The sequence below is a fragment of the Loxodonta africana genome, chromosome 25 (genome assembly GCF_030014295.1).
Source record: "Loxodonta africana isolate mLoxAfr1 chromosome 25, mLoxAfr1.hap2, whole genome shotgun sequence".
NCBI lineage: Eukaryota > Metazoa > Chordata > Mammalia > Proboscidea > Elephantidae > Loxodonta > Loxodonta africana.
In genome coordinates this window covers 29,641,428-29,929,785 of record NC_087366.1, presented here as the reverse complement: position 1 = coordinate 29,929,785, position 288,358 = coordinate 29,641,428, and the positions used below count along the sequence as shown (strand labels likewise).

Below are 288,358 nucleotides of genomic sequence, written 5' to 3'. Positions count from 1 at the left end.
GCAACCCCATGTGACATAACTGAACTGTCCCCGTAGGATTTTCTTGGCTGTCATTTTACGGAAACAAATTGCCAAATCTTTTTCCCGCGGAGCTGCTGGACGGGTTCGAAGAGCCAACGTTTTGGTTAGCAGCTGAGCACTTAACCATTGAGCCACCAGGGCTCCTTTGCACAACATGGTCAGTACAATTAATGTCACTGAATTGTACACCTAGAAAGGGTTAAAATTACCAACTGTTTTAACATATATCTTACCACGATCTTTTTTTTTTTTTTTTTAATCTATATCCTTCAGGTAACAAATGAGAGCAGACATAGGGGAAAGCTTTTGTTTCTCTGGAAGTCTCCCTCGCCAGCCATGGCCTAAGAGTGGCAATAAGGGCTTTTGAGAGGAAGAGGGGGAAAGATAAAAAAGATGGGTAGGCTTTCTTGTGCTCCCTCTCTTTCTCCATTCCCCAGCTTTGCTAACTGTGAGATCCTATTTCTGCTAGCACTACACAGCTTGGCAAAGAGGAAGAAGATCCTTCTTTCCTGGCTGCATGGGGTAAATGAAGCCCACAGCAGTGGAACAGATCAACCATGGGGCAAAGCACTATGAAAGAAGAGAGAAGGAGACTCCTAGCACAACAAATAGAATCCAAAAACTTAAAAATAGACATAAAGCTGTATATTCATTCATCAGCAGACATTTAACAAGTATGTATAGCACAGAGCCCCTTGCCAGACTATGGCTAAAGTCTAGCCACCCAATGGCTTGGCTGCCACAACCTCCCGCCCAAATGGGTTAAGCTAATAGGAGCTCTGGATTTGGAATCAAGTGGTCCAGGATTAAAACTCTGCTTGGCCACTTGCTAGTGTGCCTCTATTCAGGTCACTTAGCTTTTCTAGGCCTCAGTTTTATCATTTGCAGGATGGTGACATTATAATACTTTCATAGAACTGCTCCGAGGTATAATTGATATATGTGAACTTGTTAGACAAATGCCAGATAAATAATAGGTATCCTACAATTGTTATTTTCCTTCCTTCTCTGTTGGTATGGATGCCGACGTGTCCCTTCTGGTATAAGATTGTCCTATATTCCCATTGTAAAAGTGCCCTAACCATTCCCAGCCCCAAAATTCCTCTCCCAAGCCCTAGGTCCTGGATCCTGCAGGTGACTCCTCACCCTACTTGGAGGTCTCCATGGCTCCAGGCCCACGCCTAGAAGTCCTGCTCCTCCCATGACTTGATTCCTTCTATTTTCTTATTCTGTTGGTTTAGAGTATGATCATAACACACCAAGGCCAAGTTTCTGGTCTGAAAAATAAATCTCAATGTTGAACTTTAGCGAGGTCTGATGAAGAGGGAAACCAGGGCATTTGGTCCCCAACAGGCTCTTCTATTGCTAGGGGGAGGAGACTTGTGTGATCCAGTGAGAGCAGATGTTCCTCTAGGAGGCTTTGCCTGGTAACAGGCACAGCTCCCACATGGAACCCTTGGCAAATCATAGTCTCAGATTTGTCGGTTAATTCCCCCAGAACTAGGAGATGAGCAGGAGGCCTGGCTTCTGGAAGGCACAGAGTTCTTATAGAGATGCCCTTCCCAATATACCTGCTGAATATCTGATTGTTTGATAAATGGAGATTATGTATGTGCTGATGATTAGCCTGTCTTCTAGGGTTCTCCCAACTTAAGCAGTGGCTATTGTTTAAGGACAACAAGAGTCCTAAGAGTGGGAATGAATCTTGAGTTCAATTCCTTCTCCCTTTTTAACAACAAAACCACAGCAGTAATGTTGTATCACACACATACACACAAAAACCCACATCAAACATCTTACAAATTCATAATATTTCCCAAACACTTTATTCCGCTGAATAACTCTTTGATTTTCTATTCATCAGCCACCTACCCCAACACCATCAGTGATTGTTCCAAATCTCATCGACTCTACCCTTCCCCTCTCTCTCAACAGATGATGTAGCCTCCTACCACACGAAGAAAACAGAGGTTGCTAACCAAAAACTCCAAATTCTCTCTCCTCCACCTCTTAATGCCTTTAATGTGACAATAAACTAGTAACTAAGAAACCCATACATCCGCAGGAGAAGAATCCTGTGTGATGAAACAGGAAAGCCCTTCCAAATAATCTGGAAGTGATCCTAGGGTGTGGTCAAGGTCCCAAGGAAAGTTAGTCATCGCCATCAACCAAAATTAAACATTTCCTTCCCCTTAGTGAACCCAGAAGCATCAAGAGTCTAAGGAAGGCGGTGCCACACACTCTGTCTGCAATTCTGTAGTGATACTACAAGGGATCTCAAAAGGAATCAGGACAAACTCAAGTGCTGGCATTTCCTCAGAATTTCTTACATCCTTATCTTTGCATTTCCTTTTCACAGCCTTTTGTTCATTCATTTGACCTACATGTATTGAGACTTACTATTTTTCAGCACTATCTTAGGGAGTGAAGAAACAACAGTGATCCAAATAGCCAAAAATCTCTGTTCTTATGGAGCATTCTTGAGGAGAGTGAATAAAATGAAGTATATAATATGATGTTGTTGTTGTTGTTGTGTGCCATTGAGTCAACTCAGAGTAGAACTGCCCCCATAAGATTTACTAGGCTGAAATATTTTCTAATGTTAAACCATCCCTACATACCTGGTATGAATCCCACTTGGTCATGGTGAATTAGGCTGAAATCTTTATAAGACCAGATCACCGGGTCTTTTCTCCCTCGGAGTAACTGGTGGGTTCGAACCCTTGACCTTTTGGTCAGCAGCCTAGGTCTTAACCATTTGTTATGGATTGAATTGTGTCCTCCAAAATGTGTGTCAACTTGGTTAGGCCATGATTTCCAGTATTGTGTGATTGTCCACCATTTTGTGATATGATGCAATTATCCTGTGTGTTAAAAATCCTAACCTCTATGATGTTAATGAGGCAAGATTAGAGACAGTTATGTTAATAAGGCAGGACTCAATCTACAGGATAAGGTTGTATCTTGAGTCAATTTCTTTTGAGATATAAAAGAGAGAAGCGAGCAGAGAGGAGAGGGACATCATGCCTCCAAGAAAGAAGAGCCAGGAGAAGAGCACGTCCTTTGGACCTGGGGTCCCTGCACTGAGAAGTTCCTAGACCAGTGGAAGATTGATGGCAAGGACCTTCTCCCAGAACCAAAAGAGAAAGAAAGACTGCCCCCGGAGCTGGCACCCTGAATTCATACTCTAGCCTCCTGTGAGAGAATAAATTTCTGTTTGTTAAAGCTGTTCTCTTGTGGTATTTCTGTTATAGCAGCATTAGATAACTAGGACACCATTGCACCACCAGGGATCCTTACATAATATGACAGAAGATCATATTTGCTAGGCAAAAAGTGGGTATGGGGAGTGCAGGTGGGGAGGGGAGTTGTTACATTTATAAATAGGATAGTCAGGGAAGATGTGTCTGATAAGATGATGTGTGAGTAAGTCCTGAAGGAAATGAGGAAGACAGTCGTGTAGATATCTGTGAGAAGTACATTCTTAACAGAAAGAAAAGCAAGGACAAAAACCTTGAGCAGAAGGTGGCTTGATGCATTCAAGGAACAGCAAAGAGCCCAGTATGGCTAAAGCTGAGTGACCGTGGAGGAGGGATAATGAAAGCCACATCATGGTACTTATATGAGCCATTGGAATTAGTTTGGCTTTTGTTGGGAGTGAGATGAGAAGCCATTAGATAATTTTAAGCAGAGAAGTGGCAGATAAAATATACAGTATGATGGATATCGACAAGTGCTACGGAGAAAAGTAGAAATAAGGGAAAGGAAACAGTGACAGCAAGGGAGGGACACTGTGGATGTTATTTTTACCTTCTTCATCCTCTTTGCTTTGCTACCCCAACTGATTCTTCACTACTCAGCTCATATGACATCTCCTCCAAAGAAGCCTTATCTGTATCTCCCTCCCCAATATGGGTAGGAGTGCCCTTTTCTGTGCTCTCATAGCACCCTGAACAATCATTTCTTTCAGCACTTATCATGCTGTACTGTGTTAATCTATTTATCGTGTCTTTAGTAAGTGCTCACCAAATTTTGCAGAAGAAATGAAAAAGGATAGATGGATGGATGGATGGATCATGGATGGATCATGGCTAGATGGGTTGGGATACAGTGGGATGGGATGGGAAGGGATGCGATGGCATGGAATGAAAAGGAGGATGAATGGAAGTGGAAACAGAGTCCCTGAGGCTGTCTGGAACTGGGGTAATGGCAGTGAAAATAAAAAGGAAGAGACAGGTGTGAGAGACATGGTAGAATTAAAATGAAAATATCTGGCAACTTTTTGAATCTGAAAGTGGCCAAGGAGAAAGAAGAGTGTGAATGATTCCACAGGTTCTAGTAACTGAGAGGCTTAAGAGAAATAGACACACTTTGGGGATAAGCTTCTTTGGAAGAGTGTTTTAGGATGATCATAGCTGATTCATTCATTCATTCCTTTTTAGCAGCCCTTTATTGAGCTTTTCCTAAATTTCATCCCCTTTGATAAGTGCTGGTAAGGCAAGCCCAGATGAGTCACTAGCTCTGCCCTCAGGGTGGTGTAGATGTGAGGCCATTCACTGCAAGGCCGTAAGGACAATGTGCTGAAGTAACATTGTCAGACACTATTATGCAACTGAACATGAAGGGCTTTCAAATCCCAAATTGGAGGTATGGCATAGGGGAAAGTACATGGGTTTCTAAGTTAAATGGTCCTGTGCTCCACCTCTGAACCTAAATATCTGGAACCCCAAGCAGACTATTTAAACTCCATAAGCTTGAATCTCTTCCTTTGCAAAATGGGACAATAAGACTTACTTTGTAAGGTCTTTAAGAAAATCCAATAGGACAATATGTGAAAACACCTAGAACCATACGTTGGAATACTAGAAGCATTAACCATGTTATTTGGCTTCCTTCCCTCTTAATCCAAAATTTAACATTTGAATGTTGTATCACAGGTTCCAGGGATTTGCTTCAAAACTTGCCTCAGCCCTTTGCAGCAGCTTTACTTTCAGATATGTGTCAATAACTTTCATATTATAGTCTGTCATATCAATTTGATTTTTCAGAGAAAATATTTCTAATTTCAAAATCTGGACACCAAATGTATTATGACTGGAAGGAAGAGAGTAGATACCAAATTATTTTTTATATTTAGTCTACTTACAAACAAAAATAGTTTTTAAATGTTGTACAAACTCTCTTTCATTCATTTAGACAGTGCTAGTCATAATCACTAGAAATGAGAAATGTTCCTATGGACTCACTGGAAAACTCATGTATGTGGATAAAGATATCTGTCCAAAGAGCTTGTACAATCTCTCACATTGAAACAGTTCTTCCCTTTACTGAAATCTCAGCCATGTCTGTCACAGAAGAAATTTGGGGTCAGAGGGAAAGAAGCAAGTAAAACATGGTATAGTATACGTACCACACAAAGTATGTTTAATGTAGAAAATGGCATGTGTTTACCTAAGCTGTAAATGAACAGTGTAAATCAGACCCATCACTACATAAATCTAATTAAGAGAAGAGACTTTCCTCTGTTCATTAGAATACCTCTATTCCTAAGTCAAATTGCTTTCCTTGCAGGCTGCATTAAAAATTAAAAATTTCTATAGAGTCGATTCTGACTCATGATGACCCCCTGTGTTATAGAGTAGAACTGCTCCATAGGGTTTTCTTAGCTGTAATCTTTACAGAAGTAGGTTTTCAGGCCTTTCTTCTAAAGCACCAATAGGTGGGTTTGAACCGACAAATTTTAGGTTAATAGGTGAGTGCAAACCATTTATGCCATCTAAGAAGCTTAAAATAAAATAAAGTGTACTTTATTAAAGCCTGATTTCTCTGACATTCTTAAATAAACTGTTATCTCAAAGGGTGTCCTAGGACTCCAAGACAATTGACTTTAAATTTTTTCTTTATCTTTTTAATAACATATACCATATACAGTGCCAACCAGCATAATTCATCTCATATGTCTTGTTCTTATAATCCTGATTAAAGACAGACTAGTAGACTCAGTTGTTTCTAAATATGAAACATATCAATAAATCCCTCAGCTCTACCTGAGGTCTATATCATAACAGGATGGATGGGTGTCCAAAATTCTCTATGTTTAAAAAGTTCCCAGGTTCACTCTGATGATCAAGGAACCATTGTATTAAATGACCGAATTAATCAGGAAAAGCTAGGTTATGCAGTAATAATATCAGAATATCAAGAGTTTCACACACTCATTTCTAACCCAGACAAAAAGCTCCTATTGGTCCACAAGACTCTTCAGGGCAACTCTGCCATGAAATGGCTCAGCAGTCCGGGCTCTTGGTGCCTCCTCTGTCCTATATCTCCAACATCTAAAACATAGAGCCTCACTTGTTGATGCAGCAGGGGAAAAGAACGCTGGAGAGTCTCATGTTGTCAATTAAACCCTTCAACCTAGAAATAATACACATTATGTCTGCTCACTACTCATTGGCCAGACGTAGTCACCTAATCCCCTTACCTGCAAAGAGACAGGGAAGTGAAACATTCTCTTGTGCCTGGAAGAAAAAGAGACAAGAGGGTTTGGAGGAGCTCTAAAAGCCTCTACCAAAATGATCCTCCATCTGTCCAATGACTGGATGGAAAATCCCTTTCCAGTCTTTCCTTGTTTTAAGGTCCTATGTTCTTGTTAGCCGCCATAAAGTCAGCCCCTGACTCATGGTAACTCCACGTGTTACAGAGTAGAACTGAGCTCCATAGGGTTTTCTTGGCTATAATCTTTACAGAGTTTATGGGGTTTTCTTGGTTATGCTCTTTACCAGGCCTTTTTTCTACAGCGTTGCTAGGTAGGTTCAAACCAGCAACCATGCAGCTAGTTGTCAAGCACTTAACTATTGTGCTACCCGGGGACTCATGTGATCCCATAGCACTCTAAACTTCTCTGTTGAAACATTTCTTGCACTCCTAATTGTCCGACTATTATCTATAAACACCTGTTTATGTTTGCTTTCCCTACTAAACTATTTTTAAGGACCATATCTATTATTCTGAGAACATATCCTACAGAGTACCACAATAGATACTCAACGAATACTGACTGTATTAGTTTCCTATAGCTGCTGTAACAAATTAGTGTCTTGGTAGAGAATAAATTTATTATCTTACAGTTCTGGAGGTCAAGAGTCTCACACCAGTCTCACTGGACTAAAACCAAGGTGTTGGCAGGGCTGCAATCCTGCTGGAGGCTCTAGCAGAGAACCCATTCCTTGCCTTTTCGAGCTTCTCAAGGCTGTCCACATTCCGTGGCTCATGGCGTACTTCCAACAGTGGCAACACTCCAGCCTCTGCTTCCATCATCACGTCTCTTTCTCTGACTCTGATTCTCCTACTTCCCTCTTCCTCTTATACAGATCATTATGATTACATTAAGCCCACCCAGATAATCCAGGGTAATTTCCCCATCTTGAGGTCCTTAATTTAATCACATTTGCAAAGTCCCTTTTAACATGTAAGGTAACATAATCATAGGTTCCGGGGATTAGAATATGAACTTCTTTGGGGCCATTATTCTGCTTACCGTCTGACTGACTCACCTCTACCGGATAAAAGACTTATAGCAATGAGACTTGTAAGACTTTGTTTCCCATTTAAGGAAGCAGCTCAGTTCTTTGCAAAAGCTCACCTAGAAGAAAGTTCCTCACCTTCTGGGCAGTGCTGATTGGGGCTCTCCAAAAAGTCTTAACAGGGCCTCTATGCATTTCCCTCTCAATTTCACGTACATTGCATCATTTAGTCCTCCAACAGGTGAGAAAGTAAAAGTATGAAGCAGATAAGACCCACTTCTTAGACATACAGTACAGCATGTTAGAAAGAGACAAGATTAAAACCTCCTCACTCTACACCAGGGAACACACGCTTTTTGAATGCCCACTGTTATAGATGCTGGGCTACAGATGAGGCACTCATTCCCATGAAGTTACGTTCCATTGCAGAAAACTGCTGTGAGTAAACCATAGTTCCCATACTTAAGTGCCTATGTGGGCTATACAAAGACCTGAAATGTGTGAAGGAGCCAAAAGTGACACTACAGAGAGTAATGATTGAACTGGAGAGTTCTGCTTGCCTAATAACATTCCGATTCAAAACTTGTATACATCCCTGTGCTGGCCAAAGAAAACAAGCCTGCAGCTTACCTCAGCAACTCCCACTCACCACCTGTGAGTTTGCCACCCCCAAGGTAAACAAAGAAACAAAATAACTTAGATATTGATAAGTTTTATGAGGAAAATAAAACAGGTTGAGCTGCTGGCAATAACCTAAGGTGAGGGAACGATGCTCTATATCAGCTTTCAGTGAAAGCAGCCCATTCCAGGGCACTGTGCCTCTGTATCTCCACCAAGAACTTCTAGTTAAGAGACCAGATCCTGGAAGAGGCATCTTCTCTGGCCTATGGTTATAAAATGAAGAAAACCAAAGTTCTGCTTTGATGAGAAAAGGTATTGGAATAAAAAGAAAGATTTGTCTTTGCTTTGGAAAGTCTTACAAACCAAAAAGAGAGTTGAGAGAGTCAAGTTTCAGCAAGTCTGTGCAGAAACTGTTGTCAATTGTCTTATAGAAAATCGCCCTTTCTTTTTTCACAATGCATTCCAGAAACCACGTATCTTAGGCTGGCTTCTCCAGAGGAGAAAAACCAGCGAAGCGTGTATATATAAATATATATAACCCATTGCCGTTGAGTTGATTTTGACTCGTAGCAATCCCGTAGAACTTCCCCATAGGGTTTCAAAGGAGTGGCTGGTGGATTTGAACTGCTGACCTTTTGGTTAGCAGCCTAACTCTTAGCCACTATGCCACCAGAGCTCCAAATATGAGTACCGAGAGGTTTATTTCAAGAAAATGGCTGACACAGTTGTGGAGGCTGGCAAGTCCCAAATCTGTGGGCCAGGCGTCAGGCCGGAGGCTTCTCCTGACTCAGGTGGTTGCAGGGGTGATGAACTCAAAATCGGCAGGTCAGACAGCAGATTGCTGGCTTACAGGGCTGCGAGAGATGGCGAATCTCAAAATCTGCAAGTCAAAAGGCAGGCTGCTGGCTCACATCCCAAGAGCCAGAGGTCAGAGGATGATGAGTCAGGTGCAGGATCGAGAGAGGGCAGGCTCTGCCAGAGTATCTGTGTATATTGGATGAAGGCCACATCCCCAAGGAAACGCCCTTTTCAACTGACTGGCTGCTCACATCAAATCACAAAATGGAGGATGATTATGTAATATTTGCCAAACCACCGAGAACCATGGCCCAGCCAATTTGACTTATAACATTACCCGTCACAGCTCATGTCACAGACAGCCTGATCATTTGGCTCTCCTGCAGTTTGTCTAGTGCCTGGCTTTGCTCCTTTTCAGCAGCTTTAGTCCAGCAGTGCATTTTTTGCATTACATTCCTCTCAGCAGCACTGAGTTCACATCTTGTCTCACCGATTTTTCCATGGTCCAAGCTACATCTCTTTTCATGTTTTGCACCCTCCCTTAGAGAGATTTTTCACGTGTTTGATCATGTCTGATTGCCAGTAGCTTTTGAGAGAATTCTTTCTAGCTAATGGGCCTCCAATAAACAGGGTGGTCTGTTGCTATGTTCTCTGTATATTAGGAAGACAGGCAAGCTCTGTCTGGAAATCAGTGTGTGCGAAAAGAAGGACATGAGCTTTTAAGTATAGAGGTATAAGAATAAGTATGAATAAGCATAACTATAAGCACTGCTGCCTGGTAGTACATGGGATCTTGTGTGGTGCAGGGCAGAGATTCTATCTGAACTACACTGAATTATACCTGAGTGAGAAAACAGGCAGGCTTTTCAGCCCTTTTATTTCTCTTTTTGCTCCTAGCTGCCCCTTCAGAAAAGAAGTAGGGAGACGTGAAACATTTATTAGCCAAGTTAATAGGTGTCTTAGTTATCTAGTGATGCTAAAACAGAAATACCAAAAGGGTAGTTAGAGTGGGAGAAAAATGTAGAACAAAAATCGAATTCATAAAAAAGACCAGACTTACTGGTCTGACAGGTTGGAAAAGAGAGTCTTGACACATGGCGGGAATTGCAGCCAATATCATGAAACAATTTGCGTATAAATTTTTGTATGAGAAACTAATTTGCTCTGTAAACTTTCACCTAAAGCACAATTAAAAAAAAAAAAAAAAGCCCAGTTGCCGTGAAGTCGACTCCAACCCACAGCAACCCCACGTGTGTCAGAGTAGAACTGTGCTCCGCAGGGCTGATTTTTGGAAGTAGATCGCCAGGCCTTTCTTCTGAGACACCTCTGGATGGACTTGAACTGCCAGCGTTTTGGTTAGCAGTTGAGTACATTAACCATTTGCACCATCCAGGGACTCCATAATTCATAGTAAAACCTGTTTCCTTACTAAATAGACAATAGACACATCCATATTCCCTGAGGGACTGAATTGCTGGACTGACGGCTGTGGGGATCATGGTCTCGGGGAACACCTAGCTCAATTGGCATAACATAGTTTTTAAAGGAAATGTTCTACATTCTACTTTGATGAGTAGCGTCTGGGGTCTTAAAAGTCTGTGATCGGCCATCTAAGATACTCCACTGGTCTCACCCCTTGGGGAACAAGTAAAAATGAAGAAAACTAAAGACACAAGGGAACAGTTAGTCCAAAGGACTAATGGACCACATCTACCACGGCCTCCAGACTGAGTCCAGTACAGCCAGATGGTGCCCAGCTACCATCACTGACTGTTCTGATAGGGATCACAGTAGAGGGTCTCAGACAGAGCTGGAGAAAAATGTAGAAAAAAATCCTAACTCACATAAAAAGACCTGACTTGCTGGCCTGACACAGACTGGAGAAACCCTGAGAGTATGGCCCCAGGACACCATTTTAGTTCAGTAATAAAATCACTCCCGGGTTCACCCTTCAACCAAAGATTAGACAAGCCCATAAAACAAAATGAGACTAAAGGTGCACAATAGCCCAGCGGCAAGGATTAGAAGGCAGGAGGGGACAGGAAAGCTGGTAAAAAGAAACCCAAGGTCGAAAAGGGAGAATGTTGACTTGTCACAGGGTTGTTAACTAATGTCATAAAACAATATATGTACTAACTGTTTAATGAGAAACTAGTTTGTTCTGTAAACCTTGATCTAAAATACAATAAAAAAAGAAAAAAACCCTGTTGCCGTCAAGTCATTTCTGACTCATAGCATCCTATAGGACAGAGCAGAACTGCTCCGCAGTGTTTCCAAGTATCAGCTGGTGGATTCAAACTGCTCACTTTTTGGTTAGCAGCTGACCTCTTAACCATGGATTCCATAATTCATATAACCAAGCCAAAACCCAAACTCATTGCTTTTGAGTTGATTCCGACTCATAGTGACCCTACAGGACAGAGTAGAACTGCCCCATAGTTTCCAAGGAGCGCCTGGTGGATTTGAACTGCCGACCTTTTGATTAGCAGGTGTAGCACTTAAGCGCTAGGCCATCAGGGTTCCATAAATCATATAGAACTCCTAAATACAATTTTGCAGAACGATTATTGCTATACATCTCTCTCTTACATGAGAGAGAAGCAAACTTTGGACCCAAAGCATACTGTAATTTGTCACACTGCCTAATCTGACCCAAACACAGCCCAGAACTCAGGAATTGCCTCAAATAAATGAACAAAAATGTTTCTACTACATGGAGACTGGTCCAGTTGTGAAAATGCTGCACTGGAGATTTTGTTAATATGGATGTGTGTTGTTAGATGCTTAGTGGGAATTTAGTTTACTTATGATTTAGCATCATATTTCTTTGGAAGTTATAAACAATTCAGAGCACTTACAGAATACCTTTTATCTCTTCTGGTTTGTTGATTGGTGTGTACTTGTTTTGCTCAATAAAATTAAAAAGAAGGGTAAAAAATAAAACCCACTGGCGTCGAGTCTATTCTGACTCATAGTGACTCTGTAGGACAGAGTAGAACTGTCCCACAGGGTTTCCAAGGCTGTAAATCTTTATGGAAGCAGACTGCCACATCTTTCTCCTGCAAAACGGCTGGCAGGTTCAAACCACTGACACTTTGGTTAGCCGCTGAGCATTTTAACCACTGCACCGCTGGGGCTCCAGATTCTCCTCTAGAGCCTCCAAAAGGAATGCAGGCCTACTGACACCTTGATTTTAGCCCAGTGAAACTGATTTTGGACTTCTTTCCTCCAGAACAATAATAAATGTGTATTGTTTTAAGCCACTAAGTTTGTGGAAATTTATTCTAACAGCAATAGGAGACTAATACAGTGACCTTAAACTGGCTTGGGCAACAATTCAATTCAATTCAATTCAGTTCAGTAAGTGCTTATTTGCATAGTGTCAGATCTCATGCAAACCCTATGCCTGTGGTATATTGTAGACAACTACCAGGCAGTGCCTGTACTTAAGAGCTCGTATCCTTTCTTTCGACACATTGATTTCCAGTCAGAGTTTGCCTCTTCCAAATATATTAATTAATATTAGATTAGGCTACATGTAATGAAAACAACAAAAACAAAAATAATCTCAGCTTAAACAAGATAGTGGCTTATTTCTATCAGGCAGAGGCAAGCAGTCTAGAGCTGAGATGGTGGTTCCACAGAATCAGGCATTCAGATTCCTATTTGTCATCTTCAACCTGTAACTTCCCCCTGAAGGACCAAGATGGCTGCTCAAGCCCAGTCATCTATCCACATTCAAACTGCAGAAAATTAAAGACAAATAGAAAATCTTGAAAGACATCATGCAAAAAAAAAAAAAACCTTAACTCTAAAAGAACAAGGATAAAAATTACATCATATTTCTTTTCAGAAATCATGCAAGCAAGAAGAGAGTGGAGTGAAATATTTAAAGTGTTGAAAGGAAAAACCACCAGCCTAGACTTCTGTACCCAGTGAAAGTATTCTTCAAAAGTGAAGGAGAAATAAAGACTTTCTCAGACAATCAAAAAGTGAGAGAATTTGTTATTATTAGACCTGCCTTGCAAGAAATGTTAAAACAGTCTGCAGGGAGAAGGAAAATAATATATCAGAAACTCTGATCTATGTAAAGAAAGGAAAAGCATTCAAGAAAGAATAAATGGAGGTAAAATAAAATCTATTTTTCTTTCTTTTAGCTGATCTAATAGCAGTTTGTTTAAAATAATAATAGTATCAATTTATTGGATGATTATAGCTTATGAATAAGTGAAATATATGATAGCAATGTTATAAGTGGTGGGAGAGAGGAATTGGAAATACTCTTGTTATAAGGTACGTGTATTACCCACGAAGCAGTATAGTGTTTCTTGAGAGTGGACTTAGATTAGTTGTAAATGTATATTGCAAACTCTAGAGAAACCACTTTAAAAAATTTTTTTAAAGAAATGTAATTGATATGCTAAGAGAGAAGGAAAAATGAAATCATTCAAAATGCCCATTTAAAACCAGAGAAGGTAAAGTAATATTGTTTTGAAGTCAGATAGTCATTATTTTTTGGCTGTAGTGACTGGGAGGGAAAATGAGGGATAAATCTAGGGTGCTGTGTTACATGGGTATGTTCAATTTTTCAAAATGCATTAAGTTGTATATATATTACACATGTATTTTCTATGTGCAAATTGTATTTTAATGAGCTTTTAAAAATATGGTTGATTCACTTAAAACATCTTCTATGATTTCCTAACCACTGCTGTGATCATTAAGTTTATGTGTTAACTTGGCTGGGCCATGATTCTCAGTGGTTTGACAGTCATATGATAGTACACTCACCTCCATGATGAGATCTGCTGTGAACAATCAGCTGAAAGGGAGTTTTCTTGGGGGTGTAGCCTGCATCAAATATGTTGTTGTTGTTGCTGTTAGGTGCCGCCGAGTCGGTTCCGGCTCATAGTGACCCCATGCACAAAAGAACCAAACACTGCCCGGTCCTGCGCCATCCTCACAATGGTTGCCACATTTGAGCTACTATGACAGAAATACCACAAGTGGATGGCTTTAACAAACAGAAATTTTTTCTGTCAGTCTAGTAAGCTAGAACTCCGAATTCAGGGTGTCAGCTCCAGAGGAAGGCTTTCTCTGTCGGTTTTGGAAGGTCCTTGTCATCAATCTTTCCCTGTCAAGGAGCTTCTCAGCACAGGGACCCCAGGTCCAAAGGATGCACTATTCTCCTGGCTCTTGTTTCTTGGTGGTATGAGGTCCCCCTTTCTCTCTGCTCAGTTTTCTTTTTTATATTTCAAAAGAGATTGACTTAAAAACACAACCTAATCTTGTAGATTGAGTCCTGCCTCATTAACATAACTGCCTCTAATCCTGTCTCTTTCACATCATAAGAGGAAGGATTTACAACACATAGGAAAATCACGCCAGATCACAAAATGGTGGACAACCACACAATACTCAGAATCATGGCCTAGCCAAGATTACACACATTTTGGGGGACAAAATTCAGTCCATAACATTACCCATGCTCTGTACACCAGTACTCCACTGGATAAGATGCTTGTCCATATAAGGACATTCCTTAAAACACTTAAACACAGGGTCAGTGACTCATTTATCTTACTGGTCAACCTGGCTATGATAGGCATACTCGCCAGCAGCCATACAAACAATCGGAAGTTTTTTGCCTGAAAAGCTGTTGCTGACTCTGGCAGAAAAGCCTTTCAAGCACTTAAAACAAACATTTCCTCCCACTACGTGTAGGGTGCGATAGCTAAGCACTCTGATAAAATAGACAAAAAATTGCCTTCGAAAATGACTAATTCCACTTACCACACTTGGTTTATACTTAATAAAAAAAAAAGAGAGCTAGAAATCCTGAGATTGGTTATGAAGACCCAACCAGCTTGTTGCTTTTATAATCTTGGATTTTACTGTTACATTACAAAAGAGGGATGGCTGGGAGAGGACTTAAATGTGGTACCACAAATGTTAGAAACAGAAGAGGTCTGAAGAAATAGAAAATAATGTAAACAAGAAGCTAGACTGAGGGGCCCTACGTGGAAAAGAACTTTCGAAGCAGGACTCACTGGGCCAGGAATTCAGTTGTGAGAAATTAGGGGGTGGAGAGGAAATAATAACCCATGTAAATTATTAAAGTCATAGTGTAAACTTGAATAATTCTGCAAGGAAACCTGTGAGGCAACACGTACCTACACTTGACATTGCTGATAGAAGTACAGCGGACTTTTCATATAGCTGCTGTGATGGTCTGCCCTACACCGTATGAGAGTTGGTGGGCAGAGAAAATGAAAGGGCTAGCTAAGCTGACATGCAGGACAACAATCTTGGAAATATAAGGAGATGGAGAAAGTTACGTGTATTAGAACTCATCTCAGAAAGATTATCAACTGTGATAATAAAGAATAACTTGATAAGTTCTTGCAGAGAGGAAAATGGGAAGTGAAATCTCCCTAAAAGCCTGCTTTGGATAACACCGAAACCAGTTGCCGCGGAGTCTACTCCAACTCACAGGGAACCCATGTATGTCAAAGTAGAACAGTGCTCCACAGGGTTGTCAATGGCTGATTTTCAAAAGTAGATTACAGGGCCTTTCTTTTGAGGGACCACTGGTTGACTCAAAGCTCCAACCTTTGGGTTAGCAGTCAAGCATGTTACCCATTTGCACCATCCAGGGCCCCGAGATAACCCCAGGTGTGTTAAACCCCCTTTTAAGATAGGTTGGTACAGTTAACTGCAGGATTTTTGATCTGCTGAGTGGATCTACAAATGTGGGACAGAGCAGAATTGCTCAGCACAATGCAGAAGAGGCAGAGGTCTGCTGTAGGGAACCTGCCACTCTGCCCTTTGCCTATGCACCACTCAGCTGCCCCCCACATGAACATGACCAAAGGGTTGAATGATAAGGCATCAGATTCTTAGCCTGTGAAACAACCACATATCTCAATCTGGCCCTATTCATAACAACCATTTTAATTGGTAACTAACTTAATTGGCAATTGGTAATAAGTAACAGACATTTTTAAGTTCCTAGACTTTGATCCAGAAATATAATATCCAAAAATCTGACTTCCAGAAACACTCATAAATGGGTACAAAGGTATATGTATGGATTTTAGTGCAGCATTGTTTATAACAAGGAAAGAATAAAAGTAACCTAAATGCCCATCTATAGGGGATGAATTAAATTATATTAGATCTATATTTTGTATCCCTTAAAAGGAATTAGGTAGTTATAAATACACTGACATGGAAAGTGGTTCACAACACGTGGCCCAGAGAAATGAAAAAGAGAAAACATGTAACTTTTTTTTATGCAAATAATGCACACGTTCTACTTTTCTTTTTGGCCAACTCTCAACCCTCCCCCCACACACAGCACCCCCTCCATCCCATGAGGTGCTGTAAAGAAATTAGCATAGCATGCTTACAAAAATATCTTTCGGGAGGAGGGCACAGTTGGCTAAAAAAAAAAAAAAGTAGAACGCATGTATTATTTGCATAAAAATATGGTTTTCATGGTCTTGTTTTTGTTATAATTATTTTTTAATTTTATGTAGATTTATATGGGTACATAAATGTTGGTGTGCATACATGCATACACACATACACACACACACATATTTATATTTCCATGGAAAAAGTCTGAAAAAAACTCATACCAACGATATACAATAGTTATACCTGAGAATGAGATGAGGGAAAAGGACATTTATTTACTTATTCATTCATTTCTGCTATATTACCTTCTGTATTTCTTGAATTTTTTTAAATATTTTGAGTTACTTTTGTAATTGTAAAAACCAGTAAACATATTTTCTGAGGAAATTGAAATTAAATATACTGCTTTTATGTTGGTATTCAATCAGGATTATATTTCAACTAGACTAATTATATTGCTTTAAAGCACAATAAAACTGTGTAAGGTATTTTTTGTTCTCTCCCACCCTACAACAAATATAGAGAAATAAGAATATTACATCACTATTTATACCACTAACTGTTCAAAGGGATCCACATGCACAGGTCCAAAGGAAGCGCTATTCTCCTGGCTCTTGTTTCTTGGTGGTATGAGGTCCCCATGTCTCTCTGCTTGATTCTCTCTTTTGTATCTCAAAAGAAATTATCTTAAGACACAACCTAATGGTGTAGATTGAGTCCTGCCTCATTAACATAACTGCCTGTAATCCCACGTCATTAACATCAGAGAGGTAGGATTTACAACACATGGGAAAATCACATCAGCTCTCAAAATGGTGGACAATCACACAATACTGGGAATCGCAGCCTAGCCATGTTGACACACATTTTGAGTTTTAGCCCCCAAAAATTCATGTCCTTGCCACATGTAAAATATATTCACTCCACCCATTGAGACTGAGGCAGCTCTGCTTCTGTGCTCCTTGTCTCCTCAGCTTCTGCCTCCTGGCTCCTTGGCCTCTCAGCACCTTGGGCCTCAGCACCATGTCTGCCCTGCTGGGGCGAGTGTTTGAAAGCTCTGTAACTCACTGATAATTGCCTGGAGGCACCCCACTCCACCAGTAAACTTCGGCCAGAAGGCACTCAGCTCTCTTGCTCCACAGGTTGGCAAGCCTAGCTCCACTGATAAGTGCCCAGAGGCACCCCACACCTCCAGGAAGCCTCCTGCACAAAGGCATTCATTTCTCTCTCTCCATGGGTCAGCTCCAGTACCATCTAGTGCCAGTCTCCTGATGTTGCTGAAGTTTCTCTGCTGCTGCTTCTCGCCTTTTGCACTGTCTCCAGCGTAACAGCTCTCCTCACTTCGTTCTGAGTCCTCACCAGAATTGTCTTTGATGTCCACAATTCCACCAACAGTCTCTTCAAAGCAATTTAGCCTTTTATTATTAAAAAAAAAAAAAAAAAAAAGTTGCCATCGAGTCAATTCCAACTCATAGCAACCCTATAGGACAGGGTAAAGCTGCCCTGTAGAGTTTCCAAGAAGCACCTGTTGGATTCAAACTGCTGACCTTTTGGTTAGCAGACATAGCTCTTAACCACTATGCCACCACAGAGTCTGCTTTTACTATTAGACAGTTCAAAACTCTTCCAGCCTCTATCCATTCATAGTTTCAAAACTGCTTCCACATTTTAGGTGTCTGTTAGAGCAGCACCCCACTCTCTGGATACCAACTTCTGTCTTAGTTACCTAGTGCTGCTATAACAGAAATACCACAAGTAGATGCCTTTAACAAAGAGAAATTTATTCTCTCACAGTTTGGTTCTCAACCCTAGCTGCACAATAGAACCACCTCAGGAGCTGGACTATATGAAAAAGAACACAGCATCAGGATTGGAGAAAGACTAATTAACAGCCTGAGATATGCAGATGAAACAACCTTGCTTGCTAAAACTGAAGTGGACTTGAAGTACTTACTGTTGTAGATCAAAGACCTAACCTTCAGTATGGATTACACCTCAAAATAAAGAAAACAAAAATCCTCACAACTGGACCCATAAGCAGCATCATGATAAACAGAGAAAAGATTAATGTCAAGAATTTCATTTTACTTGGATCTACAATCAACGCCCATGGAAGCAGCACTCAAGAAATCAAATAACATATTGCATTGGGCTAATCTTCTGCAAAAGATCTCTTTAAAGTGTTAAAAAGCAAAGATGTGACTTTGAGAACTGAGGTGCACCTGACCAAGCCATGGTATTTTTGATCGCCTCGTATGCACGTGAAAGCTAGACAATGAGTAAAGAAGACCGAAGAAGAATTGATGCCTTTGAATTACGGTGTAGGTGAAGAATACTGAATATACTATGGACAGCCATGAGAACAAATAAATCTGTCTTGGAAGAAGTACAGCCAGAATGAATACACCTTAGAAGCCAGGATGGCGAGACTTCATCTCACATACTTTTGACATGTTATCAGGAGAGACCAGTCCCTGGAGAAGGATATCATGCTTGGTAAAGTGGAGGGTCAGTGAAAAAGAGGAAGACACTCAACAAAATGGACTGACACAGTGGCTGCAACAATGAGCTCAAACATAGCAAGAATTATGAGGATGGCACAGGACCGGGCAGCGTTTCATTCTGTTGTACATGAAGTCGTTATGAGCTGAAACCAATTCAATGGCACACAACAACAACAGGGAGCTTTTATGAATACAGGTGACTGAGCCCCTTCCCAGGCCAATGAAATCATAATCCTTGGGGTTGGATACCAGATAGGGCGTTTGAAAAGTCTGCCCAGATGACTCCAGTGTGCAGCTAGCACTAAGAACCACTGACTTAGAACGCTCCTCTTCAAATACCTAATTGACTCCTATTCTTTCTTCTCATCTCATAGTGATCAGCCTTTACTGAGGCAGAGCGTTCCCTGGCCACCTTGACTAAGCCACATCTCCCATGTGGCCCACCCTCATAGCCATCATGCCCCTCTCCTTTGTGATAATGATAATAAAAACCAGTTGCCACTGAGTTGACTCCAACTCATAGAGACCCTATGTGTATCAGAGTAGAACTATGCTCCATAGAGTTTTCCTTTTTTATACATAATTTATTTCAGTTTTGTTGTAATTGAGAATATATACAGCAGAAAATACACTAATTCAGCAGTTTCTACATGCACATTTCAGTGACATTGATTACATTCTTTGAGTTGTGCAACCATTTTCACCCTACTTTTCCAAGTTTTTCCTTCCCCATTAACATAAACTCACCGCCCCCTAAGTTTCCTATCTAATCCTTCAAACTGATGTCAATTTGATACCTCTTGACTACTACGTCACCAGGGTTTCCACAGTGGATGTTAGTTTGGTAAAATTTTCCAAGCCCAGTTCAATCCAACAAGCAATTGTTGAAACATTTCTTTGAGCGAGGAAATTTGTGAGTTTCATTCTTCATGAAAAGAGAGTAGAATAGAGACAGAGAGGGTGGTGGGTAGAACTGCTTCCAGCCTGGAAGTTGCTTTTCAAGAAGCACGGTACAGTAGTGATTCTCAAACCCCTTACAGGAGGATATTGATTAATGTATAATTTTTAACAAGTAAGGAAATAATATTTTACAGTGATCTGTCAGTGAGAAAGTTTTCCTGAACAGATCTGACATCTTCAGATACAATTTGATCTAAAACAGAGCTAAGAGGTTTGGCATGATGCTCATGTATAGCTAAATAAAGATTCACCTGACAACAAATATTTACTGTACACTATGTCCCTGGCACTGGGGATACAGTAGTGTACAACACAAGACAAAATCCTTTCCCTCGTATTGTTTATTATATTAAGTTTAATAATAGCATCATGGCTAAATGTACTGCATTCAGAACTGACCAAGGAAAAAGAGAGGACCAGGAGACAGCAGTGTTGCACAACAAGCTATTTATCAGTGCAGATTATTGACAGCTGGAATACAGGGAACAGTTCTCCACAGCAGGATCACTCCCCTCCACCCCCCTTACTGCTCCCAGCAAGGAGCACCAGCGGGGAAGACAGCAAGAGAACTCACGAGGTGGAAAGGGTGCTTATGTGTGTCTAGAAGTGTCTAGGAGATGTCCCTTAGCAGCAAGGTGGGGAGTCACTGAGTCAGAGAGCTCCTAAGGGCAGCAGTGCTTTGCGGTCCTTATAACTACACGGTTTCAGGTTATCTTATTAGTGCTAGCAACAACGGACTAAAACATAGCAACGTTTGTGAGGATGGAAAAAGACGAGGCAGTGTTTTGTTCTGTTGTATATAGGGTCACTATGAATCGGAACTGAGTCGACAGCACCTAACAACAACATTGCAAACAGATGTTGGGTGCGGGTTTTTTTATATATAATTTTTATTGTGCTTTAAGTGAAAGTTTACAAATCAAGTCAGTCTCTCACACAAAAACCCATATACACCTTGCTACAAACTCCCAATTACTCTCCCCCTAATGAGAGAGCCCGCTCTCTCCCTACACTTTCTCTTTTCATGTCCATTTCGCCAGCTTCCAACCCCCTCCACCCTCTCATCTCCCCTCCAGGCAAGAGATGCCAACATAGTCTCAAGTGTCCACCTGATCCAAGAAGCTCACTGCTCACCAGCATCCCTCTCCAACCCATTGTCCTGTCCAATCCATGTCTGAAGAGTTGGCTTCAGGAATGGCTCCTATCCTGGGCCAACGGAAGGTCTGGGGGCCATGACCACCGGGGTCCTTCTAGTCTCAGTCAGACCATTAAGTCTGGTCTTATGAGAATTTGGGGTCTGCATCCCACTGCTCTCCTGCTCCCTCAGGGGTTCTTTGTTGTGTTCCCTGTCAGGGCAGCCATCAGGTGTAGCCGGGCACCATCTAGTTCTTCTGGTCTCGGGATGATGTAGTCTCTGGTTCATGTGGCCCTTTCTGTCTCTTGGGCTCATAATCGCCTTGTGTCCTTGGTGTTCTTCATTCTACATTGATCCAGGTGGTTTGAGACAAACTGATGCATCTTAGATGGCTGCTTGTTAGTGTTTAAAACCCCAGACGCCACTTTTCAAAGTGGGATGGAAAATGTTTTCTTAATAGATTGTATTATGCCAATTGACTTAGATGTCCCCTGAAACCATGGTCCCCAGACCCCTGCCCCTGCTACACTGGTCTTCAAAGCACTCAGTTTATTCAGAAAACTTCTTTGCTTTTGGTTTAGTCCAGTTGTGCTGACCTCCCCTGTATTGTGTGCTGTCTTTCTCTTCCTAAAGTAGTTCTTATCTACTAATTAGTGAATGTCACTCTCCCACCCTCACTCCCTCCCTCCTCCCTCTCATAACCACAAAAGAATGCTTTCTTCTCAGTTTAAACTATTTCTCAAGTTCTTATAATAGTGGTCTTACACAATATTTGTCCTTTTGCAACCGACTAATTTCAGTCAGCATAATGCCTTCCAGGTTCCTCCACGTTGTGAAATGTTTCACAGATTCCTCACTGTTCTTTATCGATGCGTAGTATTCCATTGTGTGAATATACCATAATTTATTTATCCATTCATCCGTCGATGGGCACCTTGGTTGCTTCCATCTTTTTGCTATTGTAAACAGTGCTGCAATAAACATGGGTGTGCATATATCTGTTCGTGTAAAGGCTCTTATTTCTCTAGGATATATTCCGAGGAGTGGGATTGCTGGATCGAATGGTAGTTCTATTTCTAGCTTTTTAAGGAAGCGCCAAATCGATTTCCAAAGTGGTTGTACCATTTGACATTTCCACCAGCAGTGTAGAAGTGTTCTAATCTCTCCACAGCACTCCAACATTTCTTATTTTGTGTTTTTTGGATTAATGCCAGCCTTGTTGGAGTGAGATGAAATCTCATTGTAGTTTTGATCTGCATTTCTCTAATGGCTAATGAGAGTGAACATTTCCTCACATATCTGTTAGCTACCTGAATGTCTTCTTTAGTGAAGTGTCTGTTCATATCTTTTGTCCATTTTTTAATTGGGTTATTTGTCTTTTTGCAGTTGAGTTTTTGCAGTATCATGTAGATTTTAGAGATCAGGTGCTGATCAGAAATGTCATAGCTAAAAACTTTTTCCCAGTCTGTAGGTAGTCTTTTTACTCTTTTGGTGAAGTCTTTGAATGAGCGTGTTTGATTTTTAGGAGCTCCCCGTTATCCAGTTTTTTTCTACATTCTTTATAATGTTTTGTATACTGTTTATGCCATGTATTAGGGCTCCTAACATTGTCCCTATTTCTTCTTCCATGATCTTTATCGTTTTAGATTTTATATTTAGGTCTTTGATCCATTTTGAGTTAGTTTTTCTGCATGGAGTGAGGTATGGGTCTTGTTTCATTTTTTTGCAAATGGATATCCAGTTATGCCAGCACCATTTGTTAAAAAGACTGCCTTTTCCCCATTTAACTGTTCTGGGAACTTTGTCAAATACCAACTGCTCATACGGGGATGGGTTTATGTCTGGATTCTCAAGTCTGTTCCATTGGTTCATGATCTGTTGTTGTACCGGTACCAGGCTGTTTTGACTACTGTGGCAGTAAAATAGGTTCTAAAATCAGGTAAAGTAAGGCCTCCCACTTTGTTCTTCTTTTTCAGTAATGCCTTATTTATCCTGGGCCTTTTTCCCTTCCATATGAAGTTGGTGATTTGTTTCTCCATCTCATTAAAGAATGTTGTTGGGATTTGGATCAAAATTGCATTAAATATATGTATTGCTTTTGGGAGAATAGACATTTTTATAATGTTAAGTCTTCCTATCCATGAGCAAGGTATGTTTTTCCACTCATGAAAGTCTCTTTTGATGTCTTGCAGAAGTGTACTGTAGTTTTCTTTGTATAAGTCTTTTACATCTCTGGTAAGATTTATTCCTAGGTATTTTATCTTCTTAGGGGCTACTGTAAATGGCATTGATTTGGTGATTTCCTCTTCGATGTTCTTTTTGTTGGTGTAGAAGAATCCAACTGATTTCTGTATGTTTACCTTGGATCCTGATACTCTGCTGAACTCTTCTATTAGTTTCAGTAGTATTCTGGAGGATTCCTTTGGATTTTCTGTGTATAAGATCATGTCATCTGCAAATAGAGATACTTTCACTTCTTCCTTGCCAATCTGGATGCCCTTTATTTTTTTATCTAGCCTAATTGCTCTGGCTAGGACCTCCAACACAAAGTTGAATAAGAGCGGTGATAAAGGGCATCCTTGTCTGGTTCCTGATCTCAGTGGGAATGGTTTCAGGCTCTCTCCATTTAGGGTGATGTTGGCTGTTGGCTTTGTATAAATGCCCTTTATTATGTTGAGGAATTTTCCTTCTATTCCCATTTTACTGAGAGTTATTATCATGAATGAGTGTTGAACTTTGTCAAATGCCTTTTCTGCATCAATTAATAAAATCATGTGATTCTTGTCTTTTGTTTTATTTATGTGGTGGATTACATTAATTGTTTTTCTAATGTTGAACCATCCCTGCATACCTGGTATGAGTCCCACTTGGTCACAGTGAATTTTTTTTTTTTGATATGTTGTTGAATTTTATTGGCTAGAATTTTGTTGAGGATTTTTGCATCTACGTTCATGAGGGATAAAATAAAGAATATATATATATATTTTTTTATTTTATCCTTCATGAACGTTCATAAGGGATATAGGTCCCTAATTTTCTTTTCTTGTGGTGTCTTTACCTGGTTTTGGTATCAGGGATATGGTGGCTTCATAGAAAGAGTTTGGTAGTATTCTGTCCTTTTAGTAGTAGTGGTGTTAACTTTTCTCTCAAAGTTTGGTAGAACTCTGCAGCGAAGCCCTCCGGACCGAGGCTTTTTCTTGTTGGGAGTTTTTTGATTACCTTTTCAACCTCTTCTTTTGTCATGGGTCTATTTAGTTGTTCTACCTCTGTTTGTGTTAGTTTAGATAGGTAGTGTGTTCCTAGGAATTCATCCATTTCTTCTAGGTTTTCAAATTTGTTTGAGTACAGTTTTTCACAGTAATCTGATATGATTCTTTTAATTTCAGTTGCGTCTGTTGTAATACTGCCCATCTCATTTCTTATTCAGGTTATTTGCTTCCTCTCCCATTTTTCTTTTGTCAGTTTGGCTAGTCCTTTATCAATTTTGTTGATTTTTTCAAAAAACAGCTTTTGGTCTTGTTAATTCTTTCAATTGTTTTTCTGTTTTCTATTTCATTTAGTTCAGCTCTAATTTTTATTATTTGTTTTCTTCTGGTGCCTGTGGGTTTCTTTTGTTTATCTCCTTCTATCTGTTCAAGTTGTAGGGATAATTCTTTGATTTTGGCCCTTTCTTCTTTTTGGATGTGTGCATTTATTGGCCTCTGAGCACCACTTTTGCTGTGTCCCAAGGGTTCTGATAGGAAGTGTTTTCATTCTCATTGGATTCTATGAATTTCTTTATTCCATCATTAATGTCTTCTATAATCCAGTCTTTTTTGAGCAGGGTATTGTTCAGTTTCCAAGTGTTTGATTTCTTTTCCCTGCTTCTTCTGTTATTGATTTCTACTTTTATGGCCTTATGGTCAGAGGAGATGCTTTGTAATATTTCAATGTTTTGGATTCTGCTAAGGCTTGGTTTATGACCTAATATGTGGTCTATTCTAGAGAATGTTCCATCTGCACTAGAAAAGAAAGTATACTTGGTTGCTGTTGAGTGGAGTGTTCTGTATATGTCTATGAGGTCAAGTTGGTTGATTGTGGCATTTAGATTTTCCATGTCTTTATTAAGCTTCTTTCTGGATGTCCTGTCCTTCACTGAAAGTGTTGTGTTGAAGTCTCCTACTATTATTGTGGAGCTGTCTATCTCACTTTTCAATGCTGAGTTTGTTTTATGTATCTTGCAGCCCTGTCATTGGGTGCATAAATATTGAATATGGTTATATCTTCTTGATGTATTGTCCCTTTAATCATTATATAGTGTCCTGCCTTATCCTTTATGATGGATTTAATTTTAAGGTCTATTTTGTCAGAAATTAATATTGCCACTCCTGTTCTTTTTTGATTGTTGTTTGCTTGATTTTTTTTTCCATCTTTTGAATTTTAATTTGTTTGTGTCTCTAAGTCTAAGGTGTGTCTCTTGTAGACAGCATATAGACAGATCTTGTTTTTTAATCCATTCTGCCACTCTCTGTCTCTTTATTCGTGCATTTAGTCCATTTACATTCAAGGTAATTATGGATAGGTATGAATTTAGTGCTATAATTTTGATGCCTTTTTGTGTGTGTGTTCTTGACAGTTTCTTTTCACCACTTAATTTTATGTGCTGAGTAGATTTTCTTTATATATTGTCCTTTCCTCATATTTGTTGCTGTGTTTATCTGGAAATGTCTTAATTTCACCTTCATATTTAAGAGACAGTTTTGCTGGATATATGATTCTTGGCAGGCAATTTTTTCCTTCAATTTTTTAAATATGTCATCCCATTGCCTTCTTGCCTGCATGGTTTCTGCTGAGTAATCCGAGCTTATTCTTATTGGCTCTCCTTTGTAGATGACTTTTCATTTATCCCTTGCTGCTCTTGTAATTCTCTCTTTATCTTTGGTTTTGGCAAGTTTGATTATAATATATCTTGGTGACTTTCTTTTAACATCTACCTTATGTGAAGTTTGATAAGCATCTTGGATAGATATCTTCTCATCTTTCACAATATCAGGGAAGTTTTCTGCCAACAAATCTTCAACAATTTTCTCTGTATTTTCTGTTATCCCTCCCTGTTGTGGTACTCCAATTGCTTGTAGGGTATTTCTCTCAATAGAGTCTCACATGATTCTTAAGGTTTCTTCATTTTTTTTAATTCTTTTATCTGATTTTTCTTCAAATATATTAGTGCCAAGTGATTTATCTTCAAGTTCAGAAATTCTAGCTTCTACTTGTTCAATTCTGCTCTTCTGACTTTCTATTGAGTTATCTGATTCTGTAATTTTATTGTTAATCTTCTGAATTTCTGATTGCTGTCTGTCTATGGATTTTTTCAGATTATTAAACTTTTCGTTATGTTCCTGAATAATCTTTCTAGTTTCTTCAGTTGCTTTATCTGTGTGTTCCTTGGCTTGTTCTGCATATTGCCTCATTTTCCTCCGGATGTCTCGAAGGGTTCTGTATATTAAACTTTTGTATTCTGCATCTGGTAATTCCAGGAATGGACTTTCATCTAGAAGATCCCTGGATTCTTTGCTCTGAGAGCCTGTTGAGGTGATCATGGCCTGTTTCTTTATGTGACTTGATATTGACTGTAGTCTCTGAGCCATCTATAAGTTATTGTATTAGTTTATGCTTGCTTACTGTGTCATAGCTGCTTGCTTTGTTTTGTTTTGGTATACCCCTATGGGTTGCTTGAGTGCGCTACCTTAATTATTTTCACCTTTGGAGCTCTGGTGTCCTGTCCCCAGCTGGCTAGTGCTGTTATCAAGTATATCAGTCTAGGAGTCCATTCAGTTTTCTTGTATGAATTCATCTCAGGTTTCCATGTAGCTGATCATCAAGTGTGTGGTACAGGCTCTGTTCTACAGTTTTAGAGGGGCAGGAGTGATTGGCGTATATACTGGTATCTGATTGTAGCAGGGGGTCATGCTCTGAACAAGGCAGGGGGCTGAAAACCGACCCCCAAGTGTCTCTGAGGAAAACACATCCCTGTTTTCTAGAGTGTGCAGGTGGGTGGGTTCTGCAGATGGACCACAGGCACCCAAAGTTTTTTGTTGTAAGGACTGGGAGGTACCAGTTATCTCCGGACCCCTGTCACAGGTGGCTGGATGACCTGAGTGGAGCTACCAGTCCTTGGGTCCCTGATGTGGGTAGGTGAAGGCCTTGTTCAATAGGTAAAGCAATGTCAAACATCAAACACCCACCTCTCCACCACACAGCTGAAATGGTTGGAGTTTGCCAACAAGGGTCTATTCTCCCGAAATAGGCCCACACAGGTCCATGCAGAAGGGAAACGTGCTCAAGGTCCATGGATGGTTTATGCCTGGACAGGAACCTTTTCTGTCCTGGGCTTCCCTGGTTAATTGAGCTGGCAACTTATCTTTTCCCTCCAGTTGCAAATTTTTTCCTTCCCTGAGGCTGGGAGGATGGCTCTAGGTGCTCAACAGAGCCTATCTCAGGCCCAGAGATTCAGTCCTTGAAGCTGGCTTGGGGGTGGTGGGGCATGGTAAAATATATGCAAGTACTTAGCTTTTGCTGCGAGCACCGTTCTTCTCAGGTTCCACAGGTGTGAGTAGGCTGTGCGGCTGGCTGCTTCTCCCTGAGGAAACTGTGGCCGAACACTAGTACCAGTCCACCACCACCACCGCCGCTGCCACTGCTCCAGGAATGGTGCCTGAGGGCTCCCCGTGATTCAGGTCTGGTAACTCCTCTCCACTTCTGAACGGCTTCTTCCTCCCCCTGCCCCTTGGTTCATTGTCTAAGCTTGCCTTTGAGGCTCAGGACTCCCAGCTTGTCACAAATACACTCCTTTCACTTGTTTTTTCAGGTCTTTGTTGTAAAGAGGGCTCGCCAGAAGGGTCTGTCTATTCCGCCATTTTGGCTCCGCCCTGTTGGGTGCAGTTTTGCAGGGTATGTAAAGCAGGCAACTTCTAAGTGGCTAAAAACCTGCTTAGTTGGGCCGTTTTTAGAACAACTGGACATATTGCATTTGAGTTTGGCACCAGTGAGTTTTTTGGGCTAACAAATCTCAGGTTGCTGTGAAGAAATAAACAAGCTGGGGCCCATACACAGAGGCTGTATTTTGCTCATTTATACAACACAATATAAGAAAATATTCATAATTTTTAAAGATGAAAACTGCAATATGTAGTGGATATAGGAGGAGAAAGGACATGAGGTCTGGGGTTTGCTTTTAAACAGTTCAGCTACAAAAAGAAAAGAGGAAAGAAAAAATTGAGATGGATAAAGCAAGCGAGGCAACATTCTAATAATTTTAGAATTTAGGTGAAGGGTATATGGATCTCCATTCTACTATCCTTTCTAATTTTATGTAAACTTAAAATCTGTAAATTTCCTCCATCATAAAACTGACATTCTACTGAGACAAGCAATAAACAAAATAAATAAGATCTATTTTAGTTGGGGATTTTCCTATTATGAAAACTAATGCTGGGATGTTCACAAAGTACTCGGAGTAGGGGAGAGGGGAAATTTTAAATAAGATTCTCAAAGATGGCATCACTGAAAAAAATGACATTTTAGTAATTACCTGAAAGAGACGAGGAAGCATGCTGTGTATATTTTGCTGAAAGATCCTTTCTAGAAAAATTGAAATCAAGGGCAAACAACCTGTAGTATATTGAATTGTGTTCCCCAAAGTATGTGCCCATCACTCATCTGTCATTTTGTTGTACTGTGGTGGCTTTCGTGTTGCTGTGGTGCTCAAAGCTATGCCACCACTATTTCAAATACAAGCTGGGTCACCTATGAAAGACAGATTACAGTGGTGCTTCCAGAAAAAGATAGACTAGGAAGAAGAATCTGGCAATCTGCTTCTGAAAAAATTGGCCAGTAAATACCTTATGAATAGCAGTGGAACACTGATGTAGTGCCACAAGATGAGCCCCTTAGGTTGGAAGGTGCTCAAAATACAACTGAGAAAGAGCTGCCTCCTTAAAGTAGAGTCGAGCTTAATGATATGGATGGAGTAAAACTTTCATAACATTCATTTGCTCTTACGGCATCAATCAAAATGAGAAGAAACATCTGCAAACATCCATTAGTAATCAGAACATGGAATGTACAAAGTATGAATCAAGTAAAATTGGAAGTTGTTAAAAATGAAATAGAATACTTGAATATCAATATCCTAGGCAACAGTGACCTGAAATGTACTGGTATTGGCTATTTTGAATCAGAAAATCATATGGTCCACTATGCAGAGAATGACAAATTGAAGAGGAACAGTGTCACATTCATGGTCAAAAAGAACATTTCAAGATCTATCCTAAAGTATAACGCTGTCAGTGACAGGATAATATCCAAACGCCTACAAGGAAGACCAGTTAATACAACTATTGTTTAAATTTATGCACCAACTACTAATGCCAAAGATGAAGAAACTGAATATTTTTACGAACTTCATCAGTCTGAAATTGATCAAACATGCAATCAATATGCATTGATAATTACTGGTAATTGGAATTTGAAAGTGGAAACGAAGAAGAAGGATTAGTAGTTGGAAAATATGGAGCCTTGGTGATAGAAATGATGCCAGAACGTGCCGGATAGAATTTTGAAAGACCAATAACTTATTCATTGCAAATACCTTCTTTCAACAACATAATCAGCAACTATACACTTGGACCTCACCGAATGGAATACACAGGAATCAAATTGAATACATCTGTAGAAAGAGACAATGGAGAGACTCAACATCATCAGTCAGAAAATACCCAGGGGCTAACTGTGGAACAGACCATCAATTACTCATATGCAGGTTCAAGTTGAAGCTGAAGAAAATTAAAATGAGTCCAGGAGAGCCAAAGTACAAATTTGAGTATATCCCACCTGAATTTAGAGACCATCTCAAGAATAGATTTGATGCATTGAATACTAATGACCAAAGACCACGTGAGTTGCAGGATGACATCAAGGACATCATGCATGAAGAAAGCAAGAGATCGTTAAAAAGACAGAAAAAAAAAAAGACCACAATGGATGTCAGAAGAGACTCTGAAACTTGCTCTTGAAAGCAGAGTAGCTAAAGCAAAAGGAAGAAATGATGAAATAAAAGGGCTGAACAGAAGATTTCAAAGGGCAGCTCCGGAAGACAAAGTATAGTATTATAATGAAACGTGCAAAGACCTGGAGTTAGAAAACCAAAGGAGAAGAACACACTTGGCATATCTTAAGCTGAAGAGGCGAAGAAAAAATTCAAGTCTCAAGTTGCAATACTGAAGGATTCTATGCGCAAAATGCTGAACAATGAAGGAAGCATCAAAAGAAGATGAAAGGAATACACAGAGTCACTGTAACAAAAAGAATTTCTTGATGTTCAACCATTTCAGGAGGTAGTATCTGATCAAGAACAGACAGTGATGAAGGAAGAAGTCCAAGCTGCACTGAAGGTACTGGCGAAAACAAGGCTCCGGGAATTGACAGAATACCAATTGAGATGTTTCAATGAAGGATGCAACACTGGAAGCACTCACTCATGTATACGAAGAAGTTTGGAAGACAGCTACCTGAACAACAGACTGGAAGAGATCCATATCCATGCCCGTTCCAAACAAAGGTGATCCAACAGAATGCGGAAATTATCAAACAATATCATTAATATCACACGCCAGTAAAGTTTTGCTGGATTTCAAAAATGGTTGCAACAGTATGTCAAAGGGAACTGCTGGAAATTCAAGGCAGATTCAGAATAGAATGTGGTATGAGGGATATCATTGTTGACATCAGATGGATCTTGGCTGAAAGCAGAGAACACCAGAAAGATGTTTCCCTGTGCTTTATCAACTATGCAGAGGCATTCAACTGTGTGGATCATAACAAATTATGGATAACATTGTGAAGAATGGGAATTCCAGAACACTTAATTGTGCTCATGAGGAACCTGTAATAGATCAAGAGACAGTTGTTCAAATAGAACAAGGGAATACTACATGGTTTAAAATCAGGAAAGGTTGCATCAGGGTTGTATCCTTTCACCATGCTTATTCAATCTGTATTATGTATATATATTATGGTGTTCATGAAGAATATTGCATATACCATGAATTTCCAAAAGAAAGAACAAATTTGTCTTGGAAGAGGTACAGCCAGAATGCCCCTTAGAAGCAAGGATGTCAAGACTTTATCTCACATACTTTAGACATATTATCAGGAAGAAACAGTTGCTAGAGAAGGACATCATGCTTGGTAAAATAGAGGGTCAGTGAAAAAAAAGGAAAAACCTTAATGAGATGGACTGACACAGTGGCTGCAACAATAGGCTCAAGCAAAGCAATGATTTTGAGGATGTCACAGGATTGGAAAGCGTTTCATTCTGTTGCACATAGGATTGCTATGAGTTGGAACCAACTCAACAGCACCTAACAACAACAAAAACAAAACTATATGAAAAAGAAGGCAGTATCAGGGTTGGAGGAAGACTTATTAACAACCTGAGATATGCAGATGACACAACCTTTCTTGCTGAGAATGAAGAAGACTTGAAGCTCTTACTGATAAAGATCAAAGACTACAGCCTTCAATATGAATTATATCCCAACATAAAAAATAAAGAAAGAAAGAAAGAAAACAAAAATCCTCACAACTGGACCCATAAGCAACATCATGATAAACAGAGAAAATATTGAAGTTGCCAAGGATTTCACTTTACTGATCTGCGATCAATGCTCATGGAAGAAGCAGTCAAGAAATCAAATGGATCTTTGATGATTACAAGGGAGGGGAGGGACGGGGATGGAAAAAAAAAGGAAATCAAATGACGTTGCATCGGGCAAATCTGCTGCAAAAGGCCTATTTAAAGTATTAAAAAGCAAAGATGTCACTTTAAGGACTAAGGTGCACCTGACCCAAGCCATGGTATTTTCGATTGTGTCATATGCATCTGAAAGCTGGACAATGAATAAGGAAGAACAAAGAAGAATTGATGCATTTGAATTACAGCGTATGCAAAGAATATTGAATATACATACCATGGACTGCCAGCAGAACGAAAGAATCTGTCTTGGAAAAAGTGCAGCCAGAATGCTTCTTAGAAGCAAGGATGGCTAGACATCATCTCACATATTTTGGACATGTCATCAGGAGGGACCAATCCCTTGAAAAGAACATCATGCTTGGTAAAGTAGAGGGCCATTGAAACAGAGCATGACCCTCAAGAGATGGATTGATACAAGGGCTGCAACAATGGGCCCAAACTTAGCAACGATAGTGAAGATGTCACAGGACCAGGCAGTGTTTCAAAAATCTTTATGGAAGCAGACTGCCACACTTTCTTCCTGCAGAGTGGCCGGTGGGTTTGACCTGCTGACCTTTTCGTTAGCAGCCAATGCTTTAACCACTGCGTTCTACCAGGGCTCCTATAAAGCAGTGAAGGAGACATAAAAACAAAAAAAACAAACCCATTGGCCGTTGAGTCAATTCTGGCTTATGGTGACCCTTGCGTTACACAGTAGAACGCCTCCATAAAGTTTTCAAGGCTGTGACCTTTCCGAAGCAGATCACTGGAACTTTCTCCCATGGCACCACTGGGTGGGTTCAAACCACCAGCCTTTAGGTGAGCAGCTGATCACAAACCACTTGCATCACCCAGGGCCTGAGGGAGATATACATATGCACAAATAATCATAATAAAAAGGGGCATGTGCAGTGATAAGTATTCAGTATGCGGAAATAGTAGAAAATCCATGATTAACTCATTGAAAGAAAGGTGAGTCCAAGGAAGATTTCAGAAGGGACATTGTGCTGTATAGGGATTTTCTAGATGGACAATGAGTCTCTTAAACCAAAAAACCAAACCAAACCCAGGGCCGTCGAGTCGATTCTGACTCATAGCAACCCCACAGGACAGAGTAGAACCGCCCCATAGAGTTTCCAAGCAGCACCTGGCAGATTCAAACTGCCGACCCTTTGGTTAGCAGCTGTAGCACTTAACCACTATGCCACCAGGGTTTCCATGAGTCTCTTAGACCATATTAATGCCAGCGTGCTAGTGAATGTACATCAGTGGTTCTCAATGGGGAACGAGAGTTTTTCCCCCCAAGCGACATTTGTCAATATCTGTAGACATTTTGATTGCCATGACTTAGGAGTGAAGAGCTGAAGGAGAGATGATACTAGTATCTAGTGGATGGGGATCAGAAATGTTGCTAAATATCCTACAATGTGCCAAACACCCCCCTACAACAATGAATTATCAGCCCAAAATATCAATAGTGCTAACATTTAGAAACATTATTGACTTAGATAAAAATGTAAGTATTCGGTACAGAGAAATATGATTTATATCACTAATGTTTTCTGGGTAGATGTAGTAGACCAATCAATTTTTTGTAAATAGCTTCTTCAATGAGGCATCATTTAAACCCAGAACCTTCAAAAAAAATTTTTTTTAATTTTACTCTGATAATGTGATACTGAACAACAGAAAGAAGAGCAAAAGGGAAAAAATTGATTTTTCTGTCTGGGTTTGTGTAGCTTGGACTACTCCATTTAGTCATAATATTGAAGATTACCTCATTTCCTTTTCAAATTCTGGTAATAGTTGCTGTGGTATCTGGAATAACTGAACATTAAACCAGTCATTCTCAGGAAGAATGGGAAGATGTTATGAATGGCAAAGAATAATGAATGGCCATAGAATTAAACAATTTTAATGGGAAGATGTTATGAATGGCCATAGAATTAAACAATTTTAATCAGGCTGTAGACAAAATCCACGCAGATCAACAGAGTGCTAAAAGAATATTTAAAAGAGGCAGCCTGTGGGGAAAACCAGTGATTGGAACCAAGAGAAAAAAAAACAGAGTTAAATGCCTGTTCGATTCCCTTCCAGTTATGTGATCTTGAGCAAGTAGTTTATCCCTACAGAACTGAGCTTCCAATTGCATAAGGATCAAAATACCTTCCTGCACGATTAATTTGTGGATTTAACGAGGTAATATTAATAAATCACCTGGCACAGTGCAGTTAGATAATAAATGACAACTTTTGTTGTTGTCATTATCATCATCAACCTGACAATGTTGAATATCACCTGAGCCTTGTGATCCTGGAAAACAAAATAGTTAAAGGAATCCCCCCACCCTTCCTACTCAGAAAAAACAGCTTATTGTAAAGAATCAGCCTTCTCCATATGACTTAAATAGATTCTCAGATGTCTCCTTGTTTACTTATGACAAGACCAGACACAGAGCTTCCAAATTCCCATTCTTTGCCTCATAAATGATTAACTAAAGTCCTGACCAATATAAAATAAAATGCTTGCTAACCAAACTTTGCTTAAGCTTCCTTTTTCCCCCAAGTCCCTGAACTTTGGCCCATCCTCAGCCTGAGCCAATACACTACCCCGCTTTAAGGCCCCTTCCCAGAAAAGAGGCTGACTTTAGATTTTTCCTCAAATAAGTTGATGTCAAGTGCTTTATCTTCAGTCTCACTAATTCTAATTTCCATTGCCTCAATTCTGCTCCTATGACTTTCTATTGTGTTGTCTAATTCTGAAATTTTATTGTTAATCTTTTGGATTTCTGTTTGCCATCTCTCCATGGATTCTTGCAGCCTGTTAAATTTGTCATTATGGTCTCGCATAACCTTCTTAAGTTCCTGTATTGCTTTGCCTGTGCGTTTCTTGGCTTGTTCTGCATTTTGCCTGATCTCCTTCCTGATCTCTTGAAGAGCACTGTATATTAATCTTTTGAATTCTACCTCCAATAATACCAAAAAAAAAAAATTATCTTCCTCTGGAAGGTTTCTTGATTCTTTGTTTTGGGCACTTGCGGAAGCTATCACGGTCTGCCTCTTTATACGATTTGATATGTCTCTGAGCCATCAGTAAGTTATTATAATTATTTTATGTTTGGTTACTGTGTTCTAGCTTCTTGTTTTGTTTTGTTCAGCTATGCCTGAATGGGCTGATCATGTGAGCTAGTTTGATTATTGGCATCTTTGAAGCTCTCACATCCTGTCACCAGGTGGTGAGAGCTGTTACTAGGTATGTGAGCCCAGGAAACCATTTAATTTTCTTGTACAGATTCAGCTCAGGTGTTCAGGTAGTCAGTGTGGTGCAGGCTGTCACCTACAGTCCTAGATGGGCAGGGGTGATTGGAGTAGGCACAGGTATCTGGCTGTAGTAGGGGGTCATCCACTGACAAAGGTAGAGGGCTGACAGCTGCCCCTGAATGTCTGGGAAGAAAGCATGTCCCTGTTCCCTAAAGCACGTAGGTGGGTGGATTTTGCAGCTGGACTATGGGCACCCAATGCTGCTGGCTGTAAGGACTGGGAGGCATCACTTATTCTTGGACCCCTGTCACCAGTGGCTAGGTGGTATGGGTGGAGCCACGCCCTCCGGCCCCAGATGTGGGTAGGTGAGGACCCTGCTTAATAGGCAGGGTGGTGTCAACTGTCGCAAATCTGCCACTGCCCCTTGTAGCTAATGTAGTTGAAAATAGGCTTCAGGTATATACCCTATTACACCATGCTAATGATGGCCTGTGCTGTTGAAACGGGCCCCACACAGATCTATGCAGGGGTGAAAGGCATTCAAAGTCAGTGGACCCCTTATGCTTGTGCCTAGGAAAAGGGCTGTGCCTTCCCAGAGTTCCTGGCTTAGGGGAGCTGGGAGATTATTTTTTCCTATTTGTTAATTTGCTCCCTTTCAAAGCGGGGAGAATGGTTCAGGACGCGCAACAGGTCCTACCTCAGGCCCAGGGGGGTGCAGCAGTTGCTGAAGCTGGACCAGGATGGGTGCAGAGTGGGGAGGGGGCAGGTAAATGGGAGAGAGGTTCTTCCTGAAGGAGATGTTTTTTGATTCCCATGTACTTATCTTCTGCAGATTAAGCACCACTTCTCACTGATTCTAGAGGGTTTAGCAGACTCTCTGCCGCCAGTCTCTCCCAAGGTGGAAAATGAGTCCCCAGCACCACTGCTTACCTTACTGCACATGCCAGCCAATTCAGCCTGCAGCTGGCTGGTGCCAACCAGGTCAGGTAAGGCAACTCTTTGCTGCTTCTGAACTATCTCTCCCTCCCCTTGCAGCTCAGTCTGATTCCTCAACTTTGCCTTTAATGTTCAGGGCCCCTAGACTGTCATATATACTTGATTCAATTGTTTATTCGGGTCTTTGTTGTAACATGGACCACAGAAAGTGTCTGACTACTCTGCCATCTTGGCCCCGCCTCCTCAAAAATAGGCTGTCTTCAGCATAAAACATTCTCCGATTTACTGTCTGGTCACATCACTCTTCCATTTCACTTCCCACACCTCTTTCTTTCTAGCCTTGTTTGTTCTCATCTCTATATAAGCAAAACTCATTGCTAAGTCCATTTGATAGGGAAAGAAGAGTCTCTTCAATAAATGGATTGGAAAAACTGGATTTCCGCATGCAGAAAAATGAAACAGAATCTGTGCCTCACACCTTCCTCAAAAACAAATTCAAAATGGATTAAGAACTTACAATGTGCAGTTTAAAACCATAAAATGCTTACAAGAAAATGCAGGGACAACGCTGTCAGGCCTAGCTTTTAGCAATGGATTATCTACTATAATAACAAAAGCATAAACAGCAAAAGGCAAAATAAATAAATGGGACCTCATAAAACATTAAAAACTTTTGTTCTTCAAAAGACTGTACAAAAAAAGTGAAAAGACAAGCTACCAACTGGGAGAATATTTTCAGAAATCATATATCTGGTCAGAATCTAATTATCAAAGTACATATAAAACTTTGACAGCTTAATAACAGAAAGACTAATAGCCCAATCATAAAATGGGCAAAGGACTTGAATAGACATTTCACCAAAGAGGGCACTCAAACACATGAAAAGATGCTCAACGTCATTAGCCATCAAAGAGATTCAAATCAAAATGACAATGAGATACCATTTCACTCCCACTAGGATGGCTAAGAGAAAAAAAAAACAGAAAATAACAAATGTTGACAAGGATGTGGGAAAATTGGAACCCTAGGAATGCAAAATGGTACAGCCATTGTAGAAAACAATGTGGAAGTTCCTCAAAAAGCTAAAAACAGAACTGCCATATGACCCAGCAATTCCACTCCTAGGTATATGCCCACAAAACTTGAAAGCAGAGACTCAAACAGAGATTTGTACACCCATGTTCACTGCAGAACTATCCACAATAGCCAAAAGGTGGAAACAACCTAAAAGCCCATCAACAGATGAATGATAACAAAACGTGGTACATAATTACAATGGAATACTACTCAGCCAGTAGGAAAAATGAAGTCTTGATACCTGCTACAATATGGATATAGCTTAAAGACATTAAAACCAAAAAAAAAAAAAAAAAGTTGCCATCGAGTTGATTCCAACTCATAGTGACCCTATAGGACAGAGGAGAACTGCCCCATAGGGTTTCCAAGGACCAGCTGGTGGATTTGAACTGCTAACCGTGTGGTTAGCAGCCACCAAACCACTGTGCCTATGCTGTGTGAAATAAGTCAATCACAAAAGGACAAATATTTTATGATATCACGTATATAAAAAGACAAGAAAAGGCAAACGTATACAGATCAGTGTTTATTAGTGGTCACTGGGGTGGGAGGGAGGGAGAAAAAGGAGGGGTTAAGAGTGATAGATGAATCGCATTGAGTAAGGGTAGGGTTGCACAGCCAATTAATGTAATTGCTGTCAATAAGTTGTACACCCGTAAAAAATAGAATTAACAAAAGTTGTACAATAGACATATTTACAACAACGACAAAAAAATAAGAGTAGCAGCTGAGGCTGCTTATGTACAACCAAACACCTCAAGGGATTTGTTTTCTTGGTTTGGAGGCCTAGGATTGTGGTTTCGTGAGATATCCCAGTTAGTTGGCCTAATAACGTGTTTAGTGTTTCTGTTCTACCTCCTAGTCTATTGTGTAGTCCCTGGGGTCTTAAAAGCTTGCAAGCACCATCCAAGGCACAACAATTGGTCTCTATTCACCTGGACCAATAGAGAAAGAAGAGTCAGGAATTGGAGGAGGATATGGAATGTGTGGCTTACTGCCTCCATGAACAACTGCCTCTTTTGCCACGAGACCAGAACTGGATGGTGCCTGGCTACCATTACTGAACTTTTTGAGCAAAGATTCTATAGAAGGATTATGATCAAAAGGGTGGAAATGTAGAACAGAATTTCAAATTCTCATGGACTCCAGACTTTGTGGAGCCAGGGAGGCTCGATGAAGCCCTGAAACTATTGCCCTGAGATAATCTTTAAACCTTAAGCCAAAAATATTCCCTGAAGTCCTCTTAAAGCCAAACAATAATGTAGCTCAACTAGCAAATAATGTCTGCCTTGAGCATTATGCTCTTCTAAGAACTGTCTATATGGGATCAATGTGGCAACAGTAACTCAAAAGATTAAACAGGAACCTTAGGAGGCAATGAGTTTATGTTAATGGGGGAGGAACAACTCAGAAGAGGAGGGTGAGAATGGTTATACAATTCACTGAATTGTACATGTAGAAACTGTTGAATTGGTGTATGCTTTGCTGTGTATATTCTCAACAACAACAAAATTAATTCATTAATTTAAAAAAAGAGAAAACCCTGTTTTGCCTAACTCTTGAAACACTTGCTGGTCTTATGGTCAGAGCGTTCTCCCTATTGCAATAGACCCCTCTCACTATTGTAATAATACCTTTTCCCCCTTGTAATGGTCTTTCTTCCTAAATAAAGCCTCTTCCCATCTAAGTCCAGATTTGTTGTTTATTTGACAAATCTCTTTACTCTTCATTTTGTGATATGAGTGGGAATAGTAACAACTTCACAGAAGTTGGACTAAGAATAATATGAGAGGATGCATTTGGCATTGCTTGCACATAACAGGCTTCCACTTAATTCATTGAATAAACATGTATTGAGCTCTAAAAAAAACAAAAAACCCAGTGCCATCGAGTTGAGCTCTCTAGAGGGTACCAAAAAGAGCCCTAGCGGCACAGTGCTTAAGCGCTCAGCCACTAACTGAAAGTTCAGTGGTTTGAACTCACCAGTCCCTCCTTGGGAGAAAAATGTAGTGATCTTGCTCCTGTAAAGATGACAGTCTTGGTAATCCTATGGGGCAGTTCTACTCTGTCCTATAGGGTCGCTATGAGTCACAATCTACGCAACAGCAATGGGTTTAGAGGGTACAAAGCACTATCCCATCGGTGAAAAAACAAGCAAATATCCCTATCCTTTTTTTTTTTTTTTTTATAGCACTTACATTTTAGCAGGGGGAGACAGACAATAAGCAATAAGCATAATAAATAAGTAAATCACTTAGAATATTAGAAGACGATGAGTACTATGGGAAGAAAAAAAAGTACAGCAGAGTAAATGGGATCAGAAAAGGGCATTGCAACCTAAATAAGGGGATTAAGTCAGGTCTCACTGAGAACAAACATTTGCATGCTGCAGAGAGGGTGCCAAGGTCTTTAAAAGTATTCCCAGAAGCAGTATAAAATAATGCTCTCATCTGTTCTAAAGCTATTCTATTGGCTCCTATTGTAAAAAAAAAAATTATGTTATGAAAAGTTCTTACTTCTGTAGCACACCCTTGCCCCCTCACTGTATGACTCCCTCCACCCCGACCCTCTCTACCAGCATGAGCCTATCAGCAGCGGTCCACCCTCTACTGTGTGCAAACTGTTGGCGGTTCCTGGCAGTCTGTTAAGGGGTCTGCAAGTGATACCAGAAGAAAAAATTGTGATGAAATGATTTTTTAATATACATCCACAGAAATTTTGTTATGTTCTTAAAAAATTAAGTTCCTATAAGATGCACATATACTACATGGGCTGCACTTGTCATGTCGTCAATACTAATAATTACCTGGGATCATTTATTGCCATGAATATATTCTCGTCAATGTATGTATGTGTTACTATGTTCTTATGTGGAGTCACAGGCTAGTAAAAACAGTTAACATCCTCAGCTGCTAACCAAAACATTCGAAGTTCAAATCTGCACAGTGGCACCTCGGAAGAAAGCTCTGGCAGTCTACTTCCAAAAAGTTAGCCGTTGAAAAGCCCACGGAGCACAGTTCTACTCTGACACACGTGGGGTCTCCATGAGCCAGAACTGACTGAACTGCAACTGGTTATTTTCCTAAGGTAAATGTGGCTTTTTATTGTTTCTACTGCATTGCTTTATATCCCAATTCACCAAAAAAATGTATAATAGCTCTAATTTGGTTTTCTTGTCATCATTGCAATTAAACTAGCACTGTAAGTAGTATAAATCAGGATCACTAGAAGTGTAAAGAGCAAACAGGCTCTAGTATGAAGAAAAATAAATATGCTAGAACAAGTGGTTGGGCAGGTCTGATGATTTCCCCCAGGCAACTAAAAAAAGAGAAGTTTTAACAGGAAGTATGGCAATGAATACTGTATCTAAATATTTGATTTTACTGGGCTTTATTGTTGCAATCATCTTTGGTCCAAAGGATACCAATTGTTTTGAAATCAAATTGTAGCGTGAAGTCATCCAATCATCTCTGAGAGGCCAATGGAATGCTTCAGAACAAGAGCAAATAATGTCTTCCAGGACGAAATTGTTCATTTTAAGCCTAAAGGTAAAGAGAAAAATGTACAAGGCTGTTATTCAAAGTTGCAATCCTCTTAGCAAAAAAAAGTGTAGATCATAGGAGTGCTGAGAAGGCTACAAAACCAGCCACAAAATTAATGGTGATGTTAAAATCAGAAGAAAAGCCAAATAAACTAGTGACACAATTTCCATAATGTTAGTGGCACCCAGTAGCAACTGCTATTACAGGAAAAAGCTAATAGAGATTTACTTTAAAGGTGGACAAAACCTCTTATGTCAGGTAAAGAGATACTTGCTCTGAGTCAATTCCAACCCGTGGGAACTCCAATCTTTCGGTTAGCAGCGTGTTAACCATTTGCACACCACCACCCCCTTCGCCTGTACCCCACCCCCCAGATTCCATACCTCTTATGCACAAGGTATGAATCTGCTCCTGGTTTGGGTGCCACACATATATGCAGAAGTGTTCGATAACATCTTGCTATTTGAATACTGAAAGCCCGTACAACTGGAAAGGGGAATTTTTACATAGTTAGAGATGAATTTCTGAGCTGTGGAGTGGTCTTTAAGAGGCACACTATAATCAGGACTAACAGGGTCCCTGCTGTGGATAAGGTGAGAGCAGATGTTGCTCTTGACTGAAAGCTGTTTCACCTGAATCCTGGTCCACACACAGCTGTAACCCAGAGAACAGCTGGAGTCAACTCTCTGCTCCCTGATCTTGATCATTATTGAAAGAAATAGTGGGGGAAAATGTGAACACCCCCAAATAAAATCAGTGCCAATGAGTGTTCATTTTTTTCAGTGTATTATACAACATGGGCAGTAAAACTCTACTTTCTCATGCTGAATTATGCTCAAGGGGGAAGTGTTCATTTGTTTGTGAAAGAAGGGATGACATAAAAGATTCCTTCCTAACACTGATCATGTCAGAAAAGACCATTTCTGTGTTTTCAAGTGTCACTGTCAGTCAGTCATATGTTCAGAATCTTACCTAGCCTGAACTTACCTCTCTGGACCAAAACAGCATGGTTTAAAGAGTTGAAGAGAAGATATAAAATAATTTTTAATTGAATTATGGCAAAAATGACTCATTAGCCATAACTTTATTTACACATCAAGATAAGAAATGTATGACATATTACTGGTCATGTTTTAAAACCATACCCTAATGCTAAAAATAATTTGTTTAAATGCTTTTCAGAGCTGAATGAAACTAAGAAATGAATTTAAAAACCATTCAGCCACCAACTTTTGGTAGTGACACAATCTGGAGTTGGACATACCGGGATTCAAGTCCTGCCACCACCATCTATTGGTTGCATGATTTTGGGCGCATGACTGAATTTCTCTAGGCCTCAATATCCACTTTTGTAAATTGAAAAAAATAATAATACCCTCCTCATATGGTTCAGAAAAGAATTAAATGAGGTAAAGCATAAAAAATTTTTGGCACTCTGTGTAGCACATAATAAGCGCCCAATATTTTAGATATTATAAATAGCTAGATATTAACTTTTCCTTTCTATCATTGACATTAAAATTGAAGTGCAGTTTCTCCATAGCACCTAGGGGCCGATTATCCAATAGGCAAGGTAAGCATGGTGCTTACCTTGCTTACCAGATCATCTGTAGTTAATAATTTCACATTTTTTTACCACATCAAATACTCTGCTTCTAGGTATGGCTGGCATCTGTCTCTCTCCAAACTCCACAGCACCTTCCTACAAAATGAAAGCTTCTTTTCAAATTAAAAATCCCTTACAGGGCAGAGAACCCGGTAAGCAAGGTAAGCACGAGCTTACTTGTGCTTATATCTAAGATGTGGTAAAATCCATATGAAATTGTTCACTACCAATGATCTGGTAAGCAAGGTAAGCACTGTGCCTGCCTTGTCTATTCATAATCTGCCTGTGACAGCAGTCCCAATTACCTTTCTTTTTGCCTTCCAAAAAAACAAGAAGAGTGAATCTTTGAATATGTTCATTTATATATACATTATGGATTTTTTATGTATGTAAGTTTGCACGTATTTTGCACATAAAGTATAAACAGAATAAGAATATACAACAGCAGTTCTGAAAGTGTAGTCCAGGGATCTCTTGGGATCCTCAAGGCCCTTTTAGGAAGTCAGTGTTTTCAAAACTATTTTCATAATAATACTAACATTGTTTGCCTTTTTTCCCCTCTGATTTTCTCATGAGAGTACACTGGAGTTTTCCAGAGACTCCAAAATGTGTGATATTGCAACAGACTGGATGCAGGTACAAATACAAGAATCGAGATGTCTCTATTAAGCATGATATTAAAGAGCTTTGCAAAGATGTCAAATAATACTGTTCTTCTCAGTGTTTTTGTTTTAGAAAATATAGCAATTTTTCATTAAAAAATGTTATTTACATTAACAGACTAGTCTGTCAGTTTGTCATACTGTGGTGGCTTGTATGTTGCTGTGATGCTGGAAGCTATGCCACCAGTATTTCATATACCAGCAGGGTCAACCACGGTGGACAGTTTTCAGTGGAGCGTCCAGGCTCATATAGACTAGGAGAACCACCTGGCAATCTGCTTCTGAAAAAATTGGCCAGTGAAAATATTATGAGTAGCTGCAGAACATTGTTTGATATAGTGCTAGAAAATGAGTTCCTCAGGATGGAAGGCACTCAAAATATGACTGAGGAAGAGTTGTTTCCTCAAAATTGAGTCAACCTTAATGATGTAGATGGAGTAAAGCTTTTGGGATCTTCATTCACTGATGTGGCTGGACTCAAAATGAGAAGAAACAGCTTCAAACATCCATTAATAATCAGAACATGAAATGTACAAAGTATGGATCAAAGAAAATTAGAAGCTGTCAAAAATGAAATGGAACGCTTGAAGATCGATATCCTAGGCATTAGTGAGCTGAAATGGACTTTATTGTCCATATTGAATCAGACAATCATATGGTCTACTATGCCAACAATGACAAATTAAAGAGGAACAGTGTCACATTCATTGTCAAAAAAAAAAAAAATTTCAAGATCTATACTAAAGTACAATGCTTTCAATGATAGAATAATATCCATATGCCTACAAGGAAGACCAGTTAATATAACTATTACTCAAATTTATGCACCAGCCACTAAAGCCAAAGATGAAGAAATGGAAGATTTTTACCAACTTCTGTAGTCTGAAATTGATCAAACATGCTATCAAGATACATTGATAATTACTAGTGATTGGAATTCTAAAGGTGGAAAAAAGAAGAAGGATCAGTAGTTGGAAAATATGGCCTTGGTGATAGAAATGATGTCGGAGATTGCATGATATCATTTTGCAAGACCAAGGACTTATTCCTTGCAAATACCTTTTTTCAACAACATAAATAGCAACTGTTCACATAGACCTCACCAGAGGGACTACAAGGGAATCAAATCCATGACATCTGTGGAAAGAGATGATGGAGAAGCTCTATATCATCAGTCAGACCAAGGCCAGGGGCTGACTATAGAACACCAACAATTGTTCACATGTAAGTTCAAGTTGAAGCTGAAGAAAATTAAAACAAGTCCAGGAGACCCAAAGTACAACCATGAGTATATCCCACATGAATTTAGAGACCATCTCAGGAATAAATTTGATGCATTGAACACTAATGACTAGAAACCAGATGAGTTCTGGAATGACATCAAGGACATCATACATGAAGAAAGCAAAAGGTAACTAAAAAGACGGAGGAAAAAAAAAAGACAAAAATGGATGTCAGAAGAAATTCTGAAACTCGCTCTTGAACACAGAGTAGCCAAAGCAAACAGAAAAAAATATAAAGTAAAAGAGCTGGACAAAAGAAGACAAAACAAAGTATTATAATGAAATGTGCAAAAACCTGGAGTTAGAAAACCAAAAGGGAAGAACACACTTGGCATTTCTCAAGCTGAAAGAACTGAAGAACAAATTCAAGATTCAAGTTGTAATACTGAAGGATTTTATGGGCAAAAAATCGAATGAAGCAGGAAGTATCAAAAGATGATGGAAGGAATAAACAGAACCAAAAAGAATTTGTCAGTGTTCTACCATTTTAGGAGGTAGCATATGATCAAGAACCAATGCTACTGAGACAAGAAGTCCAAGCCACACTGGAGGTGTTGGCAAAAACAAGACTCCAGGAATTGATGGAATACCAACCGAAGTACTTCAACAAACAGAATGTTGGAAGCACTCACTCATCTATACCAAGAAATTTGGAAGACAGCTATCTGGCCAACCGACTAGAAGGGATTCATCTACGTGCCCATTTCAAGGAAAGGTGATCCAATGCAGTGCAGAAATTATTGAACAATATCATTAATATCACATGTAAGTAAAGTTATGCTGTAGATAGTTCAAAAATGGCAGCAGTATGTAAACAGGGAACTGCCAGAATTCAAGCCAGATTCAGAAGAGGACATGTAATGAGGGATATCATTGCTGACATCAGATGGATCTTGGCTGAAAGCAGAGAATAGCAGAAAGATGTTTACCTGTGCTTTATTGACTATGCAAAGGCATTCAACTGTGTGGTCCATAAGAAATTATGACTAACATTGCAAAGAATGGGAATTCTGGAACACTTAATGTGCTCATGCAGAACCTGTAAATAGACCAAGAGGCAGTCATTTGAACAGAGCAAGAGGATACTGCATGATTTAAAATCAGAAAAGGTGTGCATCACGGTTGTATCCTTTCACCATACTTATTCAATCTGTATGCTGAAGAAGAACGCAGCATCAGGATTGGAGAAAGACTTATTAACAACTTTCAATATGCAGATGGTGTAACCTTGCTTGCTAAAAGTGAACAGGAATTGAAGCACTTATTGATGAAGATCAAAGACTACAACTTTTTATTTGGATTACATCTTAACAGAAAGAAAACAAAAATCTTCACAATTGGTTCAATAAGCAACATCATGATAATCAGAAAAAAAATTGAAGTTGCCAAGGATTTCATTTTACTTGGATCCACTATCAATGCCCACGGAAGCAGCAGTCAAGGAATCAAATGGCACATTGCTTTGGGCAAATCTGCCGCAAAAGACCTCTTTAAAGTGTTAAAAATCACAGATGTCACCTTGAGGACTAAGGTGTGTCTGATCCAAACCCTGGTATTTTCAATCACTTCATATGCATGGGAAACCTGGGCAATGGATAAGGAAGACCGAAGAAGAATTGATGCATTTGAATTATGGTGTCTGCAAAGAATATTGAATATACCATGGACTGCCAGCAGAACAAATTAACCTCGGAAGAAATACAACCAGAATGTTCCTTAGAAGCAAGGATGGCAAGACTTCATCTCACAAAGTTTGGAAGTGATATCAGGAAGGACCAGTTCCTGGAAAAGGACATCATGCTTGGTAGAGGGTCAGTGATAGAGAAGAAGACCCTCAATGAAATGGATTGACACAGTGGCTACAAGGATGGGCTCAAGTATAGCAAGGATTGTGAGGATGGTACAGGACAGGGCAGTGTTTCATTCTGCGGTATACAAGGTCTCTATGAGTCAGAACGGCCTCGACAGCATCTAAAAATAACAACAAAAACAGCAAGTTAACTTATAATTGGTTTATTATTGCTGGTTTAAAATAAATTAATAAGTATTTTTAAGGTTTTTTTTTTGTTTTTAATTCTGATATAGTAAATATTGATAGACATATTATATAAACAAAAGGTTTTTAGGATCCTCAATAATTTTTAAGTGTTTAAGGAGCCCTGAGACTAAAAAGTTTGAGAACTCTTGATATACAAAGATTAAGTCTCCCTTTCATACCTATCTACTCCCTAGCCACCCAGTTACTCTCGTCAGAAGCAACCACTGCTACCAACTGTCTGTGTTTTACATGCATATATAAGGATACGCATCATAAATGATAGTATGTCATGGACAGTGAGAATTTTGAAATAGGAAAAAGTAAAGTTATTGTCATTTCATCACTTTCCAACTCTTCCTTCTACGTATCCTTGGGAACACACTGTGTATTTTCTCCTCCAGATACTACTGAGGCATTCAGGAGTGCCCACTTTTCTTTGCATGCTCACCTGCCAATGACAAGATAGGGGAAATCTATATCATTTCTATGTCTGTAGACAATTTCTGATTTTAATTTATTAATATCACCTAATTTTTTTTTAATCTTTAGGCTAATAAGATAGTTCTAAATACATTTGATGGTTAATTCATTTTCTTCACTTGACGGTGTGGTCCGAAAGCCATCCTCTCCACTGTCTCTCTTTTTTCTTCTTACTCTTCTCAGCTCTTCAACAAATAACCATTCTTTCCTTTGTTGTCTGTATATGATGGTTTCAGTGAAGTCCCCCCCGCATACACATATACAAAAACATGCACACAAAGATGACTTTACAACATAGCATGGATCAGAACAGAAATATGTAAAGCTACCTTAGAGAACAAACAGCTCCTAGGCCAACATAACCAGAATGCAATCCGAAGAGACGAAGTAATCCAGGAAAAGAAAAAATCCCTCTTTAACTCTCTCTGGAGCCCCGGCGACACAGTAGTTAAGAGCTTGGGTGCTAACCAAAATGTCGGCAGTTAGGATACACCAGCTGCTCCTTGGAAACCCTATGGGGCAGTCCTATTCTGTCCTGTAAGGTCACTATGAGTTGGAATCTACTCGATGGCAACAGGTTTGGGTTTTTTTTCTTTTATTAACTGTCTCTGGTGTGTTATGGATGATTTCTGCATTTCCAACTTACTGATTGTCTCTTTAGTTGCATCCCTTCCATTGACTTTCTAATGTTAATTCCTATGTATTGTTCTAGAAGTGCTATTTCATTCTTTTCAAATCGACCTAGTCTCTTCTACTTATCTTGTTTTCTCTCTTGTTTTTTAATTCCTTAATTTACTTCTTTATTCATTTTGAAAAGATTTATTTTACAGACTTGAATAATTCCCATATTTTAAGTCCTTGGAGATTAATTCTGTGCTTTTTTGTAGGGCTCTGGTTGAGGATATGTTCTTCTAAAGAGATTTGACATTGGCTTCTACCAGATGTACAAGAATTCACGTGTTTTTGTTTGTTTGTTTTAACGTGCTTTTTAGGTGAAGGTTTACATAGCAAATTAGTTTCTCCCTAAACAATTAATACACTTATTGTTATGTGGCATTGGTTGCCAACTCTGTGACTTGTCAGACCTCTCCCATTCTCGACCTTGGGTTCCCCATAGAGAATTCACTTTTATGATAATTTCATGGTTTGGTTGTTCCTAGATCATGTGGGTAATATAAATCTGAAGCCCAAAACCACTTGAGAATTGCCCTCTAAGTACCACTCACCAGGAAGAATTTTTGTTTTCAGTCAATCCCTAGCCAAGAGTAGTTATTTTCTAGTCCACCCTGTTCCCAGTTGTTGTTGCCTTTCTAGGTACTTGCTTTATGCAGGGGGATCTCAGTTGCATATCCAATTGACCTAAGGCCTTGTCTCCTTTTCTTATGAGGCCACTAAAACCCAAGCACATTGGTTACTATGTCCTGCAAACCCTTCCAGGTTTTAATTTTCATTTCATGCTTTGGCCCTGGGAATTCCGCCCCCCCCCCCTTTTTTTTTTGTATCCTTAGCTATGCCTCGAGAAGGATGTTTCTTATATTTTGTCAATCATGTCCAGGAGTTTTACCTTGGAAAAGGTAACAGATAATCTAGTCCACAATATTGCCAGAAACAGAATTCCTCATTTTTTTATCCTGAAAATTATTTATTTTCTCATATCTAAATCATTGTAGTCTCCAATTTTGTAAGAAAGTGGAAAGGCAGACTCCTTTGTCAATTTTTCCAACATCCTTCTTTTATGAAATACTATAAATTATAAAATTGGCTATGCTTTACTCTTGTTTTGGCTACTAAAGGATGCACAACCATAGCAAACATGTTAAAAATCTGTATTTGATATTTCCGTCCTCAGAACATCTTCCAGGCAGTCTTGCCATCAGGAGTTTCTTCCTTTGACCCTTCCTCCATGCAGGCCCTTCTTTCTTCTTTTCTGATTATGTATCCTCATCCCTAGCTTCAAATTCCTTTCACTCTACAGTGCCACCAGATTAGGTCTCTCTCTGCCTCCTTTTCCAAGTGATCATGTACAAACTAATCAAGATGTTCAACAGATCTAAAGCTTTCCTATTAGCATAGTCCATTTTCCTTGGTGGTGCAGTGGTTAAAAGTTAGGCTGTTAACCAAACCATCATCAATTTGAACTCACCAGCTGCTCCTTGGAAACCCTATGGGGCAGTTCTACTCTGTCCTATAGGGCCACTATGAGTCGGAATCAGCTCGACGGCAATGGATTTGGTTTAGCTGATTTTGATATTAGAAGCCAGGAGAGATTAGAAAGGATCTTCTCCTAGGATCTTTAAAGAGAGCATAGTCTTGTTGACACCGTGAATTCAGACTACTAGTCATCAGAACTATGAAATAATAAATTTCTGTTCTTATAAGTCACTCAATTTGTGGTAATTTGTTGTCAGCCCTAGGGAAAAAAAAAAAAAAAATACATCCCTATATTTCCAAAACTGTTCCCCAACCCATCAAATCCTTTAGGGGGTCTTAGGCCAAGACTGAATGTGCTCTGTCCCTGTTCATACTTGGTTGTTAGCTGATAGCTCCTCTCCCTCTCCTCCCGCCACCCCAGAAAGCCACCACTTTGTCTCCTTCTCCCTATATTCTCAGAAGCTCCTCCTCCTCAGTGTACTCCTTTCTCACCCATGCCACCCAGTGACCAAGCTGGGCAGTCGAAACCAACCCCTAATTGGAGCTGAGAATAACTGGAAAGTGCCATGAAATATGAGCAGTAATCAGTGGCCTTGAGACAGGGACAGAAGGCTGGACAGCCTCAAGACCAGAATAAGACACCCATTGATCTGAGACTCTATCCTGTGGGTAATGTTACAAGACAACCCACACATGCAGCCTGTGACGCACAAAGCCCTACATATCTCTCTCAAGTTGTTTTTCAGGACTCCGCTATGGGGGTTGTGTCCTGCATATTTCTCTTGTAAGTTGTTTTTCAGGACTCTACCATAGGGGTTGGTGTTACAGGATAACCCACATCCTGGACTCTGATGCAGGAAGTTCCACATATCTTCCCTACAAGCGGTTTTCCAAAAATGAACAGAATCAGCCGATCCCTGGGGCATGCATAGCGAGAATGGGTGTGACCTTACAGTCTTGTCAAGTGGCCACCAAAACTGGGCAGTGGTAATGTGACATTGTCCAAACTGACTCCACCTGTAGGGAAATGATTTACTACATCGTTTTCCCATACAACAGTGTTTTTACTAAATAAATCATTTGCAGTTGAGAATATCTGTATATCTTTCCCTTGTTGTTGTTGTTGTTAGGTGCTGACAAGTCGGTTCCGACTCATAGTGACCCTGTGCACAATAGAATGAAACACTGCCTTGTCCTAAGCCATCCTTACAATTGTTGTTATGCTTGAGCTCATTGTTGCAGCCACTGTGTCAATCCACCTCATTGAGGGTGTTCCTCTTTTCAGCTGACCCTGCACTCTGCCAAGCATGATGTCCTTCTCCAGGGACTGATCCCTCCTGACAACATGTCCAAAGTATGTAAGACGCAGTCTCACCATCCTTGCTTCTAAGGAGCCTTCTGGTTGTACTCCTTGCAAGACAGATTTGTTCGTTCTTTTGGCAGTCCACGGTATATTCAATATTCTTCGCCAGCTCCACAATTCAAAGGCATCAATCCTTCTTCGGTCTTCTTTGTTCATTGTCCAGCTTTCACAGGCATATGAACCCCATGTGTCTGTCAGTTTGTCATACTGTGGGGGCTTGCGTGTTGCTGTGATGCTGGAAGCCATGCCACCTGTATTCAGATACCAGCTGGGTCACCCATCTTTCCCTTAGTAGTCCATTTTAAAATGTAGCTCTTCCAATATTATACCATTGAAAGAAAATCTAGCATATACCATTATCTGACATATGTGAGAAACATCCATACTTTCCTCCAACTTGTACAACAAACATCCCACACTGCATAATTTTGTCATCCTTATTTCTTCATATGGTATACAGTAACATTCTCAATGTGTTTTCCAATATTTCCTGACCAAAAAAAGAAATCTAATTTCATGCCCTTTTCCTTTAAATTATTTCATTCCTTTATATTTGTATCATTTTAGTGGAAGAATATGCTTTTCCCCCATAATTCAAAAACCAAACTGGTTGCCATCAAGTCAATTCGGACTCATGGCAATGTCATATGTTACAGAGTAAAATTGCTACATCAGCTTTTCTTGGCTGTAAGCTTTACCTGATTAAATCATCCTTATTTTTGCCTTGCAATATGGCTGATGTAAAGCTTGTGCCAACTAAAGCTGTCATTTTCCCATGGTTTGCTTGCACTTGCACTATTAGTATTCTCTTCAAAATACTTGGCTTCCTTACAAGGATATTGTTAAGCCATTTGTCCCAAATATAAATTTCATTTCCTGTGCTCAGAAATTATATATCGGGATGTGGGGAAATTTGCCACTCTTTTTTTTTTTTTTCACCCTAGGTCTAAGCTGCATTCCTAGGTTATTCTGTCCATACGTCGGGCAAAGACATACTATGTCTGCAATCCTGTGAGGCTGGAATAATTAATACCTGTACTTCTTTCTGGCTTGTTTGGAGAATTGCCTTGGAGAAACCACTTTACATACTATTAATTGGCCTTCTGTGCTTTTGCAAGAGGATTTTTCTAACTCAGTCTAGCCAAACCACAGCAGAGCTTCCAGGATTCCACACTATTTTATACACCACCCAGCTGATGCACAGAGCCAGCTGCAACCAAAGCCTAACCAGAGGCAATAGTTTAAAATTTAAAAGCTCCCTTTATTTCAACACGGGACCATTTGGAATGCCCTGGGCTGTTATTCCCCATGCCAGTGTGGTCCCACCTTCATACAATAGAAGGAATGTACTAAACAGACTGAACAAGTGGCACCTTCTCAACTTTCCCAGAGATCTTTTGCTCATCAACCCTGCCTCCAGGTTATCACCAAATAATGCAAAAGAAGCTTCTTGCTCACCCAACGCATAGTTTAGCCACTTTGGCAGAGTCCTGGCCAGAAATCCCTAAGGATACACCACTTGTCAGTGGTTCTCAAACTTCAGTGTATCTCAAAATCAATCCCCTGGAGTCCTTGTTAAAACACGAATGCTGGGCCACGTTCCCAGAGTTTCTGATTCAGTGTGCCTGAGGGGAAGCTTGAGAATTTGCGTTTCTGTAACAAGTTTTCCGGTGATATTGATGCTGCTGGTCTACAGGCCCCACTTTAAAAACCACCTAGACCGCATTAGTTGCCCAGTTTTTTGCATGGAAAATGCCATCTCTTATCTAGCAGCCTGACACTACTGTTGGCCTTGATGACATCATCAAAGCCCATAGCCTTGAATGCATTTTTATGTTCCAGTTTCTTTGCAACACAAAGAAGTTTGAAAATGTCAGTGTCTGGGCTCTTTTTAGCTACTGCCTAGCTTATAGACCGTTTATCTCCCCATGTTTTATATAAACACAGGGAGCAAAGGACAATCAGTTTCACATTTATATTTTCTGACGGATTTATAAACACACATAGCAATTAAAAGTTGGAATGGTATCATCAAACACGTTAAAGTGCTGGGTATTCTTTCAACAGTTTGGGGGGTTTTTTTGTCTTGTTTTTTGAGTGCCTGACTCTGAAAGGGGAAACAAAAATGAATAAGAAATGGTCCCTGCAAAGAGAGACCTGAAAATCTACTGGGAGAAATAAGATGCATGAGGATAGCCTGCAAGGCATGACATGCAATCCAGGAACACAGAGCACCAGACTTGGAAGTGAGAGACGTCGTGTCTATCAAAGCTTCACTGCTGACTTGCTATGTGATAGTGAAGCAAGCTTCTTTGCCTCGTGTGCAGTTACTAACTATGTTTTTGTAACCATGCAGACCACTGACATGATAGTTCCAGAACTGTGATTCTCTAGGGTCAACACTGTCCCTGAGAGCTAAGCCCAGTGGATGAGAGCTATTCCTTGGATAGATAAAGCTATCAGGACCCCATATCCCCAGGTGGTGCAAATGATTAACTTGCTTGGCTGCTAACTGAAAGGTTGGAGGTTTGAAAATACCCAGAGGCACCTCAGAAAAAAGGTCTGGTGATCTGTTTCTGAAAAATCAGCCACTAAAAACCCTTCAGAGCACAGATCTACTCTGACACACATGGGGTTGCCATGAGTCAGAATTGACTCCAACGGTAATGGTTTGGGTGCCTGGGAGTGTTTCTCCCTGCTGTAGTGATTGCTCACAGAGAGCAACTCTGAGCAACAGCCCACTGCAGAGAGGAAGTAGCATATGCAGTGAGCTAGTACTAAATACAGAACCTTTTTTTCTTTTTTTAGAGCTTACCTCGTGGCAGGCAGTAATAAAACATTTTCTATTCTAAGTGCTTTAAATGTATTAACTCAGTTAAACCAACGACAACCCTATGAGAAGCTACCATTATCTCTCTGCTTAAAATGGAGATTAGATGGTAATAATGCGTCAGTATTAATTTCCTGATTTGGGTGGTTGCGTTATTGTTAGGGAGCCCTGGTGGCACAGTGGTTAAGAGCTTGGCTGCTAACCAAAAAGTCCGCAGTTTGAATCTACCAATTGCTCTTTGGAAACCCTACAGGGCAGTTCTACTCTGTCTTATAGGGTCACTAAGAGTCAAAATCTGCTCCACGAGTTTCAGGTTTTTATTGTTATGCTAACAAGAATCGACTTGACAGCAACTGGTATTTTATTATTGTTCTATAGAAGAATATCCTTGTTTGCCTGAATTATACACTAAAATATTGGGGGCGAGGGGGTGAGGAGGCAACATACTGGCAACTTCCTCTCAAATAGTTCAGGGGAAAAAAAGTTATTCTACTCTTCTTGCAAATTTTCCCTAAGTTTGAAATTATTTCAAAAAAAAAGAAGAAAAATTAAATTGAAAAGTTTCAACCTTTGCAGGTAAAGCCAAGAACTACAGAATTTGCAACTGAACTATCGTGTATTTTCTGAAAGACATTGCCTTCTAGTAATTTATATTTTGAAATCAAGTATTTCTTTCTGACAGAAAAATATGGCTACCACATGCAAAATGAATCTATTGTATGAGAAGTGAGAACATTGGTTACCTTGGTGATGACGGGGTTAGGGTAGGTGGTAAGGACTAGAAGAGGGCCCGAGGAGCTCCTCCTGCTGTTCCTGACCTAGGTGCTGGGCACATGGGTACATTTCCTTTATGTATTCCCTCGAGCTGTCCATTTGGGATTTGTGCTCTTTTCTGTATGGATGTTATACTTCAATAACACTTACACGGAGAAAGACGTAGTTCTGATCTTAAAAGTTCCACCCACTCATTGCCGTGGAATTGATTCCAACTCATAGTGACCCTATAGGACAGAGTAGAACTGCCCCTAGGGTTTCCAAGGCTATAATCTCTACAGAAGCAGGTTGCCACATCTTCATCCCGAGGAACAGCTTGTGGGTTCGAACCTCTGACCTTTCGGTTAGCAGCCGAGCACTGGATCCCTAAAGGTCCACGGTTCACCATGAACACAAGATGATGATAATTTTGTCGGAGCTGCATATCTAACACCCACAAATAAATCAACAGTGAGCCATCAAGCTGACCTTTTGACCTACAATTTGAGGGTCAATAGGGATTCAAGGGAGAAGGTCACTGGGGATCGAAATTGTCAAAAATCACATTCTCACTCTCCGTGTCGTTTTCTTATGCAAAAGTGCTAAGTGGATATCAAGATCCAGTTTTGTTACCACAATATTACTGTCTTCCTCTAAAAATATGAGAAGACATTCAAAAGATGTTTTTATTGCAAAGGGACTTGGTCAGTATAAAGACTCCATGATGCTTTCTTTAACAGTTATGAACAAGTCTTAATGAACTCACGTAGTTTGTTAGTGGCCAGTACTCTGAAGAAGCAACCGGTTAAAACCAGTTGCTGTTGAGTTGATTCTGATTCATGAAAACCTCGTACATGTCAGAGTAGAATTGTGCTCCATAGGATTTTCAATGGCTGATCTTTCAGAAATAGATTGCCAGGCCTTTCTTTTGATGCACTTCTGGGTGGACATGAACCTCCAACCTTTTGGTTAGCAGCCGAGCATATTAACCATTTGCACCACCCAGGGACTCCCCAAAGGAGTAGAAGGAACACAATATATTCCAGCACAATGGATGTAGCAGGGATGTATTTTCTATACAAACACTAGTCTAAGTGTAGTCTGCCACTTTCCTCCTCACCAAAAGTGAGTAATTTCCACCTGAAATTGCAACTGTCTCAATCAAGCAAGTGCCTAGACCATGCAAACATACATTCCAACCCGTAGGTCCAGGACTCTTCCACTACACACAGTGGTTCAGCCTCCTTTACTGCTTTCCAGACTTCGGTGTGCTTACAAATCACCTGGCAACCTTGTTAAAAGGTGGGTTCTGATTGGGGTTGGTGGAAGATTCGCATCTCTAACATGGCAGTGCCAGTGCTGCTGATCCCTGGGCCTCACTCTGTGTAGCTGAGTTTTAGAAGCTAGCCCCATTTCATTAATTTGCTTCACCTCTGTGGGGAAGGGTTGAGCTGGTAAAATTTCAGTGGACCAATGAATGTATTGAGCTTCTTCACAATTATGCAAACATGTAAAACATAAAATAATGAAGCCTGAGGCAAGGGCGTGAACAGATAGTGTCCCCTCCCACTGGTATGCAATAATAGTTTTCTGACCTTTGCCCTTCTTGGCTTTAGAATCCAACGGTCTTGCACTTAGACTTTGGCTCTAGCACTTACAAGTTATGTGATTTGGGGCAAATTACTTCACTCCTCTGTACCTCTTTCCTCATTTTAATAGAAATAATAATACCTACTTTGTCCTCCTTGGACTAAGTAATATTTAGTCTAGGCAGTTTTATTTAACTAAGCAGTGTTAATAGGTAGGCAAGGCATAAAAAAAAAAAAAAAAAACCCAGAACAATGAAGAAAGGTGGTGAAAGAGATATGCAGGCATAATAACAACAATAATAAAAATAATAGTAAAAAACAAAAAACTCCTTGCCATCAAGTCAATTTTGAGTCATAGCAACCCTAGAAGACAGAGTAGAACTGCCCCCATAGGGCTTCTAAGGCTGTAATCTCTACAAAAGCAGACCGCCACATCTTTCTCTTGTGGAGCAGCTGGTGGGTTGGAACCACCAACCTTTTGGTTAGCAGCCAAGCCCTTAACTACTGCACCACCAGGGCGCCTTCAACAATCACAGTTGCTAATACTTATTATGACAGAGTGACAAGCACTGTGCCTCAGCTTTACACGCGTATTCTCACACACTGCGTATCAACACTATGAGGTAGGTGTTACTATTATCCCCCATTTTAAAGACAAGAAAACTGAGGGCTCAAGAGGCTATTTGTATGCATGAAAACAAAATTGGTTAGCGGTAAAGCAGATGCAGAAGTGAAACCCAGGTCTGTCAGAGTCCAAGCTCTAAATGGCAAAATGAGTTTCAGAATCATCTGTTTGTCATAATCACTTGGAGGGCTTGTTCAAATCACAGGTTTTCAACCCCAAACCAAAACTTACAAGGGTGATTCTTATACAGCCTGGCACCAGCTCACCTATTGGATTTAGGAATTACTGCATATATTAAACACTCAAAGGATGTTTATTATAAAAGGACTTGGTCAGTATAAAGACTCTAATGATGTTTTTAACAGTTGTGAACATGTCTAAACGAACCCACATAGTGCTGGTTCTTACTGTCTGATATGGTGAAAGTTAGAGGTGGCGAAAGAGGTGGTTGGAAGAGGCCTCGTAGAGTCACTGTCTCACCATGTCACTGGGCCTCCAGTTCAGCAGTGAATACCAAGGCACCCAGATGCCCATCACTTCCCACTGCTGCCAGTGAGAAGACCCTGGTGCCGCTTGGAATTAAGCCTGGGCCTAGAACTTGCATGAAGCTGTATACAGTTTTAAGTCTCAGCTCCTAGAATTGACCACAGCAGGATGGAACCCATGTCTCTGTGGGTAAAATCCAAGAAGTAGCAGGCCCACTAGGGAGATAGTCAGGCACAGTCAGTGATAATGTTGTTTTTTTCCTTCACAAAAGCCTCTAAAATTTCTTTCTTTGACAGGAAGGACTTGGGGGAAGTCCCTCTGATTTCCCCCTGCTGACACTGGTCCACTTTGACCCCTTTACTTGTGTGGACTTCCTGAAGACTCTGCTGCTGCAGACCAAACAGGCATCTCATTTTCTATTTGCTCAGGGTCAAGGGAACCAAAGTAAACCTTCCCCGCCACCCCGAGGTAGACTTAGTCTAGAGCCCTTAAGGTCGAGGCAAAGAGGATCATCACTCATCACCACCACTCAGACCCTTCCGGCAGGGCCTGGGGAAGGGGGGAGGGTGTCAGTTCAGGTGATCTGGGTTTCAACTGTGCTGTGGGATGACAACAAAGTCATTCATCATGTCCACACCTTGGCTTCCTAATATGGAATACAAGAGATTGTTTTCAGATAATTTCTAGAATCACCTAGAATATAAGCTCCACGAGGGTGCCACATTGCATAATGAGCACCTAGTAACCTCTTAATTAATGAATAGTTAAATGAGTATTTTCAAAGATCAATTGCACCATGTCACATGTGCTTGACTGCTTCTGATATCAGCCTCAGATGCAGTGCACAGTTGCTATGAGCTCAGGCTCATCTTGCTAGGATAGCACCCCACCTCAAGCCAGCCTCACCTCGTCACAACTCCAAATCCAACAGAAATAAGGAGCCCTTTACCTCTACCTCCCTCAAAAGTCACCAACTGGTTCATTTAATTGAGTGAGTGAAAATGCAAGCCATAGGCTAATATGTTTGTAATATATGTATCTCATAAAGCACATCCAGAACATATAAAGAATTGCAGCAAATCAGTAAGAAAAAGATCACCGACCCAAATTTTTAGAAATGGACAAAAGACTTGAACAGCCACTTCACAAAATAGGATATGCGAGTGGCCAATTACCATATAAAAAAGTGTTCAGTGTCATAATACATCAGGGAAATACAAATTAAAACCACAGTGAGATACTGCAATATCCCATCAAAATGGCAAAAATTAAAAAGGCTGGCAATAACAAGTATCAGCAAGGATGTAGAGCAACCAGAAATCTCATATATTGCTGGTAAATCCAAACCAAATCCATTGCCTTCAAGTAAATTTCGACTCATAGCAATGCTACAGGACAGAGTAGAACTGCCCCATAGAGTTTCCAAGGGGCACCTGGTGGACTCGAACTGCCAAACTTTTGGATAGCAGCCGTAGCTCTTAACCACTAAGCCACCAACGTTTCCATATTGCTGGTAGACATGTAAATTGGTACAGTCACTTGGGAAAACTGTTTGCCACTATCTACTAAAACTATATTTGTTTGTTTTCTATGACCCAGCAATTCCATTCATGGTATATACCCAAAGAAATGACTGCTTGTATTTACCAAAATACACATACAATAAGATACATAGCAGAATTATCTAATAGCCTCATATCAGAAACAATTCAAATGTCTCTCAACAGTAGAATGGATAAATAAATTGTGGTATCATTCATATATGGAATACTACACAGGTATGAAAAAGAATGAACCCATGCTATAGCATGGATGACTCTCACGGACATAATATTGAGTGAAAAAAAAAGCCAACAAAGATTACATACTGTATAATTTCACTTATACAGAGTTCAAAAAGGAGTAAAACTTCCATCTGTGGTGACAGAAGTTGGAATACTGGCTATTTTTAGGTGAAGCATTGACTAAGAGGGACTTAAGGGGAGACTGCTGGAAACTTTCTGTGTCTCATGTTCTCAGTGGTGGTTCCATGGTTGCATACATAGGTAAAATTCATTGAGTTGAACACTTAAGATTTGTGTACTTTACAATACGTAAGTTTTAATTCATTATAAAAAAAAAAAATCCTGGATGTCGTACATTACATGCCCACCACTGAATCAATCACTGTGGCCAAGGGAATATAATGTACTGATTGGCTTGGGTCTGAGTCATATGATCCATTCCTAGGGCTATGGGTGGAGCTCATCCAGACCAAGGATAGACAGAAGAGCGGTTCTCAAAGAGAAATTGGGAAGTGTTTCTGGAAGATTGGAAAATGGATGTTCTCAAGGAGGTAATAACTAATTTCCACAACAGTCAGGACAGAGGTGGCCCTCTCTGGACCCTAGGCAAGTGGAGAAGAAAAACCCAGTCTAACAGAAAGAGTACAGAGAGACCCGGAGAGTAACCCAGTTCCTGGCTTTCCAGTCCCTGGTTCTCGGGCCTATGAGTGAAGCCTACATTACCTCTTTTGTGGTGTCTATAAGATTCCCCTGTATCTGTGGGGGAGCTTGTCATTCTTTTTTGGTCACCTGGCATTTTGAACCTCCTTTTAATTATTTGGGGAAGCTTTTTGTCACCTTATTTTTTATTTATTTTTTTTTTTTGTCACCTTATGAATCTTAGTGAGAGGCAGAGCCACCTCCCATTCTCAATGCGGAAAATACCAAATGCTCACTTTCCCAGTCTTCCTTGCAGCCAGGATGCAGACACATGATCTAGGCTCTGCCAAGGAGACAGCACAACCCAGAACTTCAGGGACCACGGCACAGTGATTCTAGAGGAACAGCACTGCAGAAGTGCTGGCGCTGTCCAGTGCTCAAGATGTCAGAAGATCCAGTGGCAGTGGCTGGTGCTTGGCAGCATGGCCCTGTGGTTCTCATGGACTATTCTACAGTGTGATGTTTGGCCCTCTGCCCAGAGGCGAAGCCACAAACCTGGTTCTCCAGCCTTCCTGCTAAACCTGAGCCCCACCCAATCTCCTTTCAACAGTTCCTTGTCAGCCTGAATTAGTCAGAGTTTGTTTCTGTTGATTGAAACCAGGAATCCTAACTGATGGTAGTAGCATACGCCCAGAAGCTTCCCTTTTTAGTTTGTACCAGTTTGTGAAGCTTTTGTTACTTGCAACGTGGAGAAACCAAGCCTGAATCCAAAGGAGTGATTCTACTGCATGAAGTTTCCATGCCGTCACGGGGCCACAGGAAGATGTCTGGTGGCAAATAGGCCCTTTACCATCTCACAAATAACCCTACAGGAGGAAAGGGTAATAAGCTAAATACGATGTGTGGATAGTTGTTAGGTTCACGACTTAAAACGTTTAATTCTCATAACAAACCCATGAGATAGGTAGTGTCCCAATATTGTAAAAGAGAAACACGAGGTCAAAACTACTGTGCAAGGTCTAAATTAAACCTTTGTACTTTCCAGTCTCACTTGTGGTAGAAAGTATCAAATCCTGAACACTCAAGTTTACAGCACTAGAAGAAAAGTATGTGGGAGTCACAGAGTAGAAGGAAATGAATGAACAAGGGATGAAGCTAGTATGGCTGTCCTAAATCCTGTCCTGGACCCAGAAGCCAGAATAACCCAGGCTGGCCCCACACGTCAGAAGCTACACCCAGCGGTTCCTATTTGAGCTCCAGCTGTGTCTACAGCTGGTATGCTCCTCGCCACTGCCTCTTGTTGCCCTGGATTCTGTGTTTAGGTCCCGAGTCTCTCACTACTTTAAGAGTACATTAGGGCCAAGACCCACATCTCACATTTCTCTTATATATCTCCCCAACACTTAGCATGTGCCTCAACTGGTACTCAGTGAAGAGGCGAGTAGGTGGGTGAGTGATGGATAACCAGGACCTCAGTGAACTAGGTACAGAGAAAAGCCAATATATGCCTTGAGGCCTATGGAGAATGGCAGGAAGGTTCAGCTTTAGGAACAGAAGGATGGAGGAGAGAACAGAGGGAGCCTAGCATGAGTGTCAAAACCAATTGGAACTGTCCTTACTCTGTCCCTTTGGGCCACTCCAAGAGCAAGGGGCCTGACTTTTGATGGCCCTGAGGGCCTGGGTTGGCCCTGAGACCCGCAGGTCCAGCGACAGCATTTGGCAGAGGAACAAACACTGAATGATTGTTGTGGCACTGATTTTGCTACTTGTGGACAAATCAGCGAGGCTCTCTGATTCTCAGTCTCCCTGTGGGTGAAATGAGAGTAACAATGGCTCCCTCACAGGTGCAACAAGTGAAAAGAATCTTGTACTAAAATGTTACAAGTGTTATTTTTAAAACACATACACACACACACACACACACATATCCCTGGTGGAAGATAAGCATCCTCGGTGCCCATTTTTTAAAACATCTTTTAATAATGATGTTATGAATTAGGAAACCCTGGTGGTGTAGTGGTTAAGTGCTATGTCTGCTAACCAAAGGGTTGGCAGTTCAAATCCACCAGGTGCTCCTTGGAAACTCTATGGGGCAGTTCTACTCTGTCCTGTAGGGTCGCTGTGAGTCGGAATCGACTCAGTGGCACTGGGTTTGGTTTTTTTGGTTTGGTTATGAATTAAACTATGTCCCCCCAAAATACATATTAAAATCCTGGTCCCTGTATGTCTAAATATGATCCTGTCTGAAAATAAGGTTTTCTTTGTTATCTTAATTAGGTCATACCCAGTAGGATGGGTTCTAAATCTAATCACTTCTGAGTTATAAGAAGAGCAGGATGGACTCAGACACACACAGAGGAAGACAGATGCCATGTGAGGATTGTCTACAAGCCCAGGAACCAAGGGACACCCAGGGCTACCAGCAAGAAAGCAACCAGTATGGTCGAAACCCTGATTTGGACTTTTAGCCTCCAGAACCATGAGAAAATAAATTCCTGTTCTTTAAAGACACCCGCGTGTGGCCTTTGTGTTACAGCAGTAAGATGTGGCAAAAATTGAGACTGTGTTATTATCTCTTTTACAACAATACTCTGAATGGGCAAAGTATTTTCCTGGGGCAGCATTTCCCAAATTGTGTTCCATGGAATGCTCATAGGAGTATGGAGGAATAAGGGGCTCTCTATTAAAAAACACTTCCGTAGCCACATATATCTGACAAATAAGTCCATGTTCATGAGCACAGACTTAGGCATCAAAAAGATCTGAGTTTGAAGCTAGGCCCTGTCAGCTATTAGCCATGTGGTCTGAGCAAGTAATGTTCTTCATTGTAAAATGGGAATAATGAAATATCTACTTTACAAGTTTGTTGTAAGGATTAATGTTATGAGTTAATCATGTAAAGCTCTTAGCACGTACATGACACAAAAAAGTACTCAATAACTAAAATCATTTCTGAAGCCAACTCTTCAGACAAAGATTAGACATAAAATAATACTGGTGAGGGGTGTGCTCTTAGCTCAAGTAGACACATGAGACTAAGTGGGTACCTCCTGTCCGGAAGTGAGATGAGAAGGCAGAGGGGGACAGGAGCTGGTTGAATGGACACAGGAAATATAGGGAAAAGAGAAGGAGTGTGCTGTCACATTGTAGGGGGAGCAACTAGGGTTACATAACAATGTGTGCATAAGTTTTTGTATGAGAAACTGACTTGAATTGTAAACTTTCACTTAAAGTACAATAAAAAAAGAAGAAAAAAAAGTACCCAATAAATGGCATTACTGGCATCTTAGGAGGTTGAACAGTGTTAACATCTTAAAGCTGGCCCTATAATTCTTTTTAGGAAGGCAGCAATTTTGTTCAGGAAAATACCTTAATAAGCCACTTGGAGAAGTGGGCTGTGATAGGATCCAGAAGTTATAGGACATCAATAACGAAGACCAAACCCTGGAAAACCAAGGTCCCATACATAGGTGCTGCGTGCCCAGTACCTGGCTGACTGATTTCTCTCTCACCCTGCCTGACATAATCGCGAAGAGGTTCCGGTCACAGGCACAAGGTCTTCCCTCAGGATCTTCACCACCCTCTTTTCAGCACTACTCTGCTTCCTTACACACACAGGCACACACTCACACACACACAGGACTCCCTTTTCAAGAAAATAGCCACAAACTCCAAATGAGTAGACCCTCCTAATAAAGCTTTCTTTCTTCCTCTTCACTCCCTGAATTTTCCCCAAAGGAACATATTTCTGTGAATTTTAAGTTATTTGCAACAAGATGTCATTACCTGTGTAAATAGAAAAACAGAAACTTTTAAAAATGTTTTAATATTGAAGACTTCATTTTATCATTACAATCTCCAGGAAGCCTTCCCTGGCCACCCCTAGGTTCGGCACCCTTCTTCTGAGCTCCCCAGAACACCCCTGTTCCTACACAACACACAGAGATAGAAATTACTCAAGCGTTTGTGCCCCTTGCCTTAACCTGGTTCCAGGCTTCAGCAGCGCAGGGACGCTGACCTGCTCATTTAGAGATTCCCAGCATCTCCATCAGTAACTGGCTGGCACTACAGCTATCATTGCTGAGTTTCCCCCAGCACCGATGGATCTATGGCTGAATTGGGTATCTTCCCAGAAAAGCAGCACTGAGGAAGGGAGGGGTGGAGGTCTGATGCTGCACCCCTGCCCTGCAGGATGGACGCCCAGACAGCCGACCTTCCAAAGGCCCAGAGCTGCATTTTTATTACATCCTGGAAATCCCCTGGTCGGGGGCTTTTGAGGTGACCGCCGGTATGTAAATACGCAGGATCGGGTCCTAGTGAGCGGCAGCACCAGCGCCCTGTGTGAAAGTTCCACCGACGGCAGAGGGCTCTTTCATTAGTCATTTCAATGCACACAGCTGTAAGGATCTGGCGGGTGGCAAAGAGCAGGGCTGCAAGGTTCAATATGGCCGGGGGCGGGGGGTACATTTTCCACTTGTGGGCGTCTTGAAAACTCTCACACTAAAAAAAGTCAAGAAAATCATTATAGTCCAAAATGGGAAGCCAGAAAATGAAGGCGAATATGCTAGGGCAGCAACTATTATGGAGAGAGCACTGAATTCGAAGTCCAAAGACCCAGGCTCCCACTCCGGCCCTGTCACTTAGAGGTGTGTGACAACCTCAGGCAGGTCAACTCCTGCTCTGAGCCTCAGGTTCCTTGTATGCAAATGGCCTAATGCCTCCGTGGCGGAGGGGAAGACTCACTGAGTTAGGGGGCATGAAAGCCTGGGCAGACTGCCAGGCAGTATTTAAGGGCTGGGCATTATTTGGAACATGGAGGAGGTAGATTAAGAGTTAATAAAACAGAGAGGAGGGTGGAGGCTGTAAGAGGCACTGATTGAACCAGTTTCAAATCCTCTCTGCAGGGCCTGGGAAAGGCCCCGTGGGAAGAGGAAAGAGAAGAAATGGAGACAGCCTTTCTTCTTGCAACAGGTGAGGTCAAGGGCAGGAAGCCAGGGCTAGGCTGCTCTTAGATCTGGGTCTGAAATGTTCCTGTTGTGATGGATTTAAGGATTTTTTAAGATTTAAAAAAAAAAAAAAAATTTTACTATGAATCCCGTTTTGGACCTGGCGCTACTGACCACTTCACCCCGGACTATTTATTCCCTTTTGTGATTTTGACCTTGGTTTCTTCCTGTATGAGATGAGCGGGATCCAAACACAAATCTGGTTGCCAGTTGTCATGGATTGAGTTGTGTCCCCCCAAAATATGTGTCAACTTGGTTAGGCCGTGATTCCCAGTATTGTGTGGTTGTCCTCCATCTTGTGATTTTCCTATGCATTATAAATCATAATCTCTGCCTGTGGTTAAAGAGGATTAGGGTATAATGTAACACTCTTGCTCAGGTCACATCCCTTAGCCAATGTAAAGGGAGTTTTCCTGGGGTGTGGCTTGCACCACCTTTTATCTTACAAGAGATAAAAGGAACAGGAAGCAAGCAGAGAGCTAGGGACCTCATACCACCAAGAATGCAGTGCGGGGAGCAGAGTACATCCTTTGCATCCGGGGCTCCTGCTCGGAGAAGCTCCTAGTCCAGGGGAAGACTGATGACAAGGACCTTCCTCCAGAGCTGACAGAGAAAGCCTTCCCTGGAACTGACACCCTGAATTTGGACTACTAGCCTTCTAGACTGTGATAGCATAAATTTCCCTTTGTTGAAGCCACCCACTTGTGGTATTTCTGTTATAGCAGCACTAGATGACTAAGACACCCATTCTGTCTCTTTTTCATCACTGTGCTTTCTTTCCACCTGATTTTCACCCCGTGATACATTTATGCATTTGAAATGTGTTTATTGAATGAGCCGAATGAGACAGGATAGAAAAATAAAGCACTTTTTTCTCTCTTCTCACTGTCCCTTCAACCCCACTATTTGGATTTGCCCTTTCCTGGCCCTTAGAATGAAAGCTGAGCAGATACCGTGGCCATTTTTTTTTTTAATAATTTTTATTGTGCTTTAAGTGAAAGTTTACAAATCAAGTCAGTCTGTCACATATAAGCTTATATACACCTTACTCCATACTCCCACTTACTCTCCCCCTAATGAGTCAGGCCGCTCCCTCCTTCCAGTCTCCTTTCGTGACCGTTCTACCAGTTTCTAACCCTCTCTACCCTCCCTTCTCCCCTCCAGACAGGAGATGCCAGCACAGTCTCAAGTGTCCACCTGATACAAGTAGCTCACTCTTGGTCAGCATCTCTCTCCAACCCATTGTCCAGTCCCTTCACCATGGCCATTTTTAATGGCTACTCTTAGCCATTAACCAGAGACCCTTTGTCTTGCCATTTAAAAGACCTGACCAATGTAATAATCAGTACTCCACGCCACATAAAGCTGTAAAGCTTCTCCCCACTTCCACCATGATTACTTCAGGCTTGGAAACCCACGGTGCAGCCACTGTGTCAATCCACCTCATTGAGGGTCTTCCTCTTTCCGCTGACCATGTACTTTGCCAAGGGTGATGTCCTTCACCAGGGACTGATCCAAAGGATGTAAGACGCAGTCTCGCCATTCCTGCTTCTAAGGAGCATTCTGGCTGTATGTCTCCCAGGACAGATTTGTTCGTTCTTTTGGCATTCCGTGGTATATTTAATATTCTTCGCCAACACCACAATTCAAAAGCATCAATTCTTCTTCGGTCTTCCTTATGCATTGTGCAATTCAAAGAGGGCTTTTCCTCCACCCAGGGCTGCTCTTGGTCACACTGCAGTTTAAGGACATTGCCACCAGGTGTCAGTAAAAGCCCCTTTCTTCGCCCAACCCACTGCCTTGCAGTTGATTCTGACTCACAGGGACCCTAATAGTATCAGATTTAATGGGTTTTTTTTTTTTTTTAAGATAAAGCTAAATGTGCTTCCCTTCTGCTTAAAAATAAAACAGAGAAAATGAACTCTTAAAACTTAAAAATAAACACTTGAAACTCCAGCTGACCAATTTAAATAGCATAAATCGACTCGACGGCACTGGGAAGCTAAATATGATTTAAAGCTGATATCCTACAGCACTGGGTTTTTTGGGGGATCCTAAGGAACAAACTTTTAAAGAAAACCTCCCTTCAGGAAAGCTGGTAATAGGGAACCCAAGGTTGAGAAGGGAGAGTGTTGACATGTCATGGGGTTGTTAACCAATGTTATAAAATAATATGTGTACTGTTTAATGAGAAACAAGTTTGTTCTGTAAACCTTCATCTAAAGTACAATAAAAAAAGAAAGAAAACCTCCCAAGTAAACAAATAATTATATAATTAGCTTACTATTTCCCCCTTAATTACCCCATGTAATTCTTTTTTTCTTTTAATAATATTACGTTTTTGGTGAAAGTTTAACAGCAAATTAGGTTCCCATTTGACAGTTTCTACACAAAATGATCAATGATATTAATTACGTTTTTCACTTTGTGTCAACATTCCCTTTGTGTTCGAGTTGTTCCATTTCCAGTACCCTAGTTTCCCTACCCTCTTATCTTCTCATCTTTGCTATGGATTAAATGTTGAACTTTCGGACTCATGCAGATTTTTTTTAGTAGAGCACCAACCTAATGGGTAATATCCTTTATTTTATGCATCATTCTGCTTTTAAGCTAAAAGGTGATTTCAGGGGGTAGTTTTGGTTCAAGGTTTAAAGAGTGTCTCAGAGTGATAGTCCCAGGGACTCCTCTGGTATCCACTGGTCCACTTAGTCTGCCCCTTTTTTAAGAATTTAAGTTTTGTTCTGCACTTTTCTCCCATTCTAACTGGGATCATCTATTAGTTACATTTTTCATTGTGTGTCAACATTCTCTTCAATTGTGTTCTAGTTGTTCTATTTTCAGAACTCTAGTTTCTAACCCCCATCAGACCAATTGGTGGTGATAGCCCGGCACCATCTAGTTCTGCTCTCAGGATAGTTGAGACTGTGACTCATGTAGGCTATCAGCCTTGTAGACTTGATTCTTCACTAAGATTTTGGATACCTTCTTACTCTTTTGCTCCTGATGAGTACAGACAAATAGTTGTATCTTAGATGGCCACTTGCAAGCTTTTGAGACCCGAGGCACTACTCACTTCACTAGGATACAGAACATGAACTTTGTGAACTATCTTATGTCAAATGACTGAGTTGTTCCATGAGACTATGGTTCTAAACTTTCAACCCCAGAAAACCAATATCAAAAGGTATTTGGTTATGTCTGAGGAGTATCTGCAGTTGTATCTTCAATGAATACATGTGCCTGCCCACGTATATCTGTATTTACATGTACATATAGATACTTCTCTCTGTTCTCACGTATGTTTACATTTGTACCCATTCATATGTCTGTTTGTTATTGGTCTTTGTTGGGATTGTTGTCCTCTTATATATGTCAAATTCTTTAGTATAGGCACCCTTCTCTCATTAGCGCTTCTCAGCAGCATCATTTACTTGTGCTCATTACACCCACATGCAGTGCCCCTTTTCCCATCACCAAAACTAACAAGTATCTACAATCTAGAGCCTGCTCCCGTCTTCCTCCCATTCCTCCCCCTTGTCTTCTTATAAAAGAGGGATCATATAACATTTGTCCTGCTGTGCTTCACTTATTTCACTTAGCATTATGCCCTCCAGGTCCATCCATGTTATGTTTCGCGGACTCATCGTCATTCTTTATGGTTATGTAGTATTCTATTGTATGTAAGTACCACTTTTTGCTTATCTGTTCATCCACTGATGGGCACTTCGGTTGTTTCCTTTTTTTTTTTTTTTTTGCTATTGTGAATAATGCTGCAATGAACATAGGTGTGTGTATGTCTGTTTATGTCACTACTTTCAGGTCTCTAGGGTATATACCTAGGAGTAAGATTGCTGGATCATTGTTGTTGTTAGGTGCCATCAAGTAGATCCTGACTCATAGCAGTCCTATGTACAACAGAACAATGCACTGCCCGGTCCTGCATCATCCTCATGATTGTTGCTATGTTTGAGCCTATTGTTGCCGTCCCTGTGTCAATTCATCTCACTGAGGGTCTTCCTCTTTTTCGCTGACCCTCTACTTTACCAAACGTGATGTCCTTCTCCAGGGATAACATGTCCAAAGTATGTGAGACGAAGTCTCACCATCCTCACTTCTAATAAGCATTCTGGCTGTACTTCTTCCAAGACAGATTTGTTCGTTCTTCTGGCAATACGTGGTACATTCAATATCCTTCACCAGCATTGTGATTCAAAAGCACCAATTCTTCACTCTTCCTTATTCATCACTGAACCACAGGGTAGTTCTAGTACTAGTGTTTTGAGGAAGCACTGTACCGTTTTCCACAGTGGTTGTACCACTTACAGTCCCACAAGCAATGGATACGTGTTCCGATCTCCCCCATCTTCATCAACACTTGTTATCTGTTTTCTCTAATCAATGCCATTTTAGCTGAGTTGAGATGATATCTCCTGTAGTTTGGGATTTGCATCTCTTTAACTGCTGATGATTGTGAGCATCTTTTCATGTGTTTGTTGGCTGCTTGGATGCCCTCTTTGGTGAAGGTTTTGTTCACGTCCTTTGCCCGTTTTATAATTGGGTTGTTTGTCTTTTTGTTGTTGAGTTGTTGAAGTTTTCTATAAATTTTAGAGATTAGACCCTTACTGGGTATGTCATTTCCGAAGATTTTTTCCCACTCTGAAAGTTGTCTTTTTACTCTTTTGATAAAGTGTTTTGATGAGCATAAGATTTTTTACTTTATGAGGTCCCAATTTTCTATTTTGTCTCCTTTTATTCATGCATTTGTTGTTATGTTTGCTATCCTATTTTTACAAAAAAATTAGGTCCCAAAGTTTTCTTCCAGGACTTTTACAGTTTTAGGTTTAACATTTAGATCTTTGACCCATTTAATTTTTGTGTATGGTGTGAGGTATGAATCTCGTTTCATTTTTCTGCAAGTGAATATCCAGTTTTGCCAGCACCATTTATTAAAGAGACTGTTTCTGCCCCATTGAATGGACTTTGACCCCTTGTTGAAAATCAGATGCCTATATAGGGCTGGATTTATTTCTGAGTCGCAATTACATTCCACTGGTCTACATATCTTTCATTGAACAAATACCAGACTGTTTTGATTATAGTAGCTGTATAGTATGTTTTGCTACTGAGGAGTGTGAAGCCTCCTACTTTATTCTTGTTCTTCAGTTTTTTTTTTTCTTACTATTGGGGTTTCCTTCCTTTTCATATGAAGTTGGTCATTAGTTTTTCCATTTCACTAAAGAATGTTGTTGGGATTGTATCAGGATTGCATTGTATCTGTGGATCGCTTTTGGCAGAATTGAGATTTTCACTCTATAAAATCTTCCAATCCGTAAGCACAAAGGCTCCTTCCATTTATGTAGATCTCTTTTAGTCTCTTGTAGCAGTGTTTTATAATTTTCATTGTATAAGTCTTTTATGTCCTTGGTTAGGTTAATTCCTAGGTATGTTATGGTTTTGGGGGCTATTGCAAATTTTTTTTTTTTTAATTTCTTTTTCAGAATGCACCTTGTTTGTGTAAAGGAACCTGACTGATTTTTGTGTACTGATCTTGTACTCTGCTACATTTCTATATTCTTCTATGAGTTCCAACAGTTTTCTTGTGGAGTCTAGGGTTGTCTATGTATAAGACTCATAAAGACCTATGACACAGGGTGGAACTGCCCCATAGGGTTCCAAGGAGTGGGTGGTGGATTTGAACTGCTGACCTTTTGGTTGGCAGCCATAGAACTTAACCACTGCACCAGAGCACCATGTATAAGATCATGTTACCTGCAAAAAGAGATAGTTTTACTTCTTCCTTTGTGATATGGATACTTTTTATTTCTCTTTCTTGCCTTATTGCTTTGGCTAAGAGTTCCAGTACGATGTTAAGAAGAAAGGTAATAATGAGCATCCTTGTCTCATTCCTGTTCCCAAAGGGAAGGCTCTCAGTGTTTCTCCATTGAGTATAATGTTGATTGTTGGTTTTGCATATATGCCTTTGATTATGTTGAGAAATTTCCCTTCTATTCCTATTTTACTAAGGATTTTTTTCAGGAAAAGATGTTAAATTTTATCAAATGCCTATTCTGCATCAACTGATATGATCATGTGATTCTTTTCCTTTGTTTTATTTATGTGGAGGATTACATTGATTGATTTTCTAATGTTGAACCACCTTTACAGGCCTGTGTGAATCCCACTTGATCATATAATGTATGATTTTTTTATTTTATTTTTTGGTATGTTCCTGATTCTGTTGACTAGAATTTTGTTGAAAATTTTTGCATCTGCATTCACGAGGGATATTGGTCTGTAATTGTCTTCTTTTCTTTTCTTTTTGTGATGGCTTTGCCTAGTTTAGGTATCAGGGCTATATTTCCATAGAAAGAGTTAGGGAGTGTTCCTCTCTCTTCCATGTTGTTGAAGAGTTTGAGTAGAATTTGGTGTCAACTCTCTCTGAATATTTGGTAGAATTTCCTAGCATAGCCATCTGGTCCTGGGCTTTTTGTTGTTGTGGTTGTGGTTGTCAGTTTTTTGATGACATCTTCAATCTCTTCTTTTGTAATGGATCTGTTTAGGTCTCCTGTTTTTCTAAGTTTAGATAGGCAGTGTGTTTCTATGAATTTGTCTATTTCATCCAGGTTTTCAAATTTGTTGGAGTTCAATTTTTCATAATAATCTGTTATGATCCACTTTATCTCATTTGGATCTGTTGTAATGTCTCCAGTTTTATTCCTTATTTCGGTTATTTGCCTCATCTCGCTTTTTTGTCAGTCTAGCTAGTGGTTTGCCAATTTTATTGATCCTTTCAAATAACCAACTTCTGGATTTGTTGATTCTTCCTATTGTTTTCTATTTTCCATTTCACTTATTTCTGTCCTGATCTTTATTATTTCCTTGTTTCTGGTAGCTTTAGGCTTCTTTTGCTCTTCTTTTTCTATTTCTTCAAGTTGTTTGTGTAAGTTATTGATTTTGGATTTTTCTTCATTTATAATGTAGGCATTTATTGATATGAATTTAGCATTGAGAACTGCTTTTGCTGTGTCCCAAAGGTTTTGATAAGTTTTCTTATCATTTTCTTTTAATTTTAATAATTTTTCAATTTCACTTTTGATTTTTTCTATGACCCAATAGCTTTTTAGTAGTGTATTATTTAATTTCCTTATAAGTTTATTTTCCCTATAATTTTTTCCTTATTTTTCCTTTTATCTGTGTATTGATTTCTAGTGTCATACCATTATGGTCTGAGAAGATGCTTTGTATGATTTGCATCATTTTAAATTTGTTTTCTGTCTTGGCATATGGTTTATTCTGGAAAACGATCTATATGCGCTGGAGAAAAATGTGTATTGCTCTTATGATGTGTGAAGTGATCTATATATGTCCATTAGGTCAAATTGGTTTATGATTTTATTTAAGATCTCAGTGTCCTTAGTGACAGCTGTGAGGATTTTTGTTTTCTTTATATTCAGGTGTAATCCATACTGAAGGCTGTAATCTTTCACCTTCATCAGTGCTTCAAGTCATCTTCATTTTTAGCAGGCAAGATTGTGTGCATATCATAGGTTGTTAATGAGTCTTCCTCCAATCCTGATGTCACATTCTTCTTCATAAAGTCCAGCTTCTCAGATTATTTGTTCAGTACACAAATCAAATAAGTGAAAAGATACAACTCCTGCTGCATACCTTTTTCAATTTTGAACCCTGTGGTATCATCTGGTTTTATTTGAATAACTGCCTCTTGATTCATGTATGGTTCTGTGTGAGCACAATAAAGCATTCTTGAATTCCCATTCTTCACAATGTTATCCATAATTCGTTATGATCCACATAGTCAAATGCTTCCACATAGCTGATAATACACAGATAAAAATCTTTCTGGCAATCTCTGCTTTCAGCAAACATACTTCTGACAAGAGCAGATGGATTCACATCCTTTTCTAAATCCAGCTTGAACTTCTGGCAGGTCCCTATTGAACTATGGCTGCAGTTTTTTTTGTTTTTTCAATTATCTTTGGCCAAATTTTTCTAGTGTGTGATATTAATAATACTGTCAAATAATTTTGGCATTCTGTTTTATCACCATTCTTTGGAATGGGCACAAATATGGATCTCTTCCAGTCAGTTGGCCAAGCAGCTGTCTTCCAAATTTCTTGAGATAGGTGAATAAATTCTTCCAACATTGCATCTATTTGTTGAAACATCTCCGTTGATATTCTGTCAGTTCCTGGAGCCTTGTTTTTTCTCCAGTGCCTCCAATGCTGCTTGATTTTCTTCCTTCAGTACCAGTGGTTCTTGGTCATATTCTGTGTGAGTTTTATGTGTGTGTTTAAGTCCCTAAGTGTTTATTCTGGTTTGTTCTCACTGAGGTGGCTAACTTTTCTGGTGTGATAGCTTTCTTTGTCTCCTGAGGTTTTGGCTGTGGTCCTGGGTGTACCCCTGGGGCTGGTTTTCTTTTTCAACCTGAGTTTGGGATGCGTAGCTCAACACACATGCGTGAGAGGTTTTCTGCTGGCCGTAGATGCTGACATACGCAGTAGGGCCTGGCTTTCCCAAGGCGAAGGTAGGGAGCACTTTACCTCTTTCCCTCACAGACATCCCTGTACAGGCTCTCCCACGGTGTCCTGCTGTGGGCAGAGAGTCAGTTGTTTCCCTCTATGTTGCCTATCTGATGTATTTTTTCTCACTCTGGCTGAAGGCTAGGTGTACCCCAGTATTCTACATCCTAGAGCCTGTCCACCTCAGGACTTGGTGAGATTCTACAGCACTCACTGTCAGGGTCTTAGTCTTTCTTCACTCCCACCCAATAGTGTGGCCCATGAACTCCCACAGCCAATCTGTGCCACCTTAAAAACTGGGCTACAACTTCCTCAATTTAACTCCCATCCTCTGTTCTTTGTACAGGGAGTTGCCCATTTCCATCCCAAAATGGCTGTGATGAGCCAAGTTCTCCAAGTGCCACTGGCTAGTATCTCCCAGCTTCTGTGACATCCCCACTCTTTCTCTCCCCTGTTTCTGGATTCACCTTCACTTTCTAACACCCCAGCTGTTGTCTGGAGTTCTGAGATCTTAGCCTGTGCTTGTTTTTATCCATTGTTCAGTGGGTTAGTTGCTGGGAGATAAATAGGAGAGACCACTCACTTGGCCATCTTGCCCTGTCTGTCTCTCTGTGTGTAATTCTAACTCCTATTCCAAGACTTGACTACAACTCACCTTCCTCTAATTTAGAGTTAGAAACTTTTCCCCCAAGAGATTGCTTTAGAGAAAATCAAAATTTAAAGACCATTAGACAAGGTCATGAACCCTCCATAGACACATTCAAACTCCCTGAGGGACCAAAGTGCTGGGATGGGGGCAGTGGTGACCATGGTCTCAGGAAACATCTAGCTCAACTGGAATAACACAATTTATAAAGAAAGTGTTCTACATTCTACTTTGGTGAGTAGCATCTGGGGTCTTAAAAGCCTGTGAGCAGCCATCTAAGATACTCCACTTGTCTCACCCCTTCAGGAGCAAGGAAGAATGAAGAAAACTAAAGACACAAGGGAAGATTAGTCCAAAGAGCTAATGCACCACATCTACGATGGCCTCCACCAGTACAACTAGATGGTGCCCAGCTACCACCACTGGCTGCTCTAAAAGGGATCATAATAGAGGATCCTGAACTGAGCAGGAGAAAAACGTACAACAAAATTCTAACTCAAAAAAAAGACCAGACTTGCTGGCCTGACAGAGACTGGAAAAACCTGAGAGCATGGCTCCTGGACACCCTTTTAGCTCAGTAATGAAGTCACTCTTGAGGTTCGCCCTTCATCCAAAGATTAGACAGGCCCATAAAATGAGACTGAGGTGCACACCAGTCCAAGGGCAAGGACTAGAAGGCAGGAGGGGATAGGAAAGCTGGTAATAGGGAACCCAAGGTCGAGAAGTGAGAGTGTTGACATGTCATGGGGTTGTTAACCAATGACATAAAACAATATGTGTACAGTTTACCGGGAAACTAGTTTGTTCTGTAAACCTTTATCTAAAGTACAATAGAAAAAAATTTAAAGACCATTATTAATATTAACTATCGTACTAATGGAAACCCTGGTGGCATAGTGGTTAAGCGCTATGGCTGCTAACTAAAGGGTCAGCAGTTCAAATATGCCAGGCACTCCTTGGAAACCCTACGGGGTAGTTTTACTCTGCCTATAGACTCGATAGCACTGTTTTTTGTTTTTTTTTTATAGGGTTGCTATGAGTCAGAACTGACTCCACGGCACTGGTTTTTTGTTGTTTTTTTGTTGTTGTTGTTTTGGTATATCATACTAATAGGAGCCCTGGTTGCACAGTGGTTAAGAGCTCTGGTGAGCTATGTCTGCTATCTAAAAGGTCGGCATTTTGAATCCACAAGCCACCCCTTGAAAATCCTATGGGGCAGTTCTACTCTATCCTATACGGTCACTATGAGTGGGAATCAACTTGATGGCAACAGGTTTAACGAGTTGTTGTACTAATAACATCTATTTGTTTAGCTTTTAACTATTCATCAGTTACTGTGGTAAGACTTAAAAGTGTTATTATTGTATCCTCACAACAACCCTACAAAGTAGTTATTCATATTGCCCTTATTTAGAATTGTCAGATAAAATATAGGAAGTCCAGTTAAATTCGAATGGCAAACAAACAGCTAATAATGTACAATATTTGGAACATACATATTGCATGGAAAAGATATTTCTTGGAGCATACTCACACTAAAAAAGGTTTTGTTGGTTACCTGAAATCCAAATTTAATTGGAAATTCTGCATTTTTATTTGCTAAATTTGGCAATCCTACCCCCATTTAATGGTTCAAAGATGGTAACGAACTTGACCAAAGCTAACACCTTGTAAGCATTGGCACCAAGCTCTGAACCACAAACCATGAGTCACCAAAGGATATCCTTCTTTTCATACCGTGTTGCCCCCTTCTTATCAGTTCAAAGAGTTCTCATCTTCAGTTGCTTTCATCCTGTGGTAAAATAACTCTTGTCACCATTCTCAGCTAACCAGAAGAAAAGTTTTCCTACCGGGCCAAGGGATTTAGAGACATGCCTGGGTTTCTAAATCTTGTTGGGCAAATCCACATGACTAATCTTCCCAAATCTGTCTTCCTTGCCAGTTTTCTTTTTTGGAAAAACAGCAACTACCTCCCTCATTTTTTTTTTCACACTGATAGTCACTTTTCTGTAATTCTTCAGAAACCCTGCCTCTGATAAACTGAAATTTAAGTACAACAGTTCACCCCAACTTGTTCTTCTTGCTTAAATTACCTGAAACATAACACTTTAAACAAAAATATAAAGGAAAAAAACTGTATGGTCATTGTACTATTAGGATATCAGATTTAATACATCTTTTTGGTCTTTTTCAAGCCATATGATCCAGTACTCAAACAATAATAAACCTAACCAGCTCGTGTTTCACTGCGGATTTATTGTCCTATGGCGGGACTATAATAGGACAGAACACCCCATAAAGGTCAAGGTTAGTTCCTAGGAGGAAAATTTTGCAACAAAGGAATGTTTAAGAAGTTTATACATGTGAAATGTTGGACAATGAATAAGGAAGAAAGAAGGATAATTGATATCTTTGAATTATGGTGTTGGTGAAGAATACTGAATATACCATGGACTGCCAAAAGAACAAAAAAGTCTATCTTAGAAAACATACAGCCAGGGTTCTCCGTGGAAACAAGGATGGCAAGATGTCATTTCACATACTTTGGACATGTTATCAGGAGGGACAAATCCCTGAAGAAGGATATCATGCTTGGTGAAGTAGAGGGTCAGCAAAAAACAGATGTATTGACACAGTGGCTGCAACAATGGGCTCAAATATAGCAACAATTGAAAGGATGGCACAGGGGCAGACAGTGTTTCATTCTGTTGTACATAGGGTCACTATGAGTCAGAACTGACTCGACGGCACATAACAACAGGTGAAATGTTTAGAACAGTGTCAGGAAACAGTAAGTGTTCTACAGATGTGAGCTAGCATCATCATTATTATTAACACTTGGTGGCAATATTGATAGTCCAATCAGGAAGTGGCTTTTAACTGACAAAGCACAGACAATGCAGAAAGAGAAGGAATGTGGCACCCAGGAAAAAGAAGATGGGACTGGGAAAGAGCAGAGGAAGTCCACTCATTCACTCAACAACCATTTAACGAGTGCTATTTTTTTTTTTTTTTAAGTGAGTGCTCATGGGAGAAAGATGTGGCAGTCTACTCTATAGGGCAGTTCTACTGTGTCCTATAGGGTCACTATGAGTTAGAATCAACTCGTCGGCAACAAGATGTGAGTGCTATGTGCCAGGAAATGTCCCTGGGTGGTACAAATGATTTGAGCTTGGCTACTAATCAAAGGTTGTAGTTCAAACTCACCCAGTGGTGCCATGGATGAAAGTCCTGATGATCTGTTTCTGTAAACATTACAGCCACGAAAACCCTATGGAGGAGTTCTACTGTATAGCATGTGTAAAGGAATTTTAAAATTTGAGGCACCTGAGAAAATCTGAAATGGCCAGCTTGAGGTTTAAGTACGATTCTTCCATGGCTATCTAAGACAGACACATAAATCCTTTTAAGCCAATGGTCTTATGAGCTTCCACTATAGGAAGTCCTGCCTTATGAGTTCCTGCCACAGGAAATCTCACCTTAAAATGAGTAATGTCTTTCAATGATCTAAACCTATAATTACTAATCGAGTAATGTCTTTCAATGATCTAAGTTTGTAAATATCAGTCAAGTACTGCACTTCATGTCCTTTGTTTCCTCCTTATAAAATGTCACTGCTGAGTTACCGTATTGGATTACTAGATTCTACCACATGAAGTTCAGTCTATCCCCAACTCGAGCTGTCTTTACTTTCAAAAATTTTCTCAATTTTACCTTAATCAAAGTACAGATAATTACTCTATGACAAGTACATAGGGTCGCCATGAATCAGAATCTATTCAAAGGCAATGAGTTTTTTTTTGGGGGGGGGGTTGTTGTTTTGCTTTGTTTGTTTTTGTGTTCTAGGTGGTATATCCTGAAGCACAATGCTGTCAGTGATAGAAAAATATCCATACACCTGCAAGGAAGACCAGTTAATGTGACTATTATTCAAATTTATACACCAACCACTAAGGCCAAAGATGAAGAAACTGAAGATTTTACTAACTTCTGCAGTCTGAGATTGACCAAATATACAATCAGGATGCATTGATAATTACGGGTGATTGGAATGCAAAAGTTGGAAACAAAAAAGAAGAAATAGTACTTGGAAAATATGGCCTCGGTGATAGAAATGATGCTGGAGATTACATGATAGAGTTTTGCAAGATCAGCGACTTCTTCATTGCAAATAACTCTTTTCAACAACATAGACAGTGACTATACATGTGGACCTTGCTGGATAGAATACACAGGAATTAAATCTATATCTGTGGAAATGGAAAATGGAAAAGCTCAATATCATCAATCAGAATGAGGCCAGGGGCCAACTGCAGAACAGACCATCTATTGTTCACACGCAAGTTTGAGCTGAAACTGAAGAAAATTAAAGCAAGTCCACAGGAGCCAAAGTACAACCTTGAGTATATCCCACCTGAATTTAGAGACTATCTCAAGAATGGATTTGACCTGTTGAATGCTAATCACCGAAGACCAGACAAGTTGTGGAAGGACATCATACATGAAGAAAGCAAGAGGTCATTAAAAAGACAGGAAAGAAAGAAAAGACCAAAATGGATGTCAGAAGAGACTCTAAAACTTGCTCTTGAATGTCGAGTAGCTAAAGCAAATCTTGTAGATGGAGTCCTGCCTTATTAACATAACTGGCACCAATTCCTCCTCATTAACATCATAGAGGTAGAATTTACAATACATAGGAAAATCATATCAGATGACAAAATGGTGGACAATTACACAATACTGGGAATTGTGGACTTGCAAAGTTGACACACATTTCTGGGAGAACACAATTCAAACCATGACAGGGTCATTTCAGTTAATTAAGTTGAACTTTCTGCAAAACAAATTAGAGGCTAAGGGTTTATGAATGAAACTAAAGCAATGGGAGGCATTTTGTAACTGATACTTGGAAGCTTCCAAATGAAATCTTAATGAAAAATTCACCTCCTTACAGGAAATTGTTTTGAAACAAGCTAAACAAATTAAAGAATCACAGTTTCAGAGTTCTGTAACCTCAATGACTATCTAACAGGCAGCAGCCCCTATACCTTTTCTTTTCTCAAAATGGCTTCCTTTCTCAAGATGGTTCCCTTTCCCAGGATGGCTTCCTTTCCCAAGAAGCCCCTGTTTTCCAAAATGGCTCCCTTTTCCAAAATGTCTTCTTTTCCCAATACGGCTTCCTTTCCAAAAATGGTGAAGTCCCTGGTGTCAGTAGTCCAACCCCAGCCTCTGATGCCCTGCTTTCTTTCCCTCTGCCCGTCTAGCAATTGGTCCGCTGTACCCACTCTCTACGTACCTACTCCACTGAAAAGCCATCTAACGAACTTCATATTACCTCAAGGCTAGAAGTAAAACTCATCTGTGAAATGCGTTTTAAAATTACATATCCTGAAGAGGCTCAGAAGCCACAGCAAGTTACTTTTGCCCCCTGGTCAAAAGAAGGACTTCATTCCACCGTTAAGGAATTTTCTAACCCTCACAAAAAAAAAAAAAAAAAACTAGTGCCTCACAAAGATCCTCACAAATTCAAGAATTTAGAATCTTGTTGATACTTATGAAGCTGATTTGACAGACTTATACATTTTAATAAATTCACTGATAGGGCCAAGTGACGCTCAAAGGTGGGTGGAAAAGGCCCAACAGAAAACTATAGAATCCCTAACCATCCGGCCTAACATTCCTAGCATGGAAATAGTAGCACAGACCAGAGCTATTGTCACCTTACTGAAGCTATCCCAAAGATTAAATAGATTGGACCAAGGTTCAGGGTTGCAAACAAAATGAAGATGAAAATGTTCGTGATATATGGACCATTTGACCAAACTTTTTCAAAAACACTCCAGTTTAAAGCTAGAAGAGTCTAGATCCTGTATTGCTTTCAGTTTCCTTTTTGTCAATGGCTTCCATCCAGAGCTTGCTGACTTAGTAAAATGCCCAAACTACATTCGGAAAATGAAAATACTTCACAGTTAATCTAGCCTATAAGCTATCTCAAACTCTTAAACATAGGCTAGGGAAGCTGAACACAAAATTAAAGCTAAACAAAATCAACTTATGGCCCTGCGTTACGGCAGTTGCAGACCCAGCCTGAAAGTAATTTCCACATACAGAACAGGTCCACCTGACATATGGCTAAGACTAGGCCCAGTAAGTTGCCCCTTGTTTGTTACTGCTGTAAGAAACCTGGACATTTTAAAAGGGAATGTTTAAAACTAAAAAGTGAATTGGGCAACTTAACACTAGATGTGGCCCAGAAGCAGATAGAATGAAAGGGCTCTGGGAACAAATCAGGGGCTTTTCCTATGGTAGCCCTGAACTCTCAGGGAGAAACTATTATTCAAATAAATGGAGAAACATGTAAATTTTAATTGACACAGGTACGACCATATCTGCAATAAATCCCACAAATTTGCAAAAGCCCTTGCCCCACAGTAATAAAACATCAAGACTCATGGGGGTTACTAATCAAGAACAGATTTTTACCCATTCCCAGCCTACTTCTGTCTCTTTAGATCCAAGAGAGGATATGCACCCATTTTTACTTAGTTTAGACACTTCAGTAAATTTACTAGGAAGACATCCAAATGGAATTGCCAAATAAAGTATTCAGAAACAGGATAAATGCTATTCAGTTTACCTGAAGCCAATCAACACACAGACTCTATAATAGAAAACACTTTAATTGAAAAAGTCTATTGCTATTTACAAGTACTTATCTTACCATGACAAGAAGGTCATTCTCCTAGTGTATCCAATTCTATGAAATGCTTTTCTTCTGTACCTGAAAGTTTATGGGCCACTACTTCTACCAATGTTGATCTGGTCCTCTCAGCTGAACCAATTAAAATTGAAATAGATATTTCTAAACCCTTACCTAAAATTTCTGAATACACTTTAAAACGAGAAGCTAAGAAAGAATTTGTTCCTATAATTCAATACTTTTTGGCTAAAGGCTTAATAATCCCTTGCACCAATCCTTGTAACACTCCAGTTTTCACTGTTAAGAAACACAACAGTCAGAGCTGGAGATTTGTACAAGACTTGTGTGCTACTAATCATATAGTAATTCCAAGATTCTCAGTAGTTCCTAACCTTCACCTATTCCTCTCTAATGTTACCCTGAAGCCACTCACTTTCAAGTGGCCAATATTTGCAGTGCTTTTTTTCAGCATTCCAGTCCATCCACACATTCACTTTGGGGGGCCAACAATCTACATGGACTGTCATGCTCCAAGGTTTTACCAAGTCCCCCACCTATTTTTCTCAGATTTTACATGTAGTTTTACAGAGTTTACAGTTCATTCAGGGGTCTACATTATTACAATATGTGGATGATTTACTGGTCTGCTCTAACTCTCAACAGGCTTGTCTTACTGATAGTATCCTGTTGTTACAACATTTGGCTAAAGGAGGTCACAAAGACTCCAGAGAAAAATTAGTTAGCCCAACTTTTTGTTAAGTACTTGGAGCATGTTATTTCAGCAAAAGGGGTCACTATAGACCCCAAAAGAAAAGAGACCATCTTAACTTATCCTGTCCCTACTACCAAGAAACAGTTAAGAGGATTTCTAGGACTCTCTGGCTATTATAGAACTTGGATACTTAATTTTTCTTTGCTGGCTCAATGCCTGTACCATTGTCTAAAGAGTTCAGAGCCTGATACTTTCCAGCTATCTGAGGATGGCCAAAAGGACATCACTCAGTTAAAAGAAGTATTAATTAACACTACTGCTCTAAGTTTCCCTAATTATAATTTAGACTTTTCACTCTTTGTCCTAGAGATTTCTGGGAATGCTCTAGGAGTCCTCACTCAAAAATACAGAGGACAGGGGTGACCTCATACCACCAATAGAGCAGCACTGGGAGCAGAATGTGTCCTTTGGACCAAGAGGTCCTGTGCAGATAAGCTCCTAGCCCAAGGGAAGATTGATAATAAGGACCTTCCTCCAGAGCTGACAGAAGAAAGGCTTCCTCTGGAGCTCACGCCCTGAATTTAGACTTCTAGCCTACTAGACCGTGAAAGAATAAACTTCTGTTTGTTTAAACCACCCACTTGTGGTATTTCTGTTACAGCAGCACTAGATAACTAAGACAGAATTTGGTACTGGGAGTGGGGTGCTGCTCTAACAGATAACTAAAATGTGAAAGCAATTTGGAAACTGTGAATGGATAGAGGACTCAGAAATAAATGAGAAGGGCTGTTACACTGGAGACAGTGCAGATGGCAGTGCAGAGAACTGGCATTGGGAGAGAACAGGCAGTGGCAGAACCAGGAGACCAGCGCAAGACAGCACCGCAGCTGACCCACAAGAGAGAGAGCTAAGTGCCTTTGCATGGGAGGCTTTCTGGCAGAGTGGGGTGCCGCCAGGCACTTATCAGTGAAGCTACAGAGCTTTGGAACACTTGCCTCAGCAGGGTCAATGTGGGCGATGAGGCCCAAAGGGCCAAGGGGCCAAGAAACCAGGAAGCAGAAGCTGAAGAGACAAGGAACACAGGAAGCAGAGCTGCCTCAGTCTCAAAGGGTATGGCCACAACCTCTGGGGTCTCAAAGAGTGGTGCCATGGCCTCTGGAGTTTCTAATGGTGGAGTCACCACTCATCTGGACTAGGAGAAAGGAGCTGCCTAAAGCTGAGGGAGCAGAGTTGCCATTCCAGTGGGCCTGGAAGGAGGAGTTGAAGCCCAGGCCCGAGGGGCCTGTACTCAGAATCAGAGAGTATGGTCAATACCTACAGTCTGGAGGTCAGGGCCATTGTGTAAATGGTCTCAAAGAACACAGGATTATTTTCAAAGCCTTGAGGGCTAATGTAATGTGTTCTGCTGACTTGCTTGGTGCTTGTTATTCCTTCTTTCACTCCAGTTTCTCTTGTTTGTAATGGAAATGTCTGGCTTGTGGCTGAACACTATTGTACTTTGGAAGCAGATAACTTGTATTCTAGATTTCACAGATGAAGAGGAATTTTTGGATTTGGGACTTCGACTTGAATTAAGACTTTTGCTATGATATGATGACGTGAATGTGTTTTACAAGTGGCAAGGACATGAATTTTGAGGGGACAAACAGTGGAATGTCCTGGATTGAATTGTGTCCCCCAAAAAGTATGGGTGTCAGTTTGGCTAGGCCATGATTCTCAGTATTGTGTGGTTGTCCTCCATTTTGTGATTGATGTAATTTTCCTAGGCCATGATTCTCAGTATTGTGTGGTTGTCCTCCATTTTGTGATTGATGTAATTTTCCTATGTGTTGTAAATCCAAATCAGTGCCTGTGGTTAATAAGGCAGTATTGGGTTACGTTGAAGAGGATATGATGAGATGTAACACCCTTTCTCAAATCACATCCCAGTTCCAATGTAAAGGAAGTTTCCTTGGGGTGTGGTCTGTGTCACCTTTTATTTTACAAGAAATAAAAGGAGAGAGAAGTGAGCACAGAGTTGGCGGACCTCACATCCCAGAAAAAGCAGTGCCGGGAGCAGAGTGTATCCTTTGGACCCAGGGTTCCTACACGGGGAAGCTCCCAGACCAAGGGAAGATTGATGACAAGGACCTTCCTCCAGAACCAACACAGAGAGAGAGCCTTTCCCTGGAGCTGATGCCCAGCCTACTAGACTGTGAGAGAATAAACTTCTGTTTGTCAAAGCCAAAAAAAAAACACAGAGAACAACTGAGACCCACTGGCTATTATAGCATGCAGCTGGATCCTGTCGCAAGTGCTTACCCCTCTTGCCTTAGAGAGTCACTGCAACTGCTAGACTAGTCAACACCACAGCAGATACTGTTTTAGGAAATTTTCTTGATGTTTGTGTCCCTCATGCAGTGTCAGCCATTTTAAATTCAATACTTACTCAAAATCTGTCAGCCGACAGGCTGACTTCTTATGAGGTTCTCCTTTGGGCCTCTTCTAATATTTGGTTACATACTACAACTTCTGTCAATCCAGCTACTTTGTTGTCTTTACCTAATGATGATGACCATCTACCCCATGATTTCTTAAATCTTAATGAACAGCTTTTGTCTCTTAAACCACATGTACAAAGAACCCCGTTATCGAATTCTGATTTTGTTCTACTTGTTGATGGTCATATTTAAAATCGGAACCTACCAACTCTAATTACTAGGGAGAATATGCAGTGACTACCTCAACTGAGGTCCTCAAAATTGACACTCAACCTGAAATCACTTCAACTCAATAAGCTGAATTAGTTATACTTACATAAGCTAACTTCTGGAAACCCTGGTGGCCTAGTGGTTAAGTGCTATGACTGCTAACCTAAAGGTCGGCAGTTCAAATCCCCCAGGCGCTCCTTGGAAACTCTGTGGGGCAGTTCTACTCTGTCCTATAGGGTCGCTATGAGTCGGAATCAACTCGACGGCAACCGGTTTGGATTGGTGTTTTAAGCTGGCTTCTGGATGGTAAGTATTTTTACAGAATTCAGGTATGTTTTGGGAGTTACCCATGATTTAAGGTTATGGAAACAAAGGGACACAAATTAAAACCGTACCCTTAGTAGTGGACCTCTTATATTCCTTTTGCTCTCCTCTGAGATTTCTGTAATTAAAATCCAGGCCCACAAACCCAAAGGAGCTCCACAAGCAGAGGAAATTAAAGGAAATGACTTAGCTGACAGAGCAGCTAAACACGCTGAAGACACCGCCCTCATTCGTAACCACGATAATTCCACTCATGATCATGATGAAAAGGTGGGAATAGATAATAATAATAAAACAATTAGGATTCCTGTAAATATGGCACCTGTAAAATGCTGCCCACAAAAATTTAACCCAAAAGAAATTGCAGAATTACTTTTTAAACACCAACAATCAGCCCCCACAGAGGAGACTAGAGAATGAGAGCAGTCCAGCTGTCGTCAAGGTCCAACCACTAAATTGTGGATCAGGCCTAATTAAAAAAAAAGAAGCCATCTTGCCCAAATTCATACGTGTTCCTATAGTTAGAAATTACTGGCAGGATAATAAAGAAATATTGACAGATGAATTAATCATCGCTTTAGAATTCCATTGGTGGGGAGTTTTTTCTGTTGCTGTAGACCATGTTTTTTCTCATTGTTTTAAAGATCACAATACCCCCTTGTTTCAATCTTGCCAACTCTTCTTACAAGCTTTTAACAGTTATATATGGTCTCTTACATTATGGGATGAACAACCTTTTAATACGCTTGTAGAGAATCCTTCTAGGCCTGGAGGAATTGCCTTAAAGGATTTATTTGAACATCAAAAATCAGGTCCACATGATAAGGTTGAAAAAGGAAAGAAACATGATTGCTCCCAATGCCTTACTTTTGGAATATGGATGGGACCCAACGAGAACTTAGTTCTCCCTAAACCTCTTTAAGCCCCTGTACTGGAGGCATTGCACGTGAATACTCATTTGGGAAGAGATGAAATGGTAGAGATTTTAAATAAATGCTGGTGTGGGCATTTTTATGAAGCTACTGCGTAGTGGCTCCCCAGTGTTCACTTTGCTCTCAATTTAATTCAGATAAACCTTATAAAGCTCCACCTGGGAGATTTCCCTTGCTATCAGGACCAAGGCTTGAATGGCACATTGGCTTTATCCAGCTTCCCCCCCTCAAGTGGTTACAAGTTTGTATTAATAACGATTTGCAGATTTTCTCACTGGGTAGAAGCTTGCCCCAGTAATTGAGCTACTGCCACGTTTGTGGCTAAGAAACTTCTTGAGAACATTATCCCCACTTTAGGAGCCCCAAAAGCCCTTTGTAGTGACCAAGGCACCCATTTTACTGGGAAAATAATTAAGAAAATATGTAAAATCTTTCCTGTTTTTGAAAGACTTCATTATACTTGTCACCCTTAGTCCTCTGGTCTAGTTGAAAGAATTAATGGTATAATAAAAACTCAACTAGCCAAACTTTCCAAATCTTTACAATTACCCTGGACTAAGATGCTGCCCTGGTCTTTTTTAATTTAAGAACTACTCCATTTGAACCTTACAAATTGACTTCTCATGAAATTATCACTGGACAGACAATGGCCCTCCCCTATTGGACAGTATGCCCTGATTCAAATTTAGTTCAGTCTGATTTGTTACAATATTGCAAATTTTTGATCCAATATTCTAAAGAATACTTTACACAGGTTAAGAAGGCTTTTGATAATCAAAAGCAAGAAATATCTAAATTACCTAATGTTCAACCTGGGGAATCATGTTTACTGGGAAAGGCACTGTCATGGATTGAATTAGGCCCCCCAAAAAGTGTGCATCAATTTAGCTGGACCATGATTCCTGGTATTGTATAATTTTTCTATATGTTGTAAATCCTGCCTCTATTATGTTAATGAAGGGGGTTGGGTGTCAGTTGTGTTAGTGAGGCAGGACTCAAGCTACAAGATTGGATTGTGTCTTGAGGCAATCTCTTGAGATATAAAAGCTAGGAGCGAACAGAGAGACAGAGCGACCTCATACCATCAAGAATGCAGGGTCAGGAGCAGAACACATCCTTTGGATCTGGGGTCCCTGTGTGGAGAAGCTCTTAGTCTGGGGAAAGATTGATGAGAAGGCCGACAGAAAGAGACAGCCTTCCCCTGGAGCTGACACCCTGAGTTGGGACTTTTAGCCTACTTAACTGTGAGGGAATAATTTTCTCTTTGTTAAAGCCATCCACTTGTGGTGTTTCTGTTATAGTAGCAGTAGATGACTAAGACAGACATCAATTTAAAAGATTCTCTCAAATCTTGATGGAAAGGATCTTATTTGGAACTTCTCACTAATCATTTTTCCACCAAGTTACAGGGCGTTAAGGCTTGGATTAATTTATTCCAACTAAAGAAAACCCCAGACTCCCAAATGGACTGTCGAGTCTCATGAAGGTTTGAAATTAAAATTCAAATGTTGTCAGAAAGAAAAGCAAATGATGGCTGGGTGGACAGCTTTCCTGAGACCTTCAGACCTGACCTGAAATTGCCTATGCAGCCTACAGTAAAATTGGACTGGTTGCCTTTTTCTTTATCATTTTTTATATCTTCGTATTATTAGCTGTTATGCATGATTGTGCAATCATATCCTGGTAGATTTATTTTTTTATTATTATTAGTTGTTATGCATGATTGTGCAATCACATGCTGGTAGATTTGGTGACTATCTTATGCTAGTTGGTATCTGTGAAATAAATTGCTTAAATGGGGGCTTTAACTCTTTTTGAATTTTTCTTAGTCACTGGGATCAAATTTTTAGTTATGGGTATTTTGATGGTTTTAATGATCTAACTCATTTGTAGTGCCACCTTCTGACCATTATAGTCATTTTTGCTTAATTTGAAATTATAACTTGCCATATCTTTTGAAATAGCTTTTTGTGATATAAACTTGAACTTTTAGGATGGAAAAGATTTAGCTGTAGAGGTACTAAGAATTTGTTTTCTGGTTATCCTAATCTTCTGTATTGTCATTGAACTCCAACTGTGGGGTATTATTCCTTGTTTTAATAGTTCGTTCTTCCCCTGAAAACACAAACCTTTTTTTTTTTTTCTATAGACCAATTTTAGAGAATAGCTTATTTTGTCATCTCTCTTATTTGCATGCTGGTAGGCTTTGTTTATATTTATTTCTTTTGGGTTGTATTTCTTTACTATGAAGCCCTTCTTAAACTTTCTGCCCATACTGCTGTTCATCACAGCTGTCATTAATTCTTGGCATAAGAATGCCTTGGTTAAACTCACTCAGGTAGTTGCACAATCCATGAATCTGACTGAATGTTGGGTCTGTCATCCTTTATCCAAAACTTTACATGAGAACTCAGATTCATTAGCTACTCCCATACTGAATTTATAGCTTTATTCCCCCAGCTATCATCAATTTTAACATCACCTCTAGGCAAGCCATATGTGTGAGACTGTGGCATCCTCTTGAGGTATGGACTCAACCCCAAGTCCCATGTTTCAATCTGACTCAGCTTAGAGTTAGAGCATTCCAAAATACCCTTCATCTCCTCTTCAGATTGAAAAAATAAGCCCTTAATTTCATATAAACCCCACCCCCAGGTATTGGAATGCGACATTTTCAGGAAATTTAACAGCATGTCTACAAGGAAAAAGGTCTTTTTGTGTCCAAACATGGAATTGGCTAAGGTTAGCACAACTGTCTATTTGCAACAACTCCTTGACAGAGAGTTGGCTGGAACAGATGAATCAAACCATCCCTCTTTGAGGTAAAGATCTCAGGACTGACATAATGTATGCACTGTATAAGTATGTATTCTTATGTGGAGGATCAAGGTACCCCACATTTGATAATTCAAATCCATATAATGAGTCCTATACCTGGGCTTTATCCTGTTTGGATAGTTGGAATATGACAGGTCAATATACCTTATGCCATATGAGAATCCTTTTTTTTTTTTTAATCCATAACATCTCCAGAACCATAGAAGGACTAGCAGATGATGTCGCCAATGCTATGACTGCTCAAGAGAAATCATTGAACTCACTTGTAAAAGTAGTTTTGGGTTATCAAATTGTCCTAGATTTCTTGTTAGCCCAACAAGGAGGGATCTGTGCTATAGTTAACACCTCTTGCTGCACCTGGATTAATACCTCAGGAGAGGTGGAAGAGATATTAAACTAATTCTCCAGAAGGCTACTTGGCTCTATATACCTCCACCCTCAGATTCTCCTTTCTTACATATTTTCAGCTGGCTTCCCTCAGGTGTCATATCATGGATTAAGTCTATATTGTCAACTAGATTAATAATACTCATTGTCATTGTAATAAAAAAAAAATAAGCATAGGGATTGTTAAATGTTGTATGAAACTTGACAAATGCCATTACCCAAAAGACCCATTTAATGCCTTTGAAAAGAATAATGTACATTGATAGTGCTTATACCTCAAGTGGACTTGAGCCCACTCCTTGAATAAGCCATCAGATGTGAGGTAATTCCTGTAATGTGGCCTGCCCTGCACTAACCCCTCAAGTAATAAAACCACTGAAGCAAGAGGCCAAAGCTATGGCATAGTGAAGACATCAAATAGTGCCCAGCTACCTTTTCACAGTGTTCTGCTGCTATTTATAGTTTGATTTCATTCTTCTTGAATCCATGGTCAGTGCCCCTGGAAACAGAAATCAAGAGATCAAACTACATGTTGCATTTGGACAAATCTGCTGCAAAAGACCTTTTTGAAATATTAAAAGAAAAGGAAAATTGGGAATGTCAAGGACTGGGGTGCACTTGGCCTGGACCATAATATTTTCAATCATCTCATATTCATGTGAATGTTGGACAGTGAATAAGGAAGAATGAAGAAGACTTGATATCTTTGTATTAGGGTGTTGGTGAAGAATATTGAATGTGCCACGGACTGCCAGAAATGAACAAATCTGTCTTAAAAGAAGTACCAGGCAGGAGTTCATTCTGTGGTGCGTGAAGCCACTAATGAGTCACAGCTGACTCAACAGCACCTAACAATAATAACTTTTCACACGCATAGTAACTGAGGTTCTAAAGATGTGTAAATAAGCAGCCAAGCAGAATAAATATATGCTTAAAGCGTTTTTTTTTAAAGCCTACGCAGAAGAAAGCCTTCTTTCAGAATAGCAGTTGTTGAACTGATCAAAGAATTTCTCTCAAAATCTTTGATCAAAAGGAGGGAATGTATAAGGGAATTAAACAAAAATTGAGGTTCCTGATATGATCTGAAATGGCCAGTTTTAAGACTGGGTGTGATTCTTTCTTTGCTAGTTCCATTTTCACCCTAGTATCAGCCATCTTCCATACTGTTACTAAGAAAGAAATCTCCAGTAATGATGATATAACTACACTGCTACCCCCCCGTCACATACTTGTGTAATTGCCAAACTGTAACCAATCTAAGAAAGAGACATACACTTTTAAGACAATTGCTTTACAGAGCTTGACACAAGAAGTCCTCCTTACATGTTCCACTACAGGAATCCATGCTTCACAACGAGTTCCCATCACAGAAAGCTTTGTCTTAACGAGTCCCCGCCAAAAAAAGTCCTGCCTTAAAATGATCTACTACCAATCAAGTAATGTCTTTTGATGATCTAAGCTTGTAATTACCAATCAAGTAGTGTCTTTCAATGATCTATGTTTGTAAATACCAATCAAATAATATGTTTCATATCCATTGTTCCTCTCCTGTAAAACATCACACTGCTGAGTTGCCATTTTGAATTACTAGATTCCACCACATGTCGTTCAGTCTATTCCTAGCTTGAGCTGTCTTTTTTCTTTCAATGAAGCTCTCAGTTTTACATTAATCAGAGTGCAGATGGTTACTTTAGGATACTTTGAATTGTACATGTAAAAATTGTTGAATTGGCAATTTTTAGTGTCTTAGGAGTTAAAATTAGAACAATTATTCCCTGTCCTTCAGTATAAAGACTGTGATCCAGCTGAAGCTGAACTCACAGGGACTCACAAGGACACATCAGCTGGGCCCTGAGGTATAAAAAAAAAGCTAGGACATCCTGAAAAGCATCTTTTAGGAAATCTTTCACATAAAAAAATACTTATACAGAGCACAAAAGACCCACATATCTTCTACTCTTACCTTTTTCTATTAACATTTAGTAAATAGTAAGTTTTTTTTTTTTTTTGGACTTTTTTTGTCATTACTGAAACCTATACCAATGATTATTAATAAAGACAATCCAAAATGTAGAATCATGGTGAGTTAGCAGTTTTTAGGGAATCTATGAAAAGGTGAAACTTATAATGATTTTACCCATTGGTAATGTTAATATGTACTGATGATTCTGTAACATTGCTTGGACTCAGGCAGACATGGCTCTGGCAGCACGCTTGTCCATTTTCCATGTTTTCCTCTTGGAATATACACCAAATAAAATCTTTCTTCTTGCTTTTCTGTAACTTCATGGCAACTTTACCTTGGAGCTCTGGTGTCGCAGTGGTTAAGAGCTCAGGCTGCTAACCGAAAGGCCGGCAGTTCAAATCCATCAGCCACTCCTTGGAAACACTATGGGACAGTTCTACTCTGTCTATAGGGCCACTATGAATCAGAATCGACTCTATGGCAGTGAGTTTGATTTTACCCTAGGACATTATATATATCTATACTACAATAAAATAAAAAGAGAACATTCTACCACCTATGAAATCATTTTGATAAGGAAATGGAATAGGACTCTAAACAAGTCTCTAGATTCAACATCCAATTTACATAAAGCAGGATGAAGGAATGTGTTAAATAGCACCATGGAGATTCAATCGGCAAAATCTACAGGACAAAAGCACTGGGTTTTTCACCCAGTAGACAGCAAGGGGTGAAAAAAGAGGAAGATGGAAGAGAGAATCTATGGATTAAAAGAGATTTAAGAAACAAAGTAACCAATTACAATATGTAGAGTTTATTTGGATTCTAATTCAAGCAAACTAAAAAAAAAAAAAAAAAAACCACACATATGTTTCTGAGACAATTAGAAATGCAAATACTGATTACATATTTTATGATATTGTCCTAGGGTAAAATCACCACAAAGTTATAATAAAGCAAGAACAAAGATTTTATTCAACCTATGTTCCAAGAGGCAAAAGTGGGAAACAGACAAGCACATTGTTCATCCAAGTATGAGGAATGTTACAGAATCATCAGTATATATAGACATCACAAATGGGTAAAACCATTGAGAGCTTCACCTTTTCACAAACTGGGTAAAAACTGCTAAATCACCATAATTCTGCATTTTGAATTGTCTTTCCTAATATTCACTGATACAAGTTTCAGGAGGGTCTTCATTGTTCCAACAAATCTTACTATTTACTAAATGCTAATAGAAAAAAAGTAGAAAATATGTAGGTCTTTTGTGCTCTAAGTATTTGTTTATGTAAAAGGTTTCCTAAAAGATGTTTTCCAAGATTATCTTAGGTATTGTTTTTATACCTCAGGGCCCAGTTGATATGTCCTTATGAGTCCTTGTCACTCCAACTGGGTCACATTCTTTATACTCCAGGACAGCAAGTAATGGTTCCAATTTTAACTCCTAAGGAGCCCTGGTGGAGCAGTGGTTAAGAGCTCTGCAGCTAACCAAAAAAAAAAATATATCAACAGTTCAAGTTCACCAGCTCTCCTCAGAAATCCCATGGGGCTTTTAGGGTCCTATAGGGTCGCTATTAGTCAGAATCAACTGGACAGCAACAGATCTGGATTTTGGTTTTTTAAGTCAATATGAAAAAATTATTGCTAATGTTAGGTGAATTAATTATTTTGTTATTTTTTTTAAAGGAGTCCTGATTTTGAAGCAGCTTCGATATATTATTTCATTTGTAAATATTTTAATATGTAGTTCTAATACATAAGAATATTTACAGATGAGGTAATATATCAGACTTTTTTCAAAATCATACAAGAGAGGGGATATGTGTGAAACAAGGTTAGGCCATGAGTTGATAACGAGACAGGGTTAACTGTGCCAGCAGCTGAACAAGAGAGGTGTTAAAAGATCACCATCTACAAGTTGGATGAACAGGAACCCACCCGATCAACATGAGATAAGACTGAAACAACCCATGAGTTACTATCCCCTTCTTAGTGTTTTCCTAGTCTCCTCCTCCTTTACAGGCTCCACATGCACAGCAGAACATGCACAGCGTGACTGCTGTTTAGAAGATGGAGACGTAGTGCTGAAGCTCAAGTGCACTTGCACTATATCCCATAATAAGTGATGCCAAGGGCTGCCGAGAGGACTCCATCTTGAATATTAGCAGGTTCCATCTTAGATTCCAGGTGCGAGCACAACCTAATTAGCATGCACCGCCATCCTGAGAAGTACCCACCCCTTGAAAGAAGCCCACTAAATATTCATTACTCTATTGTCTCCACTGAACCTATATAAGCCCTAGCCTTGCTTCCCTTTTCAAGTCAATCTTCTGGAGAGGCTTAGGGCCTCGCTGACTCCTTTTGCTTGACTCAAGCAAAATAAAGCTTGCTGAAGATAAAGTTTGTCTTTCACGTGTACTCTTAACTCAGGAAAAGACAAGGACCCTTTGTGTCAGATTGGCAATTGGTAACAATAGTTGTTGCAAACCTGTTCCTTTTGTGTCAATTCCAACTCATAGTGACCCTATAGGACAGAGTGGAAATGCCCCATAGGATTCCAACAAGCGGTTGGTGGATTCAAACTGCTAAAGTCCTGGTTAGCAGCCATAGCACTTAACCACTATGCCACCAGGTTTTCCACTGCGCCACCAGGGCACCATAAAGAGAAGAGGAGAGAAAAATACAGAAGATCAACCACTGGCTAATCTTAGCACGCTCCTTTGAGAGCCACTGATATCAGGTTACTTCTGGCCTGGCTGCTAATAATTTGGCCCTCCAACCACCTGCAACCAGGAAGCTTTTTGAGATTTAAATTAGGAGGTCACAGTTTGACAACTATCCTTTTCTACTCGGATAAGACAAATTTACATTGCTATAAAGCAGTTTCTGGCAGGCTTTTACAGTTTGGATCAGGCTTTTTATGGCTAATATTTGGTTTTGTGGATAATAAAAATCGTAAAATCAAAGTAAGATGTCTGTTATTGATTTTCCTATTCAACACTATTCAGTATGCTTTTCTGTATGCTTAAATGTTTCCACATTGAAACCTTTAAGAGTCTTATGAAAATAATCTGTTTCTAAGAAAAGTATCTATTTTTAAGAAAGAGAGAAAAATAGCCTTTTCCCCTTTCCTATATTGCCCCCTCTCAAAATAATCCGGTCACAATTGGCATGCTTAGAAATGTTGTATCCCAAACAAAATATGAAAGTAAAGTACCCAAAATTCTCTTATTTGTTAGCTGCTAAATAAATAGACTTCCAGCTTAAAGTGTATGGCATTCACTTGTGAAGAAAGAGGTGGGAGGGGCCCTCTCCTTTGTTAGGCTGTACTGCTCTCTGTTGCTGTCTTGGAAACAAGATCCATGGGAAAAATGAGGTGTCCAAGGCTGCAACCCAGCACTGGGCATAGGCTCAGCCACAACCACCACCAGCTGTGAGCTCCCTCAGGAAAAAGATCATGTGGTTCACTCACCTTTGAATCTCTAGCACCTAGCACTGTGCCTGGCATATGGTGGGCACGCTATAAATGTTTGCAGAGGAAGGAAGAAAGGAAGGTCGGGAGGGAGGGAGGGAGGAAAGGAGGGAAGAAAAGAGCTGGGAGGGAGGGAAGAAAGTGAGTTGATTTAGTGGGTTTAGTTTGAGATGGCCATGCATAAAATGTTTTACGAAGTTTTAGCAATGTCTGCCAATCCTCCTCAAATATCAGTTGCAGAAAGAAAACATTCCCTTGAGTAAGAGAGTAACGGCCACAACCCCATAAAGTGACGTCAATCACCATGGTAGATGTAAGAACTTCCCCCTTCCTGTCTTAGCAAAAATTTTCCAGTAGGTGCTAGGCTAAAGATGACAGTTCCTATTTTGTAAAATTAATCATGTAATTAAATCGCTACCCCTCATCAAACCCACTCCAGTACTATAATCTATGTTTAACCTTTGTCACAGAGAGTTGAAGACCTCATTCACAGCTAAATCCAGACAGCCCTGCATTTCCCACTCCCAGGCTGCTTTCTATTTTAAAGAGGTTGTTGAACTGATATTCAAAGCAGGTCTTTGAACCCCTGCTTAAGAATTTGCATTTCCGCCCCAGATATTGGAATCAGAATCTACATTTAAACAAGATCCCCAGGGGATTCTTTTGTATAATAAATTTTGAGAACCACTGCTGTACTAGTGATTCTCAGTATTGGCCCCTAACTAGCAGTATTAGCATCACCTGGGAACTTGTTAAAAATGCAAATTATCCGCAGAGGTTCAGATTGGAACAAACCTGTTCAAAGGCCTGACTCAAAGGAATGAGAAGTCAGAGAACACAGATGGTTGCCAGGTAATCTAATACCCACACAGTGCTGGGAAAGAACAGCCCTGCCTGGTTTGAACCGTCTTTATTTACCAATGTTGAAGAGAAAAATTAATAACAAGCATCTTACTTTGATTTTAAGGTTTTTCCCATCCACAGAACCAAGTATTAACCATAAAAATCCTGACCCAAACTACAAAAACCTGCCAGAAATTGCTGTATAGCAATACAAATTTGTCATATCCAGCTAGAAAAAGATAGTCAACAAACCATTGTCTCTAATTTTAATCTCGAAAAGTCTCCTGGCTGTATGTGGGTGGAGGGTCAAATTATTAGCAGCCAGCCCGGAAGTAACCTGGTATTAGTTGATCTCAGTAAAAGAGAAGGTGTTGTCATTGTTAGGTGCCATCCAGTCAGTTCTGACTCATAGTGACCCTAAGTACAGCACAATGAAACACTGTCTGGTCGTGCGCCATCCTCACAGAATGCAACACTGTCTGGTCCTGCACCATCCTTACAATCTTTGTTTTGCTTAAGCCCATTGTTGCAGCCACTGGGTCAATCTGTCTCATTGAGGGTCTTCCTCTTTTTCACTGACCCTTTACTTTACCAAGGCATGATATACCTTGCCAGGGACTGATCCCTCCTAATAACATGTCCAAAGTACGTGAGGCAGTCTCTCCATCCTTGTTTCTAAGCAGCATTCTGGCTGTACTTCTTCAAAAACAAAGCTGTTCATTCTTTTGGCAGTCCATAGTATATTCAATATTCTTCACCAACACTGAAGCCTCCGCCAAGACTTCCTCCCGCTCTGCTGCAGTTCCCCGTCCCCCTTGCAGCCCGCCAAACCATAGCTTCTAACTGCGGTTTGGCCCAACCACGCTGCAGCCATAACCACAGTTTGAATCTGGTGCCGGAATCCTGCGCATGCGTGAACCAAGATTTTGGCGCATGTGCAGGACCTAAAGAGCTGTGTCCCCAGTCTGTCCTTGGACCTGAACATCACCAATATGATTCAACATCTGGACCTCCAAATGTGGACTTGGGAGGGCTAAGGGCGGAGAGTTGGAAGCACCAAACCCAACCCACAGGCGACATTGGAAATAAGCTCCCCAAACCCCTCAGACAGGGAGCGCGTGGCCCTATGGTCTCTAGACCCTACCTTCCTTCTTATCTGCACAGACAATAAATTTCCACCTTCTGTTTCCCTTGCAACTGGTGGTGTGGCATCCATCTTATTTCGATCGGCTAAAAAGACAGGACAAGAACCCTCATTCAGTTACAACGCCATAATTCAAAGGTGTCAATTCTTTTTCTTTTTTTAACTTTTATTATGCTTTAAGTGAATGTTTACAAATAAAGTCAGTCTCTCATACAAAAATTTATACAAACCTTGCTATATACTCATAATTGCTCTCCCCCTAATGAGACAGCACACTCCTTCCCTCCACTCTCTCTTTTCTAGTCCATTTGACCAGCTTCTGACCCTCTCTGCCCTCCCATCTTCCCTCCAGACAGGAGATGCCCACATAGTCTCATGTGCCTACTTGATCCAAGAAGCTCACTCTTCACCAGTATCAGATTCTATCCCATTGTCCAGTCCAATCCCTGTCTGAAGAGTTGGCTTTGGGAATGTTTCCTGTCTTTGGCTAACAGAAGGTCTGGGGACTATGACCTCTGGGGTCCTTCTAGTCTCAGTCAGACCATTAAATCTGGTCTTTTTATGAGAATTTGGGGTCTGCATCGCACTGCTCTCCTGCTCCCTCAGGGGTTCTCTGTTGTGTTCCCTGTCAAAGCAGTCATTGGTTGTAGCCAGGAACCATCTAATTCTTCTAGTCTCAGGCTGATGTAGTCTCTGGTTTATGTGGCCTTTCAAAGGTATCAATTCTTGAGGTTAGGGCTCAATCAATCACGTTAGGATTAGCCCATGGTTGATCTTCTATGTTTCTCCCTCCTCTTCATCCATTTCAACAAATGGATGCAGTGCTGGAAGTGCTCACTCATCATGCCAAAAAACTTGGAAGACAGACACCTAGCCAACCAACTGGAAGAGATTCATATTTATGCTTATTACAAAGAAAAATGATCCAACCAAATGCAGAAATTATTGAACAATATCATTAATATCACACGCAAGTAAAATTTTGCTGAAGACCATTCAAAAGTGGCTGCAGCAGTATATTAACGGGGAACTGCCAGAAATTCAGGCCGGATTCAGAAGAGGAAGTGGAAGAAGGGATATCATTGCTGATGTCAGATGCATCCTGGCTGAAAACAGAGAATACCAGAAAGATGTTTACCTGTGTTTTATTGCCTATGCAAAGGCATTTGACTCTGTGGATCAAAAGAAATAATGGACAACATTGCAAACAATGGAGATTCCAGAATACTTAATTGTGCTCATGAGGAATCCATACATAGATCAAGAGGCAGTCCTTCAAACAGAACAAGGGGATTCTGATTGGTTTAAAGTCAGGAGAGGTGTGTGTCAGGGTTGTATTCTTTCACCATACCTATTCAATCTGTATACTGAGCAAATAATACAAGAAACTGGACTACATGAAGAAGAAGGGGGCATCAGGATTGGAGGAAGACTCATTAACAACCTGTGTTATGCAGATGACACAACCTTGCTTGCTGAAAGTGAAGAGGACTTGAAGCACTTACTAATGAAGATCAAAGACCACAGTCTTCAGTATGGATTGCACCTCAACATAAAAACAACATAAAGAAAACAAAAATCCTCACAACTGGACCAATGAGCATCATCATGATAAATGGAGAAAAGATTGAAGTTGTCAAGGATTTCGTTTTACTTGGATCCACAATCAACAGCCACGGAAGCAGCGGTCAGGAAATCAAAAGACGCATTGCCTTGGGTAAATCTGCTGCAAAGGACCTCTTTAAAGTGTTGAAGAGCAAAGATGCCACCTTGAAGACTAAGGTGTGCCTGACCCAAGCCATGGTATTTTCAATCACATCATATGCATGTGAAAGCTGGACAATGAATAAGGAAGACCGAAGAAGAATTGATGCCTTTGAATTGTGGTGTTGGCAAAGAATATTGAATATACCATGGACTGCCAAAAGAACGAACAAATCTGCCTTAGAAGACTACAACCAGAATGCTCCTTAGAAGCAAAAATGGCGAGACTGCATCTTACATACTTTGGACATGTTGTCAGGAGAGATCAGTTCCTGGAGAAGGACATCATGCTTGGCAAAGTACAGGGTCAGCTGAAAAGAGGAAGAGTCTCAACAAGGTGGATTGACACAGTGGCTGCAACAATGAGCTCAAGCATAATAACGATTGTAAGGATGGTGCAGGACCAGGCAGTGTTTCGTTCTGTCACACGTAGGGTCGCTGTGAGTCAGAACCGACTCGACAGCACCTTACAACAACAACAACAGAAGTGTTAAAAAGCAAAGATGTCACCTTGAAGACTAAGGTGGGCCTGACCCAAGCCATGTTTTTAATCGCCTCATGTGCATGTAAAAGCTGGACGGTGAATGAGGAAGACCAAAGAAGAATTGACGCCTTTGAACTATAGTGCTGGTGAAGAATATTGAATATACCCTGGGCTGTCAGAAGAATGAACAAATCTGTCTTGGAAGAAGTACAGCCAGAATGCTCCTTAGAAGCAAGGGTTCCAATACTAAGTCTCAAATACTTTGGACATGTTATCGGAAGGGACCAGTCCCTGGAGAAAGAGACATCAGGCTTGGTAAGGTAGAGGGCAGTGAAAAAGACAAGATGGATTGACACAGCCTGTGGTTGCAACAATGGGCTCAAGCATAACTATGAATGTGAGGATGGCACAGGACCAGGCAGTGTTTTGTTCTGTTGTACACAGATAAGAGTTGAAACCAACTCAAAGGCACCTAACAACAATTTCTATTTATAAGCCTCATTGTACCTTGCTTCTTTGAGCCATTTACTTTTTCTGGAATTAAAATGGCCTCCCTATGTACACATAAAATAACTGCTCAGAATAAATCTTATATCTGAATTTTTGTGAGTTTGATTATTTGTTTAACACCAGACAGTATTCATCAACACAAACGTATTTTGTTTCATGATGAGTACACAGAATCCACACTGCTTTCCTAGCTCACTCCTGCTGGTCGTCCATTGTTGTTTTACATGTGCATGTTTACTGTAAAGAAACCCTGGTGGCTTAGTGGTTAAGAGCTACAGCTGCTAACCAAAAGGTCCGCAGTTCGAATCCACCAGGCGCTCCTTGGAAACTCTATGGGCAGTTCCACTCCACTCTATAGGGCCTACTATGAGTAGAAATCCGCTCGATGGCAATGGGTTGTTTTGTTGTTGTTTGCTTTGGTTCCCTGTAAATAACAACATCCGTAGAGTCTCCCACTTCCTCTGTGTCAACAGATGTTATGAAATTTTTAGCATAATTGAGAAAATATCTAATAGGGAAAAGGTTGGGCTTAGTGGTGGAAGAAGGAATGCCGGAGGAAATACTTTTAGCAAAGAAAGGGAAAAGTATTCCAGAGAAGGGAGGCAAGAGGGCTTCCATTGTGTTGCTCTAACCGAACGCCACTCGGGTTCTTGTCCTGTCTTATTAGCTGATTAAAATAAGACGGACACTGATTGCAATGGAAACAGAAAGTGGCAAGTTTATTGTCTGCGCATACAAGGAGCGCGTGCGGTCTAGTGACCTTAAGGCCACGTGCTCTCTGACTAAGGGGGCTGGGGAGCTTTTTGTTTCCAAGGGCCTCAGGGGAATTTTCCGCCTTTAGCCCTCCCATGCCTATATTTGGCGGGGGCGGGGGGGAGGGGGTCAGTTGAAGGATGTGATTTCAATCTGTGCATGCTTCAAGGTGTAACTAGGGCTAGTTAGTGGACAAAGCCACTACCTGCTGCGACTTCCTGCTCAAAACAAGCTTGTGGTTAGCAAGACAAAGAGGAGGGGAAGGGGTGTTGATTGGGGTTTTCAATATGGCTGAGCAGCCTGTTTCATTGCTTGCCTTAAGAGTAATTCATTTTATGTTCAAGTTGTCTAACAGATTCTCTTTTAAAAAGTGCTGGCAGAGCATGTAGGGCTCTATGTAAAAAGTAGTACATTATGATGAAGAGGCTATGGAGGTGTTTACTTCAAGAACTCATTTCATACTCTGCATGAACAAATAATTGTATTAGGTGACATAAGCAATCCCAGTATTTATATAATTACTTAGCCTCAGTATAACTTGGAGGCTATTGATTTAAGAAATAATATTGGAGTCATTATTCCCTGTCCTTGAGCATAGAGAATGTGACCAACTGGGCCCTGATGTATAAAAGACAATAGCTAGGATAATCTTGGAAAATATCTTTTAGAGAACTTTCACATAAGCCAATCAAACAGAACACAAAAGACTTTCCACTCTTATCTTTTTCTATTAGCATTTAGTGAATAGAAACTTTGTTGGCCCAGTGAAGACCCTCCTGACTATCCTTACTGAAACCTGTGCCAATGATTGTTAAGAAAGACCATTCAAAATGTAGGATTACAGTTTCTAGCCAATCCTTAAAAGGTGAAGCTTTCAATGGTTTTGCTCATTTGTAATAACATATACTGATGACTCCGTAACATTACCAGACTCGGACAGATATGGCTGTGGCAGCATGCTTGTCTGTTTTCCCCATTCTTGCTTATTCTGTTATATTCCTTGGATTTGGGCAGATATGGCTCTAGCAGCATGCTTGTCCATTTTCCCACTTTCATCTGTTCTGTAGTATTTCCTTGGACTAGGGTAGACATGGCTGTGGCAGCATGATTGTCCTCTTCCCACTGTTGCCTTTTTTAACATATGCTGAATAAAACTTTTTTTTTTTCCCCTACTACACTACCTACTTAATCGTAGAAAATCTCAAGGCAAGACACCCTTCCCCCAGTATCCAAAGCTCCCACAAAACCCTTCAGCGCTCTTGTTCTCAAAGGTCAGCTTGGGTTGGGATAATTGGTAGTCAATCCTAGGCCTGTGCTAAGGCCTTTTGAAAAAGAAAGGATCTATTTGCAGTGTGAACAGCCAGCCACAAAAGGAGTACTTAAGTGTAAATTTTGAATTTTCACCTCTCCTCTCAATAAGATTTCTGAAAATGTGGCTCTGCCAGTAATTGTCAGATCATTATTTTTCAGTTTTCCACATTGCCATCATCCAAAGAGGTAAAGAGCATGTTATTTATACTGTTAAATTGATATTTCTTATTTACAAATGTAAACTGAAGGGAATACTGTAGTTGTGTCCAGCTTTCCTTAGAGAATACTTTCAGGTTTTGAGTATATTCCAATACAATCAATTTTTTAGAAAATATGTCCGTTTTCTTAAGTAGTAACCTTCAAGTTGGCTTTGAGATTCAAAAGTATTGTGGTTCCTTCCAGGTTAACGTTCTTAAAGGTCTTTTCTCCTTCATGCTTAGTACAGTGCTGGGCAGCAGAGGGCGCTCTCAGTATACTGGAACTGGATTTGTTAACAAATTCAACAGAAGAGGGAGCCCTACCCTGAGCGTTGGGCTCTTGTGGGGCCTTCTAGCAGCAGAGGGAAAGCGTTGCCTCTGTGTACCTTCATTGGCCCTCAGCTGCAACACCAATTCATCTATCTGCCTTTAGGGAATTAACTCCTCTGAGCTTTCTCACTAGGGGGAAAGTTGGATACTAAAAAGATTCTTTTTGCTAACAATACTACCTTCTGAATAAAGTACAGAATTTTACAGTTGACAAAGTGCTTTGCTATGCATTACCTTGCATGCTGTCCTGCACTAACAATATTCCATGGTCTCAGGATGCACAGAATAAAAAAAGTATTTAGACTGCAACCTCATTTGGATGCCACTTGAAGTTTAGGTCAGGTTTTGATCCCAGCCAGGCACTTACTCACTGGTGACTTCTAGTATTCACTCTTTTAGTTATTTATCTACTGCATATTCAGGGCATCTAAGGCAGTCATAAGAAGCCCTGGTGGCACAGTGGTTAAGCACTCAGCTGCTAACTGAAAGGTCGGTGTTTCGAACCCACCAGCCCCTTCATAGGAAAAAGATGTGGCAGTCTACTTCTGTAAAGATTACAGCCTTGGAAATCCTATGGGGCAGTTCTACTCTGTCCTATAGGGTCACTCTGAGTAGGAATTTGACTCGAGGGCAATAAATTTAAAGGCAGTCATAATAAGTTTTGCCTCAAGTGCCCCAAACAGTTCTCTTAGTATAAGTTTCTCATACATGGCTATGCATTATGATCTTAAGGGTGGTGGCTGCGTCTTTCAATTCCCCCCCCAAACAAAGAATAAACAAATAAGAAATTGGTTCTTATTCAACCATTGATCTACAACAAAGACTTCCAAGTCTTCTTTTTTTAAAAAAAAAACAACTTTGCCTTCCCGTATATTTTTCTTGCCTTGCATCTAATTACGATATTTCATGTGTAATTAAGGTATAGTAACTGTTATTATTATAATCTAGATGCTTTTTGGTCCCTGTTGAACCTCATATGATTCCGGTTGTAGAGTTTTCTCTTATTTTAATATAAAGGGCCACTTAAGAGACCCATCAGAAAAACTGGTGAGCAGCCCCAGGTGTGAAGTGTACTGTGACAAAATAGGATATTTTAATGCAGTCAAATTGATCACTATAAGGTTTAGATTGACATAAGCTAAACTAATTTGGCCTTTGTCCTTGGTTTCTGAGAGATAACTCCAAACCCTTGGAATTTCCTTAGTAATTGAGGTGTCTTTTTGATCCATAGGCCTCCAGCTGGGAGTCTATGCTAATGAGGTGACTCACGTGGGGGCTGGCCAGGTCAGAAAGGCCACCTTGTGATATCAGCTGACCTCAGGGAAGGGGGGCTGACTCAAGCAAGCATGTCTATGTAATGAGGCCTCAATATACGCTCTGTACTCCCAAGGCTCCATGGGCTTCCCAGTTGGTGAAAGACATTGATGAGTGTAGGAGGGTAACACATCCCTTTTTGGGACATGGAAGCTCCATGTTGGGAAACCTCTCATATCTCTCCCTATGTGTCTCTTCATTTATATCCTTTTTGCTGTAAAAAAGCAATAATTTTAAGTATAGCACCTTCCAAGAGTTCTGTGAGTCATTCTAGTGAATTATCAAACCCAAGGGAGTAGGGGAATCCAATAGATCATAAGTGAAGGAGGCTGAGAACCCCTGAGCTTACATCTGGCATCCTGAAGGAGTAGTGAGAAACCCTGAATTTGTAGCCAGCGGGTCAAAAATGACTCCCTGTCGTGGGGGCCCCCCAAACTTACTGCTAGCATCTGAGGTCTTAGGCATACTTGGCAATCTGCAGGACTGTATCATCTGACTTGTGAGATCTGATCTAGCTCCAGGTGGTTAGGGTTAGAGAAAGAAGTGCTACATGGGCAGCTGATGTCAGAACACAAGTGAAACAGAGGGCAATGTAATTGATCACAGATTGCATTGATTTGATTGATCTTTACCATTTGGTGTGAGAAATAGGATTTGATATATTCACACAACCACTAACCTTTCACATTTTTTTTTTACTACCAAGTACTGAAGCAAGAGAACATGCTAGTGAGTCTCAGCATGGAAGTGGGAGTAAAAGGGTGAAAGCTGAGACGGGGGAGGGAGTCAGGGTGTGTGTTATCCACACAACTTGGAAATTTTCTTTAAAAGCTATAATTTAATGTTTGGGAGCTTTTAGGGTCACAAAATGGGTGTGGGTATAAAAGCATGCCATGTGCAATTCAATGCATAAATAAGTAAATTTAAGAATTTCTCAATGACAGTTGTATTTAACATAATAAATTAATCTACTTCTGATAAAAATTTTTAAAAGTTAAAGTTGCTGGTGGAGGAAAAATTGCAGTCAATTGTTTGTCACATTTTACCCAAATATATGAGATGGAGAAGTTTTGTCTATGAAGGATGTTATTTTTTGCCCTTTTCCTAATTTTAAAAGTTTGTGTTTTGAGTCCGTCTGTTGAAACTCAGCCATTTTCTTTGTGGGGGTCATTCTATGCCAAACCCATTTCGTTTATTTAGTAGTTTTTAAGGGCAGGATTTCTTGGTACACACTCTTCAGTGGACTAATAAAATGTTCTCATGCTGAAAGGAATTTTAACAATTACAGCTGAAAATCCTCTTACTGGTGTACTGACAAGGTATGTTTTAGATTATGTAGAACATTGAAAACCTCAGCCAGTTGCTGTTCCCTGTGGGGCTTTCGTGAGTCCTCCCCTCTCTGTAAAGCTATGAAGAGTTAAACAGGTTAATTTACCAGCACCGTCTGTAAAAATAGGTTGCTACAACTCACATCAAGGATTAATCTAAGATAGGGAAGAAACAGGGGCTGGGCCCCTAGGCAAGAGCCCTGCAACACCTGCAACTTGCAGCTTACTTACAATACTATGTGTTTAGCTAGGGACATAAAACCCCCATCCTGCAATGTGCAATAAGGAAAGAACAAACAATGCACTCCTTTGTAAGATGTTTTTCAGGAGGACTGGCCCCACCTGGTCCCTGGAGCAAGCGCAGACATCCACAAGGTGACCAAGAGATGACTTCTGTCTGATGCAAGTACCTGAGACAAGAATCAAATGGGCACCACAGGAGGGACTGTGCAGGTGTGACACCCCATGATAAGTCCTGCTACGAATCCCAGAAGCCTCTGGGGACAGGAGCCATCTTAAAACCATCTAAGAAAGCTGCTGCTCGTGCACTGTAGTTAACATATCCCACCCAGACGGGCAACTTGCCGGAAAACCCCACCTATACCTATGAATAAACATAAGTGTTCCCCCCATTCCCCCTTCAAAAACCTTTAAAAACCCATCCAAATCCTTTGTTCTGGGAGAAGGAGGTAAGCGTTGCCTAGGCCCTTCTAGTCTCCTCCTGCAAGTCTCTTTAATAAAGCTTTCCTCATGTGGAAAATTCTCCATGCCTTACCTGTTCATTCTTGACCAATGAGAGGCAAGAACCTTATTTAATTAAAGGTGTAGAGGCATGAGCAACAAATCCACCAAAGGTGCACAGAATTCATTTTCAGTCACAGGTGTGGCATTCTCACCAGGAAGCTGCTCAACCAAAGGGAAATATGGCCCTTGGAGAAACCCAGGGTGTTTGCCAGACTTGATTCAAGATTTCTAGCAACAAACTCTCTACACGGTACAACTGTTACCCAAAGCAGGTCCTGCTCAGTGCTGCTTCTCATCAGTGAAGACACACCAAGGTGAAGAGGGAGGAAGAGGGTTTATTGCAAGAGCTCAGGCAAAGAGCAAGAAGATGTAAACCTCAAATCAAGCTCTCCAAACAAAGGGAGGCAGAGCCTGTCATACTGTCTCTCACAAGGAAGTACGTACTAACATTATGGACTACACAGGGGCAGTAAGACAAATTGCATCTTTTCTTTCACATGTCCGCTAGTAAACTGGTTTGACTGGCTTGAGCCACACCCAGCACTCTGAGGACAATGAACAGGAGGGGCAAGTTCCCCTTGGCCTGAGTGGCTCCCAATTGAGCCACACCCAGTGCTACCACTTAAGGCTTTGTTGGGTAATGGCTAAGCAACTCCTGGCCGTGTTGGCTATCATAAAACCAAAAAAAAAAAAAAAAATCCTTTGCCATTGAGTCTATTTTGACTCATAGCGACCCTATAGGACAGAGTAGAATTGCCCCATAGAGTTTCTAAGGAGCACCTGGTGGTCTTGAAACTGCCAACCTTTTGGTTAGTAGCCATGGCACTTAAGCACTACACCACCAGGGTTTCCTGGCTATCATAAGGACCAGGAAAAACCTCTCCCAGGATCAGATATGGTACAGTATAAAGAACATGGAATTTGGTGTTGAAGACCTAGATTTGAGTCCTTGCCCCATCAGTAATAGTTTCATCTTAAGTAAATCCCTTAATGAGCTTCAGTTTCCTATAAAATGGGTGATCTCATGGCATTGTTGAGAGAATTAAATGGTATAATCTATATGAAAGTACTGTGTAAGTTGTGAAAAAAAAAAAACAACTCAAACCCTCATAGCGACCATAAAGGACAGAGCAGAACTGCCCCCACAGGGTTTCCAAGGCTGTAAATCTTCACAGAAGCAAACTGCCACATTTTTCTCCCTCAGAGCAGCTGGAAGGTTCAAACCACTGACCTTCTGGTTAGCAGCCAAGTGCTTTAACCGCAGTACCACCAGGGCTCCTTCTGCAAGCTGTAAAGCACTGTTCAATCGTTGGTAGTTACTAATTAGCCTGTGATATAACTTATTCTACTGCTTTTGCTAAGGAGGAGAAGATGGCGTTTGCTGCCCTTGGCCTTCAGCCTGCCCAGGGGAAGCATTATCTGAATTTTCTCTGCCTCTACTTCTCAGGCCACAGCTTCCTGCCTGCAGCGTGTCCGACGGCAGACAGGTACATTTGCTTAAGCCTGGGGCTTTCAAGAAATCAGACCCTGCGTTTAGGGAGGAAGACGAGGAATGACATTTATTGAACACCTCTCATGTGTCATGCTCTGCAAAATGATGCCAGGAAATCGAGATGGGCAAGGACAGCTCCTGTCACTTTTTTGTTTGAATTTTCAGCTTGTACCAAGATCATGAGGTCCATAATGATACAAAACACAGCACAGTCAGGAGGATGTTTGGAAACATCAACTACATTTCCACCCTTGGCAACATTAGGACTGGGAGAGGGATAGAATGTGACACACAAATTGGGTGGAGTCAATGGAATACTTGTAAAATGATTAAAAAGTGTAGCTCAAAGATTCATTTATGCAATCTGTAAGACTTCAGCACTCTTTATAGCAACAACTTACCCCCTATTTTTATTACTTCAGGTTCCCTGTTTTCATTTTATCTCTCTCCCTTTTATCAGGAGGTTTTCACCTTCTAATTTTTAGATCCCAGCTTCTCCACAGGTTGTTTTTAGCTGGTTTTGTTTTCTATTGAAAAAGTAATGAGACATATGGTTTAAAAAAAACCAAACGGTACAAAAGTCTGCACCACAAAACTTAAGTTTTCCTTCCACCCAAGAGTAACCTTTCACCTTTTTTCCTTCCAGAAATTTCCCATGCATGTATAAAAAAAAAATAGGCTCAGCAATTTAGGTTTTAATATCAGGGAGAGGCTCATGTACATTGAAAGGAAAACTGACAGCTGCCTGTCTTTTAAATGATATTTAGTTTATTAAAGTTGTAGATTTAAAAACCTAGTTTTACAAAGCCTTTAAGTTTAGTTTAAAACGCTTAAACCCTCCTTTAAAAAGCCTTTAGGTTAAAATTAAAATTGTTTTTCTATTTATAAATTTGATAGTGTTGGTATAAAAATAACAATTATTTTTACTTTTTTTTTTTTTTAAACATTTAAAATTACATATTAACTCAATGAACCTGATCATCTCCACCCCTTCAAATGACAGACAGGGTGGTTTTATAACCTATCAATCAGAAAACTATCTAAGCACTTTGTGAGACCCCAACCTCCAGGCATCATCACCACCCTCAAATTGTAGGTAGAGTAGCATGAGCCCGCCACCCCTTCTAACTGGTTTCTCCAGAGTTTTTTTAGGTAATCGGCCAACTTCCTGTCCAAGATAAGAAAAACAAGAGGCTGGGGTTTTCGACCACAGAACCAGTTAAGACCAAATCTGGCCTGCTTGACATGTGCAAGACCATCGACCGCCATCCTCTGGGTGACCCTCGAACTTTAGCGGACCGAAATTGGAGGAAGACTTTCAGAAATGAGGGGTCTGAGCCTAAGATCTGGTTTGAGAGATCCCCCTACCTCCTTTTTGGACTGACCAAGTGCAGACGATGGAAGAACCCCAGGAACGTCTTTTTCGGGCCAGATCAATCCCTGACTTTGCTCCTTTCCCCCCAGGACCCTTCCTCTAATAAACAGCGTTTCGGCCATTGTTCAGGGAGCCATCTTGGCAATGCAGGTCCCGATGTGCTCCTTTGCTTGGCCAACCAAATAAAGCTTCCTGTTCCACTTTCACCCCTTTCGTGTCTCCGTGGCGGTGCCAAGCAGACTTGGGACAGTCTGGTTACACGTGCGCAACTCCTGCAAATCTAAAAATCCAAACATAAAAGTGTCCGTTCGGTTGTCTTAAACCTGTAATTATTACCTACAAATTTAACATTTTTACATATTTCAAATTGTTAAACAAAAATCTTATTAAGCCAATAATATAAACTGATTCTTGAAGTTGATTTAATATACCTTTTGCATATCAGGCAACACTTCTGACTAGAGGGTCAAAGGATTCCAAAGATCAGAGAATTTCCAAAGGTCCTTCTACCCGATCTTATCAACGTTGCCATGAATACAAGGCCAGAACGGTGTGGCATAATAACAATTTACCCTAAAACACAGCTTCCAGTCTGACCCTGGAGTTTCTCAAAACTGACCCATAGATAATTCTCCAAAAGATCACAATGACCAAAGCAAAATAGTCATTACTAATTAGCAAAGCCTCTGTTTGGCTTAAAAGTGACTTTTAGGAGACCAGTCTGCTCAAGGCTCAAGGTTCAAAAGATCGCTTCATGGCAATGGCCTGAGTGGGTCACCCCAACCTCCATGAAACCCAGAAATCCGGATTCCAGGAAAATGAAAACTGCTTTTCGAAATTAAAGTCTATAAATGTAATATAAAATACTTTGAAACATTTTAAATTAAAAACCCCAATCAATATGTCAGATTATAATAACTTTTCAAGCAACTTAACCAACAAAATGTACCTTACCACAGGGATTACCAATGTGTTTCTAGTTCATTACCAAGTATTAACACCATGGGTTTGCTTTAATTTGCCATCACTCTACTTACTTATGCCTCTTCCCAGGGTTGCAAAGTCATTCATCAACTTAAGGGAGCCAGTTTACCATCTCAACAGTTGCTGATGTCACTCGGTCTGTCTTAGAACTGGAACTTGGTTGTAGATTGAGGTTTTGGTTCAAAATTCTTGACGAGGACCTAGTAGCAGGGCTGCATTATACTTTCAAGACAACTCTATGCTGGTCACGATGTCCAAACACAGTGGGAAGGCCACGAGGAGGAGAGGGGCACGATCGGATTCTGCTTTAAAAGCCACTTTCAGCAGCGTGTGTTGGTAGCCTGCCATCGGCCATGGTGGGAGTTTTTATATCAAGGAAATTTTCAAGAGCTACAAATCAGTTTTTTTATGTTTTTGCTTTTATCCAAAGAGCCAGTTTACCAGCACCTCACTGCCTAGAAAAGGAGCCCGGGTGGTACAGTGGTTAAGTACTCAGCTGCTAAGGGAAAGGTTGGTGATTGGAACCCACCCAGTTGCTCCTTGGGAGAAAGCCCTGGTTATCTGCTTTCCTAAAGCAGGGACTAGAAAACCTCAGGAGGAAGTTCTACTCTGTCACATGGACATCTAAAAACAGCAACAACTGCCTAGAAGGAGGCTACTAGAGCAGACCAGGTAAGAGGGCCAGTGGCTTGATCTAGAGTGATAGCAGTGGTGGTGGGAAGATGATTATGTAGTAAATTTAACCTTGGCATCAGAAAGGTCTAGCCTCTACCCTTAGATTGCGGGAGATAATCTTTAAACCCTGGGAATGTTAGAAGTGTCTTTGTTTGCCTGGGGTGCTTGGGCCAGCCAACCAAAAAACCTGTTACTGTCAAGTTGTTGTTGAGTTGATGCCAACTCACAGCAACCCTATAGGACAAAGTAGAATTACCCCATAGGGTTTCCAAGGCTTAATCTTTATGGAAGCAGATTGCCACATCTTTCCCCCGAAGAGCAGCTAGTGGTTCAAACTGTCAACCTTTCAGTTAGCAGCCAAGCACTTAACCACTGTGCCACCAGGACTCCTTTTGGGCCAGCCAGATAGTAACAACCCGATTTAGGGTGGGAGCTTCATGTCACCTGGTAGCAGCTCGACCTCCTGAGTGGTTGGAGACTGAGATGTATATGTAAGCAGTCAAACTTGCTTACATGACGGAGCCTCAGTAAAAACTCTGACACCAAGTCTCAGGTGAGTTTCCCTGCCTGGCAATACTCTGTGTGCACTGTCACACAGAGATACCAGAAAAGCAATGCTGTACACAGCTCCATGGGAAGAGGACAACAGAAACCATACATTTAGTACTTTTTCTGGACTTAGTGCCATGTGCTTCTTCCCTTGGCTGATTTTACTCTCTATCCTTCCCTGTAGGAAACTGTAACCATGAGCATAACAGCTTTCAGTGAGTTCTGAGTCCTCCTAGTGAATTATCAAACCTAAGGGTGGTTTGGGGATCCCCCTGGATTTGGTGTCAGAAATGAAGGAGGTCTTGTGGACTGTGCTTCCTCAAACATTGCAGGATGGGTTTAGAAAGATATTTGAAGATGAAATTAGCAAGATGTGCTGACAAAATGAATTTAGAATGGGATGGTTAGCGTAAGGGGAGAGGTGTCTCCCTGGTTTTGATAAGTATGTAAGTGTGAGCATCAAAGGCAATATTTTGAGTTTAACTTTGAGACAGAGAATGTCCTAGACTCAGACAACGAGGTGATTTAAAAACTACACACTCCACAGCTTTATCACTCGTGATCTGATCTAATCCACCCCTCCAATTTGACCCTAGGCGATTCTCTTCCTCATTGCACTAGGCTTCAGCCCCACCTGCCACCTTCTCTAGAAGACTCATTTAGCCTCAGGGCATTCTCACATCCTGTTCCTAAGCCCAGAATGTTCTTATTACAGCTCTCTGCATGGCTGGCTCATTTTTTCCCTTCAGGTCTCTGATAATAAATGACATCTCTAACTGGATTCATCGAAACTAGTCTCCCTCCAACCTTACACCTAACAGCACCTGCCTGTTTCCTTCCTAGCTCATACCGCAACTTATGGTCATATGCTTATTTATCTAGTTGTGCTCTCTCCCTTACTGGATTGTAAGCCTAAGGAGGATAAGGGCCATGTCTTTTCATTCAGTTCTGCTTCCCCTGCATCTGGCACAAGACAAGTAGCTTGCCCCAGCCTATGAAAAACAGACCAATATTGCACCACCTCTGCAGCAGAGACCCCTAAACCCCCTTAATAAAAACCTGTATTTAGGAATACAGTGGAGACTATATCAGTAGCTTGTGTGTAGAACCGGGGCCACTGCCAAGCAAGCCCATCTAGCAAGTGGCATCTTCCCCCAAAACTGAAGTTAGCTTGCCCTAGGGTGGGACATACCTCTGGAATCTATGATTGCCCATACCCACCTCCTCTGCCTTTTCTCCTCAAGTAACTCTATGAATTCTGTCCTTTGAGCAGTGAGTGGTCCCTTTTAAGGCAGGAGATACCTAAACACTGGGATATCACAGCTCTGGTATAATGGCTAACGGTCACAATATTAAACCTCTGCAGGCATCAGTGCCATCCCCAGGATTCCTGATGGGTCCACTTAATACAATGTAACTCATATTCAGACCAGAAAATACACCCCAGATGATGGCTCATTCAATCATTAATTCAACAAATACTTCTCCTGTGTGCCATATCCTAGGGATACAGCAGGATCAAAATAGGCAAAAAGTCTTGCCTTCATGGAGTTTACAATCTAGTGAGAGGAGAAAGACAACAAATATGATATATATTTTAAAAAATACATACATATATATTATATATATATAGTGTGTGTTAGATGGTGATAGGAGAAAAATGAAGCAGAAAAGAGGGGTGGGGAGTACCACGCGTTGGGGAGCTTCTATTTTAAAAATGGTGTGCAGGGGAGTTCTCACTGAGAAGGTGACAGCTGAATAAAGACCTGAAAGGTGTGTGTCTTACAATTCTATAGTAGCCACAGCTCAGAAAAGGAGATTGACATTTTTCATGAATTTTCACACTAACCCAATGAAGTAGGCAGAGCAGAAATCACTATTCTCTATGTGGAGATGAGGAACTAAAATGTCAGCATCTTGCCCAAGTTCACATGGCTAGAAAATATAAAATCAAATTAAAATCCAGGTCATCTACCTCCAGAAGTTCAGACTTTGCACTATTTCCATTTAGCATGTGTTTTTATGCACGTACTATGCAACTCAATGGCAATTGATTGGTTTGGTTATGTGACAAATGGAGTCCCTGAGTAGTATAAACAGCACACTCAGCTGCTAACCAACAAGTTGGAGATTTGAGTGCATTCAGAGGCACCTCAGAAGAAAGGCCTGGCAATCTACTTCCAAACACATCAGCCATTGAAAACCCTATGGAGCACAGTCCTACTCTGACACACGCGGTGTCACCATGAGTCAGAGTTAACTTCACAGCAACCGGTAATGTGACAAATAAATGATGATTCAAGGGAAATATAAAGAACGATGCCTGACCTAAGAGAGTTAAAAACTTGCACCTATAAAACAGCTTGAGACTGCCACGCACCCCCAATACATGCTGAGTTGACAGATGGGAACCCAGAGACAGGAGAACCGTGTAGGCCCACAGCCAGGAGAAACTGCTACATAAGATGAACTTGAATTCTGCAGATTCAGTCCTCAGCCCCGTCCAATGCAGAGGAGTAGGCTGAGTTCACTGTGTCCCAGTGAAGTTCATCACCTTGACTTTTACTGACGAAGACATTTCAAAACAAAGAGCCTCTTATATAATCAACATGCTGTACATGCGAATATATTACATCGTTACAGCTAGCAGAACAACTTCTGACCCCATTTACTCCATGATCAGTCTTGTATCTTCTTGTTTCTTTCTTGGGCTCTGCCATTTTCTACGTACAATATTCAATTTCTAATGACTCAGCAGCACCCAAAACTTTTCTTCTCCAGAATCCTCTAACATCTCAAAATAGGATTCTGCCATTGCTGATCACAACTGCTTTCTTTTTTATATCACGTCCGTAGCCCTGCCTTTTCCTGCCTAAAGTGTGTGACAACGGGGGTCCTCAGTATATATTTTCTTCTTAATTACATTTTTAGTTCCTGAAGAAGAGGAGCCGGCACTTATACCACTTCTATTAACTTTTCATCAGCACCTAGTTCTATCTTCTTCTATCATGGTTTTGAATGCTTACTAAACACCTTCTGAAGGAAATACATGGGCATAAAAGATGCAGGGAAACTATTCTACATGATACAGTAATATTGGATACAGGGCATTATGCATTTGTCAAAACCCAAACTGTACAACACAAAGAGTAAATCCTAATGTAAACTATGGGCTTTAGTTAATAATGTATTAATCTTGAGTCATCAATTATAACAAAGGTACCACTTTAAGGCAAAATGTTAATAATAGGAGAAACTCTGTGTAGGGGGAAGAGGGAGTATATGGGTACTCTGGTACTTTGTGCACATTTTTTCTGTAAACCTAACACTACTCTAAAAAATAAAGTGTATTAAAAAAATGTTTAAAAGGATAAAGTTATGGAAACCCCATAGACACATCCAAACTCCCTGAGGGACCGAATTGCTGGGCTGAGGGTTGTGGGAACCATGGACTTGGGGAATATCTAGCTCAATTGGCATAACATATTTTATAAAGAAAATGTTCTACATTTGACTTTGGTGAGTAGTGTCTGGGGTCTTAAAAGCCTGTGAGAGGTCATCTAAGATACTCCACTGGTCTCACCTCTTAGGGAGCAAGGGAGAATAAAGAAAATTAAAGACACAATGGAAAAATCAGTCCAAAGGACTAATGGACCACAACTACCACAGGCTCCATCAGACTGAGTCCAGTACAACTAGTGGGTGCCCAGCTACCACCACTGACTGCTCTGACAGGGTTCACAATACAGGGTTTCAGACAGAGCTGGAGAAAAACGTAGAACAAAATTCTAACTCAAAAAGAAAGACCAGACTTGCTGGGCTGACAGAGACGGGAGACACCCTGAGAGTATGGTCCCTGGACACCCTTTCAGCTCAGTAATGAAGTTACTACTGAGGTTCATCCTTCAGCCAAAGATTGGACAGGCCCATAAAACAAAACAAGACTGAAGGGGCACACCAACCCGGGGGCATGGACTAGAATACAGGAGGGGATAGGAAAGCTGGTAATTCGGAACGAAAGGTTAAGAAGGGAGAGTGCTGACATGTTGTGGGGTTGTTAACCAATGTCATAAACATTATGTATACTAACTGTTTGAGAAACTAGTTTGATCTGTAAACCTTCACCTAAAGTACAATTAAAAAAAAAAAGAAAACTCTATGGAGCAGTTCTACTCTGTTACTCATGCGGTCACTATGAGTCAGAATCAACTCCACGGCAATAAGATTTTTTTTAATTATATGTTCTTTATTTAATTTGAAAAAAAAAAAGGGATAAAGATGAGAGCCAAAAGTGGCGTTAGTACTTAAAGTTAATAGGCTGGAGAAAGGCAGGAGGGGTGTGAAAGAGAGGAAGAAAAAATGAACTAGAGGCTTGGGAAATGGATTGGGAAGGAAGAGGAAGATTGCTAATGTAGAACTTATAAAAAGACAAAACCAAAAACCAAACCCGTTGCCATCAAGTCGATTCCGACTCATAGTGACCCTGTAGGACAGACTAGAACTGCCCCATAGGGTTTCCAAGGACCGCCTGGTAAATTCAAACTGCCGACTTTTGGATTAGCAGCTGAACTCTTAACCACTATGCCACCAGGATTTCCCTAAAAAGACAGATGATAGGTACAGTTGCATACTTGCATTCTAGTGGTAAATTGGGATTGCAATGGGCCAGCTTCAAAGTGAAGTTTTTGAATTGTACTACTCCTAAACAAGCTTCCTAGCCAGCCAGCACGTGAAAACTACAAGTAAAATACCTAAAGTAAAAGGAGTAGTTTTAAAAGGATAAACCAAAAATAAAAAAAACAAACAGGTTTCCATCCAATCGATTTTGACTCATACGGAATAAAAAGGTAGGGTAGGTAGTGGGGTGTCAGTCATTGTACTGTGGGAGGGGCAATTGAGATGGGCATGAAAAACGAATGCAAAAGAAAGTTAAGTCTGTCAAACATTTATGGAAGGAATAGCACTTCTACTCAATCTCTTCCAGAAAAAGAGGAGAAAACACTTCTCTACTCATTTTATAAGGTTAACATTACCCAGTAAAACCAGACAAAGACATTACAAGTAAACGAAATTTCAAACCAGTATCCCTCATGAACGTAGATACAAAAATCCTTACAAAATATTAGCAAATTAATCCAACAATATTTTAAAAGGATAATCTATCACAACCCAGTGGGGTACGTCCCAGGAATACAAGGTTCATCCAACATTTGAAAATCACACAATGTAATCTACCATACCAATAATCTAAAGAAGAATAACCACATGATCATCTTGCTAGCTACAGAAAAAGCGTTAGACAAAATTCAATATCCATTCATGATAAAAACTCTCAGCGAACTAGGAATAGAAGAAAACTTCCTTAACTTAGTAGAAGTTGATAGAATATATGAAAAAGTTAATATATGAAAAACCTACACCCCTAACAACATAATGGATGACAGAATAAATGCTTTCCCCTAAAATTGTGAAAGGGAAGGATGCCTTTCTTACCACTCCTATTCAACATTATCCTAAAAGTCCTAGCCAATGTGATAAGGCAATAGAAAAAAGTAAAGGACATCTAGATTGGAAAGGAAGAAACAAAAATGTTTATTCACAGATAACATGATGTCTATATAGAAAATCTCAAAAAGCTCCTAGAACTAATAATGTTACCACCAATTACAGATTCGTGCCGACTGCCAATTCTGAGACAGGAGGAGGTAAGCAGCAAGAGGGCTTTATTGAATACCGGTATACAAGAGACAGAGAGGGTTAAATTTCTCTCAAATTCTGTTTAAACTAGAGGACGAATTGGAAGGTTTTTATAGGGGGAAGATCAGGATTCAGAGGTTTTCAGGAATGTTGGTTTTTCTTTGAGGTAGACCTGATGATAGAGTCGTCTGTTATTGAAGTTCTGCAAGTCTCTGCATGTCATCCTGGAGTCTTGGAAGTCCATTCATGCCGTCCTTGTTTCTGTCTCAAGATGGATCTAAGCTTTGTTCAGCTACCTTGGTTTTGTGTGTTTTTTCTTTCTTGGGAGAGGAACATAGTTTAATCAACAACTAAAAATTGATTGCCTTATTCTTCTTCATAGAAACAATCGTGAGACAGATTTCAGAGCAAGTAATTATGTTTCAAAAACTAGAAATCAATCACAGTTTACACAGGTATACTAAAACACTAGAAATATATTTTCTCTATTCCAATACTAAAAAACACCAATAGAAACATATTTTCTCTACTTCAATACTAAAAACACCAAAAGAAACATATTTTCTCTACTTCAATAAGTGAGTTAACAAAGTGGCAGAATTTAAGTCAATATATAAAAGTCAATGATATCCCTATAAGCCAGCAATGAACAATTGAAATTTGAAATTTAAAAAATATGTATTATCTACAACAGCACTGACAATACCAAGTGCTAGTGAGGATGTGGAGTAACTGGAAAGCTCATACACTGCTCGTGGCTCTATAAAATGATACAGACACTTTGGAAAACAGTTTGCCACTTTCTTATAAAGTTAAGCTGACCTTTACCAAATGATTTAGCAATTCCACTCCTAGGTATTTACCCAAGAGAAAGGAAAGCTTATGTTCACACAAAAACAGTACACGAGTATGTATACTATAGATTTTACAGGGACTTTTTTCTTAATCACCAAAAACTGAAACCAATCCAAGTGTTCTTCAGTTGGTGAATGGATAAACAGAGGTATGCTAACCAAAAAGTTGGAAGTTAGAGTCCACTCAGAGGCACCTCGGAAGAAAGGCCTGGAGATCTACTTCAGAGAAATCAACCATTGAAAACTGTATGTAGGACAGTTCTATTCTGACATGCATGGGGTCACCAGGAGTCAGAGGCCAGGGCAACTGGTGGTAGTGGTGGACGCACACAATGGCAACCACATGGCTGAATCTCAAATGCATCATGCTAAGTGAAAGAATCCACATTTAAAAGGCTAGCGCTATATAATTCCACTTATACGACATTCTGGAAAAGGCAAAATTATAGGAGTGGATCAATGACAAAGAGGTAGCATGAGGCAATTTTGGGGGTTGATGAAACAGTTCTGTATCTTGATTATGATGGTGCCTAAATGACTGTATGTATTTTTATCTAAGCTCATAGACTAGACACCAAAAACAGTGAATTTTACTGTGAGTTAATCTTTAAAAGTGGGGAAAAGAAAGTGACTGGGGGATTAAGCCAAAACAGCAGAACCAGAGATGTGAAAAAAGCTCCTTTCTGAGCTTTACAAAACCGGCGACTAGACAAAATGTCGCAAATAGGCTTTTCAGAGGCCTGGCAGCACTAGGTCAGTGGCCCGACATGGAAACAATCAGCTAGAGCTAAGGGGGTCCGCTCCCTTTAAATGGGGGGGTACTCTCCCACTTCGGCCCTCTTTGTCACTCCGCAGTCACCACCACTGCTTCTGTTGCCTCCCTCTTTTCTTGGCCAATCATACTCATTTAAGAAAAGTCCCTATTTCTGGGAACATCTGTCTCTTTCCATTCTAGGGGGAGGAAAAAAAGAAAAACTGCTAAGAAAAAAGAAAGCACTTTTTTTACTGCCTCCCTTTACGTGACAACCCACAGCACTTTGGCTGTGATAAAACCAACATAAAACAGAGGCAACTGGACTGAGACACTGGTTATTACAAAGGGAGAGGCAAAAGGGGAACACTTCTCAACCCATTTTATGAGATTAGCATTATCCCATAAAACCAGACAAAGGCATTACAAGGAAAGAAATTTTCAGAACAAAATCCCTCACGAACATATACACAAAAATCCTTACAAAACATTAGCAAATTAAACCCAACAATATATAAAAAGGATAGTAGATCACAACCAAGTGGGGTTCATCCCAGGAATGCAAAGTTCATTCAACAGCCAATGAGGCTGTTTACTTTGTTGAATTAAGATACCAAAAAAACCCAAACCCATTGCCGGCAAGTCGATTCTGACTCATAGCGACCCTATGTAAAAGTGCCCCATAGGGTTTCCAAGGTTATAATCTTCATGGAAGCAGACTGCCATGTCTTTCTCCTATGGAGTGGCTGATGGGTTCGAACCGCCGACCTTTTGGTTAGCAGCTGAGTGTTTAACCACTGCACCATCAGGGTCCACATTGAATTAAGACAAACCAAAAAAACCAAACCCGCTGCCGTCGAGTTGATTCCAGCTCATAGCGACCCTATAGGACGGAGTAGAACTGCCCGATAAGAGTTCCCAAGGAGAGCCTGGTGGATTCAAACTGCCAACCTCTTGGTTAGCAGCCGTAGCACTTAACCACTAGGCCAGCAGGGTAGAGGCACAGCTATGAATTAAGATTTAGCAGCCGTAGCACTTAACCACTAGGCCAGCAGGGTAGAGGCACAGCTATGAATTAAGATAAAAAAAAAAAATTTTTTTTTTTTTTTGTAGCTGCCTCTAAATACCTGAAAGGCTCCCTGTGGAAGAAGGGTTCAATTGATTTTGTGGAGCTTCATTAAACAGTTCAGAAACAAAGCCTGGGACTTAACAGGAAATAAAATCTGAGTTCACTGGAAAGGGCAGTTTGGGGCTCCAATAAAGCTATCCAGTATTGGAATGTCTTATCACAAGCAACAGTGAGTTTCCAATAACTGGAAGCATTCATGCAGATTTGTTTTTTATTCATGAGTTAAAAAAAAAAAATGTACTAAAAGTTCAGTTGCAAATGTTAAAAAATATAATAATAACAGTGACTTAAGATAGAGCCCTGGTAGCACAGTGGCTAAGTGTTAAGCTGCTAACCAAAAGGCTGGCGGTTCAAATCCACCAGAGGTTCCTTGGAAACCCTATGGGGGCAGTTCTACTCTGTCCTATAGGGTTGCTATGAGTCCGGATTGACTCGATGGCAACAGGTTTTTTTTTTTGTTTGTTGTTGTTGTTTAATGAAGATAGAAATATATTATTCTTTTAGAAAGAATTCCAAGTAGATAGTCCAGGAGTGGTATCACATCCTCTAGTGCTAGGAACCCAGGTTCCTTTTGCCATACATGGCCTTGACCTCTTTTAGTCCAAGGTAGCCACATCCACTTTTTAGGAGAAGGATGGAGGAAGGGACAAAAAAAAAAGGCTAAACACATGCTGTTCTTTGAAAGAAGGCTCCCTAGAGCTGCCACAGTCTTGTCCACTTAGCCCATTGTATTGTTGTTGCTATGTGCCATCGAGTCGGTTCTGACTCGTAGCATCCTTATAGGACAGCATAGAACTGCTCCATAGGATTTCCAAAGAGCAGCTGGTGGATTTGGACTACTGACCTTTTAGTTAGCAGCCCAGCTCTTAACCGCTGTGCCACCAGGGCTCCTAGCCTATTATAGTCATGTGTGACTTCTCCTGGCCCTAGAGCCTAGGAAATGCAGTCTCCTTTCCTTATAATCCAGAAATCCCACACCTGGATAGATATTTACCCTAGAGAAATGAAAGTTTATGGCTAGCCAAAACCCAGGCTGCTCTTTAACTATGACAAAGGAAAGAATGGTAATGGGAGCTGACACCTGAGCCAGTTTTTAGAGAAAACAGTAGGGTTTACTCAAGTGAAGCATGTAAGAAGGAGGGCATTCTAGATGAAGGTGCCAGCAAGAACAAAGACACAGAGCTGAGAAAAGCATAGATGAAGGTGCCAGCAAGAACAAAGACACAGAGCTGAGAAAAGCATCGTGTTTACAGGAAAGAATAAGCACTTCTGTGTGGCTGGAACTTAAAGCAAAAGGGGAATGGTCAAAGATAGGGCTGGGGAGGTAGGTGGGGCAAGGGGCAGGAAAAGTTGTTTTCCTCTGTCAAGGACAGAAACAATCCATGATGGGAAAACTTTGCAAAGTTGGCACCATCACCCTGAATCGAATCTTCTCCCTTCTCCCCAAGACCTGTAGGTAGGCCTTTTCAGAAGTCGAAAGCCCAGCAAAAACTGATTATACAAGCAAAATACCCTGAGGAAGCAGAAGTTGTTTATTTGAGGAGCCGGTTTAGTTTAGGTATAGAGATTTTACTTCACGGGTACTGCATCGACCTCCACTAAATGCTTCATCCTCTCGGAAACAGAGCCAACCAATTATTGGCAGTGAAGAACCACTAAAGGAGTCTGTTTATGCCCTCTTCTTTGCCTAGCCAGCCCTTCAAGATTTGTCTCTAATCACCTCTACTCTTTGAAGCTTCCACAGTGCTCATTTACAATATTCTCTTCAAAATTCAGCAGTATTATAATCTGCTGTACCCAATTGTTGTGGATTGAATTATGCCCTACAAAAAGATATATTAAAGTCCTAACCCCTGGTACCTGTGAACGTGAAGTATTGGTGTTTTGGAGCCTTCCATGAGGGAGACTCAGGTTCGATTCCTGGCCAATGAACCTCTTAGGTAGCCACCACCCGTCTGTCAGTGGAGACTTGCATGTTGCTATGATGCTGAACAGGTTTCAGTGGAGCTTCCAGGGTAAGCTGGACTAGGAAGAAAGGCCTGTGATCTACTGCCCAAAATCAGTCAATGAAAACCATATGGATCACAACAGTCTGATCCACGGCCAGTCATGGGGATGATGCAGGACCAGGCAGTGTTTCATTCCATTGCACATGAAGTCACCACGAGTTGACTTGATACCAGCTAACAACACAACAACCTGTGAATGTGACCTTTTTCAGAAATAGGGTCTTGGAAAATGTGATCAGTTAACACAGGTTATACCAAGGAGGGTTGGTCCTAATCTCATCTGAATTATGGCCATATGAAAGAGGAGAATAGACACAGGGGTAAGAGGGTCATGTGAAGATGCATCTACAAGCCATGGAACGCCAAGGATTGCTGGCAGCCACCAGAAGCTAGGGGAGACACATGGAACTGTTTCTGTCTCAGAGCCTTCAAAAGGAATCAATACCGCCAGTACCCTGATTTGGACTTCTAGCCTCCAGAACTGTGAGACAATAGATTTGTTATTACAAGCAACTCAGTTTGCAGTATTTGTTATGGCAGCTGTAGGAAACTAAGACATCAATTTAGGACTTAATAGATTATTTTGCCACATGTTATGTTTTCATGTGGTGGTCTTTTCTCATCAACCTTATTGAAAGTCCTTTTGGGGAAGCTTTCTTCTGAAAAGATCCTCTCCCAACTCCCACTTACCCAGCTCCTGAGACAGGCTTTGTCACATAGTAGGCCATCCACAACTGCTTGGCTGAGAAGCAGAGATGGAGCCCCATACACTACAAACGCTTTATGTATATCTTGGTTTCCACGCACACAGGCATACGCCGTCTCCTTCCCTTGCACCCTTGCAGGCATGCTCCTCACAGTCCAGCTGAGCCTAAGCACACACACACAGGTCATCATGAGAAGACCCGACTTTGTCCTGTGTAATTATCATCAAATATCCTTAACTAATTCCTGTTATGAAACTGTCTTAGCTATGTACATCTCACATCTCTGGCCTTGTTTATTTTCAGTGGTTGTTTCCTTCTTTGATCCCCAGATCCTGGCTCCAATCTATGACCCAATGTTAAAGTACAAAAGCTAACCCTAGGGTGGAAAGGAAGGTGGAAAAGTCAGTCTTATTTATTTGTTCTCACAGGATTTGTCCACATGACCACCAAAATACCCAAACTAGCTTCTTAGTGTTTATTCATTCCTCTCAGTAAATATTTAGTAATAATCACACAGATTTATTAGGCAAGTGAAACAGATCAAGTGGTATGCAGCCACGAGAAAATACAACCCTCAAGAGTCCATTTTAAATTAATAGTAAACACATGCCTTCGTGTTTTCACAGATTGCTCTTAATAGAACAATTCCCAGCTCTTTTCATTGAGTGACACACCTCTGTGTGACTAAATTTTCCATATTCCATATGGGCAGTGTAGCTGGGCAGAGAGAATCCCCTAAAACTGAAATTGTTTCAGAGGGAAGAATGGCTTATTCTTATGTTAGAGGAGGGTTATAGACTTTGAAAGAGTTCTTTCAGTCTGTTAGTGCTTACGGAGTGCCTGGGTGATATAAATGGTTAACAAGATCAGCTGCTACCTGAAAGCTTGGAGATTCGACTCCACCCAGGGTTGCCTTGGAAGAAAGACCTGGTGATTTACTTATGAAAAATCAGCAATTGAAAGCCCTGTGGAGCACAGTTTTACTCGGACATACATGTGGTTGCCATGAGTCGGAATTGACTGGTTTTTTTATTAAAGCTTAGTGTCTGTCTTAGTTATCTAGTGCTGCTATAACAGAAATACCACAAATTGGTGGCTTTAACAAACAGAAATTTATTTTCTCACAGTTTAAGAGGCTAGAAGTCCGAATTCAGAGCACCGGCTCTAGGGAAAGGTTTTCTCTCTCTGTCAGCTCTGGAAAAAGGTCTTTGCCTCCTCTGCTTCTGCTTCCTGGTTACTCGGAGATCTCCATGTATCTTGGCATCTGTCTTACCCCGTCTATCCTCTGCTCACTTGTTTCTTTTATATCTCAAAAGAGGTTCACTCAAGATACTTAAGCTACACCCTACACTAATCCTGCCTAATTAATGTAACAAAGGCAACCTATTTGCAAATGGGATTATAACCACAGGCATGTTGTGTTAGGTGCTGTCAAGTTGGTTCTGATTTATAGTGACCTTATAGGACAGAGTAGAACTGCCCCATAGAGTTTCCAAGGAGTGGCTGGTAAATTTGAACTGCCAACCTTTTGTTTAGCAGCCAAGTTATTAACCACTACACCACCAAGGCTCCACAAGCCTAACTTTTTTTTTTTTTAAACCAAAACTACAAGCGTAGATGTTAGGATTTACAACACATGTTTTTGAGGGACATAATTCAATTCATAACATTCTACCCTTTGGCCCCCCAAAATTCATGTCTGTGTGATATGTAAAACACATTCACCCCATCACATCATCCTATAAAGTCTTCGATCAACGCCAGGTCCAAAATCTCATTTTTTGAATCATCTAAATCAAATATGGGTAAGTTGTCAGGCATAGTCCATTCTGGTGCAAAATTCCTCTTCATCTGTGAACCTGTGAACTCTAAAATACAAGTCCTCTGTTTTCAAAGTACAGTAGAGGAACAGGCACAACGTAGACACTTCCATTACAAATAGGAGAAATTGGAGAGAGAGGGAGAAGAAAGGGTAACAGGTACCAAGCAAGTCCAAAATCCAGCAAAATAAATTACATTAGCTCTCAAGGCTTGAAAATAATCCTCTTTTCTCTGAGACTGTCTGGGCAACAGCCCCGCCCTCTAGACTCTGGGTGTTGGACATGCCCTCTGGATTCTGGAGGGAGGCTCCTCAGCCCTGGGCTTCAGCTCCACCTTCTAGGCCCTCCAGAATGGCAACTCTGCTCCCTTGGTTTCATGTGGCCCCATTCTCCTAGCCCACCTGAGTGGTAAACCCAACCCCTTGGCACTGGCAGGCCTTGTTTTCTGTCCCTTGGGCATGGTAGCCCTGCCCCCTCAGCTTTGGGTGGCAGCACCACCCCCCTAGTACACCTTAATGGCAACCCCACACTCTGGAACCAAGTTGGTGAAGATCCAACTCTTGGAAACCTAGGAGGCTGTGGCCCTATTCTTTGGGATCCAAGAGACCATGCCCCCACCCTTTGAAATCCAGAAGGCCCTGCTTCCCGTGCTCCTTCCAACAGTTCTTCTGATTTCCAAGCTGCTCCAGGGATGGTCCTTCTTTTTCTTGGAGGACAAGAGATACAGCTCCTTAGGCCTGTTTCTTGCCTGTGGAATTCCAAGAGGCAGATAGCATTCATTCCTGTGATGGTTAAGGTTGTGTGTCAACTTGGCTGGGCCATGATTCTCAGTGGCTTGGCACTCATATGATGTTGTTATCACTTCCATGATGAGATTTGTTATAATGTGATCACCTCCGTGATGGGATCTGCTGTGTGTAGCCAATCAGTTGAAAGGGAGTTTTCTTTAAGCGTGTGGCCTGCATTGAATATAAGTAAACATTCTGGCAAGGCCTGTGGGCTTTTGCTCACTCTGGATCCTGCAGCTGGCTCCTATTCTTCTGATCTCCGGTTCTTGGGACCTGAGCTAGCAGCTTACCTGTAGTCTTGCCTGCTGATCTTGGGATTTGTCGATATTTGCAGCCTGTGAGCAAGAACACTGCTCCCTGAGACCTGCCGATCTTGTGTTTGCCAGCCCCTGTGGCTACTTGAATCAGGAGAAGCCTCTATCCTGACCAATGGACTTGGGACATTCCAGCCTCTACAACTGCATGAGTCATTTCCTTGACATAAATCTCTCTCTATATATATTTATACACTTTACTGGTTTTGCTTCTCTAGAGAACACAATCTGAGACATTTCCTTTTGTTCCTCCTCTGTCCCCTTCAGTCTAAACTGATGGGTTTTCTGCTGTGGCAGTTGGTTACATCCATCAGTCATAGGTTTAATCTCTTTAACAAAAGATTGTGTAGCCGTGTCCTTGGTGAACATTCTAGGACACATGTCCTTAGTTTGTACAACAGAATTTTCCAGATTTTTAAGACCTGTTTTCGTTTTGCACAGTTCATTTTTTTACTTCTTCTTTTTTTAAGTGTAAGTTTACAAATCAAGTCAGTCTCTCACACAAAAACTTATATATACCTTGCTACATACTCCCAATTGCTCTCCACCTAATGAGACAGCCCACTCCCTCCTTCCACTCTCTATTTTCATGTCCATTTTGCCAGATTCTAACCCCCTTTACCCTCTCATCTCCCCTCTAGGCAGGAGATGCCAACATAGTCTCAAATGTCCACCTGACCCAGGAAGCTCACCTCTCACCAGCATCTGTCTCTAACCCAATGTCCAGCCCAATCCCTGTCTGAAGAGTTGGCTTTGGGAATGGTTCCTGTCTTCGGCTAGCAAAAGGTCTGGGGGCCATGACCACCAGGGTCCTTCTAGTCTCAGTCAGACCATTAAGTCTGGTCTTTTTATGAGAATTTGGGGTCTGCATCCCACTGGTCTTCTGTTCCCTCAGGGGCTTTCTGTTGTGTTGCCTGTCGGGGCAGCCATCAGTTGTAGCCAGGCACCATGTATTTCTTCTGGTCTCAGGCTGATGTAGTCTCTGGTTTATTTGGCCCTTTCTGTCTCTTGGGCTCATAATTACCTTGTTACACAGTGCATTTTTAAGTCCAACTCTTTCTTCTCGCATTTTACTACAAGCAGCAGTGAGAAACTACGTAACCCTTTTAAGATCTTGCTTAGAAATCTCATCAACCAGATATCCAAGTCCATCGCTTGCAAGTTTCACCTTTTACCAAACATTTGAACATAATTCAGACAAATTCTTTGCCACTGAAGAAAGAGCACTGCCCTTCCTCCATTGTCCAGTCACATGTTCATTGTTTCCTTTTAAAGCCTTACCAGAAGCACCTTTAACATCCACCTTCTAGCAACATTCTGTGTATTCTCTAAGATGATGCAGCCTTTCTCTTTACCTCTCCTCACTTCCTTCTGAGCCCTCGCCAGAGTTGCCTTTAATGTCCATAGTTCTACTAATAATCTCTTCAAGACAATCTAGGGTTTTACGATTAGGCACCTTAAAACTCTTCCAGCCTCTACCTATTACCCAATTCCCAAACTGCTTCCACATAAGTATCTGTTACAGCAGCACCTCACTTTTATCCAGTACCAAATTCTGTCTTAGTTATCTAGTTCACCCAAGATGGAAATACCACAACTGAATGGCTTTGAGAAACAGAAATTGAGTTTCTCACAGTTTAGGAGGCTAGAAGTCCAAATTCAGGGCACCAGCTCTAGGGGAAGGTTTTCTCTCTCCGTCAGCCCTGGAAGAGGGCTCCTGTCTCTTTAGCTTCTGCCTCCTGGTTCCTTTGGAGGTCTCCATGTGTTTTGGCATTTATCTTACCCCACCTCTCCCCTGCTCACTTGTTTAATCCCTTTTATTTTTATTTTTTTAAGCTCGTATAAGCTCTTTTATATCTCAAAAGAGATTGACTCAAGACACATCCTACACTATTCCTGCTTCATTAATGTAACAAAGATGACTCTCCCAAATGGGGTTATAACCACAGACATAGAGGTTAGGATTTATAACACATATTTTTTGGGACGTTATTCATTTCATAACAGTGTCCAACATGGAGTCCCTGAGTGGCGCAGATGGCCAAGTGCTTGGCTACTAGTGGAGAGCTTGGCGGTTTGAATCCACCCAGAGGCATCTCGGAAGGCAAGCCTGAAGATCTGCTTCCAAAAGGTCACAGCTTTCAAAAGCCTATGGAGTGGTTCTACTCTGCACACGTGGGGTCACCATGAGTTGGAATCAACTCAACAGCAACTGACAAGTGTCTGATATCATGGAGTTGATCTTGGTAGGGCACCTAAGCACTGCTTGTACTATTCCCATGCCTCCAATTGTCCAACAAACAGATAGTTCCTAGTTTGAGTTAGCTCCATCTTAACAGTCAGCAAATTATATCCTATGCTTATAGAATAATGTAAGAGGGCAAAAAAAGATGAGAAAGAAGAATTGGTTGTGGAAAAAGACATAATGAAGGGAAGAGAAAATAGAGAAGAGATGAAGAAAAAAAGGTATTACACTCTTAGCTCATGGAGGTCTTACACCACCAACACCTTGCACACAGAGAGGCAAAATGCTTGTTGAACAAATGAATGAACAGGAAAAAAGGGGGGAAATACAAATATATGATTAGGTTAACTGTCAATAATTTGAAATATTAAATAAATCAGACAGTCTCTTTAAATATTAAGTAAATCTGCCTTTATATAAAAAGGCAACATCAATGACACTCCTTCCCAGTTCTTCCAATCAGTAGAAATATGTGTTTTTGATTAGAGTTACCTCTCTGTTGGTCAGCCATATATCGTACCCAGCTCGCTTTATGACAAGGGTATTGATCCCATTATGGAACAGAACAAAGTTAACAGGTGCTCACTAGGCCTGAAACCATGGTTTGGTTTTCACTGGAATTTAGCAGGTCTCAACTAAACTAGAGGGACATGAGGGCTGTGTGTTTATTGACAAGAACTGACTACATGCTTAAGCAGGTACACAAAAAGATAAACCAGAGGTATAAGATCAAATTCTGAGCTTCCACTCCACCAACCAAACTTACAGAGTTTTCATTGCTAATGGCAAAATACGCCTATCCACCCACGGGGACTTCTGGAAAAAAGCATCGCTGCCTGGATTATACATGTAAATACTCTGTTTACATAAATTTAATTGTCTAGCCCTCTGTAGAATGAAAAGATTTAGAAACACTTGAGCTCAGTATCTAAGGACTACGACAATCCCACATTCCTTCTCCTTAAAACATAAGACCCTCTCTTTCAACAGCTAAATCCTAAAACCAAACCAAACCCATTGCTGTTGAGTTGATTCCAACCCCTAGCAACCCTATTAGACAGAGTAGAAAAGCTCCATAGGGTTTCCATGGAATAGCTGGTGGATTCAAACTTCTGACCTGACCTTTTGGTTAGCAACCGAGCTGTTAACCCCTATGCCGCCAGAGGTCAAACTAGCCATTTGCTAAAGATGACTTGGTGCTCATAAAGTTTAGAACACATCTCAGAGAAAAGCAACTAACTCTGTCAGATACCCCATTCCTCCCAAGATTTGTATGCCATATAAAAACACCAAACTTGTTGTCATCAAGTTGATTCCAACTCCAAGCAACCCTGTAGGATAGAGTAGAACTGCCCCAAGGGTTTCCAAGGAGCTGCCAACCTTTTAGTTAGCAGCCAAGCTCCTAACTACAGCACCATCAGGGCTCCATTAATAAGATCAAAAAGTTAGAAGTCTGTTTACTTTGCATCTGACAGTGCAAGAAGCCGATGCTGAGAAGTCCAGAATTTAACAACAGATGTTTCTTTAAAGAGGATCCATATTTACCAGACTCAAAATTACTTATCAAATTTAATTACAAAACTATGCTGTTCAAAGACACTAGTCTGGAATCTGGAGTGTGGTGTTTGGTGAGGATATAACATTTAGATTAGCCAAAGAATACTGACTATACCATGGACTGCCAAAAGAATGAACAAATCTGGCTTGGAAGAAGTACAACCAGAATACTTCTTGGAAGTAAGGATGGCGAGACTGCAACTTGCATGCTTTGGACATGTTATCAGGAGGGATCAGTCCCTGGAGAAGGACATCATGCTTGGTAAAGTGGAGGGTCAGATAAAAAGATGAAGACCCTCAATGAGATGGATTGACACAGTGGCTGCAACAATGGGCTAAAGCATAACAATGATCATGAAGATGGCGTAGGACCGGGCAGCGTTTTGTTCTGTCGTACACAAGGTCACTATGAGTCGGAACCGACTCAATGGCACCTGACGACAACATGGGCCTCGTGATAATAAGGGGTATTTGAGGTAGGTATTGAGGGGCATTGCTCTCTTTTCTGAGGAATTTGCTCCACACGAGGTAATTACAAGGTTTTTTTTTTTTGACATGGCTCCACACAAAAAGATGAGCTAATCAGATTCTCACTCTTAGGAGCTTGAAATAGGGAATATGGAACAAATCAGTCATAAATCTTTCTGGTGTCTCTGCTTTCAGCCAAGTTTCATCTGACATCATGTTCTTTTCTGAATCTGGCTTGAATTTCCAGCAGTTCCCTGTTGACATATTGCTACAACCATTTTTGAATTATCTTCAGCAAAATTCTACTTCAGTGTGATATTAATGATATTGTTTGATAATCTCTGCATTCCACTGGATCACTATTCTCTGGAATGGGCACAAATATGGATCTCTTCCATTCGGTTGGCCAGGTGGCTGTATTCCAAATTTCTTGGCATAGGCAAGTGAGCACTTGCAGCCTTGCATGCAGTTGTTGAAACATCTCAACTGGTGTTCTGGCAGTTACTGGAGGCTTGGTTTTCACCAATGTCCTCAGTGCAACTTGGATTCTTCCTGTCATGGATTGAATTGTGTCCCCCAAAAATGTCTGTATCAACTTGGTTAGGGCATGATTCCCAGTATTCTGTGGTTGTCCTTCATTTTGTGATTGTAATCTTATGTTAAAGAGGATTAGGGTGGGATTGTAACACCCTTACCAGGTCACATCCCTGATCCAATGTAAAGGTAGTTTCCCTGGGGTGTGGTCTACACCACCCTTCATCTCTCAAGAGATAAAAGGAAAGGGAAGCTAGCAGAGAGGGGAGACTTCATACCACAAAGAAAGCAGCACCAGGAGCACAGCACGTCTTTTGGACCTGGGGTCCCTGCACCTGAGGAGCTCCTCAACCAGGAGAAGATTGAGGACAAGGACCTTCCTCCAGAGCCAACGGAGAAAGAAAGCCTTTCCCTGCAGCTGACACCCTGAATTTGGACTTTTATCCTACTTTACTGTGAGGAAATAAATTTCTCTTTGCTAAAGCCATCCATTTGTGGTATTTCTGTTACAGCAACACTAAATAACCAAGACAAGTACTATCAACTCTTGATCATATGCTACCTCCTGAAATGGTTGAACATCAACCAATTCTTTTTGGTACAGTGACCATGTGTATTCCTTCTACCTTGTTTTGATGCTTCCTTCCTCGTTCGGTGTTTTGCCCATAGAATTCTTCAATACTGCAACTCGAGGCTTGAATTTTTAATTCAGTTCTTTCAGCTTGAGAAATGCCAAGTACGTTCTTCCCTTCTGGTCTTCTAACTCCAGGTCTTTGCACATTTCATTATAATACTTTTCCTTGTCATCTGGAACTGCCATTTGAAATCTTCTATTTAGCTGTTTATGTCATCATTTCTCCCAGTCACCTTAGCTACTTGACATTCAAAAGCAAGTTTCAAAGTCTCTTCTTACATCCATTTTGATCTTTTCTCTTTCCTGTCTTTTAATGATCTCTTGTTTTCTTCTTGTATGATGTCATCCCACAGCTTGTCTGATCTTCAGTCATTAGTGTTCCATGTATCAAATCTGTTCTTGAGATGGTCTCTAAATTCAGGTGGGAAATACTCATGGTCATATTTTGGCTCTTGTGGATATGTTCTAATGTTCTTTAGCTTCAACTTGAACTTGCATATGAGCAATCGACAGCCTGTTCCACAGCTGGCCCCTGGCCTTGTTCTGACTGACAATATTGAGCTTTTCCATCATCCCTTTCCACACATGTAGTTGATTTGATTCCTGTGTATTCCATCCGGTGAGGTCCACATATATTGTCACCATTGATGTTGTTGAAAAAAGTTACTTCCAATGAATAAGTTGTTGGTCTTGAAAAATTCTATCATACAGTCTCCGGCATCATTCCTGTCACCAAGGCCATGTTTTCCAACTACCAATCCTTCTTTGTTTCCAATTTTCACATTCCAATCGCCAGTAAATATCAATCCATCTTGACTGCACGTTTGATCGATTTCAGACTGCAATTTCTTCATCTTTGGCATTAGTGGTTAGTGGGTAAATTTGAATAATAGTAGTTTTAACTGGTCTTCCTCCTAAGTGTATGGATATTATCCTATCACTGACAACATTGTACTTCAGGATAGATCTTTAAATGTTCTTTTTGATGATGAAAGTGACGCCATTCCTCTTCACTTTGTCATTCTCGGCATAGCGGGCCATATGATTGTCTGATTCAAAATGGCCAATACCAGTCCATTTCAGCACCTACATTCTGTGTATGGCAGAGATTAAACTTAACTGCCTACAAGGGCCAGGCAGGGTGAGGGTCTTCTTCTGACTTCGTTTGCATATTAAGTATATGGGACCATTCTTTATATGCTCTCGCTTGTTTTTCCTCCGTCATGCTAATGGCATACATGTACACACATAACAACAACAACAAAAAAAACCAAGCATCCTGCTGTAGGGTCAGTTCTGACTCATAGCAACCCTATAGGACAGAGTAGAACTTCCCCATAGTGTTTCCAAGGAGCAACTGGTGGATTTGAACAGCAAACCTTTTGGTTAGCAGCCAAACTCAACCTCTGAGCCACCAGGGCTCCGTACACACACACACACACGCACCCACATACACACACACACATATGCAAACCCTGGTGCCATAGTGGTTAAGAGTTACAGCTGCTAACCAAAAGGTCAGCAATTCGAATCAACCAGGTGCTACTTAGAAACCCTGTGGGGCAGTTCTACTCGTCCTATAGGGTCACTATGAGTTGGAATTGACTCGATGGTAACAAGTTTGGTTTTTTTTGGCATATATGCACATATACATATACGAAGCTTTCACAAATTTCTACTTAAAGTCCACTTTGTAAAAATAAATTCTTTCCTTTCTAGCGTGAGGCCTCATATGCTTAACTAAAAGCACACTGGAGAACTGTCTTAACTCACTGTTACGGATCGAATTGTGTCCCCCCGAAACATGTGGTAAATCCTAATCCTATAAATAAACAAAACTAAACAAAAAAACCAAACTCATTGCCATCGAGTTGATTCCAACTCATAGTGACCCTATAGGACAGAGTAGAACTGCCCCACAGGGTTTCCAAGGCTCTAATCCTTACAGAAGCAGACTGCCACATCTTTCTCTCAAGGAGTGGCTGGTGGGTTCTAACTGATGACCTTTCAGTTAGCAACCAAGCTCCTAACAACTTCGCCACAAGGGCTCCTTGTCCCTGTGGTTATAATCCCATTTGGGAATGGGTTTTTCTTCCTTATGTTAATGAACCAGTATCAGTGTAGGATGTGTCTTAAATCAATCTCTTTTGAGATATAAAAGAGCAAATTAAGCACCCAAGCACAAATGGAGGGGAAGATACAGGCCACACAATTGCCAGGGAGTAGGAATAATATCTGAAAACAGAGAAGGCTCTTCCCCTAGAACTGTCGCCCTGAATTCAGACTTCTAGCCTCCTCAACTATGAGAACATGAATTTCAGTTTTTAAAGCCACCCACTTGTGGTATTTCTGTTTTAGCAGCACTAGATATCTAAGACAGTCACCATTTCCCAAAATCTTCCAACTTGGCTTTTCACCCTTGATTACTCAATTATTATATCATGCTTTTAAATTTAATCCTTTAACCACGCATTTACATAATTTTGTTTCCCTAAAAATCATTGATGGAACATATAAACATTTTCTTTCAGGGAAAACAGCCAACATTCAGCCAAAAGAAGTCAGAATTTATTACTCCAAAGCATTTCTAAGAGCTAGTTATCATTCTAGCATTTTAAAAGCTGTTGTTGTTTCATTTTTAGTCCCACCTTTCATCTTTGACTTCTTTCTGGATTGTAGAAGTCCTGTAGTAGATAAAATAGGGGTGAGTAACTACATTAAACATGATAAAGAAGAGATTACCAGCCCCACTCACACAGCAGTGGATAGCACTGCCTTGATCCATATGTACAGTTTCCCGTGTCCCAGACCCCTTTTTTATTTATGTTTTCTAAAAAGACAATCAAATTTAAGCAGAAAGTTTATAAGAATTAAAAAAATAATAATAATCCCAGCACCCTAACATTAATTTTGAGTGATATATATCTTCTCCCACATGCATAAGAATTTTTACCTATGATTATAACCAGGAACACATTGCTCTTTAACTCCCCAATGTAGACAGAAAAAATTTTCCTGTTGCAGCTGCTGGAAGGTAGCCAAATGTTTTCCTAATACTTTGTGGAACGTAGCCCTCTCACCCACTATGTCTAACAGTCACAAATATTTATCAATAAAACATGGTCAAACCTCTAGCGGAAACAGACTTCATAATACATTGTCATTCTTGCAAAATGCCATCGCCAATACCTTCAATCTCTCCAAACACTATGGACAGAAACAGGGTCAGATTATCCAGTAGGCATGGTGCTTACCTTGCTTATCAGATCATCTGTAGTGAATAAATTCACTATTTTTTTTTTTAACACATCAGAGACTCTGCTTCTAGGTATGGCTGGCGTTTGTCTCTCTCCCAACCCCACAGCCCCTTCCTACAGAATCAAAGCCTCTTTTCAAATTTACAATCCCTGACGGGGTGGATGACAAAATAAGCAAGGTAAGCACAGACTTACTTGTGCTTACGTACTAATCTGTAGTGAACAATTTCACATGTTCACTACAGATGATCCGCCTATTGAATAATCTGCCCCTGAACAGAACAGACTATCTGAATCAACCCAGAGTCATGTTGTTGCTGCGTGCTGTCAAGTCCATTCCAACTCATAGCAACCTGATATGACAGAGTAGAGCTGCCTCATAGGGTTTCCAAAGCTGTAATCTTTATGGGAGCAGATCGCCAGGTCTTTTCTCCCTCGGAGCCACTGGTGAGTTTGAAGGTCTGACCTTTCAGTTAGCAACCAAGCGTGTAGCCACTGAGCAACTAGAGTCATATAAAAAAAAAAAATCCATTGCCATTGAGTCAACTCCAACTCATAGCAAAGAGAGTCACAGCCCTCTGAAAATCCATGTAATCCTTTCCATCTAAGGACCTAGAGGTTCTCCCCAACACTAACATATGCCTGAAAACATTTTTTTCTGCTATTAGGTCCTCCATCCTCTATTCAAAGTAAATCCTTCCCTTAGCCATTAGCTCTCCCTTTTCCACATTCTGGTCTTTCCCTGAACTGCCTGCCTCCCTGTCCCCACCTGTCCTTTTCCATTGCACTTCTCCATAGCACTTGGGAGAAAATAGCTTTAATTTTTCCCTCTGAAATGAGACTCCGTCCAAGAGCACCTACCTCCTGGGTAAGGCAGAGATTGAACTCAACTCCTACAAGGGCCAGGCAGGGCAGGGGCTCTTCTTCTGACTTTGTTTGCATATTAAGTATATGGGGGCATTCCTTACTTTTTTGAAAAAAAAAAATACGTTCCCTCTTGTTTTTTTCCTTGAAACATATAGCCCTTAGTCAATCTAACAGAGTTAGGGATACAAGGACTATTTCTTTTTCCTCTTGATTCTACTAAAAGAAGATAACAGTGCAAGAGGTGGGGGAACTTCTGAACAAACAGAGCATATATGTATGTCCTGTCTGGAGTCCCCAGATGGTGCAAACGGTTAACCGGACTACTAACCAAAAGGCTGGTGGTTCAAACTGTTGTAGGGGAAAAACAGCACAAAGTTTAGTAAAGCAAAAAGAAAGTTTTATTTGGCACATATTCAAAAAGGCAAAAGTGGGAAGCAGACAAGCATGTTGCCAAAGCTAATGTCCGCCCGAATCCAAGGAAATATTATAAAAGAGACAAAGGTGGGAAAACAGACAAGCATGCTACCACAGCCATGTCTACCCAAGTTCAGAGAATATTACAGAACAGGCAAGAATGGGAAAACAGACAAGCGTGCTGCCACAGCCACGTCTGTCCGAGTCCAGAGACTATCACAGAATAAACAATGGGAAAACCGACAAGCATGTTGCCACAGCCATGTTTGCCCAAGTCCAGAGAACATTATATATTAATACTACAAAATGGGCAAAACCTTTGAAAGCTTCACCTTTTCACAGATTGGCTAGAAACTGTCATCCTACATTTGAATCATCTTTCTTAACAATCATTGGTACAGGTTTCAGTAACGACAGTCGGGAAGGTCTTCATTGGCCCAACAAATTTCTATTCACTAAACGTTAATAGGAAAAGGTAAGAGTGGAAAGTCTTTTGTGTTCTGGCTTATGTGAAAGATTCCCTAAAGGATATTTTCCAAGATTATTCTGTCTATTGTCCTTATCTCAGGGCCCACCCAGTTGATGTGTCCTTGTGAGTCTTTGTTAGCCCTTGTAAGCCCAGCTTCAGCTGGGTCACATTCTCTATGCTCAAGGACAGGGAACAATGGTTCCAATATAATTTTCTAAATCAGAACCCACCCTTCCAAAAGGTCACAACCTTGAAAACCCTATGGAGCACTCTCCATGAGTCAGAATTGACTCGATGACAATTTTTTGTTTGGTTGGTTTTCTATGTGCTGTCAATTCGATGGCACACAACAACAACAACTAAGAGAGCTACTCTCCAACCACTGTATGTCAAGTAGAACCTGGTACCAGTGTTGCTAGATCTTCTGACTTTTCAGGAGACAGAAATCCACATGTTTTGTGAAAAATCATGTTTTTGAAATGTTCACAGATAATTAAAAAAAAATTAAAATACTAAAAAGTCTAAAGCAAACAAGTGTGCAAGGTGCAGTAGGAATACCAGTGTACAGTCTCTGGCACTGTAAATTCTAACGGGTATTTACCTTATTTTACTTGATTTAACTTACAACTGACATTTACATAATTATGCAAGTTATACAGGCTAATAATCTGTTTCTGTATTCTCCATATTTATGCCATATCCGTGTTTCCTAGCCTATCTCCACAAAACATTGTTAGTAGTGCCTGTTATGGATTGAATTGTGTACCCCAAAAGGATATGCTGAAGTCTTAGCCCCCAGTACCTGTGAACTTGATATTGTTTGGAAATACAGTCTTTAAGGATGCTATCAGTTAACATGAGGTCATACTGGAGTAGGGTGGATTTTAATCCAATCTGAGTGGTGTCCTTATAAAAGAGAAGAGACACAGAGACACACACATAGAGGGAAGACAGCCATGTGACCATGGAAACAGAGATTATAATGCCAAGGATTGCTACCAGAAGCTAGAAGAGAGGCATGGAACAGAGTCTTCCTCAGAGCCCTTAGAAGGAATCAGCATGGCTGACACCCTCATTTCAGACTCCTAGCCTCCAGAATTGTAAGATAATAAATTTCTCTTCTGAGGAGCCATGAGTTTCTGGTACTTTGTTATAGCAGTCCTAAGAAACTAATATAGATTTTGATGGTGCCTAAAGATTAAAGTAGCCACTTTCCCTCTTCTCTTTCACCTGTACAAATGTAAGGACAATGGCACTTCTAAAATTAAAGTTAAAGCTTGGAGTCAAGTTCATTTGGAGATTAAATTATAGTAGTTTTATAGAATTTTTTCAAGTGGCTGGAAATTTTATCAGTAATCTTACTGCAAGTCCTTGTTCAGCAGAGAACTGGGTAAATGTGATTAGTGCACACACACTGAGACGGATTATCCAACAAGCAAGTGTCTTAGTTATCTAATCCTGATATAACAGAAATACCACAAGTGGATGGCTTTAACAGAAATTTATTCTCTCACAGTCTACGAGGCTAGAAGTCCAAATTCAGGGTGCCAGCTCCAGGGGATGGCTTTCTCTGTCAGCTCTGGGGGAAGCTTCTTGTTATCAGTCTTCCCTGGTGGAGGAGCTTCTCAGTGCAAGGACCCCAGGTCCAAAGGATATGGTATTCTCCCAGTTCTTGTTTTTTGGTGGTATGAATGGCCCCTGCCTCTCTGCTTGCTTCTGTCTTTTGCATATCAAAAGAGATTGATTTAAGACACAACCTAATCTTGTAGACTGAGTCTTGCCTCATTAACATAACTGCCTCTAATCCTGCCTCATTAACATCATAGAGGTAGGATTTAGGACACATAGGAAACTCACATCAGATGACAAAATGGTGGATGGTCACACAATACTAGGAATCATGGCCTACCCAAGTTGACAGATATTTTTGAAAGACACAATTCAATTCATGACAGCAAGGTAATGTGTAAGGAAATTAAAGAATAATTGAGGGAGAGGTACAGCCAACAGGGCACTATAGACAGAAGCACCATGCCACCCCTCCACAGCAAAGACTCAAAACACTTAGTAAAACAGAGACAAAAATCAGTCCTGGAACCCTAAGTGTCAAATGAAAAGATAAAGAACTCAAGGAAGCACTGAATGGAGTAAGAAACTGACAGACAACAGAGAAGGAGGAGAGATACAGAGCAGAGGTCCTTTATCAGCTAAAGCAGTACAGATTCACCATGTTGGACACCTGTTGGAAATCGACGGACAGTGAGTAGGGGAAAGCAGCTTCACGGAGCTCCCAGCAGGAGACAGAGCACCCAGTAACCAGCGATACACACTTCCCTACCCCCCACCCTTCTTCTCCCTGCTTGGCCTCCTATACTGTGGTTGCTTGGGCTGGAGGCACTGGCTCCGTGATGCTTGGATTCATTCTGCCCACACCAGCTGGCTTCTTCAGTGCCATTTCTTTGTTGCTGATGTTGCTTTTTTCGGCTTCTTTTGGTTTCTTCCCTGTCACTCACTTCCTCCCCTTCCTTTCTCTCAAACACCTGGCTCCGTGTTCGCTTTTTGCTTCTTCTTGACAGTTTGTGAAGCACCACTTGGCTGGGCAACTGCTTCCCCAGTCCACACCACCACGTTGGAGGGATCCCTGGGGTTTTTTTTTTTTCTTTTTTCCTTTTTGGTTTTCTTCATTTCTCCATTTCTCTTCTCTCTCTACTTACCTTCTTTTCCTGTCTCCTGTATATCTGATGCTGTGTGCCATCTCCGCCCCTTCTAGCTGGGCCATACTGCTTCCCCTACTCACTGTCCATCGATTTCCAACAGGAGTCCAAGATAGTGAATCCGTGCTACATTAGCTGATAAGGGACCTCCGCTCTGTATCTCTCTTCATTCTCTGTTGTCTGTACTGCATGCCTTGGGAGCCAATTCCCTGGTCCGTGCAGCCGCGTTGGTGGGATCCCTGGGGGCATTTCTTTCTTTCTTTCTTTCTTTTTAATTTTTTTCTCTTTTGTTTTTATTCATTTCTCATTTTCTCATCTCTCCACTTCAACAGCAGACTCTCTCAGGACTTTTTTTCTTTTTTTGACACCAATCTCTCTCTCCTTTCTCATACCCAATTTAGCTCCACACATCACAACCTCCCCCTTCCTTCCTGCCTATCTGCACCACGCGCTGAGCATCACATCCCCAAAGAGCACAGGCGCAGCCTACTGAAACGTCCCCTGCACCAACCCCCAGTCCACCCTGTCAGCCCCAGTACATGTCACAAACAACCCATCTCAGCCCCTCCCCTTCAGCTGGACCTATCCTGCCACACCATAGCTGTGCGACAGGCCCTGCCCATTGGACAAGGCGGTGAGAAGTACTGTGCCTACAGACAAGCAAACAACAAAAAATGCACAGCCCGCCAGCTCAGATATAACCAAATAAAACAAAAAAGCAGGATGAAACAAATCTACAATCAATAAATGAAGGAAATAACTACCGAATCACCCAAAGACAGCAGACAATACCAAAACATATTAAAAAAAGGACAGGATGGTTCCAGTAGGTGTCCAAAATAAAGCACCAGATGACTTCCCAGTAGAAGAAAAGGCTCTGGAACTACCTGGGAATTCAAATCTCTAACATTCAGAGCTATCCAAGAGTTGATGCAAAAAGCAGACAAAAGTGAGGAAAAAATAGACAAATTCATGGAAAAGGCAGACAAAATCATGGAAAATACAGTCAAAACGATGGAATAATTCAGGAAAATAATACAGGAACAAAATGTCAAGATAAATTCACAACTAGAAATCATACAAAAACAACAGTTAGAAATCCAAAACATAAACAAGATTTCAGAAATGGACAGTGTCATAGAAGGGCTGAGGAGCAGGTTTGAAACAATGGAAGATAGGATCAGCAAACTTGAAGACAAATACTGAGATACTACTTTGTCTGAGGAGAAATCAGAAGAACGAAGGAAAATGAAGAAACTCTGAGAATGATGTGGGATACAATCACAAAAAAAAATCTGCGAGTGATCGGAGTTCCAAAATGGGGGGAGAAAACAGAAAACACAGAGAGGACCATTGAAGAATGGCTGACAGAAAGCTTCCCTGATATCATGAAAGATGAAAAGGTGACCATCCAAGAAGCTTAATGAACCCCATATAGGATAGACTCCAAAAGAAAATCACCAAGGCATGTCATAATCACACTTGCTAAAACCATAGACAAAGAAAGAATCCTGAAAGCAGCTCGAGAAAAACAAAAAGTCACATACAGAGGGGAAACAATAAGATTAAACTCTGATTACTTGGCAGAAACCATGCAGGCAAGAAGGCAATGGGATGACATATATAAAACCTTGAAAGAAAAAAATTGCCAACCAAGAATAATATATCCTGCAAAACTCTTGTTCAAATATGATGGTGAAATGAGGACATTTCCAGAGAAACAGAAATTATGTGAACACATAAAAACCAAACCAAACTTACAGGAATTACTAAAGGGAGTCGTTTGGTTTGAGAACAAGTAACATCAGATGACAGCTTGAATCTAGGATACAAGATCACACCAGCCAGATACCAACCTAGGAAATGAACTCTCAAGGACTATTAAAAACTGAAAGATTTACAACAGGGATCCAGAGAGGTCAACCTGTAAAGGACAAGAATGTCAGAAAAATAAGAGAGAATAAAATGGTGTAGGTATAGAATTCTCTAGTGGAGAAGAGGCAAGGCAATACCAAGTAAGAAAAGGCTGGTTCAAACTTAGGAAGATAAGGGTAAATTTCAAGGTAACCACAAAGTTAACAAATCTACTTATCAAAATAAAGAAGAAAAACATAAAGTCTCAGTAAAAACGAAATCTACAAAACAAATGAAAAAAAAAACCCACAAACAAAAGTAATTAAGTACAGGAGAATATGAGGAACAAAGAAAATGTCAGCACCACAAAAAAAAAAAAAAGCACTAAAAAATGACAGCAATAAACTCACACCTATCTATAATTACCCTGAACATAAATGGTCTAATGCACCCATAAAGGGAAAGAGAGTGACATAATGGATAAAAAAAAGGATCCATCAAATTGCTGTCTACAAGAGACATACCTTAGAAACAAAGATGTAAATTTATTAAAAATCAAAGGATGGAAAAAAAATATATCAAGCCAACAGTTACCAAAAAAGAGCAGGAGTGGCAATACTAATCTCACATAAAATAGACTTTAAAACAAAATCCACCACATAAGACAAAGAAGGGCATTATATAATGATTAAAAGGACTGTGCATCATGAAGACATAATAACTATCTATGCACCCAATGACAGGGCTCCAAAATACATAAAACAAACTCTAACAACACTGAAAAGAGAAATTGACAGTTCCACAATAATACTAGGAGACTTCAACACACCACTCCCGGTAAAGGACAGAACATCTAGAAAGAAATTCAACAAAGATACAGAAGATCTAAAGGCCACAATCAGCCAACTTGACCTCATAGACATATATAGGACACTTCACCCGACAGCTGCAAAGTACACATTCTTTTCTAACGCACATAGAACATTTCCAGAACAGACCACATCTTAGGCCACAAAGGTACCTTCAACAAAATCCAAAACATTGAGATAATACAAAGTATCTTCTCTGATCACAGTGCCATCAAAGCAGAAATTAACAATAGGAAGAACAAGGAAAAAAAAATCAATTACATGGAAACTCAATAACACCCTGCTTAAAAACCACTGGGTAACAGAAGAAATCAGAGATGGAATAAAAAAAATTCCTAGAATCAAACAAGAATGAAAACACATTATACCAGAACCTTCGGAACACAGCAAAGGCAGTGCTCAGAAGTCAATTTATAGCAACAGATGCACACATCAAAAAAGAAGGGACAAAATCAAAAAATTAGCTACACTACTAGAGCAAACAGAAAGACAACAGCAAAAGAAGCCCATACCCACCAGAAGAAAGGAAATGATAAAGACCAGAGGAGAAATAAATGAAATAGAGAATAGAAAAACAATAGAATGAATCAACAAAACCAAAAGTTGGTTCTTGGAAAGGATCAACAAAATCGACAAACCACTGGCTAAACTGACAAAAAACAGAAGACACAAGTAACCCAAATAAGAAATGAAATAGGGGGCTTTACAGCAGACGCAACTGAAATAAAAAGGATCATAAGACAGTGATATGAAAAACTATACTCCAACAAATTTGAAAACCTAGAGGATCTGGACAAATTTCTGGAAACACACTAGCTACTACCCAAACTAACACAAAATGATGTTGAAAATCTGAATAGGCCCATAACAAGAGAAGAGATTGAAAAGGTAATAAACAAACAAACAAAAACTCCCAACAACAACAAAAAAAACACCCTTGCCCAGATGGCTTCATTGGAGAATTCTACCAAACATTCAGAGAAAAGCTTATACCAGTACTACTCGAACTATTTCAGAACATAGAAAAAGAAGGGATACTTCCAAATTCATTTTATGAAGCTAGCACAACCATGATACCAAAACCAGGCAAAGACACCACAAAAAAGAAAAATACAGACCAATGAAATGCAAAAAAGCGAGCACAAGTAAGCCCCTTCTTGTCTTGCTTATGGGGTAATCTGTCCCTGGCAGGGGCGGATTATCCAACAGGCAAGGTAGACACAGTGCTTGCCTTGCTTACCAGATCATCTGTAGTGAACAATTTCATGTTTTTTCCCCACATCAAAGATTCTGCTTCTAGGTATGGCTGGCATCTCTCTCTTTCCCAACTCCACGGCATCTTCCTACAGAATCAAAACCTCTTTTCAAATTTACAGTCCCTGACAGGAACTGACTACCCACTAAACAAGAAAAGCACAGGTTTTCCTGTGTTTACTAATCTGTAGTGAACAAGTTTACATGCGAAACTGTTCGCTACAGATGATCTGGTAAGCAACGTAAGCACCATGCTTGCCTTGCCTATTGAATAATTTGCCCCTGCACATAGGAAGCGCCCAGGAAATGGTAGCTATTATCTGGATGATGTTACTGGTTCATGCAATAACTCTTGCTTTGCCTAGTATGTGCTAGGCAGTATGTGCGAGGAGTACTTTGCATTATCCTGGAAGATTTTCCAGACCACCCAATCCAAAGCAATCCCTTAGTCACTTTCTAGCACATATCCTTATTTTAGTTGTCTGAATAATTAAGTAATTCTCTGAATTGAATAGGATTTATTGCTGTCTAAAATATTCTTGTTTAATTATGTACTTCCTGTCTGTATTCCGTCTAGTGAGTCACTAGAAAAAAGGTTCCATGAGAGCAGGCATCTTGTCTACCTTATGCTTGGAACATAGAAAGCACATAAATGCATTTAAGGAAACCGCAGTGTTGTAGTGGTTAAGTGCTATAGCTACTAACCAAAAGGTGGGCAGTTCGAATCCACCAGGCTCTCCTCAGAAACTCTATGGGGCAGCTCTACTGTCCTATGGGGTCGCCGTGAGTCGGAATCGACTCCATGGCGGGTCTGGTTTTTTCCGTATCTCCCTGGCTGGCAGAATTGACTTGCGCATGGTCTCAATAAGCATGTTTTAAAATTTACATCTAGATTCCACGACAATGGTGTTAGATATTTTATGGTTCATAAGGAACTCTGGGATGGAGGAGGGGAACAACATTACAAGTTTATTCCCGCTGACACGGGAGCGAGAATTTCTGTTGCAATGAGAAGCCACTTCCTCTGACAGAAGGTCCTCCCCAGGTCTCAGTCTTGCCACATCCTCTGACAGAGAGGACACTCATCAAAGCTAGTCTGGCTGGGGCGGTCAGGACTCCAGGCGCTCCTTACACAAGGGCTGGGAGGAAGGTTGACCTGACCTCTCAGTCAGGAGTCGGCCGCGAGTAGGTGTGCAGGAGGGTCTACGCGGACCCATGCGGCTCTCCGGGGGTACGGGGGTGTGCAGCCCTTGCAGATGCATACCCGCCCCAGCGCTCCTCCGCCTTGAGACCCCCGTCTTTCCAGGGCGTTCTGCTTCCTTTCATCCCCAAAGCCCAAATGCCCTGCAAGGTCAAGGTCTGTGCACCCCCAAGCCTCCCGTCGCGACGTCACTGAGTCCCGCGTCACGTGAAGGCAGACCCGCGCTAGTGCCAGCCCTCCGCCCCTAGCGCCGGCCAGTCGGGCCCCCCTCCCGCCTACTCCAGCCGCGGCCCCGCCCACCACGCCGGGCCCGCCCCCTCCACTTTTTCCGCGGCTCGGGAGGCCCGCCGCTTTCGTCGCTAGAACTAGCGGGCTGGTGTGTGCTGCTGGTGCGCCGCCTCTTCCTCCGCGTCACCGCTGCCGCCATGCCCGGAGGTCTGCTTCTTGGGGACGAAGCCCCCAACTTCGAGGCTGTCACCACCGTCGGCCGCATCCGTTTCCATGACTATCTGGGAGACTCGTAAGTAGCCAGCTCGTAGCCCTGCCCTGGCCTGCGGTTACGCCCGGGCTGGGAGGTGACTGCCCTGCTTCTTCTCCCTTTCGTCCTCCCACTCCTCAGCCCCCGCGCGCCACCCCCCACCCGCCCCCGCACCGGTCGCCGCACGTGCCTCTCGCCGGGTGGCTAATATCCGAGTTTCTTGGGGCGGCGGCCCCCGGCCCTCCCTGTGTCGGCCACTAGCGTGGCTGTGCTGGCCTGGGGGTGGCGGGGGAGTGGGGAGGGAAGCGCGACCCGGGAGCCGAGTCTGGTGCGGAGGAGGGTTTGTTTTCCCTTTAACTGGGTTTGGTAAACTGCTAGCAGCGTGGTCCGGCCAAGGGCTGGTGGGGGCAGGGTGGGGAGGTATCAGCGGTCACTTCCCGGGACTCGTGCCCGGGGTAGCACCACCCTCTCTCCCTCCGTTCTGGAATTTGCTCCTGGGGAAGATGGGTGCCTAAGGCCGGAGTGGGACAGAGGACAGAGCCACTGGCCGCAGGTTTGGCGGAGGGCCCACGTGTTTTCTGTCTCAAGGTTCTGCGTACTACTGTAGTGTTTATGGGCTGCTGGCACAACACGTAAAAATTTAAGTCCACCTCCTGCTAAGTGGCTGAAAGACTTTTTGTCCAGAGCCTCCTCCAGTGGTAAGGTGGTAATAGTTTTGGGAGGAACTGAGAACACTGTATGTAGGTGCGTCCTTCATTCCAGAACTTGCAACACTTTGAGGGAAGGGCTTTCTGCCGTGGTTGAGCTGCAGTGACCTAGTCTTGCTCTTGTAGGCCGGTCCAGGCGTGGGGACACGTGGCACCTCCTTGCTTTGCGACCCTTTTGTTTCCCCACTGGTTTGCCCCCATTGCTCCCTCCCACTTATTCCGACACATGATCTTGCTGGTGATAGTCGAGTCTCTGACCCGTTATCTGGCCTGGCAGTCATACCGTTACAACTGGAGAATATTGGTGCTACTCTTGTTTTACAGCTCCTGAATCAGCATACTTTGAGATGCCTGGTTTATATCACGGTTCAGGGGTTCCAGTGACTACACTGCTTGGTGCTCCTGGGCCTGACATTTCCTCCCCAGTTTGTATGCTTTGTATAGCTGGGGGTAACGCAGTGGTTAAAAGCTGGCTGCTAACCAAAAAGTCAGCAGTTGGAATCCACCAGCAACTCCTTGGAAACCCCCTGGGGGCAGTTCTGTTCAGTCCTATAGGGTCTCTATGAGTCGGAATTGACTCCATGGCAGCCAGTTTTTTGTATCCAGGGGAAAGAGAGAGAGAGAAGTTTATGAGATTAATCAATGATTGGACAGGGCTGTGCAGAGAACCTGGGAGTGATTTTGATACCCCCAGGAAACCCACATCAGGCCATAAAGCACAAAATCATACCAGAACTCTTGGCTTGAATGGATTAAAGATAAATATTAACACAAAGCATATTTACTGTAGCAATAATTTAAATTTTGTCACTATTTGAACTAACCATACTGTTTTGATTTCTTGTTGTTGTTTATTCCCCTCTGAATCTGTCTCAGTTTGGTTAGAAGTGGTACCTTCTCAGGGACCCAGTAGAAAGATAGGAAAATTATCTGCATCTAAAAACAAATGGAGCCCTAGTGGTTAAGAGTTCAGCTGCTAACTAAAGGGTCAGCAGTTCAAATCTACCAGCCGCTCTTTGGAAACCCTATGGGGCAGTTATACTCTGTCCTATAATGTCACTATGGGTCAGAACCAACTCGATGGCACCTAACAACAACAATATAAACACTAATATACTAGTCTACCTAAGGCCAGACATGGTATAGTATACCTGCCCTTACTTCAAAAGGAGTTTGAACCGTTTGTATCATTATAATACATGGATTTTTGTCTAATGTATAATTTTTCCAGACTCAATTCTGTATGTAATCTCTTTTCAGACTGTCAATTTTTGATCCATGTTTTTTTCGTGGGGGGGATTAAAATAATTTCAAACATGACTGGTATCCAACTACCCCTGACAATTGGGAAAAAACTAAAGAGGTTTGGGTGCTCTCTTGGGTGAGTTTATTGAGCCTTATCACTGTTTCTGTACTATGCTTATATGTGGTAAAAGCAGCTTCTCCACAGTACATCTTCACTAAACAAAGTGTGTGTTTTCTGGGGGGTTAGTGGGTTTGGACCGTTCCCTTAAAGGAGGAAACCTTTAGTCTTTTGAAAATGAGGAAGGAAGGAAGGAAATAGGATAGTGTAATTGAATTACTCTTAAGAGCAGCAGTAGGGAGCCCTAGAGGGGAAGGCAGACCAAGGTCAGACATTTGTAGTGTTGCTGTAACAGAAATACCACAAGTGAATGGCTTTAACAAAGAGAAAATTATTCTTTCACGGCCTAGGAGGCTAGAAGTCCAAATTCAGGGTACCAGCTCCAAGGGAAGGCTTTTTCTGTCTGTCAGCTCTAGAGGAAGGTCCTGGTCATCAATTTTCCCTTAGACTAGGAGCTTCTCAGCACAGGGACTCACAGTCCAAAGGACACACTTCTGGCCACTGTTTCTTGGTGATGATTAGGTTCCCATGTCTTTCTGCTTTCTTCTCTTTTATATCTCAAATGTGACTGGTTTAAGATACAATCTAATCTTGTAGATTGAATACTGACTCTTAAATAACTGCCTCTAATCATGCCTCATTAACATCATAGAGGTAGAATCTACAACACTTAGGAAAGTCACATCAGATGACAAAATGGTGGATAATCACACAATACTGGGAATCATGGCCTAGCCAAGTTGACAGAAATTTGGGGGGGATGCAATTCAATTCATGACAGTCTCTATTAACTGAATAGAAAGAGAACCCCTAACTTCTAATTTATTGCCCCTTTAACAATACAGGAAGAAACACCCTGTTACATCTTTTCTTCCCATCTGGAAACTCTTGTCTCATCTGACCCTTAAATAGGTCCTTTTCCATAGAATCTAAGGCCTAGATTTTACCCACAGATAGATTCTTTATTTTAAAAGTTATGTTGTCGTGTGCCACTGAGTCGATTCTGAATCACGCAACCCTATAGGACAGAGTAGAACTGCCCTGTCGGGCTTCCAAGGCTGTAATCTTTATGGGAGCAGATCACCAAGTCTTTTCTCACATGGAGCTACAGGTGATTTCAAACTGCTGACCTTTCAGGTAGCAAGCAGCCAAGTGTTTAACTGTTGTGCCACCAGGGCTCCTTTCAAAAGATGTATGTCCCTCTTACCACCCTTTTAAAAAAGTAAACATACCACAGACACCTCCACAATCTCAAAGTAGTACCTTTTTCTCCCCAGTCTTGCTATAAGGCCCTCCATCCTTTTCATAAGAAGGACATTTCCTTTCCTGACGCCTTCGGAGTGGAGTGGCAGATGTAGTTGAGAAGCGCCTGTTATCTCTGCTCCCTTCTTTGTACTCAGGGAAATTTGGCATACTTGGAGAGGTTAGCTTGGCATCCTGGCTGGATGTAGCGATCTACAAGTTTAGGATCCTACCTAAGGGTTTTCAGTGGATGGGTGTATAGAGACTGGGTGTTAAGTTTTCCTTTTCAGTTGAAATAATAATTTCTGTTGCCCAGGAAGAAGACATGGTAGTCCAGAGATTTTTGGTTACTGTTAGCTTGAAACATACTAGTCATCTATACAAGTTTCACCTTAGACAATGATGTCTTAGTAGTAGCATTTACTAAGAATCTGTAGCTGTAGAAATCTCTATTGTAGCCTGTCAGTTGTCTACTTGCTTGGCCTGAAACAAGAAAAAGAAACTGCAAATGAAGAGAGAGGTAAAACTGTTCAAATGCTTTTCTTTTGTTAGGGATGAATATTGAGCATCTGTTCCGCAGGTTAGATCAGTAGAGTAGTTTTACAAAAGAATTTGTGTCTATTCTCTCCAAAGAAGCCAAGGGACAAACTTAATTTTACACGTAAATAGGACGTGGAAACCTGTTTATTTCTGATTACATAACCTGGTCATTGTTGCAGTCAGGCATTTGGATTCGGGGTATATTGGGACATCCATTATTGGAGCTGAATGTCAGAGTTTCTGTGCTTAGAAAAAATGTAGAAGAGGGTCAGAAGGGAAAAAAAGTATTTCAATGAGCTACTTGGTTTGAGTAGCACAGATTTTATTAGCTGAAAAGGAGTCAGGGTGGCCCCATAGTTACTAAAGGAGGCAACACCCCTAAATTAACAGCTTTTAAAAATATTTGTGTCTTGCATTTCATATCTCTGATTGAGTTGAGTTCTGAACATAGGCTTTTCTGGAGATAAGAAGGTTGAAAGGCATCCCTCAAAAGAGAAGTTTCAGTATCTTCATAAATATTCATTTAAAAAAGAAAAAGCCTGCCTTTGATCCAGGAATTGTGACTTCTCGCTGTACAGGATGGCAGTGATGTCTCTTCACTCAGTTGTGACTTTCTTTTCCTTCATTTCAGATGGGGCATTCTCTTCTCCCACCCGCGTGACTTTACCCCAGTATGCACCACGGAGCTTGGCAGAGCTGCAAAGCTGGCACCAGAATTTGCCAAGAGGAATGTTAAGTTGATTGCCCTTTCAATAGACAGTGTTGAAGACCATCTTGCCTGGAGCAAGGTAGAGTACCAGTGCATTTACTCAGGGCTTCCAACCAGTTCCTTCCAGTTTAAACCACTGCTGAGAATTCGCATCTCTAACAAGTCCCTTGCTGAAAGTTTGCATTTCCACTGCAGATATACTGAATCAGGATCTACATTTTAACAAGATTCTTAGGAAAATTTTTAGAAAGGCAAATTCTCAGCAGGGGTTCCAATCAGAACTCACAGGTTTGAAGCCCTGCGTGCACTTTGAGCCTGAGGTTATAGGTTATAGAGAGTACTTGGTTTATGAGGTGAACATACAAGTAAACCTCAGGCACAGTCTTCACTGATTATTTGAAAATCTATCTTTGGCTGCACAGTGACCTCCACATTTTTAAATCCAGTGGTCAGTTCTCAACCCTCACCTTTGTTGGCCCACCAGTAGCATTCAACCCAACTGATCAGTCAGTTGATCCTGAAGCATTTTCCTGTTTTGGCTTCCAAGACATGACATCTCTTGCTATTCCTGCTCAAGCTCTTGGATTGATTCTTCATCATTTCCCAACTCCTGATTCATGCTGGAGTTGTCCCAAACTCATTTCCTAGACCTCTTCCGTGTTCTATTTATACCCTTTCCCTTGGTGAGCTCATCCACACTGTCTGTGTGCTATGATTCCCAAATTTCCATCTCAAGGCCATACTTTGCTGGCTTCCAAATTGGTATAACCACTTCTTACTTGATATTTCCTCAGGACAATCCAGTCATCTCAAACCCAGCATGTCCAAAACTGGGCTCTTGTTCTTTATCCCAGGGTCTTATGTATCTCAGGTAATGGCAACTGCATTTTTTTAGTTACTCAGGCCAAAAATGCAGGAGCCGTCTTTAACTCCTCTTGGTTTTTCACATCACATGTCTGATTCATCAGCAAGTTTGTTGGCTCTACCTTGAAAATATATACAGAATTATATTTGGAAGACTCGTCTTACCCCAGGTTGTCTGTGGCTTGCCCTCACATCTTTTGGGTCTCTACTCAAATGACACCTCATTAAGGCCCTTCTTGGCCTCCTTATCTTAAAATTACAAGTCCCCTCCCCATTTCCTGTTCCCCTTTGATTAATTTTCCTCCTTAGCACTTGTCACCATCTAAAATATTCTGCATGTTGCATGTTTCCTTTGTCTCTCCCCACCAGCATGTAGGCTTCACCAGGGCAGAGAGACTGGTTTTGTGCCCTGCTGGAATAGTGCTTCTTACTCAGCGCATCCTAGGTACTCAGTACGTATTTGTTGAATGAATGAAGTTATTTGTCTATTTTCAGCAAAGTGGTTTACTTGGACTGTAATTTTGGCTGTCTAAACTTGCTTGAGAACATTTTAAGGACTTTGCTGCAATGTGCTACTTAATAAAGATAGCCAACTTTTGAGGAATGCTTACTGTGTACTAGGCATTATGTCAAGCACTTCATACACAACTGAATAAAAGATGTAGTGTTTTACTGACTTGTGAGCTTGTGACTGGGGCTGCATCCCATGGCCATTTTATAGCAGTTAATCTTAAGGGTATAGGAAGAATCATGCACAGGAGAAAAACCTACTGCCCTAGACTCGATTCAGACTCATGGTATTCCTGTATGACAGAGTAGAACTGCCCCATAGGGGTTTCCAAGGCTGTAAATCTTTATGGAAACAGACTACCACATCTTCCATGGAGCATCTGGTGGGTTCAAAAGGGAAGGGCAGTTCTCTTTCTTAAGGTAGATTTTTTTTTCATAGGTTATATTTGGCAGTGAATGTTAACTGGCATCTCAACAGTATTTTCATAAGCAGCTTTTCATTAGAGCCTAGCAGCAGCCCACCCAGGTAGATACATAGGCTTTTCCCTTTTCCTTTTTTTGCTCAGAGTTGGAGGGACTTGTTCAGGGTTGCCCTGGTGGTGCTGTGGTTAAGAGCTACGTTTGCTAACCAAAAAGTCAGCACTTCGAATCTACCAGCCACTCCTTAGAAACCTTGTGTGGTGGTTCTGCTGTGTTCTGTAGGGTCACTGTAAGTCGGAATCAACTCAATGGCACCGAATTTTAATTGTGCTAATGGTTAAACACTTGGCTGCTAACCAAAAGGTTGGCAGTTTGAACTCGCCCAGCAGTTCCACAGTAGAAGGTCCTGGTGATCTGCTTATGTAAAGATTACAATCAAAAAAACCCTCTGGAGCGGTTCTAGTCAGTCAGCAGCACCTAACAACAATACAGGAGGCTCTGGGTGGCACCAATAGTTAAGTGCCTGACTACTAACTGAAAGATTGGTGCCTAGACCCACCCAGAGGTGCCTCAGAAAAAAGGCCTGGCGATCTGCTTCTGAAAGGTCACAGCCCTGAAAACCCTATAAAGCAGTTCTACTCTGCAACACATGGGGTCACCATGAGTTGAAATGAACCAGAAGGTCTAGATGGTGCCCGGCTACCATTACTGAATGTTTTGATGAAAGATTCTATAGCAGAATCCTGATCAAAAGGGGGAAAATGCAGAACAGAATTTCAAATTCTTATGGATGCCAGACTTTCTGGAGCCATGGGGGCTGAATGAACCCTGAAATTTAGTGCCTTCAGATAACCTTTAAACCAATATCCCTTGAAGTCTTCTTAAAATTAAACAATAGCTTAACTAGTAAAAAATGTCTGCCTTGAGCATTATGCTCTTTTAAGAACTATACGTACATGTATATATGGGATCAAATTGACAAACGGCAACTCGAAAGATTAGATAGGAACCTTAGGGGCCAGTGAATTTATGTTAATGGGGGAGGAACAACTCAGAAAAGAGAGTGAGAATGGTTGCACAACTCAAAGAATATAGTTAGTGGCACTGAATTAAATATGTAGAAACTGTTGAATTGGTGTATGTTTTGCTGTGTATATTCTCAACAACAAAATGAATAAAATTTAAGAAAAAAAGATAATGGATTAAAAAATTAATAAATGCCACTTTAATCCTGTCATGTCTGTTGAGAAATCCATATGCAATCAACCCCATTTTTATTTTCAAGGCTCCCCTTAATATGTAGACCTTATTGCAACTTTAAATCCTCTTTTGCATTACTTCTCCCAGCTCTACCCAGCTAAGTTCCTCACTGTCAGTAATTTTGTGCTGATTTGCGTGCATGCTGTCATTAAGTTTCTGCCCTTGAAATGTCTTCCTTTCTCCCATTATCCTTCAAAGGGCCAGGTAGAAGTCCTGCGTCTTTCTCAAAGTCTTTCCTAAACATCAGCATTTACAGTCTGCCATTGAATTATTACAGGTTCGTGTTTACTGTTGCTTCATATGGGAACCATCAAACAAATTAGAAGTTCCACTGAAGCCAGGAACTGTGTCTTACTCATCTGTGTTTCCCATGTACTTACCATAGTGCTTAGCCCACCTTAAGTGTTATAGCAATGCTTGATCAGTAATGCAGCTAGATCCCCCCCACCACAAAAAACTTCCAGAGATAGGAAAAGTAGAAATGAATAAGTGAGTTGAAGTTTTATTAGGGAAGGGAAGCACATTATTTTCCTTTAGTCCAGACCTTAAATGCTTGGTTTTTCTGTGCGAATTTGGCCCTAGTGTAAGTTTACCTTTGACTTGTCCTTAAAGTATATGCTCAGCTTTCCATTCTTGTGTTTGCTTTAAGTTATGTGTTTTTTTTTTTTTTTTCTTGGTATCTCTCTTCCACAGAATTTTCTTGGCATATGACATTATTTCTAGATGTGATGGATGTAATGAACCTATTGTTTCTGATGGTCTTTACATTATTTGGGTACCCAGAGGATTGTGGAGTAACTACATTATTCAACCTTTAAAGGGTTTACTGCTGCTTTCTAAAAGCAGTAGAAGCATGCCGAACTTTAAGAGAATTGGGTGTGAAAGGGCCTTATTGTCCATGGTTACAACCCACGTCCTGTACCCTGTTATTTCTCACAACCAATAATTGGGATAAGGAGTGTTCATTTATTTTGTTATTAAAATCCCTTAGAGAAAATTATTGTGATTTTGCCTTTACCTGTTAACCAGTTTGGAAACCCTGGTGGTGTAGTGGTTAAGTGTTCGGCTGCTAACCAAATGTCGGCAGTTCAAATCCACCAGGCACTCCTTGGAAACCCTGTGGGGGCAGTTCTGCCCTATCCTGTATGGTCGCTATGAGTCTGAATTAACTTAATGGCAATGGGTTTGGGTTTTTTTTTTTTTTTTTAAATTAACCGATTAAATTCAGAGGATGTATCTGGCTTAGAGTTCTCTTTCACCTGCGTTTCAGGATATCAATGCATACAATTGTGAGGAGCCCACAGAAAAGCTACCTTTTCCCATCATCGATGATAAGAATCGGGACCTTGCCATCCTCTTGGGCATGCTGGATCCAGCAGAGAAGGATGAAAAGGGCATGCCTGTGACAGCTCGTGTGGTGAGTCTTAGAAACTTACTTTATGGTATGGTCTCTGTGACTGACCAGGCTATATAGCCATGTAAATAAATGCTTGGACCAACTAGAGGAAAAGTGGAAATTTCTAATTATGGTATAACTGTGTATTGGTGGTAATCTCATTGATTACATGTAACGGCAATGCAAGGTGGTTGAATTTTTCAACTGAATTGTTAAACTGCTTAATTCATAGCTAGTGGAAATGTACATAAAAATAAATGAGAGGTCATCTAGAAATGAGAAGTATTTTCTATAGCTCTCCTGATGGCCCTCTGTTTAAAGTGAAGGGCCATTTCTCCATAAAGCGGATCTCTTTTTTAACTTTTTAAAAAATATATATTTATTTTTGGTGTCAGTATCCACAACCAAACATATATCCATTCACATTTACTTCAGTTCAGTAACATTGGTTACATACTTCTCATTTTGTTACCATTCTCACTATCTCTACCTGTACTGTTTCATCACCATTAACCCTGGTAGTGGTTAAGAGTTCCGCTGCTAACCAAAAGGTTGGCAGTTTGAATCCACCAGGCACCCCTTGGAAACCCTATGGGGCAGCTCTGTTCTGTCCTGTAGGGTTGCTATCAGTTGGAATCAACTCGACAGCAACGGGGTTTTTTGCCCCTTAAAGTTCTTTTTTGCCCCTTAAAGTTCTTGTCTGTGCTTTAGATTAACTGTTAGATTATATTTTTTAACTCTTATTCGTTCTGTCCTCTGCCCATTAGAGAAAAAACAGGGCTTCGAACCAGTTCAGTTGTGCCCAACGAAGCAAAACAGGAACAGACCCAAAGTTATATAATTTGGCAGATTTAGCATGATACCAGAACAGGAAAAATTACGGATCGGAGCCCTGGAATGGGAGATTCAGAAGAGGCATAGTGAGCCCTTTCAGGAGCCTGATGCATGGGATTGGATTATTGACAACACAGGAATGGAGAGCAACACACATTCAAAGTGCATAGCTGGCTGCCATCTTTGAGCAGGGTGCCACCATCTTTCAGTAGGCCAGTGCTGCTTCAGACTGCTCAAAATCTGAGGGCAAGAGATTTGGTTGTTACACAATGTATATACTGCCCTTGTTCTCTAATACGGAGAATAAGTTTCTAGCAGGGTTTCAACCTATAATTTTTCCCATTCTGGGTATCTTTCCAGTTCACTGTAACTTTAAAAATTCAGGTCTGTTCCAGGGACACTTCCCATGACTGAACTGGGCAGAACTGATTCGAAGCCCTGGAACAAACCCAGTCCCTCATCTGCGTAAATGTACAACTATTTAAGGCCTGGAGACCCTAGTGGTTAAGAGTTATGGCTGCTAATCAGGTGTTCCTTGTAAACTGTGGGGCAGTTCTACCCCGTCCTGTAGGGTTGCTGTGAGTCAGAATCAAGTTGATGGCAATGGGTTTGGTTTTTGGTATTTAAGGTCCAATATCAACTTCCATTAGGGTTATTTTTATGATAATCTTCCTAGTTTGACAGACTATGACGCTGCACTTTTCCTGGATTAATTTGCATCTCAGTATTCTCATTTGGGACAGCCAGAACCAAACACAATTCCTTCCTAAATTTAGAAAAATAACGTAGAGAAGAAAACTATATTCCAGCCACTCAGATTAAGTTTGCTGTATCTTTGATCTTTTTTTTTTTTTTTTTTAACACATTTACACATTTTGTTATGACTATAGCATTTTCTAAGTGGCTTTACTACCAAAAACACATGAGGAACTCATCCTGTGTATGCGTTCTTGTGCTTGGCAGGTGTTTATTTTTGGTCCTGATAAGAAACTGAAGCTGTCCATCCTCTATCCGGCTACGACTGGAAGGAACTTTGATGAGATTCTCAGAGTAGTTATCTCTCTCCAACTGACGGCAGAAAAGAGGGTTGCCACCCCGGTTGACTGGAAGGTAAAGATGTTAAAAGGGCAGATACTCAACTTGCCTAGAAGCCATGAGGGGCCAGTCTAGAAAGGAGTACTTCAGGGTCTGTGTTGCCTGGGGCCCTGTGCCTGGCAAGCAGGTTCACTGGGGGGCGGTTTCCCCACGGCTGCGGTTAAGATTTCCTGAGAGGACATTTTCAAGGCCTTTAACACCTTTTATGTAAATTCTGAATTCCCTGTATTTAACTTTTAGGTTGTTCGGACAAATTAATTGGTCGGAATGATTGCTTTTCCTAATACAAGGTTTTTTGTTTTTAATCCTTTATCTGACCCTTCCCTGATGGCAAAATATTTATAGCAAAACCTTAATTGGCTATTTGCCTGTTAAGTCATGACCGTGTAAGTATTTGTTGTATTTATATCTTGAAGCATTTCATTTCTATTAAGCTTCAGTCTTTTAAACTGACAGAGAATTCTCTGAAACTTATGTATAGAGTTTTAGTCTCTAGGATTTCTGCCGCATGTAGGACATGGACGGCTAACAACACAAGAGCGTATGAACAAACCGGTACTCAGTGTCCTGGAGGCGGCTCCGACTCACGGCAACGCCGTGTGTGTCAGAGTAGAACTGTACTTCACAGGGTTTACAGTGGCTGATTTTGCAAAAGTAAATCACCAGGGCTTTCTTCCACAGTGCCTTGGGGTGAACTGAAACCTCCAGCTTCCGGGTTAGCAGCCAAGCGTGTTAGCCGTTTGCACCACCCAGAGACTCCCTTAACATTGCTGCATTTCTTAAATATACTAACCTGAATACCAAGTGTTGTTGTCTTTGGTTGTTTTCTAATAGGCAAATCCTTTAAATTATGTACCCATTAATAGAACTTACATTTATTGAGCTCCAGCAGTGGGCACTGGGCCTATGGCAATGAACAGTACAACGCCCCTGTCCTCATAGAACTGACATGCCAGTGGGTCAGACTTTAAACAAGCTTCTAGGATATGAGGTGGTGATAAGTGCTGCAGGTGGCACAGAGAATTATCAGGCACAGATGGGAGAATAGGAGCCCAGGGGCAGGAGGGGTGTCTTTATGTTTGGCTGTCAAGGATAGCCTTTCTCTTAAGAAATCTTTGAGAAGGACATGAAGAAAATGGGTGACCAAGCCATGCATATTTGTGAGGGACAAGCACTCCAGGCAGAAGGAACAGTTTGTACAAGGACTTTTATCTAAACGTGAACTTGGTATGTTCGAGGAATAGAAGGAAAGCCAGTGTGATGGAAAAGAAGCAGCAGAAGGTGGGTGAGGGTGCTGGAGATCAGAGAGAGGCAGGAGGCAATCACACAGGGCCATGCAGGCCATGGTAAGGACTTAGAATTGAAAATTAAAGTGTGGTGGCATGCCATTGTTGGGTTTAAAACAGGGCTCCCTAGGTGGTGCAAACAGTTAACAAGCTTGGCTGCTAACCCAAAGGTTGGTGGTTAGAATCTATCTAGAGGTGTCTTGGAAGGAAGGCCTGGCAATCTACTTCCAAAAAGTCATCCATTGAAAACCCTCTGGAGCAGTTGTCCTCTGACACATTTGGGGTTGCCACAGAGTTGGAGTTGATTCAACAGCAACTGGCTATTTTTTATTAAGGTGGGGAAATATTCCCTCACGAAAGTGTCAAAAATCAACCTATGAAAACAAAATTCCTGAAGGGATAGAGTAGAGAATACAAGATTATTCGCATAACATCTATAGCTACTTTTCAGAAGTTGTTTCTTGTCTTTAAGCATCACTATGAAATTGAGTTTCACCCTTCTCAATGTCTTTCAATAGGATGGAGACAGTGTGATGGTCCTTCCAACCATCCCTGAAGAGGAAGCTAAAAAACTTTTCCCTAAAGGAGTCTTTACCAAAGAGCTCCCATCTGGCAAGAAATACCTCCGTTACACTCCCCAGCCTTGAGCGTCTCCAGGAAGTTGGTGCTGGAGCTGCTCGCCTAGCACAGTGAGCCAGAGGATGCCAGCTGCCAATCATGTTTTCCTGCAGTAGTCCCATAAAAACATCCTGGTGTGATTCAGCCAAGCTTTTTAGGCTGTTCTACTACTGGCTTATTAAATGAAAATGGCACTAAACATTTCTTGGGATTCTTTACTCTGTGCCTTCACCAGCATTCTATTCTGTTCATGTATCTCAACGCTGTGCTGGCTCTTTTTGAAATATATTATGTATTTGGGACTCAGATTTTGTTAGATTCCTGGAGGGTTTGTGATCAGCTAATTAGTATCACTTCATGGTTAAAAAGCCTGCTTTACTCCATGATAGAATGATTATCACGTTTTTAGCTGTCTTATCAAATTCTGTCTTCCGTTACCCATTTTGGGGAGCAACAGAGCTTGAGGTTCAACTTCCTCTGTAAATATCTAAGCACGTAACCCAAGAACTTGCAGTTAACTGGGATGTTCTTCATTATGCAGTGTTTTGACCACAGCTGGGGAAAAACTTTCAACTCTACTTTCAGTAAATAACTGAAATGGGAAGAACAGGGAGGGGGTCTTTAAATAGTTTGCTATAAGAAAAATTTCTGATAAATTTCTATCAAAGTGGGGAGGCTGCAGAAAAGTTCCCCCACAACTGCCACAGAGGTGTGAGGAGGTGTGAGCACTATAAGTGTCACGTGCCTTTTACACAGTATTTCTGCACATCTTCTGCTCTGAGATGTTACATACATCAAAGAGCATACCTTGGGAAAGAGAAGAGATTTAAAATGTTTTATTACATAACTATTCTTGCAGTGGGTGACTTCTGAATTTTGCTTTTTGGGGATTAGCAAATAAAATTCTTTCTTAAATTGGATCGGAGAATTGTGTTGTCACATTTGGCCAAGAATATTGAATATACTGTGGACTGCCAGAAGGACAAGTCTGTCTTAGAGGAAGGGCAGCCGGAATATTCCTTAGAAGCAAAATTGGTGAGACTTCATCTTCACGTACTTGGGACATGTTATCAGGAGGGCCCAGTCCCTGGAGAAGGACATCAGACTTGGTAGAGAGTCAGCAAAAAAGAGGAAGACCCTCAACGAGATGGACTGACACAGTGGCTGCAAGAACGGGCTCAAACAGCAATAATTGTGAGGATGGCACAGGAACGGGTAGTGTTTAATTCTGTTGTACATGGGGTTGGTATGAGTCGGAACCGATTTGACAACACCTAACAACAACAAGGATAAAAGTTAAACAGATCAAGACAGCAGGAAAGGTAGCATCACAAGGTAGAGCCAGTCCTAAAGGTATTACGGAGAATTGTGTCCTGTGTGCACCCCTTTAGTCTTTGAAGAACACGTGCGTTTGATTTCACAATGCCCCTTGGCCCGTTTTTCTCTTTTATGACTTGTCTGCATTCTGTAGTCCCTTAAGTTTGTGATTCCACTCTAAAGAGCTCTTCCCAATCTAATGCCTTAGTGGGATTGCTGAGCTTAAGAACATGAACCTTAAAGATGATGGCATATCTATGCGTTTCTGGAATAACTAACTACAGGCACACCCTGACTTGGGACGAGGCTCTGTTCCTGTGACTCGCTCGAAACTTGGTTCTGACGTAAATCAAATTTTTTTTTTTCCATAACCTGCTGTACGGCAGTATTTTGAACAGTAAATCATAGCATCATCGAGCATCTGTGAGTGGACACCTGAGAATGCTAACATCAGCAAGTTATGCACTCTAACGTGTAGAGTACATACTACTACTGATAAGATGTTTAAAAAAAAAAAAATCTGAAGTGTGGTTCATCATAACTCAAATACATAGTAAGTCAGAGACTGCCTGTACTCTGAACTCATGGTGTCTTAAAATTTTCTTATACTGTGCTACTAAGTCCTAGGTTTAGAAAGAGGTATCCTGTGCCTGGTATATAGCCCTATATATTTTTATTGAGTAGATGAAATGTGAACCCTGGTGCCCTGTGTTAGACAAGTCACTAAGCCTTTAGTTTCCTTGATTTCTCCACATGTGAAATATGGGTGAAACTAAGAAGGTTAAGAATGTAAGTTAAAAATCCAAGTTAAACACTATCCTGGGGCATGCTGGTCTGAAAGAGACTTAAGAGGGCTGCTCTCACATCTTCCTCAAGTCAATATATTTTTGCCCTTAAAGAACGCATAACAGTCTGGTCTCATAACAGTAGCAAATCTCTTATGACTGCTCCTTGATTCCTCCAGCTCCTCTGCCTCTTATTACTTCCCTGACTATGAGGTTTCCCGTTGCTTTCTTCTCTTCCTTTGCTGTTTGCTTTCTTTAGTCCTTGATTTTCTTGGAGAGTTTGGCTTCAAATTTCATTTATGATGACAATTCACAGTCTAAATGTCTAGCATTAATTGCTCAAACTTGAGTCTTTAGTCTTATCTTTACTGGCCAATGGGACCTCTGCCATTGAATGTACAAATTCAAAGTCGAATTCATCAACTTTTCCCCCAACTTTAATAAACCACTTGCCTTGCTGACACTCAGACAGTGGGACCCTTGGAATTTTGTTTAAATATATCTACTCTGCCCACTTAAATGATGTCCATATAAAAATGCTAGAAGAGCTGAAGGAAAAGGGGTCATAGATCCTCAGAGTTCTGGCTCTGTCACTAAGTAGCCATGAGATTTCATGCAAGTATTGTTTTTCAAGTACAAACTGTTACATGATGAATATGCCAGTTCAGTCTAGAAGTGATCCGAAGTTCGTTATTTTAATGTACTATTGGGCAGGTGGAGTAGGGTTCCCCAGTGGAGAATTATTGTCCTTGGTTTTCACAGAGTAGAATAAATTCCATTATACATCCAGAGATTTATTGAGCATGAAGTAATATATGACCATTGTGACTGAGAGAAGCAGGAATTTGAGAGGCAGTCCATGTAACTTCTCAAATAGCAAATGCTTTGACTACAAGAACAGAGAGTCTTCTAAGAAAATCAAAATGATGAGTTTGTGACTTCTGTGGTCTTATTGCCAAAAGCTGTAGGTCTGGCCGCATTGCCAGCCTCCACCCTAAGGGTAGGGAATCCACGGTGAGAAGTTCAGGGAATTGGTAAGGAGCCAAATGGCTGTGTCTAAATAGGCAAGTCAAGATGCCAATTATTGGACGCGGTGAACTAGAATAGTGATTTACTCCTCAAAGCATACGTCGGACCCCACCCCTCTGAGGTAACTGATACCAGCTTAAAGGATGGGCCTAACTGGTTAAGGGGTAATTACTACTTTCTTGTCAGTGATTGGTTCAGATATGGCATGTGATTGAATTCTTGCCAATGAGACAGGATTGTTGGAGATTTCTAGAAGAATTCTCACTTAGCAATTAGAAGCCAATTTTTGTCTCCATCTGGATATGAATAAGAAAGCAAGAAGTGCTTACTGCCACTGGCAGCCATCTTACAACCTAAGAATGGGGACTAGCCATAGAATGAAGCAGAAAATGTGAACAGCAGAGTGAAGAGAATGAAAAAGCCTGAACTTTGATAAATCAGTGTTCCACCAATCATGAACCTTTCTTACCTCTCAACATCTATTACATAAAATAATTTCCTTAATGTTTAAGCCTTGTTGGGTTTTCTGATACCTGCAGCCAAAAGCTTCCTACCTGATAGGCACAGAGTAGTATTCTCTAGTTATTTCAAACATATTGCGTTGGGAAAATCTGCAAAAGACCTTGTGATCGTTAAGGTTGTGTGTCAACTTGGCTGGGCTGTGATTCTTAGTGGTTTGGCAGTCATATAACAATGCAATCACCACCATGATGAGATCTGATATAATGCAATCACCTCCATGATGGGATCTGCTGTGAGTAGCCAGTCAGTTGAAAGGAAACTTCCTAGGGGGCACGGCCTGCATACAATATAGGTGGACTTTTCTGGCAAGCCTCATGAGCTTTTGCTCACTCTGGATCCTGCAGCTGGCACCTGTTCATCTGACCTCTGGTTCTTGGTACTTGAGCTAGCAGCTTACCTGCCGTCTTACTGCTGATCTTGGGATTCCTCAACCTCCACAGCCTGTTAGCCAGAGGCCTCCTAGCTGACCTTCCAGTATTGGATTCGGCAGCACCTGCGACTACATAAGTCAGGAGAAACCTCCATCCTGACCCACAGACTTGGAACTTTCCAGCCTCTACAACCATGAGAGCCATTTCCTTTATATAAATGTCTGTATATATATTTACACACCCCACTGGTTTTGCTTCTCTAGAGAACTCAGCCTAAGACAGACCTTTAAAGTGTTAAAAAACAAAGCTGTCACTTTGACTACTAAGGTGCACCTAACCAGAGTCACTCAGCTGCTTACCAAAAGGTAGGCAGTTCAAATCCACCAGCCGGTTCTTGGAAACCCTATGGAGCAGTTCTACTCTATCCTATAGGGTCGCTGTGAGTTGGAATCAGCTCAATTGCAATGGTTTTTCTGTTTGTTTTTCTGTTTTTTAACCAAAGCCATGGTCTTTTTCAGTTGCCTTATATGCGTGCAAAAGCTAGACAGTACGAAAGGAAGACTGAAGAAGAATTGACACATTTGAATTGTGGTGTTGGTGAATAATACTGAATATACCATGGACTGCCAGAAGAACGAACAAAAAAGTCTTAGAGGCAACACAGCCAGACTGCTCTTTAGAAGCGGGGGTGGCAAGACTTCATCTTGGTTACTTTGGACGTGTCATCAGGAAAAACCAATTGCTAGAAAAGGACATCATGCTTGGTAAAGAAAATGGTCAGCGAAAAGAAGGGATACTTTCCATGAGATGGATTGACACAGTGGCCACAACAATGGGCTCAAACATACCAACAAATGTGAAGATGGCGCAGAACCAGGCAGTGTTTTGTTCTGCTACACATAAGGTTGCCGTGAGTCAGGGTCAACTCGATGGCAACTAACGAGTTGTTTCAAATATATGGTAGTGTGCCCCCTAAGCAAGATTGGAGAGCAGATATCTGTTTTCTACTACTTCTATATCCCCTGTACTTGTGGTTTTTAAACTTAAGTATGCATTCAATATTGCATATTGAATATGCAATTTACCTGAGGAACGTGTTCAAATGCAGAGCCCGGGGGTTTGCTCCCAGAGATTGAGTCCACAGGTGGCCAGAAATTCTCCATTTTTAACAACCTAAGTGACCGTGATGCAGATTACAGCAGACGCTACTGCTGTTGCTCACCCAATATCGAACATTTCTACCTTATTCCTTATTAAGAACACCCAGGTCATCTTTAGGGTAGCAGGGTGACGGGCCAGTTGAAAATTTACCTTGAGATGAATTTTGAGGTAGATGTGGCCATGTGATTATTCCAGCCTGGGGCGGAATACATTCCTGACTAGGAAAGCCTCAGGAGGTGGAAGTTCTTTGCCCTGCTCCTGAAAGGCAAATGGGATGTCTGGAGGTATAGGTGTTGTCTTGCCACCACAGAGATAAAAGTCCCAAGCCAAGAATGGAAGAGGAGGAGGCTACAAGGAGCCTGGGTCCAGGGTAACCCCCTCAAACAGCTGCACCAGCCCTGTTCTACATATTTTCTGGCATCTTAACATCAGAAAAACAAACTCTTACTTGGTTATGCCACTGTGGTCAGGTTTCTGTAATGTGCAACCACGTCCAATATGAGCTCACACACAAGTGGTCCACATACCACTCAGAAATACTGCCTTATTGTAGGTATCCAGAAGCATTTTAATAGTTTGGGTCTGACTTGTATTTCCTTCTGTGCCTGCTGCTACTGTGGTTTTTCCTACAGTAGAGAATTATGTATTATTCCAACGTTTTGTTGAGATGAAAAGGAGTAATGACATCTAAGCAATAAACAACCCGACCATAAAATTCAGCTTTACTTGACTTTAAAAAGGTGAGAAGTAACATCAAACAGTACTGTGTAATATAAGAATATTAATTTGTCCTAAACATTGCTTTTAGATACTAAGATTGTGAACATAGTTCCATTTTTCACTATTCACTAAACTGAGTAGGGGAAGAAGAATATAGAAAATATTAGGGAGACATTATAGTACTTTCATAAATCAAAATGATAAGTCTTATGCTTTAAACAGTAATATATCAGTTGTACAACCCTTTTGATAACATGCTCTATTATAACTCTTGCTCTCAACTGGAAACAGGACTTCAGTTGAGTTTTAGGATATCGTATGTTATCCTGTAGAACTTTTGAACATCTCAAGTATAATGCAACTACTTAAATTTAGAGTTTTTAAAGCAGTCCATCAATTGCTTGTACCCTAAATGCAGCAGTAAATTGTTTCAGCGGATTCTAAGTAAACTCCTTGCCAGATGATCCTTCCGCACTTGAGCCAGGATATTAGTTGGTCTTTAACCCAACTCCACACATCATATTAGTGCCATTAATACATTTTTTTAAAATAAGAGCCAGTTTCCAACTGTAAAAATCAAAAGCAACATGTTAGACTATGAACATTTCGGGAAAAACTTCTTACCTATTGAATACAACCAGAAAACTTATTGAAAATCCTCCATTTTATTATCTTGAAACATTACCTCTAAAAGAGCCTCATGTATTAAGGGCTTGACTGATAAATTGAATATGTGTGTATCTCTACATGGCCATATTCTATAGAGATACTACACTGATCCACTTAAGTCTGCCAAAGGTGTGTTTAAGGAAAAGAAACTTTAAGAAACTTGAATTGCAATGAACTTTTTGACTGACTGCAAGATAACCAGAAACTTTTTCTTAAATTGAAATAAGAACTTTTTAAGTAATAGGGCTGGGGAAGATAATGAAAAATCAGGACCCCAATTATCTGGCTCCCAATTAGACTTCCCATTTGTGAAACAGGGTCCTGTTAAGACAGAGGAAAGGTCGGCCCTAAGAGGGCTGCCTAAAAAGAACTAAGCTTTTTTGTTAAAAGGAATCATTGATCATGCTTGGTCAATGCAACTGTCCTCCCCACAACAAACACTGCACACTACCTTGATTGTTGTAAACATCGGTGGCAGGACCAGAATTCTATCAGAAAGGTCTTAGGGCTAGGCTATCTAATTGGGGATGGGGTGGGCTGAGGAAATTGTCTTGAGGCTGTACTTTGACTGCATGTCATTTTTCCTTTGATGACACATTTATTTGGAGTGACCTGGCAGGCGGCTGATAGAGATTGGGGAGAAGGGGCTGAAGTCTATCCTGGCCTGCTTTGCCTTTGCCTGGAGCAAAGTGTCAGCCCCATGACTGATCATAGTGCCCTGTCAGACCTGTCGTCTCCTCCACTTCACCCAGCAGTGGGCTTTGGCCCAAGTGAGCTCTGTTAGGGGCTCCGAAGGAGACTTCTAGGTCTATGAGTCCTCCCCCATCACCTACTTCCCCGCACTTGCCTTGCCTCTACTCTGTCCTGACCCCAATGTGACAGGCCTCTCTCCCTCCCCAACTCTGGGCATGACTTCCAGCACTTGTCATATTTTTTCTAAAGTAATCCTCATTGTAAAGGAAAGTAGGAAAAGATTGGGGCCAAAGGCTAAGTTACTCTTCATAATGTTTTCGAAGTCTGGTCTTTTATCTTTAAATTTCATGCAAATTTGTCATCCAACACCATAATATAAAGCAATTTTTAAAAATAACAGTTAAGTGAGTTTACTTTCTTTCCCTTGAAAAATATCTTCAAGTAAAGTTGATACTCTAGGAAGATGCCCCCTGATCAGCCCATGGCTCTGCATACTCCCCACGGAGCGCCCATATCTCCAAGGGGGATGCAGTCCAGAGAGAGAAGTACAGCAATTTAGATACTAATTCCAGCATGATGCATTTCTTCCCACCGCCATCCCTAATCACCTGATACTCTGTCATTTTAATTTTTTAGTAATTCAGGTGAGTCTTATCGCAACTTGTCAAAATTAAGTGAGTTGCAGCTAGTAGTCTCTTTTCTCACCACCTACATTTTGCTCCTTGACGTCACATTTATCTTAGATGTGTATTGTAGTTTAATTAAGAAAAATCTAATCAAAGTATCAAGTTTATTACCTCACTCTTTTTTCTCCAGCTATATTCTTTCTTGGTTGTTCCACTGTTTTCATTGTCTAAAGCAAAAAAGAATGTCACTGTTGACTGAGCCAATCCAAATACATGTATTAAACAGAAAAACTAAATTAGGAATTTAAGGGTAAATGTGGCACGAGAATATTTTGAGATACCAATTTGCTTTTTCCCTGTATGTCTCCCCTTCCTTTCCCCCTTTTAAACGGACTCTTCGCTTTCTTCCCTCAAGCAGGTTTGTGATAGGCTCTGTCTTAGTCATCTAGTGCTGCTATAACAGAAATACCACAAGTGGATGGCTGTAACAGAGAAATTTATTCTCTCACTGTTTAGTAGGCTACAAGTCCAAGTCCAGGGCTTTGGCTCTCTTGTAAGATAAAAGGTGGTGCAGGCCATACCCTAGGAAAACTCTCTCTGCATTGAATGAGGGCTGTGACCTTAGTAAGGGTGTTACAATCCCACCTAAGTCCTTTTTAACCACAGGCAGAGATTATGATTTATAACACACAGGAAAATCACAAAATGAAGGACAGCCACACACGGCCTAAGTAAGTTGATGATATTTTAGGGGGACACAATTCAATCCATTATAGGCTCCCAAAAGTCTAATACAGGGGTTGACAAATGAGAGCAGGCAGGTCACACACATTAAAGTGGGCAGGGTATAAGAGGGAAAGGTGTGGGTTGTGGCACACTGGAAAGCATCTGCTTCCTCTATAGAAGCTCACTGATACTCAGCTGTATCTGATTGTTGGCACTTACAGGAATGAAGGCCAAGTATTGGAAGACCTTCTGATTTTTCATAAAAAGCTAAGAAATCTGGATCTTTATGTGAAATTTCTGGATGTCTATACTTAGCAACTAATTAAAAAAAAAAAAAAAACCGTGAGGGACAAATCCACTGTACTGACTGGATCCTGTCCATGGGCCTACCCTTCATGACTTTTGTTCCAAATCCATTGGGGGAATAAAATGATGTATTTCCCTCGGGCCTCAAAAATACTTCAGAAGGTCTGAGGAGAAATAGAGACATTTGGCCCAAAAACAGTTGGAACCTATGCCCTGCTTCCTGAAAGTACTTGGGATTTCAGACTCAATAGCTCTCAGGGTGCTCCAAGGGGACAGACGCTGGGCCCTGAGCTCCCAGCCTTGCCATAGTCTCCTGTGCCCCAGAGTGCTGTGGAAGCGGCAGGGTGGCCGACCTATTTGTCCAAATCAAAGGGACTGTGTGGGCTAGGGTGCCCTGGTGGCACAGTAGTTAAGTGTTGGGCTGCTAACCAAAAGGTCAGCAGTTTGAATCCATCAGCCACTCCTTGGAAACCATATGGGGCAGTTCTACTCTGGCCTATAAGGTCGCTATGAGTTGGAATCAACTTGACAGCAATGGATTTGGGTTTTTGGTGGGCCACGGTAATGGTCCTCTCAGTGTTAACTAGCTTGGACAGGTGACCCATGAGCAGAGGGGGTTCCCTAAATCATGACCATATGACCCCAGAACAGGAGATGGAAAGTGCTAAGTCATAGAATGACTGAGTTGAATCGCTGCTAGGGGAGCAGCATTATAACGTGTTTAATGTCTGTCTCTCCTTTCAAACTATGAGCTCCACAAGGGCAGGGACCATGTTTGGCTTGCTCACCCACTAATGCTTGGCAACTGCCCAGCATACAATGTGTAAGCAACACAGTGTGGTTGCATTTTATAAAGATTATACAAGTGTGAAATAGATATAAAATAGTTATAAAGTCTTACTTTATAGACACAGTTTGAAATCATGTAAATCTCTCCCAAATTATCAATGCATTAAGAATCGCATATTGCCTAAGCTGGCAGGCCACACTACCAGGATGGTGCACAGAGTGGAGAAAGAAATCAAGGATGACTGTGTTTTCAAGCTGGGTCTTCGGAAAGCACGGTGACACTGGGCTTGGTGGGCAGGGATGATGAGGACTGAATGAAAGACCTTGAACGCAGTTTCTATATAGCAAGGTCTTCCTATCTAGTCTTCTTTGTATAATGCTGTGGGGTTTACAGTAACTTTACTCAAAGGATTTGGTCTTTGTCCTTGGTTCCTGAGAGATAATGTCTAAAACTTTGGGATTTCCCCAGTAATCATAAGTGTCTTTAATGAGGGCTCCAAACCACACCTAACCTGATGGGTTATGCTAATGAGGTGACTCTTGGGTGGGGGCTGGCCAAGCCAGATCAGCCTTGTCATCACTCATGATATCAACTGACCTCAGGACAGAGGGGCTGGAGTTTGAATTATGTAATGAAACCCCCAATGAAAGTTTCGGACATGGAAGTACCTGGGCCTCCTGAATAGTGAAAGACATCAGTGCATGTGGGATGGTAGCATGTCCCTTTTTGGGACATGGAAGCTTCGTACTGGGAACCCTCCCAAGCTTCACCCTATGTGTCTTTTCATTTGTATCCTTTTTGCTGTAATAAAATTAATCGTATGTATAGGCCTTTCCTTGAGCTCTGTGAGTCGTTCTAGGAAATTATTGAATCCAAGGGAGTAGCGGAGTCAGCAAGTAAGAAATGAGGGCGCTGGGGACTCCCAAGCTTGTGGCTGGCATCCTGAAGGGATAGTGGGAAAACTCAGAATTTGTAGCCAGCAGGTCAGAAGTGAGGAGAGACCTGGAGTCTCCCAAGCTTGTGTCTGATGGCTGAAGTATTGGGCCAACTTGGCAGTCTACAGGACTGTGCCCTGTAACTTGTGAGACTGACCTAGCTCTAGGCGGTTAGGGTCAGAGGAAGAAGTGCTGCATGGGTAGCTGGTATCAGGACAGGTGTGCAGAGAAGTGAAAAATGAGATTTTGATTCACAGTGATTATTATTCACGCAAATGCATAGCACCATGATCCATGGTGCTTAAAAAATGGTTAAGCACTCGGCTGCTAACCAGAAGATCTGCGGTTCAAACCCACCAGCTACTCCATGGGAGAAAGATGTGGCCTTCTGCTTCTGTAAAGATTTACAGCCTTGGAAACCCTCTGGGGCAGTTCTACTCTTGTCCTATAGGGTTGTTTATGAGTTGGAATCGACTCCATAGCAACAGGTTTGGTACAGTTACTTACCAAACAAAAACCAAACCCATTGCCATTGAGTTGATTCTGACTCATAGTAACCCTATAGGACAGAGTAGAACTGCCCCATAGGGTTTCCAAGGAGCCCCTGGTGGATTTTAACTGCCGACCTTTTGGTTAGTAGCCGTAGCTCTTAACCACTATACCACCAGAGTTTACTTAGTGACTTTCAAAATGTACCTCAAGGCAAGTCAATTGAGTTGTGGCCGCCTGTGACCGTGGTTTGGAATACTCAAGGAGCATCGGTCAGGTTCCATATTCCCTTCAGCTATTGGGAGCAAATCAGCTCCCCATACCTGAGCCCACTGTGAAAGGATCTCTTCCCTCCTTTTTCCTCCTCAGCTCTCTACAGCACTATGTGGCCCCAGCCTACCAGGGCAGGAGTGGAGCGCAACATAGAAGCTGCTCTCCCCTGTCAATATGCGGAGGCAGGGACGTAGGAGATAAGGGGCCACCTGGATTTCAATGTCTGGAAGTTTCTAACATGGGACCTCTCAAAAGCAGTGTGGCAGGCAGGAAGGGCCCAAAGATTGGAGTCTCTTTTGAAAGTTGATTTCTATAACACATAAGGAGGTTGACAAACGATAAACTCACACAATGCCCCCTCAAATCATTTTCTTAGAATTAAGTGAATTTTACATGTATCAAAGTTCCTTCTCAATCATTTTCCTACAACCAAAGAGTCATCCCTTACCTGTGACCGTGGCATTTTTATCAATATTGCTGGCAGGCTCAGGTGCTAGGATAACCAGCAACTTGCTTAAATCTGAAGTTCCCTGAAGCTAAAGGAGAAAAGTCAAAATTAGTCAACAGAGAATTCGCTGATCTCTAACCTGACTGCTTCCTAACCTTTCTAAAGAATAAATCAGCCAAAACCTAGAAGAGGCCTCCAACCTCAGTTCTATCTTTTTCATTTTCATTTTAAATCTTCTTTTATGTTGTTCCATAAAGTCTTGGATCAGCGAATTGTCTTTTGTATATTTATAGACACCAGGAAGGAACTTTTGAGATGGATTGACACAGTGGCTGTAGCAATAGGTTCAAACATAGCAACTATTGTCAGGATGGCGCAGGACCAAGCAACGTTTTATTCTGTTATACAGAAGGTTGCTATTAGTCGGAGGCAACTCCCCAGCACCTAACAACACTTGTGACTAGGCTGGAAATTCCCAGTTTGGAAAATATGGATCCCCGCCCCCACCCCGGGAGTTACTTTAACTCCTCTGTCGATGCTCCAGGGCTCAGGGCCAGCCTTCCTAGAACAGCAGGACCGTCTGCCCTTCTCAGAGCTTTTGCCCTCTGTGCCACAAAACCTGCCCTCCCAGAATACAGGTAGCACAGAAGCAGTACTACAGCCATCATTTTTAGATACCATATATCATCTCATTTGGTCGTCATAATAACCTGATGAGATGGCTGCTGCTATCATGCCCATATCACAAATAGCAAACTGAGGGTCAGAAAGCGAAAGCAGCTCGCCTACACTCATACACCTAGTGGGCAGAAGGGTTGGGTTTTAAATCCAAGTGTGCCTGACTCCAAACCCTCCTCTCTTAACAAACTAAACCCTTGCCTCTTACCCCACCCCTCGTTTCAAAGCTAAGGAAATTTTTATTTTCTATTAAAAACATTTAAATTGCCTTCATCCTCGGAATTGTGGAGAGGACAAAATAAGCATGCTATGAGAGAGGCAAATTCACTTTTTCGGCGTTTGCAGGGGCGGATTAACCAGTAAGGACAGTATGTACCAGTTTAGAGTAAGTAAGGTACGCATGGGCTTCATTGCGTTTACTTACTAATCTGTAGTGCGTAACTTCACGTGAGTTTCACCACATCTTTGAAAAGTTTGTATCAACTTTTCCGGGACATAAATTTACATTGAATTAATGATCTTTCACAGCCTGAACAGGCAGAAAGGGTCTCTCCCAAAGAGGGGAAACAACTACAAAATTAAAGAGATATCACTTTTTCCGGCTTCTTTGTTCTTCCCATTCCTAGGCTCAGCCCTCCCTTCATCCCTGTGGTCCGAAGGCAGACGGCTTGACCAACCGAGGAGGTTGCTTCTACCCTTTCCATTCCCTCTTATGCTCTGGCTGTTCACACTTTTCCCCTTTCTTACAGAGGCGTAGAGCCCCAAGGCCCAGGGCACAAGGTCCACATCAAGATGTGCCCACAGCCCCTAACGTGGTAACAAAGTGACTGTGGCCCCTATTTAACTCTCTTCTTAACTAGTGCAGATACTTTCCAGACCACACTAGCATATGGCGTTGTAGCCTTGGTGTGAGCCAGGGAAAATGCACCACCTCCTTCCTCCGGAAAAGCACAGCCAGAGCAAATGGCTTGGCAAGCAGAAAGCAGGCCGATTCCAGCTCCAGTTGCCCCTTGGTGGTGCTCTTGTGTAGGGCACAGCCTGCACCAGAGTACACAGAGGCTCTGGTAGGTTTTTATTCTGTTCAGGGCTGGTGAGGACTACACGGTCTTTCCAGGTTAAATTTCCTTTTTAAGGTGGTTAGTTGAGTTTTAACACCACTTAGGGGCACCTTATGAAGTCCCTAACCCTTTGCCTTTGAGTGAACTCTTACTCATAGCGACCCTATAGGACCAGGTAGAGCAGCCCCGTAAGGCTTCCAAGGAGCAGCTGGTAGATTCCAACTGCTGAACTTTTGGTTAGCAGCCGAGCTCTTAACCGCTGCATTACCAGGGCACCAATGGAGTCCTTGGGTAGCTCAAATGGTTAAGTGCCCAACTACTAGCCAAAACGTTGGTAGTTCAAAACCACGTAGAGGCGCCTTGAGGGATAGTCCTGACTGCTTTCTAACAGGTCACAGCCTTGAAAACCCTATGGAGCAGTTCTACTCTGCACACACTGGGTGGCTATGAGTCAGAGTCAACTCAAAGGCAGCTAACAACAACCAGGGGCAACTTTAAGAGCAAATAACTTTCTAGGAATGATCCTTCTTACCTGCTCACAGGTTTTAGGTATTATGGAAGGTGCAAAAAAGGGTTCCTCTGTCTTCATATCAATTACACTGCCATACACGATAATAACAAATTTCATGGTCGTATTATCAATAATCATTTCATTATAGCTTGATAAAGTCTCCACATAGGCATGGTTGTGATCCACACACCTCTGAAATGTTAAGTCCTACAACGAAATTACATACCATAAAAATTGACACATGTTATCAAGAAGAAAACAATTTCACTAATCTATCTGAATTCTCTGAGGGTGTCAGAAGGTATATAAACACTGGCCAGGGATGGATTACTCAATAAGTAGGGTACGCATGGGCTTACTTGTGTTTACTTACTAATTTGTAGGGCACAATTTTACCTGTTTTTCATCACATCAAAGATTAGTGTGTGCCTTGCTTACTGGGTAATTCGTCCCTGCTGGGACCTACAGTCAGATTTTTTGGTTTGCTTACTGGGTAATTCGTCCCTGCTGGGACCTACAGTCAGATTTTTTGGTTTGCTTACTGGGTAATTCGTCCCTGCTGGGACCTACAGTAGATTTTATTTAGAGTTCAGAATGACCTCTGACACAATTCTGAATCTGAAGTGTTTATGTTGTTGTTTAGTGCCCTCAAATGTGATTGCCCAGCCCTGACTTTGGGGCTTACATGAGCTCTCAGCCAGCCACCACAGGGCAGTTGGCTCTGCCTCATGAATTTCTAATTGCACAGGAATCAGAGTCTGAAAGAGCTCATACGTTTTACCTAATGGTAAACAAAAGTCCTATTTGACAAGTGAACAAACAATAACAAGAAGTCAAAACAAAGCAAGGTGCTGAGTCTAATTCAAGGTTCAGAATCATAGAATTTTAGAGGTAGAAGGGAGCTTGGAGGTCAGTCTGACATTTGGACTCTCCCCTGAGAGGGGCGCCCAACTCAGTCTGAACACCTCCAGCGACAGGAAGTTCACAGCTACATGGCCCAGCCCTTGGTTCTCTGTCCTCAACAGGTAGGTTAAACACTTACTTGATGAGGGCACAGCTGGGGCACAACAAAAACTTTAGAAAATTAGCAAACTTACTTAGAATTTTGCAACTAGAAAATCTAAAAAATCAGCTATTTTGGTTTTTAAATGCATATAAGTTTTGTACTCTATGGTTTAGAGATGTGGGGGCAACATGATTGTTCCAGTGCCTAGGGATTCTAAAAAGTTTTAATGGGAGCCCCGGGAGCCATTATTGTTGGCTAGTTCTTTTAGTGGACAAAGATTAGAAGATACCAAACTGTAAATTAGAGATTCCCTGGAGAGTAAAATTTGGGGGTAGAAAAATTATTATTTTTTGTATCTGTATTATCTAATTTATATAATGAATATGTGTTGCTTGTGAATTTAAAAAAAGTTTTTAAAGGATATTCACCTTAATATTGAGTCAAGTCTGATTCCTACAGTGTCAACCCATTAGTCCTAATTCTCTCTTCTGGAGTTTCATACTAGAGACCAAACTTGTCCTGCTTCTCATAAAGAGACAAGGAAAAAACAAAAGAGAAGACTAAATCTCCTTACCCTCCCACAAAAACTTTCCTGGAAATTTCTATTGCCACATAATGAAAGAAACATGACTGGCTTGGTATAATATGCCAATTTGTAAGCCCAAAGTTTTTATCCAGTCTCTCAATTTAATGAATATTTTAGAACTTCAGGTTTCCCACTTCCCCACTTCCTGACTCATACATAGTAGGGGCACAAATAATTATTAAATAGGATGCAAATGTGAGGTTTTAAATGGTGCCAGTCAAGAAACAGAATGAACCACTACTTTTTGGCAGGAAAGTTAGTAGAAGAGGTTCAATCACTTCAGGGAAGATTCTGCGGAAGTCTTATATTAGCATATGTACAGTGGATTATAACAAACACCAGACCGAGTGTTCATTAGCACTTTCTTATTCATGCTATGGGGAGTCCCTGGGTGGTGCAAACAGTTAAGCACTTGACTACTAACTGAAAGGTTGTAGGTTCAGATCCACCAAGGGGTGCCTCAGAAGAAAGGGCTGGCAATCTGCTCCTGAAAAGTCACGGCCTTGAAAACCCTAGGATGTGCAATTCTACTCAGCACACATGGGATAGCCATGAGCCAGAATCGACTTGATGGCAACTGATTTGGTTTGGTTATTCACGTTATGCTTGGCTCTTGGGGATCTACCTACTTAATATTTGCTAAATCTATTTTTTTCTTAAAGGGATAATTGCAGATAGCATGGGAAAAACAACTGTGACAAGAGAATTGGTGGCCTGCAGGAAGTCAGCATAAGCCTGCAGGAAGTCAGCCTAAGGGAGTGGTTAATTTTCTAGGAATCTGTCTTTTAGAAGGTCAGATACATCTTTGTTTTGAAAAAAATTAAATATATTTTGTAAAATACATGGTAAATAAAAGTTGGTCGATATTTTAATCATGTAATTTTACCTCACCAACAAGACTTGATTCAAAATACTGAGAGGCAATACGGAGAGCAAGCTTTAGCCATATTTTATATTCCAGGGATGGCCAGAAAACATCAAAGCCTTCATACAAATCCTCCAGGGAGATGAAGCAGGCCTGAAAAGACAAGGCACCAGGAGAGCATCAAGTTTGATCGGAATTACATTACAAAACCATCGGAAAACAAGATACCTGTAGATTTAATCCTCATCCAACCACTTAGAAAAACTATCAACTTTAGTGTAATTATCATACTCTGCCATCAAAAGCAGCTGCTTTGTGGAGAAGTTGTCCACCGTGTATTAAATGATAAAATTTACAGTCCACTGAAAGCAGCAGACTTAATAATAGCCTGAGGAAGTTAATTTCGGTTAATAGATATGATATAGGATATGGTTCGTGAGCCCAAAATTCAGGAACTAAGCCATACCAATTTATCTATTTTCATTGCCACAGTACATAAAGTGGCCTCACTTCACAGTATTTGACTCCAGAGGCAAACTGCTTACCTGAATAAGAGATTGCTCTTTCAGAATTCAAGCAAGGTAAATGAACTTCGAAGAATTGAATTCAGCCGTGTGACTGACTTTATACCTTCTGTCCTCTTCCAGAAATGAAATTGATAGAACAACACCCCCCTCTGCTCAGACTCTGGGACCTATTGTATTGCATCTGACAGTCCCCCAAAAGACTGACAATTCTGCCCAAGCAGGAACTTTGCACGTTTCCATTTGAACCCCCACACCTAGTAGACTTTCAGGCCACTGATTGGTGGAGTGGATAATTTCTTATTTACCAAGTGGAACATGGAAGAGTTTTTTCCTTTTGTAAATTTTTTTTATTCTTTTAGATATTTTATTGTGTTTTAGGTGAAAGTTTACAGAGCAAATTAAGTTCCGATTTAACGATTTTTATACAGATAGTTCCATGACATTGGTTACATTTTTCACAATGTGTCAGCATTCTCATTACTTCTATTTTCTTTGCTCTGTTTCTATTAATCTAGCTTCCCTGCCTCTCCTTAGCTTCTTATCTTTGTTTTAGGGTAAATGATGACTGATCAGCCTCATATAGTTGATTATTTAAGGGGGCCCAGTACTCACGAGTGATAGTGTTTATTTTATAAGCCAATTTATTGTTTGGATGAAAGGTGACCACCCGGAGTAGCTTCAGTTCTGAGTTCAAAGGTATCTTAGGGTGATAGTCTTGGAGGTTCCTCTAGTCTCTATAGGTCAAGTAAGTCTGGCTTTTTTTTAGGAATTTGAGCAATCAGGTATTCTTTAAAAAACAAACAAACAACAGCAACAGCAACAACAAAATACTGCTCTCATAACAGAAGCCATTTATTGAGCACCTACCTGGGCCAGGCACTTTACAAAGACTTTTCCCCAATCTTCATTGTATCAAAAGGTAGGTATTCTCTCTATGTAATAAATATGGATGCAAGGAAGTTAAATAACTCCCCCAGACCCCACAGCTGGATATGGTAGACCTCAATAGAGCCCAGATGTGAGACACTAAACCTGCATTCTCTCAGCTAGTCTACACTGCCTCCCAATAGCTGGTTGGGTGACTAAATACTGTATTAGAAACCAAAGGAAGAAAAGATGCTAGTGTTCCTTACTGACTTGAAGAACTAACTAATAACAATACAGAGAACCAGCTTCTTACCTGTAAAATAGTTTCACAGATGGCGGTATATTCAATTTCACGTTTAAGCAGACAATTCAGCTCTCCAATTATGTCCCCACTAGTGCAGAACTCTGTAAACATAGTTTTGGACTCTTTGTCAGGCCTCAGGGTATTGTCTATTCCAAAGGAAGGAGGTGAACTATGCAACTGCAAAGGGAAATAAGACATTAAATGACCTTTGATCAAATCATTGGATATCTGGGTGGCGTAAATGATTAATGCTATTTACTGCTAACCAAATGGTTGGAGGTTTGAGTCTACCCAGAGGAGCCTTGGAAGAAAGACCCGGCAATTTACTTCCAAAAAAGCTGTTGAAAACCCTGTGGAGCACAGTTTTGCTCTGACACATGAAAATCACAGTGAATCGAAATCAACTGTACAGCAACTGAGTTTTTGACCAGACCATAGGATTCCCACTGTTTCTTGCAAGTAGTACACTGGAAGGAAAAAATTCTTTATGAATCCTGTCAAGTGTGAAGGAAGAATGAGGCTTCACAAAAATTATGGTCTGTCTCACATTTCAGCTCTCCAGGCAAAGATTTGGCTTCAACCTTCAGCTTTACAGATGACTGCCTATCTGCAACTTTCTACTTATACCTTTTTTTTTTATACAAAACTACCAAAGAAAACTAATAATCACAGTCTGCAACTAATGCAGTCAACAACTCTGATGCCATTAGATATTCTTTACCACCACGGGCTAATGCCTCAGGTGGAAAAAAAAGCTTTCGGTGGCACAGATGCATAAATCAGACACCATGAATCAATATGCCCCCAAACCAAGCCCTGATTTCAGTAAAGGCCTTATTTCCTTTTAAATTGCTTAAGAATAGTGACCACAAGACATCAACAGAAAAGGTTTTTGGAAAGCATATAGGATAGTTGAGTTACTTCAGGAAGAGAACTGGTAGGCAAGGTTGGGGAAGGAGGAGCAGTATCAGATTTTGCAGGGGAACTGCTGGAAGCAACCAGGATTATAGAGTTTTCCAGAAAGTTTAGCCATAAACATCAAAGAATAAGGCTATTGTTGAGGACGTAGGAAACAGACAGCAAAGGATTACTCTAGAAGTTGCTGTGGAAACTGCCCATTTCCTAGAAATTGCCATTCAGAATTCCAAAGGCATCCATGTTTCCAGAAGACCGAAAATTTTTTAACTGGCCATAATTTTGAATACAGTTCAAAGGATCAAAGAAAGCTTCTGCTTACTACAAAGAGATTTACTAAAAAAGAAGATGATAGTTGTGGTAGGCAGAATTCTGAAGATATCCCCTAAAACTCCTGTCCCCTTGTTGTTCAATCAAACACTAATCTAGGTACTACTATGAAGGAATTTTGAAGATGGAATTAAGGTTACTAATCAACTCCTCTTAAAGAGATTATTCTGAATTACCAAGTGAACCCAACGTAATCACATGAGCCCTTAAAAGTAGAAGAATAGTCAGAGAGATGCAGTAACCAGAGAAGGAGTTGACAAGTCTTTGCTGGCTCTGAGATATAAGGGCCCATCCAAGTACAAGGACTGGAAAGAGGCCACTAGGATCTGGGGGGAGAGGGGGCAAAGGCAGCTGACAGCCAGCAAGGAAACAGTGACCACTGTCCTGCAGCAATGTCTGAGTTTCTTAGTGCTGTTGGAAGAGAAATACCACAGGTGGGAAGCTTCAGAGAATAGCCATGTATTTCTTCACAGTTTAGGAAGCTGTGAAATCATAAATCCGAGCTGCTAAATGTGTGGTAATTTGTTTTCATAGCAATAAAAAACGAATACATCTTCAGCCCAAATGCCAATGGACTTAAACTTTAAGAAGGCTTAGCTAGCCCAGGTGCAGTGATTATGGGCGCAGGGTGCTAACTGAAAGGTCGGCAGTTCGAATGCACCAGCTACTCCTTGGAAACCCTATGGGGCAGTTCTACTCTGTCCTATAGGGTCGCTATGAGTCGGAGTCAACTCCACAGCAATGGATTTTTTGTTTTTGGTTTAGCTAGCCCAGCCACTGCAGAAAAACTCCTCCAAAGGAATATGTATGGTACAGCTCTATTTTAAGTGTTTGAATTGAGGTGGTTAATAAATACTGGCAGCCGTATATTCTCGTTACGGTTCTAAGGGGAGAGGCAGTATGGCATAATGGCTAAGCACTGGGATACTGGCAGCAGACAATATGGGTTCAAAGCCCTCCTTGGCCTCCTACTATGTGTCCTAAGGCAAGTGAATTAATTTCTTTGCACATCAGTTTTCTCATGTGAAAAACAGGTTGTTATAAGGATTAAACGTCATAACACATTGCTTTTAACCCCTTCATCTCTTTCTGTCTTCGCTGACATACATTTTTTTTTTATTAACCTTTATTGAGCTTCAAGTGAACGTTTACAAATCAAGTCAGTCTGTCACATATAAGTTTACATACATCTTACTCCGTACTCCCACTTGCTCTCCCCCTAATGAGTCAGCCCTTCCAGTCTCTCCTTTCGTGACAATTTTGCCAGCTTCCCACTCTATCCTCCCCTCCCCTCTCCAGACATGAGATGCCAACACAATCTCAACTGTCCACCTGATATAATTAGCTCACTCTTCATCAGCATCTCTCTCCCACCCACTGTCCAGTTCCTTTCATGTCTGATGAGTTGTCTTCGGGGATGGTTCCTGTCCTGTGCCAACAGAAGGTCTGGGGACCATGGCCGCCAGGATTCCTCTAGTCTCAGTCAGACCATTAAGTATGGTCTTTTTATGAGAATTTGGGGTCTGCATCCCACTGATCTCCTGCTCCCTCAGGGGTTGTCTATTGTCCTCCCTGTCAGGGCAGTCATCGATTGTGGCTGGGCACCAACTAGTTCTTCTGGTCTCAGGATGATGTAGGTCTCTGGTTCATGTGGCCCTTTCTGTCTCTTGGGCTCTTAGTTGTCGTGTGACCTTGGTGTTCTTCATTCTCCTTTGGTCCAGGTGGGTTGAGACCAATTGATGCATCTTAGATGGCTGCTTGTTGGCATTTAAGACCCCAGACGCCACATTTCAAAGTGGGATGCAGAATGTTTTCATAATAGAATTATTTTGCCAATTGACTTAGAAGTCCCCTTAAACCATGGTCCCCAAACCCCCCCCCCCTTGCTCCGCTGACCTTTGAAGCATTCATTTTATCCCGGAAACTTCTTTGCTTTTGGTCCAGTCCAGTTGAGCTGACCTTCCATGTACTGAGTGTTGTCCTTCCCTTCACCTAAAGCAGTTCTTTTCAGCTAATTAATCAGTAAAAAACCCTCTCCCTCCCTCCCTCCCCCGCCTCGTAACCACAAAAGTATGTGTTCTTCTCAGTTTATACTATTTCTCAAGATCTTATAATAGTGGTCTTATACAATATTTGTCCTTTTGCCTCTGACTGATTTCGCTCAGCATAATGCCTTCCAGGTTCCTCCATGTTATGAAATGTTTCAGAGATTCGTCACTGTTCTTTATCGATGCGTAGTATTCCATTGTGTGAATATACCACAATTTATTTATCCATTCATCCGTAGATGGACACCTTGGTTGCTTCCAGCTTTTTGCTATTGTAAACAGTGCTGCAATAAACATGGGTGTGCATATATCTGTTTGTGTGAAGGCTCTTGTTTCTCTAGGGTATATTCCAAGGAGTGGGATTTCTGGGTTGTATGGTAGTTCTATTTCTAACTGTTTAAGATAACACCAGATAGATTTCCAAAGTGGTTGTACCATTTTACATTCCCACCAGCAGTGTATAAGAGTTCCAATCTCTCCGCAGCCTCTCCAACATTTATTATTTTGTGCTTTTTGGATTAATGCCAGCCTCTTGTTGGAGTGAGATGGAATCTCATCGTAGTTTTAATCTGCATTTCTCTAATGGCTAATGATCGAGAGCATTTTCTCATGTATCTGTTAGCTGCCTGAATATCTTCTTTAGTGAAGTGTGTGTTCATATCCTTTGCCCACTTCTTGATTGGGTTGCTTGTCTTTTTGTGGTTGAGTTTTGACAGAATCATGTAGATTTTAGAGATCAGGTGCTGGTCGGAGATGTCATAGCTGAAAATTCTTTCCCAGTCTGTAGGTGGTCTTTTTACTCTTTTGGTGAAGTCTTTAGATGAGCATAGGTGTTTGATTTTTAGGAGCTCCCAGTTATCGGGTTTCTCTTCATCATTTTTGGTAATGTTTTGTATTCTGTTTATGCCTTGTATTAGGGCTCCTAGGGTTGTCCCTGTATTTTCTTCCATGATCTTTATCGTTTTAGTCTTTATGTTTAGGTCTTTGATCCACTTGGAGTTAGTTTTTGTGCATGGTGTGAGGTATGGGTCCTGTTTCATTTTTTTGCAAATGGATATCCAGTTATGCCAGCACCATTTGTTAAAAAGACTATCTTTTCCCCAATTAACTGACACTGGGCCTTTGTCAAATATCAGCTGCTCATACGTGGATGGATTTATATCTGGGTTCTCAATTCTGTTCCATTGGTCTATGTGTCTGTTGTTGTACCAGTACTAGGCTGTTTTGACTACTGTGGCTGTATAATAGCTTCTGAAATCAGGTAGAGTGAGGCCTCCCACTTTCTTCTTCTTTTTTCAGTAATGCTTTTTTTTTTTTTTTTTTGCTTATCCGAGACTTCTTTCCTTTCCATACGAAACTGGTGATTTGTTTCTCTATCACCTTAAAAAATGACATTGGAATTTGGATCGGAAGTGCGTAATATGTATAGATGGCTTTTGGTAGAACAGACATTTTTACTATGTTACGTATTCCTATCCATGAGCAAGGTATGTTTTTCCACTTAAGTATGTCCTTTTGAATTTCTTGTAGTAGAGCTTTGTAGTTTTCTTTGTATAGGTCTTTTACATCCTTGGTAAGATTTATTCCTAAGTATTTTATCTTCTTGGGGGCTACTGTGAATGGTATTGATTTGGTTATTTCCTCTTCGGTGATCTTTTTGTTGATGTAGAGGAATCCAAGTGATTTTTGTATGTTTATTTTATAACCTGAGACTCTGCCAAACTCTTCTATTAGTTTCAGTAGTTTTCTGGAGGATTCCTTAGGGTTTTCTGTGTATAAGATCATGTCATCTGCAAATAGAAATAATTTTACTTCCTCCTTGCCAATCCAGATGCCTTTTATTTCTTTGTCTACCCTAATTGCCCTGGCTAGGACTTCTAGCACGAGCTGACATACATTTAACTTATTTATTTTGTCCATTGTCTGTCCCATTTCCCTCCATCTCTCCACCAGAATGTAAGCTCCAGGAAGGCAAGAATTTGTGTCTGCTTTGTCAGTCGGAATCAACTCGACGGCACTGGGTTTGGTTTTTTTTTTTTTTTTTTTTTGGTTTGTCAGTCCTGTGCCTAGAATGAACAGTGTCTGCTGTATGGTAGGAACAAAGTAAATATTTGTTGAATAAATGAGTGAGTGAATGAATGAATAAAAAGTGCATAGAACAGTGCTAGAGAAAGGTCTGGCAATCCACTTCCAAAAAATCAGCCGCTGAAAACCACGTGGTACACAGTTCTACTCTGAAACACATGGGGTCGCTGTGAGTTGGGGTTGCCATAAGCCAGGGCTGACTTGATGGCAATTGGTGTTTTTTTTTTTTTTTTAATATGTGTGTTACTTAGTATCGTTATTGTTGTTAGCTGCCATGGAGTCGGTCCCTGACTCATGGCTACCCCATGTGTCACAAAGTAGAACTTCTCTGTAGGGTTTTCTTGGCTATAATCTTTATGAAGGCAGATGGCCAGGTCTTTCTTTCGTGGCACCGCTAGGTGAGTTCAAACTGCAGACATTTGCAAACCGCTTGCATCACCCAGGCTCCTTGTTACTTAGTATTATATTTATTATAACAGTTTATTTCCATGACCAATTTTGATATTTTTAAGGTCTTTGATAACCATTGCAAAGATAGAAAGCCAAATATATCATTTACCATTTATGCTATAATAACAGTTTGTGACTTGTGACCATTTTCTAGGATCTAGGAATTTTGGGGGGTTATAGATGAGTCTCACCGATGTATTCAGTTGCCAAAGTTCAGATGTTAAAGAATCCTTGTCCCCATCACTCCACTGAAAGAGCTCTCTCTCTCTCTCTTTTGTTCTGTCTCTTTTTTCTCTGTCTCTCTCTACCAGAAGCCTCCCTTGGTCAAATTAAAAGTTGTGTTTTCAGTCTTCATCCTACTCAATGACTCTGAGTATCTGACTTTGTGGCCCATTTCTTTATTCTTGACACTTATTTCCTTTAGGCAAGTAACTTAACCACTCCAAGTTTGGTTTCCTCATTGGGACATCATGAAAATAATGCTTCCTCCCGGGACTGTTGTGAGGACTAAGTGATGACTAAAACCTTTTGTAAAATGTGAAGCACCTTTCGGATGTTGCCAACTATTTCTCAGGTGTAGTGTTCACTCTGAGAAGAAATGATTTCAGTCATTTGGAAAAGTTAAAAATTTGAAATTTTCTTAGTTCCTAAATTTTCCCCTGTGTTACAAATACATGTTTCAAAATACATTTGCAGTAAAAAATAGTCCCTTACAATTGCCATTCCTGAAATAATTAGGTATATTCCTTGTGGCATTTCCCCTTCTTTACATATGATATCTCCATAGTCAAAATATGCAAGTTTGGCTCTCTCCTGAAAGAAAAGAAAGAAAAAGGAGAGTCAACATAAAAAAACTTTGTAGTCTACTTTTCTAAATGGAAATAGATTTAAAAGCTAAAAGCAGTTTTCAAGCAACATAAAAGCACAAAACTATATTATTATTATTATTTTAGTGTTTTTCCATCCCCACCCCTCCCTTCCCTTGTAACCATCAAAGATTGCTTCTTTTTGTGTGTAAACCTTTTCATAAGTTTTCATAGTAGTGGCCTCATACAATATTTGTCCTTTCATGATTGATTTTTTTTCACTCAGCGTAATGCCCTCCAGATTCATCCATGGTGTCAGATGCTTTGCAGATTCATCATCGTTCCTTATCATTGTCTAGAACTCCATTGTGTGTATGGACCATAGTTTTTTTATCCATTCATCTGTTGATGGACACTTACGTTGTTTCTGTCTTTTTGCAATTATGAACAAAGCTGCAATGAACACAAGTGTGCATATGTCTATTTGTGTAATGGCTCTTATTTCTCTAGGATATATTCCTAGGAGTGAGATTGCTGAATCATACGGTATTTCCATTTCTAGCTGTCTTAGTCATCTAGTGCTGCTACAACAGAGATACCACAAGTGGATGGCTTTAACAAAGAGAAATTAATTTCTTCACAGTAAAATAGGCTAAAAGTCCAAATCCACGGCATCAGCTCCAGGCAAAGGCGTTCTTTCTCTGTCAGCCTTCTCATCAGTCTTCCCTGAACTAGGAGCTTCTCTGTGCAGGGACCCCAGGTCCAAAGAATGTGCTCTGTGTCCTAGATTCAGGCTGTTGCCTGACGTTTGTTCTCAAATTGAAGGACTCCCTTTAATAATTCTTGTAAGTTCGGTTTGGTTTTTACATATTCACTTAATTTCTGTTTATCTAGAAATATCCTAATTTCAACATCATATTTGAACGGGAGTTTTGCAGAATATATTATTCTTGGTTGGCAATTTTTTTCTTTCAAGGTTTTATATGTGTTATTCCATTACCTCCTTACCTCCATGGTTTCTGCTGAGTAATCAGAGCTTAGTCTTATTGTTTCCCCTCCATATGTGACATTTTGTTTTTCTGAAGCTGCTCTCAGGATTCTTTCTTTGTCTTTAGTTTTAGCAAGTGTGATTATGATCTGCCTTGGTGGTTTTCTTTTGGAATTCGTTAAGCTTCTTGGACGGTCAGCTTTTCATCTTTCACAATATTAGGGAAGTTTTCTGTTAGCAGTTCTTCAGCGGCTGCTAACCAAAGGGTTGGCAGTTCGAATCTGCCAGGTGCTCCTTGGAAACTCTATGGGGCAGTTCTAGTCTGTCCTATAGGGTCGCTATGAGTCAGAATCGACTCGATGGCACTGGGTTTTTAGTGATCCTCTCTGTGTTTTTCGTATTCTCCCTCTGTTTTGGAGTTCTGATCACTTACAAAATTTTGCTTTTGATTGTATTTCACATCATTCTCAGGGTTTCTTCAATTTTCTTCATTCTTTTCTCTGATTTCTCCTCATACACAGCGGTATCCAAGTATTTGTCTTCAGTTTCATTGATCCTGTCTTCCATTGTTTTAAACCTGCTCCTCAGACCTTCTGTGACACTGACCATTTCTGAAATCTTGTTGTTTATCTTTTGGATTTCTAATTGTTGTTTTTGTATGATTTCTAGTTGTGAATTTATCTTGACATTTTGTTCCTGTATTATTTTCCTGAATTCTTCCATTGTTTTGTCTGTATTTTTCATGATTTTGTCTACCTTTTCCATGAATTTGACTATTTTTTCCTCATTTTTGTCTGCTTTTTTGCATCAACTCTTGGATAGCCCTGAATATTAGAGATTTGAATTCCCTATCAGGTAGTTCCAGTGCCTTTTCTTCTACTGGGAAGTCATCTGGTGTTTTGTTTTGGACACCTACTGGAACCATCCTGTCCTATATTTTTATATGCTTTGATATTGTCTGCTGTCTTTGAGACATTCGGTAGTTATTTTTTTCATTTATTGATTGTAGATTTGTTTGTCTTGTCCTGATTTTTTGTTTTATTTGGTTATGTCTGAACAGGTAGGCTGTGCGTTTTTTGTTGTTCATTCATCTGTAGGCACAATACTTCTCGCCACCTTGTCCAAAGGGCAGGGCCAATCGCACAGCTATGGTGCAGCAGGGCAAGTCCAGCTGAAGGGGAGGGGCTGGAATGGGCTTTTTGTGGCATGTACTGGGGCTGACAGGGTGGGGCTGAGGGTCACTGCAAGGCAGGTTCTGGTAGACTGTGCCTGTGCTTCTCGGGGGTGTGATGTTCAGCGCATGATGCAGATAGGCAGGAAGGAGGGAGAAGGTTGTGATATGTGGCGCTAAGTCAGTATGGGAAAGAAAAGAAAGAGGAGTGAGAAACAGAAGCCATAAAAATGCTGAGGGGCGGGGCCAAGATGGCGGACTAGGTAGACGCTACCCCGATCCCTCTTGCAACAAAGACTCGGAAAAACAAGTGAATCGATCACATACATAACAATCTACGAACCCTAAACAACAAACACAGATTTAGAGACGGAAAACGAACAAATACGGGGAAGCAGCGACTGTTTTCAGAGCCTGGAGCCAGCGTCCCAGTCAGGTAACCTTGGCGCCGGACATCTGGGCCCAGGGGAGCTGAACTCATAAATTCTGTGACAGCACAAACAAGGGGCGCAGCCCTACCCCCCTGAACTGAACCTGGGAGGGGGGCCCAGCCGGTCCGCGTGGGCGGCGTGGTGACGTGGCTGGTGGGAGAACTCCCCGGGAGGCAGTGACTGGTTTTGGAGCTGGGAGTGCTGCACCCCAGCCGGGGAACCCTGGCGCCAGGCATTTGACTGGGCGCTGTCACGGTGCAAGCACGGGGCACAGCCCTACTCCCCTGAACTAACCCCGAGAGGGGGCCCAGCTGGTCCATGGGCGCAGCGCGGCAATGCGGCTGGCTGGACGAGAAATCCCCGGGAGGCAGCGACTGATTTTGGAGCCGGGAGTAGAGCATCCCAGCAGGGGAACCTTGACGCTAGGCTTTGGACTGGCAACGGAGGATCTGACCGCAGCTTCAGCGGGCCAGACCCCCGGGGGCAATCTCCACACAGCCAACACACATAGGTGACACGCCCCTCGGGAATCTCAGATATAATAGTCATTCCAAGCAAGACAAGCGACTCTGGCTATATTCCGAGGTGCTACTCTCCTATCTCTCTGATCCCTCCCCCACTCTCCCCAGTCAGCTTCATTAACATTGGAATTTCCTGAGCCAGAGGGAGGACGGCTCCAGCTCCGCAGCAGTTTTGCTCCCCCCGCCCCTTTTTTTTTTCTATTGGTCTTTTCCTAACCCACTCTTCCGGCCTGAGAGAAGAAACCACAAAAAACCCAGGGACCAAAAATCCATCCCTAATTGGACTAAAAACACAGAACCAGCTACAGCCAGGCATATATGATCCAAATCTCAGACTTTCATCCTTACAGGGAACAAGGTGGTGGTTATAATTCAAAGGCAGTTCTGAGAGGGATCTGACTGCATTTTTTTTTAGCGGAATTTCTGGAAAGACAAGTTTCCCAGTGATGGCTCGGAGACAGCAGTCCATATCAAACCACATAAGGAAGAAGACCATGACAGCTTCTACAACCCCCCAAACAAAAGAATCAAACTCTTTCCCAAATGAAGATACAATCCTGGAATTATCAGATACAGAATATAAAAAACTAATTTACAGAATGCTTCAAGACATCAGAAACGAAATAAGGCAAACTGCAGAAAAAGCCAAGGAACACACTGATAAAACAGTTGAAGAACTCAAAAAGATTATTCAAGAACATAGTGGAAAAATTAATAAGTTGCAAGAACCCATAGAGAGACAGCATGTAGAAATCCAAAAGATTAACAATAAAACTACAGAATTAGACAAGGCAATAGGAAGTCAGAGGAGCAGACTCGAGCAATGAGAATGCAGACTGGGACATCTGGAGGACCAGGGAATTAACACCAACATAGCTGAAAAAAAATCAGATAAAAGAATTTAAAAAAATGAAGAAACCCTAAGAATCATGTGGGACTCTATCAAGAAGGATAACTTGCGTGTGATTGGAGTCCCAGAACAGGGAGGGAGGACAGAAAACACAGAGAAAATAGTTGAAGATCTCCTGACACAAAACTTCCCTGACATCATGAAAGACGAAAGGATATCTATCCAAGATGCTCATCGAACCCCATTTAAGACTGATCCAAAAAGAAAAACACCACGACATATTATCATCAAACTCGCCAAAACCAAAGATAAAGAGAAAATTTTAAAAGCAGCCAGGGAGAAAAGAAAGGTTTCCTTCAAGGGAGAATCAATAAGAATAAGTTCAGACTACTCAGCAGAAACCATTCAGGCAAGAAGGGAATGGGATGACATATACAGAGCACTGAAGGAGAAAAACTGCCAGCCAAGGATCATATATCCAGCAAAACTCTCTCTGAAATATGAAGGCGAAATTAAGATATTTACAGATAAACACAAGTTTAGAGAATTTGCAAAAACCAAACCAAAGCTACAAGAAATACTAAAGGATATTGTTTGGTCAGAAAACCAATAATATCAGATACCAGCACAACACGAGGTCACAAAACAGAACATCCTGATATTAACTCAAATAGGGAAATCACAAAAACAAATTAAGATTAATTAAAAAAAAATGCTCATAACAGGGAATCACTGAAGTCAAAATGTAAAAGATCACAATAATCAAAAAGAGGGACTAAATACAGGTAGCATAGAACTGCCATATGGAGAGCGATACAAGGCGATATAGAATATTACAAGTTAGGTTTTTACTTAGAAAAATAGGGGTAAATATTAAGGTAACCACAAAGAGGTATAACAACTCCATAACTCAAGATAAAAGCCAAGAAAAACGTAACAACAAACATAAAGTCAAACACTACGATCTCACAATTTACTAAGAAAAACGTCTCAGCACAAAAAAGTATGTGGAAAAATGAAAATGTCAACAACACACATAAAAAGGCATCAAAATGACAACACTAAACACTTATTTATCTATAATTACGCTGAATGTAAATGGACTAAATGCACCAATAAAGAGACAGAGAGTCTCAGACTGGATAAAGAAACACAATCCGTCTATATGCTGCCTACAAGAGACACACCTTAGACTTAGAGACACAAACAAACTAAAACTCAAAGGATGGAAAAAAATATATCAAGCAAACAACAAGCAAAAAAGAAGAGGAGTAGCAATATTAATTTCTGACAAAATAGACTTCAGACTTAAATCCACCACAAAGGATAAAGAAGGACACTACATAATGATAAAAGGGACAATTGATCAGGAAGACATAACCATATTAAATATTTATGCACCCAATGACAGGGCTGCAAGATACATAAATCAAATTTTAACAGAATTGAAAAGCGAGATAGACACCTCCACAATTATAGTAGGAGACTTCAACACACCACTTTCGGAGAAGGACAGGACATCCAGTAAGAAGCTCAATAGAGACACGGAAGACCTAACTACAACAATCAACCAACTTGACCTCATTGACTTATACAGAACTCTCCACCCAACTGCTGCAAAGTATACTTTTCTTTCTAGCACACATGGAATATTCTCTAGAATGGAGCACATATTAGGTCATAAAACAAACCTTTCCAGAATACAAAACATCAAAATATTCCAAAGCATCTTCTCAGACCACAAGGCAATAAAACTAGAAATCAGTAACAGAAAAACTAGGGAAAAGAAATCAAATACTTGGAAACTGAACAATACCCGCCTGAAAAAAGACTGGGTTATAGAAGACATTAAGGAGGGAATAAGGAAATTCATAGAATGCAACGAGAATGAAAATACTTCCTATCAAAACCTCTGGGACACAGCAAAAGCAGTGCTCAGGGGCAATTTATATCGATAAATGCACACATACAAAAGAAGAACAAGCCAAAATCAGAGAACTGTCCCTACAACTTGAACCAATAGAAAGGGAGCAACAAAAGAATCCATCACACACCAGAAGAAAACAATAAAAATTAGAGCTGAACTAAATGAATTAGAGAACAGAAAAATAATTGAAAGAATTAACAAAGCCAAAAGCTGGTTCTTTGAAAAAATTAACAAAATTGATAAACCATTGGCTACACTGACTAAAGAAATACAGGAAAGGAAACAAATAACCCGAATAAGAAACAAGAAGGGCCACATCACAACAGACCCAACTGAAATTAAAACAATCATATCATATTATTACGAAAAATTATACTCTAACAAATTTGCAAACCTAGAAGAAATGGATGAATTCCTGGAAAAACACTACCTACCTAAACTAACACATTCAGAAGTAGAACAACTAAATAGACCCATAACAAAAAAAGAGATTGAAACGGTAATCAAAAAACTGCTCCCCCCACCAAAAAAAAGCCCTGGCCCGGATGGCTTCACTGCAGAGTTCTACCAAACTTTCAGAGAAGAGTTAACACCACTACTACTGAAGGTATTTCAAAGCATAGAAAATGACGGAATACTACCCAACTCATTTTATGAAGCCACCATCTCCCTGATACCAAAACCAGGTAAAGACATTCCAAAAAAGAAAATTACAGACCTATATCCCTCATGAACATAGATGCAAAAATCCTCAACAAAATTCTAGCCAATAGAATTCAACAACATATCAAAAAAATAATTCACCACGATCAAGTGGGATTTATACCAGGTATGCAAGGCTGGTTTAATATCAGAAAAACCATTAATGTAATCCACCACATAAATAAAAGACAAAAAGCACATGATCTTATAAATTGATGCAGAAAAGGCATTTGACAAAGTCCAACACCCATTTATGATAAAAACTCTCACCAAAATAGGAATTGAAGGAAAATTCCTCAACATAATAAAGGGCATCTATGCAAAGCCAACAGCCATCATTCTAAATGGAGAGAACCTGAAAGCATTTCCCTTGAGAACGGGAACCAGACAAGGATGCCCTTTATCACCACTCTTATTCAACATCGTGCTAGAAGTCCTAGCCAGGGCAATTAGGCTAGACAAAGAAATAAAGGGCATCCAGATTGGCAAGGAGGAAGTAAAATTATCTCTATTTGCACATGACATGATCTTATACACAGAAAACCCTAAGGAATCCTCCAGAAAACTACTGAAACTAATAGAAGAGTTTGGCAGAGTCTCAGGTTATAAGATAAACATACAAAAATCACTTGGATTCCTCAACATCAACAAAAAGAACATCGAAGAGGAAATAACCAAATCAATACCATTCACAGTAGCCCCCAAGAAGATAAAATACTTAGGAATAAATCTTACCAAGGATGTAAAAGACCTATACAAAGAAAACTACAAAGCTCTACTACAGGAAATTCAAAAGGACCTACTTAAGTGGAAAAACATACCTTGCTCATGGATAGGAAGACTTAACATAGGAAAAATGTCTATTCTACCAAAAGCCATCTATACATACAATGCACTTCCGATCCAAATTCCAATGTCATTTTTTAAGGTGATAGAGAAACAAATCACCAACTTCATATGGAAGGGAAAGAAGCCTCGGATAAGCAAAGCATTACTGAAAAAGAAGAAGAAAGTGGGAGGCCTCACTCTACCTGATTTCAGAACCTATTATACAGCCACAGTAGTCAAAACAGCCTGGTATTGCTACAACAACAGGCACATAGACCAGTGGGACAGAATTGAGAACCCAGATATAAATCCAACCACATATGAGCAGCTGATATTTGACAAAGGCCCAGTGTCAGTTAACTGGGGAAAAGATAGTCTTTTTAACAAACGGTGCTGCCATAATTGGATATCCATTTGGAAAAAAATGAAACAGGACCCATACCTCACACCATGCACAAAAACTAACTCCAAGTGGATCAAAGACCTAAGCAAAAAGACTAAAACGATAAAGACCATGGAAGAAAAAATAGGGACAACCCTAGGAGCCCTAATACAAGGCATAAACAGAATACAAAACATTACCAAAAATGATGAAGAGAAACCAGATAACTGGGAGCTCCTAAAAATCAAACACCTATGCTCATCTAAAGACTTCACCAAAAGAGTAAAAAGACCACCTACAGACTGGGAAAGAATTTTCAGCTATGACATCTCCGACCAGCACCTGATCTCTAAAATCTATATGATCCTGTCAAAACTCAACCACAAAAAGACAAACAACCCAATCAAGAAGTGGGCAAAGGAAATGAACACACACTTCACTAAAGAAGATATTCAGGCAGCTAACAGACACATGAGAAAATGTTCTCGATCATTAGCCATTAGAGAAATGCAAATTAAAACTAAGATGAGATTCCATCTCACTCCAACAAGGCTGGCATTCATCCAAAAAACACAAAATAATAAATGTTGGAGAGGCTGCGGAGAGATTGGAACTCTTATACACTGCTGGTGGGAATGTAAAATGGTACAACCACTTTGGAAATCTATCTGGTGTTATCTTAAACAGTTAGAAATAGAACTACCATACAACCCAGAAATCCCACTCCTCGGAATATACCCTAGAGAAACAAGAGCCTTCACACAAACAGATATATGCACACCCATGTTTATTGCAGCACTGTTTACAATAGCAAAAAGCTGGAAGCAACCAAGGTGTCCATCAACGGATGAATGGGTAAATAAATTGTGGTATATTCACACAATGGAATACTACGCATCGATAAAGAACAGTGATGAATCTCTGAAACATTTCATAACATGGAGGAACCTGGAAGGCATTATGCCGAGCGAAATCAGTCAGAGGCAAAAGGACAAATATTGTCTAAGACCACTATTATAAGATCTTCAGAAATAGTATAAACTGAGAAGAACACATACTTTTGTGGTTACGAGGGGGGGAGGGAGGGAGAGAGGGAGGAAGAGGGTTTTTTACTGATTAATTAGTAGATAAGAACTGCTTTAGGTGAAGGGAAGGACAACACTCAGTACATGGAAGGTCAGCCCAATTAGACTGGTCCAAAAGCAAAGAAGTTTCCGGGATAAAATGAATGCTTCAAATGTCAGCGGAGCAACGGTGGGGGTTTGGGAACCATGCTCTAAGGGGACTTCTAAGTCAATTGGCAAAATAATTCTGTTATGAAAACATTCTGCATTCCACTTTGAAATGTGGCTTCTGGGGTCTTAAATGCTAACAAGCAGCCATCTAAGATGCATGAATTGGTCTCAACTCACCTGGAGCAAAGGAAAATGAAGAACACCAAGGTCACACGACAACTAAGAGCCCAAGAGACAGAAAGAGCCACATGAACCAGAGACCTACATTATCCTGAGACCAGAAGAACTAGTTGGTGCCCGGCCACAATCGATGACTGCCCTGAGAGGGAGCACAATAGAGAACCCCTGAGGGAGCAGGAGGTCAGTGGGATGCAGACCCCAAATTCTCATAAAAAGACCATACTTAATGGTCTGACCGTGACTAGAGGAATCCCGGCGGGCATGGTCCCCAAACCTTCTGTTGGCACAGGACAGGAACCATTCCCGAAGACAACCCATCAGACATGAAAGGGACTGGACAGTGGGTAGGAGAGAGATGCTGAAGAAGAGTGAGCTAATTATATCAGGTGGACACTTGAGGCTGTGTTGGCATCTCCTGTCTGGAGGGGGGATGGGAGGATAGAGAGAGTTGGGAGCTGGCAAAATTGTCATGAAAGGAGAGACTGGAAGGGCTGACTCATCAGGGGGAGAGCAAGTGGGAGTAAGGAGTAAGATGTATATAAACTTATATGTGACAGACTGACTTGATTTGTAAATGTTCACTTGAAGCTCAATAAAAGTTAATAAAAAAAAAAAAGTACAGGTAAAAAAAAAAAAAATGCTGAGGGACCCTGCCGTTGGAGTGGCATAGACCCAGGGAAGCCATGTGCTGGTGGTTTTCTAGCCAGGCAGTGAAGCACAGCCCATCAAGAAGGGACCGATACAGCTCACACAGCTAGATGGGTGGGAGAAAGGAAAGGAAGGGAGAGAGAGATAAGAAACTGAATAAAAAAAGGAGAGAAAGGCACCTGCAGCTAGGTGATGGGGGAAAGGAATGTAGAGAGAGACCAGAAACCGAGAAAAAAAAAAATGATGCCAGGTGGTTGGGAGGAAGGAAAGGAAGGAAGGTAGAGAGGGGAGATGGGGAGACAGAGATGAGAAACCAAGAAATAAAGAAAAACAGAAAGGAAAAAAATAAATAAAAAGACCAGGGATCCTACTGGCATGGTGGCACAGATCAGGGAATTAGCTCCCGAGCTGTGTCATGCAGCGTTTCTAGTCGAGATGGAGATACCACCCAGCGCCAGGTATTCAGGAGACAGAAAAAGAAGGTAAGTAGAGAGAGACAAGAAACCGAGAAATGAAAAAAAAAAAAAAAGGCCCAGGGATCAGGGATCCTCCCGGTGTGGCAGCGCAGACCAGGGAAGGGGTTCCCCAGCTGAGCAGTGTTTCACAGCCTGTCAGGAAGAAGCAGAGATGGCACACAGAGGTAGGTGTTAGAGAGAAAGGAATGGAAGGACATGAGAGAGAGGGACGAAACTAAAAGAAGTCGAAAAATGCAACAACAGCAACAAAGAAATTGCACTGAAGGAGCCAGCCCGTGTGGGCAGAGCAAATCCAAGTGGCACAGAACCGGCATCTCCCTGCTGAGCAACTGTGGCTCACCAGGAAGCAGCGGAGGCCTAGCAGGGGGAAGAAGAGTGGGGGGTGGGAAAACACGTATCACTGGTTACCGGGTACTCTGTCTCCCGCTGGGAGCTCTGTGAAGCTGCTTTCCCATGCTCCCTGTCTGCCAGTCTCTGACAGGAGTCCAAGATGGCTAATCCATGCTCCAGTAGCTGATAGGGGACCTCCAGCCTGTATCTCTCTTCACTCTTGTTCTCTATCAGTTTCTTATTCCATTCGGTGCTTGGTTGACGTCTTTATCTCTTCATTTGAATCTTAGGGTTCCAGGATTGACATTTGCCTCTGTTTTACTTAGTTTTTTGGGTCTTTGCTGTGGAGGGATGACATGGTGCTTCTGTCTATAGCGCCATTTTTGCTCTGCCTCCAAAACTATATTATTTTTGGTTTGTTAATGAATTATAACCTGCTGACATACCACATCGACTTTTAGAAAGAAAGGGAGAAGCAAATAAACTGTTGTTTTTAGGTGCTGTAGAGTCAATTTTTGACTCATGGTGACCCATGTGACAGAATAGAACTGTCTGTAATCTTTATGGGAGGAGCCTGGTAAAGTGGTTGGCTGCTAACCAAAGGGTTGGCAGTTCAAACCACCAGCTGCTCCGCAGTAGAAAGATGTGGCAGTCTGCTTCCATAAAGATTTACAGCTTTGGAGGGTCGCTATGAATCAGAATCAACTGGACAGCAACGGATTTTATTTTGGTAATCTTTGTGGGAGTAGATCGTCAGGTCTTTGTCCTGAAGAGCCACTGGGTGAGTTCAAACTGCCAACCTTTGTGTTAGTACCCAACCACTTAACCATTGTGCCCTCGGGCTCCTTCAACAAGCTATAGGTCTTGTGATTAGTGTCCAGTACAATAAATGTTTATGGAATGAATAAAATACATTTAGCCTCAGTTTGGGGTTTGGGTTATAATGGTAAACTAAACAAATTCTCTCTCTAAAAAGAATTTGTAGTTAGGTTGAGTAGATAATTATAATTTGTACAAAGGAGACAGGGACAGGGCAACATGGAAAAATGCAAAAAGGCCACAGGACCTGCCTTGGATGTCCAGTGAAGACTTTACAGAGGAAGGGACAGTTAAGCTGAGACCGGAAGGAAGAGTAACAGCCAGGATAAGAAGGGTTGAAAACCACTCAGGCAGAGGGTCAGCATATGCAAAGACCCAGAGGCAAAAAGAATATCTGCAGTTGAGGTAACAGCAAAAGATTCAACAGGGCTAAGGCAGGCAAGGTAGAGACGAGGGCCCAGTTATCCATGAGGTATCAGGAGGCACAATGCCTAGAGTCCACAAAACTTTTCGAGACCCACAATAATGTTTTAATGTCTTTTAAAATCAGTAAAAAACTGAACTTTTAATGTTTTGATATATAATACTAATGTATTTATCTTAACACTAAAAAAAACTTTTCAAGACCCACAATAATGTTTTAATGTCTTTTAAAATCAGTAAAAAACTGAACTTTTAATGTTTTGATATATAATACTAATGTATTTATCTTAACACTAACATAGTCATAAAACACAACTTTTGTATTTTTTTAATGGAGGAAGTAGAACACAAAGGCAAAGGTGCATAGGGCCCACCAAAGTCATGCCGCAGTCCTGGTGGAGACAGGACTAGAGAGATGACCTATGGCTAGTTCTTGAGACATATTAAATTATTTGGACTTTCCCCCAAACCAGTGGGGAACCACTGAAGGGTTTTTAACAGAAAAATGATGGTTACAGATTTGCACTTTAGAAACATGTGCAGGAAACATATTCCCAAATCATTCACGGTGGTTGCCTCTGAAGATCAGGAGGGAGAGTGAATAAAGGCTTCCAGTTTTCACTTTATATTCCTCTGAATTGCTTGAAGGTATTGCAATAAGAATGGACCTCTCCAGAATTTTTTTTAAAAACAGCTCACCTAAGATCAATTATCCAGCTTACGTATCATTCAAGCCTTGTTTTCTACCTGCTTATCTTTGTAGACCTTTTTAAGTAACTGCACCAGCTGAGAGAAGGAAAAAGGAGGGTGTAGTGATAATTACTATTGTTGTCCCTTGTAGCTGTGATACAGACCAAGATTGAAATTGCAGTCTACGATAAGAGTTGTTTGTTTTGTTTTACTACAAGTAGTCCCCAACTTACAACATATTCAAGCCACAACGAACCACTCTTATGACCTTCTGTTTCATTTTTTTATGTTTTATATATATATTTTTATATCTTATCATTAGTAATATGTACTACGTGCAATGTTGCAGCAGGTAATTTGCTGACATACTCAGATATTCACGTGAAGATCAAAGATTGAATTTATAAAAGATACTGATAATAAAAGGCAATAATAATGAAAAATAAATAAATGAAGAGGTATTCAACTTATGTCAGAGCTGACTTACAATGGAGTCATTGGAAGGGAACCCCATCGTAAGTCAGGGACTACCTGTATATGGATTTTAATTATCCATGCAATCCACGGGCTACCCCTAATGAAAATAATGCCCACGTGTTCCCAATTCATCATAATTTTTACCCACATGAAATCAGATTTAAATGGTATGGTGCAGTGAACTACTTAATATGGGCCTCATAGCCATAGTCTTAGGAGCTCTGATGGTGCAGTGGTTAAGTGCTTGACTGCTAACTAAAAGGTCGGCAGTTAGACTCCACCAGTCACTCCTTGGAAACCCTGTGGGGCAGTTCTACTCTCTCCTATAGGGTCACTATGAGTTGGAATCGACTCAATGGCAACAAGTTTAGCCATAATCTTTGTGACTCCCGCACAGTGATTGCATGGGACTACATGCAAACAAGGTGCTTGTGGCCCAACAAGGGGACTGGACAGCCTGCTAATAGTAATAATATAGTGCATGGAACCCTGTGAGGATGGGACCATGTAAATAAGGTGTATGGAAACCTAATGAGGGGATTGGTCAGTTGTATCATCCTGCTAGGCTTAAAATGAGCCAGCCCAGAGGCGAGAAGAGGGGACCTCCCTACCATCAAGAAAGAAGAGCCAGGAGCAGAGCATATACGTTGGGCCCAGGGCCCCTGTACTGAGAACCTCCTAGACTCGGGAGACAGAGAGAGCTATAACACCAGAAAAGGCATGAGATGGCAAAAAGCAGTGGCAAGCACAGCAGAGTCCAGGGGCAGAGAAACGGTGGCAGCAAAATCAGGAGACTGATGTGAGACAGCACAGTGGGCTTCCCAGCCCACATAGCAAGTCAACTATGGTGCGTGTGATGACCCACAGAGCCAGAGAGCTGAGCAACTTTAACAAGAGGCTTCCTGGTGGATGGGGTGCCTTCAGTCACTTATTGGTGGAGCTAAAGAGCTTCGTAACTTGCCAAAACAGGGCAGAGGCCAGGCAGAGTCCAGGCCAAGGGGCTGAGGGGCCGAGGGTTGAGGAGGGAGGCCTGTCCTGAGGGGGGCCAAGAGGATCCTGTCCCCAGGGGGCTGAGGGGGTTCTTGCATGGCCAAGAGGAGCTGAGGCTATCTTGCACTGAAGAAGGGAGACTTTGCCTACATGCTTCGTGATCCTCATCCCGAGTTGTAGTCTGTTAATGTTGATCCTGAGTTATACCTATTATTTCCCTAATACCCCATAACTCTGAGTATAGTCTGTGAGTTCAGTGTAGCCATTGCAATGAATTATCAAACTGAACAGTAAAGTAGACAGTGCCATGGGTGTGATAGCAGGTGTCAGAATTGGTAAAAAGGTTGGAGAGAGGGAGTATGTCTGACTTCCATCTCAAAGAAATCAGACTTGGGCTGATGTTGATGGTGATACTCTCTCCTCCCATTAAGTTAAAGGAGGTCAGACACCACCATGCCATTTTTTGCAAATAGCTATCAAGAACCACTCATATTAAGGGACCTACCACTATTTGCTGTCAACTCCAACTCATGGTGACCCATGTGTGTCACAGTAAAACTGCACTCCACAGGGGTTTCAATGGCTGATTTTTCAAAAGTAGATTGTCAGGGCTTTCTTCCAATGCATCTCTGAGTGGACTTGAACCACCAACCTTTTGGATAGCAGCTGAGTGTTTTAAAAATTTGCACCACCCAGGGGCTCCATATTAACGAAAGGGGCACTTAAAGACTGAGAAATGTTTGTAAGGGGTAGAGAAAGTCTAACAGCTCTGCATAGGTATGAGTTAAGGAGGGCAAGAAGATTCTGGGCTTTGTTGCGCTTCTCTTTTGGTTTACCCTGAGTTGACCAGCACAGAATTTGTGCTTTGCATATGCTTTTCTGTTACTCTTGCATCAAGGAGTGGAAAAAATTGAAAATAATTATCATCAAACTTGAATTGGGATAGATCAAATCTTTACCTTGAAAAACTCAATGAGAACCTCTTTATTTTCCAGCCAAATGATGTTATGAAGATATTTGTCAGGAGTAGGGGGTGGGATTGTCATTGGAATATTATTCAGTGCTTTTATTTTTGTAAGAAGTACCTAAAAACAATCAAAATAATAGTGATCAGATCTTGAAACAGAAAATGGACATTAGGTAAAAACTAAGGAAATTTGAATAAACTATGGGCCTTAGTTAATAAGAATGTTCCAATATTAGTTCATTAATTATAACAAATGTACCATTCTAATGTAAAGTCTTAATAATAGGGGAAACTGTGCATGTGAGGGGGTATATGAGAACTTCCTGTACTGTCAAATTTTTTTTTTGTGAACCTAAAACTATACTAAAAATTAGTTTTAATAAAATATTAAAATTCAAGTTTTTTAAAAGTCTTGGTGATCAGCTTTGCCTTGGCGTGTTTAGCATCTACTGTTATACAAATTTAACCTTGATTTTGATTCACAGCTTCTTTCACCCTATTTAAATAATCGAACCTTTTTTTGTCTCCATTCTGCCCTGCTTACTATTTTCCTTGTATATTAACTCAGATTAAGTCTATCATTTTTTATAATCCAGTTAACACTGTATTCTACCTTGACTTCATCTCAAATGGTCTAAACTGTGCAGTTGACTACTAAATGATTTAATGCCATGTTCTCGCTCTTCCCTTTTTAACCCCCATGTGTGCGATTTGCTTTTCTAAGTCCTTCTAACTTAGGAGGATATAGTTTCAGCCAGACAAGGCTTCCCCCACTGGTCAAGAGATAATCACTTTCTCTACTTTCACTGCCTCTCCTAGAGGTCTCCATTATGGAACTCATTATACTGTAGTAGTAGTATTTTTACTTCTCTGTCTTATCTTTCATATATGTAACTTTTTTTGTTTGCATGCATAAATGACTGAATGAAAGAATGAGGAGGAGCCCATGGACTTTGGGATCAGTGTTATATTCATTAAATATCCCAAGCCCCTCTCAGGACTCATGGCACATAGTAGCTATCCAACCTGTACTTATTGAGTTGAATACATTTTCAAGCTTCTTTTCCCCTGGGATTGATAATTATATCTCTTTTGCTGAAATTAGGCAGTTAGTAGGCATTCCATAAAACCAAAACCTCTTGCTGTGGAGTCAATTTCAACTACTCTATAGGATAGAGTAGAACTGCTCTGTAAGGTTTCTAAGAAGCAGCTGGTGGATTCAAACTACCGACCTTTTAGTCAGCAGCCCAGCTCTTAACCACTATGCTACCAGGGCTCTAGGCATTCAATAAGTACTTGGTAAATGACTGATCCCCCACATGTCTGTCAGTTTCTCATACTGTGGGGGCTTGTGTGTTGCTGTGATGCTGGAAGCCATGCCACCAGTATTCAGATACCGGCAGGGTCACCCATGGAGGACAGGTTTCAGCTGAGCTTCCAGACTAAGACAGACTAGAAAGAAGGACCCAGCAGTCTACTTCTGAAAAACATTAGCCAGTGAAAACCTTAGGAATAGCAGTGGAACATTGTCTGATATAGTGCTGGAAGATGAGTCCCCCAGGTTGGAAGGCACTCAAAAGATGACTGGGGAAGAGCTGCCTCCTCAAAGTAGAGTCGACCTTAATGCCTTGGTTGGAGTAAAGCTTTTGGGACCTTCATTTGCTGATGTGGCACGACTCCAAATGAGAAGAAATAGCTGCAAACATCCATTAATAATCAGAACCTGGAATGAATGAAGTATGAATCCAGGAAAATTAGAAATCATCAAAAATGAAATGGAACACATAAACATCAATATCCTAGGCATTAGTGAGCTAAAATGGACTGGTATTGGCCATTTTGAATCAGACAATCATATAGCCTACTATGCTGGGAATGACAGCTCGAAGAGGAATCGTGTTGCATTCATCATCAAAAAGAAGGTTTCAAGATCTATCCTGAAGTACAACGCTGTCAGTGATAGGATAATATCCATATGCCTACAAGGAGGACCAGTTAATACAGCTATTATTCAAATTTACACACCAACCGCTAGGGCTAAAGATGAAGAACTAGAAGATTTTATATCAGCTGCTACAGTCTGAAATTGATCGAACATGCAATCAAGATGTATTGATAATTATTGGCGATTGGAATGCAAAAGCTGGAAACAAAGAAGAAGGATCAGTAGTTGGAAAATGTGGCCTTGGTGAAAGAAACAATGCCAGAGATCAAAAGATAGAATTTTGCAAGACCAACAACTTCTTCATTGTAAATACCTTCCTTCACCAACATAAACGGTGACTATATACATGTACCTTGCCAGACGGAACACACAGAAATCAAATTGACTATATCTGTAGAAAAAGACGATGGAAAAGCTCAATATCATCAGTCAGAACAAGGCCAGGGGCCAACTGTGGAACAGACCATCAATTGCTCATAGGCAAGTTCAAGCTGAAACTGAAGAAAATCAGAGCAAGTCCACGAGAGCCAAAATATGACCTTGAGCATATCCCACCTGAATTTAGAGACCATCTGAAGAATAGATTTGACGCATTGAACCCTAGTGACTGCAGACCAGACAAGTTGTGGAATGACATCAAGGACATCATCCATGAAGAAAGCAAGAGGTCACTGAAAAGACAGGAAAGAAAGAAAAGACCAAGACGGATGTCAGAGGAGACTCTGAAACTTGCTCTTGAGCGTCGAGCAGCTAAAGCAAAAGGAAGAATTGATGAAGTAAAAGAACTGAAGAGAAGATTTCAAAGGGCCTCTCGGGAAGACAAAGTATTATAATGACATGTGCAAAGAGCTGGAGATGGAAAACGAAAAGAGAAGAACACACTCGGCATTTCTCAAACTGAAAGAACTGAAGAAAAAATTCAAGCCTCGAGTTGCAATAGTGAAGGATTCTATGGGGAAAATATTAAAGGACGCAGGAAGCATCAAAAGAAGATGGAAGGAATACACTGAGTCATTATACCAAAAAGAATTAGTCGATATTCAACCATTTCAAGAGGTGGCATATATGATCAGGAACCGATGGTGCTGAAGGAAGAAGTCCAAGCTGCTCTGAAGGCATTGGCAAAAAACAAGGCTACAGGAATTGATGGAATATCAATTGAGATGTTTCAACAAATGGATGCAACACTGGAGGTGCTCACTCATCTATGCTAAGAAATATGGAAGACAGCTTCCTGGCCAACTGAGTGGAAGAGATCCATATTTCTGCCTATTACCAAGAAAGGTGATCCAACCGAATGTGGAAATTATAGAACAACATCATTAATATCACACGCAAGCAAAATTTTGCTGAAGATCTTTAAAAGTCAGCTGCAGCAGTATATTGACAGGGAACTGCCAGAAATTCAGGCCGGTTTCAGAAGAGTATGTGGAACCAGGGATATCATTGCTGATATCAGTTAGATTCTGGCTGAAAGCAGAGAATACCAGAAGGATGTTTACCTGTGTTTTATTGACTATGCAAAGGCATTCGACTGTGTGGATCATAACAAACTATGGATAACACCGCGAAGAATGGGAATTCCAGAACACTTAACTGTGCTCATGAGGAAACTTTACATAGATCAAGAGGCAGTTGTTCGGACAGAACAAGGGGATACTGATTGTTTTAAAGTCAGGAAAAGTGTGCTTCAGGGTTGTATTCTTTCACCATACCTATTTAATCTGTATGCTGAACAAATAATATGAGAAGCTGCACTATATGAAGAGGAACGGCGCATCAAGATTGGACGAAGACTCATTAACAACCTGCGTTATGCAGATGACACAACCTTGCTTGCTGAAAGTGAAGAGGACTTGAAGCACTTACTGATGAAGATCAAAGACCACAGCCTTCAGTATGGATTACACCTCAACATAAAGAAAACAAAAATCCTCACAACTGGACCAATGAGCAACATCATGATAAACAGAGAAAAGATTGAAGTTGTCAAGGATTTCATTTTACTTGGATCCACAATCAACAGCCATGCAAGCAGCAGTCAAGAAATCAAAAGACGTGTTGCATTGGGCAAATCTGCTGCAAAGGACCTCTTCAAAGTGTTGAAGAGCAAAGATGTCACCTTGAAGACTAAGGTGTGCCTAACCCAAGCCATGATATTTTCAGTCACATCATATGCATGTGAAAGCTGGACAATGAATAAGGAAGACCGAAGAAGAATTGACGCCTTGGAATTGTGGTGTAGGCGAAGAATATTGAATATACCATGGATTGCCAAAAGAACGAACAAATCTGTCTTGGAAGAAGTGTGGGCAGAATGCTCCTTAGAAGCAAGGATGGCAAGACTGCGTCTTACACACTTTGGACATGTTGTCAGGAGGGATCAGTCTCTGGAGAAGGACATCATGCTTGGCAGAGTACAGGGTCAGCGGAAAAGAGGAAGACCCTCAACGAGGAGGATTGACACAGTGGCTGCAACAATGAGCTCAAGCATAACAACGATTATAAGGATGGCGCAGGACCTGGCAGTGTTTCATTCTGTTGTGCATAGAGTCACTATGAGTCGGAATCAACTCGACGGCACCTAACAACAACAAATACTGATTCACCCATTACCTTTTTAAACAACCCAACAGGAAAAATTAAGTCTCTCTCCTCATAAGGGCTATTGTTTATTTATTTTAATTAATGGGCCTCAAGCATTCAGCTGAGTCTTACATAGCCTTCAAAGTGCTAAGTGAAAAATAGAATACAAAATTACACGTATAATATGTGTAGGGTGTAACTTAAAGAATACTTTAAAGTAGCTCTATTCCCCCACAGACAGATGCTAGGGAGAAATCATATCACCCACTTAACCCTTTGCCATGGTGTTCTAGTAACTAAGCCATAGGATCATAAATGGGAAAGGTGGTCTCTTCCACATCTCTTGGGGCCATGGAAAGGGGATCGTGTCCAGGGAATGACCAGGAGCACAGTACATAGAGGCCCATGGCTGGGAGCTCCCAGTGACAGGTAAAGCATGTGACACCCAGGAGCACCGTATCAGTGGGCAGTGCAGACAGAATGTGGGATCAGAACTTCCATTTTTTTGCTCTACAGGAAGTGGACCCTTGTATGATGTTGTAAAGAGCCCTGCTATTTCTCACAGATACAAAGCTGAGATGGTGGGTGTGATAGAAAGGGTGGATTCAAGTTGTTTTTTTCTCCCCATCTTACTTTTTTTTTGTAATATATTTCTAATTTTTCAAAAGTCCATTTATTAGCTAACCAGTATGTGATGTCTTCCCAGCTCCTCTCCTCTCAGATCTGCCTCTCTCCAGGCCCCCACCAACACACACACACACACACACACACACATGCACACACAGGTGCATCCCTTCCCTACCATGTTAATTTAACATTATGTGATCCTGATTCCCACCTCCCAAACGAAGTACAGTTGCCTATAGTTGGCGGGACTAGGCAGTACACATTTCAGGACATATTCATTTTCTGGAGCAGAAAACTCTCGCTGGTCTGTAGAGGGAGCCAAAGGAAGATGTTGCAGGGGGCAACTCTGATGGGAAATAGAAAATCTTGAAAGCTTTCCAGGTCCTGGTTCTAGTCCCTTGCTGAGACCTGGACTCATAGCCTGGATACCCCCTGGGTTCTGTAAGATACTCTGTGTCCTTAGGACAAACCCCTCAACACCACTTTTTGCTAAACCTAGCTCAAGTTGGTTTCTGTTACTTGCAACCATGTAGTTTTGACTAATAGAGTATACCTAAAAATACCAGGTGGTAATAAAAACTCTTTGGCATTAACAAAGACTGCAGGCAGTTACAGGGCTTAACACCTGAGGTTAATCACTCTTTTTCCAATCTTGCTCATTCCTTACACCTACTAAGGTAACAATGCAGGCTGGGTATTAAAAAATAGGCTGGTGGAATCAAGAGATTGGATTGCAGGTATAGCAATACGGGCAACTGCTTTGTTACCTTCTTCATCTCGATGCCTTCATGATTACCAATAATACCTCTTGACCAAAGGAAGGTGAGGTTTTTCTGAGCTTTATGAATCACATTCTGGATGGCCTGCTTAGACTTCAAAGCAATGACAACATCACGCCCCTCATGCTCTATGAGTCCTGAAGCAAATAAAGTCATCAGTAAACAACTGATGCAATACCCATAGTAATATTTTTATCATGGTTTCTAATTTCTGAAATATTTACACAAGCACCCCTTCACTCTAGTTTCACACAAAACTTGTGAGGCCAGTGGAACTATAATTATTTTCATCTCGTTTTTATGGATGAGAAAGTTGAAAATTGGCTTCCCCGAGGAGGTAATCACGCTCTCTGCTTTACTTCCATGGCATTGCCTACGTATCTTTACTACAGAGATCCTTTTACAAACTGAATCAAGAAAACTTTGTAATATTCCATACTGATCTAAAACATAATATAAGGCAACACGGTTCCTAGGCCCCAAGTCTTTAAAAGCATAGGAATAAAATTCTGACAAAATGTAAATGGCACCATGGGTCCTGGACTTTCTGACCTATTGTTTCCAAACTTACATTTTCATTCATTAGAGCACGTTCTTTCAATTTTGATTTCAGAAGTACAGTCCCCAGAAATCTATATGGCATCTTACAATGTGGTTATGAATACAGAGTGATTTTACTTTATTTCTTTCATAATAACTTCCATTTATTCAGGGCCTACCCTCTGCCAGGTCTTCTACCAGGAACTTTTATATGCACTGAGAGCCTGGCCCACAAAACTTTTATAAGAAAAACTAACCCAAGAAGCTCTAAAATCCTAGGTCTCCTGCTGTGTGCTTCAAGTAAAGCAAGCACTGAACCAAAGAGTGACTGTAAAGGCTCAAGATATCACATCTTTTGCAACCCCACATCCTTAAGTATCCTTGCAAAACAAAAACAAAACAAATCAAAGAAGACCTTTGCCAAATATCTTTGCATGTCTTTTTCTTGCAACCTTAAGGTGCCCAACCTTGCCACATTAATACACCTTCCACACTCCTCCCCATTCTTCCCTCTATGCTCCCGTAGCAACTAAGAGGGCTCCTCTAACTCTGCAATTCTCTCTTCACTTGCTCAGACCCTCCACCAGATGCTGCACTGTTTAAGGGTCCAGGCCTATCCATCTTTGCTTTCCCATACTTAGCCCATCTTACGTGCACAATAAATGCTCATTGAATGAAAAAAAAATGATGAATGAAAGCAGATAAAAGAAAGAAGCTGTCTTCCTTTGGTTAAATGATGGGGTAATATGTGACTGGAGGATATCAGGTACTGAGAATACCTACCTAATTCTTTCACAGCATCTCGCCTGTTGGTTTCCAAAATGTCATATAATTTCTGTAATAAATTAAGAAAAACATTAGTTTTCTATTACACCAAGTGCATTTCTTGTTTTAAATTAAAAAAAAAAAGTATGGTAGAGCAATCTCATCTCATTTATGATTTGGGGGAGGTGTTTGGCTAAGTTCTTCCCTCTGCACAAATTGTGCTGCTTGCCCTATGCTCATATCCAAATTACAACGAATGTTGTGCAGTCATTGGCTTGCATAACTACTGTGCCTAACACTTCTCAGAAAAGACTAGTGTGTGCTGCACTGTGCAAGAACGAATATTCACATAGACAGAGATCCCTGTGTAGGGAGCTAGTCAATCGGGAGCAAAAAACTAGGGAATGATGAGAAAATATGGCATCAATTAGTTCAGGCTTCCTATGGAGGACTCCTTCTATAACTGAAGAAATAGCTCCACTCCCAGGCTAACCAATCTCTGTTCAATCATATAACAAATACTTGTTGAAAGCTTACCCTGTCCCAGGCACTATTCTTCATGAGGTTTACTGTCTAGTTTTGAGTTTTTCTGGAGCTTGCTTTTGGCCACACCAACAGGTCTGGGACCAAAAACCTGGGTTTTCAGTTGCAAATGACTGAAATTCTGTACCCAAATAATGCACGGCCTAGTGCTAGTGAGAGGGGACAACTGGTTTGTTATCTAAAGTTACAACAGTTTAATAACACTCCCAGAAATTTATGTGGCTTAGGAAAATCCCATAAAATAAGTCACTTATTTTGAATATAAGAATTTGGTATACAATTTTTATTAAATTGGTTTTTCTTTCTTAATAATATTGAATAGATATTTGGACAATGACAAGTTATTAACCCACCCACGGCCTCAACATACTGTGATCCAGCACTGCTTGCATAGGAGCACAGATAGCAGCTAATCCCCTTTTACTAAACTGGATTTAGAGCAACTCTGTAAAACTGGTATAGGATGGCATTGCCAAGAGAGCATACAAACTGACTCCTGCTGTCCTGCTGACAAAGAGTGTCGTGAAGGCCTAGACATAGATGTGACCTCTCTAAGGGTGAGCTGCCACCAGCCAGTTTTCTGAACCAGGTTACTTTCAAAATTCACACCAATCTGATATCTAAACCCACATCAAAAAGGCATTTAAATTTTTACTGAAGCCTTCTAAAAAAAATGCCTAAGGCAGATTCACTTAATCTCTTACCCATCAGGGCAACTGCCCTCAAATCTGTCGCTTTCCCTAAACGCCTCAAAACATATTCTTAACTTGCTCCAACTGTCTCTTGTTTTTCTTCTCTCCTCTTCGTACCTCTGAAATCTTTTCTCTTCTGAATAACTCTATGTTCTTTATAATATAAATCAATTTAGACTTTCAATAATTTTCTTAATTTTTTTCTCTATCCATTATTCAAAGTAAATCAGCAAGGTTGAGTTCTGCTGCATGCATATTGATATTGGTCCAATAATCAATATTTCCTTAATAAGTCTAGATAATATTTCTCCACCTTATCTATAAGGATACCATGAAAGATGTCAGGTGTCTTTCTTAAATTCAAGTTTACTCTTCCTATAGTAGTCCTCTGATTATAAAAGGAAACCTTAAACGCTGAAGGTATTTAAAAATATGTATTTTTATGTATTCTGGAAACCCTGCTAGTATAGTGGTTAAGTGCTACAGCTGCTAACCAAAAGGTCGGCGGTTCAAATCCTTGGAAACTCTAGAGGGCAGTTCTACTCTGTCCTATAGGATCACAATGAGCCAGAATTGACTGGATGGCAATGGGTTCAGTTTTTTTGGTTTGGGTTTGGAGATAAAAAGAGATTAAGACAGGTGTTCACGACCCCTTCCCCTCTCCTGACTTCAGTAAGGAAATGTGGAACAGAACATCAAATTCCTATGGAAACCAGGCTTACTGGATCCATTGAGACTGGGAGAACCCCCATATATATTGTTCTGAAATAATCTTTAAACTTTGAACCAAAACTATCCCATGAAGTCATCTGTAAACAAAACAACAGTTTAACTCAATTATTAAAGAATGTCAGCCTTGAAAATTACAATCTTTTAAAGAATTATCTATATGAGATCAAAGTGACAACAATAACTCTAATGTACAGATGAGAACCTGAAGGGGCATAGAGATTAAAGTTAATGGTGGTGAAACAGTATGGGTAGAGATAGTAAGAATGGCGATACAACGTGAAGAACGCAATCAATGGCATTGATCTGTACATGTAAAAATTGTTGAACAGGTATGTTTTGTTGTGTATATTTTCACCAGAAATTAAAAAATAAGTAAATAAGGAAAGAGCCATTTTCTCTTGGCTAAGGACCTGCGGTAATTCATAGTCACTACAAAAGGAAAAAAAAAAAAATCCCGGTCAGAAGATATAACTCCTAGCCCATCCCTGACATTATGTATATACAAGCAATCATTGTATACAGGGCTTTAGTAATTCTAATTTAAATTCATTGTCAGGTTAAAAATTAAGAGCCTCACTTGGACTGAGAAAATGCCCTTCAGCTATTGATACTGTTCAGGGTAGACTCTCATCTACAAATATAAAAATATAACCAAAATCACCAAACATTGAGGTGGGGGGTGAGGGGAAGAGTAAGAAAGAGAGGGACCAAACACTGCAAATGGAAGAATTAATCCCAAGGAAGTAGAATTAACATAGGAAAAAAAATTTTAATTAGGAGATTCAAGGGAAAGGGGAGGATGGGGAATGAGTGCTTAATGTATACAAGGTTTCTATCCGGGGTGATGAAAAAGTCCTAGAACTAGATAGTGGTGATGGTTTGCACAACATTGTGAATGTACTATGATACCACAGAATTTAACACTTTAAAATGGTTATAATGGTAAATGCTGTATTATATGTATTTTACCACATTAAAAAGCAAACAAACAAGAAAACCAAAGAGAATCACATTCATTAAAAAAAAAAAAAGGAACCAGTTATTACAAAAAAAAAAAAAAGAGAGAGAGAAAGAGAGAAACAAGCAATCACAATTCTTAGAGATCAAAAAGTGGTTGCCAAAAAAATTTTTAAAAGGTGATTTAATAGATGGGCTGAACAGCAGAATGAACACAGCTAAAGATTGAATTAGTAACCTGGAAGATAGAGCAAATAGATGAAAAGTATGAGAAAAGTTAAGACAGGGACCAAATTCAGATATTCAAAAATCTGTTTAAAAGGGTGCCAGACGGAGAGCACAGAAAGGACAAAACAATCAAAAAAAAAGAAGAAAGAAGAATCTTCAGATTACAAAGTCCCCACCAAGTACTGAGTGAGATGAATCTAAAAAAGAATCACATCTAAATGCATCGTTTTGAAATTTTGGAATTCCAAGCAGAAAATCCTAAAAGCCTCCAAAGAGAAAAAAAATCACCTGCAAAAGTAAAATCAGACTTGTATCAGCAATAACAAAGACAGAGCGGTAATGTCTTCAAGTTCTGAGCAAAGAAAATCAACCATGGAGCAAAATAAATAGATCATATATATGCATCCTATGGAAAAAAAAAATTTGAAGACATAATCCAGTGTAACAAAACAGAAGGTAAAAAAAAGAGGCTCATATGGGATTCAAGAAAGAGTGCCTGAAGAATATAAGCCAAAAGAAGAGAAAGAAACAAGTAAAAATATACATATTTTTAAAAATCCATTTGGCTGTTTCACTTAGCCTCTTTCAAGTAATAAATCTTTAATGAAAGATTCTACAGTGCATAATTTTCACATGATCAGAACAAGGTAAAGGCTATTTATTGGTTTTCTATTTTTAGAGTCATTTAATGAGAAAGTAGGCTTCCCAAGGTAGCAGAAACAGTTGCGCTCAATTACTAAACAAAAGGTTGTTGGTTGGAATCCACTCAGCAGCACCACAGAAGGCCTGGTGATCTACTTTCATAAGATTTGTTTTTAGTTGTTAGTTGTCATCGAGTTTACGCCAACTCATGGTGATCCCATGTGTGCAGAGTAGAACTGCTCCATAGGGTTTTCAAGGCTGTGATCTTTTGAAAGCAGATTAGCAGGCCTGTCCTTCAAGGCATCTCTGGGTTGGTTTCAACCACCAACCTTTTGCCTAGTAGTTGAGTGCTTAACCATTTGTGCCATCCAGATTACAGCCATTGAAAATCCTATGGAGCACATATATTCATATCTATATATATTCACATATAAATTCAATGGCTTTACCCTTTAGGCAATAAAGAGCCATTGAATACTTTTAAGCAAACAATCATATATGAAATTAAAAATAGCCCTTTTAGGAACATTACTCTGCTAAATTGCAAAAAGTGGCCTGGAGTATACAGACTGGTATGAGGGAGCCTGGTTAGGACATGATGCTTGCCATTTCCAAGTTCTTATTGTGCTTATTCTCCTCATCTCCCATATGGCACTTACCACTCACTGCTTGGAAATGAGGAGGGTCTTGAATGATAAAAAATAAACACTACTACTCACCCAGTCCTCAGCACCAGGATACAAGTTTTCACCATCAAATCTTTGTTCTCTTTCCTTCTCTTTCTCTCCACTTAAGACTTATCCTTTCTTTGAAGCCTTGTTCAGTTCTCAACCCCCACATGAAGCCCTTTCCTAGCTACTCTGTCTTTTAAAGAGTATTGCCAAGACAGGCATGGAGCCTCTTTTCTACTCTGCACTCACAAAATAAAAACGAAGAGTGTAGGTATATTTTCTGATGTGAAGATAATCAATGAGTTTGATGATAACAGCAGCTGAAATATAAAGAGCAGAGACTGTTCTCTTCCCTGCAGCACCTCATATAAGACAATTGAATCCCCTTCAATGGTTAGAATTCATCTCCAGAAGTGGTCTTAAAAGAAATTAATATGCCTAAGTGATTTTTTTCCCCCAAATGACCAGTGCTTGTTTCTCACCTGATATATTGATTCTCGGCTAGAAATTTGTTTAATTAAAAGTTTGGTATCCTCTTGACTTTTGACGTAGCCTTTTGTAATACTATACATCAAGCTGAGGCGCTTTTTAATTAGCACATCTACAATATTTATCAGGATGGGTATTATTACCTGGAATAACATGGAGGAAAAAAATTTGTAAATTGGAAGAGACAAACACCCTCTAAGGCAAAGGTTCTCAAAGTATGGTTTCCCAACCAGCAATAGCACCAAAAGGTTAAAATAATGTAACCTGACCCTACTAATCCCAGTAAATTTCCTTTAGTCCTTAAACTAGCCCAAATCGGATTTGGCCTGCCCTGCATGAAGGGAAGGGCCAGCTGTGACAACTAATTGATCTCAGTAGAGGACGAAGCAACAGGAGGAACCCATCAGAAGGAAAATCATCACCCAAACCCTGTTTCTAAGCAAGAGGTCTGACAAGAACCACGTCACCTCCTGTTTCCTGGCTGCCTTCTAGAGTTTTTCCTCCCCAGAACACCTGAGCAGCCGCCATCTTGCTGCCCAAATCACATATAAGCCCTGCTTCCTCCTAGCTTGGTGAGCCAGATCTGAAGAAATTCCTCCCGGCTTCTTGCTTTGTGCATTGCGGTAAAGTTACTTTTTCTTTCTCAAAGATCGGCATCCAGGTAATTGGCAAGTCTGAGCGGGCTGGACGAGGACCCTCCTTTTAGGGTTTGGTAACAATAAGAACTCAGAATCCTTTTAGGAGAGGAGGAGGACAGAATGTGTATAAGCACTCTGATTCATTTCCTACAACACAGATTCTGTATACGTAGGGTTTTATCCATCCAGTTCTCATCTCACTGCCCCGATGATAAGAAATGGGGCAGAGGGGAGCCACGTGGTTGTTGTTTGCTATAAATAATAATAACCTGCCCTGCTTCAGAAACATCATGTGTGTATTTAGGATAATATTAAATATTAGTATTAAAAATGTAGCGAATTTTGATGAAAACTAAAAGAAAAATATATTTCAATCAGGATGATATCAGAATGAGAGGCGGCTGGTCAGCCTCTGGGTCACAGCCTTGATAGCTTGTCTCTGAGTCACCCTGCTTCAAATGACACCAAGATTTTCATTCATTCCATCAACAAATGTGTACTAAGTACTTACTATATGCTAGGCAGGAGTCCCTGGCTGGTGCGAACGGCTAACATGCTTAGCTGCTAACTGAAAGGTTGAAGGTTTGAGTCCACCCAGAGGCCCCTTGGACGAAAGCCTTGGCAATTTATTTCCAGAAAATCAGCCATTGAAAACTCTGTGGAGCTTAGTGCTACTCTGACACACTTGGAGTCTCCATGAGTAGGAGTTGACTAGAAGGCAAATGATTTGCTTTTATATGCTAGATACCATTCTAGAGCTTCAGATCATATCAATGACCAAAACAAAGATCCGTGCCTTCATGCAGAGTACAAACAACAAAAGAGTAAACAGGTGAGAAGTGCTATGGGGAAAGGAAAAGTTAAATAGGTGGAAGAGAGTCAGAAGGAGGGGTGGGAAGCTGGGGGTGTGTAGGGCAGGTTATCATTTTAGAGATGGTGGTCAGGGAAAGCTGCTGTGAGAAGGTGAGATTTGAGTAAGACTTGAAGAATGTGAGGGAATGAACCTAGCCATCAATATCTGTGGGACGAATATTCAGGAAATGAAACAGCTTCTTCCCTCATTTCTTTCTCCAAAAAAAAAAAGTGAGGATTTTTAACTCACTTAAAAACAGTGTAGAAAAAAAAATTTTTAACGTGAAGTCTTACCTTAGTGATAGGAAGAAACCTAATCATTCTGAAATATCCCATTATTACCGTAACTTGAATAAGAGTTACGTTTTCCGGTCTCAATTTGACAGAGTATACACAAAAGACATCAACTAGTCCAATAACCACGATAAAAAATTCCAAAGTATTCCAACATTGTTGAAAGTATTTCCTTTTCAAAATTATTATCTGTTGAGGATATTGAAAACCAATAGAACGCATGTCATTTTATGAAACCTATACGATGACGTGGGGTGCGCATCTTAAAAACTAATAGTCAAGTCCTCAACTACGAATAAGTTATATTCTAAAAATTTAGCTTGAAGTCATTCGTTTAAAATCAAAATGTGATTTTTTAACCCTCAACATCAAAAATTATAATCTGAATCATAATATATAATCTATAATGAAGCTGGAATGCCAAAAATAAGTAGTGAAAAATCACAGTAAACATGTTAATTGCAATACTATCAATAATAATTAAAGTATGAAATAATAATAATGATAAGTCACCTGTGAAACACTTTTTCTAAAAAGTAGTTCTCATATTTCGATGAGGACATAGCAAACCAACCTGTTTTTATTTATTCATTTGTTTATTGCCACATTCCAGAAAGCATTTGAAGGAACCATGTCTAGATTTCCAAGTTTCTTCTACTTGATCTTTGAGATTCTCTGTATACTTATCTTACTTAATGTCCTAGATTGTACCCTATTATACTCTGGGGAGAATTTTTACTGATTTCATTATTAAACTCAGAAAATTCAAGAAGATAACTAAAAAAATCCAGGATCCCTGCAACTACTATAACAAATGGCTTCTGGTATCAAGTTATTTCAATAATATCACAAAAACAGATTCAAAACATCTGAATTCTTCTATTTATAGAATAATTTTTATTTTAAACAGTACCTTTAATGCTGCTTGTAATACATATAAAAGCATAAAATAGTAGTTTATCGATAGCAGTCCTAACACATTTAATTCTCTCACCATTGGCCATAAATGCACTATCATAGGATAAATATACATTAATGTTATAATATGTTCTGCATATTCAAACTCTTCTGAAAAGACAATTTGGTATACGGTGAACAAAAATTTATTATTCCTACAAAAAAATGAGATTAAATAAAATGTCAGATCATTTAACGTTATAACAGTTAAGGTTTGAAGTTCAACATTTGTTTAAACAGTAGTCAAATCATTAACATTAATTTGAAGAAATGTGTAAATATTATAAAATGATACATAAGCAAAAATTAAAAGCATAGTTTCTGTACATAAAAATCACATTGGGGAAAGATAAAAATACGGCTCTTGTTAATCTATATTAGGGATAGTGTTATGACTTGAATTGTATCCCCCTAAAATATGTAATTGTGAACGCAATCCTGTTTGGAAGTAGGATTTTTCTTTTGTTATGTTAATTAGGCCACACGAGAGTAGGACGAGTCCTAAACCTAATCATATTTTAGTTATATAAAGAGCAGAATAGACACACAGATACATGGGGCAAGACAAACCCCAAGAAATGCCAAGGAACTCTCAGGGCTACCAACAAAGACGGTCTCTCCCTTAGAGCTGATACCCTGATTTGGACTTCTAGCCTCCAAAACTATGAGACAATAAATTCCTGTCTGTAAAGCCACCAACTGGTGGTATATTTTGTTATAACAGCACTAGGTTACTAAGACAAATGGGGAAGAGCTTTTTTTCATCAAGGCTATAGTTCATAGGAAAAAATATGCAAAGATTTATAAATCAAAAGCAATAATCTTAAATAAACTTAGTGAAAAATGGATTACACATCAGGATGGTTTACAATTAAGAACACACACACACACACAAAGATTCTTTTCAATAATTGCCATGAGGAAGCGGAGCCAACATGGCATCCTAGACAGACAAACCGTGCTGTCCCTCGGCAGCAAAGACCTGAAAAACTAAGTAAAACAGACGCAAACATCAATCCTGGAGCCCTAAGCATCAAGTGAAGGGTTAAAAAACTAAATCAAACACCAAATGGAAGAAGACAGAAAACAGAACAAGGAGAGATATGGAGTGGAGGTCCTCTGCCAACTAACACAGCAGAACATCTCCATCTTGAAGCACAGGCAGCAACGACTCCAGACAGGAATATGGGAAGGCAACTTCACAGAGCTCCCAGCAAGAGAGAGCCCCCGGTAACCAGAGAAACACACTTTCCCACCCTTCACCCTTCTGATGAGTAGAAGCAAGAACCACTCCAACCCAGCAGCCCCACGGCTGGGGTCCACAATACAAGCCCTGCCCCCACCCCCAAGTCTACCCCGTCCCCTCTCGCCACATGCCTTTTTTTTTTTTCCTTTCCTTTCTCCCTCCCACTAGCCCTGTATATCATCCCCCCTTCCCATCAGCCCCCACCATGCCACCGTGGAGAGGGTGCCACCAGTACACTGGCCCACCACTGCCTTGAACAGCCCTGCACCCACCTACTGGCCCCCACTGTGCAGTCATTTATTTTTTATATTTTTTACTTTTATTCCTTTCTTTCTTTTCTACTTCTCACCTAGCTCTGTATGTCACCTCCCCTCCTTCTTGCCAGCCACTGGGTCCACCCCACCCACACCCACCTGCTGTGCCACCCCTTTTTTTTCTTTCTCCCTCCTACCTAGACCCATATGCCACTTCACACCTTTCCCACTGCCCTCTGCTGCACCGCCGTGGCTACAGCATCCCCAGCTGCAACAAGCCTGTACCACCCCTCCCCTCCACTGCTTGACCAGCTGCTGAACAGTGGGAAGCAAACCCATACCACTCTAAGTCCAATACCCTTGCCCATCTGGCAAGGGGCTGTGAATGATTCTATGCCACTGGACCAACATCAGGAGGCAGACAACACTTACTCAGCCACCTCGTCAAACCAGTGTACAGAGAAGCGGGCTCACCCTGTCTCCTGCCGCCCTGCCTACCCAGACAAGGTGGTAAGAGCTATCATGCCCACAGATGAGGAAGCAGCAAAGCAGGCCCAGTCCCCTGCCCTGACATATCAAAACAAAACAAACAAGCAGGATGAAACAAACAATTGATAAAGAAATAAAATAATACCTTCATGTCTCAGATACAGCAGACAATATTAAAACATAAAAAAGCAGAACAAGATGGCTCCAGCAAATGACCAAAATAAAGACTTAGATAACAGTCTGGTAGAAGAAAAGGCAATGGAACTACCTGATATGGAATTCAAAAGATTAATATTTCGGGCTCTCTAAGAGATTAGGCAAAGGCATTCAACTGTGTGGATCATAACAAATTATGGATAACACCGTGAAGAATGGGAATTCCAGAACACTTAATTGTGCTCATGAGGAAACTTTACATAGATCAAGAGGCAGTTGTTCGGACAGAACAAGGGGACACTGATCGGTTTAAAGTCAGGACAGGTGTGCGTCAGGGTTGTATTCTCTCACCATACCTATTCAATCTGTATGCTGAGCAAATAATCCAAGAAGCTGGACTATAAGAAGAAGAACGGGGCATCAGGATTGGAGGAAGACTCATTAACAACCTGCGTTATGCAGATGACACAACCTTGCTTGCTGAAAGTGAAGAGGACTTGAAGCACTTACTGATGAAGATCAAAGACCACAGCCTTCAGTATGGATTACACCTCAACATAAAGAAAACAAAAATCCTCACAACTGGACCAATCAGTAACATCATGATAAACGGAGAAAAGATTGAAATTGTCAAGGATTTCATTTTACTTGGATCCACAATCAACAGCCATGGAAGCAGCAGTCAAGAAATCAAAAGACACATTGCATTGGGTAAGTCTGCTGCAAAGGACCTCTTCAAAGTGTTGAAGAGCAAAGATGTCACCTTGAAGACTAAGGTGTGCCTAACCCAAGCCATGGTATTTTCAGTTGCATCATGTGCATGTGAAAGCTGGACAATGAATAAGGAAGACTGAAGATGAATTGATGCCTTTGAATTGTGGTGTGGTGTTTACAAAGAATATTTAATATACTGTGGACTGCCAGAAGAATGAATAAATCTGTCTTGGAAGAAGTACAACCAGAATGCTCCTTAGAAGCAAGGATGGCGAGACTGCATCTTACATACTTTGGACATGTTGTCAGGAGGGATCAGTCCCTGGAGAAGGACATCATGCTTGGCAAAGTGCAGGGTCAGCAGAAAAGAGGAAGACCCTCAACAAGGTGGATTGACACAGCGGCTGCAGCAATGGGCTCAAGCATAACAACGATTGTGAGGCTGGTGCAGGACCGGGCAGTGTTTCGTTCTGTTGTGCATAGGGTCGCTATGAGTCGGAACCGACTCGATGGCACCTAACAACAACAACAACAACAACAAGAGATTAGGAAAGAGGTGAGGGAAAACCAAGGAAAAAATAGACAAAATCAGGAGAAAAACGGAGCCAAAATCAAGGAAAACACAAAGTAATGCAAGAATTCAAGAAAATAATACAAGAACAAAACACCAAAATAAATAATTAGAAATCATACAAAAACAGCAACTAGAAATCCAAAAGATAACAAAACTTCAGAAATTGATAACTCAATAGATGGTTTTAGGAGAAAATTTGAAGCATCAGAGTGAAGACAAAGGAAATATCAGAGAAAAGAGTGAAAAAAACTGAAGAAAATATAAGAATTATGTGGGACACAATCAAGAGCAAAAATTTTCATGTGATCGGATTTCCAGGAGAGGGGGAGAAAACAGGAAACACAGAAAAGATTGTTGAAGACTTGCTGGCAGAAAACTTCCCAAATATCATGAAAGGCAAAAAGCTGACCATTCAAGAAGCTCAACGAACCCCATATAGCATAGACCCCAAAAGAAAGTCACCAAGACATATCATAATCACCCTTGACAAAGCCAAAGACAAAGAAACCTGAGAGCAGCTCTAGAAACGTGAAAAGTCACATGCAAAGGGGGAATAATAAGACTAAACTCTGATTACTCAACTGAAACTATGCAGCCAAGAAGGCAATGGGATGACATATGAAAACGAAAGAAAAAAACTGCCAACCAAGAATAATATATCCTACAAACTCCCACAAATATGATGGTGAAATTAGGACATTTCCAGATAAACACAAATTAAGTGAGTTCTAAAAACGAAACCAAACTTACAAAAAATATTAAAGTGAGTTCTTTGGTTAGAGAACCAACATCACACATCAACCTGAGTCTCGGACAGGGGAAAGCATCAGCCAGATATCAACACAGGTAAAGAACTCTCAACAGGAAAACAAAGCTAAAAGACTTAAAACAGGGAAACAGTGAAGTCAATCTGTAAATGGTGACAAAGTCAAAACAACAAAAAAGGAATAAACTGTGTAGGTATAGAACTTTCAAATGAAGAGGAAGTCAAGGCGATATCAAGTAACAAAAAACTGGTTCAAACTTAGGAAGATAAAGGTAAATTTCAAGGTAACAACAAAGAAAGTTAACTGACTTACTTGTCAAAATTAGAAAAACACAAAGACTTAGTAAACACAAAATCTATAATGAGAGAAAAGAAAAGAAAACCTACAAACAAAAGAAAATCAGCACAGGAAAGTAAGAGGAACAAAGAAAACGTCAATACCACGTACAAAAAAAAGCACAACAATATGACAGCAATAAACTCAGACCTATTAATAATCACACTGCATGTAAACGGCTTAAATGCACATGTAAAAGGAGAGAGAGTGGCAGAATGGATAAAAAGCCATGTCCCATCAACATGCTGTCTGCAATAGACACACCTTAGACACAAAGGCATAAATATATTAAAAATCACAGGATGGGAAAAAAAAAAGATATCAAGCAAACAGCAACAAAAAAAGAGCAGGAGTGCCAATACTAATCTCAGATAAAATAAACATTAAGGCAAAATCCACCATAAAAGACAAGGAGGGACATCATATAATGATTAAAGGAAAATCCACCAAGAAGTTAGAACACTAATACCTACACACCCAATGACAGGGCTCCAAAATACAAAAAACAAACTAACAGCACTGAAAAGAGAAATTGACAGTTCCCACAATAGTACTAGGAGATCTCAACACACCACTCTTAGTAAAGGATAGAACATCTAGAAAGAAACTCAACAAAGATACAGAAGATCAAAAGGCCACAGACAGCCAACTTGACCTCATAGACATGTATAGAACACTCCATCCAACAGCAGTAAAGTATACATTCTTTTCCAATGCACATGGAACACTCTCCAGAATAGACCACATATTAGGCCACAAAGCAACCCTCAATAAAATCCAAAATACTGAAATAATACAAAGCACTCTCTCTTATCACAATGCCAAAAAAGTAGAAATCGATAACAGGAAGAGCAAGGAAACACAATCGAATTCATGAAAACTGAATAACACCTTGCTTAAAAACAACTGGGTAATAGAAATCAAAGAGGGAATAAAACAATTTCTGGTATCAAATAAGAATGAAAACACATTATACTAAAGCCTTTGGGAACTGCAAAGGCAGTGCTCAGAGGCCAACTTATAGCAATAAACACACACTTCAAAAAGGAACAGGTTGGGGAACCCCAGGTCAAGCAAGGGAGAGTGTTGACAGGTCATCAGATCAGCAACCAATGCCGCAAAACAATACGTGTGTTAATTGTTTAATGAGAAACTAATTTGCTCTCTGTAAACCTTCATCCAAAGCACAATTAAAAAAAAAAAAAACATGCCAAAATTCAAAACATTAGCTCTACAACTCAAACAAATAGAAAGAGAACAGCAAAAAAAGCCCACGGCCACCAGAAGAAAGGACATAACGTTTAGAGGGGACATAAATGAAATAGAGAACAGAAAAACAAAAGAATCAACAAGACCAAAAGTTGGTACTTTGAAAAGATCAACCACATTGACAAACTATTGGTCAAACTGACAAAAGAAAAACAGGAGAAGAAGCAAATAACCCAAATAAGAAATGAAATGGGAGACATTACAACAGATCCAACTGAAATAAAAAGGATTATAACAGATTATTATGAAAAATTGTACTCCAACAAATTTGAGAACCAAGAGGAAATGCGAAAAATTTCTAGAAACACACTGCCTACCTAAACACAAACTGAGAGAGAAAATCTGAACAGAGCCATAACAGGAAAAGAGATTGAAGAGGTTAAAAAAAAAAAAAAAACTCCCAACAACAACAAAAAAAGCCCTGGCCCAATACATTCAGAGAAGAGCTTGCACCAGTATTATTCAAACTATTTCAGAGCAGAAAAAAGGAAGCAATATTCTCAAATTCATTATATGAGGCCAGCATAACCCTGATACCAAAGCCAGGCAAAGATACCACAAAAAAAAATTAAATTACAGACCACTCTCTCTCATGAATATGGATATAATAATTTGCGACAAAATTCTAGCCAATAGAATCTAGCATCATGTTAAAAAAAAAAAATACACCATGTCTTAGTCATCTAGTGCTGCTATAACAGAAATACCACAAGTGGATGGCTTTAACAAAGGAAAATTTATTCTCTCACAGTTTAGTAGGTTACAAGTCCAAATTCAGAGCGTTAGCACCAGAAGAAGGCCTCCTGTCTCTGTCAGCTCTGGGGGAGGGTCCTTGTCATCCACCTTCCCTTGTTCTGGGAGCACTTCAGCTCGGGAACCTCAGGTCCAAAGGACGCGCCCTGCTCCCAGTGCGGCTTTTTTGGTGGTATGAAGTCCCATGTCTCTCTGCTTGTTTCTCTCTTCTATATCTCAAGAGAGATTGGCTTAAGACACTATCCAATCTTGCATATCCCCTCAATATAACTGCCGCTAATCCATTTTATTATATCGTAGCGATGGGATTTACAACACATAGGGAAATCACATCAGATTATAAAATGCTAGACAATCATACAATCATACAAGGGAATCATGACCTAGCCAAGTTGACAGATGTTTTGGGGGGACACAGTTCAATCCATGACATACCATAACCAAGTGGGATTCATACCAAGTATGCAAGGATGGTTCAGCGTTAGAAAATCAATCAGTGTGTTCCACCACGTAAATAGAACAAAAGAAAAGAATCACATTATCATCTCAATCGATGCAGAAAAGGCATTTGATAAAGTCCGATGTGCATTCCTATTAAAAACTCTCAATAGGAATAGAAAGGAAATTCCTTAACATGATAAAGGGCATCTATATAAAACCAAAACCAACAGTCAACATCATTCTCAATGAACTGAGGCTGAAAACATTCCTCCTGAGAAAGGGAACAAGACAAGGATGTCCTTTATCACTACTTCCAATTAACACCGTGCTGGAAGTCCTAGCTAGAGTAATAAGGCAAGGAAAAAAAATAAAAGGCATCCAAATTGGAAAGGAAGAAGTAAAACTATTCCTATTTGCAGATGATATGATACTAAAAAAAACCCACTGCCATCGATGATACTATACATAGAGAAACCCAAAGATTCCACAAGAAAACTTCTTGAACTAATAGAAAGATTCAACGGAGTAGCAGGATAGAAAATCAGTATACAAAAATCAACTGGATTCCTACACAGGGAGAACTTCAAAAAGGAAATCAGGAAAACAATACCATTTATAATAGCCCCTAAAAAGATAAAATACTTAGGAATAAAACTAAACAAGGAACATAAAAAACCTATACAAGGGAAACTATAAAACACTACTGCAAGAAACAAAAAGAAACCTACGTAAATGGAAAAACATGCCATGCTAATGAACAGAAAGACTCAACATTGTAAAAATGTCAATTCTACGCAAAGCTACCTAGAGATATAATACAATTTCGATCCAAATTCTGACAGCAATCTTTAATGAGAAAGAAAAACTAACACCAACTTTATATGGAAAAGAAAGAGGCCCCAGATAAGCAATGCATTATTGAAAAAAGAACAAAGTAGGAGGCCTGACCTCAGAACCTATTATACAGCCGCAGTAGTCAAAACAGCCTGGTACTGGTACAACAACAGACACAAGGACCAATGGAACAGAATGGAGAACCCAGGCATACATCCATCCACCTGTGGTCCACTGATTTTTGACAAGGGACCAAAGTCCATTAAATGGGGAAAAGATGGTCTTTTTAACAAATCATGCTGGCAAAACTGGATGTCCATCTGTAAAAAAATGAAACAGGACCCATACCTCACACTACACACAAAAACTAACTCAAAATGGATCAAAGACCTAAATATAAAACCTAAAATGATAAAGATCATGGAAGAAAAAATAGAGGCAATGCTAGGGTCCCTAGTACATGGCATAAATACAATACAAACCAGAACTAACGGTGCACGAACACCAGAAGATAAACTAGATAACTGGGAACTCCTAAAAATTAAACACTTATGCTCATCAAAAGACTTCACCAAAAGAGTAAAAACAGAACCTACAGACTGGGGAAAATTTTTTGGCTACAACATATCCGACAAGGGTCTAATCTCTAAAATCTATAGACTACTTCAACATCTCAACAACAAAAAGACAAATAATCCAGTTAAAAAATGAGCAAAGGATATGAACAGACACTTTGCCAAAGAAGACATCCAGACAGCTAACAGACACATGAGGAAGTGCTTGCAATCACTAGTCGTTAGAGAAATGCAAATTGAAACTACAATGAGATACCATCTCACCATGACATTACTGGAACAAATTAAAAAAAAAAAAATGTTGGAGAGGTTGCAGGGAGATTGCTGGTGGGAATGAAAAAAAATACAACCACTATAGAAAATGATATGGCACCACCTTAAAAAGCTAGAAATAGAAATAACCATATGATCCAGCAATTCCACAACTAGAAATATATCCTAGAGAAATAAGAGCCATGACGTAAATAGACATATGCAGACCCTTGTTCATTGCAGCATTATCCACAATAGCAAAAAGATGGAAACAACTTAAGATGTCCATGAACAGATGAATGGATAAACAAATACGGTACATACACACCGTGGAATACTATGCAAAAATAAAGAACAAGGATGAATTTGGGAAACATCTCACAACATGGATGAATCTGGAGGGCATTATGTTGAGTGAAATAAGTCAATCACAAAAGGACAAATATTGTATGAGACCACTATTATAAAAACTCAAGGTTTACACGCAGAAAGAAAAAATCTTTGATAGTTATGAGGGGGTGGAGAAATGGGGAAGAGAAATCATTCTAGATAACTGTCTTAGTCATCTAGTGCTGCCGTAACAAAAATACCACAAATGGATAGCTTTAACAAAGAGAAATTTATTTCTTCACAGTAAAGCAGGCTAAAAGTCCAAATTCAAGGTGTCAGCTCCAGGGGAAGACTTTCTCTGTTGGTTCTGGAGGAAAGTCCTTGTCCTCAATCTTCCCATGGTCAAGGAGCTTCTCAGGCTCAGGGACCCCAGGTCCAAAGGACGCACTCTGCTCCCAGGCCTGCTTTCTTGAGTGGTACGAGGTCCCAACCCCCTGCTTGCTTCCCTTTTTATCTCTTGAGAGATAAAAGGTGGTACAGGCCACGACACCCCAGGGAGACTCCCTTTACATTGGATCAGAGATGTGAGCTGGGCAGAGCAGGAGAAAAATGTAGAACAAAATTCAAGTTCACAAAAGACCAGACTTACTGGTCTCACAGAGACTGGAGGAACCCCTGAAACTATGGCCCCCAGACACCCTGCCACCTCTGAATCGAATCTATGCCCAAAGTCCACCTTTAGCCAAAGAGACAGGCCTATAAAACAAACAATAACACACGTGAGGAACATGCTTCTTAGTGCAACCAAGTAGACAAGACTAAATGGGCAACACCTGTCCAAAAGCAAAGACAAGCCTGCAGGAAGGGGAGAACTGGACAACTAGATACGGGTAATAGAGTATACGGGGAGAGGAGGAGAGTGCTAACACATTGCAGGGATTGCCACCAAAGTAACAAAACAATTAGTGTATAAATTTTTGAATGTAAAACTAATTTGTGCTGTGAACTTTCACCTAAAGCACGAAACAATCTAAAAAGATGATAATTGCCATGACATAGTTTATTTTACACTTTTCAGTCCATCTAACGTAGAGCCTAACCAAAGGAGATTACCTGGCTATATGCCAAGACTCTGCAGGTTTGTTTTTTTTTTTTTTACATTTCTCTTTAAACTTATTAAATGGAAAAAAGTAAAAAAATTATCAGAATTTGTTATGAAAGAAATGCTAAAGCCCACTTAAATTTTGTAGTGTTAATGTTGCTGCCTATCTTCTTGTTAATGGTTAAGAGCTGTTAACCAAAAGGTTGGCAGTTCGAATTCACCAGGCACTCCTTGGAAACTCCATAGGGCAGTTCTACTCTGTCCTACAGGGTCGCTACGAGTCGGATGGCAAACAGTTTGTTTTTTTGGTTTTATTGGTGAAAAACTTGGTCTTTGTGTTCTAGAAAGTATGTAAGTTCACAACATAGAACAAAGCAAAGGCTCTATCCAAGTTAAGTAAAATCCGCATCTTGTGGCATCTGCCAAAGTTGGTAATAGGGCCATGCTGTTTTTTTTCCTAATTACAGATACTAACAAAACCATCCTATGGCACAGATAAAATTAAGCTGAGAACTAGATCTAATCTATAAGTTAGATATTTCACACCCCGGCTCCTCTATGTTACACGCAGAAGAGTATGTAAGCAGCCCTGTATGAATAAAACCTTAAGACAAAGCAATTAAAACTCGAAGAATCCAAATATGACCATCCTTTTCTTTCTCTTCCTGCCCACCCTCTGATGGAGGCGCCAATGAGTTGCTTAAAAAAGAATGAATAAATTAAAGCAAACACTCTGCTCATTCACCACTTAATAAGTAAGAATAGACTCTGATATTAATTCATTCTTTTTTTAAAAAAAAAAGGGAAAGCCGAGGTAATCTATTTAGACAATGTAGAAAAACTCATATTTTCAAGTATATTGCCACTAAATGTTCCCAATACTTACCCAGATGCAATAAAACGTGGCTTTTCTTTATGATATTCCAAGAAAGTTAAGATGCTTTTAAATTTCATAAGCCAACTTCTAGCTTTTACATAAGTTGAAACATCATAAATACTCATGAATCTAACAAAGAGAAATACATACATATGTGCTATAATAAAATCAAGTATTATACCTTGGGTAACATAAACGGAGAAGGTATACTAATTATAAGTTTAATATAGGCCTAATAAATATGCTCAGTCCCGAGTCTCTATACCCATCCATCTGCCCACCCATGGTCATGGTACAGGAACATTTTTAGTGTGATACCCCAGCTGCCCCTGATCCTTGAACTATTCCTGACCTCAGGTAGAACATAATTAAAGCTTCCCCAGACCAATTCTTTGGGCCTCAGAATCAAGCTTTCCTTTGTCATGCCTTGCCTAGTCGAAGCCTCTCCAAGGCCCTTAAGGGCCTGCCTTTCCGAAACTTTATCCCTAGATAAATCTCCTTGATAGATTATCTGAAATGTTCATTTACATAGCCAGGATCTCCTATCATTGGGTCAGGGTTGCCCCACAGCTTTGTCTTGGACCATCTACTACCTACTGCTTGCCTGGTCTGTGATTAGACACTGCCTGTCGCCGTCGAGTTGATTCCAACTCATAGCGAACCTACAGGACACGGTAGAACTGCCCCAAAATTTCCAAGACTGTAAATCTTTACAGAAGGAGACTGCCACATCTTTCTGCCACAGAGCAGCTGGTGAGTGTGAACTGCCGACTTCTTGGTTCACAGCCAAGCACTTAACCACTGCGCCACCAGGGATCGGATATTACTGTAATCTTTAAGACACTGGGCTTTTCCCCCAATACTTAATTGCACGTATCAGTGCCAGCAGTTGGGTCAATTCTCACAGTCGGCTCCAGGCTTCCCTACCTCCCTTATCCAGTAATTTAACGATGTAAAGGTAAAATAATTTTAAATAGTAATTGAAACTATATAGGTTCTCTTTCATGGATCCTCTAGTCTCTTATCTAATTATATTGTGATCAGAACTTGCTCCAGAATCCCCTAATGTTATAAGGGTTATGAAACTTCAGAGAGAAAATTTAAGTAAAATAGAAAGTAGATGGATAGATGGATGATTAGATAGGTGGGCAGACGGACCAACAGACAAGTGGATGGCTACAGATAGGTAAGCTAAAGAGACTGATCAGTCTGTTTGGACTTTTAATTCTCAGTTTATTCATTCTTTATCACATACTCACTCAATTTTGGAAATATCAATTAAGGAAGTATTGCACTTACTTTCCTTGGATGGGGCAATAGCTTTTGGTTGCACCAATCAATATCCTGGCTGCCGATACACTGAGGATTCCATCGTTACACTGTTTTTCAAAACTACTCTAAACATAAAAGTTTAAATTAAAATTAGGAAGGACCAAAGCACAAATGTAATGTACTGTTCTTAACTCTTATACTATTATTGCTGAATTCAACATATGAAAATACACTATTACAAAAAAAAAAAAAATTATAGCTGGAAATAAGTTTCATTCAATTCAATTATTTGCTGAATACTCATTTTTTTGCAAAGTACTTTCCTGGATGTTATGAGGGATACAAAGGTTCCTAGTATCAAGAAGCTCAAAATCTAAACAACTCAGTCTACTCTATTTCAGTAATATAAGTAGCATCAGGAGCATCATCTTTCTATAGCAGAATAGATTGTGCAAAGTATTATTCTTTGAATGTATCTTTTAATCTCAGTCCACCAAGAGCTACCAAAAGAGAAAAGTGGACTGTATTCTTATGCCATTCCCCCCAAAAGCCAGGAGAAGATCACCTTTTAGGTGCCACTGACACTAAACTCAGGTTAAAGTTACCTACTGGGATTATTGCCTAAAATTCATCCTCCCACATTGACCACGTACTCCTGCCTACCCGTTGTTAATATAAGCAGTTCAAATCCACCAGCTGCTCCTTGGAAACCCTATGGGGCAGTTCTACTCTGTCCTACAGGGCTGCTATGAATCGGAATCGACTAAACAGCAATGGGTTTTTTATTCTTCAACTTATGCTATATTTAGCATATTTTCTTAAATCTTACAATTTTAGGGATTATAGTCACTGTAGGAAAAGAAGGAATTCACACTATTTATTTCTTGAGGTAGGAGCCCCTGGATTACACAAAAGGTTTTGCTACTAACCTAAAGGTTGTTGGTTCAAGTCCACCCAGAGGCACTTCGAAGAAAGTCTTGGCAATCTACTTCTGAAAGGTCACAGTCATTGAACACCCTGTGGAGCACGGTTATTCTCTGACACAAAATTGACTCCACAGCAACTGGTTTTGTTTTTGTTTTTTGGTTGTATTTCTTAAGGCAGCAGTTACTATTCACCATTTCCTTTTCCAAGAGGTAGGAAAATAATCTGCCCATAACAGCTTTCACAAGGCAATATGCAAACTCTGAAGCTGCCTTCCAAAGGGCAGAGTGGAGAAGAAGGTGCCTTCATCAGTGCATGCACAGAGGTGAGAAACAGCACGGTGAGTACAGCAAAGGACAAGCCGTGGGGCAGAGAATGGTGAGAGAAACTCTTAGAGGAATAGACAGGGGCCAGGTTACAAAAGACCTTGTATATGGTACTAGTTATTGGGTGCTGTTGAGTTGATTTTGACTCATAGTGACCCCATTTGACAGAGTAGAGCTGCCCCATAGGGTTTTCTAGGCTGTAATCTTTATGGGAGCAGATTTCCAGGGTTTTTTCTCCCACAGAGTCACTGGGTAGGTTCGAACTGCCAACCTTCTAGTTTGCAGCCGAACGCCACCAGGGCACCTATATTGTGCTTCCACTAAGTAAGATTGGCCCAGAGTGTGGTATACCAATCTCGTGAGGTACTTCTTGAATCCTACCTCTGCAAAAAAGTGCAAGGGTCAAGAGGGGGGAATTCTGTGTACAAGGGAAATGTTGTATTCAGTGTTCCTTCTTGGAGAATCTCAAAGCACATCAAAATGTTGAGAACTCTGAGAAGTTCTACAAGAAGAAGTTCTATAAAAACCTGTTTGACTTTGTTTAAATCAGCATTTCCCAAACTAATTTGAGCACAAAACCTTTTTGTTTTTCATGTAGTCCCTTACTAACATCCTGTGGGACAAGTATTTTTTGGAACTCACTTTCGAAAATGTTGTAGGCACTAAGTAGCCGTTGTAGGGTTTTAAGCAGGAAGGTAGTGTGGTCATACCTGTCTTTTAGATAAGTCACTCCAACTTAAGGGTGGAAAAATTGGAGGCAGGGAGACCAATTAAAGGTTATTATTCAGGCAAGAGATTATGATGGCTGTTCTTATGACTTGTTAAGTGTTTAAGAGAATGAAAGCATGGTATTAATATTTTGTATTAAGAGTAAATATGTTCTTCAGGGGAGGGAGGGAGGGTGGGAGAGGGTTATTTACTGATTAGTTAGTAGATAAGAACTACTTTAGGTGAAGGGAAGGACAATACTCAATACACGGAAGGTCAGCTCAACTGGACTGGACCAAAAAACAAAGAAATTGCTGGAATAAACTGAATGCTTCAAAGGTCAGCGGAGCAAGGGCGGGGGTTTGGGGACTATGGCTTAAGGGGACTTCTAAGTCAATTGGCTAAATAATTCTATTATGAAAACATTCTGCATCCCACTTTGAAGTGTGGCGTCTGGGGTCTTAAATGCTAACAAGCGGCCATCTAAGATGCATCCACTGGTCTCAATCCACCTGGATCAAAGGACAATGAAGAACACCAAGGTCACACGATAACTATGAGCCCAAGAGACAGAAAGGGCCACATGAACCAGAGACTTACATCATCCTGAGACCAGAAGAACTAGATGGTGCCCAGCCACAACTGATGACCGCACTGACAGGGAGCACAACAGAGGACCCCTGAGGGAGCAGGAGAACAGTGGGATGCAGACCCCAAATTCTCATAAAAAGACCAGACTTAATGGTCTGACTGAGACTAGAAGAATCCCAGCGGTCATGGTCCCCAAACCTTCTATTGGCCCAGGACCGGAACCATTCCCGAAGACAACTCATCAGACATGGAAGGGACTGGACAATAGGTTGGAGAGAGATGCTGATGAAGAGTGAGCTACTTGTATCAGGTGGACACTTGAGACTATGTTGGCATCTCCTGTCTGGAGGGGAGATAGGAGGGTAGAGAGGGTTAGAAACTGGCAAAATCATCACGAAAGGAGAGACTGGAAGGAGGGAGCAGGCTGACTCATTAGGGGGAGAGTAAGTGGGAGTATGGAGTAAGGTGTATATAAGCTTATATGTGACAGACTGACTTGTTTTGTAAACTTTCACTTAAAGCACAATAAAAATTAAAAAAAAAAAAGAGTAAATATGTTCTTCAAAAGAAAAATTGAAAGAAGAAAAAAGAACTTATAGATTAAAAGAGACCCGAAACACACATTAGTTCATTGCAATGTGTGGACCTTATTTGAATCCAATTTGAAAATGTAAAGTATGAAAATAAGTATCCCATTTCTGATGGAAAATTTGACAATTGGAAATTTGATCACTGACTGGATTTTTTATGTTATTAAAAATTATCAGGGATTTTAGGTATAATATTCATATTAAGTTTTTAAGAGATTTTCTAAGTTAGAAATACATATTGAAATATTTACAGATGAATTGACTGAGTTACTGTGAGATTTATTTCAAAATAATATAAAAGTTGGGGGGACGAATGAAGGTGCCGATGGGGCAGTAACGGCCAGGTGTGGATGGTTTTTAAGACCTGGGTAATGGGCATATAAGAATTCATTAAGCTAGCCTGTCTACTTTTTTTTTTATTGTGGTGAAATTATATGCACCAAAACATTCACTAATTCAATGATTTCTACACGTTATTCTGTCTACTTTTGTATAAGTTAGAAATTCTTCGTAGTAATACTTTAAACAGAAAGCAGAAAAGAAGGACTCTGTGTATACTGTGTATTTCATATACTTGGAATATTTGATAAAATTTGTCCCCTAAGAATAAAACCCAAATTTAAAACGTGCAATTTGATAAATTGATTTAAACTTGGTTTTAACTAGCAATATGTTTATTTTAGAACATTTAAATATTAGTACTAAGTTCTAAGAGAACTTCAGATTTGCCAGATTTATCAGTTTAACTTAACATATTTACAAGAATTAATTAAGCACTTGAGAAGATTTTGTTTAAAAGGAACTTGAATATATTAAATTTATAAAAGAAGTTTAAATATTTGAAGAGTTTTAATTATCTAAGTACATCAGGGGCACCGAACATTATTCAAAGGCCCTGCAAAAGTGACGGCTGATCAAAGGAGAATGAAGAACACCAAGGACACAAGGCGATTATGAGCCCAAGAGACAGAAGCGTCCACATGAACCAGTGGCTACATCATCCTGAGACCAGAAGAACTAGATGGTGCCCGGCTACAACTGATGACTGCCCTGACAGGGAATACAACAGAGAACCCCTGAGGGAGCAGGAGAGCAGTGGGATGCAGACCCCAAATTCTCATAAGACCAGACTTAATGGTCTGACTAAGACTAGAAGGACCCCGGTGGTCCTGGTCCCCAGACCTTCTGTTGGCCCAGGACAGGAACCATTCCCAAAGCCAACTCTTCAGACATGGATTGGACTGGACAATGGGTTGGAGAGGGATGCTGGTGAGGAGTGAGCTTCTTGGATCAGGTGGACACTTGAGATTATGTTGGCATCTCCTACCTGGAGGGGAGATGAGAGGGTGGAGGGGGTTAGAAGCTGGTGAAACGGACACGAAAAGAGAGAGTGGAGGGAGAGAGCAGGCTGCCTCATTAGGGGGAGAGTAATTGGGAGTGTGTAGCAAGGTGTATATGGGTTTTTGTGTGAGAGACTGACTTGTTTTGTAAACTTTCACTTAAAGCACAATAAAAATTATTAAAAGAAAAAAAAGTGATGGCTAAATTTTGCTAGACTTGGAATAATAAGGTTTGTGGCTTGAACATCAAGCCCAAGGAAGAATAAGTTTTCTAATTTTTATTTTAATAAATCAAACATAATTTTAACAACCAACAGACTATCAAAAGGTGAGGAATTTTTTATCTAGTCTCTTTTGAAAATAGCATGTAAGGATTAAAGGCATTGCAAATAAATAAATAAAAAGTGGTTACATAAACAGTACCAACCATTTGTATTATAGCTACATGCAATCTGGCTTCTTCTATTAAATCCTCATCTGTTGGGGACTCCTCTTCTTCATTATGTGAAACATGGGAAAACTTAAGAGCCTCAGACTAGGTTCAAAAACATAAAGCGATAAAATTAAAAAATAAGTAAAAATGATTAGGAGCTGGTAAATGCTACTACACTCAACAGATTCCAATCACTCATATCAGAATTGGTAAAACAAAGGGCTTTGTATAACTTGAGTAACATTTTCCCTATGGGGAATGTTGCTTTCAATTGTGGCAAAGTAAATATTCATTTGAGGAGATTTGGAAGTCAAATTCTTCCCCAGACCTGTATGTACTTAACTACTCTTTGAAGAGGCTGTGCTTTCTGCTTTTTATAATACTTAGAATGGGAGAGATCTCTCAGTGCCTCTGCCTGTGGGAACATCAGCTTGGCAGAGCCATTGACCATAACTCAAACAGCCAGTTTGTAAAAACACCAGTTCTCCAAAAACATTCCCGCATTTGGCTGTATCACCCAGACCTACTCTTTAGAGACAGAACTCAAAGACGTCATTTCACCAAGATAGCAAAGCTAGTAAATATATCTTCTCAGTTTTCTGACATTTTATTAGCAGACCCAAGTTGTTTGTTATAGACTAAAGCGGACCTAGAGAGAGAGAAAGACTTTGTGTGTACGTGTGTGTGTGTTTAAGTGGAAGTTTACAGCTCAAGTTAGTTTCTCATACAAAAATTTATACACACATTGTTATGTGACCCTAGTTGCTCTCCCTATAACGTGACAGCACACTTCTTTCCACTCCACATTTCCCATGTCCGTTCAACCAGTTCCTGTCCCCTTCTGCCTTCTTGTCTTGCCTCTGGACAGAAGCTGCCCATTTAATCTCATGTATCTACTTGAACTAAGAAGCACACTCCTCACGAGTACCATTTTAGGTCTTATAGTCCAGTCTAGTCTTTGTCTGAAGAGTTGGCTTCGGAATAGTTTTAGTTCTGGGTAAACAGAGAGTCCAGGGGGCTGTGAGGGGGAGACAATTTTTTGCCAGGCATTATTAACTCACAGGAAAGGTGTATTCAATCTTGGTCTTTTCTTCAACTAGGGTCCAATTAACATTGGTCAAAATTTTCTCTGTTTTAAATAAATTTATGGTGTTCTGTATTATCTCCTGTATGTGCTGGATGGCATTTTGCATGGCCATTTGTCTCGGGAGAGAAATAGAACACAAACCTGTGACAAAGAAAAGCACCATCTGTAACAGAGTACAGAGTAAAGACAGCAAGAGGGAGCAAACTGTTGCATGCTTATGTAGTGAAATCTTGAGATCACCTGCAGGGCCAAAGCAGAGTGCACAGCTCTTAGACCAAGGGCAACATTTGGTCCAAAATTTTCCAGAATATTACCCAACGATCTGTTTCCTGTTGGCTGTGTAGCTTGACTTTGTCTGACTAAACTGCTAAACAATGTTTTATTAGTTTCCTTTCTATCCCTGTAGCTACAGACATAACTTGCTACCTCAGGGCACCCAATCAGTACTTCTCAAAGTGTAGAAGACTTCCCGTGTCTTCTATAGGTAGAAGGGCTGCTTATTGGACTACACAAATTCCTGGGCTCCACTCCATACCTACAGAGTCAGCACGGACTGGGAATCTGCATAATAAATTTTCCAACTGATTCGTATACATAATAAAATTTAAAGACTACTGCAAAGGAGGTCCTTCAAATTTGTTGTTTCTGTTTCCTGGCCAGCAAATCTATAAATCCAAATATTGTAGCATTAAAAAACTTTTTTTCTTGAGGTATGAGTTTGAAGTTATAGCTATGAACCTCACTTACCAAAGAGAAGAATTTAATTAGTGAATGAATTTAGCCTACTCACTCACAACTTCATCTTGCCATATAGCTTTGTCTCATAATATTGGAAATTCTCGGGTTTAGTTAATACAACCAAAAATTTATAGAGGGGAAAAAAGCATTGCTATGATAGTAGAAACCCCTTGTTGATCTTGCCTTTGAGTATCAAAGTAGAAGAAGGCACAAGAGAAACCCAGATAACATATCCTAAGCAAAAAGAGCAGAGTGGTCTGGATCCCCGGTAGTCAAAGGAAATTGCTGGGAAGGGAGATATGAGCTAGCCTTCAGGGCTAGCATTAACGTTAAGCAACTGTATGTGCTTGGCTGCTAACGGAAAGGTCCACAGTTCGAACTTACCAGCCGTCCGTGGAGAAAAGACCTGGCAATCTGCCCCTGTAAAGATTACAGATTAGAAAATGCTAAGGTGTTCTACTCTGTCACATGGGGTGACTACGAGTCAAAATCAACTCAAAGGCACCTAACAATAACAACACTCCAGTCTAGGCTTTTTGTAAGGAGCCCTGGTAGCACAACAGTTAAGTACTGGGCTGCTAATCAAAAAAAGGTAAGCAGGTCAAACCTTGGGAGAAAATACCTGGTGATCTGCTCCTGTAAAGATTATAGCCTAGGAAACCCTGTAGGGAAGTTCTACTCTGTCACATTGGGTCCTGAAACTTCTCAACAGCAAACAACGGCAGTGACACCAAGGACAACAGCAACAGGCTTTTGCTGATTCGAGCACACCTTTCCACTGTAAATAAAGACAAACCCACAACTTGGGGAAAAGGAAAGCTGCCCAGAAGCTGCCCCATTTATTAGCCCCGCTCACACATTGGAGCCCTTGGCTTTGAGGAAAACTGTCACAGGAAGTGCTGCAATAGTGTCTGTGGGGCACAGTTCCAGGTACGGGGAAGACTGTCTGAGAAGACAAAAGCAGAGGGGTAATAGCTCTTGGTGATAGGGCAAGGTAAATTCACTGGACTGTTTCCCTGTTTTGAACTTGCCTTCAACACCACCCTTCTTTTGCCCCTCATTACTTCCATGCTTTCCAAGAAACCTTCTGATTACTAACTTGGTTTATCAAGAAAATTGGTATTCAGAGGTGAATGCCCTGAATAATGATCACAAGTATTCAGACATAGAAAAAAAATCCATTCCATTATAAATTAATAAATTGATTTTCCAGTTTATCTCTATTCTTCTGTGAGTGTGGTATATATAAATCTCAAGAAGTCTGATCAATTCTAGATATCATAACAAAATCAGGTCCTATATCAGCAAAGACAAGGAGCAGGCCTTGGAATACTGGACTATACTAAGGGCCTACTATCAGATTTTGTCTAATTCTACTCCAACATTCTCCCTCCCCCTGCCCCTACTGCCACTGATTATCTTATCCTGGATTTCTCAACTGACCATGTATCTGTTTGAAATTTTATTGTATTTATGCATTTTACTATAAAAAAGATAAAACAGCCTCAAATTTATTTTGGAAATAGACGACTATGTCATAGCCTGATAATTGTCTTCCAGTATCCATGCTGTCTTTTTTTCCTTTACCAGCAGAATCTCTGAGTTCTGGCTGAGCACACCGCCAGCCAGGAAAGATAATATTTCCCATCTTCCTTTGCCCTTGTGTGCCCATGTGACTAAGTTCTGGCCAATGGAATGTGAGTGGCAATGATGCACACAACTTCTGGATTGTGTCCTTAAAAGAAAGCTACTTACCTTCCATTGGCCATGTCCCTTTCCCCCCTATCCTAGTTGGTTGGATTGTAGACATGGTGGTAGTGAGATAGCTTATACCCTGCAGAAAAGGGTAGCAACCTAGAGGATGAAGAAGCAACAAAACAGAAGGAAGCTTGGTCCCTCGACAACATTGTTTGTGGATCAAAGCCATCCACCCTTCTGGACTTTCCAGTGAAATAAAAGCCTTCTCTCTTATTTAAGCCACTATTAATTTGGTTTCAGTTAAACTGGCTGAACCAATGAAATACAACATCTATCAATAATAAGTGAAAGACAATGTATGATTTCTGAACGAATTCCTTGAGCTCCATAAGAAATGTCCCCATGATCCCAAAATGTATAACCTATTTACATTATTTTGCAAAGTTAATTAGTGAAAGATAGATACACTGTACCTAATATCCTGGCAGATCGAGTCATCAGGTATGAATTTATTCCCATAGTCAATAACGATATCACTTGTACATAAAGTATACACTAAAACAAAACATACAAACAGTTAGAGCCAATATATTAATAAGTTCTCCAAAGGTAATCATTTTTCAATTAACCACCAACAAAATTCTATCTTAATCTACATTTTTAAATTCTGTCTCAGATTAAGTAGGTTGAAGCAAAAGAGCTGTTTCATGGATACTGTTTGAATATAGTATATTGAGGCAGAAATTAATTTGCAATACCAATGAGAAAAAAATAGATTTTGTATTTTCTGGGATAAGAACTCAGAGGTGAACTTTCCACAGGTGCTACTTCTGACAGCAGTCACTTAAAGCCAGCAAGGTGGCAGCCTTCACAGACACAGCTGTTGAGCCTGGGGTGGAGAGAAATCCCAGCAACAGTAGGCAGTGGTGGCTATGGGTAGAATAGGGAATTGTACCTGCCAAGCATCTACTCCAGCTGTACACAGGGGCTCTCAAGGAGGAGGCAAAGAGTTGGGGTTGGGTCTGGAGAGGTATGGTAGAGAAGCAGAAAGACTACCATATTTGTAGGCCTTGCCTCTGCCATTTATTAGCTGTATGACTTGGGGCCAGATACTTACCAGGCCAAACCTCGGTATCCTTAACTAAAAAAAATGGAGTTAATAGCAGTATCTACTTCAGAGTGTGTTTCCCAAATTTGACTGATAATAACCATCACCTGGAGTGCTTGTTAAACATACTGACTCCTAGGTCCCCTCCCTGGAGACTGATCCTGGGGTCTGGGGTGGAGCCAAGGGGATTCTGAATAGTAGACAGATTCGGAAAACACTGTAAAATGATGTCCAGATGTTAGTTATAATTTCACTGACTTGATTTTAGGTCAATGCCTTGCACACACACACACATACAAAAAAAAAAAAAAATCAGAGGCTCTCAGGTGTTGTTTATTATATTTCTCATTTGAAGTATGGAAGGACCCAAATTCTTTGTAAAACCACAGATGTGTTTAAACCCAAATTAATTCCCAGGCTATGCCCACAGATATAAAGTATAAATCCTCTGGAAAGATGTGCTAAAAAATATGATACTCTGCCGAAAATGTAGTTCTTTTGAGAACTCGAGTTCTTTCTCTAACATGCTACATACTAAAGGTCATTCTCTTTGTTCTGATTTCTCCACATGCAAAATGGAGAGGGTGATAGCTGTTCGCAAAAAGAAGGTGTTCTAAAAATACTGTACTCCTTGGGGCTTTTGAGACAGGGGTAAAAGAACAGAGAAAAGCCTGGAGTGGAAATTAGATAATCTCAGGAAACTCTGTACATGTACCTTCAGATTAAAGTTCTCTAGGAAATGGGCAGGTGGTCATAAACTCATATTACTCAAGTGGTTTTCTCCCTCCCAAGGGTAGGTTTGGAATTTATCTGATTGGGAGGTATTGGGTGGGGGACTAGTTTTAGGGATTTCTAGAACTACTCCAGCTAGCCTACACAGTACCATCATGAATGACGAGGTCACACTGCCCTAGCACTACCAGAAGATGCCCTGGGTTCTTTGGATCTCACCTGGAGTCTCAGTACCAAAAATACCACCATCACCAGTCTACCTAGAAATCCACCAAGGAAGCCAAGTTTTGTTTCTCACTACAGACGATGGAGTCTTCAGCCAAAGTCTTTCAAGAAAATGATTTTTAAAAATTAGCCCTACTGACAACATCGAATGCTGATGAAGATGGAGTGCAACAGGCTCTCTCAGTCCTTGCCGGTGAGAATACAAAATGGTACAGCCACTTCGGAAGACAGTCTGGCAGTTTCTTACAAAGCTAAATACAGGCCTACCATTCAATCCAGCAATCAGGCTCCTAGGTATTTACCCAAATGAATTGAAAACTTACGTCCACACAAAAGCCTACACACAAATGCGCATAGCAGCTTTGTTAATAATTGCCAAAAATAGTCCACCACCAAGATGTCTTTCAAGAGGTGAATGGATAAACAAACTGTGGTACAGCCATACGATACAGTGTTACTATTGATAAAAAGAAACGAGGTATCTAGTCGTGAAAAGACGTGGAGAAACCTTAAATGCATACTGCTTTAAGTGAAAGAAGCCAGTCAGGAAAGACCTACATACTGTATGATTCTGGCTATGTGACATTTTGGAAAAGGCAAAATTACAGAGTCAGTGAAAAGATCAGTGATTGCCAGGGGTTCGGGGAAAGGAGGGAGGGATGAACAGGTACAGCACAGGATATGTTCAGGGAAGCGAAGTGTTCTAAATGATACCCTATGGTGGACACATGACGTTTAGCATCTGTGTGTAACGTGGAGAGCGAACCTTAATGTAAACTATGGACTTTACTTATTAATAATGCATCGGTATTTGCTCATCCATTGTAACACACATACCACAGGAACTCTCTGTACTTTCCACACAATGTTTCTATAGACCTAAAACTGCTCCAAAAAATAAAGCCCATTTAAAAACTTCAAATTAGCCCTAAAAACATATATATAACTATAGCCTTAATTTAAAAATTTACAAAATCTGTCTTCCCTAAATATATTTAACTAGCATTTCACTTTTTTTGCTCCAACAGCTGTAGGGATTAGAATGTCTAGATAAAGGTACTATTTTTTTTATGTTTTTGATAGGAGTTGAAAAACAGCCAACATTTTTTGAGTACTTACAAAGTATCAAGTACTTTACCAAGCATGCATCATCTCACTCCTCAGCTGGAAACTGAGGTTCAGCAAGGTTGAGAAACTTTTCCAAGGTCACCCAGCCTGTGAATGGTGGAGCCAGGATTCAAACCCACATCCATTTGATACTACACCCATAACCACCACATGCCTGTTGGTCCTCTTCACACTGTCAGTATAAATACTCTTTCCTCTGAGTTCCTTTCTACTTAACAGAATGGATTTTTAAAATCCAATTCAAAAATGGTTAACTTTATTGTTGGGTATTATGACATCAAAACCAAACCAAATCCATTACCATCGAGCCAGTTTTGACTCATATCGAACCTATAGGGCAGAGTAGAACTTCCCCATAGAGTTTTCAAGGAGTGGCTGGTGGATTCAAACTGCAGACATTTTGGTTAGCAGCCACAGCTCACCGTAGTTCTTAACCACTGTGTCACCAGGGCTCCAAATGCTACTAAATAAATAAATACGAATGATTGTGTGACGTGATTTTTCCTACCATATGTGGTGATTTTATTTTTGTTTCAGCCAGATTATAAACCTCGGGGGCCAAGAGTAAGCTAAAAACGCCTTTAATTCCAGACCATGTGATAACGGCTCCCCAACTCCAATCATATTCATAACTCGAATGCATGAAAACGGGGCTCACTAACGCAATAGTAAGCAACCTGTGAAAAAAGAAACATTAAAAAACATAAATCACACCTTATGTATTAATGTTATTCATGGTTGAAACCATGTTCTAAATACAAATTTCATATAAAATTTTTCAGGAAAGAGAAAGCACTCCAGTTTATTGAGAAGTTGCTCAAGCTTTTCTGGGACTAATCAAATTTACTGTCTGAATTTTGCATGTGATACTCAAGTGTTAAAAAATAATGCTAGATTGAGACTAGAGGACTCTCTGAGACTATTGCCCTGAGATAATTCATTAAACCTTGAACTGAAACTACCCCTGAGGTCGCCTTTTTGTAAAATAACGGATTGGCACACAAAATATAGGATATTACCCGTGAGTATAGTGCTTCATTAGAAAAAAATCTATATAAGACCAAAAGGTCAACAATTAAACCCAAAGGTCAACAATTACCCTAAAACAAAGAGGAGACGATAAGCGGACAGGGAAACTAGAGCACTGGAAATGGAACAACCAAAACACAATTAAAGAGAATGTTGACACATTGTGAAAAATCTAACCAATGTCACAGAAAAATTTGTATAGAAACTGTCATAGGGGAACCTAATTTGCTGTGTAACTTTCACAGAAAATACAATAAAACATTATTTAAAAAGTAAATGTTAGAAGATCTATACAAATATAAGGAGTTATCACTAACACTAGAGTGTGCTGTTTGGATTTTGGTGGAAATTCCTGGGGGGAGAGGAGATGGGACGTCTTCAAAGAAAGTTGACAAGCTCGTCTATTCCTTGAAAGGTCATAAAAGGACTGGATTAGAAATTAGGCTGGGGAGACATGCAGATCATGGCCAAAAAGCAAAAATATTGTAGACGCATTCATAAACTTAGTTCAGCCAAATTTTTCTTGACCTCCCACAAGAACCACACACTAAATGTTACATAAATAATTTCAGTTTGAACCTGCTTCCTCGACAGATTTTTCTATAAGACTCTGTGCCAGAATTTAGCATCTATCTCTAGGGGACGTGCAATCAGTGGGCATCAGTACTGTCCTTCAAACTACTTAAAACAAATGAGATCCCAAAACAAAACCAAACCCACTGCCATGGAGTTGATTCTGACTTATAGTGACCTTATAGGACAGAGCAGAACTGCCCCATAGGGTTTCCAAGGCTGTAAATCTTAATGGAAGCAAACAGCCACATCTTTCTCCCACGGAGCAGCTGGGGGGTTTGAACTGCCGGCCTTTCAGTTAGCGGCCAAGTGTTTAGCCACTGTGCCACCCAGCTTCCTGCAGAAGCAAAATAAGACACGTAGGGGTAAAGTGGCATCCTCAGCTTGGTCTCAACCCCTTTGAATCTCTCTCCTTTTAGCAGTGGTTCTACCTCCTCATTCTGTTTGTTATGTCCTCCCTCATCTATACTACAGTTTAAAATAGAACCATGTAATCCTAATCTACCACTCTTGTCTCTTAATATGAAAAAACGGTGCGTTCAGAATTTAGCAAATTATTCTCTTCCCCAGTAAAGCCTGACTTTCGTGACTGTTATCTCACCGAAGAGTTTGAAAAATATTTGGAAGAGCTAAGCCCTTCCTTTCTTTATGCATTCCATTATAAAATCTTAAATCTTCTTCTTTTGACTAAATAAAAGGAAGTTCGTATATAAGGAAGTGAACAAAAGAAAAGCACGTTAGTATATTTCAGAAAGAATACTCTCCCTTTTTAAAATAATATTTTATTGTGTTTTTGGTAAAAGTTTACACAGCAAACTAGGTTTCCATCTAACAATTTCTATACATATTGTTCAGTGACATTGGTTTCATTTTTCAATGTGTCATCATTCTCATTATTTCCACTCTGGTTGTTCTGTTTCCATTAATCTAGCTTCCCTGCCTCCCCTTACCATTTCATCTTTGCTTTAGGGTAAATGTTGACTGTTTGAGCTCATACAGATGATTTTTAATAAAGGAGCACAGTACTCACAGGTGATATTGTTTATGAGTTAATCTGTTATTTAACTGAAATGTGACCTTTGGGAATGGTTTCAGTTCAAAGTTTAAAGGATATCTCAGGGTTCTCAGGGTGACGGTCTCAGGGTTCCTCTAGTATCTACCAGTCCAGTAAGTCTGGCCTTTTTCAGAATCTGAGTTGTGTTCTACATTTTTCTTCCACTCTATCTGGGACCACGTATGGTGTCCTTGGTCAGAACGGTCAGTAGCAGTAGCTGGGCACCATCTGGTTCTTCTGAACTCAGGGTAGATCAGACCGTGGTTTGTGTGGGCTATTAGTCCTAAATCGAGCAGCTTCTTTTTCAGGTCTTTGGTTTCCTTCTTTCCCTTTTGCTCCAGACGAATAGAGACCAATAGTTGCATCCTAGACGGCCACTCACAAGCTTTTAAGGCCCCAGAATCTACTCACCAAACTAAAATGTAGAACATAAACTTTATGAACTAAGAACATCTCCTTTTATAGTGGATATCGTGGTGCTCCACCTAGGCACCATCTTCAAAGCTGACATAAACATCTCTCAACTGGTAGGAAGTTAAATCCTTAGGTGAACCCTCACAGGCCTGTCCCTTGCTGGGCATTGCCCCACTCAAAGTTGGCTAATGACTCATTGATGCAGGAAAACAAAAGCCTGCCCCCTTGTCTCAATATGGGACAACTCTGAAGAGCAACCCAGCTCCACAGCTCCACTTAAATCAGCTGAGGTTTCAGGTGAAACTACATTGTGGGTCAGCTTTTCCCTCTGCCTAATCCTGCCTTCCTCATTCACCCAATAAACCTTCTACCAACAACTCTCCCAACCCTCATTCTCAAAATCTGTTTCCGAGAAACCGAATCTATGACTCCTTTAAATATGTAAACTTGACAGAGTAGGCACTCCACTGATTCCTCGGTTTCTTCTTCCAGCTAGCTACAAAGCCCCATAATACATTACTTGAGCCTCCCTTATGAAGCTTATCATTCCTTATAAAACTTTATATTATAATTTATTGCTTATGTGCTTTATCCCCCCAGGTAGATTATAAACTTCTTGAGGAGAGGAACTGTGTTTTCCTCGTCTCTGTAACCCTCGAGACTTCAAACAGCAAGTTCTGTTCACACAGAGACTCCTTTTCAGAGGAAGAGACATGAGGTTGCTGTTTGCCTGGGATGGAGGTAGGAGTGAAGGGATCACCAGAGACCAGTGAACAAAAGCACCCTATTCTTCAGCTTCTAAGTTGAAGAAACTACTTAACGTTTTAAGGCAAGAAATAAAGCAGGTTTGCATAACTGTATAACCCAGAGACCTGAAAGCAGAACAGGCTGAACCCGTATCCCCTACCCACAAACTAAATAATTTCTAGGAGAGAGTGTCTCTAATGCCCCCCTCAGTATGGGGACTAGGAGAGGAAGGAGGGAGAGAGAAGTTACGAGAGGACACTCCCTAATTATAAGCAGAAGTGACTGACATGCTGTTTTCCCAACTATAGTGAAAGCCTACAGAATTCCTGAAGCTCCCGAGTCAGAGACTCAAAGAATATCTGATAAAGGAGGTTTGCGTGTTTGCTAGAGACCACCATGATGGAGGGAACTAGTAGAATAATGTGCAGTCCTGCTGATGACTAGAGTGTGGATGGGAAGTCTGACAACCTCTCAGGAGAATCGCCGACCTGAAGGGGCTGTATGGAGCAGAGTCCTTACCAACCCGTGTGTCCAGGGAACACCCTTCAAGGACATCAGCTACTAGTGCCAGAACAGGACTGGCCAGATAAGATGCCTAGTTCCTTCTATTGCCACCACAACTGGCCAATCACACATGAACAAGAGCAACTACTCCACTACTTCCACCCATTCCCACAAGAACTGACCAATCACATGAGAGATCTTTCCCCATTGCTTTTAGTGTCAAGCCAGAGGTTGAAAACAAACATAAAAGATGGCCTCTTTTTTTTTTTTTTTGGTATATTAGGCTGTAACTAACATAAAAATCCTGAACTAATCTGAGAATTAATTGGATTGAAATAAATTTACTGCACTGTATGTAGAGTAAGTCAACCAGGGTCAGGCTCACAGTTATATGGTAAAAACGGTTCTAATTTTTTCAGTACTAAGATCTGGGCATTGTTATGATGCGTATCAGATTAGCCATACAACTACGTGGAAACCCTGGTGGTGTAGTGGTTAAGAGCTACGGCTGCTAACCAAAAGGTCGGCAACTCAAATGCACGAGGCGCTTCTCAGAAACCCTATGGGCAGTTCTCTTCTGTCCTGTAGGGTCACTATGAGTTGGAATCAACTTGATGGCAATGGGGTTTCTTTTATATACAACTATATAGGGAAAAAATTTATTCAGGTCATATATGTCACTGCCCAAATCAGAAACTGACCAATATGCTCAATGGCTGTTGAAGAAACATCAGAGTTCCCTAGCAATGTTGACTTTAACATCAAAGAGGTCAAATAAATCTCTGTTAGGATGGAGATTCACTATACTTTTTTTTTCTAATTTTGTACCTTACCAATGGTAAATCTTGAGGTCTGAATATTTAAAAAATATTTTCTAATAAATTTCATAATTTTTATTTTTCTGATTATCAAAAATGCAGGTAATCTTACAAATTCGTAGCTTTCATTCTACCTTCAAAGACTATTAATTTAAATGTCCTTTCAATTTTTTCCACATAGTGGAGAATATTAACAGATAATAGTACAAATTTTCTATTAGCCTTAAGAACATCCATGTCAAGAGTAAGTGCATTTTATAAAAGGAAGGTGCAAGATTCTCTTGTCCATAATTCACACCACTCAGTAACTGGCATTTTGGTTGTTTCCTAACTTTTCATTACTGTACATATCACTACAATGAAGGCTTTTTGGATAAATCATTGTCCATATTCTTGGTTATATTCAGCAGGCAGACACCAGTGTCAGGCCCAGCATAGATGGGGATGGGAATGTCACACAGGACTGTATACACATCCTTCTGTGTGAGAGTGACTTAGTTGTATACAGTGCCTCTGGAGTCAGAAAAAGCAAGTTTTCGTGAGAACATCTTATAGGATAAGCCCCCTTGGACAGGCCTATCCTGAGTGGACGTGACAGTATTTTCAGAGACACTGTTGTGAATTCTTAGGGAAGGTACAACTACCATGAGTGGGATATGGCATTCTCATGGGAGTCAAGTTTAAATCCCTACTCTGCCCTCATGAGCCAGGTGGCTCTCAGCACATTTTCATCTTCTCCGTGCTTCATCTGGAAAATGATGGAATAACACCTACCTCTCAGGGTTTTGCATTAATATTAATGGCATAATATACATGGTAAATGCTTAATAAATGGCTCTTATATAGCTATGATGATAATGATGATGGTGGAAGTCCGTATCAGGAGCTATTAATGTGGCCAGTGGTACTCAAATGTTAAATTGCTTGAGAATCACCCAGAGAGCCCACTAAACCAGTTTCTTGGATCTCATCTTCAAATGTTGGGGTGGGTCCATGATTGTGCATTTCTATCAAGCTCGTGGGTGATACCGATGCTGATGGTCTACCCATCTCATTTTACAGATGAAGAATAAACGGACTTTTCTCCACTTGCTCAGCAAGCTAGCATCAGAGTCTTTACTCCATGTCCAGGTCTCTTTTTGCTAAACCCCACTGTTTCCCGATTCTAATTCTGGGCTTAAGAACTTTAGTTCAGTAAGCAAACATTAAAGTATATATAATTCTTACCTTACAATATTCAGACTGACACATAAAATTAAAATGAAAACTACACTGTGAATTTTAAAATCCTTCATCTGTCCACATCCAATTACAATGCCAAAAAAGGTGTATATTAATTGTTGGTATACAAATGAAAACATTATTAAGAACCTAGGATAAAAGAAAGGAAAATAACATTTTGAGCAATGTATTTTTTAAATATTCTACTTTTCATATAAAAGACATTCTTATCTTAGAAGAGGCCTTTGCCTCTATCACAGTTACTGTCAATATTGAAAAGTACTTTGTTGGGACTAAAAATACCCAGTTCTGTATTCCCTGTTACCCTCATCACAATACCCATGGGCTGCCTCTCACAGCAGAATAGTAAAAGCAAGGAAGAAAATGTGTCTGTTTCTCAGGGATTAGCTGTCAGAATATAAACTGCTAAACCTGGAGCTAGGCTTGCTGCAGGGAGGCATCTGGGTGAACCTGACTTGGCGATAGCTCACAAGGTCACCTCAACGCCATCCACACAACTTCTCCCTCTGTGATTTGAGAGTGCTTGTCCCCTTCTTACCAGAAAGGTGCTCCTGTCTGCTTTCCAATCTACTGAAATCCTAAAAACCTGGCAAAGCTAACTCTAATCTCATGCGCTCCAGGAAGCCATCCTAAACACTTGTTGGAAGTGATCCTCCGCTGAATCAATACCAGGCCAATTGCCTGCAGCACCATAATTCTTAAGCAGAGGAGAACTTGAGAATCACCCAGGTTGCTTTCTAAAACTCTACACGCCCAGCCCCACTGACTCCCAGAGATCCCTACTGAATAGGCCAGGGCATAGAGTTTAGGGCCTGGGGCTGAGGCTGGGGCTAGGCCTCACCAGAGTATGTGTTCCATTCTGGTTTCAGGCGGTAACATGCGTGGGTCAGGTCTGAGTTCTACAGGCAACTCTCAGGTGTGTCTGCCCCACAAACCAGCCTCCTTACAAGTAGGTCTCAAGACCTACACTCAGAAAATAGCATTAGGAGGCCTCGTTTTAGTTGCAGATATAAGCCATGTTCTCTGATACAATATTGCCCACAATTAAGCAGCAAGTTTGATTCTCCATCTGATTCCTATATCTTGATCCAATTGATTCAGAACTTCTAGAGGGGATGGGTATAAATGGGACCTCAAGCCCCAATGCTTAGTTTTCTGCAACTTCAGAAATCATAAAATAACTGAATCAAATACTTTTTTCTTATATCCCTCCACAGGACCTAAAAAGCGGCTTACATGGCGTGGAATCCCAATAAATAATCACTTTTTTACACAGATATATCTCTGCCACTTAACAATGAGCTCCTTTTGGGAAGGGACCTAGCTTCATAGCCCCAAACCTAACCTAGAATGCCCGGGCCACAGCAGACATTAAGAATTGGTTGAATAGATGAAAGAATAAACAATTGAATTAACAGAATGAGTAATTTATCAAGATGCTGACAGACTGCATTACTGAGCTCAAGGAACTGTCCAAATTCAGACACCAGGTGTATGTTCTCTGAACTAGTTATTCCCAAGTTTTGGGATTTTATAAACCAGTAAAACTTCACCCATATACACACAAAACTAAAAATAGTTACAGGTGGCAATTTTTATTTTGCTGAGTAGAGATAGGTAGGTAGATAGACAGATGGACAGATACAAACACATACACAGTACCATCTTCCATCACTGGCATTTCATAAAAGAAAGGGCATTTTAAACACAAAAAAAGTTGGAAGGACATGTCTCAGAACAGTGGAGAGTCCCTTACACTAGATAAATTCATCATCATGGGAAAACTCCATACGTGGCTTGGTGTGCTCATTTGAACCTTCGCTTTCATACTGTGTGGGAATTTCTGCATTAGATAATGATTTGGTGCCAAATAATTCTGAAACAACTCTGTAATTTAGAGTAGTCTCTCAGAGAAGGGCTGTTTGTCTGAGAAGAGAGGCAAGTGGTTTTCCCTCTATCCTGATGTCCATGTGAACAAGTACATGGGACAGGAAAGAGTTTGGGTTGGTACTGCACTCTTTTGCTCCTTTTCTTTTCCAGTGGAGCTCTTCCCACGTTAGGGTACTGTCACTCAGGAACATTACCGAGGAAACGAATACGATTTCTATTTTTTTTTTAATCCCCACAGTTCAAAGTAAATTTTTATCAAAGAGCTATGTATGGAAAGCACTATAATCTCTAAGCCACTGATACATTATTCATAATAGAAATATCAGTAATTGTTAATACCTTAAGTTCTTTTCAAATATAAAATACCGTAAAATTAAAAATTAAAATGTAGATAAAAGTTATGTAAACAGAGTTTTATTAGAGTCCACAAAAGCAGTACCCCTTAAGCACTAAACATCTATGAGAGCTATACCAAGTACACAATAGGACACTTACTTAGTAATTATTAACTCATTCCTCGGTTTAAAACTTATGGAATCTAAATTCAGTCCTATAGTGACTACAGCAACAATGCCTGACATTCCAAAAACTTCCGCTGGGGAGGGAGAAAAAAAGGCAAATAAATAAAATTAAATGCATTCAAATTTGCACATTGACGTGCTTTGTCTTGAGTAAAGAATTGGTGGGAAACTCAAAGAGTAGTATTTCTTGGAAAGTTGCTTCAAGAGATTGACCTAATCCTATAGACCAGGGGACCAGCAAACTTTTTCTGTAAAGGGCCAGATAGTAAATATTTAGTCCTTGCAGGCCATACAATTCCTGTTGCAACTACTCAACTCAGCTGTTGTAGTACAAAATCAACCATAGACAATACCTAAACAAATCAGTGTTCAATAAAACTTTATGAACACTGAAATTTGAATTTCACATAATATTCATATGTCACTAAATACTCTTTTGATTTTTTTTTCTCAATCATTTTAAATATAAAAACCATTCTTAGCTATGGTCTATACAAACACAGGCAGATTTGGCCCTCAGGAGGTGGTTTATCGACCCCTGGTGTAGGCCACAATTGAGGATACAGCTAATGAAAAAAGAAGCTTAACAACCTCTGCCCAGCACCTCAGGGACATCTCTACTGTGTGTTTTGGGGCCAGTGCTTCCTTGGTAATGCAGTTCCTAAAATCTGCTTCTTTTTTATCTGATATAAAAACCACTTGCCATCAAATTGACTCCTACTCATGGAGACCCCATGTGTGTCAGAGTAGAACTGTGCTCCATAAAGTTTTCGATGGCTGATATTTTGGAAGCAGATCACCAGGCCTTTCTTCTGAGGTACCTGTAGTGGACTCAAATCTCCAACCTTTTGATTAGAAGCCAAGTATGTTATCCATTTGCAACAGTCCAGGGACTGCTTACCTGATATAGATACCGCTAAAACTGTCATTCGTGGGGCTCAAAACAAATACGTAAATGTTGCCTGAGGCAGGAAAACCAACTATAAGGCATATTTGAATAACGTAAATATCAGTGGTCCTAGGTTGCAGAACCTTCAAATACCATGATATAAACGTCATACAGAAATGAAGAGAAAGAATGCACAAGGTAGGAATGGAAGAGCTTTGGATCTGGGCAGAGCTAGTTACAAAACTAGTTGCTCTGGGAATGTGACCTCCTAGTCTGCCCTGGTGTCCCCACATCTGTAAAATGGACATAAAACAGTAGCGCATCCTATACTTGTGAGGATTAAACTATGAAAACTTCTTGGCATATAGTAGGCAATTATAATCATTATTATGCTATTAATTGTTATTCACTTTTCTGCTCAGTAACTGTTATGGATTGAATTGTGCCATCCCCCCCCAAAAAAATGTGTGTCAATTTGGCTAATCCATGATTCCCAGTATTTTGTGATTATTATCCACCATTTTGTCATCTGCTGTGATTTTCCTGTGTGTTGTAAATCCTACCTCTATGATGTTAATGAGACAGGATTAGAGGCAGTTATGTTAATGAGGCAGGACTCAATCTACAAGATTAGGTTGTGTCTTAAGACAATCTTTTTCGAGATATAAAAGAGAGAAGGGATCAGAGAGACTTGGGGACCTCATACCACCAAGAAAGCAGTGCCGGAGCAGAGCACGTCCTTTGGGCCCAGCGTCCCTAAACTGAGAGGCTCCTAGACAAGGGGAAGATTGATGACGAGGACCTTCCCCCAGAACTGACAGAGAGAGAAAGCCTTCCCCTGGAGTTAGCACTGTGAATTCAGACTTGTAGCCTCCTAGACTGTGAGAGGATAATTTTCTCTGTTAAAACCATCCATTTGTGGTATTTCTGTTATAACAGCACTTGATAACTGAGACACTAACTTAATGTTGTTGTTGTCAGGTGCCATTGAGTCCCTTCTGACTCATAGGGACCCTATGTACAACACAATGAAACACTGCCCGGTCTTTCGTCACTCTCATAATCCTTGCTATGGTTGAGCCCATTGTTGCAGCCATTGTGTCAATCCATCTCGTTCAGGGCCTTCCTCTTTTTCGCTGACCCTCTACTTTACTAAGCATGATGTCCTTCTTCAGGGACTGGTCCCTCCTGATAACGTGCCCAAAGTATGTGAGATGAAATCCCGCCATCCTTGTTTCTAAGGAGCATTCTGGCTGTACTTCGTCCAAGACAGATCTGTTTAGTCTTCTGGCAGTCCATAATATATTCAATATTCTTCACCAACACCATAATTCAAAGGCGCCAATTCTTTGGTCTTCCTTATTCATTGTCCAGCTTTTGAATGCATATGAGGTGATTGAAAACACCACTTGCATGGGCCAGGCTCACCTTAGTCCCTAAAGTGACATCTTTGCTTTTTAACACTTTAAAGAGGTCTTTTGCAGCGACGAGCTCTGGTGATGCAGTAGTTAAAGCAATCGACTGCTAACAGAAAGGTCAGCAGTTTGAAACCACCAGCAGCACCAGGGGAGAAGGATGTGATAATCTGCTTCCATAGAGCTTTACAGCCTTGGAAACTCTACGGGGTCACTATGAGTCGGAATCAACTTGATGGAAGTAAAATGAAATCCTTGACAACTTCAGTTTGTCTCTGTTTATCACGATATTGCTTATTGGTCTAGTTGTGAGGATTTTTGTTTTCTTCATGTTGGGTTATAATCCATACTAAAGGCTGTAGTCTTTGATCTTTATCAGCAAGTACTTCAAGTCCTCTTCACTGTCAGCAAACAAGGTTGTGTCATCTCATAACGCACGTTGTTAACAAGCCTTCCTCCAATCCTGATCCTGGGGTCTTCTTCACATAGTCCAGCTCTTCGGATTATTTGCTCAGCATATAGATTGAATAAGTATGGTGAAAGGATATAACCCAGATGCACACCTTTCCTGACCTTCCACCACACAGTATTCCCTCGTTCTGTTTGAACGACTGCCTCTTAATCTATGTACAGGTTCCACATGAGCACAATTAAGTGTTCTGGAATTCCTATTCTCTGAAAGTTATCCAAAATTTGTTATGATCCACACAGTCGAATGCCTTTGCATAGTTGAAAAAACACAGGTAAACCTGCTGTCAGTCATGATCCATCTGACATCAGCAATGAAAGCCCTCAATTCACGTCCTCTTCTGAATCCAGCTTGAATGTCTGGCAGTTCCCTGTTGATGTACTGCTGCAATCCCTTTTGAATGATCTTCGGAAAAATTTTACTTGTATGTGATATTAATGATATTGTTCAATAATTTTCACATTCTGTTGGATCACCTCTCTTTGGAATGGGTATGAATATGGATCTTTTCCAATTGGTTGGCCAGGTAGGTGTCTTCCAAATTTGTTGGCATAGATGAGTGAGCACTTCCAGTGCTGCATCCATTTGTTGAAACATCTCAATTGGTATTCTATCAATTCCTGTAGCCTTGTTTTTTGCCAGTGTCTTCATGGCAGTTCAGACTTCTTCCTTTAGTACCATTGGTTCTTGATCATATGCTGCCTTCTGAAATGGTTGAATGTTGACCAATTCTTTTTGTTACAGTGACTCTGTGTAATCTTTTCATCGTCTTTTGATGCTTCCTGCACCATTCAATATTTTGCCCATAGAATCCTTCAATATTGCAACTAGAGACTTGAACTTTTTTCTTCAGTTCTTTCAGCTTCAGAAATGCTGAGTGTGTTCTTTCCTTTTGATTTTCTAACTCTAGGTCTTTGCATGTTTCATTACAATGCTTTGTCTTCTCGAGCAGCCCTTTGAAATCTGTTCAGCTCTCTTACTTCATCATTTCTTCCATTCACTTTAGCTACTCAACTTTCAAGGTCATGTTTTAGAATCTCTTCTGACATCCATTTTGTTCTTTTCTTTCTTTCCTGTCTTTTTAATGACCTTTTGCTTTCTTCATGTGTGATGTCTTCCTGTAACTCGTCTGGTCTTCAGTCATTAGTGTTCAACGTGTCAAGTTTATTTTGAAATGGTCTCTAAATTCAGGTGTGATGCACTCAAGGTAGTGCTTTGGCTCTTGTAGACTTGTTCAAATTTTCTTTAGCTTCAACTTGAACTTGCATATGAGCAATTGATGGTTTATTCTGCAGTCAACCCCTAGCCTTGTTCTGACTGATGATGGTGAGCTTTTCCACAGATGTAACCAATTTGATTCTTGTGTATTCCATCCAGCAAGGTCTATTCACACAGTTGCTGTTTATGTTGTTGAAAAAAAATATATTTGCAGTGAAGAAGTCATTGGCCTTGCAAAATTCTATCATGTGATCTCTGGCATCATTTCTATCACCAAGGCCATATTTTCCAACTTCCAATCCTTTGTTTCCAACTTCCCCATTCCAATCATCAGTAATTATCAGTGCATCTTGATTGCATGTTTGATCAATTTCAGACTGAAGAAGTTGGTAAAAATCTTCAATTTCTTCATCTTTGGCCTTAGTAGTTGGTGCGTAAATTTGAATACTTGTCGTATTATCTGGCCTTTCTTGTTGGCGTATGGATATTATCCTATCACTGACGGCATTGTACTTCAGGACAGATTTGAAATGTTCTTTTTGACAATGAATGCAACACCATTCCTCTTCAATTTGTCATTCCCGGCATTATAGACTGGATGATTTTCAGGTTCAAAATGGTCAATACCAGTCCATTTCAGCTGGTTAATGCCTAGGACATCGATGTTTATGCATTCCACTTCATTTTGACTATTTCAATTTTCCTCAATTCATACTTCATACATTCCACATTCCTATTATTAATGGATGTTTTGCTGCTGTTCCTTTTCATTTTGAGTGGTGTCACATCAGCAAAAAGCTTGACTCCATCCACATCATTAAGGTCAACTCTACTTTGAGGAGGCAGCTCTTCCCCAGTTGTCTTTTGAGTGCCTTCCAACCTGAGGGGCTCATCTTCCGACACTATATCAGACAATGTTCTGGTACTATTCATAAGGATTTCACTGGCTAGTTTTTTTCAGAAGTAGACTGCCAGGTCCTTCTTCCTAGTCTGTCTTCGTCTGGAAGCTCAGCTGAAACCTGTCCACCCTGGGTGACCCTGATAGTGACTAAAAGTTGTTCTGGTTTTTATTATCTCCATGCCCTAGCAATTCTAAACAATGCCAGCGGTCAGCTATACTTCCCTGCTGGAATAGATCACTCCCACCACCCTTCTTGGTATGCTTCTGGCCTGTACTTTTGTATAACCCACATTCTTTCATGCATTATATATTGACATTCTTAAAGTGCTCTTGTACACTAAATCCAAGCTTTCTTCCATGGGATAATGTATTCATACTTCTAGTTGTACTACCTGTCTGTCAACAAGCAGTATTCCAGAAACATTGCCTCCTTTGTCTATGTAGCAATGTCCATGCAATTATTTGACTATTTTATTCCATTTTGCTCTTGTTGTTTTATAAAATGAGTGGGAGATGAAAAAGAACAAATATGCTGTTACAAGTGATGTCAAAAAGCCTAAGTTTCATGAACTTAACAAATAGAGACAAAAAATGGAAATTATTATATATGCAGAAAGAGGGGACTCTTAAACCTCAATCAGACACTCCCTGGACTTAAGCCAGTCAACAGCATGTTCATTAGTGACGGAAAAGAACAAAATTAGATAATGTGACAGAAATAACATTAGAAACTATGTCATGTAGAATTTGATGATGTGTTTTAGCTTTCAGGCAATGGAACCTCTCCTGATAACAGTGCCTGTTAGTTACCAACTTTTGCTGACAGGGACACAGTAAGTGTAAGAGTAAAGGACTGCCTACAGTTGTTTTTTAATTCCTGAAGTGGAGGAAAGTGTAATGGAGGAGGGGGACTACCCAGCAAGCTTTCATTCTGAGTAGGGGATGGTGCTGCCTTGAAGCTGCAAAGAATCATTGGCTGAAATCCACATATATAGCCCACAAGAGTTCTGACTGGGATGTATTTAAGCCTAGGAAGGTAATAGCTTTTCTCAATTGTTCACACCCTGCAGTAAGTCTTACCTGGACAAATGCTACCAAGTTGAAGACATTTCTTCTCTGCTGGCATCAGCTACAATGTCAGAAGTATAATTTCCAGAGGAAATCGCCAATCTCTATAAGATTGATTCTTAGAAACCTTGTATCAGGAAAGCTGACTGTTAAATGTTCAGTAATTTTGTGAGCCAGTTGTTACCCAAAATCATCCTTGAAATTGGCCATGGTGAGTGTATTTACACCATGAAAATCAGCAAACTCTACCAATCTGCAAACAGTACTAATCTTCCCTGGAGAGCTGGTTTACCACCATGCCATTGCCTAATTCAATCTCCTTATCTCAGAAGTCAAGGAACTGGGCCCAGTAATACTAAATCACATCTAAAGTAATGTAACTAGTTGGAGGTACAGCTAAGATTCAAGCTCCTGGCTCAGTTAGCTGCACTCTCTGCCTCTCCCAATCTATAGTCACAACTGACTGAATTGCTTAAAGATCTTATACTCTAAGTTATGTAAACTCCCTCATAGAAAGCAGTGGCAAGTGTTTTACAATATTGTTTCGTTAGCACAAAATAACTAGACCTTACAATTCTTAAATATATTCAGTAAATGTTTGATTTGAATTAAATGGAGCTGAATTGACCAAGCTTGGTGATTGCTTACCTGAGTGAGTATAGAGAATCCATACTGCTTAACTAGATGACAAACCTATGCCAACTTGAGATGTTGTATGTCAGGATTGGGAGTCTTCTAATGCGGAAATGGTGCTAAAAGACTCCAGGGATCCTCCTCCCTCCCACTATCTGTGCTCAATTTCATCCATATACATCTGGCCTTGGAAGATGCCAAGCACTGACTGGAATCACCTCCAATTTTTTGAAGGAAAGGAAAAGGGAACCAACATTTATAGGCTATCCCACTTTGAGCCCAGTGCTATGCTGATAAATATATAAAACTAGCACTCTGGGGGTGAAAAAATTTTTGATTTGCAGTGTTTGCTTGGTGTAAATATTCCCATCATGGCCAATTCCAAGCTACCAACATGATGTTACTTGAACACAGAGTTAGGAAGAGATGTGCACAATTAGTTCTCACAAGTTGGTAGGAGCTGTCTCCAGCATACCGCTACATAAACTAGTCATATAACATACATTATCTGGTTAATGCCTGTCATAGCCCTGTAAATTGGGCATTATTATACCCTTTGATAGATGACAAAACTGAAGCTTAGTGAGATTACATAATTTTCCAAGATCACAGAGTTAGCAAGTTGTGGAGCTGGGATTTGAACTCAAGTCTGCCTAATGCCAAAGATCTTCAAGGACTAATGTCAGTTTATTCAACCACCATGTGTTAAATTAGTATTTGGCATATGGCAAGTTCCGGCCTTGGCAGGGGGAAGACGGAAAGAGAAAATAAAACAGAAATAATAAAAAAGAGATTTTCAAAGAGAAAAAGATGGCCTCCCTGTCAAGGAATTCACTGTACAGTGCAAGAGATGGAAAGATTAAATTTTAAGTTTTCATCAGATACTTAAGACATAAAAGCTTCATAAAATCAAACAAACTCATTGCTATCAAGTCGATTCCAAATCATAGCAAACCTATAGGACAGAACAGAACTGCCCCATAGGGTTTCCAAGAAGTGGCTGGTGGATTCAAACTGCCAACCTTTTAATTAACCCCAAACTCTTAACCATTGCACCACCAGGGCCCCCCAAAAGCTTCATATGGCAAGGAAAAAAATTAAAAAAGAGGAATGAAATGAAACTTCTGTGAATTTTTCTATAATTTTGCTGATTCAGAGCAGTGAGTAATACCCAGGTGGCAATTTATCTGTACAGGAAGCAATGCTTTTAGGTAACTGGAGGTGAAAAGAGGGCTAATTAACCTTTTCATACCTGGGGTCTTTCATTGGACAGCAATTGATTCTCTATGGGAGACAGAAGTAAAATTTGACAGGTCGATCATAGTTACTAGGCTCTTGGGGACTGGTGACCTCGGTTAGGCCAGTAGGCACTTCAAGTCCCAAATGCACTGGATTAAACTAGGGAATGATTGCTGCAGGTCCACCACTGCTGGGTACTCTGCCTCCGGCAACTATCCCACCATGCTCCTTTTCTTCAGAGACCACTGTACTTGATTTCTCCCTCTCCTTTCCTGCCTCCTAGCCTTAGGGAAGGGCCACCATTTCTACAGTTCCTCAGGAGCATCTCTCCCAACTTTCACATCGTACATAGTGGGGAGCTAAGGGTTAGAGCAAAAATTAGCTCAGAGTCAATTCCTCTTCCAGAGGACTGCCAGGGATTAAATGTATGGTCAAATGGTGTATCTCAAGAAGAACAAGAGAACAATTACAGAGATGAGGAGTGCAAAGGGAACAAGATATGGAGTTGAAATAAAGAGGATGTTAAGAGAGACCAGGGAAGAGCTACAGGTAGCAGAAAGATAGAAGGGCCACAAAAGGGCAGAAATCGTTGGGAAGAACGAATTGTGTCACGATCAGGGGAAAATAAAGATTTATGAAGTTCACTTCAAGATCAGCATTTTTTTTTTTTGGTATCTTTTTCTGCCTTACCTATGTAGAAAGTCATGTACACCATTGAAAAGCAGAGAATGACATTAGTCAGTGTATTGCTAAAAAGGTCAATAAATATAAACTGAATGATTCTTGCACACACATATCCACATGTTATGCTTCCAAAAATGTCCACGAAGAGACTTATGAATGCATACACCTCTAGAAAAAGAAAATGAGAAACAAAAGATTGAGTTATAATTTTTGTTCTTTCATTGATGGTATTTGGGTCTGTGTATATTGGTTTGTTCTTAAAATTTTGAGTGGGGACCTTATTCTTCTGCAGATGGGAGTTTCCTGGGAAAACCCAGCAAAAGCAACTCTCTGGGAGTATATTTTCCTTATAGACCACAGCTTAGAGTTTGCTTACCCGGGTCAGCGGCCTCAAATGCCCTCAGGATCCTGGCTGGGAGTATAAATGTAAAAAGCTGGTGACAAACTAGAGAGTAAATATCTAACCAAAAGGCACCCAAATTCGAAAGTTTTATAAACAATATTAGGGCTAAGGAAAACATACCCAAGGTCCCTGTCAACATGCAGTTTGTGACCCTTGTCTGTACCCCAGGGGGCATTTGGGATATAGAGAGGGAAAATTTTGGTGGAATAACTAGAGACACTAGTGCATTTGGTGGGCAGGTATCAAGAAATGCCAAGGATAGTCCTAAATTAACAAAGATTGTCCTACCCAAAACACCTATATCTACCCCACTGAAAAATACTGCAAACCCACAACCCCTCTTCTCCTTTTAATACCGCTCTCCACCTACAAATATCAGGAAGACACCTTTCCCCGCTTCATGGCGTGATCCCCCCCTTTCCTCTCTACTAGTACCACACCTGGAAATCTAGAAAGGCAACATGCTTTATATCCCACTGAACTTTAACCCCGCAAATCTGGCTATTGCCACTTCCAGGGCCTGACTCTCCGGTACTGCTTGAACCATTCTGCTTTCTTCCCTGAGACCCTAATCTAAGACCAAGCCAATTGTTAATGTCCACTCATTTAAATCCAGATTGATTCAGGAGAGAAGTGTGAGCTAGTACATACATACAAAATTGTGTGTGTGTGCACGTGCACACACACATGTTGGAAGAAACACAATATACATATATATATATATATATATATATTTTTAAGTTCTTTCTCCCAATGTCCAAGAAAACATAATGTTGTTGTTAGGTGCCATCGAGTTGGTTTCAACTTATACCAACCCTATCCACAACAGAACGAAACACTGCCCGGTCCTGCCCCATCCTTACAATCGTTGTTATGCTTGAGCTCATTGTTGCACCCACTATGTCAATCCTCCTCGTTGAGGGTCGTCCCCTTTTCCACTGACCCTGTACTCTGCCAAGCATGATGTCTTTCTCCAGAGACTGATCCCTCCTGACAACATGTCCAAAGTATGGAGGATGCATTCTTATCATCCTTGCCTCTGAGGAGCATTCTGGCCACACTTCTTCTAAGACAGATTTGTTCGTTCTTTTGGCAGTCTATGGTATGTTCAACATTCTTCGACAACACCACAGTTCAAAGATGTCAACTCTTCGGTCTTCCTTATTCATTGTCCAGCTTTTGAATGCATATGATGTGATTGAAAATATCATGGCTTGTGTCAGGCGCACCTTAGTCTTCAGGGTGACATCTTTGCTTTTCAGCACATTAAAGAGGTCCTTTGCAACAGATTTACCCAATGCAATGCGTCTTTTGATTTCTTGACTGCTGCGTCCATGGCTGTTGATTGTGGATCCAAGTAAAACGAAATCCTTGACAATTTCAACCTTTTCTCCGTTTATCCTGATGTTGCTGATTGGTCCAGTTGTGAGGATTTTTGTTTTCTTTATGTTGAGGTGCAATCCATACTGAAGGCTGTGGTCTTTGATCTTCATTAGTAAGTGCTTCAAGTCCTCTTCACTTTCAGCAAGCAAGGTTGTGTCACCTGCATAATGCAGGTTGTTAATGAGTCTTCGTCCAATCCTGATGCTCCATTCTTCTTCATATAGTCCAGCTTCTCGTATTATTTGTTTAGCATACAGATTAAATAGGTATGGTGAAAGAATACAACCCTGACGTACACCTTTCTTGACTTTAAACCAATCAGTATCCCCTTGTTCTGTCCGAACAACTGCCTCTTGATCTATGTAAAGGTTCCTCATGAGCACAATTAAGTGTTCTGGAATTCCCATTCTTCGCAGTGTTATCCATAGTTTGTTATGATCCACACAGTCGAATGCCTTTGCATAGTCAATAAAACACAGGTAAACATCCTTCTGGTACTCTCTGCTTTCAGCCAGGATCCATCTGACATCAGCAATGATATCCCTGGTTCCACGTCCTCTTCTGAAACCGGCCTCAATTTCTGGCAGTTCCCCGTCGATATACTGCTGCAGCTGTTTTTGAATGATCTTCAGCAAAATTTTGCTTGCATGTGATGTTAATGATATTGTTCTATAATTTCCACATTTGGTTGAATCACCTTTCTTGGGAACAGGCATAAATATGGGTCTCTTCCAGTCAGTTGGCCAGGAAGCTGTCTTCCATATTTATTGGCATAGATGAGTGAGCACCTCCAGTGCTGCATCTGTTTGTTGAAACATCTCAACTGATATTCCATCAATTCCTGGAGCCTTGTTTTTTGCCAATGCCATCAGAGCAGCTTGGACTTCTTCCTTCAGTACCATCGGTTCCAGATCATATGCCACCTCTTGAAATGGTTGAACATCGACTAATTCTTTTTGGTATAATGACTCTGTGTATTCCTTCCATCTTCTTTTGATGCTTCCTGCGTCCTTTAATATTTTCCCCATAGAATCCTTTACTATTGCAACTCGAGGCTTGAATTTTTTCTTCAGTTCTTTCAGTTTGAGAAATGCCGAGCATGTTCTTCCCTTTTGGTTTTCCATCTCCAGCTCTTTGCACATGTCATTATAATACTTTACTTTGTCTCCTTGAGAGGCCCTTTGAAATCTTCTGTTCAGTTCTTTTACTTCATCAATTCTTCTTTTTGCTTTAGCTGCTCTACACTCAAGAGCAAGTTTCAGAGTCTCCTCTGACATCCATCTTGGTCTTTTCTTTCTTTCCTGTCTTTTCAGTGACCACTTGCTTTCTTCATAGTTGATGTCCTTGATGTCATTCCACAACTTGTCTGGTCTGCGGTCATTACTGTTCAATGCGTCAAATCTATTCTTCAGATGGTCACTAAATTCAGGTGCGATATGCTCAAGGTCATATTTTGGCTCTTGTGGACTTGCTGGTGATTTTCTTCAGTTTCAGCTTGAACTTGCCTATGAGCAATTGATGGTCTGTCCCACAGTCGACCCCTGGCCTTGTTCTGACTGATGCTATTGAGCTTTTCCATCGTCTCTTTCCACAGATGTAGTCAATTTGATTTCTGTGTGTTCCATCTGGCAAGGTCCATGTGTATAGTCACCGTTTATGTTGGTGAAAGAAGGTATTTGCAATGAAGAAGTTGTTGGTCTTGCAAAATTCTATCATTCAATCTCCAGTATTGTTTCTATCACCAAGGCCATATTTTCCAACTACTGATCCTTCTTCTTTCTTTCCAACTTTCACATTCCAATCGCCAGTAATTATCAATGCATCTTGATTGCATGTTCGATCATTTTCAGACTGTAGCAACTGAAAAAAATCTTGTATTTCTTCAACTTTGATCCTAGTGATTGGTGAGTAAATTTTTTTTTAATAATTTTTATTGTGCTTTAAGTGAAAGTTTACAAATCAAGTCAGTCTCTCACACAAAAACCTATATACACCTTGCTACACACTCCCCTCCCAGTTACACTCCCCCTAATGAGACAGTCTGCTCTCTCCCTCCACTCTCTTTTTGTGTCCTTTTCGTCAGCTTCTAACCCCCTCCACCCTCTCATCTCCCCTCCAGGTAGGAGATGCCAACATACTCTCAAGTGTCCACCTGATCCAAGAAGCTCACTCCTCACCAACATCCCCTTCCAACCCATTGTCCAGTCCAATCCATGTCTGAAGAGTTGGCTTTGGGAATGGTTCCTGTCCTGGGCCAAGAGAAGGTCTGGGGGCCATGACCACCGGGGTCCTTCTAGTCTCAGTCAGACCATTAAGTCTGGTCTTATGAGAATTTGGGGTCTGCATCCCACTGCACTCCTGCTCCCACAGGGGTTCTCTGTTGTGTTCCCTGTCAGGGCAGTCATCAGTTGTAGCCAGGCACCATCTAGTTCTTCTGGTCTCAGGATGATGCAGTCGCTGGTTCATGTGGCCCCTTCTGTCTCTTGGGCTCATAATCACCTTGTGTCCTTGGTGTTCTTCATTCTTCGATCCAGGTGGGTTGAGATCAATTGATACTTCTTAGATGGCTGCTTGCCACCGTTTAAGACCCCATACTCCACTCTTCAAAGTGGGATGCAGAATGTTTTGTTAATACATTTTATTACACCAATTGACTTAGATGTCCCCTGAAACCATGACCTCTGCCCCTGCTACGTTGGCCTTCGAAGCATTCAGTGTATTCAGGAAACTTCTTTGCTTTTGGTTTAGTCCAATTGTGCTGACTCCCCCTGTATTGTGTGCTGTCTTTCTCTTCCTAAAGTAGTTCTTATCTACTATCTAATTAGTGAATGCTCCTCTCCCAACCTCCCTCCCTCCCCCCTCTCGTAACCTCAAAAGAATGTTTTCTTCTCATTTAAACTATTTCTCAAGATCTTGTAATAGTGGTCCTATACAATATTTGTCCTTTTGCAGCTGACTAATGTCACTCAGCATAATGCCTTCCAGGTTCCTACACGTTGTGAAATGTTTCACAGATTCCTCACTGTTCTTTATCGATGTGTAGTATTCCATTGTGTGAATATACCGTAATTTATTTATCCATTCATCAGTTGATGGACACCTTGGTTGCGTCCATGTTTTTGCTATTGTAAACAGTGCTGCAATAAACATGGGTGTGCATATATCTGTTCGTGTAAAGGCTCTTATTTCTCTAGGATATATTCCAAGGAGTGGGATTGCTGGATCGAATGGTAGTTCTATTTCTAGCTTTTTAAGGACACACCAAATCGATTTCCAAAGTGGTTGTACTATTTGACATTCTCACCAGCAGTGTAGAAGTGTTTCAGTCTCTCCACAGCCTCTCCAACATTTCTTGTTTTGTGTTTTTTTGGACTAATGCCAGCCTTGCTGGAGTGAGATAAAATCTCATTGTAGTTTTCATCGGCATTTCTCTAATGGCTAATGATCGTGAACATTTCCTCATATATCTGTTAGCTACCTGAATGTCTTCTTTAGTGAAGTGTCTATTCATATCTTTTGCCCATTTTTTAATTAGGTTATTTGTCTTTTTGCAGTTGAGTTTTTGCAGTATCATGTAGATTTTAGAGATCAGGCGCTGATCACAAATGTCATAGCTAAAAACTTTTTCCCAGTCTGTATGTAGTCTTTTTACTCTTTTGGTGAAGTCTTTGGATGAGCGTAAGTGTTTGATTTTTAGGAGCTCCCAGTTATCGAGTTTTTCTTCAACATTCTTTATAATGTTTTATATACAGTTAATGCCATGTATTAGGGCTCCTAACGTTGTCCCTATTTTTTCTTCCACCATCTTTATCTTTTTAGATTTTATATTTAGGTCTTTGATCCATTTTGAGTTAGTTTTTGTGCATGGAGTAAGGTATGGGTCTTGTTTCATTTTTTTGCAGATGGATATCCAGTTATGCCAGCACCATTTGTTAAAAAGACTGTCTTTTCCCCATTTAACTCTTTTGGGGCCTTTGTCAAATATCAACTGCTCATATGTGGATGGATTTATGTCTGGATTCTCAATTCTGTTCCATTGGCCCATGTATCTGTTGTTGTACCAGCACCAGGCTGTTTTGACTACTCTGGCGATATAATAGGTTCTAAAATCAGGTAAAGTAAAGCCTCCCACTTTGTTCTTCTTTTTCAGTAATGCCTTATGTATCTGGGGCCTCTTTCCCTTCCATATGAAATTGGTGATTTGTTTCTCCATCTCATTAAAGAATGTCGTTGGGATTTGGATGGGGATTGCATTAAATGTATAGATCGCTTTTGGTAGAATATACATTTTTATAATGTTAAGTCTTCCTATCCACGAGCAAGGTATGTTTTTCCACTTATGTAAGTCTCTTGGTTTCTTGCAGAAGTGTACTGTAGTTTTCTTTGTATAAGTCTTTACATGTCTGATAAGATTTATTCCTAAGTATTTTATCTTCTTGGGGGCTACTGTAAATGGCATTGATTTGGTGATTTCCTCTTCGATGTTCTTTTTGTTGGTGTAGAGGAATCCAAATGATTTTTGTATGTTGATCTTGTATCCCGATACTCTGCTGAACTCTTCTATTAGTTTCAGTATTTTTCTGGAGGATTCCTTAGGGTTTTCTGTGTATAAGACCATGTCATCTGCAAATAGAGATACTTTGACTTCTTCCTTGCCAATCTGGATGCCCTTTATTTCTTTATCTAGCCTAATTGCTCTGGCTAGGACTTCCAGCACAATGTTGAATAAGAGTGGTGATAAATGGCATCCTTGTCTGCTTCCCGATCTCAGTGGGAATGTTTTCAGGCTCTCTCCATTTAGGGTAATGTTGGCTATTGGCTTTGTATAAATGCCCTTTATTATGTTGAGAAATTTTCCTTCCTTCTATTCCTATTTTGCTGAGAGTTTTTATCATGAATGAGTGTTGAACTTTGTCAAATGCCTTTTCTGCATCAATTGATAAAATCATGTGATTCTTGTCTTTTGTTTTATTTATGTGGTGGATTACATTAATTGTTATTCTAATGTTGAACCATCCCTGCATACCTGGTAGGAATCCCACTTGGTCATGGTGAATTATTTTTTTGATATGTTGTTGAATTCTATTGGCTAGAATTTTGTTGAGGATTTTTGCATCTACATTCATGAGGGATATAGGTCTATAATTTTCTTTTCTTGTGGTGTCTTTACCTGGTTTGGGTATCAGGGATATGGTGGCTTCATAGAATAAGTTTGGTAGTATCCTTTTCTATGCTCTGAAATACCTTTAGTAGTAGTGGTGTTAACTCTTCTCTGAAAGTTTTTTAGAACTCTGCAGCGAAGCCATCCGGACCAGGGCTTTTTTTTCTTGGGAGTGTTTTGATTACCTTTTCAACCTCTTCTTTTGTTATTGGTCTATTTAGTTGTTCTACCTCTGTTTGTGTTAGTTTAGGTAGGTAGTGTGTTTCTAGGAATTCATCCATTTCTTCTAGGTTTTCAAATTTGTTTGAGCATAGTTTTTCATAGTAATCTGATATGATCCTTTTAATTTCAGTTGGGTCTATTGTAATATCACCCATCTCATTTCTTATTCAGGTTATTTGCATCCTCTCCTGTTTTTCATTTGTCAGTTTGGCCAATGGTTTATCAATCTTGTTGAGTTTTTCAAAAACCAGCTTTTGGTCTTGTTAATTCTTTCAATTGTTTTTCTGTTTTCTATTTCATTTAGTTCAGCTCTAATTTTTATTATTTGTTTTATTCTGGTGACTGTGGGTTTCTTTTGTTGCTCTCTTTCTATTTGTTCATGTTGTAGGAATAGTTCTTTGATTTTGGCCCTTTCTTCTTTTTAGATGTGTGCATTTATTGATATAAATTGGCCTCTAAGCACCGCTTTTGCTGTGTCCCAAAGGTTCTGATAGGAAGTGTTTTCATTTTCATTGGATCCTATGAATTTCTTTATTCCATCCTTAATGTCTTCTATAATCCAGTCTTTTTTGAGCAGGGTATTGTTCAGTTTCCAAGTGTTTGATTTCTTTTCCCTGCTTTTCCTGTTATCGATTTCCACTTTTATGGCCTTATGGTCAGAGAAGATGCTTTGTAATATTTCAATGTTTTGGATTCTTCTAAGGCTTGCTTTATGACCTAATATGTGGTCTATTCTAAAGAATGTTCCATGTGCACTAGAAAAGAAAGTATACTTGGTTGCTGTTGGGTGGAGTGTTCTGTGTATGTCTACAAGGTCAAGTTGGTTGATTGTGGCATTTAGATCTTCCATGTCTTTATTGAGCTTCTTTCTGGATGTCTTGTCCTTCACCGAAAGTGTTGTGTTGAAGTCTCCTACTACTATTGTGGAGCTGTCTATCTCAGTTTTCAAAGCTGATAGAGTTTGTTTTATGTATCTTGCAGCCCTGTCATTGGGTGCATAAATATTTAACATGGTTATATCTTCTTGGCATATTGTCCCTTTAATCACTATATAGCATCCTTCCATATCCTTTCTGATGGATTTAACTTTAAAGTCTATTTTGTCAGAAATTAATATTGCCACTCCTGCTCTTTTTTGATTGTTGTTTGCTTGATATATTTTTTTCCATCCTTTGACTTTTAGTTTGTTTGTGTCTCTAAGTCTAAGGTGTGTCTCTTGTAGGCAGCATATAGACGGATCTTGTTTTTTAATCCATTCTGCCACTCTCTGTCTCTTTATTGGTGCATTTAGTCCATTTACATTCAGGGTAGTTATGGATAGGTATGAATTTATTGCTATCATTTTGATGTCTTTTTTTGTGTGTTGACAGCTTCTTTTTGGCACTTGTTTTTATGTGCTGAGTAGATTTTCTTTACATATTGTCCTTTCCTTATATTTGTTGTTGTTGATTTTGTTTCTGCTGAGTCTGTATTTTTCCCTTCTATTCTATTTTGATGAGTAGGATAGTTTGTCTCCTTTGTGGTTACCTTATTATTTACCCCTATTTTTGTAAATTTATAACTAACTTTTATTTCTTTGTATCACCGTATCTTCCTCTCCATATGAAAGGTGTATGATTACATTTTTTAGTCTGTCTTTATTATTTTAATGTCATCTTCTTTTATGTAATAACATCGCCATTACCCAGTGTTGGGCTTTTTTTTTTTTTTTTTTAATCTTGCTTTGTTTTTTTGGATTTCCCTGTCTGGGTTGACTTCTGGTTGCTCTGCCTTGTGTTCTAGTCTTGGGTGAGGTGCTAGATACCTGATATTATTGATTTTCTAACCAGAGAACTCCCTTTAGCATTTCTTGTAGTTTTGGTTTGGTTTTTACGAATTCCCTCAACTTGTGTTTATCTGGAAATGTCTTAATTTCACCTTCATATTTAAGAGACAGTTTTGATGGATACATGATTTTTGGGAGGCAATTTTTTTCCTTCAGTTTTTTAAATATGTCATCCCATTGCCTTCTTGCCTGCATGGTTTCTGCCAAGTAGTCCGAGCTTATTCTTATTGGCTCTGCCTTGTAGGTGACTTTTCTTTTATCCCTCGACACTCTTATAATTGTCTCTTTATCTTTGGTTTTGCCAAGCTTGATTATAATATGTCTTGGTGACTTTCTTTTAAGATCTACCTTATGTGGAATTCGATGAGCATCTTGGATAGATATCTGCTCATCTTTCACAATATCAGGGAAGTTTTCTGCCAACAAATTCTCAATAATTTTCTCTGTATTTTCAGTTATCCCTCCCTGTTCTCGTACTCCAATCACTCGTAGATTATTTCTTTTGATAGTCCCACATGATTCTTAAGGTTTCTTCATTTTTTTAAATTCTTTTATCTGATTTTTCTTCAAATATATTAGTGCCAAGTGATTTATCTTCGAGTTCAGAAATTCTAGCTTCTATTTGCTCGATTCTGCTCCTGTCTATCGAGTTATCTAATTCTGTAATTTTATTGTTAATCTTCTGAATTTCTGATTGCTGTCTGTCTATGGATTTTTTCAGATTATTAAACTTTTCATTATGTTCCTGAATAATCTTTCTGATTTCTTCAGTGGCTTTATCTGTGTGTTCCTTGGCTTGTTCTGCATATTGCCTCATTTCCTTCCTGATGTCTTGAAGGGTTCTGTATATTAAACTTTTGTATCTTGCATCTGTTAATTCCAGGAATGCACTTTCATCTAAAAGATCCCTGGATTCTTTGTTTTGAGAGCCTGTTAAGGTGATCATGGCCTGTTTCTTTATGTGACTTGATATTGACTGTTGTCTCCAAGCCATCATAAGTTATTGTATTAGTTTATGCTTGCTTACTGTGTCGTAGCTGCTTGCTTTGTTTTGTTTTGGTATACCCCATGGGTTGCTTGAGTGAGCTAGCTTGATTATTTTCACCTTTGGAGCTGTGGTGTCCTGTCCCCAGCTGGCTAGTGCTGTTATCAGGTATATCAGTCTAGGAGTCCATTCAGTTTTCTTGTATGAATTCAGCTCAGGTTTCCAGGTAGCTGATATCAAGTGTGTGGTACAGGCTCTGTCCTACAGTCTTAGAGGGGCAGGGGTGATTGGTGTATATACCCGTATCTGATTGCAGCAGGGGGTCACACCCTAAACAAGGCAGAGGGCTAAGAACTGACCCCCAAGAGTCTCTAAGGAAAACGCGTCTCTGTTTCCTAGAGCGTGCTGCTGGGTGGGTTCTGCAGAGGGACCACGGGCACCCAAAGTTTTAGGCTGTAAGGACTGGGAGGTACCTGTTATCCCTGGACCCCTGTTGTGGGTGGCTGGGGGACCCAAGTGGAGCCACCAGTCCTTAGGTCCCTGTTGTCGGTAGGTGGGGACCTTGTTTAATGGACAAAGCAATGTCAAACATCAAACACCCATCTCTCCACCACACCGCTGAAATGGTTGGAGTTTGCCAACAAGGGCCTATTCTCCCAAAATAGACCCCTACAGGTCCATGCAGAAGGGAAAGGTGCTCAAGGTCCACAGACGGTTTATGCCTGGACAGGAGCAGCTTCTGTCCTGAGCTCCCCCAGTTAATGGAGCTAGCAAATTATCTTTTCCCCCAGTTGCAAATTTTTTCATTTTCCAAGGCCGGGAGGAAGGCTCCAGGTGCTCACCAGGGCCTATCTCAGGCCTAGGGATTCAGCCCCTGAAGCTGGCTTGGGGGTGGGAGAGGCGTGGCAAAATATACCCAAGTACTTAGCTCTTGTGGAGAGTGCCCTTCTCCTCAGGTTCCGGAGGTGTGAGTGGGCTGTGTGGCTGGTTGCTTCTCCCTGAGGAAACTGCGGCCACCGCTCCAGGAACGGTGCCTAAGGGCTCCCCGCAATTCAGGTCCGGCAATTCCTCTCTGCTTCTGAACGGTCTTCCTTCTCCTGCCCCTCAGTTCATTGTCTAAGCTTGCCTTTGATGCTCAGGGCTCCCAGCTTGTCACAAATATACTCGTTTCACTTGTTTTTTCGGGTCTTTGTTGTAAAGAGGGCTCGACAGAAGCGACTGTCTATTCCGCCATCTTGGCTCCACCTCGTGTAAATTTGAATAATAGTCATATTAACTAGTCTTCCTTGTAGGCATATGGATATTATCTTATCACTGATAGCGTTGTACTTCAGGATAGATCTTGAAATGTTCTTTTTGATGATGAATGCAACACCATTCCTCTTCGAGTTGTCATTCCCAGCATAGTAGGTGATATAATTGTCCGATTCAAGATGGCCAATACCAGCCCATTTCAGCTTACTAATGCCTAGGATATTGATGTTTCTGCATTCTCTTTCATTTTTGATGATTTCTAATTTTCCTAGATTCATACCTCGTACACTCCCAGTTCCGATTATTAATGGATGTTTGCAGCTGTTTCTTCTCATTTTGAGTCGTGCAACATCAGCAAATGAAGGTCCCAAAAGCTTTAGTCCATCCACATCATTAAGGTCGACTCTACTTTGAGGAGGCAGCTCTTCCCCAGTCGTCTTTTGAGTGCCTTCCAACCTGGGGTCTCATCTTCCAGCACTATATCAGACAATGTTCTGCTGCTATTCCTAAGGTTTTCACTGGCTAATGCTTTTCAGAAGTAGACTGCCGGGTCCTTCTTTCTAGTCTGTCTTAGTCTGGAAGCTCAGCTGAAACCTGTCCTCCATGGGTGACCCTGCTGGTATCTGAATACTGGTGGCATAGCTTCCAGCATCACAGCAACACACAAGCCCCCACAGTATGACAAACTGACAGACGTGGGGGAAGAAAACATATACATGATCATTATTTTCCTTGGATATGAAAGGGAAGGGAAGAGAAGGATTTACCTGACATGTTATTTCAATTGGTCCAAGAATACAGCATTGGCAAAGAAGTAAATTTATCTTGAATTATTTTAATTCCAATATAAATTAAGATACACCATATAAAAATGACTTTAGAAACTATGCAGGAAAAAAATGCTCCTACCCTTAAATATGTAAGTGTGAACTGTGGTGGTCCGGAAAAGTCCAATAATAATGGATGTCATGCCACATATGATCAACGATTCTCCTCTAATGATATCAATGCTCACTTTGGAAACACCTACAAAAGGAAACATAAAATATAACTTAATGTGGTACATAAAATGATGTTCTTGCGCCAAAAAAAAAAAACGACCTGGTGTTGTCAGGTGGATTCTGACTCATAGCAACCCTGTAGGACAGAGTAGAACTGCCCCATAGGGTACCCAAACAGCAGCTGGTGAATTTCAACTGCCAACCATTTGGTTAGCCCTGAGGGCACAGTGGTTAAGAACTCGGCTGTTAGCCAAAAGGTCAGCAGTTCAAATCCACCAGTAGCTCCTTGGAAACCCTATAGGTTAGTTCTAGTCTGTTCTATAGGGTCGCTATGAGTCGTAATGGACTGGACGGCAATGGGTTCTTGCACCCAGAAACAGAAACAGAAGGGATGGAACATACTAGGAAAAAAAGAAGGCAACTTTGACTGGGATGGGTCTTTAATATAAATAAATCTTACATACCAATAGATTTCAGTGAATTTACCGAATGAAGAGGATCTATAATGCTGAGGGTGATGCTAAAGAGGATGCAAGATTGTAAATCCCACGCTTCTTTATTGAATCTCATAGCCACATACCCAATTACGGCGATAGTCAAAGAAAAGCTAACTGATGCAGTTAACAAGACCTGTGAAAAAATTCATATCACAGTATTAGATTTTATATATACAAATTGCATGTCTTCATTTCCTTATGTCATAAGAATCAGATTTATTTTGTCTAATTACTCTAGAAAATAACTTTAAAAAGTATCCTAGTTTAATTACCTACCTCAAAGAAATCAGTCCTTCAACAAATGAGAATCTACTTTATTATTAAAAAGACCAAATTAGCAATACTCCTTGTTACTATTTGAGTTTAATAGTTCTCAACATTAAAATGTTCTTGAAACAAAATGCAAAGTGCTCCTACTTCTGCGTAAAACATTTCCTGGTTTCTTCAGTGTTAAAAATAAATCATTACTGACATGTTATGTCCCACAAGTGACACAATTTAAATATCAAGACTCCAAAATATTCAGACCCTCTAAAATATTGAGAAAGGATCCCCTCCCTTTACCTTTTATTAATCATAAAATAAACATTTCTCCAAAAGGGCAGAGGGAGGTCATGCAATGCTTCAGACTAAGTAATTTATTTACACATAGTTTTCTAATTTCTAGGAACTCATTGTATATGTCCAAGTAAAAAAAACATTTCTTTTCTAAAGTCATCCCTTAATCAAACCAAACCCATTGTTGTGGAGTTGATTCTGACTCATAGCAACCACAGTGAACAGAACTGCCCCACAGGGCTTCCAAGGCTGTAATCTTTATGAAAGCAGACTGCCACATCATTCTCCCATAGAGTTGCTGGTGGATTCAAACTGCCAACCTTTCGGTTAGCAGCTGAGTGCTTAACCACTATGCCACCAGGGCTCCTTAGTTATCCATTAGGGTGAACAAACAGTTGTGTTATTCAGCCATTGCTAAGTCTTTCTCAATTTTCTTTTTTTGAATAAAAAAAAAATTCACTGTTTGAGGTAGGGCTCTTTAGCCAAAAATTAAATCAATGCTACTTTAGTTTTTTTGTACTGTGGATGCTTAGAAAAAACCTGTTGCAGTAGAGTTGAGTCTGGCTCATAGCAACCTATAGGACAGATTAGAAGTGCCTCGTAGGGTTTCCAAGGATAGGCTGGTAGATTTGAACTGCCAACCTTTTGGTTGGCAGCTAAGCTTAAAGAGCTTATTATAGGGAACCATAAGAAAAGGAGGCAAATAAATTTAACACTGATTTAGTAAGACTGGTCTTAAGGAAAAAGAAATGGGTGAAATTACAACAGAATCAACTGAGATAAAGAGGGTCATAACAGAATACTACGAAAAATTATACCCCAACATATTTGAAAACCGTGAAAAAAATGGACAAGATTTCCAGAAACACACTACCTACCTAAATTAACACAAAGAGATGTAGAAAATCTGGATGGACTCGTAACAAAAGAAAAAATTGAAGATGTCATTAAAAAAATTAAAAAACTCCCAACTAAAAAAGCCCCAGCCCAGATGGCTTCAGTGGGGAATTCTACTGAATATACAAAGAAGAGTTGACACCAATTCTACTCAAACTGTTCCAGAACACAGAAAAGGAAGAAGTATTCCCTAATTCATTCTGTGAAGCCAGATAACCCTAATACCAAAGCAACACAAAGACAAAAAAAGATTACAGACCAATATCTCTCATGAATATAGACACAAAAATTCTCAACAAAATTCTAGCCAACAGAATTCAACAGCATATCAAAAAAATAATATCATGATCAAGTGGGATTCATACCAGAGATGAAGGATAGTTTCACAATAGAAAACCAACCAATGTAATTCACCACATAAATAAAGCAAAGGAAAAGAATCACATGATGATCTCAATCAATGCAGAAAAGACATTTGATAAAATCTAACACCCTTCCCTGATAAAAACTCTCAGCAAAATAGGAAAATGAGGGCGATTCCTCAACATTGTATGCATATATGCGAAACCAACAGCCAACCTTATTTTCATCAGAGAAAGATCAAAAGCATTCCCTTTTGAGAATGGGAACGAGACAATGATGCCCATTACCACTACTCTTACTCAACATTGTACTGGAAGTCCTAGCCAGAGCAATAAGGCAAGAAAGGGTGATGAAGGACATCCAAATTGGAAAGGAAGAAGTAAAACTATCTTTATTCACAGATGACATGATCCTGTACGTAAAAAATCCCAGAGACTCCACAAGAAAGTTACTGGAACTGTTAGAAGGATTCAACGAAGTGGACTATATGAAGAAGAACAAAGCGTCAGGATTGAAGGAAAACTCGTTAACAGCCTGCTATACGTAGATGACACAACCTTGCTTTCTGAAAGTGAAGAGGACTTGAAGCACTTACTGATGAAGATCAAAGACCACAGCCTTCAGTATGGATTACAATCTCAACATAAAGAAAACAAAAACCCCGCACAACAGGATCAATAAGCAACACCATGATAAACGGAGAAAAAATTGAAGTTGTCAAGGATTTTATTTTCCTTGGATCCACAACCAATACCCATGGAAGCAGCAGTCAAGAAATCAAATGATCCATAGTATTAGGCAAATCTGCTGCAAAAGACTTCTTTAAAGTGTTCAAAAGCAAAGACGTCACTTTGAGGACTAAGGTACGCCTGACCCAAGCCACGGTATTGTCACTCACCTCATATCAAGCAAAAGCTGGCTAATGAATAAGGAAGACCCGAGAAGAATTGAAGCTTTTGAATTACGTCGTCGACTAAGAACATTGACTATATCATCGGCTGCCAGAAGAATGAAAAAATCTGTTTTAGAAAAAATACAGCCCGATACATGTTATCAGGAGGGATCAGTCCCTGTAGCAGGACATCATGCTTGGTAAAATAAAGGGTCAGCAAAAAAGAGGAAGACCCTCAACGAGATAGATTGACACACAGGCTGAAACAATAGGCTCAAACATAGCGATGATTGTGAGGATGGTACAGGGATGGCCAGTGTTTCATTCTGTTGCACATAGGGTCGCTATGAGTTGGAACTGACTCGACAGCACCTAACAACAACAGTAAAGTGACAGGGTACAAGATCAAACCACAAAAGTCAGTTGGGCTTCTCTACACTAACAAGGAGAACTCCAAAAAGGAAGTCAAGAAAATACCATTTACAATAGCCCCCCAAATGATAAAATACCTAGGAATAAACCTAACCAGGGACATAAAAGACTTATGCAAGGAAGACTACAAAACACTGCTGCAAGAAAATAAAAGAGATCTATATAAATGGAAAAAAAATTTCGTGCTCATGGATTGGAAGACTTAACATTGTGAAAATGTTGATACTACCCAAAGAGACCTGTAGATATAGTACAATCCTAATCCAAATCCCAACAACATTCTTTAATGAAATGGAAAAACTAATCTCCAACTTTATATGGAAAGGAAAGAGCCTCTAAGTAGTTAACGCAATACTGAAGAAGAACAAAGTAGGAGGCCCCATACTTTCTTGTCTCAAAACTTGCTATACATCCACAGTAATCAAAACAGCTTGGTACCGTTTCAGTGACAGACACATAGATCACTGGGATAGAATTGAGAACCCAGAAGTAAATACATCTATATATGGGCAGCTGAGCTTTGACAAAGGGTCAAAATCCATTCAATAGGGGAAGAAACAGTCTCTTTAACAAATGGTGCTGGCAAAACTGGATATCCACTTGCAAAAATATGAAACAGGTTCATACCTCACATCATGCACATAATCTAACTCCAAATGGATCAAAGATCTAAACGTTAAAGCTAAAACTACGAAGTTTCTGGAAGATAACATAGGGACAAAACCGTAGGACCTAATTTCAGCATAAGTAGCCTAGCAGACACAACTAAAAATGCATGAACAACAGAAGATAAATTAGATAATTGGGACCTAAAAATTAAGTACTTATGCTCATCAAAAGACTTTACCAGAAAGAGTAAAAAAGAGAACCTGCAGACTGGTAAAAAATCTTTGGCAACAACATATCTGACAAGGGTCTAATCTCTAGAATATATAGAAAACCTCAACAACTCAACAACAAAGACAATCCGACTGAAAAATGGGCAAAGGACATTGTCATGGATTGAATTATGTCCCTCCAAATATGTGTGGTATTAGCTTGGGGCCAAGATTCCCAGTATTCTTCCAGGCTCCTCCATGTTATGAAATGTTTCACAGATTCGTCACTGTTCTTTATTGATGCGTAGTATTCCATTGTGTGAATATACCACAATTTATTTAACCATTCATCCTTTGATGGACACCTTGGTTGCTTCCAGCTTTTTTGCTATTGTAAACAGAGCTGCAATAAACATGGGTGTGCATATATCTGTTTGTGTGAAGGCTCTTATTTCTCTAGGGTATATTCCGAGGAGTGGAATTTCTGGGTTGTATGGTAGTTCTATTTCTAACTTTTTAAGAAAATGCGAGATAGATTTCCAAAGTGGTTGTACCATTTTACATTCCCACCAGCAGTGTGTAAGAGTTCCAATCTCTCCGAAGCCCCTCCAACATTTATTATTTTGTGTTTTTTGGATTAATGCCAGCCTTGTTGGAGTGAGATGGAATCTCATCGTAGTTTTAATTTGCATTTCTCTAATGGCTAATGATCAGAGCATTTTCTCATGTATCTGTTAGCTGCCTGAATATCTTCTTTAGTGAAGTGCGTGTTCATATCCTTTGCCCACTTCTTGATTGGGTTGTTTGTCTTTTTGTGGTTGAGTTTTAACAGAATCATATAGATTTTAGAGATCAGGAGCTGGTCAGAGATGTCATAGCTGAAAATTCTTTCCCAATCTGTAGGTGGTCTTTTTACTCTTTTCGTGAAGTCTTTAGATGAGCATAGGTGTTTGATTTTTAGGAGCTCCCAGTTATCTGGTTTCTCTTCATCATTTTTGGTAATGTTTTCTATTCTGTTTATGCCTTGTATTAAGGCTCCTGATGTTGGCCCTATTTTTTCTTCCATGATCTTTATCGTTTTAGTCTTTATGTTTAGGTCTTTGATCCACTTGGAGTTAGTTTTTGTACATGGTGTGAGGTATGGGGCCTGTTTCATTTTTTTTGCAAATGGATATCCAGTTATGCCAGCACCATTTGTTAAAAAGACTATGTTTTCCCCAATTAACTGACACTGGGCCTTTGTCAAATATCAGCAGCTCATATATATGGATGGATTTATATCTGGGTTCTCAATTCTGTTCCATTGGTCTATGTGCCTGTTGTTGTACCAGTACCAGGCTGTTTTGACTACTGTGGCTGTATAATAGGTTCGGAAATCAGGTAGAGTGAGGCCTCCCACTTTCTTTTTCTTTTTCAGTAATGCTTTACTTATCCGAGGCTTCTTTCCCTTCCATATGAAGTTGGCGATTTGTTTCTCCATCACATTAAAAAATGACATTGGAATTTGGATCGGAAGTGCATTGTATGTATAGACGGCTTTTGGTAGAATAGACATTTTTACTATGTTAAGTCTTCCTATCCACGAACAAGGTATGCTTTTCCACTTAAGTAGGTCCTTTTTAGTTTCTTGTAGTAGTACTTTGTAGTTTTCTTTATATAGGTCTTTCACATCTTTGGTAAGAATTATTCCTAAGTATTTTATCTTCTTGGGGGCTACTGTGAATGGTATTGATTTGGTTATTTCCTCTTCGGTGTTCTTTTTGTTGATGTAGAGGAATCCAAGTGATTTTTGTATGTTTATTTTATAACCTGAGACTCTGCCAAACTCTTCTATTCATTTCAGTAGTTTTCTGGAGGATTCCTTAGGGTTTTCTGTGTATAAGATCATGTCATCTGCAAATAGAGATAATTTTACTACCTCCTTGCCAATCCAGATGCCCTTTATTTCTTTGTCTAGCCTAATTGCTCTGGCTAGGACCTCTAGGACAATGTTGATTAAGAGCAGTGATAAAGGGCATCCTTGTCTGGTTCCCGTTCTCAAGGGAAATGCTTTCAGGCTCTCTCCATTTAGAGTGATGTTGGCTGTTGGCTTTGTATAGATGCCCTTTATTATGTTGAGGAATTTTCCTTCAGTTCCTATTTTGCTGAGAGTTTTTATCATAAATGGGTGTTGGACTTTGTCAAATGCCTTTTCTGCATCAATTGATAAGATCATGTGGTTTTTGTCTTTTGTTTTATTTATATGGTGGATTACATTAATGGTTTTTCTAATATTAAACCAGCCTTGCATACCTGGTATACATCCCACTTGGTCGTGGTGGATTATTTTTTTGATATGTTGTTGAATTCTATTGGCTAGAGTTTTGTTGAGGATTTTTGCATCTATGTTCATGAGGGATATAGGTCTGTAATTTTCTTTTTTTGTGATGTCTTTACCTGGTTTTGGTATCAGGGATATGGTGGCTTCATAGAATGAGTTAGATAGTATTCCATCATTTTCTATGCTTTGAAATACCTTTAGTAGTAGTGGTGTTAACTCTTCTCTGAAAGTTTGGTAGAACTGTGCAGTAAAGGCATCCTGGCCAGGGCTAAAATGTCCTTTTTAACCACTTAAACCATTTTAACCATTTCTCTTTAAAATTTGTCATTCCTGGCACAGTAGACCATATGATAGTCTGACTCAAAATGGCCAATACCAGTCCATTTCAGCTCACTAATGCCTAAGATATCGATGTTTATGCTATAAATGCTATAACGTATGCCATTTTGTAACAAGAGTAATAACAACCAAAAAATATGTGTGTGGTTACATAGATAGACATGTATGTATATATACGTATAGGAAGGCATATGCACATAAATGCATGTGCATGTATAGGTATATCAGTAGATATATGTATACACAGGTTTATGTGTGCTACAGTTGTTGTTGTGGTTAGGGGCCTTTGAGATTGTTCCAACTCATAGAGACCCCATGCACAACAGAACAAAATACCACTCAGTCCTGTGCCATCCTCACAATCATTGCTGATTGAGCCCATCATTGCAGCCACTGTGTCAATCCGTCTCTTTAAGGGTCTTTCTCTTTTTCGCTGACCTTCTACCAAACATGATGTCCTTCTCCAGGGACTGGTCCTCCCTGATAACATGTACAAACTAAGTGAGACAAAGTCTCACTATCCTCAGTTATAAGGAGCATTCTGGCTGTACTTCTTCCAAGACAGATTTGTTCATTCTTCTGGCAGTCCGTGGTATATCCAATAGTCTTTACCAACACCATAATCCAAAAGCATCAATCCCTCTTCAGTCTTCCCTATTTATTATCCAGCTTTCACATGCACATGACATGATTGAAAATACTATGGCTTGGGTCAGGTGCACCTTAGGTGACATCTTTGCTTTGGAAGACTTTAAAGAGGTCTTTCATAGCAGATTTGCCTAATGCAATACGTCATTTGATCTCTTGACTGCTGCTTTCATGGGTGTTGATTGTGGATATAAGTAAAATGAAATCCTTGAGAACGTCAGCCTTTTCTCTGTTTGTCATAATGTTGTTTATTCTAGTTTTGAGAGTTTTTGTTTTCTTTATGTTAAGGTGTAATCCATACTGAGGACTGTAGTTTTTGATCTTCATCAGTAAGTGCTTCAAGTCTTCTTCACTTTCAGCAAGATTGTGTCATCTGCATAATGCAAGTTGTTAATGAGTCTTCCTCCAATCCTGGTGCTGCATTCTTCTTCATATGATCTAGCTTTTCAGATTTTTGCTCAGCATACAGATTGAATAAGTATAGTGAAAGAATACAGCCCTGATGCACACCTTTCCTGATTTTAAGTCACGAAACATCCCCTTGCTCTAATAACTATCACTTGGTCTATGTATAGGTTCCACAGGAGCACAATGAAGTGTTCTGGAATTCCCATTCTTTGCAACGTTGTCCATAATCCATAATGCCTTTGCATAGTCATAAAATACTTGTAAATATCTTTCTGGTATTCTCTGCTTTCAGCCAAGATCTGTCTAACATCAGCAATAATATCCTTCATTCCATGTCCTCTTCAGAATTCGACTTGAATTTCTGGCAGTTCCTTGTCTAAGTACTGCTGCAACCATCTTTTAATTACCTTCAGCATAATTTTATTTGCATGTGATATTAATGATATTATTTGATAATTTCTGCATTTTGTTGAATCACCTTTCTTTGGAATGGGTACGAACATGGATCTCTTCTAGTCAATTGGCCAAGTAGCTGTCTTCCAAATGTCTTGGCATAAACAAGTGAGCACTTCCAGTGTTGCATCTGTTTGGCTGAAAGGTTATCTCCAGAAATAGCTTCAGTTCCAAGTTCAAAGGTATCTTAGGGCAATAGTGTGGGAGTTCCTTGAGTCTCTATCAGTCCAATAAGCCTGGCCTTTTTAGGAATTAGAGTTTTGTTCTACATTTTTCTCCCATTCTATCTGGGATCTTCTACTGTGTCCCTGTTCAGAACGGTTAATAGTAGTAGACCAATTGGACTTACAAGGTTTGCTTATAACACCTGTGAGTAATGTGCTTCCTTAAACAATCAATTACATGAGATCAAATGGTCAATATCTACCCAAAAGCAAAGATGAAGAGGCAAGGAGGGGAAGAGAAACTAGATTAATGGAAACAGAATAGAAGTAATGAGAATGCTGACACTTCGTGAAAATTGTAGCCAATGTCATGAACAATTAATAATATAAAAATTGTTAAGTGGCAACCTAATTTGCTGGGTAAACTTTCACCTAAAACATAATAAAATATTTTTAGAAAAGGGGACTCTCAGGAATTTAAGGGCCAATTTGCCTTGGGTCCAGGTTCTATCCCAGAAGCAATTTAAAGTTCGGTGAGAGGCTCAGAGTTTAGATTTTCACACCATAGGTCCAATTAGGCAATATTGTAGAAGCCTACCTAAAGCTACCTCACCACAAGAGAACCTCAACTCAGAAAGTCTTTTGGCTCGAGGTAATCAGAGTTCTGGGCTTTGATCACAATGATTGGTCCAAGGTATCTCTGTCACTGTTCCTCAAAGAGCTAAAAGGGAAGAAGAGCTGGGCCTTAGTGACCCAGGTAGTCATTGGGAGTTTGGCGTCACACGAATTCCCTTACTACTCAGACATTCCCTCCCATCCACACAGTGACCCAGCTTGTTCACTGTCAGTGCTACCACCACCCCAAACAATCTCTATGCTACAAGCATGTCATAGGTGCTAGGCCTTGTGACAGGCACCAAAGAGTAGAGTTGAGGGGGAGGACATGAGACTCAGCAGAGTGAAAATATCTACAGACTGTGGCATGACTGAGAGTGCCACAAAGTTGTCCAGGAGGCTGGACACAGGAGGTGACTGGAGTATGCAGAACCAATCTGGGTTCGAAGTAATGGGACGGAGGAGAGAGTGGCCCTGAGAGACATTTAGGTGAACAAAATGATAGGAGGTAGAGATAAATTTGGTGTGGGAGATGCAGGATAGAGAAGAGTCAACAATAGCCAAGATAACAAACCTTGAGAACTGGAAGAAAGATATGGAGGAAGTAAACAAGGGCTGGGGTGATATTGGAAGAGTGAGGCTGCAGGGTTATATCTGGCATTTCAATACACAGTTTCTCAGCATCTGTTGTGCCCAGCTAATTACTAGAAATAAAAGTATGATTAAAAATAGTTTTTGTGAAAAAAAAAAAAAAGGCTATTCTTCAGGGTATGCTCTCATAATCGAAAGCGTTTCGTGGCACGGTAAAGAAACCCTTTAAAACCTCTTTTAACAGGAAACACGTATTTACAAATGGATAGCTTATTCCAAGAAAAAATGTGGAGACAGTAGTTCCCTGAATAGCTAAATAGTTAATCCAAACCTTCATTTTAATTCTGAGCATCCAGTCCTATTGATGAACTTTAAGTAAAGTACACTAAAAATAATTGCTGGTTTGCTGGAACATTTTCTCAACCTTGTGTGTTATTATATGGCATGTAAAAAGGTGTAAAACATTCCAAGGGACCTCTGTACTGGCAATTGTAATAACCATCCCACAAAATAAAATTACAGTCACTGAACAGTAAAAAAATAAAATAAAATAAAACTTCTTTAAAAAAAACAAAACTTCTTTTAAAAATGCATAACATGAACTATCTATATGGGATCAAATTGGCAACAGCAGCTCACAAAGATTAGATGAGAACCTTAGGGGACACGTGAGTTTATATTAGTGAGAGAGGAACTACTCAGAAAAGGAGGGTGTGAACGGTTGTACAATTTGAAGAATGTAATCAATGTCACTAAACTGTACATATAGAAACTGTTGAATTAGTGCATGTTTTACTGTGCATATTCTCAACAACAACGATACAAACAAAATTTAAAGAAATAAATGTATAACATGGTTACATTGTGGAGTTGAATGATGTCCTAGGGGAAAATGAAAAAAACATCTGTTCTTATGTGAATACATCCATGTGGCATAGTTTTAATTTTCCAGGGACAGCATCATACACATATTCAGAAAGGCTTGTGTCTCAAATAAATTAGTCAAAAGTGAAGATGGTACTCTCTGGAAAATGAGAGATTACTCAAAACTTAGCTCCAAGGAGAGCAAAGACACTAAGGCTAGAGATGTTTGTGAAGAGTTTGAAAAAGATTATTGGATGAAAAGTGAAAGGGAATAAATGCAATGTTTTTAAATTAATATTTTATGTACATAAGATTTTTCTTGTGTTTGTTGAAAGAGCTCAATTAGTATTCCATCAAGTCCTGGAGGCTTGTTTTTCACCAATACCTTCAGTGCAACTTGAACTTCTTCCTTCAGTACCATCAGTTCTTAATCATATGCTACCTCCTGAAATGGTTGAAGGTCAACCAATTCTTTTTGGTAAAGTGACTTTGTGTATTCCTTCCATCTTCTTTTAATGCTTCCCGCATCGTTCAATTTTTTTTTGTCCATAGAATCCTTCAATGTGGCAACTCAAAGCTTGGATTTTTTCTTCAGTTCTTTTGAAGCCTTCACAGAGGCTTCCCCCCACTCCGCCATGGTCCCCCGTCTTCGCAGCCCGCCAAGCCACAGCTTCTAACTGCAGTTTGGCCTGACCACCCTGCGGCGCTAACTGCGGTTTGAATTTGGTGCCAGAATCCCACGCATGCGCAAACCAAGATTGTGAAGCATGCGCAGGACCGGAAGAGCTGGGTCCTCAATCTCTCCTTGGCACTGAACATCACCGACCTGATTCATCATGGGGACCTCAAAATGTGGACATGGGAGGGCTAAGGGAGGAGAGTTATAGACCCAGCCCCCCAGTTGCTAATGGAAATAAAACGCTCCCCAACTCCTTCAGACAGCGAGCACGTGGCTTTATGGTTACTAGACCCTGTGTTGCTCCTTGTCTGCACAGGCAATAAATTTTCAGTTTCTGTTTCCCTTGCAACTGTTGGTGTGGTGTCCATCTTATTTCCATTGGCTAATAGGACAGGACAAGAACGCCCCTTCCGTTACACTTTCAGCTTGAGAAATGCCCCGTGTGTTCTTCTTTCTTGGTTTTCTAATTAAGAGTCTTTGCATATTTCATTATATTTTACTTTGCCTTCTCAGGCAGTTCTTTGAAATATTCTGTTCAGCTCTTTTAGTTCATCATTTCTTCATTCACTTTAGCTACTCTATATTTCAAGAGTAAGTTTCAGAGTCTCTTCTGATATCCATTTCGGTCTTTTCTTTCTTTCCTGTCTGTTCAATGATCTTTTTCTTCCTTCATGTATGATGTCCTTGGGGTCATCCCACAACTCATCTGGTCTTCCTTCAGTCATTAGTGTTCAGTGCATCAAATCTATTCTTGAGATGGTCTCTAAATTCAGGTGGGATTTACTCAAGGTCATATTTAGGCTCTCATGGACTTGTTTTAATTTTACTCAGCTTCAACTTGAACTTCTATATGAGCAATTGATGGTCTGTTCCGCAGTCAGCCCTTCCCCTCATTCTGAGTGATGATATTGAGCTTTTCCATCGTCTCTTTCCACAGATGCAGTTGATTTGATTCCTGTTTATTCCATTCGGTGAGGTCCACATGGATAGTTGTCATTTATGTTGTTGAAAAACGTATTTCCAATGAACAAGTCATTGATCTTGCAAAATTCTATCATGCCATCTCCAACATCACTGACAGCAGAGAATGCCAAAAAAATGTTTACCTGTGTTTTATTGACTATGCAAAAGAATTCGACTGTGTGGATCATAACTAATTATGGATAACATTGTGAAGAATGGGAATTCCAGAACACTAAATTGTGCTCATGCAGAACCTGTACATAGACCAAATGGCAGTCATTTGAACAGAACAAGAGGCTGGCACATGGTTTAATACCAGAAAAGGAGTACGTCAGGGCTGTATCTCTTCACCATACTTATTCAATCTGTACGCTGAGCAAATAATTTGAGAAACTGGATTATATGAACAATGCAGCATCAGGACTGGAGGAAGACTAATTAACAATCTTTGATATGCAGATGACACAACCTTGCTTGCTGAAAGTGAAGAGGACTTGAAGCACTTACCGATGAAAATCAAAGACTATATAGCCTTCAGTACAGATTACACCTCAATATAAAGAAAACAAAAATTCTCCCAACTGGACCAATACGCAGCATCATGATAAATCAAGAAAATATTAAAATTGTCAAGGATTTCATTTTACTTGGATTCACAATCAATGCCCATGGAAGCAGCAGTTAAGAAATCAAATGACTTATTGCATTGGGCAAATTTGCTGCAAATTTATCAATTTTTTTAAGTGTTAAAAAGCAAAGATATCACTTTGAGGTCTAAGGTGTGCCTGACCCAAGCCAGGGTATTTTCAATCACCTCATATGCATGCAAAAGCTGGACAGTGAAGAAGGAAGACCCAAGAAGAATTGATGCCTTCGAATTATGGTGTTGGCGGAGAATACTGAATATACCATGGACAGCCATTCTAATGAACAAACGTGTGTTGGAAGAAGTGCAGCCAGAATGCTCCTTAGAAGAGAGGATGATGAGACTTCATCTCATGTACTTTGGACATGTTATCAGAAGGGACCAGTCCCTGGAGAAGGGCATCATGCTTGGTAGAGGATCAGCAAAAAACAGAGAGACTCTTCACGAGATGGATTGACACAGTGGCTGTAACAATGAATTCAAACAGCAGTGATTGTGAGGATGGCCCAGGACTGGGCAGCATTTTGTTCTTTTGTACATAGGGTAGCTATGAGTTGGAACTGACTGGATGGCACCTAACAACAATGTAGCTGAAAGGTATCTAAAATTGATGAAATATATTAATCTTCAGATTTAGGGATAAATAAAATGATATCCACCCCCAGAAACATCACAATAGAACTACAGAACACAAAAGAAAAGAGATATTAAAATAGAGAAGACAGGAACCTACAAAACAATGTCAAGTAGATCAATAGCAGTTTTCTCAAAAGCAACAATAAAACTCAGCTGTTATTCAAACTGAGGCAAAATAAATACATTTTCAGAGAAACAAAGACTGAGGAGTAACTCACAGACTGTTAATGAAAAAAGATGAAAGCATGAATTCAAGAAGAAGGAAGCTGAATCCAGAAGGAATGAGTAGAATTAAGAAGCAATAGCGAGTATGGGTCGGAATTGACTCGACGGCACCGGATTTAGTGAGCAAAGGAATTGGTAAGATGTGGATACATTTAAAGAAGCATTAGCACCTAATACATTTACAATGATAGAAATAATAATGACTCATTTCAGGAATGGTAGTACTAGGTCAGTAATATAAGGCTCAAAAGGATTGGAGTTAAAGCATTTTAAATTTCTTACATTATTTGGAGGGAGGTAGAGATATTGATTAGCTTTAGACTTGATAAATCAAATATGATTATTAAAAATTTAAGTGTAAAAAATGTATGCGGAGCCACTAAAAGAATTGCATTATTTAGGCATACAGTAATTTTGGCTGTATATAACAGAAGACACCATGTATAGTGTCAATAAATGGGGATTTTAGTTTTCTCAAGTTATATCATAAGTCCAGAATAAGCAAACTTATGCTAGTATGGTGGCTCCCAAATGCCCTCAAAGACTCAGGTTCTTTTTCTGTTCAACCATCCTTAGGGTGTGACCTCATGTTCAGCACTTTGAAATCTCTAAATGGATACTCTTCCTCCAGCCTGTTGAAGGTGCCCAGGCAGAAAGGGCAAAAAGCACATCAGATGATTTGGTCTTCTTATTAAGTGCTTACTAGAAACCTTATTCCGCAAATGTTTGTATACATTTCATTGATCAAACTGAGACTACCATAGCTGTCAGGGAGCTGGGAAATGTAGAATTTACACTGGACCCAGTGCTATGCCATACAAAATTAGCAGGTTTCTGTTAGTGGGAAAGAAGGGAAGAATGCATATTAGATAGACAATTAGCAGTATCTTCCACAAAAGTAGAAATGTAAAACTTTTAAGCCAGCAGAATGAAAAAAGGGGGAGGTGCAAAGAAAGCTGAATCAATTCAATTGAATGACAAGGGAAGACTGCGTGAGAAAAAGAAAAGCATGGTAAATACAAAGTACAAAATAATATGTGAAAAATAAATCTAAGTCTATTTCTTTTGTTATTTAAATTTATTTTCAATATACATGAAGTAAAATTCACTCTTTTGGTGTATAGCTATATGTCCTTCCATAAATGCATGCTCATATAACCACCACCACAATAAAAAAATAAAACCGAACCATCACCTTCCAAAATTTTCTTATGCTGCCTCTTGTTAGTCAACTCCTTCCTCTACCCCTAATCCCTGGTAATCAATTATCTGTTCTCCAGCCCTATAGTTTTGCCTTTTCCAGAAGGTTTATGAAAGGAATTATACAGCACATAGCCTTTTGAGTCTGGCTTTTTTCTCTTACCATAATGAATTTGAAACTCTTCCATGTTGTGTCTACCAATACTTAGTCCCTTTTTATCACTGAGTAATACTCCATTGTAAAAATGTGCCATCATTTGTTTATCTATTTGCCAGTTGAAGAACATTCGTACTTTTTCCAGACTTTAGAGATTATGAATAAAGCTGTTATAAAGGTTTGCATAGAAATTTTGGTCTGAACGTAAGTTTTCATTTCTCTTGGGTAAATATACAGGCATGAGATTGCTGGGCCATATGGCAAGTGTATGTTTAACTTTATAGGAAACTGTCAAACTGTTTCCAAAGTGGCCATACCATTTTTCATCAGCAATGTGTGAAAATTCCAGTTTCTCTGCATCCTCACCAGCAGTTGATATTATCAGGTTTGTTGCTGTTGTTATTGCTGTAGTTGCCGTTCTAGTAGGTGTGTAGTAGTATTTCATTGCAGTTTAATTTGGATTTCCCTAATGTAATATGATGTTGAGCATTTTCCAGGTGCTTATTTTCCATTCATATATCTTCTTTGGTGAAGTATTTGTTCAAATCTTTTACCCTTCTAAAGCTATTTTTTACCACATTAAATATTAATGGACTAAAACTAGTTTTAAAAAGTTCTACTCTGTAACACATGGTATCGCAATGAAGTCGAATCAACTAGACAGCAATGAGTTTGGTTTTGGTTAAATATAAGGACACCAAAATCTTGAAAGTGAAAGAATGGAAAAATTATAGCAAGAAAATACTAAACAAAAGAAAGTTGATATAGCTATAGTAAACAAAAAACCCCATTGCTGTAAAGTTGATTCTGACTCATAGCGACCCTGTAGGACAGAGTAGAATTGCCCCCATAGAGTTTCCAAGGCTATAAATCCTTACTGAAATAGACTGCCACATCTTTCTCCCTCAGAGCAGCTGGTGGGTTTGAACCGCTGACTTCTAGGTTAGCAGCCAAGTGCTTAATCATTGTGCCATCAGGGCTCCCCTATAGGTGTAGTAATGCCAGATAAAATTGACTTCAAGGCAAAAATATTTTGGGGGATAAAAGAGTACCTAAATAATGACATTGAATGTATATTTCTGATTGTGGGATAATTTGGAAAAATATAGCAAGAATGGTTGCACAACTTGAAGAATGTAATCAGTGTCACAGAATTGTACATGTAGAAATTGTTGAACTGCTATGTGTTTTGTTGTGTATATTTTCACCACAATTAAAAAAAAGAATAAATAATGAGAAAAGAAAGTAACTGGAAAAACAAAAATACTTGTAGGCACTTAATAACAGCTTCTATTTATATAAATTTTATATTTTATATATATTTATACAAAGTAAAAGCCAACAGAATTGTAAGGAGAAATTGATAAATTTTATATTTTATATATATTTATATAAAGTAAAAGCCAACAGAATTGTAAGGAGAAATTGATAAATTCATAGTCATAGTGGAAGCTTGTCAGGCTGCACTGAAAAAGAATATTGGCAAGTGAACTTCACAATTAACAAGCATGTTCTACCAAACAAATTTAGACTCCTGCACTCAACAGTTAGAGAAAATATACTCTTATAAAGCAAGCATAAAACATTTGAGAAATTTGATCATGTACTAGGCCACAAAGCAAATCTTCACAAACCATAAAAAGTTGATATACAAACCACATCCTGTGATTACAATGTGATGGCAGAAATCATAATAAAAAGCCATATTTAGGGATTTTAAAGCAACTTCTAAATAATTAATGGGTCAAAGAAAAACATAACAAAAGTGAAAACACTACAAATGTGGGATGTAGCTAAAAGTATAGTTACAAGACATTTTAAAGCCTAAAATGCACAAAATAGAATAGAAAAAAAACTAAAAATCAATCAGCTAAATATTCTCTCAAAACCAAAAAACCAAACCCAGTGCCGTCGATTCGATTCCGACTCATAGTGACCCTGTAGGACAGAGTAGAACTGCCCCACAGAGTTTCCAAGGAGCGCCTAGCGGATTCGAACTGCCGACCCTATGGTTAGCAGCAGTAGCACTTAACCACTACCCCACCAGGGTTTCCAAAATATTCACTCAAGATGCTATAAAAAGGAAAACGGAATAAAACCAAGGGAAGTAAAATGTTATTTGAAAGGACCAATAAAATAGTCTCGCAAACATAATTAAGAGAGAGGGCACGAATCAAACAATCTTAGCAGTTTAAACGGGCAAATCTTTAGATAGAGGGGAGATGAAGTCAGTTGTGCGATTAGAACCACGTTCTGTCATTTATCAGCTTTGTGACTTCTGGGTTTCAGTTTTTTCATGTAAAACAGGGATAACATTTACTCAGTGCCTAGTCACAGTGGTTACTCAGTAAATGTAAATTTCCCCCCTCCCCTTCACTTTCTTTAATTAGTGGCTCTGTAGAATGAGGAGGGTGAACAACCAAAAATGTGAAATTTGTGAATTATTAGTCTTCTATCATGGAAACCTTGGTGGCGTAGTGGTTAAGTGCTACCGCTGCCAACAAAAGGGTCAGCAATTGAAATCCTCCAGGCGCTCCTTGGAAACTCTATGCGGCAGTTCTACTCTGTCCTATGGGGTCGCTTTGAGTCGGAATTGACTCGATGGCACTGGGTTTGGTTTTGGTTTTATATAGAATCATATCCTCTATCAACATGAATAAGCAAGAATTGACCTTCATTCATTTTAAAATGTATTCTTACCTGCCAAAAAACATTCTTAAGTATGTAAAAGTCCACGTCCAAAGCAGCCACGAATATAATTATAGGCAAAAAATAACAATAAAGTGAAAAACTCGGTGTTTTTAGAAGAGGGTAGATAAGCCTGTGAATCTAAAGTAACAAAGACAAAAGAGTTAGTCTGCTGCCATTTTTAAGTATTAGAAATTAGGACGATTTTATTTAAATCGATTAAAAAAAAACTTAGAATATTCCAATCTGCAACTAATGAGATTATCTACAGGGCCAGTCCTGATGATCCTATGGTAGATTTCTTGGTCTAACCTCTAGACAGGCTACAAGTGTGGCCCTCTATTTACCAGAGAATCGTGCTGTCATTGGTGATCCCCAAGATGATTTTAATGGTTCACAGATAAGTTTTTGTTTTAATTTGACTGTTAGGATTGTGGGGGGAGCTGGGAGTACCTTGCACAGGTACTTGTAATTTCACAGACATTATTTCTTAGGATTTAAAAATCTCTAAGTGAGTTATATAGACAAAAATAAATAGAGAATTGTACAGGTTATGTACATAGGACACAAGTCATGAAGGTTACACACAAATGAATAGAAAGCACTTACAACAACAACGACTTAAGCTCTGTAAATAGTCCTTCTAAAAAGTTTATTTTGGTCCAATCAATAGCCTAATTTTCATTACTTAACCTCCCTGTGCCTTGATTTCCTCATCTGCAAAATGGGAATAATGTACCTATTCTGTTGGGTGGTTGTGAGGGTGAATGAACTAACTAAAAAGCTAATAATAAGTTAATTAATAAATATGAAGTACTTTAAAAGGGTGCACGCAAAAAACATTCAGAAAGTGTTAGCTAGTTTAAGCAGTAGCACTTCAGAGAAACAAAAGGCTTTTATAATCTTAGATAAGTACAAGGATTACCTCCATCTTTAAAAAATAAAGGAATGAGTGAAGGTAAATTGTTATTGATCACATTGGTATGCATCTGAAATCAAGAGTTAAAACAATTTAATACAAATTTTCTTGTATTTATATTATATATTATGTGATGCATGTTTACATTTAATCTGGCAGTAAGAAAAGGATGACTATGCCTCATCATGAAAATAACTATTTTTTATAACTAGAGTCTTTACAGGTATTAAAGAGAACAGGCTGGAGGAAGCCATTACATGTATGTGCAGGGGGCGGGGGGTAGGGAGAGGTTGGAGAATCAAGAGCAAGGACTCAAAGACAGATAGAGAGGAGCCCAAGAACGAAATCACATTGTCCTCACTTCCAAATTAGTGCTTTATTAAGCCTCCCTCAATTATACGTCTCCTTCATCAGGTGGTTTCCCATTTTTTTAATTGTTAATACCAGTTGAAATTTTTTGAGTAAATGTTCACATAAAAAAAAAAAATCCATACATTCAGGGCTAGGAGTAGGAGTGGACCTTGTTTTCAGTCTTTGTCCTTTAATTTATCCTCTAATTTTTTGTACATACAGTACCTCAACAAACCTCTGGGCGAGTTGTCCTAGCACAAATCCTGACAGAGAAAGAATTGACAAGACAATGACTTCAGAATTCTTTGTACACGCCTTCAAAAATCCTAAAGAAATACATGTATGTGTTATTTAGACATAACTTATAGTTTTAAAACATTTTAATTATTATTTCCTTTCTCTAGTTATTTAATGTTAAACTTCATATGAGTGTCATGTTATTATGGATGCATAACTGACCAAAAAAAAAAAAACCAAACCCATTGCTGTCAAGTCGATTCTGACTCATAGCAACCCTGATAGCTGTTACAAATACCATCCCTTAACTATAAGACTGTCTTTTACGATACGCATAATGAGGCATCTCTCACAGGTGAATTTGGAAAATATTGAAGCTCCGACAACCTCCCATTTGCCCACCCAATGACACATTAGGATCACAGTATGAGTATCTTACATGGATCTGATGGTGAGAAATTGTGAAAACCCAAATTTCATATCTACATAGTTAAAAAAAAAAAAAACCCCATTGCCTTGGAGTCAATTCCGACTCATAGTGACCCTAAAGGACAGAGTAGAACTGCCCCGTAAAGTTTATAAGGAGCACCTGTTGTATTCGAACTGTTGACCTTTTGGTTAGCAGCTGTGGAACTTAACCACTAGACCACCAGGGTTTACTACATCTATAGTGTGCATCTTATATTAATTACCATTCCTAAGCTATAGCAGTTCTATGGAACATAGTTCTACTCTGCACAACTGGGGTCTCCATGAATCAAAAGTGACTCGACAGCAACAACAAGCTTAACATATGTACTATAAAACAAACCCGTTACCGTTGAATCGATTTCTACTCATAGCAACCCTATAAGACCTGCCCTCAGGTGGTTTCCAAGGCTGTAAATCTTGACGGAAGCAGACTGCCACATCTTTCTCCTGCGAAGCTGCTGGTGGGCTCAAATCACCTACTTTTCGGTTAGCAGTCAAGTGCTTAAACACTGTACCATCAGGGCTCCTTGTATGTACTGTAACTGATTGCCGTTAAGTCGATCCCAACTTGTAGTGACCCCATAGGACGGAGTAGAACTGCAACATAGAGTTTCCAAGGCTGTAATATTTATGGAAGCAGACTGCCACGTCTTTCTCCTGAAGAGCAGCTGGTGAGTTTCAACTGTCAACCTTTTGGTTAGTAGTCACATGCTTAACCACTGTGCCACCAGAGCTCCTATATGTACTATCCTCAAAGCCAGAAATATTTTTAACTGAGGTCCAACCATAAGGGAAAACTGCATTCACCACAAGCAAGCAACAAAAGACACTTGTTATTCTCTATCTATAGGCATTGTCTTGCCTTGAATCTCTGTACACTGTCCAAGATTATCCAGTTCATTTCCTTCGGAGGCAACCTACAGATTAATTTATTATTTAATTTATGCCTGGGGCAAGAATCATTGGCAGCCCAGCTTCTGCATTTCACAGCTGTAGGTCAAGCCAACTCAGTAAATATTCATTGAACACTTGTTTTGTGTAAGGTCAAGTCAAGAAATGTTCCTTAAACCATTTCTGCAATCGCTTTACTGGTGGAGCACTTGTCTCTTTGTAACTATAAAGGCTGTAGAGCTGGTGAAGTTCATGGTGGCCAGCACCTTATGGTGCCAAAAAGGACCACAGTCATTAGTGGGTATTTTAAAGACCCCCAGGGAAAGCAATCCCATTTCCTGGCACGATGAGTAAAACTGAAGAAATTCCTTAGGTGTATTTGCTTGTTTGTTTATTTTCTTCCTAGTTCCAGAAAGAATTTTAAAACAGCTGATGTTTTCTCAAACAAATTTTCTTTTACGGGATTTTAGAAACTTTTTCTCTGATTACCGGCATTGTGGTTGTCAATATTCTATTTTATCTGCATGAATATCTTTCACTATCCCTGTGGAGTTGTTAATCATTGTTTTAGAGGCCCCTTTTTGCAAAGCCTTTCCTAATTCCCCTTTAGGGTTGGTGATGCGTCTTGTCTAGAGAAAATCACATCAAAAACCATATAGAACAGACAAAATCGATGAAGTCAACTATGTAAATTGTGGATTTTATGTCTGGGTTCCATTTATATGTTTGCTCCATATGCCCTCCCCTAAACCCAGATGTTTTGGTCAGGCTAGGCCTGGCCAGGCAGGCAGTGTAAGGCTCTCCCTCATCTTTGTTACCAGAGCATCTTGACCATATCTTCACAGTTATACTTAACACATTGCATTGCAATTATTTGTTGGCCTGTCTCCCCCAGAAGAGGGCTCCTTGAGGTCAGGGACTCTCTTATTCCCTTTATGTCCTCAATGCCTACCACACTGCCATGCCCAGCAAAAAATTAATAAATAAAGGAGCATAGATAGTATAGATGCTAAACCAAAACCAAACCAAATTCACTGCCATTGAGTTGATTCTGACTCATAGAGATCCTATAGGACAGAGTAGAACTGCCCCATAGGGTTTCTAAGGAGCAGCTGGTATATTCGAACTGCCGAGCTTTTGTTTAGCAGCTGAGCTCTTAATCACGGCGCCACCAGGGCTCCAGTATAGATGTTACTTATAATTAAATAAAACTAGATTGACAGCATTCTCACATCTTACTCATTTCATCAGACCCCTTATTTTGATGTAGTTGTAAAGAGCAGAGAAGGGACAAGATTTAAAAAAAAACACCTACCTCCTAAGACAATAATGAAACATATGAGCATTGTGAAATGTGTCTCTCCCTCACGGTAGTGAGTGGCTGTCCCGCAGATTATACCCATTTGGGTATTATCTTTGTTTATACTGGAAGTATTCATTTGGCCTCTGTTTTTCCAGTCCTTTATTTATTTATTTATTTATTTTGGTTAACTTGAATTAATATGTGAGTTATTCATTGACACTTCCACTATTACTGACTAACCTGTTAAAAAGAAGAAGAAGGAAAAAAAAACCATTGCCTTTGAGTCGATTCCAACTCCTGGCAACCTATGTATCACAGAGTAGAATTGCACTCCATTGGGTTTTCTTGGCTGTAATCCTAATCGAACCAGATTGCCAGGCCATTTTCTGATGTACCGCTGGGTGGGTTCGAACTGCCCACCTCTAAGTTAGTAGTTGAGTGCAAACTGTTTGCACCACTAACCTGTCATAATATGCATAAAGAAGAAAATGAGACCTGTCAGGACCCAATTTACTCACACTTTTTCTACCTAGAATTGTATCACACTTAGACCTGAGCACCTTTTTTCTAGCCACGGCACACACCTTACTCCCTCCAGTTCTAACGCTGGTTCCTAGAGCACTTAATAGGAACACTAACAGCAGCGCTAGTGTTTCTTCCTTGTGTTGCTGCATGCGCGTGTGTGTGTTTCCATGTTTGTGTGTTGATTGTTGCACTCACTATTGTCATGATATGCTAATGTGTTTGCCTTCCCCATTGGACTGTAGATCTCTCAAAGGCCAGAGTTAAATATTAATTTTTTTTAAGGCCATGCACATAGTTTGTGGCACATAATAAACTCTCCACAAATATTTGATGAACTGAACTCTTTGAGGGGGAAGGAGCAAGGATAAATGTTATGATCCTGGGTCTCCCTGTGTACAGATCATTTTGGAATTCCCTTTTACTATTATAGCCTCATACCCCCTTTATCCTCTCTCAGCCCCCTCCAAAATCCAAAACGGCAAATGGAAAACACCAGTGAAGATTGAGGGTGGGAATGGGGGCAAGTAACTTAATAACAAAGAAAAGGAGTAAAGTCGAGTAAATTAGGAACTAAGCCCCTTTCCTCTGAGCAATGTAGCCTGACAACAGGGTACATGGTTTGGCAAGTGAATAGCAGGCGAGATTTCAGCCCCCAAACCCTACCTGAACTAGTGCCCTTGTGTAAGACATAACTTGCACAAATATATGTGGTTTTCCTCATCTTTTCATCCCTTGTTTTGCACTTGTTTGGTCTACAGGTCACAATTCTGGTGTGAAGCAGGGGGTGAGCCAGAAATGCAACACAAAATGCTAAGTCTCCAAATCACTGCATCTGTCTCCCAAGTAGCCTTTCAAGTCCGTGGCATCTTCAAACCCTGCCATCCCCACTTATCATCATAGCATTACCCTCAAATCAAGTTCCTCTCCAAAATACCAATACCAGTGATATCTTCTTCCAAGCCTAAGCTGGGTCAAAGTTGAAACCAAGATGAAGGCTCTTGAAAATCACGGAGAGCAAATGCTCAGCTCTGCATCCGTTTGCCAGGGACAGTACTGCCAACTGATCATTCACACTGAAAGCCATGCCCTTGCCTATTGCCCATTGGTTTCTGGCCAACTCGCTTTCATTCTGATTGGCTACATGTGTTATCCTCACCCCCAATCCGGAAGCCAAATGATCCAATTCCAAGGAAGCTTGCATGTCTTAATGCTCAAGCTCTATCTATATCCACAACGGTTTTAACTGATATTTTTTGCCTGTTATAATAACTGAAATGTTCAAAGATATTGATCATGTAGACAGAATCTATGTATTTTTTATATACTCTATGTTTCTTTTCCCAACCATATCCAGTTGAGGGAAAAGCCTAACCTTTTTCAGCATTGCCTTGTTTCCTCTCTGGCGCTTTTTCTTTTTCTATCACTCCTTTTTTCAATATTTCTCACTCCTATTCCCCTCTCTAACTCCTCTTGTGATTTTTTTAAACGGTTTATTTGCTCTAGGTGAAGGTTTACAGAGCAAATCAGTTTCCCATTCAATAATTTATACACAAATTGTTCCATACCATTTGTTGCAATCCCTGCAATGTGCCGGGGTTCTCCCCTTTACCACCCTGAGTTCCCTGTTACCATTTGTCCAATTTTCCTGCCCCTTCCTGACTTCTCATCTTTGCTTTTGAGCAGATGTTGTCCTTTTGGTCTCGTGTAGACGATTCGTCTAAGGAGAATTTTCCTCAAGGGTGTTATTATTTATTTTTTTTAGGCCTGTCTGTTATTTGGGTAAAAGGTTATCTCCAGGAGTGGCTTCAGTTCCAAGTTAGCAGGGTGTCTAGGGGCCATAGTCTCTGGGGTTACTCCAGTCTCTATAGAACCAGTAAATCTGGTCTTTTTTATGAATTTGAGTTTTGCGGTACATTTTTTTTCCCCACTCTACTGTGATCCCAGTCAGAGTGGTCAGTTGTGGTAGCCGGCCACCATGTAGTTTTGCTGGTCTTAGGCTACTGGAGGCTGTGGTTCCTGCGGTTCATTAGTCCTTTGGACTAATTGTTTTCCTTGGATCTTTGGTTTCCTTAACTCTCCTTTGCTCCAAATGGGAAAACGCCAATAGTTGTATCCTAGGTGGCTGCTCACAAGCTTCTAAGACCCCAGACACTACTCACTAGAGTAGGATGCAGAACATTGTTTTTATGAACTACCTAATGATATGCCAATTGGCCTAGATGTCCCCCAAGACTGTGGTCCTTAGGCTTCAAGCCCAGTAACTCAGGCCCATGAAGTGTTTGGTTATGTCTAGTAGCTTCCATGATTTTACCTTCTATGTTCTTGCTAGAAAAGAGTGCTCTATTATATATATGAATGCAGATGCAGCACATACAAATATATGTGTAGAAATATCCATGTTGTTGTTGTTAGGTGCTGTCGAGTCAGTCGCCACTCATAGCGACCCTGTGTACGACAGAACGAAACACTGCCTGGTCCTGCACCAACCTCATAATTGTTGCTATGCTTGAGCCCATTTTTGCAGCCACCGTGTTAATCCAGCTCATTGAAGGTCTTCCTATTTTTTGCTGACCCCCTCTTTACTTTACCAAGCATGATGTCCTTCTCCAGGTACTGAACCCTCCTCACAACATGTCCAAAGTATCCATGGCTAAACCTATATATGCATGTGGATGTACTCCCATATGCCCTCCCACACCTTGCAGGATTGTGTATGTGATAG

The 288,358-nt window shown here is 40.3% G+C and overlaps 2 protein-coding genes across 2 annotated transcripts; one reads left to right on the top strand and one right to left on the bottom strand.

Moving 5' to 3' along the window:
- Positions 1 to 141,621: 141,621 nt before the first annotated feature.
- On the top strand, positions 141,622 to 155,527 carry PRDX6 (peroxiredoxin 6). The gene is made up of 5 exons (XM_010591007.3): positions 141,622 to 141,805; positions 146,247 to 146,403; positions 150,649 to 150,795; positions 152,572 to 152,718; positions 154,508 to 155,527. Exons 1-5 carry the CDS (start codon positions 141,711 to 141,713, stop codon positions 154,634 to 154,636), a joined length of 675 nt encoding a protein of 224 aa, XP_010589309.2. The 5' UTR covers positions 141,622 to 141,710; the 3' UTR covers positions 154,637 to 155,527.
- Positions 155,356 to 285,211, bottom strand: SLC9C2 (solute carrier family 9 member C2 (putative)). Its single transcript, XM_023549143.1, has 26 exons — positions 285,124 to 285,211; positions 282,435 to 282,535; positions 280,952 to 281,080; positions 263,351 to 263,516; positions 262,795 to 262,911; positions 250,659 to 250,820; positions 242,111 to 242,210; positions 239,711 to 239,854; positions 233,853 to 234,021; positions 230,625 to 230,706; positions 227,690 to 227,856; positions 226,623 to 226,715; positions 221,744 to 221,841; positions 220,454 to 220,573; positions 209,432 to 209,630; positions 208,519 to 208,707; positions 206,728 to 206,877; positions 201,799 to 201,850; positions 200,464 to 200,612; positions 194,531 to 194,656; positions 179,412 to 179,510; positions 172,879 to 173,046; positions 171,193 to 171,324; positions 168,736 to 168,921; positions 166,468 to 166,555; positions 155,356 to 155,414 (listed from the first exon to the last, which is right to left on the bottom strand). The coding sequence occupies exons 1-26, from the start codon at positions 285,209 to 285,211 to the stop codon at positions 155,356 to 155,358; spliced, it is 3,333 nt and encodes a 1,110-aa protein (XP_023404911.1).
- Positions 285,212 to 288,358: the final 3,147 nt, after the last annotated feature.

Bases quoted from the DNA above. Each gene is read 5' to 3' on its own strand.
- PRDX6 (XM_010591007.3), top strand. From the start codon at position 141,711: ATGCCCGGAGGTCTGCTTCTTGGGGACGAAGCCCCCAACTTCGAGGCT. The intron at 141,806-146,246 runs GTAAGTAGCCAG...CCTTCATTTCAG, and splicing joins CATGACTATCTGGGAGACTC to ATGGGGCATTCTCTTCTCCC. The intron at 146,404-150,648 runs GTAGAGTACCAG...CCTGCGTTTCAG, and splicing joins ACCATCTTGCCTGGAGCAAG to GATATCAATGCATACAATTG.
- SLC9C2 (XM_023549143.1), bottom strand. From the start codon at position 285,211: ATGGGTATAATCTGCGGGACAGCCACTCACTACCGTGAGGGAGAGACA. The intron at 282,536-285,123 runs GTAGGTGTTTTT...GTATTTCTTTAG, and splicing joins TTTCATTATTGTCTTAGGAG to GATTTTTGAAGGCGTGTACA. The intron at 171,325-172,878 runs GTAAGAAGCTGG...TTGTCTTTTCAG, and splicing joins TCTGTGAAACTATTTTACAG to GCCTGCTTCATCTCCCTGGA.